The 288,358-nt window shown below is 44.2% G+C and overlaps 1 protein-coding gene and 2 pseudogenes across 2 annotated transcripts; 2 read left to right on the forward strand and 1 right to left on the reverse strand.

Moving 5' to 3' along the window:
• Positions 1-18,255: 18,255 nt before the first annotated feature.
• On the reverse strand, positions 18,256-18,374 carry LOC134930566 (5S ribosomal RNA; annotated as a pseudogene).
• Positions 18,375-19,604: 1,230 nt separating this feature from the next.
• LOC134930456 (5S ribosomal RNA) lies at positions 19,605-19,723 on the forward strand (annotated as a pseudogene).
• A 76,094-nt stretch (positions 19,724-95,817) lies between these two features.
• On the forward strand, positions 95,818-209,081 carry TMEM200C (transmembrane protein 200C). 2 transcript variants are annotated; one of them, XM_063923514.1, is made up of 2 exons: positions 95,818-96,285; positions 207,196-209,081. In XM_063923514.1, exon 2 carries the CDS (start codon positions 207,232-207,234, stop codon positions 208,864-208,866), a length of 1,635 nt encoding a protein of 544 aa, XP_063779584.1. In that variant the 5' UTR covers positions 95,818-96,285; positions 207,196-207,231; the 3' UTR covers positions 208,867-209,081. The 2 variants fall into 2 exon arrangements, with proteins under 2 accessions (XP_063779584.1, XP_063779585.1); XM_063923515.1 differs by lacking the exon at positions 95,818-96,285 and adding an exon at positions 96,988-97,182.
• Positions 209,082-288,358: the final 79,277 nt, after the last annotated feature.

Raw genomic sequence — 288,358 nt, forward strand, 5'->3', positions numbered from 1 at the left:
CACATGGGTAGGGGGGAGTACAGGGTGTCACACAAACACGGGTATGGGAGTAAAGTGTGTCACAAACACACACATACAGGGGTAAGGGAGTACAGGGTGTCTCACACACACACACATGGGTAGGGGGGAGTACAGGGTGTTACACATACACGGGTATGGGGGTAAAGGGTGTCGCAAACATGCACACACAGGGGTAAGGTAGTACAGGGTGTGTCTCACACACACACACATGGGTAGGAAGGGTGCACAGGGTGTCAACGCGGATAGGGGGGGTACAGGGTGTCACACACACATGGGTAGGGGGGTACAGGGCTCCTCGGGCACTCACCACTTGAGCTCCAATCCACCTCAGGTGAGCTGAAGGGGAAGAGGGGGACCCACGGAACCAGGTACGGGCCTCCACTGGCTAATGGCGAGACACCACGTGGAACTGTACTATGCTACAGGAGGCAGAGCCCTGCTTCCCCTAAACGTCCTCCAAAAGAAACAGCCCTGCCTGCCATAGGGACATACAGGGACAGGTCTGGTGAGCTGGAAAGCTGCGACCCTCGCCAAGGCCACAGGAGCCGCGGCGCCCACCATCCTCTAGCAGCCAGTGACCCTCGGTGCCCTCCCTCCTCCAGCACATCGCCAAGGCCACAGGAGCATCGACTGCCTAAGGATGGTGGGCGCCGCGGCTCCTGTGGCCTTGGTGACGTGCTAGAGGAGGGAGGGCGCCGGGGGTCATCGGCTGCTGGAGGAGGGTGGACACCGGGGGGACATCGGCTGTTGGAGGAGGGAGGGCGCCGGGGGTCATCGGCTGCTGGAGGAGGGAGGGCGCAGCGGAGACATCGGCTGTTGGAGGAGGGAGGGCGCCGGGGGTCAGAGGCTGCTGGAGGAGGGAGGGCGCCGCGGAGACATCGGCTGTTGGAGGAGGGAGGGCGCCGGGGGTCAGAGGCTGCTGGAGGAGGGAGGGCGCCGCAGAGACTTTGGCTGTTGGAGGAGGGAGGACGCCGGGGGTCAGAGGCTGCTGGAGGAGGGAGGGCGCCGCGGAGACATCGGCCGCTGGAGGAGGGAGAGCGCCGGGGGGTTATCGGCTGCCGGAGGAGGGAGAGCGCTGGGACTCCTGTGGCCTTGACGACATGCTGGATGTGCTGGAGGAGGGACCTGCACGCACCCTACTAGCCCCACCCACCCTCGTTACGCCACTGCTGTCAGCATGCGAAGCGGCACTTCTAGAGGTGCCGCTTATAGTAGTTTTTTTAATGGGCTATTACTGCCCGATGCCTGGCCCCAACCCCCTCTTCCGGCCTTTCTTCATTGATAGCGGGAGGCACAGAGAGCGGTGCCTCCAAAACACATTTAAAATAGTTTCTAGTAGGTAAAAATTAAATAAAATAATACTAAGGCTAAAGTATGTTCTTTGTATTATTTTATTCATTATTGACAGGGGAGGCACTGCCTCCCCTGCCTCCCCTGACTGCACGTCCCTGCTTCAGACCTCTCCGCGAAGAGAATAGGAGAATCATCGTGAAGCTGATTTCTGGTAAGCACATTGCCATAAGGGGCTAACCTGAGGGTACCACATATAGAGGCTTAGAAAAGTATATATATTATTTTATATATCAGTACAGAGCGGTGTAACTGTGACCATGTGTACTGACAAGCAGTATAGAAGCTATAGAAAAGTATATATATTATATACTGGTGGTCCCCAGTCCCCACAATGCAACACACTGATCAGATATTTGCAGCACACTGAGCACAGATATGGAGCGTTTTCAGGCAGAGAACGTAGATATTTTCAGCACACTGAGCACAGATTATTTGCAGCACACTGAGCACAGATTATGGAGCTTTTCAGGGAGAGAACGCAGCCATGTCCTCTCCATTCAATCTCCAAAGCACGAGTGAAAATGGCGGCGCCGCGCGGCTCCTTATATAGAATACGAATCTTGCGAGAATCCGACAGCAGGATGATGACGTTCAGGCGCGTTCTGGTTAACCGAGCAAGGCGGGAAGATCCGAGGCTGCCTCGGAACCGTGTAAAATTGTTGAAGTTCGGGGGGGGGGGGGGGGGGGTGTTCGGATCCCGAGGAACCGAGCCCGCCCATCTCTACTAAAAATAAAAATATACCTACAATAATAACCATTAGTATACTGTATCTATAATGGATTCAGTATGTGGAGTCCCCCTCTCTGAAGTCCCACATCAAATGGTGCTGCAAATACATATCACAGGATCCTGGATCCTGAATATTTATGCATGCGCAGTAGAGATGTCTCCTGGTGCCAGTTCTATGTTCCTGGAGACCCGTGCAGTAGACTTTGGCACAAAGCCCTCTCCTCTCTTAAACCACCCCTGCTAGTAACAGTATAATATGAAAAATCATTAGTAAAATACAATACAAATTGACATATCTAGGAATGATTACAGCAATAAACTGGTGGAACTTTGTAGAATGGGGACACAGGATGAGGGTACTGCATCTCACCATCTCAGGGGGAGCGGCAGCAGTGGCGGATCCAGGGGGGGGGGCACCCAGGCACGTGCCCCCCCTGTCATTTAGAAGATTTTTTCTTATCTTTAATTTTAGCCTGCAGCCTGAACCACGGCACGCTCTATCACAGCGCGCCCCTCCTGCCTGCAGTACTGCCGCTCTGCCACTCAGTTTGGTCTCCGGCAGTGACGGCGGAGTCATGTATAACTCAAATCAGGTGCCGGTTCGTTAGCCAATCAGATCTCGCGAACCGGCACCTGATTTGAGATATACACGCTACCGTCGCCGCCGGAGACCAGACTGAGGGGCAGAGCGGCAGGCAGGAGAAGTGCGCGCTGCGCTGCGCTCTCCACACACAAAACGGTAAGCAGCACTGTGGGGGCATATGTCTATGTGGCACTGTGGGGTCATATGTGGCGCTGTGGGGGCATATCTGTCAGACTGGCACTGTGTGGGCATATCTGGCACTGTGGGCACATGGCACTGTGGGGGCATATCTGTATCTGGCACTGTGGGGGCATATCTGGCACTGTGGGCACATGCACTGTGGGGGCATATCTGTATCTTGCACTGTGAGGTCATATGTGGCACTGTGGGGGCATATCTAGCACTGTGGGCACATGGCACCCACTATCTCCCTGTGACCGCAGCCTCCTCAGTCACCCTCTACAAACAACCACATATGCAGCAGGGTACATAGAAGAGTCCGTACCTATGTGGCCCAAAATACAATGGGAAGGGGGCATAGTGTATTAATGTTTTAACATTCTGTGGCTGTGTTTGTGTGTATATGTGTGTGGGTGCATATGTGGTTGTTTGTATATATGTGCTGTGTGTGTATATGTGGCTGGTTGTGCTTATGTGACTGTATACTGTATATGGCTGTCTGTGTGTGTGTGTGTGTGTGTGTGTGTGTGTGTGTGTGTGTGTGTGTGTGTGTGTGTGTGTGTGTACTGTATGTGGCTGTCTGTGTGTGTATATGTGACTTTGTGTATACTGTATCTGGCTGTCTGTATACAGTATGTGACTGTGCATATGCAGCTGTCTGTGTACACGTAAACTGTATGTGACTGTGTGTGTATACTGTATGTGGCTGTCTGTGTATAAGTGACTGTGCATATGTGGCTGTGTGTATATGCGACTATATGTGACTGTGTGTTTACTGTATCTGGTTGTCTGTGCATATGTGACTGTGTGTGTATACTGTATGTGACAGTCCGTGCATACGTGACTGTGTTTTGTATGTGTGTCTGTATCTGCGCATATGTGGCTGCGTATATGAGTACTCCATGCTCCCAGCGTGATGAAAACGAGGGCGTGACTCATGGGTATGGCATTCTCTGTGAGGCCAACCCCTTGCTACAAAGCCACACCCCTTTCACAGGAGCACATGTGCCGAACCCCCCCTTCCTTCCCCTATTGTGGTGCCCCCCCTGTCACTTTGTTCTGGATCCGCCCCTGAGCGGCAGTAAGTGGCAAGGGGAGGTAGTTTGGTCACTCGATGAGCCTGTATACAATGCATGGGCGAGTCTACAGTATCAGTCACTGAAAAGACTTGGAGACAAAAGAAAAGGAACCATAGTGACAAGGAAAGTGCTTAAGAGCAGAATAAGAGGAATGATCGTTCTGCCTACATACTAAGGGGGATATTCAATTACCCGCAGCGACTGTGGGTGTAAAAGTATTGCTGAGGGGGCTATCTAATTAGTGCCGATAAGCCAACACGTGCTGCGGCTTTACAGGGATTTGTTTCACCTGCCTCCGGCAGGCGAAGCAAAATCCCCAATAACAGCCCCGTTTTCACCCAAAAACGGGGCTGTTTCTACCGAAAACACACAGGTTTCGCTGAACTTGTGTGTTTTCGGGTGAAAAGATGTTTTTTCCGAGTGAAAAAACATTGATGAAGCATTGGGAAATATCACCCGAAGCTTCATCGGCGGGAATTGAATATTCCCCTAAGATACAGAGTTTGACTGTTTCATCAAAGGGTCTCAGCAGTTTACATGTGACAAATTTCCACTGTGCTGGGTAGAAGGTTAATTTGCAAAAAAGTTTGGAACTTGCTTTACATATACAGTACATAGCTTCAGTTGCAATTTTGAAAAATTGTGCGTGAAGGCCCAAATGTGTTTGCAATGCAATCACAGGCCCAGCAAAATGCGAATACATAGTGATTGCCAGGAAGTGACCATTAGTGGGAGGTAACATGGCGTTTGTGGGGAGTGGTCGGAAAAATGCAGGCGCGTAATGGCCATTTTCGTGGTGCGTATCTGACAGCTGCGATTGAAAACATTGCGGTCCTGCAACTGTATGCGTATATCCTACATAAGCATGGGTCAACTGGTATAGTAGATGGTAGACAATGGTTCCTCATTTCTGCATATGCATCACACTTATGCGAATGCATACACAAATTTGCAAATGCAGTGGTGGGCGTCTTTTTTCTTTCTGGGTGGCTCTTGCTAAGTTGCTATACATTTTTAGCAGAAGCAGGATTGAGAATATCGGAATTTCTGTCTCAATAGCTATCCTTACTGAATTAGGTCCTTAGGCAGCTCTGGCTTGCTCATGCAGTTCATCCATACATAGCTTGGGAATTCTACCTAGGTAGATTATCCCACACATATGATTTTGTGGAAATGTATTATAACATTTAACCTTGTAAGAATGTTTCTTGCACTATATGATCTATTGTAATGTGCCCTAATCTTCCTTGACATTAAGAATTGTTTTCTTTGTAAATGTGCAAGAATATGTCTAATAAATTTAGTACATGACCAAGGGATATATGATATTTGTGCTGACTACCAACCATGTATAACACTTGATTTAAGTTCTTGACCGTTATAAATTATTTTCTTACATTACCACAAGAAAAAATTTAAACAATTATTGCCATGGTAACAGCAGTTTTTATGTTCTAAAAAAGGGGGATTAATAAGACTCAGTTATTGAAACCACAGAAGCTGTGTATTCATTTGCCTAAATAGAGAGGCATTTGAAATCGTGGTTCATGTGATATACATTTCACCAGCATCACAAGTCTAGATGTGTCCAACAATACTCTTACTTAATGGTGCTGGCTAATCCTGGGGATCAGTGTTTAAATTGGAACTCTGACCTTCAACAGGTGACTCTTCAATATAGTAATAGTTCTTGCTACAGATGGTGGCGGCCAGTCTAGTCTGATGCCTGCTTACAGAAAAGTGTAAGGTGAATACAGGCCAAGGTCAGTACTGGCCATTCAACCCAAGGTCATGGTCAAGCATTACAAGTACAGAATAACATGGCAAAGAGTCAAGGTCAAAAGCAAAAAAATGTAGTTCAACTAGCCAGGTCACGCAGTAATTCAGTATGGAAGTAGAGACATTCTAAGGTACAGGAATGTGTACTTACTAGACAAAAGGCATATACAGTACCCGAATGTATCATGGGCATGTATTCAAATATGCACATCCGTAACCCACAGTGCTCATAATCAGATGTACCAAAATACAGCATGCCATGATGCAACATTATAAAGGAGTGCGCCAATACTGTGAATTTGAAGCATATGAGGCACTAGGATAGGTAACAGTTTTATTCATTCTTGCCATCAATAGTTATCATTGATGCTGTCTATTGACCATGAGCTTTTGAAAATGTCTGCAGTTATTAATTTGGTATAATAGAGGGTCGTGGATTATTGTTGTAAGATTTTTTTATCTCAGTAGTGCTGGATGTGGTGGTACAGGAAACAAAAACAAAACAAAAAGAAAACCCAAGTGTCTTTGGGTGCAAGTTTCAGCACTGTGCTTTTACTTTCAGATCCTTGGTCCAGTTACAGTACCTTGTATGCATCTGGATGCTGCTGTTTGTGGAAAATGATTCAATAAGTAATAGTAATAAAAGTAATAATTACTATACCTTTTGCTGCTAAATTCCAATTTCCTCAATAATGCAGATGTGTACGGACACGGGGTCTGATTCAGATGTGGTTGGAAGTGCTATTGTGCTGCTTACACAGATGCAGCAATGATAGCACTAATATATTAGTGCAGCAGAAGGCATCTGATCATTGGTGTTTCTATAACGGTGGAGGGTGTGTGGTGCACCCAGGCCTCTGGATCTAGGGAGCCCACACTGCACACCCTGCATTCATATTATTATACATACCCCTTCAGAGTACTGTGGCTGCCAGCGCTGGTGGCATAAATCATAGGGAAAATGCCACCATTTTCCTGGAGCCCTGCACATGAATTGTAGACTCTGGCACAAAGTCAGAGTCTACAGCACTGCAGCCACTGACACTGCACACAGGCCCTTTCCTCTCTTAATCTTCCCCTGCACCTGATATAAGTAGACGCCTCCTGTGTGCATTAGTAATCTGAGCTGCATCCTAGACCAGTCAGTGTAGGCACGCTAGCGCTTTTATTTTAATATGTTGGTATTCTAGCGCAGCCTGCAAGCAATGGATGTTCTGGCAGGGTAAATGGCATGCTGCCCATAAATCCCTGACAGTTTCCATGGACACACTGCACATGTGTGAGAACTAGATGCGCCTACATCACATTCACAACACACCAGCCACTATGGATTATTGGTAGTGGCAGCACAAACCAAAAGGTGGATGAGGAACAGCACTAAGATCCAGCATGAGGCAGGGATTGTTTAAATGAGGAGCAGTTGCAGAATCCAAAGAATGTAAGTTACACATCGGGGGGATGGCTGGAGTGACACATTAGGGGTGGGGGGGCTGAAGTGGAACATGAGAGGAGGATGAGAGGAGGATGGAGTCACACATCAGAGAGCTGGCCTGGAGTGACATATGAGGGGCCCGGAGTGACACATGAAGGGCCTGGAGATGAGTAACACAAGGGGGTGGCTGGAGTGACACATGAGTGGGCTGGAGTGACACATGAGGGGGATGGAGGGGCACATAAGAGGGCAGGAGGAGCACATGAGGGCGGCTGTAGTAACACATGTGGATCACTGGAGTGACACAGGACAGGGCTGGCTGGAGTGACACACGAAGAGGATGGCCTAGAATGACATATGAGAGTCCTGAAGTGACACATGAGGTGCCTGGAGATGAGTAACACATAGGGGTGGCTAGAATGGCACATGAGGGCACTGGAGTGGAACATGAGCGGGCTGGAGGGGCACATAAGGTGACTGTAGTAACATATAGGGTAGCTGGAGTGACACATGAGGGGGAATGAAATGACACAGGAGGGGGCTGGCCTGTAATGACACATGATGAATGACAAATGAGGAGCGACACAGGAGAGTGCTGGTTGGAGTGACACATGAGGGTGCTGGAGGGGCACATGAGGGGGCTGTACTGACATATGAGGGAAGCAGGAGTGTATTATCTGGATCTGGCGTTTCCATTGTATTTTATGTGGATCTGGCTTTTTAAATGTATTTATGTGGCTGTACTAGGGTGCATGTATAGGGGTGTGTGGGAGGCCCCTGCCTAATTTGTCAGTTCTGGGCCCCATAATTTCTGATGGCAGCCCTGATTGTTAGTATCGCCACTTCTATCATTAAAAATTAGGGATAAGAGAACAAGTTAAATTATTGTGTAATATATTTCTCAAGGTAGAAATTGTACTGTAGAAGTTGTACTCTAGCTTATAGATAGGGATTTAGGTTGCAATACTTAATAAAAATTCTAAAGCATAAATAGATTGAAGATGTATTATTGTTGACTACAGTATATGTATCATCCAGAATTGTTGAGGAGTTCCAGGTTAAAAAAGTGGATGTTGCTTTACTGATTGTGTCAATTACTGGTTGGGTTGGGTAGTCCACTTGTCTCTCTGCTGTGTAAAAAAAGGGATGAAACAACACCTATAATGGCTTCAGAAGTTGGGCTACAGCGCAGTCCAAAAGATTCAAATAGAGGAGTCACACCAACGGCCAACAACTGCCATTTTAAACTGACTCACTGGCAGTTGGTGTGTCTCCCCTATCTGAGGTCCACCTCTGGAGCCGCCACTGGACAACACTACAAAACAGCTAATTCTGCAGATGGGAAGTAAAAAGAGAAGAGTTTATCCACTACTCATTGGGGGTCATTCCGAGTTGATCACTAGTGAAAAATGTTCGCAGCGCGGCGATTAAGTGAAAAAGCAGCACTTTTGCGCATGCGGCACAGTGCGCACGCGCGATGTACTTTCACAACGGCCGATGTATTTTTACACAAGGTCTAGCGACGCTTTTCAGTCGCAATGGCAGCCGCAGAGTGATTGACAGGAAAGGGGCGTTTCTGGGTGTCAACTGACCGTTTTTAGGGAGTGTTCGAAAAAAACTCAGGCGTGCCAGGAAAAATGCAGGCGTGGCAGGAAAAACACAGACGTGGCTGGGAGAAAGCAGGGCATGTTTGTGACGTCAAATCCGGAACTGAACAGTCTGAAGTGATCGCAAGCTCTGAGTAGGTCTGGAGCTACTCTGAAACTGCACAAATTTCTTTTGTAGGCGCTCTGCGATCCTTTCGTTCACACTTCTGCTAAGCTAAAATACACTCCCAGAGAGGGGCGGCTTAGCATTTGCACGACTGCTAAAAACTGCTAGCGAGCGATCAACTCGGAATGACCACCATTACTCACAGTGAAATAACTCTGTGATTAGCCATAGCTGTTGCTCTATGGCTGTTACACGGGTGTCAACAGTGCTGTTCCTTTGACATTGCTTAATGGAGGAGTGTCAAGAAAAATGTTTCCCATGCATTCCCGTTTCTAAACTGTTTCAATTGTAATTTATTCTACTGCTTTGTGAATGTCAGATCTTTAAAACGTAGTTTCTCTAACGTCCTAAGTGGATGCTGGGACTCCGTAAGGACCATGGGGAATAGCGGCTCCGCAGGAGACAGGGCACAAAATAAAAGCTTGAGATATCAGGTGGTGTGCACTGGCTCCTCCCCCTATGACCCTCCTCCAAGCCAGTTAGATTTTTGTGCCCGGCCGAGAAGGGTGCAAACTAGGTAGCTCTCCAGAGCTGCTTAGAATAAAAGTTTAGTTAGGTTTTTTTATTTTCAGTGAGTCCTGCTGGCAACAGGCTCACTGCATCGTGGGACTAAGGGGAGAAGAAGCGAACTCACCTGAGTGCAGAGTGGATTGGGCTTCTTAGGCTACTGGACGTTAGCTCCAGAGGGACGATCACAGGTTCAGCCTGGATGGGTCACCGGAGCCGCGCCGCCGTCCCCCTTACAGAGCCAGAAGAGACGAAGGTCCGGTGAAAGCGGCGGCAGAAGACATCCTGTCTTCAAGACTAAGGTAGCGCACAGCACCGCAGCTGTGCGCCATTGCTCTCAGCACACTTCACACTCCGGTCACTGAGGGTGCAGGGCGCTGGGGGGGAGCGCCCTGAGACGCAATATAACACACATATACCTTAGCTGGCAAAAGGAATACATCACATATAGCTCCAGGGCTATATGGATGTATTTTTTCCCCTGCCATTTTACACAAAAAAGCGGGAGTTAAGGACGTCGTGAAGGGGCGGGGCCTATCTCCTCAGCACACTGGCGCCATTATTCCCTCACAGCTCCGCTGGAAGGACGGCTCCCTGATTCTCCCCTGCAGTACTGCATCTGATTCAGGGTAAAAAAGAGAAGGGGGGGCATTTTGGCAGCAAATAACTAGATTAACAGCAGCTATAAGGGATTAACACTTATATAAGGTTATCCCTGTATATATATAGCGCTGGGTGTGTGCTGGCAGACTCTCCCTCTGTCTCTCCAAAGGGCTAAGTAGGGTCCTGTCCTCTATCAGAGCATTCCCGGTGTGTGTGCTGTGTGTCGGTACGCGTGTGTCGACATGTATGAGGAGGAAAATGAGGTGGAGGCGGAGCAGTTGCCTGTGTTAGTGATGTCACCCCCTAGGGAGTCGACACCTGACTGGATGATTGTGTTTAAGCAATTAAGTGATAATGTCAGCAATTTACAAAAAACTGTTGACGACATGAGAAAGCCGGCAAATCAATTAGTGCCTGTTCAGGCGTCTCAGACACCCTCAGGGGCCCTAAAACGGCCGCTACCTCAGTGGGTCGACACGGATCCAGATACAGATACTGAATCTAGTGTCGACGGTGACGAGACAAACGTAATGTCCAGTAGGGCCACACGTTACATGATCACGGCAATGAAAGAGGCATTGAACCTTTCTGACACTACAAATACCTCAAAGGCGGGTATTATGTGGGGTGTGAAAAAACTGCCAATAGTTTTTCCTGAGTCTGAGGAAATAAATGAGGTGTGTGATAAAGCGTGGGTTTCCCCCGATAAAAAACAGCTAATTTCTAATAAGTTATTAGCACTATACCCTTTCCCGCCAGAGGTTAGGGCACGGTGGGAAACACCCCCTAGGGTAGATAAGGCGCTCACACGTTTATCTAAACAAGTAGCGTTACCGTCCCCTGATACGGCCACCCTCAAAGAACCAGCTGATAGGAGGCTGGAAAATATCCTGAAAAGTATATACACACATACTGGTGTTATACTGCGACCAGCAATCGCATCAGCCTGGATGTGCAGTGCTGGAGTCGCATGGGCGGATTCCCTGACTGAGAATATTGATACCCTGGATAGGGACAATATTCTGTTAACTATAGAACATTTAAAGGATGCATTGCTATATATGCGTGATGCGCAGAGGGATATTTGTACCCTGGCATCAAGAGTAAGCGCAATGTCCATCTCTGCCAGAAGAGCATTATGGACCAGACAGTGGTCAGGGGACGCAGATTCCAAACGGCACATGGAAGTATTGCCGTATAAGGGGGAGGAGTTATTTGGGGCTGGTCTAACAGACCTGGTGGCCACGGCAACGGCTGGAAAATCCACCTTTTTACCCCAGGTTACTTCACATCAACAGAAAAAGACACAGTCTTTTCAAACTCAGTCCTTTCGTTCCCATAAGTACAAGCGAGCAAAAGGTCACTCTTTTCTGCCCAAGGGCAGAGGAAGAGGAAAAAGGCAGCACCATGCAGCCGCTTCCCAGGAGCAGAAGCCCTCCCCTGCTTCTGCCAAGTCTTCAGCATGACGCTGGGGCTTTACAAGCAGACTCAGACAAAACCAAAGTCTCCCTCCGACAGGGAGGCAGTTCTGGAAGCCATTCACAAGCTGTACTCCCAGCAGGTGATAATCAAGGTACCCCTCTTACAACAGGGGAAGGGGTATTATTCCACACTATTTGTGGTACCGAAGCCGGACGGCTCGGTGAGACCAATATTAAATCTAAAATCTTTGAACACTTACATAAAAAGGTTCAAATTCAAGATGGAGTCACTCAGAGCGGTGATAGCGAACCTGGAAGAGGGGGACTATATGGTGTCGCTGGACATCAAGGATGCGTATCTCCACGTCCCAATATATCCTTCTCACCAAGGGTACCTCAGGTTTGTAGTACAAAACTGTCATTATCAGTTTCAGACGCTGCCGTTTGGATTGTCCACGGCGCCTCGGGTCTTTACCAAGGTAATGGCCAAAATGATGATTCTTCTACGAAGAAAAGGCATCTTAATTATCCCTTACTTGGACGATCTCCTGATAAGGGAAAGAACCAAGGAACAGTTAGAAGTCGGAGTGGCACTATCTCAGGTAGTGCTAAGTCAGCACGGATGGATTCTAAATATTCCAAAATCGCAGCTGATTCCAACGACACGTCTACTGTTCTTAGGAATGATTCTGGACACTGTCCAGAAGAAGGTGTTTCTCCCGGAGGAGAAGGCCAGGGAGTTATCCGAGCTAGTCAGGAACCTCCTAAAACCAGGACAGGTCTCAGTGCATCAGTGCACAAGGGTCCTGGGAAAAATGGTGGCTTCTTACGAAGCGATTCCATTCGGAAGATTCCATGCAAGAACTTTTCAGTGGGATCTACTGGGAAAATGGTCCGGATCGCATCTTCAGATGCATCAACGGATAACCCTGTCGCCAAGGACAAGGGTGTCTCTCCTGTGGTGGCTTCAGAGGGCTCATCTACTAGAGGGCCGCAGATTTGGCATTCAGGATTGGATCCTGGTAACCACGGATGCCAGCCTGAGAGGCTGGGGAGCAGTCACACAGGGAAGGAATTTCCAGGGCTTGTGGTCAAGCATGGAAACATCTCTTCATATAAACATTCTAGAACTAAGGGCCATTTACGATGCCTTAATTCAAGCAAAACCTCTGCTTCAGGGTCAGGCGGTGTTGATCCAGTCGGACAACATCACGTCAGTCGCCCACATAAACAGACAGGGCGGCACGAGAAGCAGGAGGGCAATGGCAGAAACTGCAAGGATTCTTCGCTGGGCGGAAAATCATGTGATAGCACTGTCAGCAGTGTTCATTCCGGGAGTGGACAACTGGGAAGCAGACTTCCTCAGCAGACACGACCTTCACCCGGGAGAGTGGGGACTTCACCCAGAAGTCTTCCACCAAATTGTAAACCGTTGGGAAAGACCAAAGGTGGACATGATGGCGTCACGTCTAAACAAAAAACTGGACAGATATTGCGCCAGGTCAAGGGACCCTCAGGCAATAGCAGTGGACGCTCTGGTAACGCCGTGGGTGTACCAGTCAGTGTATGTATTCCCTCCTCTGCCCCTCATACCGAAAGTATTGAGAATCATAAGAAGGAGAGGAGTAAGAACTATACTCGTGGTTCCGGATTGGCCAAGAAGGTCTTGGTACCCGGAACTTCAAGAGATGCTCACGGACGAACCGTGGCCTCTACCTCTAAGACAGGACCTGCTACTGCAGGGGCCTTGTCTGTTCCAAGACTTACCGCGGCTGCGTTTGACGGCATGGCGGTTGAACGCCGGATCCTGAAGGACAAGGGCATTCCAGAAGAAGTCATCCCTACTCTGGTAAAAGCCAGAAAGGAAGTAACCGCAAGACATTATCACCGCATTTGGCGTAAATATGTTGCGTGGTGTGAGGCCAAGAAGGCCCCTACACAGGAATTTCAACTGGGTCGTTTCTTGCATTTCCTGCAAACAGGACTGTCTATGGGCCTAAAATTAGGGTCCATTAAGGTTCAAATTTCGGCCCTGTCGATATTCTTCCAGAAAGAACTGGCTTCAGTACCTGAAGTTCAGACATTTGTGAAAGGGGCGCTGCACATACAGCCTCCTTTTGTGCCTCCAGTGGCACCTTGGGATCTCAATGTTGTGTTGAGATTTCTAAAATCACACTGGTTTGAACCATTGTCTACGGTAGATTTAAAATATCTCACGTGGAAGGTGTCGATGCTGTTGGCCTTGGCTTCAGCTAGGCGTGTGTCAGAATTGGCGGCTTTATCATGTAAAAGCCCTTACCTAAATTTTCATTCTGACAGGGCGGAATTGAGGACTCATCCTCAATTTCTACCTAAGGTGGTTTCTGCATTTCACATGAACCAACCTATTGTGGTACCTGCGGCTACTAGGGACTTAGAGGACTCTAAGTTGCTGGACGTTGTCAGGGCCTTGAAAATATATGTTTCCAGGACGGCTGGAGTCAGGAAAACTGACTCGCTGTTTATCCTGTATGCACCCAACAAGCTGGGTGCTCCTGCTGCAAAGCAGACGATTGCTCGTTGGATTTGTAGTACAATTCAGCTTGCACATTCCGTGGCAGGATTGCCACAGCCAAAATCAGTAAAAGCCCATTCCACAAGGAAAGTGGGCTCATCTTGGGCGGCTGCCCGAGGGGTCTCGGCTTTACAACTTTGCCGAGCAGCTACTTGGTCAGGGGCAAACACGTTTGCTAAATTCTACAAATTTGATACCCTGGCTGAGGAGGACCTGGAGTTCTCTCATTCGGTGCTGCAGAGTCATCCGCACTCTCCCGCCCGTTTGGGAGCTTTGGTATAATCCCCATGGTCCTTACGGAGTCCCAGCATCCACTTAGGACGTTAGAGAAAATAAGATTTTACTTACCGATAAATCTATTTCTCGTAGTCCGTAGTGGATGCTGGGCGCCCATCCCTAGTGCGGATTGTCTGCAATACTTGTATATAGTTATTGTTACAAAAAATTCGGGTTATTATTGTTGAGCCATCTTTTCAGAGGCTCCTTTAAAATTATCATACTGTTAACTGGGTTCAGATCACGAGTTGTACGGTGTGATTGGTGTGGCTGGTATGAGTCTTACCCGGGATTCAATATCCTTCCTTATTATGTACGCTCGTCCGGGCACAGTATCCTAACTGGCTTGGAGGAGGGTCATAGGGGGAGGAGCCAGTGCACACCACCTGATATCTCAAGCTTTTATTTTGTGCCCTGTCTCCTGCGGAGCCGCTATTCCCCATGGTCCTTACGGAGTCCCAGCATCCACTACGGACTACGAGAAATAGATTTATCGGTAAGTAAAATCTTATTATTAATTCCTAAGCTGATTACCTGGAAAAATGTTCTAAATTATTTTCAAATTGATTTACTGGTTTCTTTGATCAGAGAACATACAATGAACTGCTATACATTTATAGCGATCTCACTAGTCTACCCTGATTTCGAACTTCTGAGAGGGGTGTCAGCTGGAAAGTTCAAAAAGAGCAGTGACTGACATTAGATAACACAGTGATTTCTCCTAGAAATAGGACTGTAAAATACAGGGGGGAAAATCCAACATCAATATTTTAAGGATTCATGAGGAATCCTCCCTTACATAAAAATCAAAGTCATATATACAAAAACACTGTTTTACTAAACTAACCCATAGTGCAGTGTCCACATAATGTGTGTGCCCCCCCACACCCTCTTTGTCATTTCTCTGTATGCTTTGCCTAGATCAGTTGTGCAGAACTAAATTCACAGTCTACTTTGCCTGCAAGCACAGCACAAGCAGAAAACTGATCGTTACCATGGTTACATTTCATCCCAATGGTTTAACCATTTATATAGCTATAAAATGACTATACTTTTTTTTAAAACAATTTGTACAGGAAACAGCAGTCTTTTTTTATTCAGCCAGGAAATTAGCCACCGCTACTTTATATTCTCCTAATATAATTACTTTTTTTTTTATCATACTAATAAAAAAATAATTTTGTCACTATCAGTAATTAGGGATGATGTAGCTGTCAAGATGATAAAAGAATCATTCAAGTACAATACACAAAAGAATAGCCCTATGACATAAAACAAGTTATGGAACAATGTGGATATAAAATAAATTGATATTAAATGCATGTGATTCAGTGAATAACCAATTAAAATTTGGATGCATATGATAAAGTACTATGCATTATATTATTATATAGTCTAAATGTGAAGAAATGTTTAGGTGTTTTTTGTATGTACTGTACATATACACTATATATATATATATATATATATATATATATATAAGCAATGAATACAGAGTGCGCTATAACAATACAACTGGTTGAAATTTGATCCTTTCCAGATTCAAGGGAGGGACTTCTATTGAGTTCTTTTATCCCTTAGGACATTCCTGATAGGGGCCTATAGAGAAACCCTCTCACCAGGAAAATCACCTGACAAAAATGCACAATTTAGTAGGAGTGGTAATTAAAAATAGTAATATTTAATCCAAGTCAAAGATTTGACATTATAAAACATCATAAAATAACAATACAATTATTTGATACACACATCACAAAGTGCTAGAGATGTTATAATGACAATCCTCCTCACCTAACGGTGTGAGCTCTTGGAGGAATAGTCACAGCAAGGGGATAGTGTACAATAATTGGTAAACCCAACGAGTTTCGTCCAATCGGACTTCTTCAGGGGTAAAATTTGTCCAAAAAATTGTGTTGTATTCAATTCCATTACAAATATTTAAAGATGGTTTATTTGGTATCCAATATATCACAAGCAGAATTAGATCCAATGTAGCGATATAGAAGTTTACATATTAGGAGAGTAATAAAAGCCGTAAAGGCAACTGGGAAACGGTTTACCACCTTTTATAGAAATGGATCCCTAATGATTGATGACGACCAGGACCAGGGGTTAAAACCGAAAAAATGAATGAAACCTCCTCCTGACACAGTTTAGTAAACAGATTTACATACAAGATCAGTGGTATACAGCAATCCAGTGCGTACAGGACCAATAACATATATTAAGATTAGATTCAAGTGTTAATCACTGGATCATCACTATATGTTATTGGTCCTGTATGCACTGGATTGCTGTATACCACTGATCTTGTATGCAAATCTGTTTATTTGTAGCAGAATTGAATTACTAACAGGAGATCTTTCAGTGGTGCTGTTCAGTCTCAGCGCAGGAAAGGTATTTTTTTGCTTTTTGTTTTATATATATATATATATATATATATATATTTAGAGAGGGGGAGAGGTACAGCGCCACTTGTGGAGTATGATCTCAGTAAAAAGTATTATATTAAATAATCTAAAATGAGATTAAGATTACATAAAAATTACCATAAAAAAACACACATGACCTCATTAAAGGTGTCTGCCGGGCCCTAAGAATGCAGTGCCGGTATCGCACTGCTGGACGTATGGAAAAGTGGAGAGATAGGGTTCGGCGCTCAGTGTTGCTAGGAAATGGTCAAAAGATATATATATATATGTGTGAAACTTGTTTTATATAAAAAAATGTAATATATATGAGAGTAAAAAAAAATGTTTTGAGAGTAAAAAAAAAAATAATTTATACAAAGTACATAAAAACATAAAAGTATGGACCAAGTGAATATTACAAGGATAAGGAGATCAACTTAGCTTAAAAAACAGCAGGGGATTAGTGCAGGAAATCCAACGCGTTTTGTCTCATCAGACTTCTTCAAAGGGTAGGGACACAATGAGCCTTCCTGTCTATTTATAGCCAGAATACCTGGTAAAGGGGTTGTGACATCACTAGTGGTCACATGATGCGATTAAGTATTGCAGGCTTTTAAAATACTTTTTAGTGCAATAAAATTATGTGAGCTAGACATTCAGAGCAGAGTTAGTGGTTATGGAGATCAAAAAACAAGTTTCAAATACTCTATAAGTCCATAAATACGATGTATTAGTGGCATTTCCGCCACACTTCCGGTGACGGGTGCCAAGTCTTCGTCACTTCCGCCCCACATCTGGTCCGCGATTGCGCCCGCGGCGGCTCCCGGCTTTCAGGATGTTTTCTGCGCTTGCGTCCACGGCTGTCCCCGACAGGCATCAGAGTATACAGGAGGGTTCTGTCTCAAAAGACCTGTACGGCGGTGGCCAACTTTGCTGGGATTTAGTCCATTTGATTTCCATAATGTGGCGGCCATCTTTCGGTAGTTCTTTTGGATCCAGATAAATTCTAGATGCATCCGTGTCCATGACAATGATACCATAAATAAAAAGAAAGTAAATGGTAATCTCCTAGCAAAATATATTATTTGCAAAACATTCAGGACGATTTTTTATATATATATGGTCATCAGCACGAACCCTGAGAACTATAGTAAAATGTATGACATATATATCTCCCGTTTTACTAAACAATAAATAAATAAAGCGCTGGTGCAATATTAAATATAAGACACTGTGCAAAAGGACCTCAGGGTAGAAGGGTTGGAAATAGCAGTAGGTTAAAAATATATATTAAATAGCAGTGCAAAGTGCAACATGGTAAGATATAAATAAATATAAATAGCAGTGGGTTTAAAAATTATATATTACATTATTATTTAATATTTAATATATTAGATAGTAGTATAGGTGACATATGATAGCAGTGCATAGTGCGGATTGAATTGATTAAGATGGTGTAAAGTGCAGAGCTTTTCGTGGCCTATGACGTTATATTAGAAGTGTTAATAATTACAAACATTATAAGTTGGTATTAAACTGACGTCATTTATTAGACATTACAGTACCCAATCTTCCCAGGTAGTCCCCTTCCCTGGTACTGATCAGGCCCAAACACTGCTTAGCTTCCAAGATCAGACGAGATTGGGCGTACCAGTGTGGTTTGACTATACGCGAAAAGGATTAGACATCATAATACCACGTGATTTATTTCTTTATTTTTAAGTATTTGGTGAGCAGTGGTTAACTAAATCGTGAAGTGAGGGAAGGAAAAAGAAGACTAAAAGAACAAAAGAACGATGGAGTATTTCTGGGATACTGCACCTCATAGAAAGGGTGCAATTTCGTATCCCTCATTCAGGCCAACTGGATGTGAAGTCTGCAACTGGAAAATCCAGTACATTTCTCGTCTTGAAAGTTTGTTTCCAAGGTCTCCTCCTCTCTCGCCCAAGCAAACGTGTTCAGTTGCCTTAAATGTAAGGTCCTCTGGATTGGAGTTATGTTTACATTAGATGAAGCACTGGAAAAAACGAGAGTTCTGGATAGAGAAAAGCTACTAACATATAAAACCAAGGATGAAACGAAGGAAAGAATCGCCTTCATCACTACGTATAGTCAACATGAAAAAGTGATTAGAAACTCCCTTAGATCTCATTGGGGAATTCTTTTAATGGACCCAGTGCTCAAAGAAATCTTACCGCCCAAACAAGAACTAATCTTTAAAAAATCTAAAAACCTCAAAGACCTCCTTGCACCTAGTATGCTGAAGGAGAAACCCACCCGGAACACCCCTATGCTGAAATGTACGAGGTCTTATAAATGTGGAAAGTGCAATATATGTAAATACTTACACCGGAACAGGAAAACTTTTAGTGATACAGAGGATAAGAAGGAATACACTATAAAGGACTTCATGAACTGTAACACATCATCCGTGATTTACCTCTTGGAGTGTACCTGCAAAATGAAGTATGTAGGAAAGACAAAGAGACCCCTCAAAATACGGATCCAAGAACATATAAGGAATATCAAGAACAAGGTTGTTAGCCATGCAGTCTCTCGACATTTTGCATGTAAACATAACTCCAATCCAGAGGACCTTACATTTAAGGCAATTGAACACGTTTGCTTGGGCGAGAGAGGAGGAGACCTTGGAAACAAACTTTCAAGACGAGAAATGTACTGGATTTTCCAGTTGCAGACTTCACATCCAGTTGGCCTGAATGAGGGATACGAAATTGCACCCTTTCTATGAGGTGCAGTATCTCAGAAATACTCCATCGTTCTTTTGTTCTTTTAGTCTTCTTTTTCCTTCCCTCACTTCACGATTTAGTTAACCACTGCTCACCAAATACTTAAAAATAAAGAAATAAATCACGTGGTATTATGATGTCTAATCCTTTTCGCGTACAGTCAAACCACACTGGTACGCCCAATCTCGTCTGATCTTGGAAGCTAAGCAGTGTTTGGGCCTGATCAGTACCAGGGAAGGGGACTACCTGGGAAGATTGGGTACTGTAATGTCTAATAAATGACGTCAGTTTAATACCAACTTATAATGTTTGTAATTATTAACACTTCTAATATAACGTCATAGGCCACGAAAAGCTCTGCACTTTACACCATCTTAATCAATTCAATCCGCACTATGCACTGCTATCATATGTCACCTATACTACTATCTAATATATTAAATATTAAATAATAATGTAATATATAATTTTTAAACCCACTGCTATTTATATTTATTTATATCTTACCATGTTGCACTTTGCACTGCTATTTAATATATATTTTTAACCTACTGCTATTTCCAACCCTTCTACCCTGAGGTCCTTTTGCACAGTGTCTTATATTTAATATTGCACCAGCGCTTTATTTATTTATTGTTTAGTAAAACGGGAGATATATATGTCATACATTTTACTATAGTTCTCAGGGTTCGTGCTGATGACCATATATATATAAAAAATCGTCCTGAATGTTTTGCAAACAACATCTTTTGCTAGGAGATTACCATTTATTTTCTTTTTATTTATGGTATCGTTGTCATGGACACGGATGCATCTAGAATTTATCTGGATCCAAAAGAACTACCAAAAGATGGCTGCCACATTATGGAAATCAAATGGACTAAATCCCAGCAAAGATGGCCGCCACCGTACAGGTCTTTTGAGACAGAACCCTTCTGTATACTCTGATGCCTGCCGGGGACAGCCGTGGACGCAAGCGCAGAAAACATCCTGAAAGCCGGGAGCCGCCGCGGGAGCGGGCGCAATCGCGGACCAGAAGTGGGGCGGAAGTGACGAAGACTCGGCACCCATCACCGGAAGTGTGGCGGAAATGCCACTAATACATTGTATTTATCGTATTTATGTACTTTAGAGTATTTGAAACTTGTTTTTTTGATCTCCATAACCACTAACTCTGCTCTGAATGTCTAGCTCACATAATTTTATTGCACTAAAAAGAATTTAAAAGCATGCAATACTTAATCGCATCATGTGGCCACTAGTGATGTCACACCCCCTTTACCAGGTATTCTGGCTATAAATAGACAGGAAGGCTCATTGTGTCCCTACCCTTTGAAGAAGTTTGATGAGATGAAACGCGTTGGTTTCCTGCACTAATCCCCTGCTGTTTTTTAAGCTAAGTTGATCTCCTTATCCTTGTAATATTCACTTGGTCCATACTTTTATGTTTTTATGTACTTTGTATAATTTTTTTTTTTTTACTCTCAAATTTTTTTTTTTACTCTCATATATATTACATTTTTTTTATATAAAACAAGTTTCACACATATATATATATCTTTTGACCATTTCCTAGCAACACTGAGCGCCGAACCCTATCTCTCCAGTTTTCCATATATATATATATATATATATATATATATATTTATATAGTTAATCCAATATATGGCACTCAGCGGTCTTGTTGATAAATGAAACAAAACATCAGCAAAGCTTTTAGCAACGTTTCGGCTTTATTAGCCATTTTCAAGCAGCATAATCATTCCAACATGACTTTTAAATGTGTAAGACTTAAATACCCTTACCTGTCTCACTGACACCGTGGACTCCCTCCCGTCTCTGGCAGTGCCAATCCGACTTCTGGGTGCAACGTCTTTCTCTAAGGTATTAGCCCTGGGAATCTCTTTGACTTTATTCCTAGCCATTCTCAAAACATGATTTCTATAACCCCTGGATCTAAACTTCCTCATCATGTCATCTAAGTTATGATCCAACAGATTCTCATCACTGATTATTCTTCTGGCTTTCAAAAATAGAGAATCTGTTGGATCATAACTTAGATGACATGATGAGGAAGTTTAGATTCAGTGGTTATAGGGATGATGTTTTGAGAATGGCTAGGATAAAGTCAAAGAGATTCCCAGGGCTAATACCTTAGAGAAAGCTACTAAAAATGATTCTGAAAATGCCCTTTATTGGGTACTCAGATATACAGTAGTTCTCAATAAAATCAGAGAAAGCAGTACGGATTTGTGGCTTGTGATACAGAATGATATTAAAAGTCTTAAGCACACTAGGATCAGACATTGTTATCAGAGAGGGAAAAACATACATGATTGGTCTGTACATACTGATATCACTAGACAGCTGAAACCTAAAGATGGCAATACTAGGAGAAGTAATGGTTCTCACAAATGTACAGGATGCACTACGTGCGATCACATGATTAACATTAGAGATGAGCGGGTTCGGTTTCTCTGAATCCGAACCCGCCAGAACTTCATGGTTTTTTTCACGGGTCCGAGCAGACTCGGATCTTCCCGCCTTGCTCGGTTAACCCGAGCGCGCCCGAACGTCATCATGACGCTGTCGGATTCTCGCGAGACTCGGATTCTATCGCGAGACTCGGATTCTATATAAGGAGCCGCGCGTCGCCGCCATTTTCACACGTGCATTGAGATTGATAGGGAGAGGACGTGGCTGGCGTCCTCTCCATTTAGATTATAAGAGACTGAGAGAGATTTACTGGAGCTGACTAGGAGGAGTACTGTTACTGTAGAAGTGTAGAGACTGAGTGGAGAGAGTTTACTAGTGAGGACAGTGCAGTTTACTTTATAATCCGTTCTCTGCCTGAAAAAAGCGATACACAGCACACAGTGACTCAGTCACATACCATATCTGTGTGCACTGCTCAGGCTCAGGCCAGTGTGCTGCATCATCTATTATCTATATATAATATTATATATATCTGTCTGACTGCTCAGCTCACACAGCTTATAATTGTGGGGGAGACTGGGGAGCACTACTGCAGTGCCAGTTATAGGTTATAGCAGGAGCCAGGAGTACATAATATATTATATAGTGAGTGACCACCAGACACACAGTGCAGTTTATTTAATATATCCGTTCTCTGCCTGAAAAAAGCGATACACACAGTGACTCAGTCAGTCACATACCATATCTGTGTGCACTGCTCAGGCTCAGGCCAGTGTGCTGCATCATCTATTATCTATATATAATATTATATATATCTGTCTGACTGCTCAGCTCACACAGCTTATAATTGTGGGGGAGACTGGGGAGCACTACTGCAGTGCCAGTTATAGGTTATAGCAGGAGCCAGGAGTACATAATATATTATATAGTGAGTGACCACCAGACACACAGTGCAGTTTATTTAATATATCCGTTCTCTGCCTGAAAAAAGCGATACACACAGTGACTCAGTCAGTCACATACCATATCTGTGTGCACTGCTCAGGCTCAGGCCAGTGTGCTGCATCATCTATTATCTATATATAATATTATATATATCTGTCTGACTGCTCAGCTCACACAGCTTATAATTGTGGGGGAGACTGGGGAGCACTACTGCAGTGCCAGTTATAGGTTATAGCAGGAGCCAGGAGTACATAATATATTATATAGTGAGTGACCACCAGACACACAGTGCAGTTTATTTAATATATCCGTTCTCTGCCTGAAAAAAGCGATACACACAGTGACTCAGTCAGTCACATACCATATCTGTGTGCACTGTGCAGTGCACTGCTCAGGCTCAGGCCAGTGTGCTGCATCATCTATATATATTATATATCTGTCTGACTGCTCAGCTCACACAGCTTATAATTGTGGGGGAGACTGGGGAGCACTACTGCAGTGCCAGTTATAGGTTATAGCAGGAGCCAGGAGTACATATTATATTAAAATTAAACAGTGCACACTTTTGCTGCAGGAGTGCCACTGCCAGTGTGACTGACCAGTGACCTGACCACACTGACCACCAGTATAGTTAGTAGTATACTTATATTGTGATTGCCTGAAAAAGTTAAACACTCGTCGTGTGACTTCACTTGTGTGTTTTTTTTTTTTTTATTCTATAAAAATAAAACTCATTCTGCTGACAGACAGTGTCCAGCAGGTCCGTCATTATATAATATATAATATATACCTGTCCGGCTGCAGTAGTGATATATATATATTTTTTATATCATTTATCATCCAGTCGCAGCAGACACAGTACGGTAGTTCACGGCTGTGGCTACCTCTGTGTCTCTGCACTCGGCAGGCAGTCCGTCCATAATTGTAATACCACCTAACCGTGGATTTTTTTCATTCTTCTTTATACATACATAGTTACATAGACATCTTCTCTTTATCAACCAGTCTATATTAGCTGCAGACACAGTACAGTACGGTAGTTCACGGCTGTGGCTACCTCTGTGTCTGCACTCGGCAGGCAGTCCGTCCATAATTGTATACCACCTAACCATGGTTTTTTTTCATTCTTCTTTATACATACATAGTTACATAGACATCTTCTCTTTATCAACCAGTCTATATTAGCTGCAGACACAGTACAGTACGGTAGTTCACGGCTGTGGCTACCTCTGTGTCTGCACTCGGCAGGCAGTCCGTCCATAATTGTATACCACCTAACCGTGGATTTTTTTCATTCTTCTTTATACATACATAGTTACATAGACATCTTCTCTTTATCAACCAGTCTATATTAGCTGCAGACACAGTACAGTACGGTAGTTCACGGCTGTGGCTACCTCTGTGTCTGCACTCGGCAGGCAGTCCATAATTGTATACTAGTATCCATCTCCATTGTTTACCTGAGGTGCCTTTTAGTTGTGCCTATTAAAATATGGAGAACAAAAATGTTGAGGTTCCAAAATTAGGGAAAGATCAAGATCCACTTCCACCTCGTGCTGAAGCTGCTGCCACTAGTCATGGCCGAGACGATGAAATGCCAGCAACGTCGTCTGCCAAGGCCGATGCCCAATGTCATAGTACAGAGCATGTCAAATCCAAAACACCAAATATCAGAAAAAAAAGGACTCCAAAACCTAAAATAAAATTGTCGGAGGAGAAGCGTAAACTTGCCAATATGCCATTTACCACACGGAGTGGCAAGGAACGGCTGAGGCCCTGGCCTATGTTCATGGCTAGTGGTTCAGCTTCACATGAGGATGGAAGCACTCAGCCTCTCGCTAGAAAAATGAAAAGACTCAAGCTGGCAAAAGCAGCACAGCAAAGAACTGTGCATTCTTCGAAATCCCAAATCCACAAGGAGAGTCCAATTGTGTCGGTTGCGATGCCTGACCTTCCCAACACTGGACGTGAAGAGCATGCGCCTTCCACCATTTGCACGCCCCCTGCAAGTGCTGGAAGGAGCACCCGCAGTCCAGTTCCTGATAGTCAGATTGAAGATGTCAGTGTTGAAGTACACCAGGATGAGGAGGATATGGGTGTTGCTGGCGCTGGGGAGGAAATTGACCAGGAGGATTCTGATGGTGAGGTGGTTTGTTTAAGTCAGGCACCCGGGGAGACACCTGTTGTCCGTGGGAGGAATATGGCCGTTGACATGCCAGGTGAAAATACCAAAAAAATCAGCTCTTCGGTGTGGAGGTATTTCACCAGAAATGCGGACAACAGGTGTCAAGCCGTGTGTTCCCTTTGTCAAGCTGTAATAAGTAGGGGTAAGGACGTTAACCACCTCGGAACATCCTCCCTTATACGTCACCTGCAGCGCATTCATAATAAGTCAGTGACAAGTTCAAAAACTTTGGGTGACAGCGGAAGCAGTCCACTGACCAGTAAATCCCTTCCTCTTGTAACCAAGCTCACGCAAACCACCCCACCAACTCCCTCAGTGTCAATTTCCTCCTTCCCCAGGAATGCCAATAGTCCTGCAGGCCATGTCACTGGCAATTCTGACGAGTCCTCTCCTGCCTGGGATTCCTCCGATGCATCCTTGCGTGTAACGCCTACTGCTGCTGGCGCTGCTGTTGTTGCCGCTGGGAGTCGATGGTCATCCCAGAGGGGAAGTCGTAAGCCCACTTGTACTACTTCCAGTAAGCAATTGACTGTTCAACAGTCCTTTGCGAGGAAGATGAAATATCACAGCAGTCATCCTACTGCAAAGCGGATAACTGAGGCCTTGACAACTATGTTGGTGTTAGACGTGCGTCCGGTATCCGCCGTTAGTTCACAGGGAACTAGACAATTTATTGAGGCAGTGTGCCCCCGTTACCAAATACCATCTAGGTTCCACTTCTCTAGGCAGGCGATACCGAGAATGTACACGGACGTCAGAAAAAGACTCACCAGTGTCCTAAAAAATGCAGTTGTACCCAATGTCCACTTAACCACGGACATGTGGACAAGTGGAGCAGGGCAGGGTCAGGACTATATGACTGTGACAGTCCACTGGGTAGATGTATGGACTCCCGCCGCAAGAACAGCAGCGGCGGCACCAGTAGCAGCATCTCGCAAACGCCAACTCTTTCCTAGGCAGGCTACGCTTTGTATCACCGCTTTCCAGAATACGCACACAGCTGAAAACCTCTTACGGCAACTGAGGAAGATCATCGCGGAATGGCTTACCCCAATTGGACTCTCCTGTGGATTTGTGGCATCGGACAACGCCAGCAATATTGTGTGTGCATTAAATATGGGCAAATTCCAGCACGTCCCATGTTTTGCACATACCTTGAATTTGGTGGTGCAGAATTTTTTAAAAAACGACAGGGGCGTGCAAGAGATGCTGTCGGTGGCCAGAAGAATTGCGGGACACTTTCGGCGTACAGGCACCACGTACAGAAGACTGGAGCACCACCAAAAACTACTGAACCTGCCCTGCCATCATCTGAAGCAAGAAGTGGTAACGAGGTGGAATTCAACCCTCTATATGCTTCAGAGGTTGGAGGAGCAGCAAAAGGCCATTCAAGCCTATACAATTGAGCACGATATAGTAGGTGGAATGCACCTGTCTCAAGCGCAGTGGAGAATGATTTCAACGTTGTGCAAGGTTCTGATGCCCTTTGAACTTGCCACACGTGAAGTCAGTTCAGACACTGCCAGCCTGAGTCAGGTCATTCCCCTCATCAGGCTTTTGCAGAAGAAGCTGGAGACATTGAAGGAGGAGCTAACACGGAGCGATTCCGCTAGGCATGTGGGACTTGTGGATGGAGCCCTTAATTCGCTTAACAAGGATTCACGGGTGGTCAATCTGTTGAAATCAGAGCACTACATTTTGGCCACCGTGCTCGATCCTAGATTTAAAGCCTACCTTGGATCTCTCTTTCCGGCAGACACAAGTCTGCTGGGGTTGAAAGACCTGCTGGTGACAAAATTGTCAAGTCAAGCGGAACGCGACCTGTCAACATCTCCTCCTTCACATTCTCCCGCAACTGGGGGTGCGAGGAAAAGGCTCAGAATTCCGAGCCCACCCGCTGGCGGTGATGCAGGGCAGTCTGGAGCGACTGCTGATGCTGACATCTGGTCCGGACTGAAGGACCTGACAACGATTACGGACATGTCGTCTACTGTCACTGCATATGATTCTCTCAACATTGATAGAATGGTGGAGGATTATATGAGTGACCGCATCCAAGTAGGCACGTCACACAGTCCGTACTTATACTGGCAGGAAAAAGAGGCAATTTGGAGGCCCTTGCACAAACTGGCTTTATTCTACCTAAGTTGCCCTCCCACAAGTGTGTACTCCGAAAGAGTGTTTAGTGCCGCCGCTCACCTTGTCAGCAATCGGCGTACGAGGTTACATCCAGAAAATGTGGAGAAGATGATGTTCATTAAAATGAATTATAATCAATTCCTCCGCGGAGACATTGACCAGCAGCAATTGCCTCCACAAAGTACACAGGGAGCTGAGATGGTGGATTCCAGTGGGGACGAATTGATAATCTGTGAGGAGGGGGATGTACACGGTGATATATCGGAGGGTGATGATGAGGTGGACATCTTGCCTCTGTAGAGCCAGTTTGTGCAAGGAGAGATTAATTGCTTCTTTTTTGGGGGGGTCCAAACCAACCCGTCATATCAGTCACAGTCGTGTGGCAGACCCTGTCACTGAAATGATGGGTTGGTTAAAGTGTGCATGTCCTGTTTTGTTTATACAACATAAGGGTGGGTGGGAGGGCCCAAGGACAATTCCATCTTGCACCTCTTTTTTCTTTTCTTTTTCTTTGCATCATGTGCTGATTGGGGAGGGTTTTTTGGAAGGGACATCCTGCGTGACACTGCAGTGCCACTCCTAAATGGGCCCGGTGTTTGTGTCGGCTACTAGGGTCGCTAATCTTACTCACACAGTCAGCTACCTCATTGCGCCTCTTTTTTTCTTTGCGTCATGTGCTGTTTGGGGAGGGTTTTTTGGAAGGGACATCCTGCGTGACACTGCAGTGCCACTCCTAGATGGGCCCGGTGTTTGTGTCGGCCACTAGGGTCGCTAATCTTACTCACACAGCTACCTCATTGCGCCTCTTTTTTTCTTTGCGTCATGTGCTGTTTGGGGAGGGTTTTTTGGAAGGGACATCCTGTGTGACACTGCAGTGCCACTCCTAGATGGGCCCGGTGTTTGTGTCGGCCACTAGGGTCGCTAATCTTACTCACACAGCTACCTCATTGCGCCTCTTTTTTTCTTTGCGTCATGTGCTGTTTGGGGAGGGTTTTTTGGAAGGGCCATCCTGCGTGACACTGCAGTGCCACTCCTAGATGGGCCCGGTGTTTGTGTCGGCCACTAGGGTCGCTAATCTTACTCACACAGCTACCTCATTGCGCCTCTTTTTTTCTTTGCGTCATGTGCTGTTTGGGGAGGGTTTTTTGGAAGGGACATCCTGCGTGACACTGCAGTGCCACTCCTAGATGGGCCCGGTGTTTGTGTCGGCCACTAGGGTCGCTTATCTTACTCACACAGCAACCTCGGTGCAAATTTTAGGACTAAAAATAATATTGTGAGGTGTGAGGTATTCAGAATAGACTGAAAATGAGTGTAAATTATGGTTTTTGAGGTTAATAATACTTTGGGATCAAAATGACCCCCAAATTCTATGATTTAAGCTGTTTTTTAGTGTTTTTTGAAAAAAACACCCGAATCCAAAACACACCCGAATCCGACAAAAAAAATTCGGTGAGGTTTTGCCAAAACGCGTTCGAACCCAAAACACGGCCGCGGAACCGAACCCAAAACCAAAACACAAAACCCGAAAAATTTCAGTCGCTCATCTGTACCAGTTCATATGCGGATTGTGCTATGTAGGAAAGACCATACGCTCTTGTAGAGAGCGTATGGCCCTACATAGATCAGCCATAAGAGCAGCCATTAGTGGTAAGGGCTCAGATCAACCCACTGCGAGACATTTTAAAGAAGCAAGACACAATATGGCCAATTTACGGCATATATGTCACGATCCAGGTAATTCCTTATCAGTATTTACCTTCCAAATGCCTCCTGAGACTGTCCCAGTGTTCCAAGCCTGGATTCCATCTGCACTGTCTGTGTGCAGCACGCTGCATCTCTTTGTCTCTAATCTCTTTACTGTGATTCTGGCAGCATCAGGGTTAAGTTTCACATGCAAGTTACAAACAATCTTTCCCTCCAAAAGCTAACATGGGCGCAGCCATGTTTTCCTAATCACATGATACCTTTCAGCCTATAAGCTGCACTCTGCTCTCAGCCTGATTACCCAGCAGCTGCACTCTGGTCTCTGGTTAATCAGCCAGCCAATCCCTGCTTCCCAGCAGGTATAAATATCTTGTTCCTGGGGTGGAAAGAGGTCAGTGCTTCAATTGTCTTCAGTGATTCCAGTGTGAAGTCCTTCCATGGACTTTCTCTGCAGTACAGCCTGACTCTGCAGTGTCTCATCATTGCATCCTGTGACTGGCAGTTACCGACACCAGCTTCCAGCAGTGCTCTGCCCTGCCAGTCACCATCGGTGTTCCACCATCGATCTCCAGTCACCGTCGGTGTTCAGCCATCGATCCCAAGTTACCATCGGTGTTCCGCCATCGATCCCAAGTCACCATCGGTGTTCCGCCATCGATCCCAAGTCACCATCGGTGTTCCGCCATCGATCCCAAGTCACCATCGGTGTTCCGCCATCGATCCCAAGTCATCATCGGTGTTCCGCCATCGATCCCAAAGTAACCATCGGTGTTCCGCCATCGATCCCAAGTCTCCATTGGTGTTCCGCCATCGATCCCAAGTCTCCATCGGTGTTCCGCCATCGATCCCAAAGTCACCATCGGTGTTCCGTCATCAATCCCAAGTATTTCTGTGAACTGTGTTTCCTATTACCGGTACCAAGTCATCAGTATTCCTCTGAACTGTGTTTAATAAAACCTTTGAACTTTCCTTCGTTGTCTTGGTCACGCCTTCGGGCATTTGTTCTAAAGGTACCCTGTATGTCCAAGAACCCTGTACTGCCTCCCACGTACACATATACCTCAGCCCCTACAACTGAGGCTTCCCCCTGGTCAGCACCAGCCCTCGGTTGTGACAGTAAGCACTGACCTAATGGATCCGTCCGGAGACCAGGTCCAAGCGACCAGGCCGATGCAAGAACTTGCAGCCTGCCTTGAACGTCAGTGCTTACTGTTACAACTGAGGCTTCCCCCGGTCAGCACCAGCCCTCAGTTGTGACAAGGGCCCTCATTCCGAGTCGTTCGCTCGGTAATTTTCTTCGCATCGCAGCGTTTTTCAGCTTAGTGCGCATGCGCAATGTTCGCACTGCGACTGCGCCAAGTAATTTTGCTATGAAGATAGTTTTTTTACTCACGGCTTTTTCTTCGCTCCGGCGATCGTAGTGTGATTGACAGGAAATGGGTGTTACTGGGCGGAAACACTGCGTTTTATGGGCGTGTGGATAAAAACGCTACCGTTTCCGGAAAAAACGCAGGAGTGGCTGGAGAAACGGGGGAGTGTCTGGTCGAACGCTGGGTGTGTTTATGACGTCAAACCAGGAACGCCAAGCACTGAACTGATCGCAGATGCCGAGTAAGTCAGAAGCTACTCTGAAACTGCTAAGTAGTTTGTAATCGCAATATTGCGAATACGTCGTTCGCAATTTTAAGAAGCTAAGATTCACTCCCAGTAGGCGGCGGCTTAGCGTGTGTAACTCTGCTAAAATCGCCTTGCGAGCGAACAACTCGGAATGAGGGCCAATATAATAATTATTGACCATATTCCAGATGATGGCAGACAGGGTGATAGACATAAAAAATTGCTTCAGTGTGAAGCCAAATGGATCCACCTTTTTGGATACGGTTAAACCAAAAGGACTGAATGATCAGCTAAACCTGAGTGTGTTCCTATAATTATATAATCACAGTTCATATAGGAGATTATTTTGCATTTTAGGTATTACATAATGTATTCCAAGGTCCTTTCAAAATGAACTGTAAAAGTACACTGCTATCCGATCAATTATATTTTTTAATGTTTGATATTGTTTTTAAATTGTATTGTCTTTATTGTCACTTTTATTATGGTGCATTGTTTGTGCTTGCAGACGCCGGAGGACTCTTAATCCTGATCAGGAATGGAGCGTCAAATATAGACACAGGTGTGATGTCCTGATGTGGATGCGCTTACACTGAGGGCTGAACATGACAACTGGTGCTTGTGTTAGCAACCATGGTTTGCTATGGTAACGCCCAGTGGATGGACGCAGCCGGAGAAGGACGTTGCACCCGGAAGTCGGATTGGCGCTGCCAGAGGCGGGAGGGAGTCTGCGGCATCTGTGATACAGGTAAGGGTATTTAAGTCTTACACATTTAAAAGTCATTTTGGAATGATTATGCTGCTTGAAAACGGCTAATAAAGCCGAAACGTTGCTAAAAGCTTTGCTGATGTTTTGATTCATTTATCAACAAGACCGCTGAGTGCCATATATTGGATTAACTGCATGATTTCTAATGAGCACCGCGGCATGAGTCTACAGGAGTGGGAGTACCGGCTATATGAATGTATGTATTTATTTAATATATATATATAAACAATTTGATACCATGAATGCATTGAATAAAACTACTATTAATTAGTGATGAGCGGGTTCGGTTTCCGAGAAACCGAACCCCCCCCCGAACTTCACCCTTTTTAGACGGGTCCGAGCCATACTCGGATTCTCCCGTATGGCTCGGTTAACCCGAGCGCGCCCGAACGTCATCATCCCGCTGTCGGATTATCGCGAGATTCGGATTCTATATAAGCAGCCGCGCGTCGCAGCCATTTTCACACGTGCATTGAGATTGATAGGGAGAGGACGTGGCTGGCGTCCTCTCCGTTTATATAGTTACACAGTTGATCTGATTGCTTAGCTTATTGTGGGGAGGATTGGGGAGCAGCTGTTAGGAGGAGTACAGTGCAGAGTTTTGCTAATAGTGACCACCAGTTTTTTATCCGTTCTCTGCCTGAAAAAAACGCTCCATACCATATCTGTGCTCAGTGTGCTGCATGATATATCTGTGCTGAGTGCTCACACTGCTTAATTGTGGGGACTGGGGAGCAGCTATAGCAGGAGTACAGTGCACAGTTTTGCTGACAGTGACCACCAGTATACGTTTGTCTGCCTGAAAAACACTCCTGTGGTGTCTTTTTTTTATACTATAAACGCAGTCTGCTGACAGTGTCCACCAGGTCCATTATACTGTATATAGCAGTACGGTAGGCCACTGCTCTACCTACCTCTGTGTCGTCACTCGTCGTCCATAAGTATACTATCCATCCATCTACATTGTATACCTGTGTTGTCTTTTTTTTTTATACTATAAACGCAGTCTGCTGACAGTGTCCACCAGGTCCATTATACTGTATATAGCAGTACGGTAGGCCACTGCTGTACCTACCTCTGTGTCGTCACTCGTCGTCCATAAGTATACTAAGTATCCATCCATCTACATTGTATACCTGTGGTGTCTTTTTTTCTTTATACTATAAACGCAGTCTGCTGACAGTGTCCACCAGGTCCATTATACTGTATATAGCAGTACGGTAGGCCACTGCTGTACCTACCTCTGTGTCGTCACTCGTCGTCCATAAGTATACTAAGTATCAATCCATCTATATTGTATACCTGTGGTGTCTTTTTTTTTTATACTATAAACGCAGTCTGCTGACAGTGTCCACCAGGTCCATTATACTGTATATAGCAGTATGATAGGCCACTTCTGTACCTACCTCTGTGTCGTCACTCGTCGTCCATAAGTATAGTAAGTATCCATCCATCTACATTGTATACCTGTGGTGTCTTTTTTTCTTTATACTATAAACGCAGTCTGCTGACAGTGTCCACCAGGTCCATTATACTGTATATAGCAGTACGGTAAGCCACTGCTGTACCTACCTCTGTGTCGTCACTCGTCATCCATAAGTATACTATCCATCCATCTACATTGTATACCTGTGGTGCCTTTTAGTTGTGCGCATTAAAATATGGAGAACAAAAATGTGGAGGTTAAAAAAATAGGGAAAGATCAAGATCCACTTCCACCTCGTGCTGAAGCTGCTGCCACTAGTCATGGCCGAGACGATGAAATGCCATCAACGTCGTCTGCCAAGGCCGATGCCCAATGTCATAGTACAGAGCATGTAAAATCCAAAACACAAAAGATCAGTAAAATGACCCAAAAATCAAAATTAAAAGCGTCTGAGGAGAAGCGTAAACTTGCCAATATGCCATTTACGACACGGAGTGGCAAGGAACGGCTGAGGCCCTGGCCTATGTTCATGGCTAGTGGTTCAGCTTCACATGAGGATAGAAGCACTCATCCTCTCGCTAGAAAAAAGAAAAGACTTAAGCTGGCAAAAGCACAGCAAAGAACTGTGCGTTCTTCGAAATCACAAATCCCCAAGGAGAGTCCAATTGTGTCGGTTGCGATGCCTGACCTTCCCAACACTGGACGGGAAGAGCTTGCGCCTTCCACCATTTGCACGCCCCCTGCAAGTGCTGGAAGGAGCACCCGCAGTCTAGTTCCTGATAGTCAAATTGAAGATGTCAGTGTTGAAGTACACCAGGATGAGGATATGGGTGTTGCTGGCGCTGGGGAGGAAATTGACAAGGAGGATTCTGATGGTGAGGTGGTTTGTTTAAGTCAGGCACCCGGGGAGACGCCTGTTGTCCGTGGGAGGAATATGGCCATTGACATGCCTGGTCAAAATACAAAAAAAATCAGCTCTTCGGTGTGGAATTATTTCAACACAAATGCGGACAACAGGTGTCAAGCCGTGTGTTGCCTTTGTCAAGCTGTAATAAGTAGGGGTAAGGACGTTAACCACCTCGGAACATCCTCCCTTATATGTCACCTGCAGCGCATTCATCATAAGTCAGTGACAAGTTCAAAAACTTTGGGCGACAGCAGAAGCAGTCCACTGACCAGTAAATCCCTTCCTCTTGTAACCAAGCTCCTGCAAACCACACCACCAACTCCCTCAGTGTCAATTTCCTCCTTACCCAGGAAAGCCAATAGTCCTGCAGGCCATGTCACTGGCAAGTCTGACGAGTCCTCTCCTGCCTGGGATTCCTCCGATGCATCCTTGAGTGTAACGCCTACTGCTGCTGGCTCTGCTGTTGTTGCTGCTGGGAGTCGATCGTCATCAGAGGGGAAGTCGGAAGACCACTTGTACTACTTCCAGTAAGCAATTGACTGTACAACAGTCCTTTGCGAGGAAGATGAAATATCACAGCAGTCATCCTTCTGCAAAGCTAATAACTGAGGCCTTGGCAGCCTAGGCGGTGAGAAACGTGGTTCCGGTATCCATCGTTAATTCAGAGCCAACTATAGACTTGATTGAGGTACTGTGTCCCTGGTACCAAATACCATCTAGGTTCCATTTCTCTAGGCAGGCGATACCGAAAATGTACACAGACCTCAGAAAAAGAGTCACCAGTGTCCTAAAAAATGCAGTTGTACCCAATGTCCACTTAACCACGGACATGTGGACAAGTGGAGCAGGGCAGACTCAGGACTATATGACTGTGACAGCCCACTGGGTAGATGTATTGCCTCCCGCTGCAAGAACAGCAGCGGCGGCACCAGTATCAGCATCTCGCAAACGCCAACTCGTTCCTAGGCAGGCTACGCTTTGTATCACCGCTTTCCAGAATACGGACACAGCTGAAAACCTCTTACGGCAACTGAGGAAGATCATCGCAGAATGGCTTACCCCAATTGAACTCTCCTGGGGATTTGTGACATCGGACAATGCCAGCAATATTGTGTGTGCATTACATCTGGGCAAATTCCAGCACGTCCCATGTTTTGCACATACCTTGAATTTGGTTGTGCAGAATTATTTGAAAAACGACAGGGGCGTGCAAGAGATGCTGTCGGTGGCCCGAAGAATTGCGGGCCACTTTCGGCGTTCAGGCACCGCGTACAGAAGACTGGAGCACCACCAAAAATACCTGAACTTGCCCTGCATCATCTGAAGCAAGAGGTGGTAACGAGGTGGAATTCAACCCTCTATATGCTTCAGAGGATGGAGGAGCAGCAAAAGGCCGTTCAAGCCTATACATCTGGCCACGATATAGGCAAAGGAGGTGGAATGCACCTGTCTCAAGCGCAGTGGAGAATGATTTCAACGTTGTGCAAGGTTCTGCAACCCTTTGAACTTGCCACACGTGAAGTCAGTTCAGACACTGCCAGCCTGAGTCAGGTCATTCCCCTCATCAGGCTTTTGCAGAAGAAGCTGGAGACATTGAAAGAGGAGCTAAAACAGAGCGATTCCGCTAGGCATGTGGGACTTGTGGATGGAGCCCTTCATTCGCTTAACCAGGATTCACGGGTGGTCAATCTGTTGAAATCAGAGCACTACATTTTGGCCACCGTACTCGATCCTAGATTTAAAACCTACATTGTATCTCTCTTTCCGGCAGACACAAGTCTGCAGGGGTTCAAAGACCTGCTGGTGAGAAAATTGTCAAGTCAAGCGGAACGTGACCCATCAACAACTCCTCCTTCACATTCTCCTGCAACTGGGGGTGCGAGGAAAAGGCTAAGAATTCCGAGCCCACCCGCTGGCGGTGATGCAGGGCAGTCTGGAGCTAGTGCTGACATCTGGTCCGGACTGAAGGACCTGCCAACGATTACTGACATGTCGTCTACTGTCACTGCATATGATTCTCTCACCATTGAAAGAATGGTGGAGGATTATATGAGTGACCGCATCCAAGTAGGCACGTCAGACAGTCCGTACGTATACTGGCAGGAAAAAGAGGCAATTTGGAGGCCCTTGCACAAACTGGCTTTATTCTACCTAAGTTGCCCTCCCTCCAGTGTGTATTCCGAAAGAGTGTTTAGTGCAGCCGCTCACCTTGTCAGCAATCGGCGTACGAGGTTACTTCCAGAAAATGTGGAGAAGATGATGTTCATTAAAATTAATTATAATCAATTCCTCCGTGGAGACATTCACCAGCAGCAATTGCCTCCAGAAAGTACACGGGGACCTGAGATGGTGGATTCCAGTGGGGACGAATTAATAATCTGTGAGGAGGGGGATGTACACAGTGAAAGGGGTGATGAATCGGATGATGAGGAGGAGGTGGACATCTTGCCTCTGTAGAGCCAGTTTGTGCAAGGAGAGATTGATTGCTTCTTTTTTGGTGGGGGCCCAAACCAACCAGTCATTTCAGTCACAGTCGTGTGGCAGACCCTGTCACTGAAATGATGGGTTGGTTAAAGTGTGCATGTCCTGTTTATACAACATAAGGGTGGGTGGGAGGGCCCAAGGACAATTCCATCTTGCACCTCTTTTTTCTTTCATTTTTCTTTGCATCATGTGCTGTTTGGGGAGTATTTTTTTGAAGGGCCATCCTGCGTGACACTGCAGTGCCACTCCTAGATGGGCCAGGTGTTTGTGTCGGCCACTAGGGTCGCTTAGCTTAGTCACACAGCTACCTCATTGCGCCTCTTTTTTTCTTTGCGTCATGTGCATTTTGGGGAGTATTTTTTTGAAGGGCCATCCTGCGTGACACTGCAGTGCCACTCCTAGATGGGCCAGATGTTTGTGTCGGCCACTTGGGTCGCTTATCTTAGTCACACAGCTACCTCATTGCGCCTCTTTTTTTCTTTGCGTCATGTGCTGTTTGGGGACTATTTTTTTGAAGGGCCATCCTGCGTGACACTGCAGTGCCACTCCTAGATGGGCCAGGTGTTTGTGTCGGCCACTAGGGTCGCTTAGCTTAGTCACACAGCTACCTCATTGCGCCTCTTTTTTTCTTTGCATCATGTGCTGTTTGGGGAGTATTTTTTTGAAGGGCCATCCTGCGTGACACTGCAGTGCCACTCCTAATGGGCCAGGTGTTTGTGTCGGCCACTTGGGTCGCTTAGCTTAGCCATCCAGCGACCTCGGTGCAAATTTTAGGACTAAAAATAATATTGTGAGGTGTTCAGAATAGACTGAAAATGAGTGGAAATTATGGTTATTGAGGTTAATAATACTATGGGATCAAAATGACCCCCAAATTCTATGATTTAAGATGTTTTTTAGGGTTTTCTGAAAAAAACACCCGAATCCAAAACACACCAGAATCCGACAAAAAAATTTCGGTGAGGTTTTGCCAAAACGCGTCCGAACCCAAAACAAGGCCGCGGATCCGAACCCAAAACCAAAACACAAAACCCGAAAAATTTCCGGTGCATCACTACTATTAATATAGAAAAGTCATATTAGGTATCGGGGTTGCAGACACATTTGCAAAAACTCAATAACATTATTAAATAATTTTTATCCTATTGCATCATTAAAATAAATCAAATAAGTACTATAGTTTTCAGTTTACATTTTCAGTGAATGTTTATGTACTGTAAGTAGACAAATTTAGAGGAGGTAGACTTACAGCATTAACTATAAAGAGACCATTTTTATCATGGCAATGAGCTGTCTCTGTATTCATGTAGAAATCTAAACAGCTACAGAATATGTTGTTATGCACCCTTTACTGTGTTCAGTCTTTTGCACTTTATCTTGCCTCATTAACATATGTTTTTTTAAAACATTGGGTTATGCTCATGTTCAACAGAATGACTCAGTGCATTCTTATTATCTCGCATTAGTGGGTCCAGTAACATTTGCTGAATAAGTACTGATAAAATGGTCAGCATTTCAGAATGATAGCATGGACATTTTCCAAGCTTTTACAGTATGAATGCAATTGATTAGGCAATTGCATTGCTAGACTGTATGAACAGCACAGCCAGCAGGTGAAAGATCACAAATGAATAGTAAACAGTCGAATGTACAAAATGTAACTAGCATATGCATAGAATAATAAATAAAAGATGAATACAAATAGCATAGTGGCAAAGTATTGTACAAGTAAAACTGAAGCTAAAAAGTAAAAAAAGTTCTTGTTAATTTTTATTGCGAGAATTCACACCCCGAAGCAGTGCCATAACTAGACATTTTAGCGCAGTGTGCAAGAAACTGCATCAGCGCCCCCTCCCCCATATACAAAACAGGGCCAGTGCGTGCCAAAAATATAGGGGTGTGGCTTCACGGGGAAGGGGCATGGCCACAAAAAATTACAATGCATATTATGCTGTACAGAAGTCTCCATTATTCAAATTACATGGCACAGTAGCACTTACATACATTACACCAAGGTAAAGCTCCTTTTATACATTACGCCAGGTAGAGCCCCTCTCACACATTATGCCAGGTAGCGCCCCATTTTACACATTACTCCAGGTAAAGCCCCTATCACAAATTGGGACAGATGTATTAAGCCTGGAGAAGGCATAAAGAAGTGATAAAGCAGTGATAATTGCAAGGTGATAATGCACCAGCCAATCAGCTCCAATATGTACATTGACAGTTATGAGCTGATTGGCTTTATAACTTTTTTATGCCTTCTCCAGGCTTAATACATCTGCCCTATTATGCCAGGTATAGTCCCGTTTTACACAGTACGGCAGGCAGAGGCCCCTTTTACACAGTAAAGCAAGCAGAGTCCCCTTTTACACACTATGGCAGCCAGAGTCCCCTTTTACACATTACGGCAGGCATAGTCCCCTTTTGCACATTACGGCAGGCATAGTCCCCTTTTACACATTACGGCAGGCAGAGCTCCCTTTTACACATTATAGCAGGTAGAACCCCTGTCACACATTACAGTAGGTAGAGCCCCTATTACACAGTATGGCAAGTAGAGTCCCCTTTTATGCAGTATGGCACACAGAGTCCCCTTTTACACAGTACGGCAGGCAGAGTCCCCCTTTTTACACATTACGGCAGTAGAGTCCCCATTTTACACATTACGGCAGGCAGAGTCCTCCCTTTACACATTATGGGGGCAGAGTCCCCCTGTTACACATTATGGCAGGCAGAGTCCCCCGTTTTACACATAAAGGCAGGCAGAGTCCCCCTTTTTTACACATTATGGCAGGCAGAGTCCCCTTTTTACACATAACGGCAGGCAGAGACCCCCTTTTTTTACACGAGTCAGGCAGAGTCCTCTTTTTTACACATTATAGCAGGAGTCCCCCTTTTTACACATTAGGGGAAGGAAGGGAGGGAGGGGGAGGAGAGATTAAAATACAGAGAGACAATGAATTATCCTTACCCATGACCAGCCGACACACCTCTCCTTCCCGCCCTACTCTGCGCTCTTTGCAGGGCTGGGGGTGGGCTGGGAGAGATGTCATCTCTCCCAGCATATGGGGGGAGCAGGGCAATGCAGCTGAAGCTGAGCATGTGCCAGACCCCATAGTGTGGCAGCAGCAACAAAGCAGCCAGGTAGGTGTTGTCAGTGGTCCTGCGCCCACAGCGCATTTGCGCTGTGTGCCAGGCACCACTGGCACATACCTAGTCACTGCCCTGCCCAGAAGCATGCAATTAAAGACAAACCGGAATGCAAGTTTCAGAATAAGAGTTGCACAGTTTGAAAAAAAGTCACCTATTGGCACCAAAAAGTCTCCTGATTTATACTCACACACCCTATATAAGCCCCAGAGCCACCATTATGTCCTTTGGTTTGAGTAGGCATTTGGGAAAGAGAGGAAAGTTATTGAGAGAGGGAGAGAGAGAGAGAGAGAGAGAGAGAGAGAGAGAGAGAGAGAGAGAGATTGTGGCTTGTGCTTTGTTCTGACATGTCTTTCAGACTCAGACCCAGGGGCAAGGAGAACCAGGAGGAGGAAGAGGAGGTGATCCTCGACCAGGATGACACTTAGGAGCAGGAGAGACGTAAGGAGAGCTAGGAGGAAGTGAGCGAGGAGGAGAGGAGCCAGCTAGACATGAATCTGGGAAGACATGGACTCAGCATAATGTTTGATATATTTATGATGAGAACTGCACCCTGGTCCATGCCATGGTGGTAGGATATCCACATCTCCACGGTGCCCAGGCACACAAGACACTAGCGTCCTACAAGAAGGCGATCTGGAATTCTGTGTTGGATGCTGCCAATGAGGTGAGCTCTTGCTGGCTGGATCGCAAGAATGCAAAGAAACATTTTTGGGACTTTAAGAGAGTCCTTAAAGCAAAGATGGCAGAAGAGCACCAAAAGGGACACTGGACTGGGGTGGTTGTGCAGCTCCCATCCACTATACAATCTTCAAGGAAGAACTGAAGAAAATCATCCCCCTTAAGTTCTTCCAGGCACTCATGTAGTGTACACCAACTATCCAGAATTCCCAAGGTGTCCTGGTGAGGAAACAAGCAAATGTCCCCCTTTTAACTATCAGCCTAAAACAGTGTCAAGTGTTCCTTTTTTTTTACTTTTTTCAGGGACAAATTAATATGTTACACATACTGTATACAGTATAAGTTTTTGTAAATCCTGCAAATGTTCTCTTTTCACTAATATGACTGTGTGACACCTTAGCAGAGTAAGGAACATTTGCTAATGTGAGCAATGTGTACCCTACAACCAACAAACATTATTTGTGTAGGCAAGTCCATTAGCATATAATGAATATATAGATGATAGATGAATCAAGCAAAGCAAGATATTGTACATTTCAGGTAACATAATACAAGTATAGATTGAATCATCAATAGTAAAAAAAAGTACAGAGTCAAGGATATTTCCATATTGACACAGAACATTACATCATACAACACAATCCTTGAGAACAATAAACATCTGAGAAAAATACAAAGTCATTGACATAACAAGACAGGACAGGGGTGGGAGAGGCACAAGAGGAAAGAGGTATAGGGAAGCTACAGAGAGAGCCGCACTCATCTAGTGCGGCTCCGTGTGGCTCCATCGCATACGAGCGCTCCCAGCGTGACTAGGCAATCCATCCGCCTAGTCACATTGGGAGCACACAGAGACGCTCTCATTCTAGTGAAAGGGGCATGTGCACACCACAATGCATGCACACCCCAGACCCGGAGGTAGGCGCGCCCACCCAGGCACAGACGGAGCCACGATTAGCGTGGCTCCATCTGTACACATTGGTCAGTCCAAACACCTTAGGCCATTAAGAATCTATCAGTACCTACCTGAGTGAATACCATTCCATCCTAACAAAACTTAAAATATTTGGGTTTGGGTTTCTCGAGGAAGGGAGACAATGTATATCCCCCAATGCTTAAAGAAACTAAAATATAGAATTTGCATCAATTTTCTAAGAACTTCCATCAACGATGGCTTGGATTTGGATATCCAGTGTGTAAGTATTATCTTCTTGGATACCGTAATAAGAATTGTCAGGAATGGTGAGATATCTCGTCTGTGTGTACCCAGGTCCCAGTCTGAGAAGTTCGCACATAGAAACATAGGGGGTCAGGCTAGATAACATGGACTTGAAGAAGTGTGTTTAGAAAGGAAAACACCTTGTTCCAAAAACATTGTTTGTGTCCACACTCCCAGAAATTATGATAGAATGATGCAGAATGATAATGGCATTCAGGGCAGTCCCCTGTTGTTGAGGTATTATAGCGGGCATGTTGCACTTGAGAGATATAAGCTCTCTGCAATGTGCGTAAATTTGCTTCTTGCTCCTCCTGGGTCAAAAACTTTGGACGAATTGGATAAACCTTTATCACACCAGGATTGAAAATTAGAGTTAGAAAGGGAAGGAGGAAATTTAGTATTACCCCAGAGTAGAAAACATGAGGATTTCATATGGTTTCTGTGAAGCTTCCTGTTGAGGGCAAGCCATGTATAGTAAATATCAGGAAATAATGAATTGTGTAAAATACGCATAGGGATGTGCTTCGAGGAGCAGGAATGCAAAAGGACGCTAAGGGAAAAGGGTTGAAACAAGGCAGTATCTAACTTGGGATCAGTGAACATGTTTCCTTCCGACAGGCACTCAACAGCATATCTAAACAAAACCACCAGAAAGTAAGAGGAAAAGTCTGGCAAACCTATACCGCCAGCACTGCGTGGGGCTGCGAGTTTGTCAAAAGCAATTAGAGTTTTTTCCCCTTCCAGAGGAATTTAGATAAGATCTTGCCCATATAATGTAAGGTTCTTTTAGTTAGGCCTATGGGCAGCATCTGGATTAGATAATACAGTTGGGAAAAAAGTAGACTTTTCAGGACCGCTATTCTACCTAGAATAGAGTGAGGTAATAGTTTCCAGGACTCTAAAAATGAGGCTAGTTTGCCCAACATGGGGGTACAATTTTTTGAAATTCAATGTCACCAATCAGAATGCCTTTGAATAAGGAGGAGTCCCGTAAAGATATTGCTAGGGGCTCAAATGCTATTGCGAATAGCAGCGGGACAATGGGGACCTTGTCTGGTACCTTTACGTATAGTAAAATGATCAGAAACAGAAAGGAAACCATTACTCAACATTCGACTCTGTGGATTAGAGTACAGCAGTTTGATACAATTTATAACAGTGTTAGGAAATCCAAAACATTCAAGGGACGAAAATAAATGGTTCCACTCAACAAGGTCAAATGACTTTTCAGCATCTAGTGAGAGTATAAAGGTGGCTTGCTCTGAGCAAGAGTAATAGACAGCTGAGAGTACTCACCGGACATTGGTGGTCATTCCGAGTTGATCGCAGCCAGCAACTTTTTGCTGCTGCTGCGATCAACTAGTCCACGCATATGGGGGAGTGTGTTTTAGCTTAGCAGGGCTGCGATCGCTTGTGCAGCCCTGCTAAGCTAAAAAAAATTCAAGCAGAACAAGACTAGCCCCGGACATACTTACCCTGTGCGATGATCTCAGCGATGCTGGGGCCGGCTTTGATGTAAGACATCCGCCCTCCGTTCTCCTGGACACACCTGTGTTTTCTTCTCCACTCCCCGAAAACGGCAGCAAACGGTCCGGAGCCGCTCAGGAACGCCTTCTTTCTGTCAATCTTCTTGCGGTCAGCTCTGCGACCGCTTTCTTCGTTAAGCGCGACGTAACCCGGCAACCCCTGTCGTGCATGAACATTCCAGACCCGTTCGCACCGCAGCGACAAACTGCTGCTTGCGAAGGGGTCAGAATGACCCCCATTAACTTCAGAGTGACGTCCCAAATAAATCCTGTCTGGTCAGGATGAATTATACGAGGTAAAAGTTAATGGAGTGCAATCTATGGAGGGAAATGTTACCAGTGGAGTACCCCAGGGATCTGTACTTGGTCCAGTTCTCTTTAATATCTTTGTTGGTGACATTGCAGATGGTATTGAAGGGAAGATATGCCTTTTTGCAGATGATTCAAAGATATGCAACAGGGTAGACACACCGGGAGGGGTCAAACAAATGATTAATGACCTAGGTAGGCTTGAGAAATGGTCAAGAACGTGGCAACTACAGTTTAATGCTAAAAATGCAAAATCATGCACTTGGGTCTCAAAAACCCAAAGGCTAAGTATAGTATCAAGGGTACTATAATGGAAACTACTGAGGAGGAAAGAGATTTAGGAGTCACTATTTCAAGTGACTTGAAGGCAGGAAAGCAATGCAACAAAGCAATGAGAAAGGCAAGTCAGATGCTTGGTTGCATAGGGAGAGGAATCAGTAGCAGGAAAAAAGAAGTGATAATGCCACTGTATAGGTCATTGGTACGGCCCCATCTGGAATACTGTGTCCAGTTCTGGAGACCCTATCTCCAGAAGGATATAAATACATTAGAGAGTGTACAAAGAAGGGCAACTAAAATGGTGCATGACCTACATCACAAAACTTACCCGGAAAGGCTAAAAGATCTTAACATGCATAGTTTGGAGGAGAGAAGGGAAAGGGGGGACATGATAGAAACTTTCAAATATATCAAGGGTCTTAACAAAGTTCAGGAGGGAAACATTCTTCAAAGGAAAAGAAGTATTAGAACTCGAGGGCATACATTGAGACTGGAGGGGGGGAGGTTCAGGGGAAATTTAAGGAAAAATTACTTCACAGAAAGGGTAGTGGATAAGTGGAATAGCCTCCCATCAGAGGTGGTAGAGGCTAAGACTGTAGGGCAATTTAAACATGCTTGGGACAGGCATATGAATATCCTTACAAAGAATTAAGGTTAAAAAAGGGTTGAGATTGCCTAAAGGATAAAATAAAAAAGGGGCAGACTAGATGGGCCAAGTGGTTCTTATCTGCCGTCAAATTCTATGTTTCTATGTTTCTATGTAAAAGATTCTTTACATGATCAGCGGGTAAAAATTAGGCCCCAAACAGCACCTCATGCAAAGATGTAGAAGAGGTGCAATGAGGTATCTGTATGACTAAGCCAAGCGGCACAAACAATTGGCCCATCTAGGAGTGGCACTGCAGTGGCAGACAGGAGGGCAGATATAAAAAAAGGCCCCAAACAGCACCTCATGCAAGATGTAGAAGAGGTGCAATGAGGTAGCTGTATGACTAAGCCAAGCGACACAAACAATTCCCACTGGAATGATACAGCAATATCACTAGACTTATACGGCAATATCACTGGAATTATATGGCAGTACCACTGGACATATACGGCAGTATCACTGGAATTATATGTCAGTACCACTGGACATATATGGAAGTGTCAGACAGGATGGCACTTTTAAAAAAGTAGTCCTCAAACAGCACATGATGCAAAAAGGAAAAAGAGGTGTAAGATGGAATTGTCCTTGGGCCCTTCCACCCACCCTTATGTTGTATAAACAGGACATGCACACTTTAACAAACCAATCATTTCTGCAACAGGGTCTGCCACACGATTGTGGCTGAAATGACTGGTTTGTTTGGGCCCCCACCAAAAAAGAAGCAATCAATCTCTCCTTGCACAAACTGGCTCTACAGAGGCAAGATGTCCACCTCATCCTCTGATTCCTCACCCCTTTCACTGTGTACCTCCCCCGCCTCGCAGAGTATTAATTCGTCCCCACTGGAATCCACCATCACAGGTCTCTGTGTACTTTCCGGAGTCAATTGCTGGTCAAGGTCTTCCTGGAGGAATTTATAATACATTTTGATTTGGGGGTAATTTTGATCCTATAGTATTATTAACCTCAATAACCATAATTTCCACTCATTTCCAGTCTATTCTGAACACCTCACACCTCACAATATTATTTTTAGTCCTAAAATTTGCACCGAGGTCGCTGGATGACTAAGCTAAGCAACACAAGTGGGCGGCACAAACACCTGGCCCATCTAGGAGTGGCACTGCAGTGTCGGACAGGATGGCACTTAAAAAAATAGTCCCCAAACAGCACATGATGCAAAGATTTAAAAAAAAAGAGGTGCAAGATGGAATTGTCCCTGGGCCCTCCCACCCACCCTTATGTTATATAAACAGGACATGCACACTTTAACAAACCCATCATTTCAGCGACAGGGTCTGCCACACGACTGTGGCTGAAATGACTGGTTGGTTTGGGCCCCCACCAAAAAAGAAGCAATCAATCTCTCCTTGCACAAACTGGCTCTACAGAGGCAAGATGTCCACCTCCTCCTCATCGTCCGATTCCTCACCCCTTTCACTGTGTACATCCCTCTCCTCACAGAGTATTAATTCGTCCCCACTGGAATCCACCATCACAGGTCCCTGTATACTTTCTGGAGGCAATTGCTGGTAAATGTCTCCATGGAGGAATTGATTATAATTCATTTTGATGAACATCATCTTCTCCACATTTTCTGGAAGTAACCTCCTACGCCGATCGCTGACAAGGTTACCGGCTGCACTAAACACTCTTTCGAAGTACACACTGGAGGGGGGGGGGCAACTTAGGTAAAATAAAGCCAGTTTGTGCAAGGGCCTCCAAATTGCCTCTTTTTCCTGCCAGTATATGTACGGACTGTCTGACATGCCTACTTGGATGCTGTCACTCATATAATCCTCCACCATTCTTTCAATGGTGACAGAATCATATGCAGTGACAGTAGACATGTCAGTAATCGTTGGCAGGTCCTTCAGTCCAGACCAGATGTCAGCTTTCACTCTTTACTGCTCTGCATCACTGCCAGTGGGTGGGCTAGGAAATCTTATCCTTTTCCTTGCAGCCCCACTGGTGGGAGACATTGAAGGAGGAGCTGTTGATGGGTCACATCTGCTTGAGTTGACAATTTACTAACCAGCAGGTCTTTGCACCTCTGCAGACTTGTGTCTGCTGGAAAGAGAGATGCAACATAGGCTTTAAACCTAGGATCGAGCACGGTGGCCAAAATGTAGTGCTCTGATTTCAACAGATTGACCACCTGTGAATCCTGGCAAAGCGAATGAAGGGCTCCATCCACAAGTCCCACATACTTTGCGGAATCGCTCCGTCTTAGCTCCTCCTTCAATTTATCCAGCTGCTTCTGCAAAAGCCTGATGAGGGGAATGACCTGAATCAAGCTGTCAGTGTCTGAACTGACTTCACTTGTGGCAAGTTCGAAGGGTTAGAGAACCTTGCACAAGATGGAAATCATTCTCCACTGCGCTTGAGTCAAGTGCATTACCCCTCCTTTGCCTATATCGTAGGTGGATGTATAGGCTTGAATGGCCTTTTGCTGCTCCTCCATTCTCTGCAGCATATAGAGTGTTGAATTCCACCTCGTTACCACCTCTTACTTCAGTTGATAGCTGGGCAGGTTCAGGAGTGTTTTCTGGCGCTCCAGTCTTCGGCATGCAGTGGAAGAATGCCGAAAGTGGCCCGCAATTTTTCGGGCCACCGACAGGATCTTTTGCACACCCCTCTCATTTTTAAAAAAAATTCTGCATTACCAAATTAATTGTATGTGCAAAACATGGGACGTGCTAGCATTTGCCCAGTTGTAATGCACGCACAATATTGGTGGCGTTGTCCGATATCACAAATCCCCAGGAGAGTCCAATTGGGGTAAGCCTTTCTGCGATGTTGTTCCTTAGTTTCCGTAAGAGGTTGTCAGCTGTATGCCTCTTAATGAAAATCGATGGTACATAGCGTAGCCTGCCTAGGAACGAGTTGGCGTTTGCAAGATGCTGCTACTGGTGTCACTGCGGGAGGCCATACATCTACCCAGTGGGCTGTTACAGTCATATAGTCCTTAGTCTGCCCTGTTCCACTTGTCCACATGTCCATGGTCAAGTGGACACTGGATACAACTGCATTTTTTAGGACCATGGTGACTCTTTTTCTGATGTCTGTGTACATTCTCGGTATCGCCTGCCTAGAGAAGTGGAACCTAGATGGGAATTGATACCGGGGACACAGTAACTCTAACAAATCTTTAAGTGACTCTGAACTAATGGTGGATACCGGACGCACCTCTAACACCAACATAGCTGTCAAGGCCTCAGTTATCTTTTTTGCAAAAGGATGACTGCTGATATATTTCATCTTCCTCACAAAGGACTGTTGGACAGTCAATTGCTTACTGGAAGTAGTACAAGTGGTCTTCCGACTTCCCCTCTGGGATGACGATCGACTCCCAGCAACAACAACAGCAGTGGCAGCAACAGCAGGCGTACCACTCAAGGATCCTCCGGAGGAATCCTGGTTAGGAGAGGACTCCTCAGTCTTGACAGTGATATGGCCTGCAGGACTACTGACATTCCTGACTGAGAGGAAGTTGACATTGAGGGAGTAGGTGGTGTGTCTTGCAGGAGCTTTGGTACAGGAGGAAGAAGGGATTTAGGTGTCAGTGGACTGCTTACCCTCTTAGCCAAAGTTTCTGAACTTGACACTGACTTCTGATTAATGCACAGCAGGTAACGTACAAGGTAGGATGTTCCTAGGTGGTTAACAGCCTTACCCCTACTTATTACAGCTTGACAAAGGTAACAGATGGCTTGACACCTGTTGTCCGGATTTGAGGAGAAATAATTCCACACGAAGAGGTGGCTTTTTTGGTACTTTGCCCAGGCATCACAATGGGCTTCTTCATCCCAAGGACAACAGGTGTCTCCCCTGGTGCCTGACTTAAACAAACAACATCACCATCAGAATCCTCATCATCAACTTCCTCCTCAGCGCCAGCAACACCCATATCCTCATCCTAATGTACTTCAACAGTGACATCTTCAATTTGAATATCAGGAACTGGACTGTGGGTGCTCCTTCCAGCACTTGCAGGGGGCGTGCAAATAGTGGAAGGAGCCACCTCTTCCCATCCAGTGTTGGGAAGGTCAGGCATCGCAAACGCCGACACAATTGGACTCTCCTTGGGGATTTGTGATACTATCTCAGAGCACACAGTTCTTTTCTGTGCTCTTTCCAACTTAACTCTTTTAATTTTTCTAGCGGGAGGATGAGGGCTTCCATCATCATGTGAAGCTAACCCACTAGCCATGAACATAGGCCAGGGCCTCAGCCGTTCCTTGCCACTCCGTGTTGTAAATGGCATATTGGTAAGTTTACGTTTCTCCTCAGACGATTTAAATTTCTTTTTTTGGTTCCTTTTACTGAACTTTGGCTTTTTGGATTTTACACGCCCTCTACTATCAGATTGGGCATCGGCCTTGGCAGACGACATTGATGGTATTATATCGTCTATGTCATGGCTAGTGGCAGCAGCTTCAGCACTAGGAGGAAGTGGTTCTTCTTGATCATTCCCTATTTTCTCCTCAAAATTTTTGTTCTCCATTATTTTTTGGGAGTTAAAAGAGACAATATGCGTCACAGAAATGACTGGAATTACTGATGACACAGGACACTACCAATGGTCTGATGCAGCCTAACAGGTTGTTAAAATTGTTATACTGCAGCAGTGGATATTTATAGCAGCAGCGTACATCGCCACTGGAATTACTGATGACACAGGACACACACTACCACTGGTCTGATGCAGACCAACAGCTTTTTAATAATAATATAATTGTAATTTGTTATACTGCAGCAGTAGATATATATAGCAGCAGCGTATATCGTCACTGGAATTACTGATGCATAGGACACTGGATATATGGCAGCAGAGAACACCAACACTGTGACTGCCTGGACTGATGCAGCACAATACACTGAGTGACTACATTGGACTGGTCTGCACAACACAGCCCCACTTTACAGCTACTGTACACTGGATATATGACAGCAGAGAACACCAACACTGTGACTGCCTGGACTGATGCAGCACAATACACTGAGTGACTACACTGGACTGGTCTGCACAACACAGCCCTACTTTACAGCTACACTGGATATATGGCAGCAGAGTACACCAACACTGTGACTGCCTGGACTGATGCAGCACAATACACTGAGTGACTACACTGGACTGGTCTGCACAACACAGCCCCACTTTACAGCTACACTGGATATATGGCAGCAGAGTACACCAACACTGTGACTGCCTGGACTGATGCAGCACAATACACTGAGTGACTACACTGGACTGGTCTGTACAACACAGCACCACTTTACCGCTACACTGGCTATATGGACTGGACCAGGGTCGGACTGGCCCACAGGGGTACCGGGGAAACCACCGGTAAGCCCCACTGCCTGAGGGCCCACTCCTTCCTCTAGGGATCAGGTTCCAGACTGTGCACTTCTATTATACACGGTAGATATGTTGCATTACACTGCACTATGGGGGGTCATTCCGAGTTGTTCACTCGCTAGCTGCTTTTAGCAGCATTGCACATGCTAGGCCGCCGCCCTCTGGGAGTGCATCTTAGCATAGCAGAATAGCGAACGAAAGATTAACAGAACTGCTACTAAATATTTTCTTGCAGTTTCTGAGTAGCTCCAGACCTGCTCCTAGATTGTGATCAGCTCAGTCCGTTTAGTTCCTGGTTTGACGTCATAAACATGCCCTGCGTCCGTCCAGCCACTCCCCCGTTTCTCCAGACACTCCTGCGTTTTTCCCTGACACGCCTGCGTTTTTTAGCACACTCCCGGAAAACGCTCAGTTACCACCTAGAAACGCCCCTTTCCTGTCAATCATTTACCGATCAGCAGTGCGACTGAAAAGCGTCGCACGAACACCAGTTTTGTGTTAAATTACTTAGCGCATGCGCTCTGCGTACCATGCGCATGCGCAGTTAGTAACAAATCGCAGCAAAGCGAACAACTCGGAATGACCCCCTATATTATTGTGTATTTCAAGCCTCTGTGAAGACTGACCACAACCCCTTTGTAGGCTGGCCGCACCCCTAATTATGGGCCCCTATCACTGCATTCCCCCGGTGGGCCCTTCACGCCCCAGTTCGACACTGGACTGGACTGAGCAGCACAACACTTGTCACCTCACTTTCCCGCCTGAATAAACAGAGACTGAGCACACTGAATAGTACACATCCTCTCACTCTCCAAGACTGGAGTGAAAATGGCCGCAACGCGCAGCTCCTTATATGGAATCCAAATCCCTCGAGAATCCGACAGTGGGTTGATGACATTTTGCCAAGTTTGGGTTTCCGAGTCAAGAGGGAAGATCCGGACTCGGAAGCCAAAGTTCGGGGGGGGTCGGTTCTCTGAGAACCGAACCTGCTCATCTCTAATCATTATGTACATGTAACAGTTTCAAAGCACTTTTATATTATGTTATTTTATTTCTATAGTTTATTTTACTGTATGTAATAAAATGCTCTGCTGTAAGAACAGAAGATATTGTTGTTAAAAACACTTTGTTAAAGTATAAACTTTTAAGTGCCAATCATGGTGGTAAAGAGGAGCCCTGGACCAGGTTCCGTGGACAGTGGCTGAAGGAGTGGAGTTAGTAGGCCAATACTGTAAGCAGTTGCAGACTTAGGCAGAGATGTACAGTATCAAGTCTAAGAGAGAGGTAAAGTGAAGATGTTGAGATCGTAAGGGATCGTAAGGCAGCTACAAATACTGAATGAGTGACAATGCTACTCATTCAATGTTGTTATTTTCCCCACCGCGCCCACACATTGAGCACCAGTCATTCACAGATTAATATAATGTATTTACATAAAAGCTGTTTGTCAATCGTTCTTCTGCTCTAGCATATCTTACCTTGTAGAGCAAGCATGCAGAGAAGGGGGATGACACATCATGCTGCTTCTCACAGTTACTGATAAGCAGTCTGAATCAGGGGAGTACAAGCTGGGAGCTATGTAGAGAGAATGAGGTGTACTGCACGTCACAGCTTATGAGAAAGTTGCACCTAATGCATGATGGTACTGGCACCAGTGTTGGGTATATTTGTTTGTTTTTAAAATTAGTTTGCTATTTAATTTTTTCATTGAATAGAAATGGAAGTTGACCCATTACTTTGTTGAAATGATTATGTGTATTACAGGATAGTGCAGGTGTTAGGAGCTGAGTTACAGTCAGATGGAGATTGGTTGCTGGGTGGTGATCAGTGTAATGTCTGACTGATGTCAATTTGAAAGAGAAAGACAAGAATGAATTAGGCAAGCTGCAAGTATTGTTCCAAGATAGTGGCCCTCATTCAACTTGTTGCAGTTTTGCTATTTTATCAAAATTGCAACTGGCTGTGATCGCATGTTGGGGGCCACACAGCACAGGTCAATGCCGCCCAGCATGCAAATACCCAGCAGCGATGTGATCACAATTCAATTGCGTTTGCATCGCAGATTTGTAGATGTCCCCTGCCTCCGCAGCCAGGCTGCGAAGGCAGGCGCAGGCGGTCATTTTCCTTGTCACACATGGCCGCCACACCCATTCGACGCCACATCATCACCCCTGCAATGGCGAGTTGCCACCCGCTCCGCCTTGCAAATGCCTCTGCTTATCAATCAGGCAGAGGCGTCCGCATAACTGAGATGTGGTCCTGCGCATGCGCACTGCGGTGGTAAGCAGGGAAATGCGATCGCGTCTCAGTAGCGACTGCTACTGAATCCCCCCCCCCCCCCCGTGTGTGGACAAATAAAAGTATAGATTAGTGTGGAATGGATGACAAATGTCTTAGGATTCACAATACTATGGAGGAGATTTATCAACACTTGGAGCAAAATAAAGTGGAGAGAGATAAAGTACCAACCAATCAGCTTCCTTAAAGTGGTGGAACATAACAGGAGCTGACTGTTTGGTACTTTATCTCTCTCCAATATTTAATCAATCTCCCCAAGTATTATATTGTAATAACAACAACAATCCGAGGAAAAGTGAGATTTTTTTTATTACTGTTATTAATTAGTGTTGCTCAGTTTAGTATTTAGGAATGACATCAGAATATACTACTTCTTAAAACAACTTCTATCAAAAATTATAATTTATAGACATGTTTTAAAACATTAAATAAAACGATATACTCAAGGAGACAGCTCGTGAGTACAGTCTAATCATATGCACTGCACACTCAGCTAGGGTGTGGAGTGCATGAGAATGCAGACATGGTCTCACTGTAGACATTATGAATGACAACATGTTCTTCGAGTCAACACTTATATAATGCCGACATTGTCAGCATGTTGGCATTATGCATGTCAGTGGTTAGAATGTCAACAATACTATATAAACCCAACTCTAATCACAGCCTAATCCTAAACACTAACACTGATATGTTCAGAATGTAGTCATGCATGATGTCAACATTTTGAACATGTTGCATGTCGACATTATGAATGCTTGACATTATAAACAAAGTTGTCAACATTGTTAGTGTCAACAATATGAATGCATACCATTAACAATACTATATTTATTATAACAATAGTAAGAAGCTGCATAGGTAGTTAGGTAAATAAGTTAGTAGCCTTCTCGGAAAATCCCATTAATATGTGTCTACTTTCTGGCGCAAACCATAGTCTTGTGCTTTCCTTAATATACGTGGCATATCCTTAATTGAAAAAAGACATAAACTATATGTATGTAACAAGATACAGTAGGTCAACTTTCATTCATCTGCCTTACTACTGTACACTCCAAAACCACACAACTATGTCCTTATTCAATGAAATTACTCATCCTTATTTAACAAAGCTATGTCTAAATTATTAGGTCTAGCTTTGTGGGGTTAAAAAAAATAAGGACTGCCCTCCAAAAATGAATATTATAAATACATCCAGTTTATTGCAAATGTTATTTGCTTAGATATTATGATTCTGTCTGGATAATTTTCCAGATGTATAAAAAAGATGGTATCTGGAATATGGATAGACTGTCTAAATAGACAGTCAATAGGTTGACACCATATGTGATCAACAGGCATTAGATCAACAGGACCAAAAGGTCAACAGGAAAAAGGTAGACAGGTCAAAAGTGCCACAGGTATAAAAGGTTGACATAGCAATGGTCAACACACATATAGTCAACACAAATTTTTGGGTGGTTTTCAATTCTTTTTTAACTTTTGCTTGGTTTACCATCCATGTGGACAACAATTGGGAATAGTAACCTGTGCTGAGCACAGTGGTAGAAGAAAAAGGCACCTTTACTCATGGCAAGTGAAGTGTGCAGGCTAGGGTCTACTGTATGTTACCATTATTGTGGTCACAGGTGATGAAACATACAAAATGACCCCAAAAAAACTTGTGTAGGCCTTTTTTGCGTCGAACATTTCCATGTCAACCTTTTGTATTGTCTACCTTTTACCTGTCAAGCTTTTGAACCTCTAGACCATATGTGGTCAACCTAATGACTGTTTGTTTAATAACTGTAGATCTTAGTGGCTAAGATCTCCTAGCCTCTACTGTAGAGGCTAAGACAGTAGAGCAATTTAAACATGCTTGGGATAGACATATGAATATTCTTACAAAGAACTAAGGTTCAAAAAGGTTTAAGATTACCTAAAGGGGCAGACTAGATGGGCCAAGAGGTTCTTATCTGCTGTCAGATTCAATTGGGTCTATTTACTAAGCCTTTGAGCCAATCAGCTCCTAACTGTTATGTCACAGGCTGGGTTTGAAAAATGGCAGTTAGAAGCTGGTTGGCTAGTGCTGTATCTCCGTCCACTTTACCTCCATCCAAGGCTTAGTAAATAGACCCCCTACGTTCCTATCTTCTATACCATACCCCCAAAAAAGCTCCAGAATCCATGTATACTTTATGTTTTTTTCTTTCCATGAACGCTTAAACAGGTTGTTAGGAATTCCTTTTGCATCAGGGCTCAAAAGGTTGTTGTTATACTATCATATAGTAGTAGTATTACATATAAAATACTGTGTCATATGCTATTTGTATTACATTGTATTACATGTGTCTTACTCTGAATATACAAGAGTAGATGTTTTTATAGGTTTGCAGAATGTTGCCACATTTCAGTATTTGTTTCAAGTTCATCTGTACACAAGTCTACATTCCTGCTGTTACAAATTATTTGAAATTACATTTCTAGGACAGCAGGCTTCTGGGGCTTGTCGAAAACAATATTTTCTGTCATTCTTGCAGTTTGTATGCGCTAATGATACACAGCAACTAGTCAGCAAGGTGCAAAGTAGTCATGGCACCAAGTTGTACTGATAACCTACTGTTACAAAACAGAACACTGTGATACAGTATGGGGAGGGCGGGGGAAGGAGCATTACATATCATTACACTGCAGGAAATGTCTATGCAAAATCTAATCTGCAAAACCATTGTAATGTTACATGTGATGTAATTCCTATTACCATCATATTTCACAAGAAAAGTCATATGTTAGTAAAGTCTTAGAGCTAGTGGTCTCCATATTACTTTAATATCAGCACATGCTGCAAGAAATGCTTACAACTTAGCATTCTTACAATGTTTTTGCACTTCACATAAACTGCACCAAGGAAGGATAGGTGCATTATCTGATGGGCAGAGCAGAGAGATTTGATATCTACATTTCTATCAAAGTAAGTAAGAAGAAAGGAAAATTCACACTCACTGTAGAGATGTGCACATCAGAGCAGCGGCGGTGGGTGTCTGGTGCCAGGACCGTCCATTGGTTCCCTGCACCGGACCAGGAGTGGTGATGGACAGCGCCGCAGCAGCGGCTTTTCAAATTTGCCACCGATTCGGCATCCAATAGGAAGCGCCGCCCGCGGCCTTTCAAAACTGGCACCCTCCGTGAGCAAATCACAGCTTGTGGAGCGGTGGCCAATGGGAAGTGGCCACGGTGAGCCAATCGGAGCTCACCGTGCCATACCTGGCCCCACCCCCGATGTCAGACGCCGGGTGGGAGCCGAAGAAGCAGGCAGCGCGAAAGAGCGGCAAAGAGCCCAATGAAGAGGAGAAGCTTCCCGGCAGGAGAAGAAGACGGCGGGCTTGGGAGAAAAGCTCTGATGGCTGCTGAAGAGGCCAGAAGACTCTGGCAACCAGGAGAAGGATTTTCAGCGGCGGCTAGACGCGGCACGGCAGTGGTGGCGCCAATGACCAGGACGGGTCAGCGGCAGAAGGGGTCTCCGGAGGACTTCAGGACCAGGTGAGGCCTCAGTGAGGCTCATCCCTGCCCCTCTCCTCCCTAGACCACAAGGGCGCAGGTATTAGACCTGAGGGGTAAGTTCAGGCACTAGGCCTGTGAGCAGCTAAGAGCATCGGCAGTAAACAGTGTTTGGTGGTCTGGGCAGTATGCCTGCACCACTGTGTTGGGCATGAGAGGTGGGCATTAGGCCCGTGGGCATGAGGTGGGCACTAGACCCTGAGTTTAATAAGAGTGATCTGGGCATTAGGCCCAGATTACTCCATCCGGCTGCATGTTAGGTGGGCACTAGGCCCGTGGCTCTTTGTCAGGCCTCAGGCCTGGGGATAATTAGGGGGCAGCAGGCACAGTATAAAAAGAGTGCTCCCCAGGTGAATAAGGGTGGTACTGGGCACTAGGCCCAGGCCACTCCAACGTGTACATGCAGGCCTGAGCCCCTGGTAAGTTAGTGTATGGGAGGTGGGCAGGCTGTACGGCACCCACTCCCCAGTAATCTAAAGCAGATAGGAACTTAAAGGGACAGCACCGTTGTAGATACTTGTACTGTACTGTGTTATTGGATTGTTGTTTCCGTGCAGGGCCAAGTTTGCTTATAAATTGTGTTTAGTTTTGTTGCACCACACACAGAGTTAGTTTGAGGGCTCTGCTGTTGTAGTTAGTGTAGTGGTGCTACACTAAAATAGAGTTAGGCCCTGCACGGTAGTGTGGTTCTTATCTCCTTACAGGGACCTGTAAGTGAAGAAGAGGAAGATCACAGTAAAAGATTGGCAATGGTTAGCATCACCTGTGTCTGTCTGTCCCTCTGTCCCATGAGCGCCGATTCGGTGAACCTTGCACGGCCGTGCGAGGTCCAGGGTACACCTCAGCGTGAGAGCGCTGTTAGGTGAAAATTGGGTGGCTGAGGCTTTGTGCCTGTGATGACCTTTCACCCAACCGGTGAAGGTCACCGCCACCCCTGTAGTATCCTCTTTTCCAGTGGAAGAAGAGTTGATACTCCTTAATTGGTTTATGTTCCTTTCTAGTTCGGCCGTCATCTACATCTGGAAGGGGATCGCTGTGTCCGGGTCCAAGTGCAGTTTCCAGGTCCGTGGAAGGTTCCATGACCTGAAGGAGAGGGGGCATCGCCTGGTAAGTAGTGAGTCTACACCTGCACTGCAGCAGGCACTACACCGCACCGCCACCCTCAGATTAGCATGGATTAAAGCCATACTTGCTGACTTTTAAAAACATTCCCTCTCTGAGAGTCCCAGAGGGAACAACAATGCCGGAGGTATTATTGGCATGGTAATATGATCATGTCAATATGGCTCTGCCATCCGCTGATCAGAAGTGAAAGTCAGTCCAAACTGCATCATCAAACCCCTGGGCTGCCAACTTTCCGTTGGACTAGCCCACTTTTTCAGGAATCTGGGAGAGACTCGCAAAATTCGTAACTCTCCTGGTCATTTTCTGTAAGCAGCAGTGATGCGTAATACAACCACATCTGGATCAGGCCCTAAATACTCTGCACAAGTTATAGTCTTCATAGACAATGATTCCTCTAGATCAGTGGTAGCCAACTATGGTCCTCGAGAGCTACCAACAGTTCAAGTTTTCCAGCTAACCTAGCAGGTGCACAGGTGCAGTCATTACTCACTGACACATTTTAAAAGATCCACAGATGGAGCTAATTACTTAACTTGTGATTCTGTGAGGAGACCTGGAAAACGTTAACTGTTTGTAGCTCTCAAGGACCAGGGTTGGCTACCCCTGCTCTAGATATTGGTACTTATTAATATAAATTAGAGCTGCCATGGGTCCTCATTCTGAGTTGTTCGCTCGCTAGCAGCCGTGCAAACGCTATGCCGCCTCCCACTGGGAGTTTATTTTAGCTTAGCAGAAGTGTGAACGAAAGGATCGCAGAGCGGCTACAAAATAATTTTGTGCATTTTCCGAGTAGCTTCACACCCACTCAGCGCTTGCGATGCCTTCAGACTGTTCAGTTCCTGTTTTGACGTCACAAACACACCCTGCGTTCTCCCAGCCTCTCCTGAGTTTGTCCTGGCACGCCTGCGTTTTTTCAAACACTCCCTGAAAACAGTTAGTACACACCCAGAAACGCCCACTTCCTGTCAATCATTCTGCGGCCAGCAGTGTGACTGAAATGCTTCGCTAGACCTTGTGTAAAACTGCATCAGCCGTTGTGAAAGTACGTCTCGCGTGCGCATTGCACTGCATACGCATGCGCAGAAGTGACACTTTTTTGCCTGATCGCTGTGCAGCGACTGAAAACAGCTAGCGAACAACTCGGAGTGACCACCATGGTGCTTTGCCTGTCATGGCTAAGTTCAATATCCCCTTAAGGGGGTGGTAATCATGTGACCGCCGGTTGGCTGATCGACAGTCACATGACCTCCTCCGTGAGCCCGACGGCTCACTATCCCGATGGTCGGCATGCCGACCAACAGGGACTATTTCCACTCGTGGGTGTCCACGACACCCATAGAGTGGGAATAGAACCCGTGGCGACCGCAGGTCGCCACCGAGCCCGCAGCGTGGCGAGCGCAGCGAGCCCGCAAGGGGCTTGCTGCACTCGCCCCTCCCCGCCGGGATCCCGGCGTCGGTATGCTGCCGGGATCCCGGCGTCGGTAAGGTGACCGGCGGTCAGGAGACCGCCGGTCACCCGTACTACACCCCCTTAAGGGGCCCATATATTAGCCCTAATTGACCACACATGGTAGCATACATGGACCCAAAAAACTGCTGATCTTGAACAATATCAGTACGGAGGGTGCATAAGATGTCACCCAGGAATTATGGTTATCATCCAAGAGCAATATCTGTGCCCTCTATGAAATGTTTTATAAAAATATGCCATTGTCAAATAAAGTACAGTAATAGTTAAAGGAAATGTTTTAATAGCATAATAACTATATAGAAGTAGTAAAGTTAAAAATAAATCAGTGCATAGCTTAGTCAACAGGTATATTTGCTAGTATATATTTACATACCACAGTCATTTATACATACTGTTATAATGCAACATTTATTTTTACTTTTTTAATTAATCTCTTTAAAATGAAATTGAGAGTTTATGAGTCCATCTGTTCTCATCCTCAGTTAATCCTTCACTGGTCATGATTTTTTAAATATAATGTCTCCTTTGCCTTGTACTCAATAGCTATGTGCTTGTGTATCTGAATTATTGATGAGCTGTTGAATAAAACAGCTGCCATACTCTCACATCCCTTTGATATTGCTAAAATAATGGATGGCTCCTAATTTAGAAATGTACCAAACACATTGTAATTCTATAACCCAACATAATCAACATGTAAGTACATACTAACTGTATTTTCAGCATTAATCATCTACAGATGAAAATGAACAAATAGAGAGGTCAAATACTTTTGGTATAAACATGATATCAATATAATTTTACCTAATACAAATAACCTAGGTACTGTCTGAAGTACAGTATCAATCTCATCGTGTTCTTCTAAACTGGATGTGTTTTCATGTGCTTATAGGCTATTGCCTCATTAGTATTACTTTATATTATGTTTATTTAGTTAGCATTACTTAGTTAGCATCTAAATGTATGCTATCACATTTTGATTATGGATGTTTATTTGACAAATAGAATTATTTGTTTTTGCCTGTATTGTACCGTGCTTACCATGCAAATATGTGTTTTATGCCCATTGTACAATTCTTAAATGTTGCTGAGAGGAGCTGCACACAGTGTTACTATTGCCTTTTTATTGTCTTTTGTGTGTGTGCTGTAATATACCTCTTGGATGTTGTGGTAAGGTGCAGTGGTGAGACAAGGTTATGGATCCAGTTGGACTGACCACAGAGTGTAAAAGTTCCGTCCGCAAGTCGAACGTGAATCTTCCATTCCTTTACTATATGTGGTACTTCCTTCCCCCTATTGCACCTCTATGTTGCAGTATCAGAGTTATTTGCTTCTTTTTTGCCCTAATCCTGTTTTCCTCTTACCCCTCTTTCCTTGTAGTTACCTAGGTACAGGCAGAGGCGTAGCGTGGAGACATGACACCCAGAGCAGGGTCATGTCACGGCACCCCCACACACCACCACACACACATACATACATACATACATACATACATACATACATAGATTCACACACATTTAGGCACAGACATACATAAACACACAAATACAGTATACACAGATATATACACACACACAGATATACACAGACACACACATATACTCACATATTGTTATGAGCCACGGTAGTGGCTCATTCCTGTTTTGTATTTTGGTTATGTATTTTATGTTATTGTTCTGTTTCTGTTCCCCTTGGCTTTTATGGGGTGTCCGGAGTTTCACCCTTAAGGTGAGGGTACTGTTGTGAACCACAAGCAGTGGTTAATTCCTGTTACTTTCTGTTCATGTATTTCGTATTATAGTTCTGTTTACATGCCAGGATTTCCCCTGTACCTGTTTAGAAGACTCTTGTTGGCTGCCGGTGGTGAGTCTGTGAAATTGCAGCCTGTTTTCTATGGGTTAATTCTCACCTGCAGGTGTTTATGCAATTACCGTGTGCCTGGCTTCCAGCCATCCTGATTGGGGCGTGTTCACTTATTACCTAGCTAGCTTTGCAGTTCTGAGCTGGTGATAGATGTTTGTAGCTATACCTGGATGTTCCTGATTAGTGTCTGGTCCAGTATTGCATCTGTGTCCTGGCCCTGTCTGATACTGGAATCCTGTGTAATCGGTTCTGTCAGAGTCTGGAGCTTCTTGGGAGCTGCTTCCTGCCCTGGAGCGTTCCTGTCCTGTAACCCAGTGATTCTGTCAACCTATGATCCTGTGGTCCTGAGTCCTGGTGTCCGGAAGCCTGTTGTGGGAATCCTTCCGTATCTGTCCGTTATTTTCCTTTGGTATTTTCTGCAGAGGGTTCTGTGTATGCTGTCATCGCTGGTACACAACAGTATTGTGTCGGCATGCGGTCAGCATTTCCTTTGTTGTAGTTCGTCTTGGCGGCTGAGCCGCACATACTTTTGTTTGAATTCTGTAGTTGACCCTAACTTGGGTTTCTGTTTAGTTAGGGGTTCCTCTTGTTCTCGCCCCATCTCAGTTTATGCCTTGTCTCCAACTAAGACCAGGGGGCATCGGAGTTGGGCAGACATAATCCGCCCTTCAAACGCAGCTGCCGTGGGCCCAAGCAAACATAGTCTTGCAGGCGTAGACTGACCACGCGGGTGGGACAACGGAGTCAGGGTTTCCGTAGGGGTTGTTGCTGAACTCCGTTCCCACTCCAGCATTACGTTCCTGTACTTGGGGCTCATCCGCCCAGTTTCAGGAGTACCAAGTATAGTGAACGTAACACATATACTGCATACAAAGATATATATACACAAACACACACATACATGTATACACATTAGCACACAGATACACACACACTTACACACAAACACATTTACACACAAATACAGACATATACACATAAACACACAGTATACACAGACATATACACACAGTATACACACAGTAATTCTTACCAAGAGGGCAGCAGCAGAGCAGCTCTTCGTTCCAACCTGGAGGGGCGGAGCTTCTATGTGATTGACAGGCTGGACCTCCGTGGGTAGAAGGAAAGGACTGAGGAAAGTGAAGGGGTGGCCACCACACTACCTGCATGTTCCAGATCACTGAATGCAGATCTCTGACAGCTAGGAAAGTTCTTCTGACAAGCCTTCAAACCTCCCCTCTGCCCTAACACACACCAAACTGCACTGCACTGGACTCTCTGCTAGAGATGTGCACTTGAAATTTTTCGGGTTTTGTGTTTTGGTTTTGGGTTCGGTTCCGCGGCCGTGTTTTCGGTTCGACCGCGTTTTGGCAAAACCTCACCGAATTTTTTTTGTCGGATTCGGGTGTGTTTTGGATTCGGGTGTTTTTTTCAAAAAACCCTAAAAAACAGCTTAAATCATAGAATTTGGGGGTCATTTTGATCCCAAAGTATTATTAACCTCAAAAACCATAATTTACACTCATTTTCAGTCTATTCTGAATACCTCACACCTCACAATATTATTTTTAGTCCTAAAATTTGCACCGAGGTCGCTGGATGACTAAGCTAAGCGACCCTAGTGGCCGACACAAACACCGGGCCCATCTAGGAGTGGCACTGCAGTGTCACGCAGGATGGCCCTTCCAAAAAACACTCCCCACACAGCACATGACGCAAAGAAAAAAAGAGGCGCAATGAGGTAGCTGTGTGAGTAAGATAAGCGACCCTAGTGGCCGACACAAACACCGGGCCCATCTAGGAGTGGCACTGCAGTGTCACGCAGGATGGCCCTTCCAAAAAACACTCCCCAAACAGCACATGACGCAAAGAAAAAAAGAGGCGCAATGAGGTAGCTGTGTGAGTAAGATAAGCGACCCTAGTGGCCGACACAAACACCGGGCCCATCTAGGAGTGGCACTGCAGTGTCACGCAGGATGGCCCTTCCAAAAAACACTCCCCAAACAGCACATGACGCAAAGAAAAAAAGAGGCGCAATGAGGTAGCTGTGCGAGTAAGATAAGCGACCCTAGTGGCCGACACAAACACCTGGCCCATCTAGGAGTGGCACTGCAGTGTCACGCAGGATGGCCCTTCCAAAAAACACTCCCCAAACAGCACATGACGCAAAGAAAAATTAAAGAAAAAAGAGGTGCAAGATGGAATTGTCCTTGGGCCCTCCCACCCACCCTTATGTTGTATAAACAGGACATGCACACTTTAACCAACCCATCATTTCAGTGACAGGGTCTGCCAAACGACTGTGACTGAAATGACGGGTTGGTTTGGACCCCCACCAAAAAAGAAGCAATTAATCTCTCCTTGCACAAACTGGCTCTACAGAGGCAAGATGTCCACCTCATCATCATCCTCCGATATATCACCGTGTACATCCCTCTCCTCACAGATTATCAATTCGTCCCCACTGGAATCCACCATCTCAGCTCCCTGTGTACTTTGTGGAGGCAATTGCTGCTGGTCAATGTCTCCACGGAGGAATTGATTATAATTCATTTTAATGAACATCATCTTCTCCACATTTTCTGGAAGTACCCTCGTACGCCGATTGCTGACAAGGTGAGCGGCGGCACTAAACACTCTTTCGGAGTACACACTTGTGGGAGGGCAACTTAGGTAGAATAAAGCCAGTTTGTGCAAGGGCCTCCAAATTGCCTCTTTTTCCTGCCAGTATAAGTACGGACTGTGTGACGTGCCTACTTGGATGCGGTCACTCATATAATCCTCCACCATTCTTTCAATGGGGAGAGAATCATATGCAGTGACAGTAGACGACATGTCCGTAATCGTTGACAGGTCCTTCAGTCCGGACCAGATGTCAGCATCAGCAGTCGCTCCAGTCTGCCCTGCATCACCGCCAGCGGGTGGGCTCGGAATTCGTAGCCTTTTCCTCGCACCCCCAGTTGCGGGAGAATGTGAAGGAGGAGATGTTGACAGGTCGCGTTCCACTTGACTTGACAATTTTCTCACCAGCGGGTCTTTGAACCCCAGCAGACTTGTGTCTGCCGGAAAGAGAGATCCAAGGTAGGTTTTAAATCTAGGATCGAGCACGGTGGCCAAAATGTAGTGCTCTGATTTCAACAGATTGACCACCCGTGAATCCTTGTTAAGCGAATTAAGGGCTCCATCCACAAGTCCCACATGCCTAGCGGAATCGCTCCGTGTTAGCTCCTCCTTCAATGTCTCCAGCTTCTTCTGCAAAAGCCTGATGAGGGGAATGACCTGACTCAGGCTGGCAGTGTCTGAACTGACTTCACGTGTGGCAAGTTCAAAGGGCAGCAGAACCTTGCACAACGTTGAAATCATTCTCCACTGCGCTTGAGACAGGTGCATTCCACCTCCTATATCGTGCTGAATTGTATAGGCTTGAATGGCCTTTTGCTGCTCCTCCAACCTCTGAAGCATATATAGGGTTGAATTCCACCTCGTTACCACTTCTTGCTTCAGATGATGGCAGGGCAGGTTCAGGCGTTTTTGGTGTTGCTCCAGTCTTCTGTACGTGGTGCCTGTACGCCAAAAGTGTCCCGCAATTCTTCTGGCCACCGACAGCATCTCTTGCACGCCCCTGTCGTTTTTTAAAAAATTCTGCACCACCAAATTCAAGGTATGTGCAAAACATGGGACGTGCTGGAATTTGCCCAGATTTAATGCACACACAATATTGCTGGCGTTGTCCGATGCCACAAATCCACAGGAGAGTCCAATTGGGGTAAGCCATTCCGCGATGATCTTCCTCAGTTGCCGTAAGAGGTTTTCAGCTGTGTGCGTATTCTGGAAACCGGTGATACAAAGCGTAGCCTGCCTAGGAAAGAGTTGGCGTTTGCGAGATGCTGCTACTGGTGCCGCCGCTGCTGTTCTTGCGGCGGGAGTCCATACATCTACCCAGTGGGCTGTCACAGTCATATAGTCCTGACCCTGTCCTGCTCCACTTGTCCACATGTCCGTGGTTAAGTGGACATTGGGTACAGCTGCATTTTTTAGGACACTGGTGACTCTTTTTCTGAGGTCTGTGTACATTTTCGGTATCGCCTGCCTAGAGAAATGGAACCTAGATGGTATTTGGTACCGGGGACACAGTACCTCCAACAAGTCTCTAGTTGGCTCTGCAGTAATGATGGATACCGGAACCACGTTTCTCACCACCCAGGATGCCAAGGCCTCAGTTATCCGCTTTGCAGCAGGATGACTGCTGTGATATTTCATCTTCCTCGCAAAGGACTGTTGGACAGTCAATTGCTTGGTGGAAGTAGTAAAAGTGGTCTTACGATTTCCCCTCTGGGATGACCATCGACTCCCAGCAGCAACAACAGCAGCGCCAGCAGCAGTAGGCGTTAAACGCAAGGATGCATCGGAGGAATCCCTGGCAGGAGAGGAATCGTCAGAATTGCCAGTGACATGGTCTGCAGGACTATTGGCATTCCTGGGGAAGGAGGAAATTGACACTGAGGGAGTTGGTGGGGTGGTTTGCGTGAGCTTGGTTACAAGAGGAAGGGATTTACTGGTCAGTGGACTGCTTCCGCTGTCGCCCAAAGTTTTTGAACTTGTCACTGACTTATTATGAATGCGCTGCAGGTGACGTATAAGGGAGGATGTTCTGAGGTGGTTAACGTCCTTACCCCTACTTATTACAGCTTGACAAAGGCAACACACGGCTTGACAAATGTTGTCCGCATTTCTGTTGAAATACTTCCACACCGAAGAGCTGATTTTTTTGGTATTTTCACCAGGCATGTCAACGGCCATATTCCTCCCACGGACAACAGGTGTCTCCCCGGGTGCCTGACTTAAACAAACCACCTCACCATCAGAATCCTCCTTGTCAATTTCCTCCCCAGCGCCAGCAACACCCATATCCTCCTCATCCTGGTGTACTTCAACACTGACATCTTCAATCTGACTATCAGGAACTGGACTGCGGGTGCTCCTTCCAGCACTTGCAGGTGGCGTGCAAATGGTGGAAGGCGCATGCTCTTCACGTCCAGTGTTGGGAAGGTCAGGCATCGCAACCGACACAATTGGACTCTCCTTGTGGATTTGGGATTTCGAAGAACGCACAGTTCTTTGCGGTGCTTTTGCCAGCTTGAGTCTTTTCATTTTTCTAGCGAGAGGCTGAGTGCTTCCATCCTCATGTGAAGCTGAACCACTAGCCATGAACATAGGCCAGGGCCTCAGCCGTTCCTTGCCACTCCGTGTGGTAAATGGCATATTGGCAAGTTTACGCTTCTCCTCCGACAATTTTATTTTAGATTTTGGAGTCCTTTTTTTACTGATATTTGGTGTTTTGGATTTTACATGCTCTGTACTATGACATTGGGCATCGGCCTTGGCAGACGACGTTGCTGGCATTTCATCGTCTCGGCCATGACTAGTGGCAGCAGCTTCAGCACGAGGTGGAAGTGTATCTTGATCTTTCCCTAATTTTGGAACCTCAACATTTTTGTTCTCCATATTTTAATAGGAACAACTAAAAGGCACCTCAGGTAAACAATGGAGATGGATGGATACTAGTATACTTATGGATGGACGAGCGACTGCCGACACAGAGGTAGCTACAGCCGTGGACTACCGTGCTGTGTCTGCTGCTAATATAGACTGGATGATAATGAGATGAAATCAATATATATATATATATATATAATATCACTAGTACTGCAGCCGGACAGGTATATATATTTATTATGTAATGACTGATGACTGACCTGCTGGACACTGTCAGCTCAGCAGCACCGCAGACTGCTACAGTAAGCTACTATAGTAGTATGTATAAAGAAGAAAGAAAAAAAAAACCACGGGTAGGTGGTATACAATTATGGATGGACGAGCGACTGCCGACACAGAGGTAGCTACAGCCGTGGACTACCGTACTGTGTCTGCTGCTAATATAGACTGGATGATAATGAGATGAAATCAATATATATATATATATAATATCACACTAGTACTGCAGCCGGACAGGTAGATATATTTATTATGTAATGACTGATGACGGACCTGCTGGACACTGTCAGCTCAGCAGCACCGCAGACTGCTACAGTAAGCTACTATAGTAGTATGTATAAAGAAGAAAGAAAAAAAAAAAACCACGGGTAGGTGGTATACAATTATGGATGGACGAGCGACTGCCGACACAGAGGTAGCTACAGCCGTGGACTACCGTACTGTGTCTGCTGCTAATATAGACTGGATGATAATGAGATGAAATCAATATATATATATATAATATCACACTAGTACTGCAGCCGGACAGGTAGATATATTTATTATGTAATGACTGATGACGGACCTGCTGGACACTGTCAGCTCAGCAGCACCGCAGACTGCTACAGTAAGCTACTATAGTAGTATGTATAAAGAAGAAAGAAAAGAAAAAAAACCACGGGTAGGTGGTATACAATTATGGATGGACGAGCGACTGCCGACACAGAGGTAGCTACAGCCGTGGACTACCGTACTGTGTCTGCTGCTAATATAGACTGGATGATAATGAGATGAAATCAATATATATATATATATATATATAATATCACACTAGTACTGCAGCCGGACAGGTAGATATATTTATTATGTAATGAATGATGACGGACCTGCTGGACACTGTCAGCTCAGCAGCACCGCAGACTGCTACAGTAAGCTACTATAGTAGTATGTATAAAGAAGAAAGAAAAAAAAACCACGGGTAGGTGGTATACAATATTATATATATATTATATACAATTTTATATATATATATTATATATATTAAACTGGTGGTGATTATTAAACTGGTGGTCAGGTCACGGGTCACACTATCAGCAACTTGCAAGTAGTACTCCTAAGCAGACAATCACAATATATATTATACTGGTGGTCAGTGTGGTCACAATGGCAGTGTGGCACTCTGGCAGCAAAAGTGTGCACTGTACGTTATATGTACTCCTGAGTCCTGCTCTCAGACTCTAACTGCTCCCCACTGTCAGTGTCTCCCCCACAAGTCAGATATACATTATACAGTCACACTATCTATCACTTCAGCAAGTAGTAGTACTCCTCCTAATGCTCCCCAAAATTACTACTGTGTCTCTCTCTACTCTAGTCTCACTCTCTTCTCTATAAACGGAGAGGACGCCAGCCACGTCCTCTCCCTATGAATCTCAATGCACGTGTGAAAATGGCGGCGACGCGCGGCACCTTATATAGAATCCGAGTCTCGCGATAGAATCCGAGCCTCGCGAGAATCCGACAGCGGGATGATGACGTTCGGGCGCGCTCGGGTTAACCGAGTAAGGCGGGAAGATCCGAGTCGCTCGGCCCCGTGTAAAAAAAAATGAAGTTCGGGCGGGTTCGGATTCCGAGGAACGGAACCCGCTCATCTCTACTCTCTGCACTGTGCAATCAGTGATATGCAACATGCAGGCAGTGTGGTGGCCACCCCTTCCCTCTCTTCTAGTCATCTCCTCCTACCCCTAGATCCCGGCTCTCAGCTGTGCAGTGAGCAGGCGCCTTCTGTCACCAGCGGCACCTTGAGCTCGAGCTCCACTTGTTCTACCCTACCTACTCCCCTGGGTAAAGGGCCATCTTAATGTTTAGGCACACTGGGCATTTGAGCAGGCATGGGCTGGGCCTTTCTACCTGTCAGCATGCTGACTGGTGGATGGATGAAGCTATCCACCAATCTGAGTACTGATAGCCATTCACTGTTTGGAAGCATGTTGAGAGATGTGGAGCATGTTGAGAGAAGGTGCTGGACCTCAGGAGGGGCAAGTTATGATTTTTAAAAATGTATTCCCGTGAATTAATGAGGCTGCAATGCATTACTTGACCAGGATCTACAATGCTGTTAAGACAGCCGCACTTATGTATACCTGTGTACATGTTTGAGTCAGTTCCTGTATTCATGCCTGCTATATTCGTTCCTGGTTCATTTTATTTCATTCTTATGAGCATTCAAAATAAAGAATTAAAAAAAAAGAAGTGAAGAACCATAAAAATCTCAGCATCTATCTAGCCAATAAGAAGGTGAGGAATAACAGTACACTTATGGACATATTCAATTACCCATGCTGTCAGCACATCATGTTGCACATTTTTCTGATTATTACAGTAGGCAGATTGCACCTCCATAGGCTGTAAACAGTATCTGCCTTCTGTAGCGAATACACAGAAGTCCGGCGTGTTCCAGGAATAATTGAATGTTAGGGGGGGGGGCAATTACCTTACACTGTTTCAATTTTTTTCACTTAAACATTGGGTATCCATTTACTATAGGTTTATTGATGTGCTTAATTTTGAATTAAGTTATTTAAAGGAAATATAGGGCCAAATGTAATAGAGTGAGAGTTTCAAAAAGTGAGAGATTTGGTAAGGTTTTGCAGTTTTTTTTAAAGTGGCAATCATTTACACAGCAAGATCAACCTGGTTTTCAGTGTAAATGATTGCCACTTAAAAAAACCCTGAAAAACCTTACCAAATCTCTCACTTTTTGAAACTCTCACTCTATTACATTTGGTCCATAGTGTGGATCAATGGGTCTTTTTAACATTTCTCATGCTTTAGTACTGTACTATATATGTTATGTGCATTTGTGTATACTTCCCAATCACGGTCCTTAAGGCACATTAACAATCCAGGTTTTAAGCACAGGTGACTTATAACACAACGCAGTTATTTTGCTTAGACCATCTGTTCTCAAGCATGGATTTCACTAAAACCTGGACTGCTAGTGTGCCTTGAGGACTGTGTTTGGGAAACACTAATGTAGTGTGTAGGCATGAACGTTTTGGCCAAATGCTGATAAAATGATCCACAATGTCAGAAATGCTCGGTTTGAATTATCCAATGATTTAAAATTTCTGATATACAACTATGTTGGCCACTATGTAACAATACCATGCAGTGCAGAGGCGTGGCTATACCTATGGGGCATAGCACAATTTCCACACTCCCCCCAGCGGACTACTTGTACCTCTAAAATTGTATAGTGTATACCATCGATATCAGGAACTTCCACTGGCAGAAAAATGATGCCATATATACGAGTACATGATCGATAAGAAAATCATTTGTTAGTATACACTTCTGTGTCCTATTTTGCCATTGTGCACTGTGTTACTGTGTTGCTGTTGTATAAAGTTACTTCTCACTAATAACTTATTACAGGTGCTGCATATAAGCCAGTAATGCAGCCAAGTCCCTCCTCCCTCAACACAAGCTCTGTTTTATTGGCTTAGACTCACACATCTTATTGTAGGTACAGACAATATTGGTAGAAGATTGCTCATTATTATAAATAAACTGGTTGTGACACTCAGTGACCATCTAGACCATCTTATGTGTAGTCTATTCCAGCTCAAAATGGCAGAGCAAAAACTCTCCAGTGCAATATGCAGTGTTCAGGGGTATGTGTGTACTGATGGGATCAGTGTTGTTTCCATTACCTCATTATTTTTTTTCTCCACTTTAACTGAGGACACAGAATACCCTAATTATCCTATTTGGTTTCCCCTAGTTAAGATGGGAGAAATTTTATTTGAACTAATTGTAATTGTTCTATTAAACCACTACCAGAGTTAAATGAATGCAATATTATCAATTAAGCATGTTATGTGTTTACTAGTCCAGCATATAAACTAAATCGTGGCTTTATGGTACAGTATCTGGATTACTTCAATATATATATATATATATATATATATATATATATATATATATAGTTTATACTGGTTTATTGACTACAGAGACTGTAGCAGACATGACTGCTCACTCACCTGTGCTTGAGTATTATTTCCTGTGTAACATTGCCTCTATTTTTCTTTTCATGGCAGTTGATCCTTTTGATTCTGATTTGGCTCTAATTTCAGCTCTCTTGACTATCCACTCAGCATCTACTTTTCTCATCGCAGTTCCCTGCATTTCTGAAATACCTGCTTCTTTCAGGTTATTTCAGATGTCAGCTGTCATTCTTCAAAGTACTCTTCTTATCCTAAGGAAAACTCTGCAGTAGCATTGTGTGTGTATCAGTCTTTAGGAATCTCCTTCACTGTAATCAACCATGCATGTATAGACTATGTTTAACCAGTCTACTTCTCCTGCAGTATACTGTACTTCCCATTTATTGAATGTCTTTACACATCTCGAAGGGATCCACTATTAACTCATGTATTTCTAGGAGAAAGTGTATATCTGCAGTTTCAGCCTATAGAATGTTTACTTTAAAATATTGTTTGACTTGTAATTCTATTCCCTGCTTCAGCTAATAGTCCATGCCCTTGAAGTACATTAAAGCTTGTAAACAGTACCTGAAGAATTTTCTGTTTCCAGTTACACAAAAAACTTTAACAAAAATGATGCCCTCTCTTATAGTCCTATTATCTCCACTTGTTAATATTTCTAGAATGCATTATTTTCTTGCCCTGGGATATTGCAATCTATAACAATTCTCACACCTATCTATCCCAATCTATCCTCTATTTAATATATCTTAAAGGCCAGGGTAAAACTGATCTTCCTCTCTTTCCATTCCAAACCATCTGCACCACTGTGCAAATCTTTACACTGGCTCCCAATGCCCTCCAGAATTAGTATTATTTAACTTCACACAGAGAGCAGGGACGTGCGGTGAGCTAAATGGCTCAGGAAACACTGGTTAGCACCAGAGCCAGATTTACACGCAATATATGAGCCAAAGGGTACATCTGGGCATTATACACAGGTGCAGTAGTATAAACTCTGGAAATTTGGTGAGTTTTGATCAGAGATGTGCGGAAAAATTAACCTGGTGAGGCACTGCCTCACCTGCCATAGACTTTTTACTACACAGTTTTGGCTATAAAAATTATTAGAATAATGCAAAGAAGATATTTCAAACATATTCTTTGTATTTTTCATATACTTTATACAGTAAAAACTCTGGCACAAACGTTAGTATGACAGGAAAGGCTCTGCCTCACCTGCCTCACCCCACTGCACGTCACTGATAGAGAGCCCTAAACAACACTACCCTGTCTTCAGGCCTGACTTGACCTGCACCCTGCCTCCTATCTGATGTGCAAATATAGCAAGCCTCATCTACAATCAGTTTCTCGCGGGTAGCGTGCCCGTATACGGTGGCAGGTTGCTCCTGTGATGTATGTGCATATGCATCACAGGATAGATGAAGGTGGCTACATATGTACAGTACATCTCTCATTCCAACAACCTATGAATTTCCTACCACACCCAATCAGACTCTCACCCAACTTTCAGATATTTAAATGAGCTCTGATAACTCTCCTACCCTCACCATGGTCTGCATCTCCATTATAAGCCACTCGCTTCTCTTGTGGCACCTGTTAAACATTTATTTTGTCTACCGTTTATGTCCCTGATTTATGTTTGCTGTTTTCAGAATAGTTTAATCTACGAATACAGGATTTTAAGCACTTACAATGCTCTTATATCCATTCCGCCGAGTTAATCTGGGACACACTGCCAGCATGTTTTCTGTGATAGGCATGCAGTAGCTGGCACAAAATTGGCTAAATGTAAAGTAAAAAAAACTCCTTCCATCTCAACCATTCCTCAGTTTTTAATTTCGATAGAGTATAACAAGAGAGAATAAACACTCCAATATCAAAAAGCTATAAGGGAGGGACGCAGTGTCTACCAGATGGGTCTAGAGTGATGTATTTAACAGTAACTACTTAAAATGCAGTTTCTCCTTCCTCCATATTGTAGATACTGCTACCATGGGGACATTCCAAAGATGTCTCTAGGAAAAGGTGTTTTCAGACTTTAGTGAGCAGTGCACCCAACAGTACATATAAAAGCAGAATCCTTAGATGCAATGATCCACAGCAGATACTGTAGATTTCGCTAAATGTATAGACATAGGTCCAAGTAGCTGCCTGTCATAACTGCTCTGAAGATGCTCAGTGCCTAGATATCCGAGAAGTACCCAACTGATCTGATGGTTTGATCCAAAATGTGTGCTGGAATGGGCTGCCCAACCCCAGAGTATGCTTGCAAAACTGAGGATATAATCCATCTGGATAAAGGACCTAATTCAGATCTGATCGCAGCAGCAAATTTGTTAGCTAATGAGTAAAACCATGTGCACTGCAGGGGGAGGGGGGGGGGGGGCAGATATAACATGTGCAGAGAGAGTTAGATTTGGGTGGGTTTATTTTTAAGCAAATTGTTTATATCCTTCCTTTTTACAAGTTGGACCTGTGTCACATAGTTTACAAGTAGTGTGGTTTAAAGTTGAAAGCTAAGGTGGGGTTGGCCGGAGGGAGAGATTTGGGGATCTATTTACTAAACCTTGGATGAAGGTAAAGTGGACAGAGATAAAGTACCGTCCAATCAGCTACTAACTGTCATTTTTCAAACCCAGCCAGTGACATGGCAGTTAGGAGCTGATTGGCTGGTACTTTATCTCCGACCACTTACCCTCCGTCCAAGGATTAGTAAGTAGACCCCTAGGTCACTGGTTATAATTTTCTATGCAGATAATACACAGCTACTGAGAAAGCCCTTTCAAGTAACTTTGATCCAGCAATATAAATTCATTAATTTCCACAGCAAGGAATCATTTCTGCCTTAAATATTCAGAGATGTGCTGATGATCCTAAGAAGATGAAGTTGTATATCAATACAACTGTTCCACACCCACTGCAGAGGGCTGGCAGCTCTGGTAACCTGCAGTTGTCTGTGAGATGGACTCTACGCTGCTGTCTGGGCTTACTATGGAATAGACTTTCTATAATTACATTTTGAAGTTAGTACTGATGTTTGATTGACTTCATTTGCCTTCACTGTGAGTTCAGTACATGGCTCCTGTGAATCAAGTCAGTGGCTGTAAGCACTTTATTTCAGGCAAGGCTCCTTTTTCTGAGTGAGGTGTTGCTCATCTACTGACAGATGACCGTTCTTTGGCAACTCTCACCTCTATGGGCCGGCTGGACTTTGGAGGCACCTCCTCTTACGCTACCAGAGCTCATTCTGCTCCATATCATACCAAAGGAATTGCCCAGCCAAGACATGGCTCCCTCCTCTCAAGCCCACAGCCTGAGCTGGGTTACCATGTTGACCCAGCACTTGTTCAGCCGCAACTCTCCTGTGGCTGCTGAACTAAAGGGATTGGACGACTTATGGTGTTACCCTCTATTTGTAACAGTGTACCCCAGTATGAAATGTTGACAGTGATCAGAGCTCCAATCAGAAAGTGTGGGACCAAGTACAGATGAAACAGACAAGACCTCCCTCAACTTCTGGCCTCCATCCCAGTGGAGGGAGGCAGAGGCACAATTTGGGAGGGATGGGTGCAAAGACACAACTGGGAATGGAGGGGGCATGTCCAGCTCCCCATCTGAATCACGTTCTCTAGCTGCAGCACATCTGATCATTTACTGTGATTAGATCCAGCGGACACACAGAGTGCTGAAGATCCCGACAGCAAAGTACTTATTAGTCACAGGCAAACATTAGTACTGGCTGTACCCCCCTGATGGTGGCCCTAACAATGATGCTCAGTGACAGGGCTTATGCTTAAGTTGTATTATCAGAGGTAGTATTGCTAGTCAACACAGAGGCTTGGACGATATATATATACACACACACACACACACACACACACACACACACACACACACACACATGCAAAGTGACACAGTCTGTCATAAGAGTGTTTCTGTTGGCAGGGAACCACTACTTCAGTCTGTAGGGTAAGAGGGAGTAAAGAGGACAATACACTGTCAGATGGAATTGAAGTGCATCATCTGAGAGGAGGTGACTGTGGTGAGAGATGCCCCACAGAGGTATTTCACCAGGAGGCAGGTGCCACTGTGATCTGGGTGGTGGAATCACCAAACAATGAGCAACCCACAATCACTCCGGAAGAGGGGTGTGGCGCTGGAAAGGTGTTAAGGGAATATATTTTTTGCACCCTAACACGGCAGTGACACTGTGAACTGCCCATATCAGTGAAGGAGGTAAAGATGCAAGGCTAGAGCTGTCCAGCTGCAACCAGTGCTGATGTGCTCACAATGAACACAGACAGTATAGTACATTCTACACTACACAAACTTTGGAAAGACACAATGAAGTGGACTTCTGAAAATACAGCCTCCAAATCATCACCTCACACTAAGTATTGACTCACGGCTACCTTACTTGATTAAGAGTGAATGATTGGAACATTACACAGCCCTGCCGGAATCATCTAGCATTAGTTACTGTCCTTCAGGAATAAGCTAGTGTTAAGGTGGGTACACACTAGTAGATATATCTGCAGATCAATTGATCTGCAGATATATCTATGGACGGATCGGGCAGTGTGTTCAGCATACACACTGCCCGATCCGTCAGGGACTGACGTCATGAACTGGGCGGGCGTGTACACACGCCCGCCCAGTTCAGCTGTCAGTCACCGCCGCCTGCCGCAGCATGTGTACGGGCGGTTGGCCGACCGCCCCGTACACACACAGCGACGCGCTAATATATCGGTAGATATATTGGCCGTCGGCTGTGCTGCGCGGCCGATGCAATACGTCTGTGAACGACGGAGTTCACAGACGTATCGGCCGTACACACTGGCCGACGCTCCCGCGATATATCGGCCGTTCAAGAGAACGGCCGATATATCGACCAGTGTGTACGGGCCTTTAGAGTTACAGCGCTGTAGAAATCTTCTAATGTTACCTTTACAGTCCTTCAGGAATTATATAGTGGTACAGTTATAGACCTGCAGGAATTTATTTATTTATTTACAGTTTCTTATATAGCGCAGCATTTTCCTTTGCATTTTACAATTATCGGAGTACAGGACACAATTAACTGTTATGATAACGTTCTATGTAAAGGATCAGATATAATTAGGATTAAGCTTTAAGTCCTATGAAAGAACCTTTATGTTACAAATCTTTGAAGGAGCATTTCCCGAATTCCATGTCTACAGACTCCAATCATGATTATAAATTTCATCCCAATGTAAACCTATTTCCACTTATTAGTAGTGATGTGCACCTGAAATTTTTCGGGTTTTGTGTTTTGGTTTTGGGTTCGGTTCCGTGGCCGTGTTTTGGGTTCTGACGCGTTTTGGCAAAACCTCACCGAATTTTTTTTGTCGGATTCGGGTGTGTTTTGGATTCAGGTGTTTTTTTTCAAAAGACCCTAAAAAATAGCTTAAATCATAGAATTTGGGGGTCATTTTGATCCCATAGTATTATTAACCTCAATAACCATAATTTCCACTCATTTTCAGTCTATTCTGAACACCTCACAATATTATTTTTAGTCCTAAAATTTGCACCGAGGTCGCTGGATGGCTAAGCTAAGCGACCCTAGTGGCCGACACAAACACCTGGCCCATCTAGGAGTGGCACTGCAGTGTCACGCAGGATGGCCCTTCAAAAAAATACTCCCCAAACAGCACATGACGCAAAGAAAAAAAGAGGCGCAATGAGGTAGCTGTGTGACTAAGCTAAGCGACCCTAGTGGCCGACACAAACACCTGGCCCATCTAGGAGTGGCACTGCAGTGTCACGCAGGATGGCACTTCAAAAAAATACTCCACAAACAGCACATGACGCAAAGAAAAATGAAAGAAAAAAGAGGTGCAAGATGGAATTGTCCTTGGGCCCTCCCACCCACCCTTATGTTGTAAAAACAGGACATGCACACTTTAACAAACCCATCATTTCAGCGACAGGGTCTGCCACACGACTGTGACTGAAATGACTGGTTGGTTTGGGCCCCCACCAAAAAAGAAGCAATCAATCTCTCCTTGCACAAACTGGCTCTACGGAGGCAAGATGTCCACCTCATCATCATCGTCCGATTCATCACCCCTTTCACTGTGTACATCCCCCTCCTCACAGATTAATAATTCGTCCCCACTGGAATCCACCATCTCAGGTCCTCGTGTACTTTCTGGAGGCAATTGCTGCTGGTGAATGTCTCCATGGAGGAATTGATTATAATTCATTTTAATGAACATCATCTTCTCCACATTTTCTGGAAGTAACCTCGTACGCCGATTGCTGACAAGGTGAGCGGCGGCACTAAACACTCTTTCGGAGTACACACTGGAGGGAGGGCAACTTAGGTAGAATAAAGCCAGTTTGTGCAAGGGCCTCCAAATTGCCTCTTTTTCCTGCCAGTATATGTACGGACTGTCTGACGTGCCTACTTGGATGCGGTCACTCATATAATCCTCCACCATTCTTTCAATGGTGAGAGAATCATATGCAGTGACAGTAGACGACTTGTCAGTAATCGTTGGCAGGTCCTTCAGTCCGGACCAGATGTCAGCATCAGCAGTCGCTCCAGACTGCCCTGCATCACCGCCAGCGGGTGGGCTCGGAATTCGTAGCCTTTTCCTCACACCCCCAGTTGCGGGAGAATGTGAAGGAGGAGATGTTGACGGGTCGCGTTCCGCTTGACTTGACAATTTTGTCACCAGCAGGTCTTTGAACCTCTGCAGACTTGTGTCTGCCGTAAAGAGAGATCCAAGGTAGGTTTTAAATCTAGGATCGAGCACGGTGGCCAAAATGTAGTGCTCTGATTTCAACAGATTGACCACACGTGAATCCTGGTTAAGCGAATGAAGGGCTCCATCCACAAGTCCCACATGCCTAGCGGAATCGCTCTGTTTTAGCTCCTCCTTCAATGCCTCCAGCTTCTACTGCAAAAGCCTGATGAGGGGAATGACCTGACTCAGGCTGGCAGTGTCTGAACTGACTTCACGTGTGGCAAGTTCAAAAGGTTGCAGTACCTTGCACAACGTTGAAATCATTCTCCACTGCGCTTGAGACAGGTGCATTCCACCTCCTTTGCCTATATCATGGCCAGATGTATAGGCTTGAATGGCCTTTTGCTGCTCCTCCATCCTCTGGAGCATATAGAGGGTTGAATTCCACCTCGTTACCACCTCTTGCTTCAGATGATGGCAGGGCAGGTTCAGGTGTTTTTGGTGGTGCTCCAGTCTTCTGTACGCGGTGCCTGTACGCCGAAAGTGGCCCGCAATTCTTCTGGCCACCGACAGCATCTCTTGCACGCCCCTGTCATTTTTTAAATAATTCTGCACCACCAAATTCAAGGTATGTGCAAAACATGGGACGTGCTGGAATTTGCCCAGATGTAATGCACTCACAATATTGCTGGCATTGTCCGATGTCACAAATCCCCAGGAGAGTCCAATTGGGGTAAGCCATTCTGCGATGATCTTCCTCAGTTGCCGTAAGAGGTTTTCAGCTGTGTGCCTATTCTGGAAAGCGGTGATACAAAGCGTAGCCTGCCTAGGAACGAGTTGGCGTTTGCGAGATGCTGCTACTGGTGCCGCCGCTGCTGTTCTTGCAGCGGGAGGCAATACATCTACCCAGTGGGCTGTCACAGTCATGTAGTCCTGAGTCTGCCCTGCTCCACTTGTCCACATGTCCGTGGTTAAGTGGACATTGGGTACAACTGCATTTTTTAGGACACTGGTGAGTCTTTTTCTGACGTCCGTGTACATTCTCGGTATCGCCTGCCTAGAGAAGAGGAACCTAGATGGTATTTGGTAACGGGGGCACACTACCTCAAGAAATTGTCTAGTTCCCTGTGAACTAACGGCGGATACCGGACGCACGTCTAACACCAACATAGTTGTCAAGGCCTCAGTTATCCGCTTTGCAACAGGATGACTGCTGTGATATTTCATCTTCCTCGCAAAGGACTGTTGGACAGTCAATTGCTTACTGGAAGTAGTACAGGTGGTCTTCCGACTTCCCCTCTGGGATGACGATCGACTCCCAGCAGCAACAACAGCAGCGCCAGCAGCAGTAGGCGTTCCACTCAAGGATGCATCGGAGGAATCCCAGGCAGGAGAGGACTCGTCAGACTTGCCAGTGACATGGCCTGCAGGACTATTGGCATTCCTGGGTAAGGAGGAAATTGACACTGAGGGAGTTGGTGGTGTGGTTTGCGCGAGCTTGGTTACAAGAGGAAGGGATTTACTGGTCAGTGGACTGCTTCCGCTGTCGCCCAAAGTTTTTGAACTTGTCACTGACTTATTATGAATGCGCTGCAGGTGACGTATAAGGGAGGATGTTCCGAGGTGGTTAACGTCCTTACCCCTACTTATTACAGCTTGACAAAGGCAACACACGGCTTGACACCTGTTGTCCGCATTTCTGTTGAAATACTTCCACACTGAAGAGCTGATTTTTTTGGTATTTTCACCAGGCATGTCAATGGCCATATTCCTCCCACGGACAACAGGTGTCTCCCCGGGTGCCTGACTTAAACAAACCACCTCACCATCAGAATCCTCCTTGTCAATTTCCTCCCCAGCGCCAGCAACACCCATATCCTCATCCTGGTGTACTTCAACACTGACATCTTCAATTTCACTATCAGGAACTGGACTGCGGGTGCTCCTTTCAACACTTGCAGGGGGTGTGCAAATGGTGGAAGGCGCAAGCTCTTCCCGTCCAGTGTTGGGAAGGTCAGGCATCGCAACCGACACAATTGGACTCTCCTTTGGGATTTGTGATTTCGAAGAACGCACAGTTCTTTGCTGTGCTTTTGCCGCAAGTCTTTTCTTTTTTCTAGCGAGAGGATGAGTGCTTCCATCCTCATGTGAAGCTGAACCACTAGCCATGAACATAGGCCAGGGCCTCAGCCGTTCCTTGCCACTCCGTGTCGTAAATGGCATATTGGCAAGTTTACGCTTCTCCTCAGACGCTTTTAATTTTGATTTTTGGGTCATTTTTTTACTGATCTTTTGTGTTTTGGATTTTACATGCTCTGTACTATGACATTGGGCATCGGCCTTGGCAGACGACGTTGATGGCATTTCACCGTCTCGGCCATGATTAGTGGCAGCAGCTTCAGCACGAGGTGGAAGTGGATCTTGATCTTTCCCTATTTTTTTAACCTCCACATTTTTGTTCTCCATATTTTGCGCACAACTAAAAGCCACCACAGGTATACAATGTAGATGGATGGATAGTATAGTATTACTTATACTTATGGACGACGAGTGACGACACAGAGGTAGGTACAGCCGTGGCCTATCGTACTGCTGCTTAGTGCTTATATATAAATATAATATACTGTATAACGGACCTGGTGGACAGTGTCAGCAGCAGACTGCTAAACTAGTATGAAGAAAGAAAAAAAAAACACCACAGGTATACAATGTAGATGGATGGATAGTATAGTATTACTTATACTTATGGACGACGAGTGACGACACAGAGGTAGGTACAGCCGTGGCCTACCGTACTGCTGCTTAGTGCTTATATATAAATATAATATACTGTATAACGGACCTGGTGGACAGTGTCAGCAGCAGCCTGCGAAACTAGTATGAAGAAAAAAAAAAAAAACACCACAGGTATACAATGTAGATGGATGGATAGTATAGTATTACTTATACTTATGGACGACGAGTGACGACACAGAGGTAGGTACAGCCGTGGCCTACCGTACTGCTGCTTAGTGCTTATATATAAATATAATATACTGTATAACGGACCTGGTGGACAGTGTCAGCAGCAGACTGCTAAACTAGTATGAAGAAAGAAAAAAAAAAACACCACAGGTATACAATGTAGATGGATGGATAGTATAGTATTACTTATACTTATGGACGACAAGTGACGACACAGAGGTAGGTACAGCCGTGGCCTACTGTACTGCTGCTTAGTGCTTATATATAAATATAATATACTGTATAACGGACCTGGTGGATAGTGTCAGCAGCAGACTGCTAAACTAGTATGAAGAAAGAAAAAAAAAACACCACAGGTATACAATGTAGATGGATGGATAGTATTACTTATACTTATGGACGACGAGTGACGAGTCGACACAGAGGTAGGTACAGCCGTGGCCTACCGTACTGCTGCTTAGTGCTTAATTATATATATAATATACTGTATAACGGACCTGGTGGACACTGCAGTGTCAGCAGACTGCTAAACAAACTAGCATGAAGAAAGAAAAAAAAAACACCACAGTGTTTTTCAGGCAGACAAACGTATACTGTACTGGTGGTCACTGTCAGCAAAACTGTGCACTGTACTCCTGCTATAACTGCTCCACAGTCCCCACAATTAGGCAGTGTGAGCAGTGCACTCAGCACAGATATATCATGCAGCAGTGCAGCACACTGAGTGAGCACAGATATGGTGGAGCGTTTTTTTTCAGGCAGAGAAACAACGGATTAAACTCAAAACCCTGCACTGTACTCCCTAACAGCTGCTCCCCGTCCCCAATCCTCCCCACAATTATAACTAACTAAGTTCTAATATAATACAACGGACTCGGAGAGGACGCCAGCCACGTCCTCTCCCTATCAATCTCAATGCACGTGTGAAAATGGCGGCGACGCGCGGCTCCTTATATAGAATCCGAGTCTCGCGAGAATCCGACAGCGGGATGATGACGTTTGGGCGCGCTTGGGTTAACCGAGCAAGGCGGGAGGATCCGAGTCGCTCGGACCCGTGTAAAAAAAAGGTGAAGTTCGGGCGGGTCGGATTCCGAGGATCCGAACCCGCTCATTACTACTTATTAGAGGAGTTCTAGAATTAAGTCAGCAGTAAAAGCTCTGTGTTGTTCAGATATCAAGCTTAGGTTTGCAACACTCTATGGGGTAAATTTACTAAGATGGGAGTTTTATTTGAGATGGGATGTTGCCCATAGCAACCAATCAGATTCTAGTTCTCATTTATCTAGCACCTTCTAGAAAATAATACTTGGAATCTGATTGGTTGCTATGGGCAACATCCCATCTTAAATAGAACTCCCATCTTAGTAAATATACCCCTATGTTCACCAACTAATACCCGTTAGAAGAACTTTTCTCTCATGAACTGGAGGTAATATAGAGTAAACTAAAGGTCAATTACATACAAATTTGGAATAGGGATTAGTTATAGTTTACGTCAATTGTTATATTTAACTAGTGACAAATGTTGCCATTGTAGAAATTATAAATAAAAACTATGCAAGTCATTGTAATTTGTATGATAGTTAAGAAAAAAGCATGTGTTTTGTTAATTGAAAAGTTTCATTATTAAGGAATTCTAGTAATTTCAGGTACAGTAAAAGTTTATCCCAGTAACCGTTCCTGTTGTCAGAAAGTTGTTAGTGCACATTGGGTAAACTGTTAAACTTAACAGTCTTAGGTAATTGCTAGTATACATGTTGATGGTGTATTCTTATAAACTCTGCATATTGCTTTATTTGTGTGTCAATCCTTGTTCTGGGTTGCGTGAGAACTTGACATCTTTGCTATAGTGTTAATTAAATAAAATGTAAATAAGTTGTGTGTAAGAGAACCAGCCACACCCAAGTAACCTCTGAACCATAGGGCTTAATTCAGAGTTGATCGCAGCAGCAAATTTGTTAGCAGTTGGGCAAAACCATGTGCACTGCAGGGGGGGGGGGCAGATATAACATGTGCAGAGAGTCTTAGATTTGGGTGGGGTGTGTTCGAACTGAAATCTAAGTTGCAGTGCAAAAATAAAGCAGCCATTATTTACCCTGCACAGAAACAATATAACCCACCCAAATCTAACTCTCTCTGCAAATGTTATATCTGCCCCCCCCCCCCCCCTGCAGTGCTCATGATTTTGCCCAATTGCTAACAAATTTATTGCTGCGATCAACTCTGAATTACCCCCTTTCTTTGGTATATCACAAATGTACCAAACTGATAATAGCAATTCACTGTAGTTTATACACCATAGTCCTGGAAATGCAGATACTATAACCAGAGGCGTCACCGAGTGTGGTGACACCCGGTGCACACCCCTGATCTCCTGCCGCAAAGGGGGCATGGTCTTACACTTAGGGGGCGTGGCTTCACGGGGATCCCTGAATCATCACTCCGGGGGCGTGCCCAGCATCTCCGGAGATGCTGGGCTTCCCCCAGAGACAGTCTCCGTGCGCTGTCGGCTCCTCTTCTATGACAGGAGCCAGGTGCTGTAGGAGATTTTCTCACTGCAGCACCTGGCTCCTGTCACTGCGGAGGAGCTGACATTTGGTGTCACCCCCCTCCAGGTGTCACACCCGGGTGCGGGCCGCACCCCCCGCGCCCGCCTTGTGACGCCGCTGACTATAACATATGTTTTATAATTAAGCACATGATGGTGATACTGTCTATATATAAACCATTAATACATTGTACATGTGATGGGAGACTGCCAGTGCCTAAAACTCAGTGAGAACTGCATTAGGTTTGGAAAATAAAAAAATAAATGCTATTATAAAAAAACAAACAAGAAAACTTTTAAATCCAGGCGTCCTCAACTCCAGTTCTTAAGTGCAACCAGCATGTCATGTTGCTGGGTAAGTAATTATCCCAGCTGCTTTCACAAACAGAAATCCTCAAAACAGATGGCGGTCATTAGGTCGACATGAGTTAGGTCGACATACATTGGGTCAACCACGCTTGGTCGACATGCATTAGGTCGGCATGATCACTAGGTCAACATAGTCATTAGGTCGACTTGTACTAGGTCGACATGGGAAAAGGTTTTTCACAATTTATTTCATTTTTTGACCTTGTTCATACTTAACGATCCACGTGGACTACAATTGGGAATGGTAACCTGTACCGAGTGCAGCGGTAGCGGAGCGAGGCACCGCACCTGAAATATGGCGACGTGACCGTCCCCGTCACTTTTCGAGGAAAACGACACCAAAAAAAGTAAACAAACTCATGTCGACCTAGCACATGTCGACCTAATGACCATGTCAACCTAGTGATCATGTCAACCTAATGCATATCGACCAAACATTGTCATGTCGACCTAATGAACCACACACCCTCAAAACATGACCTGTTGGAAAATCTTAAGGGTTAAGGTGGAGAACCACTGATCCGTGCTTTTGAAACTGGGATGACTTAATTGTAGGTTAGTGAATGAATGCAAAGCTACAATGCCATTCCAATCACAGGCAGGAACTCTGTTTATTATACTAAAGCCCACAGCCAACTAGAAGAGATCATTATCCATTTTGATTGGTAGGAGGATGAATCAAACAACCATGTTTCTCTGGTATCCGGATGATAGATAGATAGATAGATAGATAGATAGATAGATAGATAGATAGATAGATAGATAGATAGATAGATAGATAGACAGTGTAGACCAGTGTTTTTCAACCACTGTGCCGTGGCACACTAGTGTGCCCTGAGCAGTCTCCAGGTGTGCCTCCATAGAAGAACAGCCAGGCCCGTCAGTGTTTTGCCGCTACTGAGGCCCTGGAACGATCAATACTGGTGGGTTTAGTGGTTGCAGAGCCAGTTCTAATTTTGGGCCCGGGCAGTGTAGGGCTTTTCTGGCTTTCCCAGATGTGGCTCAGGCGTTACCTATGGAGAAGCTGTGACATGACATCCTAGGACACGCAACTGCACCATGCATCACCATTATATTTGAATGTGCCTTGGCAATATTTAAATCTTGTTCAGTGTGCCGCGAGTTGTAAAAGGTTGAAAATCTCTGGTGTAGACAGTCAATAGACAGACACCATATGTTAGACAGACATTAGGTCGACAGGGTCAAAAGATTGACATAAAAAAGGTAGATAGTACAAAAGGTAGACAGGGTCATAAAGTCGACATGAAAATGGTGAACGTAAAAAAGGTAGACACTTTTTTTTATATCTTACGTGTTTTTGGACTTTTTCATACCTTCTCTATCCATGTCGGCATAAAGGTGGTTATAAACCTTGTGGCGAGCGCGGCGAGCCACTGAGCCCAAAGTGGGGCAAGCCTTTCTACAATTGGGGGGTCACAGATGATAAAATTATCCGCACAAACCCCAAAAATAAATGGTGTCTACCTTTTTTATGTCGACCATTTTCATGTCTACCTTTTGACCCTGTCAACCTTTTGACCGTCTAACTAGACACTGTCTATCAATTATACCACACCCCATTCCTCTGTGGTATTGCTCCACCAGGTAACTTTTTTCTAATAGAGTAACAATGGGCATGTACACTAGAGATGAGCGGGTTCGGTTCCTCTGAATCAGGTTTTTTACACGGGTCCGAGCAGGCTCGGATCTTCCCGCCTTGCTCGGCTAACCCGAGCGCGCCCGAACGTCATCATCACGCTGTCGGATTCTCGCGAGGCTCGGATTCTATCGCGAGACTCGGATTCTATATAAGGAGCCGCGCGTCGCCGCTTTTTTCACACGTGCATTGAGAGTCATAGGGAGAGGACGTGGCTGGCGTCCTCTCCGTTTAGAGAAGAGAGAGACACAGTATTTTGGGGAGCATTATTAGGAGGAGTACTACTATACTGTATACTACTATACTACTTGCTGCTGAAGTGATATTTTATACTAGATTAGATAATAGATAGTGTGACTGTAAGTGTATTATCTGACTTGTGGGGGAGACACTGACAGTGGGGAGCAGTTAGAGTCTGAGAGCAGGACTCAGGAGTACATATAACGTACAGTGCACACTTTTGCTGCCAGAGTCAGTGCCACACTGCCATTGTTGTGACCACACTGACCACCAGTATAATAATATATTTTGTGATTGTCTGCTTAGGCCTCGGAGTACTAGTTGCAAGTTGCAACGTGACCTGAAGTGACCACCAGTTTAATAATCAATCACCACCAGTTTAATAAATATATATATATATATATATATATAATTGTATATAATATATATATATATATATATATAATATTGTATACCACCTACCCGTGGTTTTTTTTTTTTTCATTCTTCTTTATACATACTACTATAGTAGCTTACTGTAGCAGTCTGCGGTGCTGTGCTGACCTGACAGTGTCCAGCAGGTCCGTCATCAGTCATTACATAATAAATATATATAGTACCTGTCCGGCTGCAGTACTAGTGATATTATATTGATTTCATCTCATTATCAATAATTTATCATCCAGTCTAGACTCTATATTAGCAGCAGACACAGTACGTTAGTCCACGGCTGTAGCTACCTCTGTGTCGGCACTCGGCAGTCCATCCATAATTGTATACCACCTACCCGTGGTTTTTTTTTTTCTTTCTTCTTTGTACATACTATTATAGAGTATAGTAGCTTACTGTAGCAGTCTGCGGTGCTGCTGAGCTGACAGTGTCCAGCAGGTCCGTCATCAGTCATCATTACCTAATAAATATATTATCTACCTGTCCGGCTGCAGTACTAGTGATATTATATATACATACATATATATATATTGATTTCATCTCATTATCAATCATCCAGTCTATATTAGCAGCAGACACAGTACGTTAGTCCACGGCTGTAGCTACCTCTGTGTCGGCACTCGGCAGTCCATCCATAATTGTATACCACCTACCCGTGGTTTTTTTTTTTCTTTCTTCTTTGTACATACTACTATAGTATAGTAGCTTACTGTAGCAGTCTGCGGTGCTGCTGAGCTGACAGTGTCCAGCAGGTCCGTCATCAGTCATCATTACCTAATAAATATATTATCTACCTGTCCGGCTGCAGTACTAGTGATATTATATATACATACATATATATATATTGATTTCATCTCATTATCAATCATCCAGTCTATATTAGCAGCAGACACAGTACGTTAGTCCACGGCTGTAGCTACCTCTGTGTCGGCACTCGGCAGTCCATCCATAATTGTATACCACCTACCCGTGGTTTTTTTTTTTCTTTCTTCTTTGTACATACTACTATAGTATAGTAGCTTACTGTAGCAGTCTGCGGTGCTGCTGAGCTGACAGTGTCCAGCAGGTCCGTCATCAGTCATCATTACCTAATAAATATATTATCTACCTGTCCGGCTGCAGTACTAGTGATATTATATATACATACATATATATATATTGATTTCATCTCATTATCAATCATCCAGTCTATATTAGCAGCAGACACAGTACGTTAGTCCACGGCTGTAGCTACCTCTGTGTCGGCACTCGGCAGTCCATCCATAATTGTATACCACCTACCCGTGGTTTTTTTTTTTCTTTCTTCTTTGTACATACTACTATAGTATAGTAGCTTACTGTAGCAGTCTGCGGTGCTGCTGAGCTGACAGTGTCCAGCAGGTCCGTCATCAGTCATCATTACCTAATAAATATATTATCTACCTGTCCGGCTGCAGTACTAGTGATATTATATATACATACATATATATATATTGATTTCATCTCATTATCAATCATCCAGTCTATATTAGCAGCAGACACAGTACGTTAGTCCACGGCTGTAGCTACCTCTGTGTCGGCACTCGGCAGTCCATCCATAATTGTATACCACCTACCCGTGGTTTTTTTTTTCTTTCTTCTTTGTACATACTACTAGTATAGTATAGTAGCTTACTGTAGCAGTCTGCGGTGCTGCTGAGCTGACAGTGTCCAGCAGGTCCGTCATCAGTCATCATTACCTAATAAATATATTATCTACCTGTCCGGCTGCAGTACTAGTGATATTATATATACATACATATATATATATTGATTTCATCTCATTATCAATCATCCAGTCTATATTAGCAGCAGACACAGTACGTTAGTCCACGGCTGTAGCTACCTCTGTGTCGGCACTCGGCAGTCCATCCATAATTGTATACCACCTACCCGTGGTTTTTTTTTTTCTTTCTTCTTTGTACATACTACTAGTATAGTATAGTAGCTTACTGTAGCAGTCTGCGGTGCTGCTGAGCTGACAGTGTCCAGCAGGTCCGTCATCAGTCATCATTACCTAATAAATATATTATCTACCTGTCCGGCTGCAGTACTAGTGATATTATATATACATACATATATATATATATTGATTTCATCTCATTATCAATCATCCAGTCTATATTAGCAGCAGACACAGTACGTTAGTCCACGGCTGTAGCTACCTCTGTGTCGGCACTCGGCAGTCCATCCATAATTGTATACCACCTACCCGTGGTTTTTTTTTTCTTTCTTCTTTGTACATACTACTAGTATAGTATAGTAGCTTACTGTAGCAGTCTGCGGTGCTGCTGAGCTGACAGTGTCCAGCAGGTCCGTCATCAGTCATCATTACCTAATAAATATATTATCTACCTGTCCGGCTGCAGTACTAGTGATATTATATATACATACATATATATATATTGATTTCATCTCATTATCAATCATCCAGTCTATATTAGCAGCAGACACAGTACGTTAGTCCACGGCTGTAGCTACCTCTGTGTCGGCACTCGGCAGTCCATCCATAATTGTATACCACCTACCCGTGGTTTTTTTTTTTCTTTCTTCTTTGTACATACTACTAGTATAGTATAGTAGCTTACTGTAGCAGTCTGCGGTGCTGCTGAGCTGACAGTGTCCAGCAGGTCCGTCATCAGTCATCATTACCTAATAAATATATTATCTACCTGTCCGGCTGCAGTACTAGTGATATTATATATACATACATATATATATATATTGATTTCATCTCATTATCAATCATCCAGTCTATATTAGCAGCAGACACAGTACGTTAGTCCACGGCTGTAGCTACCTCTGTGTCGGCACTCGGCAGTCCATCCATAATTGTATACCACCTACCCGTGGTTTTTTTTTTTTCTTTCTTCTTTGTACATACTACTAGTATAGTATAGTAGCTTACTGTAGCAGTCTGCGGTGCTGCTGAGCTGACAGTGTCCAGCAGGTCCGTCATCAGTCATCATTACCTAATAAATATATTATCTACCTGTCCGGCTGCAGTACTAGTGATATTATATATACATACAGATATATATATATTGATTTCATCTCATTATCAATCATCCAGTCTATATTAGCAGCAGACACAGTACGTTAGTCCACGGCTGTAGCTACCTCTGTGTCGGCACTCGGCAGTCCATCCATAATTGTATACCACCTACCCGTGGTTTTTTTTTTTCTTTCTTCTTTGTACATACTACTAGTATAGTATAGTAGCTTACTGTAGCAGTCTGCGGTGCTGCTGAGCTGACAGTGTCCAGCAGGTCCGTCATCAGTCATCATTACCTGATAAATATATTATCTACCTGTCCGGCTGCAGTACTAGTGATATTATATATACATACATATATATATATATTGATTTCATCTCATTATCAATCATCCAGTCTATATTAGCAGCAGACACAGTACGTTAGTCCACGGCTGTAGCTACCTCTGTGTCGGCACTCGGCAGTCCATCCATAATTGTATACCACCTACCCGTGGTTTTTTTTTTTCTTTCTTCTTTGTACATACTACTAGTATAGTATAGTAGCTTACTGTAGCAGTCTGCGGTGCTGCTGAGCTGACAGTGTCCAGCAGGTCCGTCATCAGTCATCATTACCTAATAAATATATTATCTACCTGTCCGGCTGCAGTACTAGTGATATTATATATACATACATATATATATATTGATTTCATCTCATTATCATCCAGTCTATATTAGCAGCAGACACAGTACGGTAGTCCACGGCTGTAGCTACCTCTGTGTCGGCACTCGGCAGTCCATCCATAAGTATACTAGTATCCATCCATCTCCATTGTTTACCTGAGGTGCCTTTTAGTTGTGCCTATTAAAATATGGAGAACAAAAATGTTGAGGTTCCAAAATTAGGGAAAGATCAAGATCCACTTCCACCTCATGCTGAAGCTGCTGCCACTAGTCATGGCCGAGACGATGAAATGCCAGCAACGTCGTCTGCCAAGGCCGATGCCCAATGTCATAGTACAGAGCATGTCAAATCCAAAACACCAAATATTAGTAAAAAAAGGACTCCAAAACCTAAAATAAAATTGTCGGAGGAGAAGCGTAAACTTGCCAATATGCCATTTACCACACGGAGTGGCAAGGAACGGCTGAGGCCCTGGCCTATGTTCATGGCTAGTGGTTCAGCTTCACATGAGGATGGAAGCACTCAGCCTCTCGCTAGAAAACTGAAAAGACTCAAGCTGGCAAAAGCACCGCAAAGAACTGTGCGTTCTTCGAAATCCCAAATCCACAAGGAGAGTCCAATTGTGTCGGTTGCGATGCCTGACCTTCCCAACACTGGACGTGAAGAGCATGCGCCTTCCACCATTTGCACGCCCCCTGCAAGTGCTGGAAGGAGCACCCGCAGTCCAGTTCCTGATAGTCAGATTGAAGATGTCAGTGTTGAAGTACACCAGGATGAGGAGGATATGGGTGTTGCTGGCGCTGGGGAGGAAATTGACCAGGAGGATTCTGATGGTGAGGTGGTTTGTTTAAGTCAGGCAACCGGGGAGACACCTGTTGTCCGTGGGAGGAATATGGCCGTTGACATGCCTGGTGAAAATACCAAAAAAATCAGCTCTTCAGTGTGGAGGTATTTCAACAGAAAAGCGGACAACAGGTGTCAAGCCGTGTGTTGCCTTTGTCAAGCTGTAATAAGTAGGGGTAAGGACGTTAACCACCTCGGAACATCCTCCCTTATACGTCACCTGCAGCGCATTCATAATAAGTCAGTGACAAGTTCAAAAACTTTGGGCGACAGCGGAAGCAGTCCACTGACCAGTAAATCCCTTCCTCTTGTAACCAAGCTCACGCAAACCACCCCACCAACTCCCTCAGTGTCAATTTCCTCCTTCCCCAGGAATGCCAATAGTCCTGCAGGCCATGTCACTGGCAATTCTGACGAGTCCTCTCCTGCCTGGGATTCCTCCGATGCATCCTTGCGTGTAACGCCTACTGCTGCTGGAGCTGCTGTTGTTGCTGCTGGGAGTCGATGGTCATCCCAGAGGGGAAGTCGTAAGCCCACTTGTACTACTTCCAGTAAGCAATTGACTGTCCAACAGTCCTTTGCGAGGAAGATGAAATATCACAGCAGTCATCCTGCTGCAAAGCGGATAACTGAGGCCTTGACAACTATGTTGGTGTTAGACGTGCGTCCGGTATCCGCCGTTAGTTCACAGGGAACTAGACAATTTATTGAGGCAGTGTGCCCCCGTTACCAAATACCATCTAGGTTCCACTTCTCTAGGCAGGCGATACCGAGAATGTACACGGACGTCAGAAAAAGACTCACCAGTGTCCTAAAAAATGCAGTTGTACCCAATGTCCACTTAACCACGGACATGTGGACAAGTGGAGCAGGGCAGGGTCAGGACTATATGACTGTGACAGCCCACTGGGTAGATGTATGGACTCCCGCCGCAAGAACAGCAGCGGCGGCACCAGTAGCAGCATCTCGCAAACGCCAACTCTTTCCTAGGCAGGCTACGCTTTGTATCACCGCTTTCCAGAATACGCACACAGCTGAAAACCTCTTACGGCAACTGAGGAAGATCATCGCGGAATGGCTTACCCCAATTGGACTCTCCTGTGGATTTGTGGCATCGGACAACGCCAGCAATATTGTGTGTGCATTAAATATGGGCAAATTCCAGCACGTCCCATGTTTTGCACATACCTTGAATTTGGTGGTGCAGAATTTTTTTAAAAACGACAGGGGCATGCAAGAGATGCTGTCGGTGGCCAGAAGAATTGCGGGATACTTTCGGCGTACAGGCACCACGTACAGAAGACTGGAGCACCACCAAAAACTACTGAACCTGCCCTGCCATCATCTGAAGCAAGAAGTGGTAACGAGGTGGAATTCAACCCTCTATATGCTTCAGAGGTTGGAGGAGCAGCAAAAGGCCATTCAAGCCTATACAATTGAGCACGATATAGGAGGTGGAATGCACCTGTCTCAAGCGCAGTGGAGAATGATTTCAACGTTGTGCAAGGTTCTGATGCCCTTTGAACTTGCCACACGTGAAGTCAGTTCAGACACTGCCAGCCTGAGTCAGGTCATTCCCCTCATCAGGCTTTTGCAGAAGAAGCTGGAGACATTGAAGGAGGAGCTAACACGGAGCGATTCCGCTAGGCATGTGGGACTTGTGGATGGAGCCCTTAATTCGCTTAACAAGGATTCACGGGTGGTCAATCTGTTGAAATCAGAGCACTACATTTTGGCCACCGTGCTCGATCCTAGATTTAAAGCCTACCTTGGATCTCTCTTTCCGGCAGACACAAGTCTGCTGGGGTTGAAAGACCTGCTGGTGACAAAATTGTCAAGTCAAGCGGAACGCGACCTGTCAACATCTCCTCCTTCACATTCTCCCGCAACTGGGGGTGCGAGGAAAAGGCTCAGAATTCCGAGCCCACCCGCTGGCGGTGATGCAGGGCAGTCTGGAGCGACTGCTGATGCTGACATCTGGTCCGGACTGAAGGACCTGACAACGATTACGGACATGTCGTCTACTGTCACTGCATATGATTCTCTCACCATTGAAAGAATGGTGGAGGATTATATGAGTGACCGCATCCAAGTAGGCACGTCACACAGTCCGTACTTATACTGGCAGGAAAAAGAGGCAATTTGGAGGCCCTTGCACAAACTGGCTTTATTCTACCTAAGTTGCCCTCCCACAAGTGTGTACTACGAAAGAGTGTTTAGTGCCGCCGCTCACCTTGTCAGCAATCGGCGTACGAGGTTACATCCAGAAAATGTGGAGAAGATGATGTTCATTAAAATGAATTATAATCAATTCCTCCGTGGAGACATTGACCAGCAGCAATTGCCTCCACAAAGTACACAAGGAGCTGAGATGGTGGATTCCAGTGGGGACGAATTGATAATCTGTGAGGAGGGGGATGTACACGGTGATATATCGGAGGATGATGATGAGGTGGACATCTTGCCTCTGTAGAGCCAGTTTGTGCAAGGAGAGATTAATTGCCTCTTTTTTGGTGGGGGTCCAAACCAACCCGTCATTTCAGTCACAGTCGTGTGGCAGACCCTGTCACTGAAATGATGGGTTGGTTAAAGTGTGCATGTCCTGTTTATACAACATAAGGGTGGGTGGGAGGGCCCAAGGACAATTCCATCTTGCACCTCTTTTTTCTTTAATTTTTCTTTGCGTCATGTGCTGTTTGTGGAATGTTTTTTGGAAGGGCCATCCTGCGTGACACTGCAGTGCCACTCCTAGATGGGCCCGGTGTTTGTGTCGGCCACTAGGGTCGCTTATCTTACTCACACAGCTACCTCATTGTGCCTCTTTTTTTCTTTGCGTCATGTGCTGTTTGGGGAGGGTTTTTTGGAAGGGCCATCCTGCGTGACACTGCAGTGCCACTCCTAGATGGGCACGGTGTTTGTGTCGGCCACTAGGGTCGCTTATCTTACTCACACAGCTACCTCATTGCGCCTCTTTTTTTCTTTGCGTCATGTGCTGTTTGGGGAGGGTTTTTTGGAAGGGCCATCCTGCGTGACACTGCAGTGCCACTCCTAGATGGGCACGGTGTTTGTGTCGGCCACTAGGGTCGCTTATCTTACTCACACAGCTACCTCATTGCGCCTCTTTTTTTCTTTGCGTCATGTGCTGTTTGGGGAGGGTTTTTTGGAAGGGCCATCCTGCGTGACACTGCAGTGCCACTCCTAGATGGGCACGGTGTTTGTGTCGGCCACTAGGGTCGCTTATCTTACTCACACAGCTACCTCATTGCGCCTCTTTTTTTCTTTGCGTCATGTGCTGTTTGGGGAGTGTTTTTTGGAAGGGCCATCCTGCGTGACACTGCAGTGCCACTCCTAGATGGGCCCGGTGTTTGTGTCGGCCACTAGGGTCGCTTATCTTACTCACACAGCTACCTCATTGCGCCTCTTTTTTTCTTTGCGTCATGTGCTGTTTGAGGAGGGTTTTTTGGAAGGGACATCCTGCGTGACACTGCAGTGCCACTCCTAGATGGGCCCGGTGTTTGTGTCGGCCACTAGGGTCGCTTATCTTACTCACACAGCTACCTCATTGTGCCTCTTTTTTTCTTTGCGTCATGTGCTGTTTGGGGAGGGTTTTTTGGAAGGGCCATCCTGCGTGACACTGCAGTGCCACTCCTAGATGGGCACGGTGTTTGTGTCGGCCACTAGGGTCGCTTATCTTACTCACACAGCTACCTCATTGCGCCTCTTTTTTTCTTTGCGTCATGTGCTGTTTGGGGAGGGTTTTTTGGAAGGGCCATCCTGCGTAACACTGCAGTGCCACTCCTAGATGGGCCCGGTGTTTGTGTCGGCCACTAGGGTCGCTTATCTTACTCACACAGCTACCTCATTGCGCCTCTTTTTTTCTTTGCGTCATGTGCTGTTTGGGGAGTGTTTTTTGGAAGGGCCATCCTGCGTGACACTGCAGTGCCACTCCTAGATGGGCACGGTGTTTGTGTCGGCCACTAGGGTCGCTTAGCTTAGTCATCCAGCGACCTAGGTGCAAATTTTAGGACTAAAAATAATATTGTGAGGTGTGAGGTATTCAGAATAGACTGAAAATGAGTGGAAATTATGGTTTTTGAGGTTAATAATACTTTGGGATCAAAATGACCCCCAAATTCTATGATTTAAGCTGTTTTTTAGTGTTTTTTAAAAAAAACACCCGAATCCAAAACACACCCGAATCCGACAAAAAAAATTCGGTGAGGTTTTGCCAAAACGCGGTCGAACCCAAAACACGGCCGCGGAACCGAACCCAAAACCAAAACACAAAACCCGAAAAATTTCAAGTGCACATCTCTAACACAACAGAGTGATTATTGGCAGATTGCGCATGTACTGCGATTACAATGTGCAACGCAAAGGTGCTGGTGCATCCCCACTCGTAATGAGGATTTAATGGAAAAGTGATTGACAGGAAGTGACTGTTTGGAGGTGTTAACGGGGAGTTTATGGGAAGTGGTTGTGAAAATGCAGGCATAACATGGCCATTTTCAGTGTGTATGGCTGCAAGCTTGTACGTGCCAAAACATGGTGTCTGAGTTGCTACTGTGTCCAGTCTATGTAGCCATACACCAACTCTTAGCCCCGATGTTGCTCATTTTTGCATATAGGCTGTGAATGTGTACGCAGTTGCAAATTAGTTTGCAATAGTTCCGGTAGGTGTCTCTTTCATTCCTGGTTGGCAGCTTCACTTGCTTACTTTAGCAAGTCCATAGTCCAGACAATCAAACTTGCGAATGCTTTAGCAAACAAACATGAATTAGACCCAGTGTTCATGAGTGCAGTTAGTGCCGTTTCTAGCGGTGGGCGAGCCATACGATTGCCGGCTCCTATCCTGCTCCCCCTCCTCCTGCCCATTGTACTTCGCTCTGGGAAGTTTCCCAGAATAACGCTGTTGCATCATGATGTCATGAAGCAAACGTGTCATTTCACAAAACTCCACCCCCCGAGCGGAGTACTAGGCAGGTGGAGGGGGAGCCTGATAGCAGTGCTGGTGGGCTGGCGCCAGCAAGTACACACCCCTGGCAATGAGCATTACCCCTGGCAATGAGCATTACACACCCCTGGGAAAGAGCATGACATCCAGAGCCAGAGCATGAAACCCCTGGCAACGAGCATGGAACCCCTTACAAAGACCATTAGATACCCCTGGCAACAAGCAAGGTACCCATGGCATGAAACCCCTGGCAACGAGCATGACACCCAGTGCATGAAACTCCTGGCAATGAGCATGACACCCAGTAAATAAAACCCCTGGTAACGAGCATGACACCCAGTGCATGAAACCCCTGGCAACAAGCATAACACCCAGCACATGAAACCCTTGGCAATGAGCATGACACTCAACGCATGAAAGCCCTGGCAACAAGCATAACACCCAGCGCATGAATCCCCTGGCAACAAGCATAACACCCAGCGCATGAAATCCCTGGCAATGAGCAGGTAATTTAAAAGTAATTAGAAGCTTTACTGTAGGGCATAATGTATCACGGGCATTGCGGTCTGTGGCATAATATGGTACGTGGGGCATAATATGATGCAAGGGACATTACTGTGTGGGGCTTAATATGGTGAAATGTTTTTTTTTTCCTGTGGTGGTTGAGGTCTGTGTTGCAGGGTCAAAAACTGGGGTGTAAGGTAGTCTTTTCCAGCGAGGCCATGCCCACTTAGCGGAAAATAGTTTTATTTATGTCTATTGGGGGGGAGCATGTTTCAATGTCTATGGGGGGGGGGGCACATTTTCTTACTGTTCGTACTGGGAGCCAGACTGACTAGAAACAGCCCCTTAGTGCAGTCTGGAATCTGACACCTAAAGGACGGGGTGGGCTCCTGACAATGGGGCCATTAGGAATTTCCCCTGTACACTTGCAGGTTAACGCAACCTGGGTGATGCTGTTAGCAGTCAAACAACGTAATCTCGACCAAAGAATGCAGAGCAGATGCGTTAATAAAATTTTAAGCATTTTAACCATGTCAGCATTATAAATTTACACGATTCTTTACCAGTTAAAATGGTTTCAATAATATTTACACTGTGTTGCCATTCTCTGTTCGACATTATTCTGTCTACGTTTTGACTATCAACATAATCACTGTCGACCAATTTACTACCTTGGCCTCCGGATGCTCTGGTTTTCCACCACATTCCAAACCTACATGTATAATAATTAGTTTCAGACAAAATTGTCTCCAAACTGCTATCTTGTCTTTAGGTCGACAACACTTAGGGCGACACTCATTGCGTCGACCACTATTGGTCGACATGCATTAGGTCAACATGGTCACTAGGTTGACATATCAAAGGTCGACACATGAAAAGGTCGACATGTTTTTCACATTTTTTTTATATTTTTCATACTTTAGGATCCACGTGAACTACGATTGGGAATAGTAACATGTGCCGAGTGCAGCGGTAGCAGAACAAGGCATCTTGCCCGAAGCATGGCGAGCGAACACGGTGCACTAATTGGGGTTCCTGGTCACTTTACGAAAAAACAAAACAAAACCCATGTCGACCTTTTTCCATGTCGACCTTATCCATGTCATCCTTATGGCCGAGTCGACTTATTTCATGTGTCGACCTAGTCACTGCCGACCAATAGTGGTCGACTTAATGACTGTCGACCTAGTTACTGTCGACCCAACCCCCCCCCCCCCCCCCCCAAAAAAAAAAAAAAAAAAAAAAAATTCATCTAAAGTAGGGACTGGTGTGACTACATTTTCACTGAACACACCTACATAATATACTGGTAGAAAAAGGCTAATAATTAATAATAATAATAATAATGATGATGATGATAATAATAATTATAATAATAACAATAATAATAATAATAATAATAATAATAATAATAATACTGCAGCAAAGTAGCAAATACATACTGTAGTTTATAAACAAAATAGGAATTCAGCACTAAATATCGACATACTGTTACCATATCCTGCAAACTAATACTGCTCTTAATTGTAAATGTTCTAATGTATAATAGTCTTTACTCCATTGACAGAATCTCATTCCACATGATCCTGTCACGAGAGAAGCAGTCACCCCCTGTGAAATCATCCCACCCGTCTGAGCTGCACTAATTAATCACCCACATTGCCGGTGCCAGGGATTTGCTCCAGATCTGCCCGGTGTCCGCCCCTGCTGTGTCTATGGAGGAGAGGGACAACACCAATAGGAACAATGACCAGAGGCGGAGCGAACTGCTGGCTCTGCTGATGCAGAAAGCACAGAGGCGGACCCAGATAGTAAGAGAGAAGGAGGATGCCAAGCAATAGATGTTCTCCAGCCTCAGCAGCAGCAGCAGCAGCAGCCGGCAGAAGCAGGGCTACAACCAGTACATCAGCGTAAGCAGCAGTGCCAGAAGCATGTGAGCCGGAGCGACAGTGCCAGGAGGCACTCAATGGAGGAACATGATGGTCGTCCGATTCCAGGAAGGGCTCAGGCTTTAGTGAGAGGAGTCTCATTGCCTGTGCTGTCATCAGGCATTAGTTCAGCTGCACAGCAAACTGGTGAGTTGGAGAATGGATTTTTTTTTTTTTGCATCTCTGTCATGCTGTTTTCTTCTTATCTCAGCTGGTGAGGAAATTATCTGATTTGCGAAGTCAAACTGTTAATCCCTGAGCAGTCAGACATTTACATGACATGTAAATTTGCTGGTTCCATAAATCACTTGTACGACTGGATGATGAGCTTTGTTATATTAAAACCGAGTGAGATTGTAAACGTAATGTAATGCATTCAGCCTCTGGGAAACAGTGAGGAGTTTTCAACCTTTGCAAGATGTACAGTACATAGTGTAATGCACAAAGGTGTCTGGCAGACATTTGGCTCCTTTACGTTGGGGCTGTGAGCTTAAATGTTGTTATCAAAATACTGTGAGCCAAATCGTCATGATTGTATGTGCTAGATACACACAGGTGTGCCGTGCTAGTGATACAGTAGCACAATGGTCACTTTCCCTTCAGGGATTCCAGTTACATCAGTTTGTATGCGGGCAGTCACACAGCTACTGCTACAATGTTCTATTTTCTCCATCGGAAGATTTGTGTTATGTTTAATGTGAACAGGAGTGAGGAGCACAGGAGAGCAGCCTTCTCGCATTAGTTTTTCAGAGGGGCCAACGCTGGACAGCTCCCCTTGTTTCCTTGGAAACAGGCCCCAGACTAAAGGGCCCCGGAGATGCAAAGTGAGTGCACCGAGCGCCTCTAGGTCGTCTCCTCGTATTTGTCTCAGTGACATCCGACCAAGCAGAATGCTTGCGTTCAGCCAGGTCTCTGCTGCATGAATACATTTGTATCTATGTTGGATCGTCACTATGGCAACTTGCAGAGCAGCACACGTGAGACCCACAGACCTCGGCAGCTGCCAGCGGTTCTGCAGGTTCCCGAAGACCTATGTGGTTGGGGGTGAGTGAGCTCAGCTGGCTCAGTGGGAATGGGGCAGCGTGGGGAAGGTGGCTGTATGTGTGATCTTATCCTCATCCTGCTTTCAGTCTCCAGTTTACCCTTGCCTTGTTCCCTAGTAGACATGCATGTACTGTGTAGCATTTCTCTAACAATTTTGGACATAAACTCTCCATAAATTTTTGTCATTTGATTTTAACGCCAGATGAATATTGTTAATGAGCTAAATTTTTGCTTTTATGTAATATGGCATATGGATATTTATATCCTGAAGATCTTTCCTAACTGACATTTATAGCCTTTTACTGACACGTGGATGAGTAGGTGCTGGGGAAATTGCTTCTATACGACCGTCTGTTTTCTTGCAGTGGACAGGCAGGAGAGTTTTAATGTGTTTCCATACATATACAACATTCCTCAGATAGTAGGCTCATGCTAAAATACAGTTACTATATACAGTATGCCACAGGACGACAGCACAATTCATGTTTTTATAGGTGAGCCTAAGTTTTGTCGCAGACATTTGTTAGATTGTGGTCAGACACAATCACACAACAGTCTAGTTGTGTCCTAAAATCACACTGGTGTATTGAAGTCCAAGTACTAGTCCCTAGAGTCCATCAGTGGCTGGTTCCATTGATTAGCAATGCCATTTACCAATGCTTATTACATTCCAGGCACTAATGACAGTAATAGCTTCCAAAACCTCTGATGTAATAAACAAGGAATATTATTTTACTATAAACCATAGGTCAGTTAGCCTTGGACACTATACTGAGGTTCAGGAGTATATTTACTAAGCTGTTAATAACCTGAGGTTGATGTGTAATATTATATGTATTGGGCATGCATTATTATGCATCAGTGAAGTAGTATTGCTTTACTCCATACAAAGAATTAGCAAGAAGTGAAATGTATACAGGGCGTATTATATTTGCAAGGTTCTGCAGTCTGAAGACAGATATAGATATACAGTATACACGTGGAAATATTAATAAGAATGTCACTTTGCGAGTAGACAAAGAGGCCTAGTGTGTTTTTCCAGAAGCGATCAGTTAGTGCCTCCTGAGTTAATGGATTAGAAGGGAATGAAATTCACCATGTGCTAATGCACAAGGTCAGTAAGGTTAAAAAAGGAATATTTTCATTTTGTTTTCTTCATTACTTTTTCATGTAGCTGAGACCTCTGAGGTCAGTTTGCTTTGTTCCCTAATAAAGGTAGATACAAATAAACATTTTATATAAAGATATAATTATGGGCTGATACGCAGATGAACATGTATGAATTGTGAGTATATCGTGTGCATTTTTGCTCAGCACATGCTCTGAAACAAAGCAATGCAGAATCATATGCTTATCAGTCGAATCTCCGTTTGTGACTGTTGGGATGTAACTGGGCTGTAATGGGGCATTCTTAAGTTAGCAAAGGTCAGAGAGGTTGTATGGTGAGTGGTGACTGAAATATACGCTATGCAGAGTTGCACCATTACACAGTAGGCTGGTGTATGTGTCCCCTGATGATGCAGATGAGCATCAAACTCAGCAGATGTTTATGGACAAGTCGAAGATGGGTCTCGGGTTTATGCTCTGAAAACCCCGCAGTGCATCAAAAAAAAAAAAAAGATACTCAACTGTCCAGTGGTCTCCACGGCTCCTGGTAGTCTTCCCTACATCTTCCCACTATGGAGTGGGATGCTGTGAGGCCTGGGGTCTGCTGGGAGATGTAGTTCACTCAGCTGCTGCCTCCATGGAGGATGACACTACACATGGAAGGGGGGGATACACACACACACACACACACACACACACACACACACACACACACACTCACTCACATCCATTATACTTAATGTTGCTGCAGGGGCCCAGAACCTAACGCTGGAGGAGAAGACACCGCTTAATGATTTTAGTAAGAATCAGACTTGCTCTGGAGGTTGCGAGAAATCACCTGATCTCATTGATCTCACCTGATCTCTAATTGAATAGCAAAACCCTGTGGCTGCAGAAAAAACCCTGCGCCACAGTTTTTAAAAAAAATTCCCACTGGCAAATTAATTCCCCCCTTAATGTTATGTATTTATTTGCTATATAGCCAGATGAATTAATGAATATAAAGATATAACAACACTCATCGTTGCATCGCGGCAGCAAAGGCGTGGCTAGTGTGCCCGCTACTGTGTGCACGCGCAGACCATTTAAGCGTATGGAGCAAATTTCTCAGTATGTAACATCCAAGTACAGGTTGAGTATCCATACCCAAAATGCTTGGAACCAGAAGTATTTTGGATATCGTATTTTTCCGTATTTTGGAATAATTGCATACCATAATGAGATATCATGGTGATGGGACCCAAGTCTAAGCACAAAATGCATTTATGTTTCATATACACCTTATACACACAGCCTGAAGGTAATTCTAGCCAATAGTTTTAATAACTTTGTACATTAAACAAAGTTTTTGTACATACACGCAATTCATTTATGTTTCATTTACATCTTATACACACAGCCTGAAGGTCATGTAATACAATATTTTAATATTTTTTTGTATTAAACAATTTTTGTGTACATTGAGCCATCATAAAACAAAGGTTTCACTATCTCAGTCTCACTCAAAAAATTCCGTATTTTGGAATATTTGGATATTGGATACTCAACCTGTATAAGGGAATGAATTTATTGTGTTTTACAATGCACTTCAGTAGTGTGTAGTGGTTGTGACAAAAAGATGTAGCCACGCTAATTGTTGATACAATGAGTTTGTATATGTGCACGCATCGCAGCAAAGATTACTGTTCTTCAGCTGATTTTATACATTTTTATATATTTTCAAAGAAACCCATATCCAAAACCACAATTCAAACACTATAGGGTGGTTTTGCAAAACCAAAACACGACAATGATGCCTGTGCAAATCTGAGAAGCATTGCCATGCCCCCTGCAGAAAAAAACCACAGAAAAATACTATGCTCAGCACCGGGAAGCAGCACTGTGCGCTGCAAAGGGGGACCACCCCCAGTTAATCCATTACCCCCATCTTGGCGCCCCTGGTTCCTGTATCTAAAATCCTTTCTCCATGTTGTTATTGGCAAGTATAGATGATTGGCAAAGACCAAGATGAAAAAAAATGCAGCAACAAAGATAAGCCTAGTGCCATTATAGACCCCTTGGCCTATACGTTAACGACATGTAGTGGTCAGTAACACACCACTACATGCCTATATTTGTTGTGCTGCTCTGCAAAGAACATCTACTGTAGAAGCACAATAAAGGTATTTACATTTCTTAGTCCGGCTTTATTACATATATGTGTGCCAAATTATTATTATTTATTACCAGTTATTTATATAGCGCACACATATTCCGTAGCACTTTACAGAGAATATCTTGGCCATTCAAATCAGTCCCTGCTCCAGTGGAGCTTACACTCTATATTCCCTACCATATATACTTGCAAACACTGTCACGCTAGGGTTAATTTTGTTCAGAGTCAATTAACGTACCAGTATATTTTGGATTGTATGAGGAAACCGGAGTGCCCAGAGGAAACCCACGCAAGCACAGGGAGAATATACAAACTCCACACAGGGCAACGGTGGGAATCGAACCCATGACCTCAGTGCTGTGAGGCAGTAATGCTATCCATTACATCGTCCGTGCTGCCAAATGCAGTGAAACAGTTGTATACACCTTTGCTCAAATCACGCCAAATAGCTCCGTTTGTTGTGCAGTGGAATTTACCACTTAGCCACGCCAAGCATCCTTTTATTTAAATAGATAACACAAATGCGACAAAAGTACAGTACAAGGGTATACTGTCTACTGGAGCTGGGAATAGACAGGGAAAAACAGACACCTAACCGACTTTTCAGACATTTGAATTCCCCCCAAGTGTCTCGCACCATATGACACAAAAAACCCTAGGTGAATCAGGACACAACATGGCAACAGACCAGGAGGTCAACATTTTGTCACCATGAGGTCACCATGGACCAGGAGGTCACCATGTGTGTATGAGCATGTGAAAAGAGTGGCAGCCCGAGCCCAGGATTATAAGTGGATCAAGAAAAGGCACATACACTGCAAACATTTATCCAGGTGAAATCGAGACAAAATAAGCCCACACGATTAAAGTTTCTATGACTCCAATTGACACCCAATCATATGCACGTTATTGTGAGGCTTCACCCAGTTGATCATTGCTCCACCCACACCCATTTCAAAGACCAAAGAGAAAAAATAAAATGAGTTTGGAGGAAGGCCTTTTTGTATATTCCAGTGAACTTGTTGAGATGGTATTCATGTCTATCATGAAATAATATGAGTATCAGGCTTATAGCATTTATCAACATACTGAGTTTTCGTAATGTACGATGGGACTCATGTACAGGCTGCCTATTTTCCTTGCAAATTGCACTATTTTAATTTGTGTCCCAAAAATTCTTTTGCACCAGTTCCCATACTACCCGGAATGCATTTTGCGTGTACCACCTCTTGTGTTTATGGAGATTGGAGAGGCATATAAGTGCAGGTAAAGTACAGTGATGGCAGTAATCACTCAGCATGTGTCTCCTGTTGATTACAAGAAAGATCTGCCTGCTAGAATGCGGATCACTTGCGGGTGCGTGACCCCGGGTTACAAATGGGAAACATGATGATGATGATAGAAAACTGCTTCTGATTGCCTGGGTGCATCAGTGTTACTATTACTATTGTAATATGGCCGCAGCCATCTATTTGCATTATTATAGTGATCTATGCTATTGGGTCACTGCAATAACGCATAGTTCTATTTGGTCTTTTATACTTGAAGGCAACAGATATGTGTATTGTTGTGAATGTAATTAGTACTTTATTTTGTTTTTGCTACCTGTACTGATTTCTTTTTGTATGGCAAATGCATTTTAGCAGGTATACTGTCATACTGTATCATGTATGAATTGTGTCATTTTTAGCACCTATCTCTGTGAAGCAACATCTCCTGGCATAAACCAGGTCCATATTCTTGTTTAGCTGGATGCAGCTTGCGATACGGGCAGCTCTACAAGACAAGCAAAATGCATATTTTTTCGGGACAAATCCAACTCTGCATAATGCCTATGTGCTCACATGTAAATTCAATATTATTCTAAAGGTATTTTAAAGAAGAAGAAGACTGGTTCAGTGGATTATCAGGTTCATGTACACAGCCAAGGACGGGTAGTGGAACTATTGCTACTGCACAGTGTGGCCACTATGAGGCCCTGGGCTGAAGGGGCCTGCCATTATCTGTTTCTGGATCCCAAAACAAATGTATGTGGCCTTCATTAATTCTTTAGGGAGTACATTTCTTTTTCTGCCTTGAGCAGGCATGATCTGTGTATCCTGCAAAATTTCTGCTTTGTTGAGAGAGACTACTGTACACTTCAGAAAATGTTTACTTCAAGACATGGCTGTAAGAGTTTCTAAGTACTGTACAGTATGATCAGATCTTGGAATCTATTATCCTGAATGCTCAGGACTTGGGGCATTCCAAATCAGGGCTTTTCTCTGTAATTTAGAGCATCGTACCAAAAACAATACATTTAAAAATAACCACATTTTCTTCAATCCAATTTTAATAGTGTTCGTCACAGTAACAATTGGAAGAAATACTTGTCTACATGCAGGGCCGGCCTGCCCATTAGGGAATGTACACATTAGAGTATGCCGCCATGCCTGCAAGGGCGCCATCTCTTGCCGCCGGCCAGATCACAAACGGCGCTGCTGCCTCCCGGTTCCCAGTAACCTGCATGAAAGTACCGCTCCAGGGACACCCGTGGCAAGATGTACTCTTTGTCCGGGGATGGGGGGTGGTGGATGTGTGCGCCCCTGGTCTCCGCCTCGCCCCTGAATATGAAGATGAGGCTGGGGAGGGACCCTGCGCCGGGATCTCTGCGCTCCTCACTCTAGTCTCTTTATGGCTGCGCTGCTGGGTAACAACTGCTGAGCTGCGGGGTAACAACTGCTGAGCTGCGGGGCCAATGCAGTAGTATGAGAGCCATCTCCTGCCAGCGGCCGGATCACATGTGGTTTGCTGGCCCGTTTAAAGGTGGGCAGAGGTATGGGGGTGGGGATGGTGGAGCGCCCCTGTACATTGTGCGTGTGTATGTCAGTGCCCGTGGTCCCTATGTGTACACTTGTACACTGTGTGCGTGTGTGTGTGTCAGTGTGCCCCTTATCCCTGTACACTGTGTGTGTGTGTGTGTGTGTCTGTCAGTGTGCCCCTTGTCCATGTACACTGTGTGTGTGGGTCAGTGTGCCCCTTGTCCATGTACACTATGTATGTGAGTGTGTGCCCCTGGACCCTGTTACGAACACTACTGTGTAGTGTAATGTGAGTAACGGACACTACTGTGCGGTGTAATGTGAGTAACGGACACTACTGAGCGGTGTAATGTGAATAACTGACACTACTGAGCGGTGTAATGTGAGTAACGGACACTACTGAGCGGTGTAATGTGAGTAACGGACACTACTGTGCGGTGTAATGTGAGTAACGGACACTACTGTGCGGTGTAATGTTAGTAACGGACACTACTGAGCGGTGTAATTTAAATAACGGACACTACTGTGCGGTGTAATGTAACGGACACTACTGTGCGGTGTAATGTAACGGACACTACTGTGCGGTGTAATGTGAATTGCCACTATTCTGTGGCCACACCCCTATATATTCCACTAAGGGGCGCCAAAATATATATTCGCTTACCAGAAAAATTTGGCTTGGGCCGGCCCTGTCTACATGGCATTATTAGCAAAAAGGAATAATATTTTTATTTTTTTATTTTGATGGTTTTCAGAACAATCTTAAGAACTACTTTCTGGATAATAGATCCCATACTTGTATTTCTGAAGTGTTGTACAGTACAGATATAAGGGTTTATTTATCAATTAATATTTTAGGATATCAGGGGTACCTATGAATATTTAGCATCCCCTGAATGTATCTATGGGGACCTCAGTTTTCACTTGCAAAAGCAGCACCTAAAGGTTTATATGGGCGATGCATTGCAGAACGTGGCCCCAATAGCTATTGCCATCTTCAGATGGCATTTAGCTGCTGTAGGCTATAGGCTACGTTTCAGTAAAATTAAAGTAGAGGAATCTATGGGATCCTTCCCTGGCACTCACCATTAGTACATGCGTGGTCAGCAGGCCATGTATGTGCAGAATGGCTCCAGAATGAAGTGAAGGGGTTGCACAAGCAAACACTTTCTTTAACAGACCACAGGAATGTGCTCCTTTCGGAGCTGCAGTCTCTGCAGGCATATCTTAATACAGTATATCCCAGCGATGATTTATTTCTTATTGCCACAAATAGAGGTGATAAGAAACTATAATTATAGTGTTTAGAACCCAACAATTAATAATAAATCTCCATAACGAGAAGAGTACTGTTATAACAAAACAGGATGGGATGTAGGGTACCATGATCTTGCAGTCAGCCTTTACTACTACAAAGAAATTTTGCCCAATCTAGAAAAAAAGGTGTGTCAAATAAGGGGTAAGGGGCCTATTTAGAAAGAATCGGGATATTAGCTAGAATATTTTTGGCCAACTGCAATGTGATTTTTATCTATTTTTGTATTATGCCATACACTAACGTGTGTGCAGCTTCATGTAGGTGACGATTGGTGTCCTTGAAGCTGTTCTGTGAATCAGCTGTCAGTGCTGAGCATTTCTGTTGAATTATTTACATAATTAATATTTTACCTTGGGACTGATATTTTAATAAAAATGATACACATTTTCGAAACATGATGCATTAGTGACCATTTTCAGCGCACACGGTATACAAACAGAAAAATGACACAGTTTTGCCCAGAACACGTAGATGGTCTGCTGAGCCCCAGGGCCGTCTTAACAGTAGTGTGGGGCCCTGGGCACAGCAACGCACTGGGGCCCCTATCCATCCTCCAACAGTAGGGGTGGGGGGTGCTATCAGTGGCAACTTTGATGTCCCGCGGGCGGTACGGGGTGATCTATCTTCCGCTAAGCATGTAGAACCTGGAGCAGTAATTTCTGCTAATTACTCCTTTACTGCACAGATGGGGCGGGAGGGAGAACACTAAACTGTAGAATGGGGCATTGTGCTGGATGAAGTGGCCCTGGTACATGACTTTCAGGGTGGTAGGGGGTGTTTAATACGTAGCGGAGGAGTGGATGGTTGTGCGGCTTAATATTTATCATTTTCTGGTGGGAGGGCAGCTTGCTTGACTGCAGATATCTCAAGTTCCTGGTAATAGATTTCTTAGCTTTTAATAGGATAAAAAACTATAGAGACCCACCTTTCAGGAGGTGCTAGGGACTTGTAGATCAGAGTTCAGGAACTAGAGCAGTCCTCCAATGAAAATATAAAACTGCATACCAGGCGTGTGAAACTGGAGCAGGGACCATCTGCTTGAAGGCGGATATCTCTGGTTCTGGGCATAGTAGGGCCAAGTTGCCATTGTCCGCTGAAAGGGGAGAGTCCCAGCATTTGGAGAATACCCTCGGAAAAACTCTATGTCAGACAGAACCTAAGATATCTGGCTTGGAAGAGCAACTAACAGGCTTGGATGGGGACCACTGCTTTGAAGTCGGATATCTCTGGTTTCCTAGGGCCGATTTTCAAAAATCTGGTACCCCTGGAAAGAGGGGACCCTCAGCTATTAGCCTAGAGCCCTTATACTCATGGGGCCCTTGGGCAAGAGCCCATTGAGCCCATACGAAAAAACGGCCCTGCTGAGCCCACTTCAAGGTTTATGGATCAGCAACAAACTGCACTGCAATGTCCAAATCCTAATACTTTCCAGTTATTAAAGTAAATGTATCAGTTATTCTACAAAATACAGCTTGGTTTATCCCAGCATGCACTGCCTCAGTTGTAGGCTTACTAGGGCAGTACAGATGGTGTAATGATTAGCATTACTGCCTCACAGCACTGAGGCAATGGGTTTGATTCTCACCATGGCCCTAACTGTTTGGAATTTGTATATTCTCCCTGTGCTTGCGTTGGTTTCCCCCGGATACCTCATGCACTCCAAAAATATACTGGCACGTTAATTGGCTCCTGACAAAAATGAATCCTAGTTTGTGTGTGTGTGTATGTGCATGTGTTTAGGGCAGACTAGATGGGCCGAGAGGTTCTTATCTGCCATCAAATTATAATCTAACAATTTAGCAAGACATGCTGGTATGTGTACTTCCACAGCAGCAGAAGTGCTACGGAGTTGCCTAACCTGCTTTAATTAATGACTTGAATGAGGAAGCATGTGACCTGTTTTTATCATGTGTCACAAATATCCACCCTCTTTACTTCTTCACCTAGAGTATGTTGTCGCAATATTATTAATCCACAAAATAAAATATCATACTGGCACTGTTATACAGAGCACACCAGATGACCCACTCCATAATACATTTATGCCAATACTCTACTCAGCACTGTGTCTATATGCCTGACCAGAAGCCTCTATATGGGCAACTATCTTGCTTCATAAACCTTTCGCATTGGTGGAAATCCAGGTTCACATGCACATGTTCGGTGTTCACATTCGGAATAAAGCAGAACTTTGGTTTCTAAAGACAGGGATCTCCATAGTTTGAGAGAACTTGCCCTTGCTGTAAGCTGCATCAGTTTCTTTTCCATCTTTGACAATACTGGAGGTATAAAAAACAAAAAGGTGTTTGTTAATACAGGTACTCATTGTTTATTGCCATGGCTCCATACAATCAGTACATGTTTTAGTAAATAACAATGCTACTTACATTGCCGTTTAGCCCTGTTGTTGACATGATTAGGGGATAGGGTGCAGTCCCAAGGGTGGCAAGTCTTCCTGACCTGCTGCGGTCCCTGACATAGGACCCACACAGTACAACTAGTTGAAGGACTGGATAGTGGGGGTAATTCCAAGTTGATCGCAGCAGGACATTTTTTAGCAATTGGGCAAAACCATGTGCACTGCAGGGGGGGGCAGATATAACATGTGCAGAGAGAGTTAGATTTGGGTGGGTTATTTTGTTTCTGTGCAGGGTAAATACTGGCTGCTTTATTTTTACACTGTAATTTAGATTGCAGATTGAACTCACCACACCCAAATCTAACTCTCTCTGCAAATGTTATATCTGCCTCCCCTGCAGTGCACATGGTTTTGCCCAATTGTTAACAAAGTTCCTGCTGCGATCAACTCAGAATTACCCCCAGTGATTGATGTCTGACTGGAAATATCTGATAAGGGTACATTTGGATCTGTGAGGCTTTGTATTATTTGATTAAAAAAACTAAATGTAGCATTTTTCTCAATAATTTTCCCCCTGGGTAGCAGTGCTGTATTTCTGTGTATGAATTGGATGAATTTTCTGTAAATCAGTATGTTAGCTCTCGCTCATGCATGGAAATTTGTTGAGGAACAAGGCTTTCTACACTCTATTCTGCAATCCTTGTTACCTCATTGTTGTCTGTAGTATTGTGGTTGAGTGTACCTTATTTTGCTGACCTCCACTTTACTATGTTATATCATAAAATAGTCCAGGCATATGCATACAGTACATAAGTTCGGGAGTGTTGTTGCCAGCAGTAATTTTTATTTTTATGGACCTATTCTGTGATGTCTGAAGGCCAGTTTGCTGTTTACTGGATATATGGTTTGCAGAATAAAATAGTAAATTATCAGTCCCATTTTTAGCTGGTTATGTTGGTTTTGCAGCCAGCTTTTGCTGCTACAAAGAAATTTAGCTCAGTTTAAAAGGCAATTCAATGTTGCTTCAAATACAGAGTAAATGTTTTAGCTTAATGCAAATCACACATGCAAATTTTTAACTGCACTCGTCAGTGCTCTATTTGCTAGAAGTCATGCTTTAATGGAAGAATATATGATGCTGTGCACTCACAAATGTGTGTGGTGACTCATATACACTACATGTCTGAACTATTCTAATAGTAAATCAATTGCTCAGTGTTTTCTTGAATTTAATTGAATTGAAAAATAACAAGATTAAGGGACTGATTGTTGAAAAAAACATATTATATATATATATAAATATATATATATATATATATATATATACTGCTCAAAAAAATAAAGGGAACACTTAAACAACACAATGTAACTCCAAGTCAATCACACTTCTGTGAAATCATACTGTCCACTTAGGAAGCAACACTGATTGACAATCAATTTCACATGCTGTTGTGCAAATGGAATAGACAACAGGTGGGAATTATAGGCAATTAGCAAGACACCCCCAATAAAGGAGTTGTTCTGCAGGTGGTGACCACAGACCACTTCTCAGCTCCTATGCTTTCTGGCTGATGTTTTGGTCACTTTTGAAAGCTGGCGGTGCTTTCACTCTAGTGGTAGCATGAGATGGAGTCTACAACCCACACAAGTGGCTTAGGTAGTGCAGCTCATCCAGGATGGCACATCAATGCGAGCTGTGGCAAGAAGGTTTGCTGTGTCTGTCAGCGTAGTGTCCAGAGCATGGAGGCGCTGCCAGGAGACAGGCTAGTACATCAGGAGACGTGGAGGAGGCCGTAGGAGGGCAACAACCCAGTAGCAGGACCGCTACCTCCGCCTTTGTGCAAGGAGGAACAGGAGGAGCACTGCCAGAGCCCTGCAAAATGACCTCCAGCAAGCCATAAATGTGCATGTGTCTACTCAAACGATCAGAAACAGACTCCATGAGGGTGGTATGAGGGCCCAACACCGTGCATAACGTTTGGCATTTGCCAGAGAACACCAAGATTGGCAAATTCGCCACTGGTGCCCTGTGCTCTTCACAGATGAAAGCAGGTTCTCACTGAGCACATGTGACAGACGTGACAGAGTCTGGAGATGTCAAGGAGAACGTTCTGCTGCTTGCAACACCCTCCAGCATGACTGGTTTGGCAGTGGGTCAGTAATGGTGTGGGGTGGCATTTCTTTGGGGGGCCGCACAGCCCTCCATGTGCTCGCCAGAGATAGTCTGACTGCCATTAGGTACCGAGATGAGATCCTCAGACCCCTTGTGAGACCATATGCTGGTGCGGTTGGCCCTGGGTTCCTCCTAATGCAAGACAATGCTAGACCTCATGTGGCTGGAGTGGATCAGCAATTCCTGCAAGACGAAGGCATTGATGCTATGGACTGGCCCGCCGTTCCCCAGACCTGAATCCAATTGAGCACATCTGGGACATCATGTCTTGCTCCATCCATCAACGCCACGTTGCACCACAGACTGTCCAGGAGTTGGCGGATGCTTTTGTCCAGGTCTGGGGGGAGATCCCTCAGGAGACCATCCGCCACCTCATCAGGAGCATAACCAGGCGTTGTAGGGAGGTCATACAGGCACGTGGAGGCCACACACACTACTGAGCCTCATTTTTGACTTGTTTTAAGGACATTACATCAAAGTTGGATCAGCCTGTAGTGTGTTTTCCACTTTACTTTTGAGGGTGACTCCAAATCCAGACCTCCATGGGTTAATAAATTTGATTTCCATTGATAATTTTTGTGTGATTTTGTTGTCAGCACATTCAACTATGTAAAGAACAAAGTATTTAATAAGAATATTTCATTCATTCAGATCTAGGATGTGTTATTTTAGTGTTCCCTTTATTTTTTTGAGCAGTGTATATAATACAGCAGAGTCAGGCACTCTGTAGATGTACTTACTATACTTGGCCCAGTGTATACAGCCATTCAAATATGGACAATAAGGTCTATCTTTTGATGGAAAATTAAGATGATTGTAATGAATTACATAGTTTATAAAAACAACAGCTTTGCCTTGTGTTCAATGACACCACATCAGGGGCAAATGCAGGATTTCTGGAGAGAGATTTTTATTTTATTTTAGAGCGATTGTCACCAGCCCATGAAGGATGCATAATTAGCATGTAAAAGCTATAGGCTGGAATGTAATGTGATTCGAGTATTGCAGCAGGTAAAAAGTCGTAGAAACTTGGACATTATAATGTCCGACTTTTTCACGGAACTCGGCAAGTATAATGGCGTGCATCTTTTAAGTTCACAATGCAAATCCGATCCGACTTCTAACAGGATATTTAGAGCAATTTTTTCAGACCAATGGAAAGCATCTATTAGTATAACAGTTGCACAGTGATAGAACGTCACCCATTGGCATCCAAAAGACCCATGATTTAAGTGACACACACCCGAAATAAACACCAGTCCTCCAGGATGCACAAGCAGTTTATGCTGATTTATATGATATGTGGCATGCCTATATTCTGTGTGTAATTTCCAAATAGTCCACGTACTGTACATGTCATTTTTGCATTATTTTCCGCGGAAAATGTGTGTTGGATGCAAATGGATGTACTAGGCTGTACAATCAGTTCCTGCTGATTAAAATTATATGTGGAATGCCTATATTTTGTGTGTAATTGCAACTTCATATGTATACAAAATGTTATGCTACAGTATTTTTCTGGCAAACTCTTTCACATAATTTCAGATGCTGATACAGTCACAATCACACACAGAATGCCACATATCATTTTAATCAGCAGGAACTGCCTGTGCGTTCTAGTACATCTGTTTGCATAATGCAAAAATTACATATTTAAAAACATATCATTCCTAAAATTATTTATCAAATCAACATCCAGATATATCATTTTGGAATAAAGCGTGCAGTATTCAGTATAAAACCCATATAGTAACATTTTATAATAATAAGAGTCAATAGATTAAATAGATAAAAAATCATGCTTTAAAAAACACTTTTCAATAAAATTTATAAAAACCATTTAACTTCGAAATCGGCATTGAGGCCCTCTGGTTTGAGGGTCCCCAGCTCATATATGGTTTTCATTTCTGCTGTGGCCAATTGTCTGTCAAGATCTTTGCGTCTCCAAGAGCCTTTAATGTGTCTTAGACCACAAAAGCGCTTGATTCCAGACACGCAGCTATTGTGTTGGACTCTGAAGTGTTCCGACAGGACATGGGTGCTCAATTCCTTTTTTATATTTCTAAGGTGTTCACCTATTCTTATCTTCAGTGCCCTGGATGTGCGGCCCACATACCACATTCCACATGTACATTCTATCGCATAAATAACACTTGAAGTGTTACATGTAATAAAATCATGAATTTTAAAGTGTTTCTTGTTAATATCTAGCTCTGTGATTTTGCTGTTTTCCGCCTTTACACCCCTACAGCCTAAACATAAACCGCACCTAAAAAAACCTTTAGATTTTATAGTACACATTGGTTTCTTTGGCGGTAATGTACTTTTCACTAAACGAGTTTTGATTGTGGGCGCTCTTTTAAAAATACACTTGGGATTTTTTGGTAACAATGTACCTATTATTGGATCTTTTTTAAAAATTCCCCAGTGTTTTCTTATAGTTTTCTCCACAGTTTTGTATTGGCTGTTGAATGTAGTCACAAAAGCCCAATCGTATTTAGATCTAGTTTGTGTTTCCATCTTGTTTTTGGGCTCCAACAATGACTTTCTATCTATATTGGCTATTTGGTTCTTTGTGTGTTCTAATTTTTCTGATGTATATCCCGAAGCTTCAAATTTCCATTTAAGTTCCTCTGCTTGTGTTTGATATACTTCCGTGCTTGTACAGTTCCGTTTAAGGCGTCTAAACTGTCCATCCGGAATAGAACCCAGCCAATTAGGGTGATGGCAACTTGAGGACTGTATGTATGCCCCTGAATCTGTTGGTTTATTCAAATTTTTTGTTTGTAAACATCCATCTTTTAAAAATACTGGTACATCTAAAAAATTCATAGTTTCCATACTTTTCTCATAAGTAAAAACAATATTAAGATCATTGTTGTTTAAATAGTTGCAAAATTCATTAAGACCTTCCTCATTCCCCTTCCAAATAAAAAATACGTCATCTATATATCTTTTCCATGACACCAGGTTTGCCCCAAAGGGACAGTGGTTCCAGATGGTGGCCTCTTCCCACTGTCCCATGAAGATATTCGCATAGCTTGGGGCGAACCTGGTGCCCATGGCGGTGCCGACCTCTTGTTGGTAAAATGTTCCATTAAAAGAGAAGTAGTTATTCTCTAGAATAAATCTGACCCCTTTGATTATAAATTCCTGTAAGAGTTCTTCCAGTCCACTTAGTCTTAATGCCTCTGAGACAGCCTGTAGACCTTCTTGATGTGCTATAATTGTATAAAGGGAGTGGACATCTGCCGCCACCATAATGTATCCAGACTCCCAACTTATATTCTCTATAACATTGAGAAAGTCTTTGGTGTCTTTCAAATTCGATGGATATTTGACCACTAATGGCTGTAAATAGTGGTCAATAAATTCCGATAGGTTAGAGGTTATCGATCCTATGCCAGATATAATTGGCCTACCCGGTGGATTTACTGGGTTTTTATGAACCTTAGGCAGGATATAAAGAACTGGAATTATTGGTTCATTGTTCAATAAAAATGTCGCCTCCCTTTCTTCCAAAGTACCATTTTGTTCATATTCCTTTAGTAAGGTTCCTAGTTTATCTAGTATCTTGTTTGTTGGATCTGCCCTGAGTTTCTTATATGTTTTTCGTCATTTAATTGGCGGAGGACTTCTGTGTCGTAGGCCTCTTTTGACATAATCACTATGCCTCCCCCTTTATCTGTGGGCTTTATGACTATCTCTTCGTTTTGTTGTAAATTTTTAAGAGCTTTCCTTTCCTTAGAGGTCAGGTTGTTTCTTTGTATTTTGGTATCTACTTCCCGTAGATCGTCGGACACTAATTTGAGGAATGTATCTAGAAAATTTCCCCTCATGTAGGTAGGATTAAAGACCGATTTTGGTCTAAAAGGGGTTGCCTCCATTTCTTTCAGTTCTATTTGATCTTTATTCAGAAAGAATTTTTTTATGCTCAATTTTCTTATACATTTTTGGAGATCTACAAATGTACTAAATTGGTTTAATGGGATTGAAGGGGCAAATTTTAGCCCTTTTTCCAATAGAGAGATTTCCTCTTTTACTAATAAATGTGACGTAAGATTGAAGATCTTAATTTTTCCAATATTGGTAGTATCAATTTGATTGGAGGTCTCCAGTATAGGTGGGGGAGGACCTATTCTTCTTTTCTTTTTATTCCTAAGTTTTTTCCTTCTTTTCTTATTGGGTTTGCCCCCTCTACATCCTCTGTTTCTTATCTTACATATCTCTGTCTTCTCCCACTGGATAAAAAAGAAGATGATTCTATATCATCATATAATGGTTCGTATCTGTTTTTTGTTCTTAAATCTCTATACTTTTCTTGTCTTTCTTGATATCTTTCCCTATTTGGTTGATAATTCCTTCCATCCCTTTGATCATATCTTTCATCATTATAATTTCGCCCCCTCCAATCTCTATTGGTGTTTCTTGGTTTATAAATGATGTCTTTTTGATTACGTGATAAAGGTCTAAGGTGAGGATCTGTGTGTCTGTCACCACTTAGACTTCTTCTTAATCTTTGGTGGATATGATCTCTGCTTTGTCTTCTTTTATGTTGATTCTGAAATTTGTATTGAACTCTGGATCTAACTGGACTTAATTTGATAGGTGATATGAATTTTTCATCTGTGTCTACATTTTCCTCCTCAGTATCTTCCTCATCTGGTTCTACCTCATCACTATCTTCCTTCTTTTTATCTCGATTAAATTTCCTGACTTTTCTCTCGGTTAGTAATTTTTCATTTTTCTTTAAACTGGCCTCTATCCGTTTTTCTAGATCCTTAAATTCCTGTAGATCTTTGAACGGGTGAATTAATGTTTTAAAGTTGGTTATTTCCAACTCTAATTTGTTCAATTCCTGTTTCCTATCATGGACTATTAGGTCCATTAGGGATGTTGAACAAATATTTAAAATCCTATCCCATTCTGATTTGAACTCCACATTTGCGGTAGAGAAAGATGGAGATTTTTGGATGAGTAAACCTTTAGGGATCATCTGGTGGGAGAGGTATTTTTCCAAGGTCACCATCTCCCACCAGATCCGATTTTCCTTTAATAATACAGTTTCTAATTTTTTCATCAAACTTTCTAAATTTTCATCAACAAGAACCGTGGAGTCCCCTTCTTCTCTAAATACATAATCAAATTTTGATTTTCTGTTTTCTCTCAATTTGAACATATTGCAGCACAGTGTTAACACTCAAAGGAAAAAGGGTAACAATGTAACAGGTAGTTATAGTGAAGACACCGTGCGCATAAAATGCTGCTTATTAGTAACACCTCCTTGAAGGTTCCTTCACCCTTCACCAAACACCGTGTATACAAAATATATGGAGAGGTTACTTAACTAGCGCTTTCTGCCAATGTATTTCTTTCTGATGAATTCTGTCCAATATCACCTCGTAGCCGAGGAAGATATACAAATAATAGAAAAGGATATATAGTGAAGTAAAGTTTTAATACATAAATTTTTCACAACCAATTTTCTTAATATGTTAAAACATAAGCAGTAGCCCTTTTAGATGGCAGTTTGACTGATCCCCCAATGTATGGTGCAATTACCAGAGATGTTGGAACTGTAAACAGTTCAATTCAGCATTCAAGTCAGTGGGAAAAGATTCCCGGGATATCCCCACAGGCAAGCAGCTGTCCTGGTAAATCCCCCTATTCGGAGAAGAGTCCAAACGCCAGTAGTCCACCAACGCGTTTCTACCCTCTTAGCTAGGGTCTTTTTCAAGGTGTATAACAATGGCTCTGCTTCCTGAAATATTTAAACCCTGTTTAGCCAATCCCTACGTTTCCCCCTCAGCTGAACCTTATACATGCATTTGCTAATTGTCCCCTTGTCCGTTAAGCTGAGTGTGAGCGTGTTGAATTATTACGTCGCTGGTAGTCATGACTACCATGACTCCCGCTACGACTGCGTCCCGTCATCGTCCTGGTAACGCAAGCTCCTGCTCGCGTCACTTCCGCTCGTCTGATGTTCGGCATCCGCTTTCTCTGCGTCCCGCCGTTGTCCTGGTAACGTGAACTCCCGCTCGCGTCACTTCCTCTTATCCTGTGTTCACGTCATCCTCGTCATCAGCATTTTTCCGTAGCTATAGCAACATACAACTTCTCTGTCCTACTGATGTTACTTTTGACGGTCCTTTTTAAAATGATTTAAAGTAATTCATACAGTGCAGTAAAATCCAGTTATTGTCCATAGGGAGGCATTGCTCTTATGCTGTCAAAAAACATATTTAAAAACATATCATTCCTAAAATTATTTATTTAATTATTTACACACAGATCCTCACCTTAGACCTTTATCACGTAATCAAAAAGACATCATTTATAAACCAAGAAACACCAATAGAGATTGGTGGGGGCGAAATTATAATGATGAAAGATATGATCAAAGGGATGGAAGGAATTATCAACCAAATAGGGAAAGATATCAAGAAAGACAAGAAAAGTATAGAGATTTAAGAACAAAAAACAGATACGAACCAGGTCCTCCCCCACCTATACTGGAGACCTCCAATCAAATTGATACTACCAATATTGGAAAAATTAAGATCTTCAATCTTACTTCACATTTATTAGAAAAAGAGGAAATCTCTCTATTGGAAAAAGGGCTAAAATTTGCCCCTTCAATCCCATTAAACCAATTTAGTACATTTGTAGATCTCCAAAAATTTATAAGAAAATTGAGCATAAAAAAATTCTTTCTGAATAAAGATCAAATAGAACTGAAAGAAATGGAGGCAACCCCTTTTAGACCAAAATCGGTCTTTAATCCTACCTACATGAGGGGAAATTTTCTAGATACATTCCTCAAATTAGTGTCCGACGATCTACGGGAAGTAGATACCAAAATACAAAGAAACAACCTGACCTCTAAGGAAAGGAAAGCTCTTAAAAATTTACAACAAAACGAAGAGATAGTCATAAAGCCCACAGATAAAGGGGGAGGCATAGTGATTATGTCAAAAGAGGCCTACGACACAGAAGTCCTCCGCCAATTAAATGACGGAAAAACATATAAGAAACTCAGGGCAGATCCAACAAACAAGATACTGGATAAACTAGGAACCTTACTAAAGGAATATGAACAAAATGGTACTTTGGAAGAAAGGGAGGCGAAATTTTTATTGAACAATGAACCAATAATTCCAGTTCTTTATATCCTGCCTAAGGTTCATAAAAACCCAGTAAATCCACCGGGTAGGCCAATTATATCTGGCATAGGATCGATAACCTCTAACCTATCGGAATTTATTGACCACTATTTACAGCCATTAGTGGTCAAATATCCATCGAATTTGAAAGACACCAAAGACTTTCTCAATGTTATAGAGAATATAAGTTGGGAGTCTGGATACATTATGGTGGCGGCAGATGTCCGCTCCCTTTATACAATTATAGCACATCAAGAAGGTCTACAGGCTGTCTCAGAGGCATTAAGACTAAGTGGACTGGAAGAACTCTTACAGGAATTTATAATCAAAGGGGTCAGATTTATTCTAGAGAATAACTACTTCTCTTTTAATGGAACATTTTACCAACAAGAGGTCGGCACCGCCATGGGCACCAGGTTCGCCCCAAGCTATGCGAATATCTTCATGGGACAGTGGGAAGAGGCCACCATCTGGAACCACTGTCCCTTTGGGGCGAACCTGGTGTCATGGAAAAGATATATAGATGACGTATTTTTTATTTGGAAGGGGAATGAGGAAGGTCTTAATAAATTTTGCAACTATTTAAACAACAATGATCTTAATATTGTTTTTACTTATGAGAAAAGTATGGAAACTATGAATTTTTTAGATGTACCAGTATTTTTAGAAGATGGATGTTTACAAACAAAAAATTTGAATAAACCAACAGATTCAGGGGCATACATACAGTCCTCAAGTTGCCATCACCCTAATTGGCTGGGTTCTATTCCGGATGGACAGTTTAGACGCCTTAAACGGAACTGTACAAGCACGGAAGTATATCAAACACAAGCAGAGGAACTTAAACGGAAATTTGAAGCTTCGGGATATACATCAGAAAAATTAGAACACACAAAGAACCAAATAGCCAATATAGATAGAAAGTCATTGTTGGAGCCCAAAAACAAGATGGAAACACAAACTAGATCTAAATACGATTGGGCTTTTGTGACTACATTCAACAGCCAATACAAAACTGTGGAGAAAACTATAAGAAAACACTGGGGAATTTTTAAAAAAGATCCAATAATAGGTACATTGTTACCAAAAAATCCCAAGTGTATTTTTAAAAGAGCGCCCACAATCAAAACTCGTTTAGTGAAAAGTACATTACCGCCAAAGAAACCAATGTGTACTATAAAATCTAAAGGTTTTTTTAGGTGCGGTTTATGTTTAGGCTGTAGGGGTGTAAAGGCGGAAAACAGCAAAATCACAGAGCTAGATATTAACAAGAAACACTTTAAAATTCATGATTTTATTACATGTAACACTTCAAGTGTTATTTATGCGATAGAATGTACATGTGGAATGTGGTATGTGGGCCGCACATCCAGGGCACTGTAGATAAGAATAGGTGAACACCTTAGAAATATAAAAAAGGGATTGAGCACCCATGCCCTGTCGGAACACTTCAGAGTCCAACACAATAGCTGCGTGTCTGGAATCAAGCGCTTTTGTGGTCTAAGACACATTAAAGGCTCTTGGAGACGCAAAGATCTTGACAGACATTTGGCCACAGCAGAAATGAAAACCATATATGAGCTGGGGACCCTCAAACCAGAGGGCCTCAATGCCGATTTCGAAGTTAAATGGTTTTTATAAATTTTATTGAAAAGTGTTTTTTAAAGCATGATTTTTTAATCTATTTAATCTATTGACTCTTATTATTATAAAATGTTACTATATGGGTTTTATACTGAATACTGCACCCTTTATTCCAAAATGATATATCTGGATGTTGATTTGATAAATAATTTTAGGAATGATATGTTTTTAAATATGTTTTTTGACAGCATAAGAGCAATGCCTCCCTATGGACAATAACTGGATTTTACTGCAGTGTATGAAATACTTTAAATCATTTTAAAAAGGACCGTCAAAAGTAACATCAGTAGGACAGAGAAGTTGTACGTTGCTATAGCTACGGAAAAATGCTGATGACGAGGATGACGTGAACACAGGATAAGAGGAAGTGACGCGAGCGGGAGTTCACGTTACCAGGACAACGGCGGGACGCAGAGAAAGCGGATGCCAAACATCAGACGAGCGGAAGTGACGCGAGCAGGAGCTCGCGTTACCAGGACGATGACGGGACGCAGTCGTAGCGGGAGTCATGGTAGTCATGACTACCAGCGACGTAATACTTCAACACACCCACACTCAGCTTAACGGACAAGGGGACAATTAGCAAATGCATGTATAAGGTTCAGCTGAGGGGGAAACGTAGGGATTGGCTAAACAGGGTTTAAATATTTCAGGAAGCAGAGCCATTGTTATACACCTTGAAAAAGACCCTAGCTAAGAGGGTAGAAACGCGTTGGTGGACTACTGGCGTTTGGACTCTTCTCCGAATAGGGTGATTTACCAGGACAGCTGCTTGCCTGTGGGGATATCCCGGGAATCTTTTCCCACTGACTTGAATGCTGAATTGAACTGTTTACAGTTCCAACATCTCTGGTAATTGCACCATACATTGGGGGATCAGTCAAACTGCCATCTAAAAGGGCTACTGCTTATGTTTTAACATATTAAGAAAATTGGTTGTGAAAAAATTAACTTTACTTCACTATATAATATATCCTTTTCTATTATTTGTATATCTTCCTCGGCTACGAGGTGATATTGGACAGAATTCATCAGAAAGAAATACATTGGCAGAAAGCGCTAGTTAAGTAACCTCTCCATATATTTTGTATACACGGTTTTTGGTGAAGGGTGAAGGAACCTTCAAGGAGGTGTTACTAATAAGCAGCTTTTTATGCGCACGGTGTCTTCACTATAACTACCTGTTACAAAAATTACATGTATAGTACCTGGACTATTTTTAATTATCAAATTTTATTTTATTTAAGTGTCAAAATGTATTGAAAAGTGTTTATTTATTGCAAATGTGCCATAAGAGTGTACTTCTAGTTGATTTCCAACATTTTCATATCCAACTCATCCAAAAAAAAAACAGGTCAATTTATGCCCGACTTTGTAGAGCCGTTTTTTGTGTCTGACTTCCAAACTTGAACTCCATTACATCGGCTGTCTTGTATCCTTAACATGGGCAAAACATCTGGATCCGATTTTTCCCCAGCCGCTCTACTTTGGAGCAGAAAGCGTCCGAGTTTTCATGTTCTCGGCTACTAATACATTGGCCTCAGGGCATAGCCAGAACTTTTTGAAGGGGTCAGTGTCCCAATGCTTCTGAAAAACACACAAACTGCCCACAAGGGTGTAACCCCCTGTGGAAAATCAGGAGCGCTGACCTCACTAGTTATAGGAGACAAGTAAATAATGATTACAATAATGCTGTTTGGAATATAAAATATACAAATTATAATTTATTGACATATAATGCTGCAGCATAAATGACATACATTAAGACCATAATAAATATGTGTGTGAGCTTCTAATGCAAATGCTCCACATATAGTGATGAGAAATTAAAAATTAGAAACTAACTAAAAAGCCGAGGCTTGGATTTCCACTATGGATTTCATAAAGTCCACTTGATTCATTAATGGACCAGCTGATTCAGCATTTTTAGACACTAATTGCATTCACGTGTCTATAATTCATCAGTGTCCCGAAAAAATGTGTGCACACATATATTGATTCCAATAGGCAATTACCGTATATAGTTGGGCCTTTATATCACCTCAAAGATCAGCCTGTTAGGATGATTCCAATTAGAAAAGCTCCCTCTGCTGGTGCTTGTCCATTAATTGCAGATTATCTGGAGACTGTATTCACAGGATTTCATCCACAGCTCTCCGGCTCCCTCTGCTGACGATTGGCCGAAATTGCAGGTAAAAGGCTGCTATCGTAGCCACGAGCCGGTGATCACTTCAAACAAATAAGCGGTGATTGCCACTGATGATGATGGTCCCTTCAAAAACGCGTTTCTCCGCCTTCCACACTCAGCGGCTTCCTCAGTTTGAATGACCATCCTCTGCAGGATCACTATTTATAGTCACCTTCATTTGTATTTCCCGCGGCCATTTGCGCATGCGCACTCAAACGTGCGTTCCAAGCCTCGTTTCTGCTCCATACTTTAAATAGACTCCGGCGGCCATTTTAAATCACGGGATCCAAGCCTCATTTTCACTCCCGGACGTCATGACGGCCTCTATTATTAATACCTTCCATAATAATACTTCCAAGCCTCGTTTTAGAGCACTAATTATCTATATTTAGCACAATTAGTTTTACTAAGCTCCAGTGAATTATTCATACATGATCATATTAAGTGCAATATTAATTCTCACACAATCCATATTTCATTTAAAATATTTTTCTCATATAGGATTTCCACATTCTAGCATCATTGCAACTATAAGCTCCATAAAATTCAATTAATATATTTTATTGTACATACATATAACAAGTACTGAATATTAAAAATAAACATAATTAAAAACAAAAACAAAAAAGGGGATAAATTTCAACTATGATCCTATTGCCCCCTCTTGTGGTTCAACTTCATAATTACAACCCCTTCATATCCACATATAAAATACCTAGTCTCCATCTCCAACTTCCAGCATCATAAGGAACCATACAATATCCCATACCCAATTATGTATATATATATCAGAAGTATCATTCATATATAATAGATTATATTAAATTAAATGTCAGGTCTCAATTTTATTTGTCAGGTCCTAAATTTTATTTAACTCAACTGTATCATTAAGACCATGCGGAATCAATGTTTTAAGATTAAATATCCAGAAGGCCTCTTTTTTACACAGCCTTTTGAACCTATCACCTCCTCGGCTGGTTATCGCCACCTGTTCAATGGCCATAATGAATATATTTTCTAGCTTCCCTTTATCACATTCCAGAATATGATGATAAAGGTAGGTATTCCCTACTTTCCTATCTATCTGTCTTCTATGTTCCATAAATCTGACGTGGAGTGCCCGAGTGGTGCGCCCCACGTATTGTGCTCCACATCCACACTGTAAGACATAAATAACGTATATGGATCTACAATTCAGAAAACTTTTTACATTAAACTTTTCTCCTGAGACAAATGAAGTAAATTGTGTCGTTTTCTTTTTTGTATGTCTGCATGTTATACAATTTATTTTCCCACATTTATGGAACCCTACTGGTGGTTTGGGTATCCAAGTACTTATTTGTCCACCTTGTACCACCGGATCCATAGATTTCCCACATGATCTACTAAAGAAACTCGGAGCTAATGCCGATTTCAAACTATCTGACTTCCGAAATATTACCTGTTCACTAAGTGTTACATTGGAATTCAACATTTCATCTAACTTTAGAATAGAGAAATTTTTCTTAATGATTTTTTTTTTTCCAATGCTTCTAATTAAATGCACCATAATTACGCCCTACTTCATTTTATAAACCACAGTAGCACTCTAGTATATGTTATGTCACATTATAGGGCTGCCAGTACACATTATGTAACACAGTATCCCCAATTCACATTATGACATATAGAGGTATATGCAATTGCGGTTGAATTGCCGCAAATGTCGAAAAATGGGGCATTTTTGACACAAAAAAATATTCGACAATGCAATACAGTACTTTTCGACAAAAAAACAGACTTTTCAGATTCGACTTTTTGAAATTCGACAGTTGACAAATTCGACATGTCTGCAATGGTAAAAATGCGGCTTTTCGACAAAAGTATATTCAATTGAAGAATGTCGATTCGACAACAGTGCTTTTCGACAGTAATTTCGTCAATTTCATTCCGCCTCACTTTGCTGGCGGAATCTAATAAAAAAATTTAAAAACATGTTTTTGTGTGTGTTTTTTTATTGCTAATAGCATATCTATTTATATTAGAAGGGATTAGGTACTTGGTTTGTCTATTAGGAGACACAACTATTTATATATTTTTTAAAATAATATTTTTTTTTTAACTGACTAAAATAGAGAGAGCATGGTTTTCAGTGGGAAGGGGTGGGAATGAGTTAAAATCCAGGAAAAAAAATGCGTGGGGTCCCCCCTCCTAAGCATAGCCAGCCTTGGGCTCTTTGAGCCGGTCCTGGTTGTAAAAATACAGGGAAAAATTGACATGGGATCCCCCGTATTTTTAGAACCAGCACCGGGCTCTGCGTCCGGTCCTGGTGCAAAAAATACGGGGGGGAAAAAGCGTAGGGGTCCCCCGTATTTTTAACACCAGCACCAGGCTCTACTAGCTGGAGAGAAAATGCCACAGCCGGGGGACACTTTTATACCGGTTCCTGCGGCCGTGGCATTAAATCCCCAACTAGTCACCCATTGCCAGGGTACCCTGGAGGAGTGGGGACCCCTTAAATCAAGGGGACCCCCCTCCAGCCATCCAAGGGCCAGGGGTGAAGCCCGAGGCTGTCCCCCCATCCATGGGCTGCGGATGGGGGGCTGATAGCCTTGTGTAAAATAAAGAATATTGTTTTTTGCAGAAGAACTACAAGTCCCAGCAAGCCTCCCCACAAGCTGGTACTTGGAGAACCACAAGTACCAGCATGCGGGGGTAAAACGGGCCCACTGGTACCTGTAGTTCTTCTTGGAAAAAAACCCAAATAAAAACAGGACACGCACACCGTGAAAGTACAACTTTATTACATACATGCCGACACACACATACTTACACGCCGACTCTGTCCACGTCTCCAAGTAGAATCCGGGGTACCTGAAAATAAAATTATACTCACCTAAATCCAGTGTGTCCTGTTCTTTTTTTGTAATCCACGTACTTGTCAAAAAAACAAACCGCATACCCGATCCACGCACTGAAAGGGGTCCCATGTTTACACATGGGACCCCTTTCTCCGAATGCTGAGACCCCCCGTGACTCCTGTCACAGAGGGTCCCTTCAGCCAATCAGGGAGCGCCACGTCGTGGCACTCTCCTTATTGGCTTTGCGCGTCTGAGCTGACAGACAGCGCATCGCACAGCCACACCATTATCTTCAATGGTGGGAACTTTGCGGTCAGCGGTGAGGTTACTCGCGGTCAGCCGCTGATCACGGAAAGCCAACCAGATTCTCTCTCTGATGAGATAATTAAACACTCAGATCCACAGACACACAGACAGCAGACTTTGTAGGAAAATCTACTGCCACTGGGCATGTGCAGCAGTACCATTCCACCCTTTATACTTCATGTAGTGGCCACTGGCTAGGCTGTGGGGAAGGGGGGTTTCCGGGCAGCTGGCAACACTCCCTGCATTTGCCTATGCCACATATAGATACTGTAGCTGCCTGGAATATTTGTTGCAGTTTACACTAAAATGGTTTTGATCCATTTAGTATATTTTATTTTATACTCACCTTGTAAAAAGAACAATGCTCCGCACAGCACATTAATATCTTTGGGGTGCGAACGGAGATGCATTCAAGGGGTTTCCTATGGTCTGGAGACATATAAAGGGTCATTCTGAGTTGATCGCATGCTGCCGCAAAACTCTGCATGCGTATACACCGCAATGTGCACGCGCGTCGTACGGGTACAAACAGAATCATTGCTGTGCAATGCTTCTAGCAACAAACCCATTCGCACAGCCGATCGCAATTAGATTGACAGGAAGAGGGCGTTTATGGGTGTCAACTGACCGTTTTCTGGGAGTGGTAGGGAAAACGCAGGAGTGACCAGGTGTTTGCAGGTCGGGTATCTGACGTCAATTCTGGGACCTCTGACGCTAGAATCATCGCACAGGATAAGTAACTACAGGGCTGCTCTTGTTTTGCATAAAATGTTTTTGTACCGCTCGGCTGCACATGCGATCGCACACTTTGCAAAGCGAAAATACACTCCCCCGTGGGTGGCGACTATGTGTTTGCATGGCTGCTAAAAGTAGCTAGCGAGCGAACAACTCGGAATGAGGGCCATTGCCTCTTGGAGTGATTTCCATTTACATTAGCAAATCTAAATAAAAAGCATTCTTTACATAAATATATATACATATACCAAAATGTATAGATATACACAGTAAATAAAATCCTACATACATCAAATTTTATTGTACTGTATAGAATAACAGTCAATACTGTAGCCATTGATTTGTCTGCAACTAAACATTAATGACATGTTCTGCATTTCAGCTGTAGGGAAAAACATTATAGCCTTATTTGACATCAGAGCAGCACGAACATGATAATGACTACATAGTATAACTGCTATTAGCTAGATGGCACTCTCTTAAGAAATATTATTAAAGCATAGATTTCCTATGTGCGGTGTCTAAAACATACATTAATTGCACATTATAGATCTTTTTTAATTAATTTGTATCATGCTGAGAAAACAGTGAGTCTTTTATCTAAACTAAAGATGACAAGAGAGAGCAGTTGCTGAATTTTTAATGTCACACAGACTAGTGACTAAGCCAGAGCTTCCAAATGGAGCTGACAATGTACCATAATTGTTCTAACTGCTAGTTTGAGAAATAAAAACCTTTGGACAAAGGAAGATCTTTGCAAAGCAAAAATATACTGCTAGGATATACAAAAGATAAAAAGGAATCCCTTAGGCCACATACCCACTGGTGCTTTTATTAGCAATATAAAGCATGCTGCAGTCTTCCCAATGCACTTACAGGCAGTAAATGAAAAACTAGAACACTACAGTAACATTAATACAATGCAAAAAAAAGGTCAGTATCCTAACAACACTAGAAAACTAGTACCTACTGGGCTATTCTGGTTGCAGTGCTTACTGCAAAAACCTTGGCGACGGCACTGCGCGTGTGCAGCTACCATCCTGCGCATTCGCTAGCAACCAGTGCAATCTGATTGCATTGCTTGCGAAAGCCTGTGCCTCTGTTCGTGGGGGTGGGGATGGAGCATTGTGGGAGTGGCGCGGGGAAAATGGGGCAGGATTGCATTGTTTTTTGGGTGGCTGCTTGACATCACACGGTCGCAGCCACTGGGCAGGCCATTCTGTATGCTGGACAACCTTGCCCTGCGGGGTATGGGTCGTTGGATAGACACAACTTAGGTTGACAGTCATTAGGTCGACCATGGAAGATCGACATGCATTAGGTCGACAGGGACAATAGGTCGACATGGTCATTAGGTTGACATGTACTAGGTCGACAGGTCAAAAGGTCGACATGAGGTTTTCGACTGTTTTTGGTGTTGTTTTCTCCGTAAAGTGACGGGGAACTCAAATTAGTGCACCGTGTCCCCTCGCATGGATTGTGAGCTTCGGGCAAGATTACCGTTCCAATCGTAGTCCACTTGGATCGTTAAGTATGAAAAAATCCCAAAAATTGGAAAAAAAAAGTGAAAAACTCATATGTCGACCTAGTACATGTCAACCTAATGCATGTCGACCTAATGGCATTGTCGACCTTCAGTGGTCGACCTAATGAGTGTTGACCTAAGTTGTGTCGACCTAACGACCGTAACCCAGCATGCGAAAGAACGGATTCCAGAATCTGCTTTTTAGCAGTATCTGCAATCCGTACTGCCCTAGTACATTAGTTTTGCATTTGAAAATCCTGTGTGTATAATCGCTTAAGTCTATAATGGCTTCGTTGTTTTTATATTTTAAGGAACGGTAAGGGCAAAAGTCAGTAACTTCCTCTGCATAACTTCTACTGCAATACATGGCATGAAATCAGTACTGTGTAAAATATATGGCAAGATTGCAATGTGTAATTGTAATGGATTAGAAGACAAGTACATTTGTACAATATTTCCTTTTCTCAAAGCTGTTCTGAGAACTTACCAACCACTCCTGTTTTTTATATTGACTGGAAAATGCTTGGGAGAATGAGTACCATCTGCTTCTCTTTTTCTGCTGTGAATGGACCATTGGTATTGGTACGGTGCCCAGAACTAGATCTGTAATGCTGTTCATTAAGCATCGATTTGGAGAGAAGAACAATGTAAACTCTTCCTATTCATGGTAATTATGCAGTACTCCGTCGTGTTCCAAAAGCAAGCAGGCTTCCTTTTCCTTTTTCTTTTCCCTTACTTAGGGTATAAATACCATATCTAGCCTTAATCGATATTATCCCTTCCTCATTTATTAAGCAGTATCAGTTGCAGCATATCAGATATAATGACAAATGACATTTTCTTTATAAACAAAAAAAACCCTCATTTTTTATTTGATTTAGCACAGTAGAACAGTAGCTGCTGAGACACAAATAAGCTGCTGGAGGCAGGGAACAATCAGAGCTTCCTCTTGTCATGTTGCTGTGATAGCGTACAGAGCGTTAAGAAGCCACAATACACTGTTTACATTTATGTACTGATTGCAGGGTTGATAATGTATCTTAGGCTGATCTAAAATATCAAAGGAAACAATCACTGGTAAAGTGGTTTTCTAGACTTATTGTCCAGAGGGCTTGTGTTTCTTGTAGATTGAATATCAGATAATTGAAATGTATTGTGAGATACAGTGATGTGTTTTATTGATTTATTTTTTGCTTTCCCATTTCCTAAAGGTTTTTTAGACAGTATAGAAAAAAAATACAACTCTCCATAGTTTATCCCAAATATGATGTAATTCCCCTATCTAAATTAAATTTCTGGAAACCACATTATTACTAATAGAAAAAAAACATTGTTGCAACGTCTGATACTGTATGCTCACATGTATTCTTTGTAACCAGGTGACACTGAACAATGTACTATACTTACCAGCTGGCTGATAAGTCTGGGTTGCTGGCTTACTGTAGATTGTCTCCACGTAAGTTAATGAACATAATTTAATTGAAAAATACAGTGATTAATGAAAGGTGTATAGCACAGCAATAATACCAGTATACTAGGAACTGTAATTAAATGTGCAGTGCTGCAGGATTTTTGCATAACATATACTGTAGCAAATTCAGTGGTTTGACAGCTGTTATAACATTCTTTGAAGTGCCATGTGTATTGGTTTGCACAAATATTCCTAAATATCCACCAAATCACTTGGGTTTTATGATGCAATATATCAACATTTGCAGAAGGAATTGGTCAGAAAGCTGGAGATCCTTGCAAAGTAGAGTAGGCACACCACTGTACTTTGGGGGTCTTTCTGAGTTGATCGCTCGCTGACGATTTTCGCATCGCAGCGATCAGGTTAAAAAATGCCAAAACTGCGCATGCGTATGCACCGCAATGCACATGCACGTCGTATGAGCACAAAGAGGATCGGTGCTGGGCGATGGATTTAGCGAAGATTCCATTCGCACAGCCAAACGCAAGGTGATTGACAGAAAGAGGGCGTTTATGGGTGGCAACTGACCATTTTCTGGGAGTGTTTGGTAAAACGCAGGCGTGTCCAGGTGTTTGCAGGGTGGGTGTCTGGCACCAATTCTGGGACTAAAAAGACTGAAGTATTGGCAAGGGCTGAGTAAGTCCAGAGCTACTCTGAAACTGCACAAAATGTTTTTGCTGCGCTCGGCTGCAAAGGCGTTCGCACACTTGCAAAGCGAAAATACACTCCCCCGTGGGCAGCGACAATGCGTTTGCACGGCTGCTAAAAGTAGCTAGCGAGCGATCAACTCGGAATGACCCCCTTTGTGCAATGCAAAAACGAAAATATGAAAATAAAGTAAAGGGGTTTAGTCTCTCATCCACACGTATTACTTGTTCCCACTCAAAATTACAGGAATTTATCCGGCCTCCACCCACTTTTTGGAATGCCCTCCCACGTACAATAAGACTCAACCTCTAGTCTCCAAACCTTTAAACATTCCCTGAAAACTCACCTCTTCAGACAAGCCTATCAAATTCCAGACCCACCCGCATAAACCTTCAATGCTTCACTATCTAATTACATCCTCTCTGTACAGTACACATAACCTCACATACTTTGTGTTTCTTTATTCTCACACCCTCCTGACCCTTTGCCAAAATTGCTGGATGATCATATCATACAACCCATTAAGAACCTAGCAATCTGGTGGACCATTATGCAATAGGTAGCATCTATCCTTGTGATCAATGCCTATTTCGCTATAGATTGTAAGCTTGCGAGCAGGGCCTTCCTACCTCTGTCTGTCTGTTTTTTACCCAGTTTTGTTCTATTACTGTTCTAATTGTAAAGTGCAATGGAATATGTTGCACTATATAAGAAACTGTTAATAAATAAATAGTTTATCCATTTTTAGCCAAATTTCATCTCTGCAAAAGATACAACTTTTCAGTCTCTTTTTGGCAGACAAGCACATTTTTAGGCAATCTTTGCCAGGGTAAAAAAAGCTTCAAACACACAAAAGTGCCATACTGTATTTATCAGTGACCTGATAAAATTGTGAGTCCCCCCATTTTTAATAATTGATTTAATTCAGTACTCCTGAATAACCATGATAGTGCTGATTGATTGCATTCTATCATGGTCATGGAAAATACAGTATTCTATCTATCAATAAGACAAAGGGGATAGCCCTCTAAAATATTAATGTTTAACTGTGTGTGCACCTATGTTTTTGTTTTTTTTTAAACCCTGAAAAGTTGTATTAACCCTTAGTATACCAAGGGGGGTCTTCTAAGGACCCCAGAATGTTATTTTTTGTGAGCCTGCCGTATCTATAACAACTATTTTACTCCTGATTTTTCTGTGTGTCCCGCACCGGATTAAGATAAATACTGTGTAATAGGCTTATAAAATGTTCTTTAAAAAAAAACGTAAATAATAAAAAAAACTCTATACTATGTTACAAATGCAGAACGTTTTATATGTGAGAAACACAGGAAAACATCCACCACTGTGACATGTGCTAAGGACTGTAGCGATGGCAACACATGAATAGTGATGTATTGTTACCGTAGTAAAATGAAATAACCTTTTTACAAGAATATACAGTTTCCAATCGGATGTAAAAATGTACACACTGTAATGAAGAAGAATATATGGCTTTTATTGGCTAACTACTCTTGAAATAAATAAACAAAATATTTTATGCTAACTGTCATACCCTTACTAGAACGTATCCCTTCTGAAACCCAAAAAAACATAATATTAGTAATTTACTGCATCAAACAGTTGACAAAAAACCGTGAGGTCCTCTGAAGACCCCAGCTTGGTAAAGTATGTTGATGAGGTAGTCTTGGTATATTAAGGGTTAATTGAAGGATGCAAAAGGTACACTAATGATACAGCTTGCAATCTAAGAACTTTGGCACATTTCACCATGAGCCTCAGTGCTATAACTAGACATTTTGGTACCCAGTAACAGAAGCAGAAGTGGCCCTCCCCCCCCATATATGATACAGGTATAGCGCGTCGCATGCCACTGGCACAAGCTAAAAATAAAGGGGTGTGACTTTGTGGAAAAGGGCCGTGGCCGCAGAATAGTACCAATTCACATTACACCACACCACACAGTAGTGTCCGTTAGACAAACTACACTACACAGAAGTGTCCATTTTTCACATTACTGCACATCACTGACTTGTGAGTGACTAGCACAATATCTGCCTTTTTTTCATTTATGCAGGAAAAATAGTTCTGGATAAACTCTATTAACCTGGGAAAACTCACACTTCTAGTTGCCTCCTACTGCTCAGTTTTTTAGGCTCCTGTTCCTGACCTGTCACCTCAGTCCTGCTGCAGTGATGGCGCTGCCCGGTGCGCCGAAATGCTGCAGCGCCTTGTGGGACAGGGCATTGTGGGAATGGGCTGGTTGAGACTGGGAGAGACGTCATGACAGGAGACAGGATAGCCAGGAGATGGCAGAGCCGGGCACTTTGGGAATGGGCTGGTCAGGAATGGGTGAGACATCATGATGGGAGACAGGGGAGCCGGGAGGGGGCAGAGCCGAAGAGCTTGCAGCTGTAATGTATGTAGCCGTGCTCCTGGTAGAGAAAGATCCGGTCTCAGTGCTACATACATTACAGTGGGCAACAGGTGGATGCAGGTGCAGTAGCCGAGTGGTTCTCCAGCCACAGGGGAAAAGGCGCTGTATATGCCCTGTATGTGCACCACTGGCACCACCCTAGTTACGGCCCTGACGTATGTCCTTATTGCTGCAAAATGTAGTGACATGACGTTATAATTATCAGGCTAAAATGTGATTAGAGATATAAATGCCCCTAAATTCTTCCAAAAATATAGATATTTGTTTGAAAAAAAGTCTTTCATATGGTTCATAGAAACTACAATTATTTACATATTTAGGCAGCAGGCCTGTAGTATAAACAAAAGAGAAATACACTTACGTTAATGCTATATACAAAGAACTGTATTACACAATGAGTACAGTACTCTGCACCAACACAGAAAATAATCTTCTATATCAAAAGATATGATGTCCTGACTGTTCTTATATGTGATCCAGTCCACAGTTATTTAAGTAAACTAGAGCAGTTAGTGATCTTAGACTTTGCTTTGAGGAACTTGTGGAACTACAAGTCCCAAAAAGCTTTGCCAGTCTCTACGTGACATAATGGATCATATAGCGAATATTATCAGAACCTGCCTGCCTCCCCCAGATACAGCCACACAGGATATATAACCAACTCCAGCACACAGAGCCCTGAGCTTCCTGATGCAGTGATTGTTCTGCCCAGCCTGCCCAAACATGAAGCAGGGTAATGTGGGAATGGGCTTGCGGGGATTGGGAGAGTCGTCTCCCGGGAGATACTGCGGAAGACAGGGGAGCTAGGAGGAAGCTACAGTGGCGCACCCAGGGGGGGTTTCCGAGTACCCAGAAACCCCCCTCCACTAAAAAAAAGCTGCATGAGTATTATTAATGACTGTCTAGCATCCTCTGCAGCCTGCTGTCTTCCTGGTGGCACTTGCAAGTGCAATAAAAGTTTACTTTATTTTAATTATAGTACATATATATCCATGTGCCTACATATATACACATGTATATACATACATACATACATACATACATATAAACACACACACACACACACACATATGATATATATATATATATATACATGTGTATATATATATATATATATATATATGTGTACTGTATGTGTGTGTGTATATATATATATATATATATATATATGTATGCATGTTTAATATGCTATGTATATGTGTATATGGGTTCACTACGATCTCCCGGCGGCCGGCCTCCCGGCGACCAGCATACCGGCGCCGGGAGGCCGGCCGCCGGCTTACCAACAGTGTGGCGAGCGCAAATGAGCCCCTTGCGGGCTCGCTGCGCTCGCCACACTATTCTATTCTCCCTCCAGGGGGTTCGTGGACCCCCACGAGGGAGAATAAGTGTCGGTATGCCGGCGGTCAGGCTCCCGGCGCCGGTATGCTGGTCGCCGGGAGCCCGACCGCCGGCATACTGAAGACCACCCGTGTATATGTATGTGTGTGTGTATGTATATATATATATATATATATGTGTGTGTGTAGATATATGTATATATATATATATATATGTAGATATATATATATATATATATATATATACACACACACACACACACACACACACACAGACACACTAGTTTTACGGACCCAGCATATACTGGGTCACCTCAGTCCCCACCCCCGTGATTGGCTCCGCCCAGTTCTGGAAACCCCCCCATGCAAATCCTGTGTTTGCTACTGAGCTATAATGTGTGGCGGTGCGTCCGGCAGAGAAGGAGCCAAGCGAAACACCAAATCCATTACAATGGCCTGCGATGCAGTAGGTGGTTGCTGGTGCCATGTGAATGTGGGTGCGCCCACGGACGGTTCTTCACCCACAGAGCATATGCACTTCAACTGCCAACACCACCCTAGTTACAGCCCTAATGGGCCATATTTATGTTTGTACGTAAAGCAAAAAAAGCAAATAACTTTGTGTCTGGAACAAATCATGTTGCCATGCAAGGGGAGCAAATACATATATATTATTTCGGTGTAGGGTAAATACTGGCTGTTTTTGCATGTAGCATGCAAATGTTAGACAGCTTTATTGCTACACTACAATTTAGATTTCAGTTTGAACACACCGTTTCCAAATCTAAATCTCTGCACATGTTACATTTGTCCCACCTGGGGGAAAATGTCAATTTTAGTCGATTTTAATAAATTAAAAATCGATCAAAATGTATCTCAGTCGATGATGGGTTTCAGGGGCTGAAATACACATTTTCTAACAGGTGATTTTTTAATATTCATTTTTACATATTAATAAATGTGTTTTTTTGCCACTGGAAGTACAACATAGATTTTAATCAATTTTCATTGATTTTAAATCAATCATAATTGACCTTTAGTAAACTCATACATAAATCAGGCCCCAGCAAGATTACATTATTTGTTTGATGCTGATTCATTAATTGTGGTCAAAGGTCCTGATTGCGAGTCGAACACAGCTCCTTATATGGCTGCAGATAGCAGACTGTAAAAAACTGCGCATGCGCAGAAGTAAATTTAGGCGTTATTGCATATATCAAACGTTGACCTTCGTTAGTTAGCAACCATCTGTGGTCTGATGGGGATGGTGAGTGTTTTCGCTATCGATGGGAGGCTGCCAATGACAAACATTGGTGGCTGGATGGTGAGTGCCAGCCCCGCTTTGCACTGGTACCATCTGTGCATGTGCACAGACAAGCTATTGATGGCTCAACTGTCGATGGTCTCTTACTAATAGTTAAAAACCATCTACTACTAATGGTAGAACCGCTGATGGTCATACCTTATCTTGAAGCAATTCTGAGTCTGATAGAAATGGACTGACTCTCTTGCATGAATGGTTGGCAACTGGGCAGAAACATTGTGGTGGCACTATTCTGAGGCATGCATACAGTGAAAGGAAGTCTATTTCTGACAGATCTCTTACATCCAGCATAGGTCAGGTGCAAGTGAACTAATAACGACATTTGCGATTGTGGATGGAAAATCCGTGAGCAGTGCGGCATCCTGCCTGAAGCCGTATGGATTCTTCAGCCATATGGATACTCACATTTTACTGTTAATGAAATATACCATGTTACAATGTCTTTCCATAAAACTACTAATTAGAACTAAATGTGTATATTCGCCTGTATGTAGACTAGTAAGCACCACCTGTATGGACTAGCGCTGCCCCTAAGTATATACTTGGTTTCATAATCCATATAAAGCCCTATACTTGTTGGAAGAAAACCATCTTTGCATATACACAACTCAGCATAGCCCGCAATTCTGTCTACACCCCCCTCAATAAACTTTGTTTACGTGCGAACACTTCAGTATCACCCACATACATCCCTTTAGCCATGAGTGGAGATGCAACATACATTTGCACAGCTCTAAATCGCCTGTAGATGCCTACCACCAGCCAGGGCTGTCGAGAGCTGAGACGGGGCACGGTACTGGGGGCATGGCCAAATTCAGGAGGCATGGCCCCCTCCCCCAAAAATATTCACAAACTGTGATGCACACATTCAGCACAATAGCAGCTTGAGGGGGGTGGCAGAAGAGGTTGGAGCAATCATTCCCAACTGTAAAGGCCCATACACACTTGGCGATTTTGAGATGAAAGTACCTCACTTTTGGTGTTTTGAGCTGCTTTCAGCTCAAAACCGCCCAGTATGTATGCCCCGGCGATGAGCGCTGATGCGCGCCCCCGCCTCATCGCCGGCAGCCCCCGTTCGTCTACTGGTATCACCAGCAGATGAACGGTGGGGTGAACGGCTTTCCATAGTGTCCTGCTATGGAAAGCTGTTCACCCCCGCTGACATCGCTGGGCAGTGGGGAAAAGCCTCAGTGTGTATGCACTGAGCGATTTTCAGCCCAGCGATGTCAGCGATCATCGCTGTGCATACACGCTGGGCAAAAATGCCCAGTGTCTATGCACCTTAACACTTCACAACAGGCAGTGAGAGAGAGAGGAGACTATGCAGGATGTTATACAGCAGCCAGTGGAAGTGGGCAAGGGAGAAATATTACAGGTTGGATCAAGTGCACTTATCATCAGCCCCTGCCTCAGCAGTGTTGTAAGGGGGACAATGCTACCCTCATGTGTGGGTAAGTAGTACTCCCCCCCCCTTCCCCCGGAGCCCCTGCACTCGGCTACATAGAATGCACAGTGTGAAAATAATATGAATGAGCCATCCGCAAAACAGATTGGCATACAACTGTACATTAGCCACAGAGTGAAAAGCTGTGTAGAAGGCTCGAAATGTTTTAAATATGTTCAAGTGGTATTCAGGAAATAAGTCAGCTGTTATATATACAAATATAATTATATCTTAATTTCTCTAGCATCCATAAGGGATATTGGGGACACATTAGTATGATGGGTATAGATGGGGTCCAAAGGAGCCAGTGCACTTTAAATTTCTTCAACTGGGTGTGCTGGCACCTCCCCTCTATGCCCCCTCCTACAGGCAGTTTAGAAAAAAGTGCCCTCAGTAGAGTATGCACACTCTGCTAGCTCCAGAGTTTTTCTTCATTTTATTTTAAACTTTTGTTTATTTCGGTATGCTGTGAGGTGCAGAGCCGCTTCCCTGCTGCATGACCACCGTCCTGAGAGGTTGTTTGTTCAGCGGGGAACTGCGCCTTGGATGTCGCAACCGCAGCATGCCGCACACCCCTAACAGATGCCTGAAGGTGAACGTCGGTGGTGAGTACAAACCAGGGGCACCACTAGGGTTGTCCCTCGGTTCATGGTGTAGCTGTCACAGGAGTGAGGCATATGGGTCCCTCCTGCGGGGGACCCGCTATAGCCCCTGTGTAAAACTGGCTAGCGGTGGGCTGAACTAAGCATTCATGTGAGGTTACAGCATGTTTTGGAGACATGGCCAGTATAAATCTTCAGTAGCACCGGCGCCATTACGGGGGGCGGAGCTACATCTGAGCGGGCTGAGCAGCATTTTGGCACCTTCCTCTGCATAAGCAGCAGCCTCATACACCTCCTCCGGACTCTGACACACGCTGGATCACTGGTACCGGGTGTAGTTTAGGGGGAGAGCCGCTATTTGTGCACATGACTTATTCCTATAGGGGAAATCGTTGTAAACAAACAATTTTCACTGATATAAAACGCTGACAGCCTCACTGGGGTTCTCTAGCGTTGGGTGTGCTGGTGCCTTCTCTTACTCTGTGTCTCCTCTCAAATGCAATAGGGCAGGCTTGCTTTGAAAAATGGTCTGTGTTGTATGTGTATTGTTGTGTGTTACTTTTCATCATGGTAAAACACAAGTTATGCAGTGTGTGTAACACCAGTTTCTCCCCACTCTCATCTGGTACCATTTCATGTGAGTAGTGTAGTCAGTCCTCACAAAACGTTAAGAAGGATGTGGGGGAGGGTCACAAGCCTTCCTGGCTGGGTGCAATCAAAACTATGATGTCTGATATGTCATCTCAGCTCACTGCAAATGCCCACAAAACACAAGAAATACAACAAGCAGTAGCAGATCTAGCTGCCAGGGCTGATGTTCCCCATCCCCCCCTCTCTACTGCAGGTCCACATAAACGTGCTTTACCTGCACTTCTATCAGATACTGATGATGATATACAGGATGATGGGGATGATGTGGATCCCATAGGGTGGGATTCTACTCCTACACAGAGTATTGAACCCCTCATTTTAGCTATAAGGGATGTGCTAAAGCTCCCCCTAGAGGACGCTGCAAATAAGCAGTAGTTTTTCTTCCCTCAAGACAAACTGACTGTCACATTTCCTGATTCTAAAGAATTAGATGATTTATTTAAGCTAGCCTGTAAAAATCCAGATAAGAAATATCTGATGTCAAAACGGTTTTTACATACATTCACCTTTCCCCTGAGGGCAGAAAGTTCTGGGAAGAATCTCCAGCTGAAGATTAATTCTTGGGCAATTTATTCCTGGGCTACTCAAATTCAGGAGTGTCTCTTGGGTGACATGACCCTGGTTACTACGGTAACTTTCCTAAAACACTTTTCAGGACACGGCAAGAGTCCTCTGTGACTCCCTAAAAGACATCGGCAATATTAATGCTAGGACCACTACTATGGCTGTGTCAGCAAGCAGAGCCAATATGGTTGCGTCAGTGGATTGCAGATGCTGACTCCAAACGCAATGTGGAATCTCTTCTCTTTACAGGTGAATGGCTCTTCGGAGGCAAATTGGATGCATGGATCTCCCAAGTTACTGCTGGGAAATCCATGTTTCTTCCCTCGGGGGCTCCGTCTGCTAGACGTACCTACCCGGGACCATCTACTCAGTCCTTTTGGTCCACCAGATTTCGATCTAGGGCCAGAGGTGCATTCGATGCAGTTAGAGGCACCAGAGGTAAACCTAAAAAAACAGCCATTGTCGGCTCTCAGGAACAGAGCACCAATTCAGCTTCCTCAAAAACCTCAGCATGATGGTGCCCGCACACCCCAGGAGGAACTCATGGTGGGAGCTCGGTTATGTCACTTCAGCCACATCTTGGAAAGTTCCTGCCAGTACGCCTGGGTAAGGAACCTTATTTCTCAGGGTTACAAGTTGGAGTTCGACGGTGCTCCTCCCCAACGATTTTCCAAATCAAGCTTAGCAGCTTTGGAACATATGCGTAGTACGCTACTACTGGCCATCACAAAGTTGGTCCAGTCCCAAGTCATTGTTCCAGTACCCCTGCAACAGCACGGACATGGTTACTACTCCAGTCTGTTTGTAGTGCCAAAACCAGACGGGTCTGTGAGGCCCATTTTGAATCTGAAGTCCTTGAATCCTTACCTAAAAGCTTTCAAATTCAAGATGGAATCTTTGAGAGCAGTGATCACAGGCCTGGAACAACAGGAATTCCTAGTGTCCCTGGATATCAAGGACGCCTACCTCCATATTCCAATTTGGCCTGCTCATCAGTCCTATCTGAGGTTCGTCCTGTTGAACTATCGCTACCAGTTCCAGGCTTTACCCTTCGGCCTATCTACAGCCCCGAGGGTGTCACGAAGGTCATGGCGGAAATGATGTTCCATCTCAGAGTCCATTGGGTCAACGTGGTACCTTACGTGGACAATCTCCTGATAAAAGCGAATTCCAGGGAGCTTCTACTGATCCATATAGATCGCACTATGTACCTTCTGTCACGCCACGGGTGGATCCTCAATCTACAGAAGTCTCACCTGGAGGCATCTCAGCGGCTCCTGTTTCTGGGAATGCTATTGAATACTGTAGCGCAGAAAGCGTTCCTCCCAGAGGACAAAAGGGGTCATTCCGAGTTGATAGCTTGCTAGCAACTTTTAGCAGCGCTGCAATCAGGTTAAATCTGGGCAAAACTGCGCATGCGTATGCACCGCAATGCGCAGGCACGTCGTATGAGTACAAAAAGTATCGGTGCTGGGCGATGGATTTAACGAAGAATCCATTCGCACATCCAATCGCAAGGTGATTGACAGAAAGAGGGCGTTTGTGGGTGTCAACTGACCGTTTTCTGTTAGTGTTTGGAAAAATGCAGGTGTGTCCAAGCGTTTGCAGGGCGGGTGTCTGACGTCAATTCCGGGACCAAAAAGACTGAAGTGATCGCAGCAGCTGAGTAAGTCCAGAGCTACTCAGAAACTGCAAAAAACTTTTTTGTGCCGTCGGCTGCAAAAGCTTTCGCACACTTGCAAAGCTAAAATACACTTCCCCACAGGCGGCGACTATCTGATTACAGCGCTGCAAAAAGTTGCTAGCGAGCAATCAACTCGGAATGACCCCCAAAGAGAGAACTCTCCAGGAAATGGTTCGCATGGTTCTCCGACCGGCTCAGGTATCCATTCATATTTGCATAAGATTGTTGGGAAAGATGGTAGCCTCGTACGAGGCCATTCAGTATGCCAGACACTTTCAATTTGACATCCTGAACAAGTGGTCCGGTTCCCATCTTCAGATGCACCGGATGATTCAACTGCCACCCCAGGCCAGGATTTCACTCCTGTGGTGGCTGCAGTCTTTCAATCTCTGGGAAGGTCGATGCTTCGGGTGTCAGGATTGGATCCTCCTCACGACGAATGCGAGTCTGAGAGGATAGGGAGCTGTCAGCCAAGGGGTGCAGTTCCAGGTCAGGTGGTCTGCCCAAGATGCCCTGCTTCTGATCAACATCCTGGAATTTCGGGCTATCTACAATGCTCTGATCAGGCCTCCCTTGCTCCGGGATCAGGCGATTCAGGTACAGTCGGACAACGCTACGGCTGTGGCATACGTCAGTCGACAAGGAGGGACAAAAAGCCGCGCCTGCATGCGAGAAGTATCAAGAATACTCTTCTGGGCGGAAAGAAATGCAAGCGCACTGTCCACAATCTTCATTCCGGGAGTGGACAACTGGGAAGCGGACTTCCTGAGTCGCCACGATCTCCACCCAGGGGAGTGGGGCCTACACCCTCAGGTGTTTCAACAGATCATCAACAGGTGGGGTTGGTCCCAGATCGACATGATGGCGTCTCGCCTCAACAAGAAACTTAGCTGCTATTGCTCGGGAACCAGAGACCCTCAGGTGTGCGCAGTGGATGCACTGACGTCGCCCTGGCCTTACTAGCTAGTCTACGTATTTCCTCCCGATTCCGTTGATCCCAAAGGTGCTCAAGAGGATCCAGCATCAAGGAGTACAAGCAATTCTGCTTGCCCTGGATTGGCCCCGGAGAGCGTGGTACGCAGATCTTCTGGGCATGTCCATAGAAGACCCTTTGCCTCTGCCAGTAAGAAGGGATCTTCTTCAGCAAGGTCCGTTCGTCTACCCGGACTAACGGCGGTTTTGTTTGACAGCATGGAAGGTGAGCGGAACATCCTAGCTCACAAAGGACTTTCCAAAAATGTAATTGCCACTATGGTGCAAGCCAGGAAACCTGTGATGTCAAAACACTATTATCATATCTGGCGGAGATTTGTCTCCTGGTGCGAGGAACGCACAAATCCATCTGCTGAATTCCACTTGGGAAGATTCCTACGTTTCCTGCAGGCTGGAGTGGATAATAGCTTATGTCTGGGATCCAGTAAGGTCCAGATTTCAGCTCTTTCACTCTTCTTCCAAAAGAAGTTGTCTATGCTGCCTGAAGTTCAGACCTTCTTGCTTTGCATACACCCTCCATTTGTACCGCCTACGGCACCTTGGGATTTGGTTGAAGTGTTACGATTTCTGCAGTCCTCCTGGTTTGAACCTCTGATGATGGTGGAGGACAAGTACCTTACGTGAAAGACAGTGATGTTACTGGCCCTGGCTTCTGCTAGGCGTGTCTCGGAATTGGGGGCCTTATCGTGTAAATGTCCTTACTTGGTCTTTTACGAGAACAGAGCAGAGATCAGGACTAGACAGCAGTTCCTGCCGAGGGTAGTCTCTGCATTCCACTTGAATCAACCTATTGTGATCCCATCCAGTTCTGGCACTTCTGCCCCTCCGGAGGCATTGGATGCGGTGCGAGCCTCGAAGATCTATGTGAAGAGGACGGCTCGGATCAGAAAGACGGATTCTTTGTTCGTGCTGTATGATGCACAGAAAAAGGGTTGCCCTGCTTCGAAGCAGTCCGAAGTTGGCTTCGGCTTACTATCCATCAGGCCTATGTGTCAGCAGCCTGGGCCCTCATTCCGAGTTGTTCGCTTGTTCTTTTTCATCGCATCGCAGTGATTTTCCGCAAACTGTGCATGCGCAATGTTCGCACTGTGACTGCGCCAAGTAAATTTGCTAAGAAGTTTGGTATTTTACTCACGGCATTACAAGGTTTTTTCTTCGTTCTGGTGATCGTTGTGTGATTGACAGGAAGTGGGTGTTTCTGGGCGGAAACTGGCCTTTTTATGGGAGTGTGTGAAAAAACGCTACCGTTTCTGGGAAAAACGCGGGAGTGGCTGGAGAAACGGGGGAGTGTCTGGGCGAACGCTGGGTGTGTTTGTGACGTCAAACCAGGAACGAAACTGACTGAACTGATCGCAGTGGCAGAGTAAGTGTCGAGCTACTCAGAAACTGCTTAGAAATTTCTATTTGCAATTTTGAGAATCTTTCGTTCGCAAATTTGCTAAGCTAAGATTCACTCCCAGTAGGCAGCGGCTTAGCATGTGCAATGCTGCTAAAAGCAGCTTGCGAGCGAACAACTCGGAATGAGGGCCCTTAGCTGTTCCACAGTCTCTGAAGGCCCACTCTGCAAGATCGGTGGGGTCGTCCTGGGCGGCTGCCCGTGGTGTCTCGTCATGCAACTGTGCCGAGCAGCTACCTGGGTGGGGGAAGAACACCTTTGTGAAGTTCTACAAGTTTGATACCCTGGCCAAAGAGGATACCCAGTTTGGGCAGGCGGTGCTGCAGATGTCTCCGCATGTTCCTGCCCGTTCTGGAAGCTTTGGGACATCCCCGTCGTACTAATGTGTCCCCAATATCCCTTAGGGATGCTAGAGAAAATAGGATTTTAAATACCTACCGGTAAATCCTTTTCTCGTAGTTCATAAGGGATATTGGGCTCCCGCCTCTGTGCGGTGACTTTCTGCAGGTTCTCTGTTATGTGTTACCTGTTCAGCTGTTGCTGTTTTTGTTGCCAGCTGTTACTGGCCCAGTTATGTTATGGTGTGCTGGTGTGTAAATCTCACCACACTTATTGTTGTTATGTTCCTTCTCTGAAGTATGTAATTTCTCCTTCGGGCACTGTTTTACCTATAACTGCCTGTGGGAGGGGGCATAGAGGGGAGGAGCCAGCACACCCAGTTGAAGAAATTTAAAATGCACTGGCTCCTTTGGCTTCTTCTATACCCATTGTACTAATGTGTCCTCAATGGTGGTCATTCCGAGTTGTTCGCTCGGTAATTTTCTTCGCATCGCAGCGATTGTCCGCTTATTGCGCATGCGCAATGATCGCACTGCGACTGTGCCAAGTAAATTTGCTATGAAGATTGGTATTTTACTCACGGCATTACGAGGTTTTTTCTTCGTTCTGGTGATCGTAATGTGATTGACAGGAAGTGGGTGTTTCTGGGCGGAAACTGGCCGTTTTATGGGAGTGTGTGAAAAAACGCTACCGTTTCTGGGAAAAACGCGGGAGTGGCTGGAGAAACGGAGGAGTGTCTGGGCGAACGCTGGGTGTGTTTGTGACGTCAAACCAGGAACGACAAGCACTGAACTGATCGCACTGGAAGAGTAAGTCTCGAGCTACTCAGAAACTGCACAGAGAAGTCTTTTCGCAATATTGCGAATCTTTCGTTCGCAATTTTGATAAGCTAAGATTCACTCCCAGTAGGCGGCGGCTTAGCGTGTGCAATGCTGCTAAAAGCAGCTTGCGAGCGAACAACTCGGAATGAGGGCCAATATCCCTTATGGACTACGAGAAAAGGATTTACCGATAGGTATTTAAAATCCTATTTTCTCTAACGTCCTAAGTGGATGCTGGGACTCCGTAAGGACCATGGGGAATAGCGGCTCCGCAGGAGACTGGGCACAAAAGTAAAAGCTTGAACTAGCTGGTGTGCACTGGCTCCTCCCCCTATGACCCTCCTCCAAGCCTCAGTTAGATTTTTGTGCCCGAACGAGAAGGGTGCATGCTAGGTGGCTCTCCTGAGCTGCTTAGAGTAAAAGTTTATTTTAGGTTTTTTATTTTCAGTGAGTCCTGCTGGCAACAGGCTCACTGCATCGTGGGACTAAGGGGAGAAGAAACGAACTCACCTGCGTGCAGAGTGGATTGGGTTTCTTAGGCTACTGGACATTAGCTCCAGAGGGACGATCACAGGTTCAGCCTGGATGGGTCCCGGAGCCGCGCCGCCGGCCCCCTTACAGAGCCAGAAGAACGAAGAGGTCCGGTGAAATCGGCGGCAGAAGACGTTCCTGTCTTCAACTAAGGTAGCGCACAGCACTGCAGCTGTGCGCCATTGCTCTCAGCACACTTCACACTCCGGTCACTGAGGGTGCAGGGCGCTGGGGGGGAGCGCCCTGAGACGCAATAAAAACAGAAATACCTTAGGATGGCAAAAGAAATACATCACATATAGCTCCTGGGCTATATGGATGTATTTAACCCCTGCCAGTTTTCCAGAAAAAAGCGGGAGATAAGGCCGTCGTGAAGGGGCGGAGCCTATCTCCTCAGCACACAAGCGCCATTTTCCCTCACAGTTCCGCTGGAAGGACGGCTCCCTGACTCTCCCCTGCAGTCCCTACAGAATCAGGGTAAAAACGAGAGAGGGGGGGCACTATTGGCAGCTAAATTATAAACAGCAGCTATAAAAGGGAGTAACACTTATATAAGGTTATCCCTATATATATATATAGCGCTCTGGTGTGTGCTGGCAAACTCTCCCTCTGTCTCCCCAAAGGGCTAGTGGGGTCCTGTCCTCTATCAGAGCATTCCCTGTGTGTGTGCTGGGTGTCGGTACGATTGTGTCGACATGTATGAGGAGGAAAATGATGTGGAAGCAGAGCAATTGCCTGTATTAGTGGTGTCACCCCCTAGGGAGTCGACACCTGACTGGATGGTTGTATTTAAAGAACTACGTGACAATGTCAGCACTTTACAAAAAACTGTTGACGACATGAGACAGCCGACAAATCAATTAGTGCCTGTCCAGGCGTCTCAGACACCGTCAGGGGCGATAAAACGCCCGTTACCTCAGTGGGTCGACACAGACCCAGACACGGATACTGAGTCCAGTGTCGACGGTGAGGAGACAAACATAATGTCCAGTAGGGCCACACGTTACATGATCACGGCAATGAAGGAGGCATTGAACATTTCTGACACTACAAGTACCACAAAGAAGGGTATTATGTGGGGAGTGAAAAAACTACCAGTAGCTTTTCCTGAGTCAGATGAATTAAATGAGGTGTGTGATAAAGCGTGGGTTTCCCCCGATAAAAAAGTGCTAATTTCTAATAAATTATTGGCACTATACCCTTTCCCGCCAGAGGTTAGGGCGCGTTGGGAAACACCCCCTAGAGTAGATAAAACGCTCACACGTTTATCTAAACAAGTAGCGTTACCGTCTCCTGATACGGCCGCCCTCAAAGAACCAGCGGATAGAAGGCTGGAGAATATCCTGAAGGGTATATACACACATACTGGTGTTATACTGCGACCAGCAATCGCATCAGCCTGGATGTGCAGTGCTGGAGTGGCGTGGTCGGATTCCCTGACTGAAAATATTGATACCCTGGATAGGGACAGTATATTACTAACTATAGAGCATTTGAAGGATGCATTACTATATATGCGTGATGCACAGAGGGATATTTGCACCCTGGCATCAAGAGTGAGTGCTATGTCCATTTCTGCCAGAAGAGCGTTATGGACGCGACAGTGGTCAGGGGATGCGGATTCCAAACGACATATGGAAGTATTGCCGTTTAAAGGGGAGGAGTTATTTGGGGCCGGTCTATCGGACCTGGTGGCCACGGCAACGGCCGGAAAGTCCACCTTTTTACCCCAGGTCACCTCTCAGCAGAAAAAGACACCGTCTTTTCAAACTCAGTCCTTTCGTTCCCATAAGTACAGGCGGGCAAAAGGCCACTCATTTCTGCCCCGGGGCAGAGGAAGAGGAAAAAGACTGCACCAGGCAGCCTCTTCCCAGGAGCAGAAGCCCTCCTCTGCTTCTGCCAAGTCTTCAGCATGACGCTGGGGCTTTACAAGCGGACTCGGACACGGTGGGGGCCCGTCTCAAAAATTTCAACGCGCAGTGGGCTCACTCGCAAGTGGACCCCTGGATTCTGCAGGTAGTATCACAGGGGTACAAACTGGAATTCGAGACGTCTCCCCCTCGCCGGTTCCTGAAGTCTGCTCTACCAAAGTCTCCCTCCGACAGGGAGGCAGTTTTGGAAGCCATTCACAAGCTGTATTCCCAGCAGGTGATAATCAAGGTACCTCTCCTACAACAGGGAAAGGGGTATTATTCCACGCTGTTTGTGGTACCGAAGCCGGACGGCTCGGTGAGACCAATTTTAAATCTAAAATCCTTGAACACTTACATAAAGAGGTTCAAATTCAAGATGGAGTCACTCAGAGCAGTGATAGCAAACCTGGAAGAAGGGGACTATATGGTGTCTCTGGACATCAAAGATGCTTATCTCCACGTCCCAATCTACCCTTCTCACCAAGGGTACCTCAGGTTTGTAGTACAAAACTGTCATTATCAGTTTCAGACGCTGCCGTTTGGATTGTCCACGGCACCTCGGGTCTTTACCAAGGTAATGGCCGAAATGATGATTCTTCTTCGAAGAAAAGGCGTTTTAATTATCCCTTACTTGGACGATCTCCTGATAAGGGCAAGGTCCAGGGAACAGTTAGAAGTCGGAGTAGCACTATCTCAGTTAGTGTTACGTCAGCACGGGTGGATTCTAAATATTCCAAAATCGCAGCTGATTCCAACGACACGTCTCCTGTTCCTAGGAATGATTCTGGACACAGTCCAGAAAAAGGTGTTTCTCCCAGAGGAGAAGGCCAGGGAGTTATCCGAGCTAGTCAGGAATCTCCTAAAACCAGGCCAGGTGTCAGTGCATCAGTGCACGAGGGTCCTGGGAAAAATGGTGGCTTCTTACGAAGCGATTCCATTCGGAAGATTCCATGCAAGAACGTTTCAGTGGGATCTTCTGGACAAATGGTCCGGATCGCATCTTCAGATGCATCAGCGGATAACCCTGTCGCCAAGGACAAGGGTGTCTCTTCTGTGGTGGCTGCAGAGTGCTCATCTACTAGAGGGCCGCAGATTCGGCATTCAGGATTGGATCCTGGTGACCACAGATGCCAGCCTGAGAGGCTGGGGAGCAGTCACACAGGGACAAAATTTCCAGGGCTTGTGGTCAAGCATGGAAACATCTCTTCATATAAACATTCTGGAACTAAGGGCCATTTACAATGCCCTAAGTCAAGCAAAACCCCTGCTTCAGGGTCAGGCGGTATTGATCCAATCAGACAACATCACGTCAGTCGCCCACGTAAACAGACAGGGCGGCACGAGAAGCAGGAGGGCGATGGCAGAAGCTGCAAGGATTCTTCGCTGGGCGGAGAATCATGTGATAGCACTGTCAGCAGTGTTCATTCCGGGAGTGGACAACTGGGAAGCGGACTTCCTCAGCAGACACGACCTTCACCCGGGGGAGTGGGGACTTCATCCAGAAGTCTTCCAAGAGATGGTAAACCGTTGGGGAAAACCAAAGGTGGACATGATGGCGTCCCGTCTCAACAAAAAACTAGACAGATATTGCGCCAGGTCAAGGGACCCTCAGGCAATAGCGGTGGACGCTCTGGTAACACCATGGGTGTACCAGTCAGTGTATGTGTTCCCTCCTCTGCCTCTCATACCAAAAGTACTGAGAATCATAAAAAGGAGAGGAGTAAGAACTATACTCGTGGTTCCGGATTGGCCAAGAAGGACTTGGTACCCGGAACTTCAAGAGATGCTCACGGAGGACCCGTGGCCTCTACCTCTAAGAAAGGACCTGCTCCAGCAGGGACCTTGTCTGTTCCAAGACTTACCGCGGCTGCGTTTGACGGCATGGCGGTTGAACGCCGGATCCTGAATGAAAAAGGCATTCCAGAAGAAGTCATCCCTACCCTGATAAAGGCCAGGAAGGATGTAACCGCGAAACATTATCACCGCATTTGGCGAAAATATGTTGCGTGGTGTGAGGCCAAAGAGGCCCCTACAGAGGAATTTCAACTGGGTCGCTTCCTACATTTCCTGCAAACAGGACTGTCTATGGGCCTAAAATTAGGGTCCATTAAGGTTCAAATTTCGGCCCTGTCGATTTTCTTCCAAAAAGAACTGGCTTCAGTGCCTGAAGTCCAGACGTTTGTCAAAGGGGTACTGCATATACAGCCTCCTTTTGTGCCCCCGGTGGCACCTTGGGATCTCAATGTGGTTTTGGGGTTCCTAAAATCACATTGGTTTGAACCACTCACCACTGTGGAATTAAAATATCTCACATGGAAGGTGGTAATGCTGTTAGCCCTGGCTTCAGCCAGGCGTGTCTCAGAATTGGCGGCTTTATCTTATAAAAGCCCTTACCTGATTTTTCACACGGATAGGGCAGAATTGAGGACTCGTCCTCAATTTCTCCCAAAGGTGGTTTCAGCGTTTCACGTGAACCAGCCTATTGTGGTGCCTGCGGCTACTAGGGACTTGGAGGACTCCAAGTTACTGGACAAAGTCAGGGCCCTGAAAATATATATTTCCAGGACGGCTGGAGTCAGGAAATCTGACTCGCTGTTTATCCTGTATGCACCCAACAAGCTGGGTGCTCCTGCTTCTAAGCAGACGATTGCTCGTTGGATTTGTAGTACAATTCAGCTTGCACATTCTGTGGCAGGCCTGCCACAGCCAAAATCTGTAAAAGCCCATTCCACAAGGAAGGTGGGCTCATCTTGGGCGGCTACCCGAGGGGTCTCGGCTTTACAACTTTGCCGAGCAGCTACTTGGTCAGGGGCAAACACGTTTGCTAAATTCTACAAATTTGATACCCTGGCTGAGGAGGACCTGGAGTTCTCTCATTCGGTGCTGCAGAGTCATCCGCACTCTCCCGCCCGTTTGGGAGCTTTGGTATAATCCCCATGGTCCTTACGGAGTCCCAGCATCCACTTAGGACGTTAGAGAAAATAAGAATTTACTTACCGATAATTCTATTTCTCATAGTCCGTAGTGGATGCTGGGCGCCCATCCCAAGTGCGGATTGTCTGCAATACTTGTATATAGTTATTGTTACAAAATTCGGGTTATTATTGTTGTGAGCCATCTTTTCAGAGGCTCCTTTGTATATCATACTGTTAACTGGGTTCAGATCACAGGTTGTACGGTGTGATTGGTGTGGCTGGTATGAGTCTTACCCGGGATTCAATATCCTTCCTTATTATGTACGCTCGTCCGGGCACAGTATCCTAACTGAGGCTTGGAGGAGGGTCATAGGGGGAGGAGCCAGTGCACACCAGCTAGTTCAAGCTTTTACTTTTGTGCCCAGTCTCCTGCGGAGCCGCTATTCCCCATGGTCCTTACGGAGTCCCAGCATCCACTACGGACTATGAGAAATAGAATTATCGGTAAGTAAATTCTTATTTTTAGTCCCAATGTAATTTCTAAATATTACTGAACCTCAGTAAAGTGTCAACAAAGATAGCAGTGGGTAAATTTACTAAGATGGGAGTTCTGTTTAAGATGTGATGTTGCCCATAGCAACCAATCAGATTCTACTTCTCATTTATCTAGCACCTTCTAAAATATAATGCCTGAAATCTGATTGGTTGCTATGGGCAACATCACATCTTAAATAGAACTCCCGTCTTAGTAAATTTACCCCCAGGACTGTATACAAGGCTTTTAGGAGAAATTCATCTGAAACATTATGTGTCCTGCTACAGTACGTTATTAGCCACTGGGAAGGGGTACAGATGTTCTGCAAAGGAGCTCAACATTTGTACCTTAAAATAAAGATTTTACCTACCTTTTCAGCTGTGCCGAAAAATGATCAGGGTTGCCCTATGCTTAGCTGTGAAGGCAGTCTGAGGGCATCCATCTTTTGGCTCACAGTGACTGCGTGTGACATCATACAGCCGCCGTGGCCCACCCTGCAAATGGTCCGGACACTCCTGTGTTGTCTGTTCCACGCCCCCCAAATGGTGCGTTGTCGTCCACAAAACACAACATCACCGCCCTGTCGCCGCCCCCCTCCCACCGGCTTTTAAACTGCGATAGCAGCTGTGGACACATACGCAGAAGTTCGGAAATTGGCAAATAGCGATTTCCTCACTTCTGTGGCTGATGCTGAATCACCCCCTAAATCTCCAAATTAATAAGAAACATATGTAGTGTAGTACAGTATTTTAATACAATTAGCATATAGTACTTGAAACTGTAACCCAAGATGTATATATACAGATGTGTCCTCATACATCATTGCTGAAGTTGCGCCAAAACAGCCCCTCCCAGAATGCCAGGTCCTATGAGACTCTTCACGCATAGAGCATCCTTTTTTGCCAAAAATGTGTTACAAGACTGTGATGATTAATTAGATATGTGACACTTCTATATATGTGTGTGACTGAGTCTCTGAATTTTCATTTGATATGCTACCAATACAAGTTCCATTGTGCTCCATATACAGACATAGGGGCAGATGTATTAAGCTTGGTGAAGTGATAAATTGGAAGGTGATAAAGGACCAGCCAGTCAGCTCCTAACTGTCATTTTTCAAACCCAGCCTGTAACATGATAGCTAGGATCTGATTGGCTGGTCCTTTATCACCTTCCACTTTATCACTTCACCAGGCTTAATAAATCTGCCCCTCAGTCACAAATTAATCAGCACAGGCTCCTGTTGCATCATAGTCGCATCGCGTTGCGACTAAGATGCAACCACAGCAAATAAAGACGCTCAACACTTGCAAAGTTGCACAGGATCTGGTGGCTCACCTGCGCCAGGCATCTCACTTTGCGTGGCTAGATGTATGAAGACACATCTGTATTTCACGACACAAACTGCTCATCAAGAAAGCAATTAATAACCCTCCAAAAGCCAATCCCAAAGGGAACATTTCCCCTAAAGAAGTCATATTGAGAAGAAATGCGTTGGATATTCCCTGGGATGCATCTCATTGTGATGCTACTATCTTCTGAACATTGATTCACCTAGGACTGTTAGGCGGCTCATCTCTGTGATGGGTCCCTGTCAGTGCTAGGCGACCAGGACATCGCATCACTGCTGGCTCCTGATAAGCTGTTCCCCCCTGGTTGCTAGGCAACCCAGATGCTGGGTGGCTTTGGGGAAAGCTGGGCTTGCTCTTTGACAACCGGCTTATGTGTAAACATGCAGCGCTGCAGCTGCACCTAGTTGTTCATTAAGGACCCTCCCCTGGCGCTGCTGATTGGTTGAAGGATCTCTTATAAGCCTGTCACTCCTATTAAACCCTGCCGGTTATAGCTTGTGCTTGACTGTATAAGATACTGGTCTCTGTCTGCAGACCTTGCCTGTTCTGTGGATACTCTGCTGGATTATTGTCTGCCCGAGTCTTAGTCCTTGCCCTACCTGTGTTTGTCTCCAGGCCCAGTGTGTTAACCCCCTACCTGCCATTTCTGTGTTCCTGCTCTCAGCCATCAGAGTGTCTCATCTGCACAGTGTCCGCACACCATCCTTGCTGTGTTTACAATTCCACCTCATACGGCCTCCTCTGTTCAGGCTGAGATCCTGATTTAGTCCTGACCTTAAACCTCTGTGTTCCCGTGGGTTATACTCCAGTTCATAACCAGTGGTCTCTAGCTTATTGTGTGAGCCCATACTGCTTGAGGTTTAAGTCCAGGTGGCACCCTAAGTACCGGTTTGCATACCAAGTACTAAGGGAACTGAAGGTGCTGTTATTGGTGGAAGACCCTAAAACACTTTAGGGGTCTCACACGAATAGCACTAAAGTTCCAAAACAAGGACATGCTTTACGGCCAGAGGTAACTGTTTATAGTGAATATATAAATACAAATAAGCTTTTTTATTATGATTTTAAATACAGACATTTTATTGTGTATAATTATTTAAAAGTGTCTTTTCAGGCTATGCTAACTTCAGCTGATGGCCTCTAGAAGTGTTCCCTTTGGGATTGGAAATTAATATTTCGTTGAGCGAAATGATTTATGTTAATTTCTAGAATATCAATACCAGACACACTGGGGCTTGCCATATGCAGACGCATACAGGGCGGAAGTTACCCACCCTGCAAACCTAAATAATTCAGAGTAGAAATAAGGCTTCACATTCTAAATTCATAAGTGTATGGCCACAGTAAACTTAATAGATTATGTCCAGCAATCCTTTCATATCCTCAGATCAATGGATATCATTTGATGAAGGACAGCCATAAAGTCAATTCAAACTGGTTGTGGGTGGAGCCATGCATCAAGAAGAAGAATTAGAAACAAAATAGTGTAATGCCAGCATAGTTGTGCATCTGAAACTATAACTGGTTCTACTCATATCTTCAATATTATCCTGACTGAAACAATTATTCTCAAGAAAGGCTGTTTTATAGATGAACTGCCTCTGCTACGGTCCTGTAACCTAAAGCCTTATATCCATGCTGTTAATTACATTTATTTTACTATCATTTTTATTAGCACTAGTAAGATGTACGTAAACAGTTATAACACAAAAACTAAAGTTTGAGATAGCATTACACTTTGTGTTTTGGATTTTCGAACACCCTGGGGCAGATGTATTAACCTGGAGAAGGCATAAGGAAGTGATAAACCAGTGATAAATGCAAGGTGATAAACGCACCAGCCAGTCAGCTCCTAACTGTCAATTTGCATATTGGAGCTGATTGGCTGGTGCGTTTATCACCTTGCACTTATCACTGGTTTATCACTTCATTTTGCCTTCTCCAGGTTAATACATCTGCCCCATAATGTCTTCTATTCACATGCTTCTATCATAAGTAAATGCAGTGGATGAAGCCTACTGGAGAGCTGCAAATCTGTTATGTAGTGAATAAATGGGAATGACATTCACACTAGCATTACAACTGAGATATCTTATTTACAGTAATAATTATTGCAGTGCTGTTGAATAATGTGTAGAGATTCACATGGCTGTAAGCACACTCATATACTATAACTTTAATAATAACTGTATGAGTCACATGCTGCAGGTTACAATGCTGTTCTAGTAGCACTGACAGAATGCTATCATAGATGTATTCCCTTCTGGATAAATACATAAAGCAAAATAAAAAGTACATAAAAAATGTAATTGCTATATTGGAATGTTGAATTATAGTATATTCTAGATAATGCTGATGCACACTCTATGCACTAAGAATACTGTTAGTTAAAACATTTTTTACAGATGTTAGGAACCCATCTAGTGAAGTTTACCTGGACGCGGTGGGTGGGCCCACATATTTGGCCAAATTTTTACTAATAACTTCACTTATACTCCATGTTAATTGTAAGAGTTTATCAAAATTATTGTGACTATCAGTATTCTTAGTGCATAGAGCGTGCATCAGCATTTTTATTTTTCTTGTGTGGTACTAAAAGCCTCAGCATGGTAGCACCTCTTTTTATGTTAAAAAATAGGGTGTGCAGTCCAGTCCCACCCCGTTTTCCTTTATAGTACGGTATATTCTGTCAACAATTTAAAAAATATGAAAACCAAATGCTTACATGTGAAGTATACATTGAATTCAGTGCATGTTTGTTAACCTGTCTCCACTATTTCTGCTGGCAAATGCACACTACAGACAGTGCAGGGCAGTTTAACATTTGTCCATTATTGGTGAAGCCCACACATGTACCAAACAGCTTTCAGACTGCAATTGCTGGGTCACACTCAGGATTTATACACCTGTACATACAGACCCCTTTCAGACTGGCGGCCCCAACTCGGCTTATTGCCAGGCCGATGACATCACCGCATCACGTGAGGAGGCGGTGCTTGGAGATGGCATCATCTCTAAGGACCAGCTCTTCCAATAGTGTAAACAGGTGCTGGGTTGCATCGACCTGGCTTACCCGTTCACACTTCACTGCGACCCGGGTTGATGCCGTGTACAACCCTGGGCGCTACCCAGGTTGAAATACTCAGCCAGGTTATTTCAACAGGCCCCTTCCAGACTGCACCACAACCCGGGTTGCTGCACGTTCACATGCAATAACCCGGGTTATCAGTTTGCTCTATATCTGGTAAACTAACAAGATTGCCACTGTATTTCCATATGAAGGTTAATTAGGACTGATTCAGTGTACTCAGTAAGTAATCTACTGTAGCTGCAAAATGAGGTACATTTATGTGAACACTATTGCAAAATGTAATTAAAGTGTCATAACAACCAAAATCCTTGAACTGTACAGTGACACTAAATTAAAAGGAATAGTAACAATTATTATCATACAGACAGGATGTTGACCTGCTTCAGTGGTGGTGATAAGGCCAAGGTACTGAGGGGCGAGACCAAATCTGGAATGGCATGGCCACTCCCCCTCTTAAAAAGATATACAGCACTTTGCAAAAGTTTTAGGCAGGTGTGGAAAAAATGCTGCAAAGTAAGAATGCTTTCAAAATAGAAGTAATAGCTTATTTTTATTTAATTAACAAAATGCAAAGTGAATGAACGGTAGATAAATCTAAATCAGATCAATATTTGGTGTGATCACCCTTTGCCTTCAAACAGCATCAATTCTTCTAGGTACACTTGCACACAGTTTTTTAAAGAAATCAGCAGGGAGTTTGTTCCAAACATCTTGTGGAACTAACCACAGATCTTCTGTAGGTTTTTTCAAATCCTTCTGTCTCTTCATGCAATTCCAGATAGAACTGATGATGTTGAGATCAGGGTTCTGCGGGGAACCATATCTTCACTTCCAGGACTCCTTGTTCTTCTTTACTCTGAAGATAGTACTTAATGACAGTGGCTGTATGTTTAGGGTCATTGTCCTGCTGCAGAATAAATTTGGAGTCAGTCAGACGCCTCTCTGATGGTATTGCATGATGGATAGGTATCTACTTTCCCTCTCTCCTCTTTCTACACCCTCTTTCTCTCTTTTTATTCCCCCCTCCCCCTCCACAACCTTTCTCTCTGTCTCTTTGTCAGGTTTTTATTTTACTAATCTGAATTAATAAATCTCTCTGTTAAAACTATCAGATGAGTAAGGATATATAGGAAAATAAAATCATTAATGAAGGCGCTGTGGTATGACCGTGATCATGTCAGATACGGTCATATCGACATGCATATCGGCATGCTCAGCAAATCGACAATGACCATGTCATCACTTCCAATACTGACCTATGTTGCTGCAGTGTTCCGGTGAGTGTTTCTCTCCCTAACTCTATCCCTTTCCCTATTGCCTAACCTCCCCCCTGGTGCATGTTGACAGTTTGAACCATGTCAACATTCTGATGTTGTCATTGTGGTGTTGACAATATGAATTGCGACATGCCTGAGCTCGGGTAACTAGTACCTTTACCCCCCCCCCCCTTTCTTCGCTCTTGGCAGTCACATTTTTCTACGGTCTCCTAAATATGGTGGGCATGAACTTGTCCATTTGCTAGTCACTTGCATAATTAAGAAATACTGGCTCCTTTTTTAAAGAGTTCAAGTTTCATAAAACTGAAGAGAAAGTAGGATGGTGAGTTATAAAGCATGTCAAATATATAGGTAAAGAATGCTGCTAGGGAATTGGGGATTAAAATGCAAACCAAAAATATACAGACATTGTAGTGCTAATAACACCATTTGCAAGTATGTATTTGTTAGACAGCTACTGACACCTTAAAGTTTAGACTAGTTTGGAGTAAGGTGAATACAGTTGTGTTCACTTACATCTAGCCTCCCTGCACATTAAACAGCCCTTCTAGTCACACAATGCCGTGGCGTGACTTGGTAGCGCCGAGCATCTTTATGTGCAACTTTTTCTATTAAAATGTGTCTTATTTGCAAAACAATGTGTATAGGATGCACAAGCAGTGATGATATGTGGCATGTCTATAATCTGTGTGCCACCGCGACTGTATCTGCATACGCGCGTTACAGTGTTCTCCTAGAAGCACTGTAATGTGTTGTACCATTTCGTAGGCAGATACAGCCACAGACACATAGAGAATATAGGCATGCCGCATATCATTTTAATCAGCATAAGCTGCTTGTGCGTCCTATTCGCGTAACGATGGATATAAGACACATTTAGAAAAATGACACCTAATGCTAGCGGAGTTGCTTGGGACCTGTTAGCTCACTCATGCAAGGCATCTCCCGCTACGTGGCATATTGAGGCAAGATGTATGATGACACTATGTATTATGTACTGCAAACTTGTTTTTAATATGTAAGGTATATTCTAGTGCGCACAAAAAGCAGCCTGTGCTCAACAATTGAAATGGGAGTCACACATATGCTCCCCAGACATATGGAACACAAAAGTATTTTCTCTGACGTCCTAAGTGGATGCTGGGGACTCCGTCAGGACCATGGGGAATAGCGGCTCCGCAGGAGACAGGGCACAAAAGTAAAAGCTTTAGGATCAGGTGGTGTGCACTGGCTCCTCCCCCTATGACCCTCCTCCAAGCCTCAGTTAGGTTTTTGTGCCCGGCCGAGAAGGGTGCAATCTAGGTGGCTCTCCTAAAGAGCTGCTTAGAGTAAAAGTTTTGTTAGGTTTTTTATTTTCAGTGAGTCCTGCTGGCAACAGGCTCACTGCAACGAGGGACTTAGGGGAGAAGAAGTGAACTCACCTGCGTGCAGGATGGATTGGCTTCTTAGGCTACTGGACACTAGCTCCAGAGGGACGATCACAGGTACAGCCTGGATGGGTCACCGGAGCCGCGCCGCCGACCCCCTTGCAGATGCTGAAGAGAGAAGAGGTCCAGAAATCGGCGGCTGAAGACTTCTCAGTCTTCATGAGGTAGCGCACAGCACTGCAGCTGTGCGCCATTGCTCTCAGCACACTTCACACCAACGGTCACTGAGGGTGCAGGGCGCTTGGGGGGGCGCCCTGGGCAGCAATGAAAGTACCTATGCTGGCTAAAAATACATCACATATAGCCCCTGGGGCTATATGGATGTATTTAACCCCTGCCAGGTTGTCAGAAAAACGGGAGAAGAAGCCCGCCGAAAAGGGGGCGGGGCCTATTCTCCTCAGCACACAGCGCCATTTTCCTACACAGCTCCGCTGCTAGGAAGGCTCCCAGGCTCTCCCCTGCACTGCACTACAGAAACAGGGTTAAAACAGAGAGGGGGGGCACTTATTTGGCGATATTATTATATTTTAAGATGCTATAAGGGAAAACACTTATATAAGGTTGTCCCTGTATAATATAGCGTTTTGGTGTGTGCTGGCAAACTCTCCCTCTGTCTCCCCAAAGGGCTAGTGGGGTCCTGTCCTCTATCAGAGCATTCCCTGTGTGTGTGCTGTGTGTCGGTACGTGTGTGTCGACATGTATGAGGACGATGTTGGTGAGGAGGCGGAGCAATTGCCTGTAATGGTGATGTCACTCTCTAGGGAGTCGACACCGGAATGGATGGCTTATTTAGGGAATTACGTGATAATGTCAACACGCTGCAAGGTCGGTTGACGACATGAGACGGCCGGCAAACCAATTAGTACCTGTCCAGGCGTCTCAAACACCGTCAGGGGCTTTTAAACGCCCATTTACCTCAGTCGGTCGACACAGACACGGACACTGACTCCAGTGTCGACGGTGAAGAAACAAACGTATTTTCCATTTGGGCCACACGTTACATGTTAAGGGCAATGAAGGAGGTGTTACATATTTCTGATACTACAAGTACCACAAAAGAGGGTATTATGTGGGGTGTGAAAAAACTACATGTAGTTTTTCCTGAATCAGAAAAATTAAATGAAGTGTGTGATGATGCGTGGGTTTCCCCCGATAGAAAATTATTGGCGTTATACCCTTTCCCGCCAGAAGTTAGGGCGCGTTGGGAAACACCCCTTAGGGTGGATAAGGCGCTCACACGCTTATCAAAACAAGTGGCGTTACCGTCTCCAGATACGGCCGCCCTCAAGGAGCCAGCTGATAGGAGGCTGGAAAATATCCTAAAAAGTATATACACACATACTGGTGTTATACTGCGACCAGCGATCGCCTCAGCCTGGATGTGCAGCGCTGGGGTGGCTTGGTCGGATTCCCTGACTGAAAATATTGATACCCTTGACAGGGACAGTATTTTATTGACTATAGAGCATTTAAAGGATGCATTTCTATATATGCGAGATGCACAGAGGGATATTTGCACTCTGGCATCAAGAGTAAGTGCGATGTCCATATCTGCCAGAAGATGTTTATGGACACGACAGTGGTCAGGTGATGCAGATTCCAAACGGCACATGGAAGTATTGCCGTATAAAGGGGAGGAGTTATTTGGGGTCGGTCCATCGGACCTGGTGGCCACGGCAACAGCTGGAAAATCCACCTTTTTTACCCCAAGTCACATCTCAGCAGAAAAAGACACCGTCTTTTCAGCCTCAGTCCTTTCGTCCCCATAAGGGCAAGCAGGCAAAAGGCCAGTCATATCTGCCCAGGGATAGAGGAAAGGGAAGAAGACTGCAGCAGGCAGCCCATTCCCAGGAACAGAAGCCCTCCACCGCTTTTGCCAAGTCCTCAGCATGACGCTGGGGCCGTATAAGCGGACTCAGGTGCGGTGGGGGGTCGTCTCAAGAGTTTCAGCGCGCAGTGGGCTCACTCGCAAGTGGACCCCTGGATCCTACAAGTAGTATCCCAGGGGTACAGATTGGAAATTCGAGACGTCTCCCCCTCGCAGGTTCCTGAAGTCTGCTTTACCAACGTCTCCCTCCGACAGGGAAGCAGTATTGGAAACAATTCACAAGCTGTATTCCCAGCAGGTGATAATCAAAGTACCCCTCCTACAACAAGGAAAGGGGTATTATTCCACACTATATTGTGGTACTGAAGCCAGACGGCTCGGTGAGACCTATTCTAAATCTGAAATATTTGAACACTTACATACAAAGGTTCAAATCAAGATGGAGTCACTCAGAGCAGTGATAGCGAACCAGGAAGAAGGGGACTATATGGTGTCCCTGGACATCAAGGATGCTTACCTCCATGTCCCAATTTGCCCTTCTCACCAAGGGTACCTCAGGTTCGTGGTACAAAACTGTCACTATCAGTTTCAGACGCTGCCGTTTGGATTGTCCACGGCACCCCGGGTCTTTACCAAGGTAATGGCCGAAATGATGATTCTTCTTCAAAGAAAAGGCGTCTTAATTATCCCTTACTTGGACGATCTCCTGATAAGGGCAAGGTCCAGAGAACAGTTGGAGGTCGGAGTAGCACTATCTCAAGTAGTTCTACGACAGCACGGGTGGATTCTAAATATTCCAAAATCGCAGCTGTCTCCGACGACACATCTGCTGTTCCTAGTGATGATTCTGGACACAGTCCAGAAAAAGGTGTTTCTCCCGGAGGAGAAAGCCAGGGAGTTATCCGAGCTAGTCAGGAACCTCCTAAAACCAGGAAAAGTGTCAGTGCATCATTGCACAAGGGTCCTGGGAAAAATGGTGGCTTCTTACGAAGCGATTCCATTCGGCAGATTTCACGCAAGAACTTTTCAGTGGGATCTGCTGGAAAAATGGTCCGGATCGCATCTTCAGATGCATCAGCGGATAACCCTGTCTCCAAGGACAAGGGTGTCTCTTCTGTGGTGGCTGCAGAGTGCTCATCTACTAAAGGGCCACAGATTCGGCATTCAGGACTGGGTCCTGGTGACCACGGATGCCAGCCTGAAAGGCTGGGGAGCAGTCACACAAGGAAAAAATTTCCAGGGAGTGTGATCAAGTCTGGAGACTTCTCTCCACATAAATATACTGGAGCTAAGAGCAATTTACAATGCTCTAAGCTTAGCAAGACCTCTGCTTCAAGGTCAGCCGGTATTGATCCAGTGGGACAACATCACGGCAGTCGCCCACGTAAACAGACAGGGCGGCACAAGAAGCAGGAGGGCAATGGCAGAAACTGCAAGGATTCTTCGCTGGGCGGAAAATCATGTGATAGCACTGTCAGCAGTGTTCATTCCGGGAGTGGACAACTGGGAAGCAGACTTCCTCAGCACGACCTCCACCCGGGAGAGTGGGGACTTCATCGGGAAGTCTTCCACATGATTGTGAACCGTTGGGAAAGACCAAAGGTGGACATGATGGCGTCCCGCCTGAACAAAAAACTGGACAGGTATTGCGCCAAGTCAAGAGACCCTCAGGCAATAGCTGTGGACGTTCTGGTAACACCGTGGGTGTACCAGTCGGTGTATGTGTTCCCTCCTCTGCTTCTCATACCTAAGGTACTGAGAATTATAAGACGTAGAGGAGTAAGAACTATACTCGTGGCTCCGGATTGGCCAAGAAGGACTTGGTACCCGGAACTTCAAGAGATGCTTACAGAGGACTCATGGCCTCTGCCGCTAAGAAGGGACTTGCTTCAGCAAGTACCATGTCTGTTCCAAGACTTACCGCGGCTGCGTTTGACGGCATGGCGGTTGAACGCCAGATCCTAAGGGAAAAAGGCATTCCGGAAGAGGTCATTCCTACCCTGGTCAAAGCCAGGAAGGAGGTGACCGCACAACATTATAACCACATGTGGCGAAAATATGTTGCGTGGTGTGAGGCCAGGAAGGCCCCACGAAGAAATTTCAACTCGGTCGATTCCTGCATTTCCTGCAAACAGGAGTGTCTATGGGCCTCAAATTGGGGTCCATTAAGGTTCAAATTTCGGCCCTGTCGATTTTCTTCCAGAAAGAATTGGCTTCAGTTCCTGAAGTCCAGAAGTTTGTCAAGGGAGTACTGCATATACAACCCCCTTTTGTGCCTCCAGTGGCACTGTGGGATCTCAACGTAGTTCTGGGATTCCTCAAATCACATTGGTTTAAACCGCTCAAATCTGTGGATTTGAAATATCTCACATGGAAAGTGACCATGATGTTGGCCCTGGCCTCGGCCAGGCGAGTGTCAGAATTGGCGGCTTTGTCTCACAAAAGCCCATATCTGATTGTCCATTCGGACAGGGCAGAGCTGCGGACTCGTCCCCAGTTTCTCCCTAAGGTGGTGTCAGCGTTTCACCTGAACCAGCTTATTGTGGTACCTGCGGCTACTAGGGACTTGGAGGACTCCAAGTTGCTAGATGTTGTCAGGGCCCTGAAAATATAGGTTTCCAGGACGGCTGGAGTCAGGAAAACTGACTTGCTGTTATCCTGTATGCACCCAAAAAACTGGGTGCTCTTGCTTCTAAGCAGACGATTGCTAGTTGGATGTGTAGTACAATTCAGCTTGCACATTCTGTGGCAGGCCTGCCACAGCCAAAATATGTAAATGCCCATTCCACAAGGAAGGTGGGCTCATCTTGGGCGGCTGCCCGAGGGGTCTCGGCTTTACAACTTTGCCGAGCTGCTACTTGGTCAGGGGCACACCCTGGCTGAGGAGGACCTGGAGTTCTCTCACTCGGTGCTGCAGAGTCATCCGCACTCTCCCACCCGTTTGGGAGCTTTGGTATAATCCCTATGGTCCTGACGGAGTCCCCAGCATCCACTTAGGACATCAGAGAAAATAAGAATTTACTTACCGATAATTCTATTTCTCGTAGTCCGTAGTGGATGCTGGGCGCCCATCCCAAGTGCGGATTGTCTGCAATACTTGTACATAGTTATTGTTACAAAAATCGGGTTATTATTGTTGTGAGCCATCTTTTCAGAGGCTCCGCTGTTATCATGCTGTTAACTGGGTTCAGATCACAGGTTGTACAGTGTGATTGGTGTGGCTGGTATGAGTCTTACCCGGGATTCAAAATCCTTCCTTATTGTGTACGCTCGTCCGGGCACAGTATCCTAACTGAGGCTTGGAGGAGGGTCATAGGGGGAGGAGCCAGTGCACACCACCTGATCCTAAAACTTTTACTTTTGTGCCCTGTCTCCTGCGGAGCCGCTATTCCCCATGGTCCTGACGGAGTCCCCAGCATCCACTACGGACTACGAGAAATAGAATTATCGGTAAGTAAATTCTTATTTTTTTCATTTGCAAGCACTGGCGCTCTCCAACAAAGGTGATGGGGACTACTTCCCTTATTGTCATTTTTTTTCCCTTTTCTCAGCAATGAAAAAATTCACATTCAATGCAATATTTAACAGGGTAGTTATAGATATTTCACACTGCATTTCTCATTCATTAGAAGTAAGTAACAGTCCCTGTCACCAAAAAATATATAATTCACCAGGAATGCCCCCCATTGGTGGCCCTCAAAGACTGGAAGAGTAGACCAGGCGTGTCAAGTGTATCTTTCAATATGGTTTTCTCCTCTCTCTCCCACGTCCAGCTTCTCATGACCGGGCTCTCACACCATGAAAAAGAATCAAAATTCCAGAGGGGAGATCCATAGTTTAAAATATTTTTTTTTTTTAACAAAACTAGCTTTTCTACCCATTCTTCACACGGGAGTTTCTGATTTTCACTGTTGTAAATATAAATGAGTGTTAAAAATTTGGTAGATCTATAGAGATGTAAGTTTGAGTCATCTTAATGTAAGTAAATATTAGTCCATGGTTCTTGGTGTTACCCAAGGAGAACCCGTAGCAGATACGGAAAAAACTGACAGGACCATTTTTGTAGTTTATGACATTCTACACACTGGAGGTGCAATCCAAATTTTAATCCAATTGTCCGTTTGGGCGTTAACATTCATGCAATGTAAGCCACACATCGCTGGTGACGTCATTATGTCAACCCCCTGTTCATCTCTTAGGGGAGGTTTATTAAAATTCTGATTACGTAGTTTTCCTATTTCTTTTTCATCCACTAGGGGTCACTGGAGTACTCTAGGGATATGGACGGTTTCACAGGAACTAGGCACTGAATAAATTAAAATTTGAGAGTACTTCCCCCCTCCATATCCCAGAGTACCTCAGTGTTTTTTCGGTGCTCACCGAGCAACTAGGCCTGTGGAGTTTCTCCACAATTATTGGATTTATTTTTGATTTTTCAATGTTCCACATCCCTTCCCCCCTTCCAGAAAGGCGAGGGTCCGGGCTAGTGGAAGCTGCTGAAGCAGCTGTGGGTGTCGGACCTCTCTGAAAGAGCTCCCTCACCACCACATGCAGGACTAAAACCTGCAGTAAAGGCTGGACGGAACTTACAGAGAAGCCCCGTCATAGCCCTCACCACAGGGTCCAGGTATGTTGAACGGGGCGGTCAGCTCACGCTGCCGCCCCGCTGTGTGGGATACTGTCTGTGTGTGTGTGGCCGCCGGCCGCTGCCTTCAGCCGCCTGCCGCCGCTTCCAGCGCCGCTGTTTATGCTGTGTCCCCCGCCGCTCTGAGCCGCGCCGGCCACGTTGATTTATGCATAGGCCGCTCCACGGCTCTATGCAGCGCGCTCCCCGGCCCTCGATGCCGCTTCCGGCTCCCTCTCCACCATAGCCCGCCTCCGTGTATAGAGAACGGTACACGGAGCACAGGGGGGGGGGGGGGGGGGGCACACAAATGAGAGTTTTTGTAAAAGGCAGGCTCCATAGCCTAGTGAGTAACTTTGCTGCCACAGTGATGTTCCCTGCACACAGAAATGTCAGGGTCACTGGATAAAATCTCATGTTCAACTCTTGTTGATAAAAGAAGTATGTTTCTAGAATACAGCAGCGCTGCATATGTGTTACTATGTGTATTAAGTCTTTGTTAAACAGGATACATGTTATATGTGCAGGTTTGAATGCAACATAGGATGTTTATTAAATCTGCTTACATAATTATAAGTCTGCACTTTGTGTTATACTGTAAGCATGAGGACATATTTAACCATGCTTCCTGTTGTTTTTCCTGTTGTATTTCCAGAATTTCCTGTATTACATCTCTCCTCCATTGAAGGCGCAGGGGTGTTAAGGGGAATTTGGGATCAGGCATATTGCTGGCGTGCACTGCACTTGGCCAGATATATTTTTATAGAGACACCTTAGTCGAGCAAGTTGTATTTTGTATTGTCTGTCTGCATAATGAGTAAGACACCAGCAAAGACTAAAAAGCAGTTTCCCTACCATGGGGTATATTTACTAAGCTCCCGATTTTGACCGAGATGCCGTTTTTTCTTCAAAGTGTCATCTCGGTTAATCTCGGTCATTTACTAAACACTAATCACGGCAGTGATGAGGGCATTCGTAATTTTTTGCAAGTTCAGGTAAAAAATTACGAATGAATACACCATCGGTCAAAACGCGGCTGTTTAAGTATGAATCTCGGTCATTTACTAAGAAGTGCAAAGCCAAAAAAGAACAAACACTGCCGTCAAAAATTACAACTCGTAAAAAAGTGCTTAAAAAAAACAGACCTTTTTTTTTTATTCGTGATTGGATAGGCATGCACGGATCCATGAGATCCGTGCATGTATATCAGTGGGAAGGGGTGGGAAAGTGCTTATTTTTTCAAAAAAAATTGCGTGGGGTCCCCCCTCCTAAGCATAACCAGCCTCGGGCTCTTTGAGCCGATCCTGGTTGAAGAAATATGGGGAAAAAAATGACAGGGGTTCCCCCATATTTAAGCAACCAGCATCGGGCTCTGCGCCTGGTCCTGGTCCCAAAAATACGGGGGACAAAAAGAGTAGGGGTCCCCCGTATTTTTAAAACCAGCACCGGGCTCCACTAGCTGGACAGATAATGCCACAGCCGGGGGTCACTTTTATACAGCGCCCTGCGGCCGTGGCATCAAAAATCCAACTAGTCACCCCTGGCCGGGGTACCCTGGGGGAGTGGGAACCCCTTCAATCAAGGGGTCCCCCCCCCCCAGCCACCCAAGGGCCAGGGGTGAAGCCCGAGGCTGTCCCCCCCCATCCAATGGGCTGCGGATGGGAGGGCTGATAGCCTTTGTTGTAAAATAAAAGATATTGTTTTTAGTAGCAGTACTACAAGTCCCAGCAAGCCTCCCCCGCATGCTGGTACTTGGAGAACCACAAGTACCAGCATGCGGCGGAAAAACGGGCCCGCTGGTACCTGTAGTACTACCACTAAAAAAATACCCAAAAAAAGACAAGACACACACAACGTGAAAGTATAATTTTATTACATACATACACACATACATACATACATACTTACCTATGGCCCCACGCAGGTCGGTCCTCTTGTCCAGTAGAATCCAAGGGGTACCTGTTGAATAAATTATACTCACGAGATCCAGGGGTCCAGGCTCCTCGGCAAATCCAGGGTTAATCCACGTACTTGTTAAAAATAAAAAAACGGTATTCCGACCACGAACTGAAAGGGGACCCATGTTTGCACATGGGTCACCTTCCCACGAATGCCAGAAACCCACTTTGACTTCTGTCTAAGTGGGTTTCTTCAGCCAATCAGGGAGTGCCACGTTGTAGCACTCTCCTGATCAGCTGTGTGGTCCTGTCCTCACTGACAGGCAGCACACGGCAGTGTTACAATGTAGCGCCTATGCGCTACATTGTAACCAATGCTGGGAACTTTCTGCTCAGCGGTGACGTCACTTTAGGTCAACCGCAGGGCAGAAAGTTCCCAGCATTGGTTACAATGTAGCGCATAGGCGCTACATTGTAACACTGCCGTGTGCTGCCTGTCAGTGAGGACAAGAGCACACAGCTGATCAGGAGAGTGCTACAACGTGGCACTCCCTGATTGGCTGAAGAAACCCACTTAGACAGAAGTCAAAGTGGGTTTCTGGCATTCGTGGGAAGGTGACCCATGTGCAAACATGGGTCCCCTTTCAGTTCGTGGTCGGAATACCGTTTTTTTATTTTTAACAAGTACGTGGATTAACCCTGGATTTGCCGAGGAGCCTGGACCCCTGGATCTCGTGAGTATAATTTATTCAACAGGTACCCTTGGATTCTACTGGACAAGAGGACCGACCTGCGTGGGGCCATAGGTAAGTATGTATGTATGTATGTGTGTATGTATGTAATAAAATTATACTTTCACGGTGTGTGTGTCTTGTCTTTTTTGGGGTATTTTTTTAGTGGTAGTACTACAGGTACCAGCGGGCCCGTTTTTCCGCCGCATGCTGGTACTTGTGGTTCTCCAAGTACCAGCATGCGGGGGAGGCTTGCTGGGACTTGTAGTACTGCTACTAAAAACAATATCTTTTATTTTACAACAAAGGCTATCAGCCCTCCCATCCGCAGCCCATTGGATGGGGGGGGACACCCTCGGGCTTCACCCCTGGCCCTTGGGTGGCTGGGGGGGGGGACCCCTTGATTGAAGGGGTCCCCACTCCCCCAGGGTACCCCGGCCAGGGGTGACTAGTTGGATTTTTGATGCCACGGCCGCAGGGCACTATATAAAAGTGACCCCCGGCTGTGGCATTATCTGTCCAGCTAGTGGAGCCCGGTGCTGGTTTTAAAAATACGGGGGACCCCTACTCTTTTTGTCCCCCGTATTTTTGGGACCAGGACCAGGCGCAGAGCCCGATGCTGGTTGCTTAAATATGGGGGAACCCCTGTCATTTTTTTCCCCATATTTCTGCAACCAGGATCGGCTCAAAGAGCCCGAGGCTGGTTATGCTTAGGAGGGGGGACCCCACGCATTTTTTTTGGGGATTTTACATTGTTTAATTAAAAATAAAAATAAAAAGAACCCCAGCACGGATCACACAGATCCGGCCGAGATTGATTGTAAAAAAAAACGGCAGTGTTTTGCTAATCACTGCCGTAAAATTAGGTAAAAAAAAACGAATGACATCGACATCGGAAGAAAAGAAAAACACGAATACGACAGCTTAGTAAATCCATCGTAATAAATTCAAAAAGTTGCAGTTTTACACTGTCGATGTCATTCGTGATTGAACTTTGACCTATTTTCGGGAATTACGAATGTTAGTAAATGTACCCCCTTGTCTGTAACAGTGTATTACATGGATCTACACTCACTTCTCTTACTATTATTTTTATCATAACTGTTTATAATGATATTATCCCAAAGACCGCAAATCTGAATCATGGCTGTGGTCAGCCAAATACTGGCTTTGTTCACTGTTGTAAAGTAAGATGTGTTATACAATTGGTCAGCACATGGTGATTATAAAACAGTATCTGTGGAGCACTGCAAGCATTGTGAGTTCAGGCTCACCTGCAGCAGCTTTTGCTTAATTCACTTAGCCACACCACAATTGGATACGCCCGATCTCATCTGATCTTAGAAGCTAAGCAGTGTTGGGCCTGGTTAGCCACCTGGGAATACAAGGTGCTGTATGTATTTTTAAATCTACAGCCACGCCACACTGGATACGAGACCCATTAACTAAGCTGCGGTTAAGCAGCAGACTTCTCAGGTTTTTAAGCCTGTGAGTGGTCACATTTAGTTTCAGATTTCTAAGAATTATTATACCTCTGAATCAGGATATATCTGGATATATGTATATGGGTATATAATATATATGTGTGTATGTGTATGTATGCATATATGAAACATATATATATTTATAAGGTCTGAGTATGTGTGAATATACATTGTTGTATATGTGTATATATATATATATATATATATATATATAGTGTTCGCTCTGTCTCACCACACTGCCTGCCGCGCTGCCACTCCCCCCTGCCGAGATGTCACTCCTCCCCGCCGCTCTGTCCCACCGATCTCTCATGCCACTCCGCATAGCTGTCACTCCCCCTGCCGCGCTGCCACTCCCCCCTGCCAAAATGTCACTCCTCCCCGCCGCTCTGTCCCACCGAGCTGTTATGCCTCTCCGCAGAGCTGTCAGTCCCCCTGCTGTGCTGTCACTCCCCCCTGCCGAGAGCAGCTGCCTTAGGCTTGTTGCGCTGATGCGCTGAAGGCAAGACTGTACAGGCTGCTCGGAATCTGGTAAGATGAGGAGGGCTGGGTTTGCTTCTCCCGCCGAGGCAAACCCAGCCCTCCCTCCTCTGTGTACATGACCCTATAAAAGAGGACGCCGGGGAGGATCAGTGTGGCGGCCATTTTCAATCAGCTCCGCGGTGTGTGAGGGGGAATCAGCGCGATCAACTCCCGCAGCATCAGCCCCCAGTAAGTAAAGTTAGCACACAAAAAGCGGAGATAAAAAATGTGACCTACCTGGTACAGTGTGTCTCAGTGCTCTCTACCTGGTGCAATGTTTCTCTGTGCTCTCTACCTGGTGCAATGTGTCTCAGTGCTCTCTACCTGGTGCAATGTTTCTCTGTGCTCTCTACCTGGTGCAATGTTTCTCAGTGCTCTCTACCTGGTGCAGTGTGTCTCAGTGCTCTCTACCTGGTGCAATGTGTATAACGTGCTCTGCCTGGCGCAAAGTGTAGAACGTGCTCTATCTGGCGCAATATGTATAATGTGCTCTACCTGTCGCAGTGTGTATAGGAGGTTATACTTGGTGCAGTGTGTATTAGCTGCACTACTGTGTGGTGTAATGTGAATTGCCACTTTTATGTGGCCACGCCCCTTCCCCACGAAACAACGCCCTAAATTTTTGATGCACGCCTTCGCCGCGCAATGTCCATGCTTTCACATGTAGTAATGGGAGGACCAAGCATTATAGTATGTACCTAATTTTGCCCTACTAACTTAAAAATGTGCCCTCCCGAATGAAAAATGTGCCCTCCCGAATGAAAAATGTGCCCTCCCCGTGATCAGCACCCTGCCCTAAAAAAATCCTAGAGTGAACACTATATATATAATATGCTGACATTAAAAATCTATTTTGCAATAAGCAAGATTACAGTGGCGCAGTTGGTCGGCACATAGTGCTTATTAAACAGTATCTATTGAGCACTGCAAACATTGTGAGTTCGCCTCACCTCCCCAGATCCCCAGTGGCCTAATGGATAGGACACTGCCCGCCTAAACCAGGGATTGTGGGTTCAGGTACCATCTGGATTGCAAGGCACTACAGCAACCAATTCATCACCAGAGTTGATGTTTAAACAGCAGCTTTGCTTATTATTTTTACAGGTGGCTCTGTAGCCAAGTGGTTAGGCTTCCCGCCCACAGTGAACATTGTGATTGCATAGACACTAGTTCAGATCCTGGTTTAACAGGTGTAATATATATATATATATATATATATATATATATATATATATATATTAAAAAAAAAAACATGGTAGGACACCATTTTTAACATTACTTCCTGGGTCTTTGCTGGAGGTTGCTGCCCTACAACACTCAGCCTCTGGGGGAGCGGAGGGTAGTTAGGAATTTGATTTATTAATTGTTTTTGACAGCATGTCTCTACAGGAAGATTCACTATTGCTGGAAACCACATGCACGATAATGCAGGTTTATACACAGATTACTTCCGTGGGGTACTTACTGGTCGGGGTACATGATCACTAAGTCTAATGCATAATCAAAAAAGCAGCTTCGCTGCAGAGTCGGTCACACAGTGTGTCGGACAAATTCAACTACACAGACAGACCCTTACCGGTCCTCTTTGGGGGGAATGCGGGCATGTACTGCCTGAGAGGGAAAAATTTACTGTTTCAGCTAGATTGTTGCGGTCGATTCGCCACCAGCCCTCATAGCACCAGGCCAGTACGTCAGGTTCTCAGCGAAGGCTGAACAATTTCCAAAGAGAGACAATTGCAATTATTGGGCGTTTAACTACCTATCGGAGTGTACCCTACACAGCAGTAGGGCTGTTGCTTCGCCCTGCTTTGATAAGGGTTTGAGGTAACAAGGCTGTAGTGGCAGGGAGCTCCAGTTCAGGTTTGCCCTAAATAAAGACCACCTTACACTTCTTGCTGCCTATAGCTTCTGTGAAGTTGGCAGTTGGTTCTTGCGTTTCAGCTTCGCTAGTGGCGCACAACGTCCACTTTGGCTATGTTCCAAACGAGAATAGATCGCAGACCAAGTGGGGGGGAAAATCTGATTTCCTACCATTGTCTACGCAAATTCCTGAATGATTCCGTCTCAACGATTTCAATTCCTAGGTATGATTCTCGATACGGTAAATCAAAGAATTTACCTATCCGAACAGAAGTACAGGTCATTCGTCATCTGGTACAATTAGTGCTCAAGCCTCGCACAGTCTCGGTTCATTTGTACATTCGCCTATTAGACACAATGGTGGCGGCTTTCGAAGCGCTTCAGTTCGGAAGACTTCACTCACGTCCTTTTTAACTGGATGTGCTCACAATGGTTGGCTGTGGCCTAAAGAGTACAGTGTCTGCCTGCAATGCATGCCAAAAACAATGGTCGGGCTCGCTTCTGCAGATTCACCGCAGGGTGAGGTGGTCTCCAAGGGCCAGGGTGTCTCAACTCTGGTGGCTCAAAGTACAGAATCTAACCGCAGGGAAACGGTTCGGCTCCTGGAATTGGATAATTCTCACGGCGGACGCGAGTCTCAGAGGTTGGGGAGCTGTAGTTCAAAAATTTCAGCTCCAGGGTCTCTGGGCAGATCACGAAAGAGTGCTGTCTATAAATGTCCTGGAACTCCGGGCAATTAACAATGCGCTACGACAAGCAGTGCACATGCTGCAGGCTCAGGCTGTTCAGGTGCAGTCAGACAATGCGACGGTGGTCGCATACATCAACACACAAGGAGGAACGAAAAGCCGCATGGCAATGCGGGAAGTAGCTCGAGTCCTCAATTGGGCCGAGGTGATTTTGTCGGCAGTATTCATTCCGGGAGTGGACAACTGGGAGGCGGATTATCTCAGCTGCCGGATTTTTATCCAGGATGTGCATTAAATCCAGAATTGTTTCACATGCTGGTCCGGAAGTAGGGTTACCCGCAAGTGGACCTGATGGCATCTCGCCACAATTATCAAACGCCCAGTACGTGTACAGTACGAGAGATCCAAAGGCAGTGGCGGTGGATGCTCTCACAATCACGTGGCCATACAGTCTCGTGTATCTGTTTCCACCGTTTTTCGCTGCTCCCTCTGTTGCTAAAACGGATCAAAAGAGAGTCCGTCATGGTCATACTAGTGGCACCTCATTGGCCTCGGAGAGCTTGGTTTTCAGATCTCCGCGGTCTACTTACGGACGTTCCTTGGCCGCTCCCACTGCATCCGGACTTGTTACAACAGGGTCCGTTCTTTTTCTCCGATTTAGCGCGGCTGCGTTTGACGGAGTGGCTGTTGAGACAGCCCTCTTAAAAAGAGAGGGCATTCCAGAATAGGTTATACCAACCATGTTACGAGCTAGGAAGCCGGTTACGGCAGCTCATTATTACAGAATTTGGCGTGCCTATATAGGTTGGTGTGAAGTTCGGAAGTTTCCGACATCTTCTTTCAAGTTATCCTGTCTTTTGTTATGTCTACAGATGGAGTTAGATGGAGGTCGGCGTTTATCCACACTAAAGGTGCAGATATCTGCGTTGTCAATTTATTTTCAAAGAAGATTGGCTCTATTGCCATCGGTACACACCTTTATGCAGGGTGTCCTCAAAGTACAGCCTCCATTTCACTCCACTTACTGCACCATGGGACTTGAATCCGGTTTTAGATTTCTTATAGTCTATTTGTTTCGAACCCTTACAACAAGTGGATATTAAGTTTCTCATTTGGGAAACAATTTCTCTCCTAGCCTTAGCTTCGGCAGGGCGGGTTTCAGTTTTGGGTGCCTTGTCATGCAAGCCACCGTATTTAGTGTTTCATAATGACAGAGCGGAACTTTAGACGAATCCCGCTTTCCTGCCAAAAGTAGGGTCCTCTTTTCACATCAATCATCCAATAGTAGTTCCTGTGTTAACAGGAGATTCTGGAATTTTGGTTGTGGTACGCGCATTACGCGTTTATGTATTCCGAACGTCTACAGTTCCTAAGACGGATACGTTGTTATTCTCTATGATGCGGCCAAGATGGGTTGGCCACCTTCTAAGCAGACCTTATCCAGATGGATAAAATTGACTATACGTCAGGCTTACCTTCATGTTAGGTTACAGCCGCCTACATCAGTAACAGTTCATTCCACACGTTCTTCGGGAATGTCATGGGCAGCTGGTCGTGGAGTTCTACGACACAGCTTTGCAGTGCGGCTACATGGTCTTCAGTGCACATGTTTGTGCGCTTTTACAGGTTTGATACTTTTGCGGCATCAGCATCTAGCTTTGGCCGTCTAGTGTTACAGGTGCCAAACAGCTCTCCCGCCCAGGGGGGAAACTTTGGTACGTCCCTAGAGTACTCCAGTGACCCCTAGTGGATGAAAAAGAAAATAGGATTTTGGTACTTACCAGGTAAATCCTTTTCTTTGAATCCATAGGGGGCACTGGACGCCCACCCAGAGCAGTTTTACCTGGCTTGTGGTAAGTTCAGGGGATCTTATGGTAACACACTCTCACCGACTGGTTCAAATTAGCAAGTTTATCGGGTTGGTGTCAACTGATAGTTGTCAGTAACGTTATGTGTCAACTTTATTGTTGTCCGTTTGTTATATGTAATTCTCCATTAACCTCTATAGCTCCTGTTCGGCTCAGTAAAAAAACACTGAGGTACTCTGGGATATGGAGGGGGGAAGTACTCTCAAATTTTAATTTATTCAGTGCCTAGTTCCTGTGGAACCGTCCATATCCCTAGAGTACTCCAGTGCCCCCTATGGATGAAAAAGAAAAGGATTTACCTGGTAAGAACCAAAATCCTATTTTCCCAACAACAGAATACGTATGTAGTTTTCCTATTTCCCACCAGAATATATATATATATATATATATATATATATATATATATATATATATATATATGCCACAATTGACATATAAAAAACAAACAAGCAGTTTCACAGTGTGTTGAGTTTAAAAGATGGCCTCCTACCAGGTAAATTGTAGTGCAGAAATGATGAAATAACCGGGACCCCGTTCCTCTGCAGTAAAATCATCCCTTGTGCCGATCAGCTCACCTCCTATTCACATCAGACTGCCCCACCAGCTGCAGCTGCAGCTGATGGTTTTTATACCCTTACTAAATCCGTTCATCTATTATAGGTGAACTAAGTGACTTCTACCATGATCCTTAATTCAAGAACAAAATCACATGAATCACTTGGTTATATTATACATCTATACACATTTCCGTTTCTCTCCAGCGTGTAGGTATTTCCGGACATGAGAAACAGTCATTTCCTCCTCAGTCCAGGCTTTCCTGGCTGAAGTGACGCAAATGGAAGTAATGTTATTGGTCACATGACTTCCTGTTCATGCGTTCCGCCTTTTGTGTTCTACAGGCGGAAATTACATCTCAGAAAGTGATGTTACATCATATGACCGGTAACGCCCCACAGGAGAAAATGGCAGCGGTGCACCTGCTTTCGTAGCCAGGCTACGCAGGCAGGGATTGACCCTAGTTGATTACGATCGCATCCCTGGCCAGCTTTTAGTATGCTGTGCAGCCTTGCCCTGTGCTGGGCGCCCCCGAGTATGTGATCGTATGCAGTTGCAGTTTTGCTAAAGTAGTGAAACTGCAACTGAAGCTGAATAAGGTTCAAATCTTACAAGGGTAGCCACAATTAGCGGTGTATTAACTAAAGGTCAATTTTTATTGAATACAAATCAATGTAAATCGTTCTAGATTTATCGATTTATATAGATTTTCTTCTATTTGAAATTGATGATGAAACTTCGTCCTTTAGTAAATTTACTCCCAAGTCCATAAATGCTCTTTCTATGTGTTCAACGGTCACTATTTTTATTTTATTTTATATATATATATATATATATATTTAAACACATTTTGTATCCTGGATTCTCTTTCAGTGTATATAGGCCCATATTGGTTGCCATGGCAACTAAAGGAACGGCAGCAGGCTCATTGTATGAGTATAATGTTCTTTGCTGCATTGAAAATGATCACTCTAAGCTGAGCAGATCATGGAAGTATAGATAAGAATTGCAGATTCCCAAAAAGAGACAGGAATTCGGTATTTAATCACTAAAGTATTTACTTGGTATTTGCTCCTATAAATCATCATATGCTGCACTATGGGCCTAATTCAGATCTGATCACAGCAGCAAATTTGTTAGCAAATTGGCAAAACAAGGGGCCTAATTCAGACTGATCGGTGCTGTGAGTTTTCGCACAGCAGCCAATCAGGTCTGAACTGCGCATGTGCCGGTGCCGCAATGTGCCGGCGCAAGCCAGACGTGCCATCTCAGCCCTGCGATTGCCTCTGCCTGATTGACAGGCAGGGGCGTTCGCTGGGCGGATGGGGGAGGGCCGGCGGCGTTTGGCACGTCCGGGCAATGCAGGCGTGCCCGTACAGTGCGGGGGGCAGGCCGCGGCGGCTGTGTGACGTTACACACAGCCGCTGCGACCCTCACAGCGACAGGTAGCTCCCTGCCAGCATGCAGGAGCTGCGCTGGTGGGGAGCAACTCTTCAAGTGCGATGTGTGATGCTTTTGTACTTGTGCGGGGGGGGGGGGAGCCTGACATGCGAGGCAGATTAGCCCAGTACTGGGCGTACCCCCGCATGTCAGGGAAGCTGATCGTAGATGTGCTAAATTTAGCACATCTACAATCAGGTATGAATTACCCCCATATGCATTGCAGGGGAGGCAGATATAAAGTGCAGGGAGAGAGTTAGATTTGGGTGTGGTGTGTTCAAACTAAAATCTAAATTGTAGCAGTGACGTGCGGTGAGGTCTTTGGCTGGGGAGGCACATATATATCTCCATCTGCCCCCTCTCTCACTTGAGATGTGTGTGCAGGCCAGAGTGTAGGCGCCGCTCAGGGCCGGTGCAAGGGTGTTCGGCGCCCTCCCTCCCTCCCTTAACTCATAAAGGGACAGCGTGTATCACAAAAGAGGGGTGTGGTCTCCCAAGGAAGGGGCGTGGACACAATAGCACCTGAGAACAGTACCTCCAATTCAAATTACGCCACACTGTAGCGCAATCTTATTCACATTACACTGTATGCAGGCACGGACGCTGAGTGGGAGATACAGGGAGGGTGAGGGCAGGAAAGCTGACGGGGAGGGTGAGGGCAGGGACGCTGAGGGGGAGATACAGGGAGGGTGAGGGCAGGGACGCTGAGGGGGAGATACAGGGAGGGTGAGGGCAGGAAAGCTGACGGGGAGGGTGAGGGCAGGGACGCTGAGGGGGAGATACAGGGAGGGTGAGGGCAGGGACGCTGAGGGGGAGATACAGGGAGGGTGAGGGCAGGGACGCTGAGGGGGAGATACAGGGAGGGTGAGGGCAGGGACGCTGGGGGAGATACAGGGAGGGTGAGGGCAGGGACGCTGAGGGGGAGATACAGGGAGGGTGAGGGCAGGAATGTTGACGGGGAGGGTGAGGGCAGGGACGCTGAGTGGGAGATACAGGGAGGGTGAGGGCAGGAATGCTGACGGGGAGGGTGAGGGTAGGGACGCTCATGGGGTATTATAGGGAGAGTGAGTGCATGGACGCTGACAGGGAGTTAGAGGAAGTGTGAGGGCAGGGACGCTGACAGGGAGTTAGAGGGATCATGAGGGGCGCGTTACAGGGAGGGTAAGGGCAGTAGAACTGAAGAGGGAGTTACAGGGAGGGTGAGGACAGGGGTCTAAAAAATAGATTAGAATAAACAAATGCTCTAAATCCCCCCAACCGTCACTTACCAGATATGTGCAGCGCCTCCTCACTTCTTCAGTCTGTCACACGTGGGTCTCTATCAGTGATTGTGCGGGACAGGACTCGGAGCTGATAGTGTGGTTTCCGCTCACCACCGGCAAAGCTCTTGACTGTGGGCTGGGTCTGGATCCCATCTTTATGTGCCTGGGGGGGGACATGGCACACACTTTAGTTAGAGGGGGGGACACGGCACACACTTTAGTTTGGAGGTGGAGGGGGGGACATGGCACACACTTTAGTTAGAGGGGGGAAACGGCACACACTTTAGTTAGGAGGGAGAGGGGGGACACGGCACACACTTTAGTTAGGAGGGGGGGACATGACACACACTTTAGTTAGAGGGGGGACACGACACACACTTTAGTTAGGAGGGGGAGGGGGGGCACGGCACACACTTTAGTTAGGAGGGGGGACATGGCACACACTTTAATTAGGAGGGGGGGACATGGCACACACTTTAGTTAGTAGGGGGAGGGGGGGACACGGCACACACTTTATTTAGAGGGGGGGACATGGCACACACTTTAGTTAGGAGGGGGAGGGGGGGACACGGCACACACTTTAGTTAGAGGGGGGGACACGGCACACACTTTAGTTAGGAGGGGGGGGGCATGGCACACACTTCAGTTAGGAGGGGGAGGGGGGGACATGGCACACACTTTAGTTAGGAGGGGGGGACATGGGACACACTTTAGTTAGGAGGGGGGGGTACATGGCACACTTTAGTTAGGAGGAGGGGGGGGACATGGAACACACTTTAGTTAGGAGGAGGGAGGGACATGGAACACACTTTAGTTAGTAGGGGGAGGGGGGGACACAGTAGACAGATCTGCCGTTCCGCTCTCACCCTATACCGCTGCTGGTGCACCCCATGTCTTCTGCTCTCCCCCCTCCTCCATGTACTGCTGCTGCTGCTCTGTGTCTTCCACCCTGCCTGTGTGTGACAGGCGCCGGTCCGGCAGCGGCAGCAAGGACAGTGCTGTGCCGTGAGTAAGGAGGCAGGGAGGGGGGAGCCGCTCTTAAGTCAGCACCGCATCCCGGTGTCCGGGCGCCGCCGCAGCAGTACCTGTCGGGTCCTGTCGCTTCTCCTGGCTGTGTTCTTGTGATTGGACCAGCGGATCCAGCACTAGATCCGCTGTCCAATCACTGGTGCCTCGCTAGCAGGGGCGTGCTTTCCCTGCCAGCGAGGCACTTGTATATGTGCCGCATTCCCCTTCTTTTGTAATGGGCTTTTACAGCCCAGCGCATGGCCCCGCCCCCCGCGTTGTCCCCGTTTCCACTGGCTACGGGAGGCACTAGCTATTAGTGCCTCCCAAACTACTTACATGGCCTACAATGATTATAATAATATAAAGTGGATACATATGACACAGAATATGTGTCATATGTATCTGCTTTATATTATTTTAATCATTAATGGCAGGGGAGGCCCTGCCTCCCCTAACTGCACGTCCCTGAATTGTAGTGTAAAAATAAAGCAGCCAGTGTTTACAATACAACCCACTCAAATCTAACTCTCTTTGCACATGTTATATCTGCACCCCCTCCAGTGCACATGGGGGCTAATTCAGACCTGTTCGCTTGCTAGGTTTTTTTTGCAGTCATGCGTTCGCATAGTTGCCACCCATAGGGGAGTGTATTTTCGCTTTGCAAGTGTGCGATTGTATGCCCAGGTCTTACTCAGCTGCTGCGAACACTTCAGCCTGTCCGGGACTGGAATTGACGTCAGGAACCCTCCCTGGAAATGCTTTGACACGCCTCCGTTTTTCCAAACACTCCCAGAAAACGATCAGTTGCCACCCACAAATGCCTTCTTCCTGTCAGTCTCCTTGCGAACGCCCATGCGAATGGATCCTTCGCATAAACTCATCGCTGAGCGTCGATCTGCTTTGTACACGTGCAACGCGCCTTCGCATTGCGGTGCATACGCATGCGCAGTTTACACCTGATCGGCCACTGTACGAAAATACAGCCTAGCAATCAGGTCTGAATTAGGCCCATGGTTTTGCCCATTTGTTAACAAATTTGCTGCTGCGATCAGATCTGAATTAGGCCCTATGTCATGTTTCCAGAGCGACACTGGACTAGTATAGAGAGGATGTGGTAACCCGGTTGTACTGGCCAGCTTAGGGTCGAGATCTTAACCCCATTGAGAACGTCTGGGATGAATCGGAGTAGTGGGTGGGTTCTAGGCTGACTCGACCTTCAGTGTCGCAGTTGGTCACTGCAATTATAGTAGAATGGAAAAACATAGCGCTTGTTGTTGTCTAGGAACTTGTGGACAGTTGGACAAGAAGGGTGTCTGCAGTAATCACTGCGTGTGGTGGACTTACTGTGTAAAGTACTGACGTCAATAAAATCTCATTGATCTATTTGCTGTTAGTGTCCAATCACTTTTGTGTACATAGTGTACAAATAATAGTACTATAGTGATAAAAGTAGAAGATTATTTAAAGCTGTCATTTACACTACTGTTCAGTATTATGCATGTAATTTGCCAGTTTTGTTTTTATTTTGTTATTTTGGCATATATCTTACAATAATGATTTGCAATTAAAAAAAGGTTATATTTAGAGATGTGCGGGCTCAGATTTACTCACTTCTTTACGCTAAAATTAACGCGAGTTTGGATTTATCCGGATTTTTCTTATTAACTATCAAAACGTGTGATATCCAAGAGCTGATAAAATGCCATTTTGTGATCTGGGTAAATTCGGGTAAACCCAGATAAACCCGAACCCGCTTATCTCTAGTTATATTGTATTCAGTATAGAAATTTTGAATAAAGAATATGGTGACCAGGTATATGTTCATAATGTAGACATTCAGAATGTGACTACCTCACCCCATGAACAGACAAATTCATAATTAGATGTGTGAATGGAAAAGTATTGGACTGAACATTTGTCCATAAAAAACTAAGAATGAAATGTATAATTTCTATAGTATAAATTGGAGGGTTCTGCGCACTGTGTCTTTATTCTATAGCTAGCCGGGGTGTGCTGCTCGTTCTGATGGGTGTTCCAACCCACCTATACGTAAATGGAGAAGCTTAGTGGATATACCACAATAGAACTGCGCTCAACCCCTAAGGTGTGTGTGTTTAGCTAACGAATGCACATCAGATGTAATAAAGGATAATGTAAGAACAGACCCAAATTTGAGTTTGCACTTGGATATAGAAATCACAAAAATAATATGATGCAAATTAATTGTTGTGAGCCACTGTATTTATTGTATACTGGCCAATCTAAAGGTGTGCGGTTAATGCCCAGGGTGGGCGATATTGTCTCTTATAAAGTTCATGCAGGTGGGCGATATTGTCTCTTATAAAGTTCATGCAGGTTATAATACAGACTGCGGCGTCCCGCACATCTGCTGTTGAAAAGTCTTTAGGAAAAAGAAATAATAATAAATGCTGGTGTTGGTAAAAAAATCTTTAAAACCTTCACGATGCCCTGAGCTTACGGTGGTGGCATAAGTGGGGTAAAAAGGGGTCTCCGGACTGGTTTCCCCTCTCTGCCCCTGCTGCCCGTGGTGCGTCCTTGTTCAGACGCCCCCCGGGTGCAGGTCGGTCAGAGAGGTGGACCTGTCTAGCGGCGGGGAAAGGATTCAGATGCCGCTCTGCAGAGCGGCTAGCTGCGCCTCTCCCACCGCTTATAGAGAACTCACCTGTCGCCCGCTCCAGCCACACGCCGCGCTCCGTCACCGGCTTCCTCCGCTGTCTGGTATCCTAGCAGCGCTGCTGGCTTCCGGGTTGGTCCGGTCATGTGACCGGGTCTTTTCGACGTGGCAAAGCGTCTTCCTGATGAAGTCTTTGAATCTGTAGTGGTTCTTTCTTTGTAGTTCCCCCAACGCGTTTCAACCTTTCGGTCTTCCTCTGGGAGTGCTTGAAGTGTCTAGATTGACATGATTTATATGTTTCTGAGGGGGCCATACCAGTTCTGATTGGATGAAGGATTGTATCACTGATTGGGCCTCTGACCTGTCTATCAAACTAGACCTGTTCTGATTTGTATGTTTCTGAGTGGGCCATACCAGTTCTGATTGGATGAAGGATTGTATCACTGATTGGGCCTCTGACATGGTCTATCAAACTAGAACTGTTCTGATTTGTATGTTTCTGAGTGGGCCATACCAGTTCTGATTGGATGAAGTATTGTATCACTGATTGAGCCTCTGACCTGTCTATCAAACCAGACCTGTTCTGATTGGATGAAGGATTGTATCACTGATTGGGCCTCTGACCTGTCTATCAACCAGGACCTGTTCTGATTTGTATGTTTCTGAGGGGGCCATACCAGTTCTGATTGGATGAAGGAATGTATCACTGATTGGGCCTCTGACCTGTCTATCAAACCAGACCTGTTCTGATTTGTACAGTATGTTTCTGAGGGGGCCAAACCAGTTCTGATTGGATGAAGGATTGTATCACTGATTGGGCCTCTGACCTATCTATCAAACCAGACCTGTTCTGATTGGATGAAGGATTGTATCACTGATTTGGCCTCTGACCTGTCTATCAAAGTCAGTGTGTTATTTCTCTAAAGTGGTAGGGTCCTATTTCCAAAATTAGAGTATGATGTGACATAGCTGATCTAGTATAATGTTTAGGAGAGATATACAAATAATACAGATATCTTATTTATGTATTTGTTAAATCCATGTTTGTAATGCCTCTGCATTATTATATATTAGAAATAAGTGCCCTATATTAATATTTCTTAATACCCAGTTCTTAATACCGTGTATTGCCCCCTTTAACATCAATGACAGCTTGAAGTCTTTTGTGGTAGTTGTGGATGAGGCTCTTTATTTTCTCAGATGGTAAAGCTGTCCATTCTTCTTGGCAAAAAGCATCCAGTTCCTGTAAATTCTTGGGCTGTCTTGCATGAACTGCACGTTTGAGATCTCTCCAGAGTGGCTCAATGATATTGAGGTCAGGAGACTGAGATAGCCACTCCAGAACCTTCACTTTATTCTGCTGTAGCCAATGACAGGTCAACTTGGCCTTGTGTTTTAGATCATTGTCATGTTGGAACGTTCAAGTACGTCCCATGCGCAGCTTCCGGGCTGATGAGTGCAAATTTTCCTCCAGTATTTTCTGATAACATGCTGCATTCATCTTGCCATTAATTTTGACCAAGTTTCCAGTGCCTTTGTAGCTCACACATCCCCAAAACTTCAGCGATCCACCTCCGTGTTTCACAGTAGGAATGGTGTACATTTCATCATAGGCCTTGTTGACTCCTCTCCAAATGTAACGTTTATGGTTGTGGCCATAAAGTTAAATTTTGGTCTCATCACTCCAAATGACTTTGTTCCAGAAGTTTTGAGGCTTGTCTCTGTGCTGTTTGGAGTATTGTAAGCGGGATGGTTTGTGGCATTTGCTTAGTAATGGCTTTCTTCTGGTGACTCGACCATGCAGCCCATTTTTCTTCAAATGCCTCCTTATTGTGCATCTTGAAACAACCACACCACTTTTTTTCAGAGAGTCCTGTGTTTCAGCTGAAGTTATTTGTGGATTTTTCTTTGCATCCCGAACAATTTTCCTGGCAGTTGTGGCTGAAATTTTTGTTGGTCTACCTGACCGTGATTTGGTTTCCACAGAATCCCTCATTTTCCACTTCTTAATTAGAGTTTGAACACTGCTGATTGGCATTCTCATTTGCTTGGATATCTTTTTATATCCCTTTCCTGTTTTATACAGTTCAATTACCTTTTCCCGCAGATCCTTTGACAATTCTTTTGCTTTCCCCATGACTCAGAATCCAGACACGTCAGTGCAGCACTGGATGAAAGATGCAAGGGTCTTTCAGGAGTCCAGAAACTCACTGACCTTTTATACACACACACTGATTACAAGCAAACAGATCACAGGTGAGGATGGTTACCTTTAGTAGCCATTCAAACCCGTTTGTGTCAACTTGTGTGCATGTTATCAGGCCAAAATCTCCAGGGTATGTAAACTTTTGATCAGGGTCATTTGGGTAGTTTCTGTTGTCATTATGATTTAAAAAGAGTAAACACAGTTGTTTGACAATAAATGGCTTCACCCAACCACTAACCATGAGTGAAAGGAAAGTTTGTGAGTAATCATTCATTTTCTCTGACAAATGGCCAGAAAATCACAAATTCTGCTAGGGTATGTAAACTTATGAGCACAACTGTATGTGATGGTGCTCCAGGTGATCATCAAAGATTTGGATATTTTTTTATAACCCAACCCTGACTTGTACTTCTCAACAACTTTGTCCTTGACTTGTTTGGAGAGCTCCTTGGTCTTCGTGGTGTGATGCCTCTTGCTTAGTGGTGTTGCAGCTTCTGGGGCCTTTCAGAAAAGTTGTGTTTATACTGACAGATCATGTGACACTTAGATTGCACATAGGTGGACTTATTTCACTAATTATGTGACTTCTGAAGGTAATTGGTTGCACCAGAACTTTTGAGGGGCTTCATAGCAAAGGGGATGAATACATATGCACATGCTAATTTTCAAATTTTTATTTATAAAAATTATTTCTCTGACGTCCTAGTGGATGCTGGGAACTCCGTAAGGACCATGGGGAATAGCGGCTCCGCAGGAGACTGGGCACAAAAGTAAAAGCTTTAGGACTACCTGGTGTGCACTGGCTCCTCCCCCTATGACCCTCCTCCAAGCCTCAGTTAGATTTTTGTGCCCGGCCGAGAAGGGTACACACTAGGGGCTCTCCTGAGCTTCTTAGTGAAAGTTTAGTTTTAGGTTTTTTATTTTCAGTGAGACCTGCTGGCAACAGGCTCACTGCATCGAGGGACTAAGGGGAGAAGAAGCGAACTCACCTGCGTGCAGAGTGGATTGGGCTTCTTAGGCTACTGGACACCATTAGCTCCAGAGGGACCGAACACAGGCCCAGCCTCGGAGCTCGGTCCCAGAGCCGCGCCGCCGGCCCCCTTACAGAGCCAGAAGCAAGAAGAGGTCCGGAAAAATCGGCGGCAGAAGACATCAGTCTTCAACAAGGTAGCGCACAGCACTGCAGCTGTGCGCCATTGTTACTCAGGCTCACTTCACACTCCGGTCACTGAGGGTGCAGGGCGCTAGGGGGGGGCGCCCTGAGCAGCAATGTAAAACACCTTGGCTGGCATAAGTACACCACATATAACCCCCAGGGCTATATGGATGTATTTTAACCCCTGCCAGAACTCACCAAAAAAGCGGGAGAAAAGGCCGCCGAGAAGGGGGCGGAGCCTATCTCCTCAGCACACGGGCGCCATTTTCCATCACAGCTCCGCTGGAAGGACGTCTCCCTGACTCTCCCCTGCAGTCCTGCACTACAGAAAAGGGTAAAAAAGAGAGGGGGGCACTAATTTGGCGCAGTTTTAATACTAACAGCAGCTATAAAGGGAAAAGCACATTTTATAGTGGTATTCCTGTCTATATATAGCGCTCTGGTGTGTGCTGGCATACTCTCCCTCTGTCTCCCCAAAGGGCTAGTGGGGTCCTGTCTTCTATCAGAGCATTCCCTGTGTGTGTGCGGTGTGTCGGTACGATTGTGTCGACTTGTTTGAGGAGGAAAATGAGATGGAGGCGGAGCAATTGCCTATTATACAGTTGTCACCCCCTAGGGATTCGACACCTGAGTGGATGAGCTTATGGAAGGAATTGCGTGACAGTGTCAGCTCTTTACGACAGACAGTTGACGACATGAGACAGCCAGCTACTCAGCTTGTGCCTGTCCAGGGGTCTCAAACGCCATCAGGGGCTTTAAAACGCCCGTTACCTCAAATGGCAGACACAGACACGGATACTGACTCCAGTGTCGATGATGAGGAGACAAACGTGACTTCCACTAGGGCCACACGTTACATGATTGAAGCAATGAAAAATGTATTGCATATCTCTGATAATACAAGTACCACTAAAAAGGGTATTATGTTTGGTGAGAAAAAACTGCCTGTAGTTTTCCTGTATCCGAGGAATTAAATGAAGTGTGTGATGAGGCGTGGGTTTCCCCCCGATAAAAAACTGATAATTCCTAAAAGGTTATTGGCATCGTACCCTTTCCCGCCAGAGGATAGGGCACGTTGGGAAACACCCCCTAGGGTGGATAAAGCGCTCACACGTTTGTCAAAACAGGTAGCACTACCCTCTCCTGATACGGCCACCCTAAAGGAACCTGCCGATAGAAAGCTGGAGAATATCCTAAAATGTATATACTCTCACACGGGTGTTATACTGCGACCAGCAATCGCCTCAGCCTGGATGTGCAGTGCGGGCCTGGCGTGGTCGGATTCCCTGACTGAAAATATTGATACCCTAGATAGGGACAGTATATTACTGACTATAGAGCATTTGAAGGATGCATTTCTATATATGCGTGATGCACAGAGGGATATTTGCCGACTGGCATCAAGAGTTAGCGCGCTGTCCATTTCTGCAAGAAGAGGTTTATGGACGCGGCAGTGGTCAGGTGATGCGGATTCTAAAAGGCACATGGAAGTATCGCCTTATAAGGGGGAGGAGTTATTTGGGGTAGGTCTATCAGACCTGGTAGCCACGGCAACTGCTGGAAAATCCACATTTTTACCCCAGGTAGCTTCTCAACCTAAGAAGACGCCGTATTATCAGGCGCAGTCCTTTCGGCCCCATAAGGGCAAGCGGGCAAAAGGCGCCTCATTTCTGCCCCGTGGCAGAGGGAGAGGAAAAAGGCTGCAACAAACAGCCAGTTCCCAGGAACAAAAGCCCTCTCCCGCCTCCGCAAAGTCCTCAGCATGACGCTGGGGCTTTACAAGCAGACTCAGGCACGGTGGGGGCCCGTCTCAAGAAGTTCAGTGCGCAGTGGGCCCACTCGCAAGTGGACCCCTGGATCCTTCAAGTGGTATCTCAGGGGTACAAATTGGAATTCGAGACGTCTCCCCCTCGCTGTTTTCTAAAGTCTGCTTTACCGACGTCTCCCTCAGACAGGGAGGCAGTATTGGAAGCCATTCACAAGCTGTATTCCCAGCAGGTGATAATCAAGGTACCCCTCCTACAACAGGGAAAGGGGTACTATTCCACACTATTTGTGGTACCGAAGCCGGACGGCTCGGTGAGACCAATTTTAAACCTAAAATCCTTGAACACTTACATACAAAGGTTCAAATTCAAGATGGAGTCACTCAGAGCAGTGATTGCAAACCTGGAAGACGGGGACTATATGGTGTCTCTGGACATCAAAGATGCTTACCTACATGTCCCAATTTACCCTTCTCACCAAGGGTACCTCAGGTTTGTGGTACAGAACTGTCACTATCAGTTTCAGACGCTGCCGTTTGGATTGTCCACGGCACCCCGGGTCTTTACCAAGGTAATGGCCGAAATGATGATACTCCTTCGAAGGAAGGGAGTTTTAGTTATCCCTTACTTGGACGATCTCCTGATAAGGGCAAGATCCAGGGAACAGTTGGAAGTCGGGGTAGCACTATCTCAGATAGTGCTGCGCCAGCACGGTTGGATTCTCAATATTCCAAAATCACAGCTGATCCCGACGACACGACTTCTATTCCTAGGGATGATCCTGGACACAGTCCAGAAAAAGGTGTTTCTCCCGGAGGAGAAAGCCAGGGAGTTATCCGAACTAGTCAGAAATCTCCTAAAACCAGGCCAAGTCTCAGTGCATCAATGCACAAGGGTCCTGGGAAAGATGGTGGCTTCTTACGAAGCAATCCCATTCGGCAGATTCCACGCAAGAACCTTCCAGTGGGATCTGCTAGACAAATGGTCTGGGTCGCATCTTCAGATGCATCAGCGGATAATCTTGTCTCCTGTGGTGGTTGCAGAGTGCTCATCTTCTAGAGGGCCGCAGATTCAGCATTCAGGACTGGGTCCTGGTGACCACGGATGCCAGCCTGAGAGGCTGGGGAGCAGTCACACAGGGAAGAAATTTCCAGGGCTGGTGGTCAAGCCTGGAGACATTACTTCACATAAATATCCTGGAGCTAAGGGCCATCTACAATGCTCTAAGCCTAGCAAGACCTCTGCTTCAAGGTCAGCCGGTGCTGATCCAGTCAGACAACATCACGGCAGTCCCCCACGTAAACAGACAGGGCGGCACAAGAAGCAGGAGGGCAATGACAGAAGTTGCAAGGATTCTTCGCTGGGCGGAAAATCATGTGATAGCACTGTCAGCAGTGTTCATTCCGGGAGTGGACAACTGGGAAGCAGACTTCCTCAGCAGACACGACCTCCACCCGGGGGAGTGGGGACTTCACCCAGAAGTCTTCCACATGATTGTGAACCATTGGGAAAAACCAAAGGTGGACATGATGGCGTCCCGCCTCAACAAAAAACTAGACAGGTATTGCGCCAGGTCAAGGGACCCTCAGGCAATAGCTGTGGACGCTCTGGTAACACCGTGGGTGTCCAAGAAGGGTTGGTGATTCCGCACCAGTCTTACACAATTACACGTGTTTATATGGACCAGTATTCATATATACAGAGAAAATCTCTATTTAAAGTCTGGTGGTGCACCCAGAGTCAGAAAACAGTTTAAGAGAAAATGGGATACAGAAGACTCTTGTTTGGGTGCACTCTTGTTGAAATGATAATACTAAAACATAACGTTTATTAGACCTTATTAAAATAAAGTCAGTATTCACTCATTCTCCCCATGGAGTTGGTACAAAAAAAGAGACAAAGACAAAATATAGACAACACAAACATGTTAATGGAGTAAAGAATGTTTATATGGTATGTTCTGGTTTTGGTCTATGCCAATATAGACTGGCAAAAAAGATGTAGGTACAGTTGTCTTACATCTATTATGCCTTACCAGTACAAGCAATGCTTGTTTTAATGGGACCTGAAATATATACCTATTTCAGGTCCCATTAAAACAAGCATTGCTTGTACTGGTAAGGCATAATAGATGTAAGACAACTGTACCTACATCTTTTTTGCCAGTCTATATTGGCATAGACCAAAACCAGAACATACCATATAAACATTCTTTACTCCATTAACATGTTTGTGTTGTCTATATTTTGTCTTTGTCTCTTTTTTTGTACCAACTCCATGGGGAGAATGAGTGAATACTGACTTTATTTTAATAAGGTCTAATAAACGTTATGTTTTAGTATTATCATTTCAACAAGAGTGCACCCAAACAAGAGTCTTCTGTATCCCATTTTCTCTTAACACCGTGGGTGTACCAGTCAGTGTATGTGTTCCCTCCTCTGCCTCTCATACCCAAGGTACTGAGAATCATAAGAAGGAGAGGAGTAAGGACTATACTCGTGGCTCCGGATTGGCCAAGAAGGACTTGGTACCCGGAACTTCAAGAGATGCTCACAGAGGACCCGTGGCCTCTACCTCTAAGAAAGGACCTGCTCCAGCAGGGACCCTGTCTGTTCCAAGACTTACCGCGGCTGCGTTTGACGGCATGGCGGTTGAACGCCGGATCCTGAAGGAAAAAGGCATTCCGGATGAAGTCATCCCTACCCTGATCAAAGCCAGGAAGGATGTAACCGTACAGCATTATCACCGTATTTGGCGTAAATATGTTGCGTGGTGCGAGGCCAGGAAGGCCCCTACAGAGGAATTTCAACTGAGTCGTTTCCTGCATTTCCTGCAAACAGGACTGTCTATGGGCCTAAAATTAGGGTCCATTAAGGTTCAAATTTCGGCCCTGTCGATTTTCTTCCAGAAAGAACTGGCTTCAGTTCCTGAAGTTCAGACGTTTGTCAAGGGGGTACTGCATATACAGCCTCCTTTTGTGCCTCCAGTGGCACCTTGGCATCTCAATGTAGTTTTGGGGTTCCTAAAATCACATTGGTTTGAACCACTCTCTACTGTGGACTTAAAATATCTCACTTGGAAAGTGGTAATGCTGTTAGCCCTGGCTTCAGCCAGGCGTGTCTCAGAATTGGCGGCTTTATCCTATAAAAGCCCTTACCTAATTTTTCATACGGACAGGGCAGAATTGAGGACTCGTCCTCAATTTCTCCCTAAGGTGGTTTCAGCGTTTCACTTGAACCAGCCTATTGTGGTACCTGCGGCTACTAGGGACTTGGAGGACTCCAAGTTGCTGGACGTAGTCAGGGCCCTGAAAATATATGTTTCCAGGACGGCTGGAGTCAGGAAATCTGACTCGCTGTTTATCCTGTATGCACCCAACAAGCTGGCTGCTCCTGCTTCTAAGCAGACTATTGCTCGTTGGATTTGTAGTACAATTCAGCTTGCACATTCTGTGGCAGGCCTGCCACAGCCAAAATCTGTAAAAGCCCATTCCACAAGGAAGGTGGGCTCTTCTTGGGCGGCTGCCCGAGGGGTCTCGGCTTTACAACTTTGCCGAGCAGCTACTTGGTCAGGGGCAAACACGTTTGCTAAATTCTACAAATTTGATACCCTGGCTGAGGAGGACCTTGAGTTCTCTCATTCGGTGCTGCAGAGTCATCCGCACTCTCCCGCCCGTTTGGGAGCTTTGGTATAATCCCCATGGTCCTTACGGAGTTCCCAGCATCCACTAGGACGTCAGAGAAAATAAGAATTTACTTACCGATAATTCTATTTCTCGTAGTCCGTAGTGGATGCTGGGCGCCCATCCCAAGTGCGGATTGTCTGCAATACTTGTACATAGTTATTGTTACAAAAATCGGGTTATTATTGTTGTGAGCCATCTTTTCAGAGGCTCCTCTGTTATCATGCTGTTAACTGGGTTCAGATCACAGGTTGTACGGTGTGATTGGTGTGGCTGGTATGAGTCTTACCCGGGATTCAAAATCCTTCCTTATTGTGTACGCTCGTCCGGGCACAGTATCCTAACTGAGGCTTGGAGGAGGGTCATAGGGGGAGGAGCCAGTGCACACCAGGTAGTCCTAAAGCTTTTACTTTTGTGCCCAGTCTCCTGCGGAGCCGCTATTCCCCATGGTCCTTACGGAGTTCCCAGCATCCACTACGGACTACGAGAAATAGAATTATCGGTAAGTAAATTCTTATTTTTTTATATACATTTTTCTCATTTCACTTCACCAACTTAGAATATTTTGTGCAGATCTTCACATAAAATTCAGATAAAAAAAAATTAAATTACAGGTTGTAATGTAACAAAAAAGGTAAAAAGCTAAGGGGGGTGAATACTTTAGCAAGTCACTGTACATGTTATTGGAGTCCCTGGTACAGTATTGTAAAATCTATTGTTGTATAGATATCTAATTTTATGTCAAATAGTCTTTTACGTTTGTGTATATTGGATGTCCACAGATGTCTAGGTCACTCAAAGTAAAAATCTATTTGTGGATAACAAATAGATCTATTGCATGGCCTATTATGTAACCCAAAAGGAAAACCATTTCTGATTAACATACTATAATAACAGCTTGTTCCTACAAAGATGCACAATGAAAGTCTTACAAAACAAATATATGGATATGTGTAAACATTTTGTACATAGAAGACAAATAGTTGGCTTTAGGTCTGAAATCAATACTGTTACAATCCACCCTTGGCTTTTATGTATTATTAAGAGTTATGGTTATATTGTCCAATATTATCATACTGACCCATCAACCTGAGTGGCAAAACCTCATTGCGTTCTATAGCCTTGCAGCATTTAAAAAATAATAGATACTACTTTAATCACAGCATACATAATTAATTAATTACATTAAATAAAAAAGTAGAAAATTACATAAACATAGAAATTTCCATCCTTCCTCCCATTGTCTCAACTATCTCCAGCTAACAGGAGTAGCTACATTTGCAAAAGTTTCTGATGAAATTGGGGAGTGCAGATCCAGTATTCTTTTCCTCCCAATTCTTCCGCTAAAGCATACTGCATTTGTTGAAAAAAAATATTTTCCCAAACTGAATCCAATTCATAGAAGGATGTACTGGATCTTTTCACATTCACTTTCAAAGTTGATGTCTGGTCTGCTGTGTGCTGTTCAAACATGATCCAAAGGAAACAAAAAGATGAATCTGACCACCGTCAAGGATGTGCCTGTTATATAGCACCATACACCTTGGTCAGGGCGAGATCCCCTCAGGCCAGCATATATATTCAACCTATTGGGAAAAATAAACACGTATTTATTTTCTCATCAGCTTTCCATGGGGTACAAACGATAGGCAGAAAATACACTGGGTAAGCATCACCTTCAAACACCTTCGCTCTGGAGATACTCAGGTGCTAGAAAAGCAGGGGGGTCACAGCAAACAGGGGGGGGGGTGCTTCCTTCCCCCCCCCAGTATCCTCCCAGCACACTTATACCCGCAACAATACCTGAACCTATTTGGTAATAGAATTTCAGAGATATTTGTGATATGAATTTGCAAAAACATGGGAAGCTGTTGAGCCACATCAAGGCTTCTCCGATATCAGCAGTCCTACACTACCTAATAGCAGTGCCCACATAGGGTCATGTGATTTGTCTACAGTAAGGCCTCATGGTAAAGGCTCATACATAATTACATCCAGATTGAGGACTACCTGGCATCCACCATAAGATCTCGCATTAGCACTACAAGGACCAGCATGCCTTCCAAATGCTGCTCCCATTCAATGCCTTCTCACTAGAAATGAGCGGGTTCGGTTCGTTGAGATCCGAACCCCCTCGAACTTCACCTATTTTACACGGGTCCGAGGCAGCCTCGGATCTTCCCGCCTTGCTCGGTTAACCCGAACGCGCCACGAACGTCATCATCCCGCTGTCGGATTCTCACGAGATTCGTATTCTATATAAAGAGCCGTGCGTCGCCACCATTTTCACTCATGCATTGGAGATTGAATGGAGAGGACGTGGCTGCGTTCTCTCCCTGAAAAGCTCCATAATCTGTGCTCAGTGTGCTGCAAATATCTGTGCTCAGTGTGCTGCAAATATCTGTGCTCAGTGTGCTGAAAATATCTACTTTCTCTGCCTGAAAACGCTCCATATCTGTGCTCAGTGTGCTGCAAATATCTGTGCTCAGTGTGCTGCATTGTGGGGACCACCAGTATATAATTATAGTAGTACAGTACAGTAGGCTATTGCTGTATCTTGCAGCTCTGTGTCAAGTATACTATCCATATCTGTGCTGCATTATTGTTAGCCGTATATAGTAGGGCAGTGCAGCATTTTGGTGACCAGCAGTATACATATAGTACAGTACAGTATCTTGCAGCTCTGTGTCACTTCTAGTATCCTGATCAGTGCTCAATATATGCTGCATTGTTGTGACCAGTATGTATACTGTACTGTGCAACGTGTGTTATATACCTGGTGATTTTATACATCCTGTAATCTGTACTGAGCGATGTGTGAGATACACCTGGGGATTATACACCCTGTATACTGTACTGTGCAACTTTGTGATACACCTGGCGATTATACACCCTGTATACTGTACTGAGCGATGTGTGAGATACACCTGGGGATTATACACCCTATATACTGTACTGAGTGATGTGTGAGATACACCTGGGGATTATACACCCTGTATACTGTACTGTGTGACGTGTGTTATACACCTGGTGATTATACATCCTGTAATCTGTACTGAGCGATGTGTGAGATACACCTGGGGATTATACACCCTATATACTGTACTGAGTGATGTGTGAGATACACCTGGGGATTATACACCCTGTATACTGTATTGTGCAACATGTGTTATACACCTGGTGATTATACATCCTGTAATCTGTATTTAGCGATGTGTGAGATACACCTGGAGATTATACACCCTATATACTGTACTGTGTGATGTGTGAGATACACCTGGGGATTATACACCCTATATACTGTACTGTGCGATGTGTGTGATACACCTGGTGATTAATTATACACCCTGTATACTGTACTGTGCGACGTGTGTTATACACCTGGTGATTATACATCCTGTAATCTGTACTGAGCGATGTGTGAAATACACCTGGTAATATCTGTGCTCAGTGTGCTGCATTGTGGGGACCACCAGTATATAATTATAGCACCAGTATATAATTATAGTAGTACAGTACAGTAGGCCATTGCTGTATCTTGCAGCTCTGTGTCACTGCAAGTATCCATTCCATATCTGTGCTGCATTGTTGTGAGCAGTATATAGTAGGACAGTGCAGCATTTTGGTGACCAGCAGTATACATATAGTACAGTACAGTAGGCCAATGCTGTATCTTGCAGCTCCATGTCAGACTCAGTTCTAGTATCCTGATCAGTACTCAATATCTGCTGCATTGTTGTGACCAGTATATAGTAGTACAGTGCAGCTTTGTAGTGACCATCAGTACATAGTAGTACAGTACAGTAGGCCATTTCTGTATCTTGCAGCTCTGTGTCACTTCTAGTATCCTGATCAGTGCTTAATATCTGTGCTGTGTCAGTGCTGCATTGTGGTGACCAGTATACTACAGTACAATAGTCCAGTGCTGTTCTTGCTGCTCAGTGTCAGTTCTCCGTAGTATCATCAGTGATCAGTATAATCAGTTCTCAGTATAATCAGTGCGCTGTTAGACGTGTGCCTGTTTTCCGCCATTAGTGCAGTGGGATTTAGACAATTGATGAAGTTATTGTGTCCCCGGTACAAAATCCCATCTAGATTCCACTTCACTAGGCAGGCGATAGCGGGATTTTACCAATTAATATCAGTGATTTATAATTATTAATTACAGTGATCTTGCCAAATAATTCCAGTGATTTTGTCATTTTCTTCCAGTGATTTGGACCAATAATACCATTGATTAGAACGAATAATTCCAGTGATTTTGTCATTTTCTTCCAGTGATTTGGACCAATAATACCACTTATTAGAATGAATAATTCCAGTGATTTTGTCATTTTCTTCCAGTGATTTGGACCAATAATACCATTGATTAGAATGAATAATTCCTGTGATATTGAGGTGTTTGTGTCGCTTAGCTTAGCCGTCCAGCGACCACAGTGCACCTCTTTTTCTCTTTTCTTTGTATCATGTGCTGTTTGGGGCCAATTTCTTTAAGTGCCATCCTGTCTGACACTCCAGTGCCACTCCTAGATGGGCCAGGTGTTTGTGCCGGCCACTTGGTCACTTATCTTAGTCATCCAGCGACCTTGGTGCAAATTTTAGGACTAAAAATAATATTGTGAGGTGTTCAGAATAGACTGGAAATGAGTGGAAATTGTGGTTATTGAGGTTAATAATACTATAGGATCAAAATTTCCCCCAAATTCTATGATTTAAGCTGTTTTTGAGGTTTTTTTTAAAAAAAAACGCCCGAATCCAAAACACACCCGAATCTGACAAAAAAATTTCAGGGAGATTTTGCCAAAACGCGTCCGAATCCAAAACACGGCCGCGGAACCGAATCCAAAACCAAAACACAAAACCCGAAAAATTTCCGGTGCACATCTCTACTTCTCACACATGCAAACAAAGAGTGGTAGCAGATCAATCACTCTGGAGATACTTATCAGGTGCTAGAAAAAGGGAGGGGTGACAGCAAACAGCGAGGTGCATCACCTTCAACCAGAACATAGTATGTTTTTCCTGGCCCTAATGCTACTATCTCCCCCTTTTTCCCAACCTGGGTGTTACTAATATGGCGTTCTTATCAATTAGGAGCTTATACTTCGTTCTGAGTATGATACAGTAAGATGGCCTGGGTGGCAGGGGCTCTAATAATTTCTGGAAGGTGGTAGTTGATCCTGTATGGGCCTTTTCATTCAAACAGCATACTGCCTCCTGTATGACACTGTCCCAACCCTTTAAAGTGTGCATGGGCATTCTCTTGCGTATTTGTTCCTTAAGTAGGACATTCATTCTTTCTATTAATCCTGCTGCATTTGGATAAAATGGAGTATGGTACACCAAATACACATGGTTCTCCTTTGCCCAATCATAGGTTCCTTCTCCACTATGTCCACTTTGTTCATGTGCCCACCGCCCCAGGTTGTATATGTTAATTTTTTTTTATCTTCCTCCACTGGGGATTGAGTGGCTGATTTGATTTGTACAAAGGCATCAGCTGTGTCATTAGGTGAGAAACCTGTGTGTGTATTTACATGACCAATTGAGATAGACCTGGATGAGTTGTGGTTCCAAATTTGATTCCAGATTTCAGATCCACCCCATAAAGGCTTGGAATGGATTCTTCAATCTTCTTTCCATGAGGGCATCCAAATAGTGAGACCTTTATATGGGGCCCAACAGTCAGTGTAGATTATCAAAGGACCATCTGTATCTTGTAGAAGCATCAGTACAGCGTGCAGTTCTGCATATTGGCTTGATGCCCCGTCACCATTCTCATATATAACTTCTTCCAGTACAGGTAGGAATGCTGCAGCAGTCCAAGTTCGGTCCCTTTGTGTCGCAATTTTCTTCTCTTCATCTCTTAAACCGGAGTAATGCTCAGCGATTAGAACTGGAGATTCTTCTTTTAACGGTGAGGGTAGCTGTTCAGTGCTATCGGATTGTAAAGTAATCATTCCTGTAAATTGGCAGGTGACTTGAGATGGCTCTTGAGAAGCTACTCTTCCCCTCTCTGATAAGTACCATTTTCAGTTCTGCACCATGGGCTTTTGTGCAACAGCAGAACGTGATTCAAATCCTTCTTGCCTCAGGCATCCTGCAATAGGGAGGTCTGTACGCATTGTGACTGGCTGTTTGGTTATGCTCTGTACATGTTGGAGAGCAGTATATGCAGCAAGCAAAGTCTTTTCTAAGGGAAAGTAGCATCTTTGTGATGAGGAAGACTGCTTTGCCCAGAATCCAATGAGCTTCTGATTTTGGGGATAATTCAGACATGATCTCTCACTAGCGTTTTATGTAGCGCTGCAATCAGGTCAGAACTGCGCATGCGTATGCATCGCAATGCGCAGGCGCGTCGCACAGGTACAAAGTGGATCCACGCTTAGCAATGGCTTTGTGCGAAGAATGCAATCGCATGGGCGATTGCAAGGAGATTGACAGGAAGAAGCCATTTGTGGGTGGCAACTGACCATTTTCTGGGAGTTTTTGGAAAAATGCAGGCGTGTCAAAGCGTTTGCAGGGAGGGTTCCTAATGTCAGTTCCGGTCCCGGACAGGCTGAAGTGATCGCAGCGGGTGAGTAAGTCCTGGGCTACTCAGAGACTGCACAAGATCTGTTTGTACAGCTCTGCTACACATGCGTTCGCACACTTGCAAAGCAAAAATACACTCCCCTATAGGCGGCGACTATCTGTTTGTAGCAGTGCAAAAAAATCCTAGCGAGCATCTGAATTAGGCCCTTTGTCCCTTGATTGCATTTTTCTGCCATAGGCCCCGAGACATTCCATGCTTTGTGGTAGTTACATCCAGAATGAATGGCTGATCTGACTGTAGTGGACCCATGACATTATGCGCCTGGATAGCTTGTTTCGCAGTTTGAAAATCCTCTTCATGTTTAGCAGACCACATAAATTCTTGACTGTCTGCTCCAATGGGTTCAGAAAAGAAAGCATTTCCTAAATCCAACCCTAGAATGTATTTGTCCACTAGTGTTTGAGATTTCTTCCAACAAAATTATCATGCCAGGTACTGCTGCAGCTAGGGTGGTGTGACTTTGTTTAGTCCCTGATAGTCAATTGTTAGTCTGTATGAGCCATCTGGCTTTTTCACGGGATACACTTGATCATTAAAGCTTTGTGCTTCATGGAACACTCCATCTTGTAGCTGAGCCTGAACAGTCTCCCCAATTTCCTTAAAACCACCTTGTATATGGTATTGCTTCAGTTTAACTGACTGTGCAGGAGAAGGTATGTGTAAGGGTGACCATTTTGCACTCCCGCTAACTACCGGCTTTAGTGCAGAAACCATGAAGGCTCTTACAGAGCACCTGAAAACATAAGTACCAGAGGTCATGTCTATGGACTGTCATCTCAAGATATGCATTCCAATTATGTTTTCGGGGAGCTCAGAAACCAACACTGAAGCATGAAGTAGGGACTGTCCAATATTTGGAGTCTGCACCGCACCCGGGCAGCCCATGTCTGCATACCTCCTAGTCCCTCTACAGCAACACATGTATGTTTGCCTGTTGTGGGGTCATATAGGGTGCCTGCACGATGAAATAGAAAACCTCAGCACCAATATCGAGCAGGGCTATGCACTGTGTTTATGTGTTTTATTCCACTTTATGCTAACATAAGCAAAAGGGTGTCGGCTGCAGTGTTTCAGTAAACAAATACTGTAGGTGATCTTTGCTTCCCGGGACCCGCCTCCCCTTCATAGGTGCTGTGACATTGGCCAGTGGGTAGTCCCAGTGTTCTCACCCCCCTTGGGTCACCTCCCTTAGCACTTCCTGTGCCTCTGCATAAGGGCTTTTGGCTGTGGTGGTAAAGGGTTGTGTAACCTGTACCAGATCTCCCTCCCCCATTTCATTATTTTGTCTACTAGCTGGTTCACTTTTGAGCTTAGACTGAATCTTTTTCCACATTTGAAACATAGCACAATTTCCAATACCATCAATCTTAACTTTTAGGACACCGACATTCAACAGATCAAAAAACATTTAATTAGGTGTATGCCTGTATCTAGTGGGGGGTCTAGCATGCAGCATCTTGCTTTTGTACTGGGTAGCGGGGGTGGCCAGCACCCTAGCTCGGACTACATTGTCTGGGGAAACTCCATTCGATTGCAACAAACTCATCTGTTTTAGCACAGTAATCATTTCAAACACAAAAATGGCAGGTGAAAGAGTGAACAAGGACATTCTTAAATACAGTGGGGCTGATTGTAGAAAGAAAGACATCATACGCTGTGTAACATGGGTCATATCAGAACCTTCCCAATCAACTTCAACCTGGCCCCCCCCCCCCTCATTTTTCTTAAAAGCGGTCATACATGCCAGCACTCTCAGTCGTTCAATCCCTGTACACAAATCTGGTCAAGAGTCAAGGGGAATGAGGTCAGAGGGATGGTCATACACAGTAACTATTGCCTCTCTCACTCTATACATTAAAGAATGGACATGTAATCCAACTTTGTGATTTTGTAACTGCTGTCTGACTGCTGGATCTGCACAGATGGAACCCAACCCCAATGCTTCAGTGGTGTTCGGCATAATGGAGTCTCCTCCATTATCCGATATCTATAGGACACATGGCAAAAGTCCCAGGGGGTAATTCAGACCTGATCTATCTACGATCAGTCACACTGACATGCGGGGGGACCCCCAACACAGGGCTAGTCTGAACAGCGGTGATGCTTTTGTACTTCAGGAGTAGCTCCCAGCCAGCGCATCTCCTGCACGTCGCTGCCCGGGTCGCAGCAGCTGCGTGTGACGTCATGCAGCCGCCGCCGCGGCCCGCCCACCCCAATGGTCCGGGCATGCCTGCGTTGCCCGGACCGCACCCCCCTAAACGGCGGCTAAACGCCGTTGGCCTGCCCCCTCCCACCCAGCGACCGCATCTGCCTGTCAGTCAGGCAGAGGCGATCACTGGGCTACGATAGCCGTCAGCTGTTTGGCATGCGCCTGCATGGCGCATGCGCAGTTTAGACCTGATCGCTGCTGTGCGAAAATGCACAGCGCAGCTTAGACCTGATCGCTGCTGTGCAGGTCTGAATCAGTCCCCCTGTCCCTTGTGCTGCCTGTATTTTGCAACCAACTCAGTTATTTCACTAGCGGTATAATTACAGGTCTCTGTGATGGTGTCATCAGACTCTTTTACTGACTCCTCATCCTCACTGCACTGTTTGATGCAGTGTTACCTGACACATTTCTTCTATTTTCTGCCTCTTATGTGATATTACTTTGGAGGTAGTTATTGGGTATATTATTCTCCGCCATTCACCTCAAACTCAATACCATTATCTGTGAATTCCTCTTGGTCTATTCTACACAGTCCATCCCAATTGTTTCCTTCTACAACAGTTCTAACAAGTAAAGGGTCAACTGTCTGGCTTCACCTGTTCAATTGTTTCTGGTTCAATACATTTACAACATATTGGGTGCCATTATTTTTTACAGTTTAAATCTCTTTCCCTGATCTCTAACACATGTACGTAAGTTGTTCTTTCAATGCAGTGTTTTCATCAGTTAACTTAACCACTTCTTCCTCTTTTGCAAACAAAGCCTGAGCACACATAGGCCCTCATTCCGAGTTGTTCGCTCGCAAGCTGCTTTTCGCAGCAGTGCACACGCTAAGCCGCTGCCCTCTGGGAATGAATCTTAGCTTAGCAGAATTGCGAACGAAAGAATCGCAATATTGGGAAAAGATTTTTCTGTGCAGTTTCTGAGTAGCTCGAGACTTACTCTTCCAGTGCGATCAGTTCAGTGCTTGTCGTTCCTGGTTTGATGTCACAAACACACCCAGCGTTCGCCCAGACACTCCCCCGTTTCTCCAGCACTCCCGCGTTTTTCCCAGAAACGGCAGCGTTTTTTCACACACACCCATAAAACGGTCAGTTTCCGCCCAGAAACACCCACTTCCTGTCAATCACACTCCGATCAGCAGAACGAAGAAAAAACCTTGTAATGCCATGAGTAAAATACCAAACTTCTTAGCAAATTTACTTGGCGCAGTCGCAGTGCGAACATTGCGCATGCGCAATTTGCGGAAAATCGCTGCGATGTGAAGAAAATTACAGAGCGAACAACTCGGAATGAGGGCCATAGATAATATATGAGCACATTGTACTCGTTTACCTTTTGTCAATATTTACTACAGCATTTCTGGGATCCACTAAACGGATCAAAGCAATACATTTACACGCTTCATGCATACATGTGATCCAATGTCCATATCTTGACACCTATGATGGTAAAGTTACACTCTTAACTTTATCAGTTTTAGCCTTAAACCATGCCATGATTTTGTTAATTTATACAGAACAGTTATTTTAACTATAGGCACTCTTAGACACCATGGTGGTCATTCCGAGTTGATCGCTCGCTGCCGTTTTTCGCAGCGCAGCGATCAAGTGAAAAAGCGGCAATTCTGCGCATGCGCATGGTACGCAGCGTGCATGCGCTAAGTACTTTCACACAAAACGTTGTAGTTTTACCCAACCTCGAGCAACGTTTTTCAGTCGCTTGAGTGTTCGTAGTATGATTGACCGGAAGTGGGTGTTTCTGGGCGGCAACTCGGCGTTTTCAGGGAGTGTGCTAAAAACCGCTGGCATGCCAGGAAAAAACGCAGGAGTGGCTGGGTAAATGGGGGAGTGACTGGCCGAACGCAGGGCGTGATTGGGACGTCAAACCAGGAACTAAACAGACTGCAGTCATCGCAGGATAGGAGTAGATCTGGAGCTACTCAGAAACGGCATGACATTTTTTAGTAGCAATTCTGCTAATCTTTCGTTCGCACTTCTGCTAAGCTAAGATACACTTCCAGAGGGCGGCGGCTTAGCGTGTGCACTGCTGCTAAAAGCAGCTAGCGAGCGATAATCTCGGAATGAAGGCCCATGATCCTGCAACTGATCATACATATACTGTGATTTGTTCAGCTAAATCACAAAACCTCTCTCATATGGATGAGTTAGAGGGAAACAGTGACAGACAAACATACACTGTGATTTCTTCAGCTAAATCACAAAACCTCTGTCATGTGGATGAGACAGAGGGAAACATAAAGGACAGACAAACATACACAGTGATTTCTTCTACTAAATCACAAAACCTCTCTCATATCGATAAGACAGAGGGAAACAGTTACAGACAAACATACACTGTGATTTCTTCAGCTAAATCATAAAACCTCTCTCGTATGACAGTGAGACAGAGGCACGTTTACAAAGAACTGTATTAGGTCCACTTGTCACTATTAATTCTTCCGATCCCGGTTCTGACACCAAATTTTGTTCCCAGTGGGACTATTATATTGGAAGTATAGTGAGAGTCAGGGACTCCAACACAGTTTAACAAACAATTTTACAATATCATTGGCAAAAATAAAAATATACTTAGACACGTTCCTTAAGGCAGTTATACAGGATAATCAGAATCCTAGCATAAGGTGTGATCCCAGGGAGCCTCATTTCACTGTGTAGCGCCTAGGACTTGTCAGTCACAGGAACCCTATTCCCAATCTCAGGTCTCAGCTGAGGCTGATGTCAGTCTGCCATGACCCTCTATTTAACCCAGAATTCTGGGCGGTGGTCAAGGGATCATATCTCCATATTATTGGAGTTCCTGGTCACTGGTACAGTCTTGTAAAATCTATTGTATAGAATTCTAATTTATGTCAAATAGCTTTTTACGTCTGTGTATTTTGGATGTCCACAGATGTCTAGGTCACTTGATCAAAGTAAGAATTTATTTGTTGACAACAAATAGATCTATTGTTTGGCCTATTATGTAACCCAAAAGAAAACCATTTATGAATAACATACTATAAAGAATAACAGCTTGTTCCTACAAAGATGCACAATATTAGTCTTACAAAACAAATATATGGCTATGTGTACACATTTTATACATAGAAGACAAAGCGTTTGCTTTAGGTCAGAAATCAATACTGTTACATGACTTCAGTAACTCATTAGCCACTCAGTGTCCCAGAATCCCCCACTACCACTTCAGATTTCCACATGCCCTAGGGTCAGACTAAGTGTCCCCACATGCCACTCAGTTTTGTTTTTGAGCATCATGGATGAAAAAATATAAAGATTATACGGAATGTAGTTAATATCTTGGCAGTCACCCCATCCTGTTGTCAGAATACTGACAGTGGAATCCTGAAAGAATCCCAGTGACCCCTACGGTAAGTACTGAGTTAACGGTTAGGGTTAGGCACTAGTGAAAGGGTTAGGCTGCGAAAGGGGTGGTTAAGGTTAGGCTGCATGAAGTTGCGGTAAGGGCTGGTTTGCAGAAAGGGACGGCTAGAGTTAGGTTGCAGGTGAGTTAGGGTAAGAGTTAAAATACTTACCAGGAGTGTCGCTGTCGACATTCTAACCACCGGACTGGTGACTGCCAGGATATCAATACCATCCCGATTATTCAATGCAACCAGAAGAGAACTAAGGGGTTTTAAATGACATTGCTAATGGAATGTAGAGTGGTAGGATCTGCTATTGAACCAAAAGCAAAGCAGAAGCATAAAACACTCTAAAAAAAACAGTTGACTCTGAGAGGTACTTTGTGTAAAGTACTGCACAAATCTGTAGATGCTTCTGATTAAAATAAAATAAAATCATTAGTTCCCCCAAATTCATAACCAGCACTAGGCCTTTATGCCTGAGCTAGTAGTGGAAAAATTGAGGAGACAATTAGCATGGGGTTCTCCTGAATTTATACTAACCAGCAGTAGGCTTTACTAGCCTGGCTGGTGTCACTATGATGAGTTGCTACGCTGCATGTCCTCCATGCTATAGTGCCATATAGAGGAAATTCAGGGGGCAACCACATGCTCCTTGGGGGTCATTCAGACTCGATCGCATGCTGCCTTTTTTCACAGCCGTGCGACCGGGTCTGATCAGCGCATGCGTATAGGCCGCAATGCGCAGACGCGTTGGCCGCCAGCGACGGCCATCACCGGGCAGCGACAAAAGGCATGAAGAAAGCGTTTGCAGCGGTGAATGCAAGAAGATTGACAATAAGAGGCCATCCGGGGGTGTCACCTCACTGTTTTCTGGGAGTGTCCTGGAAAACCCAGGCGAGCCCGGCCGTTTCCACGGAGGGATCCTGACGTCAGCTACAGCAAGGCTCTTCGCAGCGGCTGAGTAAGTCCTGGACTGTGCAGAAACTGCACAAACTTTTGTTTGTGCAGCTCTCTGCACAGCCCATCGCACCCCTGCAAAGCCCTTACTCCCTCCCCTGTAGGCGGCGATTACCTGGTCGCAGCAGTGCAAAAAATAGCCTGCGTGCGACCAGGTCTGAATTAGGCCCTTTGTTATAACCCTCCACCACCCTGATTTTTCCACTGGCAGCCTAGGCTTAAAGGTGCAGATTTATCACAATCCGCATCTTAGAAGCAGATGGAATGTGATAAATTTGCCCCAAACTGCACTGCTGTTATTTAATACATCACAGGGATATATCAATTATCGTATACAGGGACAGAGCTCTGTGGTATTGACCATTAACCCACCGTCGATCCACGACGATGTCCATCCTCGGCCCATCTGATTCTTTTTTTTAAATTTATTTTTATTGAAGGTCTACATACATACAGAATATAATCTTGTAACGTTATATTAAACAATAAACTTTATGTAAATAAAAATTTAATTGAGTCAACGTATGAATCATTTACCAAAAAGAATTGGCCCATCTGCTTCTTAACTTTTGCCCTAGGAGTGTCTTGAAACAGTAGCTTTTAACATTTCTAGGATGTTTTAATTGTCATTGATGCCTGTGAATACCTATGGATACCGTTCTGGAGGCCCTTTAGCCAAAAAAGGCATTAATTAAATTGATATGTATTTAAAGTAGGTCTACTTAAATCATGCATACATTAAAAAAAAAAAAAACTTTACAAAAAAGAATTGAAAGGCTTAGATGTACAACTCATTACAGACACAGATCTGATATTATAGAAACATTCAACTAGATTATATTCACTCTATTACTGTGGCAGAGCAGGTTAGGTTCATTTGATGTGACAGGTTTCTTTTTTGCCTGCACAGACCCTACAGAATGGTGAGGTAGACCAACACCGTGTAGATTTTGGGAACGCTTCCCTTGTTTTCATTGGTTAGTGAAACTTTAGTGCTTAGGGGGGCCATTCAGATCTGATTGCTGGGCTGCATTTTTAGTCGCTGCCTACAGGGGGAGTGGTTTTTCGCTGTGCAGGTGTGCGATCGCATGTGTGGCAGAGCTGATTTTGTACAGTCTCTGCGTAGCCCAGGACTTACTCTTCCAGCGCGATGAGAACAGGCTGATCGGGACCGGAGCTGACGTCACACACCCTCCCTTAAAACGCTTGAGCCCACCTGTTTTTCCGAACACTCCCTGAAAACGGTCAGTTGCCACCCACAAATGGCCTCTTCCTATCAATCTCCTTGCGAACGCCCGTGTGAATGGATCCTTCGCACCATCCTGTCGCAGGGCGCCGATGCTCACTGTAGCAGTGCGACACGCCGGTGCAGTGTGGCTCAGATGCATGCGCAGTTCAAATCTGATCGCCCGCTGTGCAAAAGTGCACAGCAGCGATCAGATCTGAATGACCCCCTAGGTGTCTTACTGTCTTTCTGGAATAGTATGTGAGCCCCACTTCAATGAACTATTAACTTATGAATGCTGGAGTTTTCAAAGAAAGACTAAAGCCCCATACACACTACACGAGAAAGTAAAAGCTAGTTCTCAGAAGGGCCAATCTGAGCGATATCTTTTACTATCTCATCTAGTGTGTACACTCAACATTAGCAGCATGGCACACACTCCAGTTGCTCCCCTTTACCAGCCGTCTCTCCCTCCTTGCCATCATGGGCAAGTGTGTTTGCACTTGCCGATGCCGGCACCCTGCCGGCAGAGCCGACGCTACCCGCTCAGCCAGGTTATGCAATGCAGGGAGGCACTGAGCTGAAGAGGCGCTCTCCCTGCTCTGCTACCCTGCTGCTGCCGGCTGCTGCTTCACCTGTCAGACTGGATGACAGGTAGCGGCGCTGGCAGTGGGTCGGCTCCCTCCTCCTCCCCAGAGAGACTGCAGGCAGTGTGCAGACTCACTCCACACACAGCTCCGCTGCCACTGCCGACATCCCGTGCTCCGATTTGTACTGGGGTCGTGGCCTAATCACGGGAAGCGTGGCCTTGCTCCCTTATGGAAAAAGTTTTATAAAAAATCTTTGTAGTGTCTGATCCCTGAGCCCCCAGCCAGGGTCAATTCGGTGGGGTCACGTGATCAGTGTGATCACCCTGCGCATGCACAGTTTGCTGCCACTGGCAAACTGATCTGAGGGCCGCTAATACAGTGGGGTCTCAATGACCTTTATAATGTGTATAATGGGCTGTACCTGGCATAATGTGTATAATGGGCTGTATCTGGCATAATGTGTATGATGGGCTCTACTCTGGCGTAACATGTATAAGCGGCTCACCTATGTGGCATAAGGTGTATAAGGGTAGTACTGTGCGGTGTAATGTGACTGACACTACTGTGCGGTGTAATGTGAGTAACGGACACTACCATCCAGTGTAATGTGACTAACGGACACTACTGTGCGGTGTAACGTGACTAACAGACACTGCTGTGCGGTGTAATGTGACTAATGGACACTGCTGTGTGGTGTAACGTGACTAACGGACACTGCTGGGCGGTGTAACGTGACTAACGGACATTGCTGTACGGTGTAACGTGGCTAACGGACACTGCTGTGCAGTGTAACGTGACTAATGGACGCTGCTGTACAGTGTAACGTGACTAATGGACACTGCTTTGTGGTATAATGGGACTAATTGACACTGCTGTGTGGTATAATGTGACTAATGGACACTACTGTGCGGGGTTATGTAAACTGGTACTATTCTGTGGCCCTATATTTTTTGCACGCGCCTTCTGCGTGCACTGTCCCTGTTCTGAGCATGGCCAAAGGAAACTGATGCCCTGAGCTCTTCAAGATCTAGAACTGGCCCTGTCATCGATTTTAAATGTGAATAAGGGGCACTATTATGTGGCATAATATGAATCAGGTGCACTACGTTTAGGTTAATGTGCATAAGATTGTAATACTGTGTGGCGTAATTTGAATTGTGGGTACCATTGTGATCACGCCCCTTTTGTGACCACACCCCTTTTTGTAGTGTGCACTATCTCTTTTTTACGGATGGGAGGGCGCAAATTTATTATTTGCAGGGGGGCGCCAAACACTCTAGCACCGGCCTTGCCTGCTGGGTCCACTCCGCAGCCAATATCGCTGGGTACACACATTGGCTAGTGTGTACCCAGATTTAGTCTGTATTTTCTTAATTTTACATATTGAAAAATGGGTTTTAATATCACTCACATTTACATGCATAGTGTTAGTATTATATTATATACAGCCTTAGATGAGCAGTGTTGTCGGTTTTTATGTATACAGAATATTTTCTAATGTTTTTTAGTGTGATTACAATGATTTTTGAAACTATATTCAGCTTTCAGTTCATGCATCATCATAAGTAATTTGACTTTTTTAGTTGCAGGACTAAAGGTGTGTACACACGGTAAGATATTTTCTTCCGATTCTGACTATATAGTCAGAATCGGAAGAAAAGATAGTGCAGATCGCAAGGTGACAGTCACCTTGCGATCCCGATCCGATGCCGATGCGCGGCCCCGCGCGGTCGGCATCGGCAGAAAAAATAGGCTGTGCAGGCAAGTCAATCCTGGCTATCTCTATAGAAGAGATAGTCAGGATTGACATCGCACATAGCCAGCATTGCAAGCACACTCATTATGTGCTTGCGATACTGGCTAAGTGCCGACCCGGCCCCCTGTCGCACGGTGAGAATCGGATAAGTCCGAATCTCACCGTATGTATGCACCCTAAGGAATAATCGTGTATATCTCCAGCAAACCATAATTATTTGGCTTTGCAAAGATACTGTAAGTGAACTTTTCAGAATACAGAAAATACAAATAGTGCTTTATCAGTTGTAGCTAGCAGCTTACCTCTAATCAGCACAATGTGGTTTGGTCTTCAATACATTCCTGGTTCTTTCATATAGAAAAACACAAGATGGGTACTCCAAAATACATAGAGAGGAAGGGTGTAGTAATAATGTAGTTCACATGAAGAAATCTGCACTCCCAAGAGTGTTGTTTACTTCTTGTGAAGTACATGGATAGAAAGATAGATAGATAGATAGATAGATAGATAGATAGATAGATAGATAGATAGATAGATAGATAGATAGATAGATAGAATATGCTTCAACCCATGGCACTCAACTACCTGCGTTGCTTGAGGTTTACGACCACACCATTTAAATAAAAATTAGCTGTTTGTTCCAAAATGTAGCAAAAAATGTGAAGCTACTGTAGTCACAGTTTCTCTTGCACCTCAATTCCCCATACTGTATGTAAGCCTATGAGTTAACAGACCTCATCCCATGACAAGAGCATAGTTTGTGTATAAAATCTGTGTGATACCTGATGGCGAAGGATGCAGAGAATTCTTATGTTTTTGTGAGTCAGTGTAGAGACCAGAAAGAAAGACTTTCATGGAGTTGGCTGGCTTGACAAATTATTGCAATATTTTGGAACAACAATTCCCTGAATGTAAATGAAATACAGTTTGGGGTTTAATTAGGTGAGTGCAGAGCATGTATGATATATATATATATATATATATATATATAAAAATGGTCGTCACTCCACTGCTGCCCTACCTGTAACTTGCCAGGTGCCCTCCATGAACCATTGATATTTAGGGGTACAGTAAATCCTGGATAAATTTATATAATGTGATAGTATGAGGGATGTTAGGGATCCCTGTGATGAAGTCATCTGGTCGCGGTACATGGGCCCGCATATTTGCGCAAATGTATGCGAAGAACTTCAATTATACTCCATGTTAATTGTGAGGGTTTATTTAAATTATTCTTACTATCTGTGTTCTTAGTGCTAGGAGTGTGCATCTGCATTTCTCTTCCTCCAGCATAGTATTAGAAGCCTCAGCATGATAGCACCTCTTGATATCTTTAGTAGTAGGGTGTGCAATCCAGCCAGGATTGCATGGTGAGTGCGCTCCTACAAATGTGCTGCAGATTACCTTGGCTAGTCGCAATCACAATGTAGATGCTCAAGGGACCTGTCCGTGTGTAAGCATTGCCACTTCTGTAGTTTTTCACCTGTGTTCAGAAATGTATGCATCTGTGCAGATGCACCCCCCCAAAACATCTACTTGTGAAATCAGCCGTCATCACTATCAGTGTGTATGTGCACAAGCCTTACACCTGGTGTAAAAGATCCATCTGATATCAGATGGATCTCTGCTTATGCTCAACACTGAATAGCCCATTATTCTGCCTACACAGGGGCAAAGCAGGATTTATTCAGGAGGGTTTCCTAGGTATGTGTATATATATATATATATATATATATATACACACACACACATATACCAGATGCAGTGAGCCGGCACTCCTTGTCTGTGTGTATATCTTGCATCGGTGCCCTCCCATCAGTAGCGGATCTTGCCACGGGCAAGCAGGACTTTTGCCCGGGGCGCCGCCCTCCGGAGGGCGCCGGCGCCATCCGGAGGGCGCAGCACCATCGCAAGATCTGCTACTGTGCCCCCCGCCACTCTGCCCCCCGCTGGTCCCCCGCTGTGACCCTCGCCGCTGTGCCCCCCGCTGGTCCCCTGCTGTGAAGGGAACCAGACGCTACGCGTCTAGTTTCCCTTCGTGGAGGGGACCTTTGCTGTGCGGTGCGCTATGACATCATCGCGCACCGCACAGCATTGTGGCACAGACGCTAGGGGTCATAATTGACCTCTAGTGTCTATGCTGATCCAAGGAGAGGAGCGGCGCCGGCGGCTGTCTGCAGCGGTCTGGAATCAGTATACTTTTTTTTTTTCTCTTCCAGCGGCGCTACAGGGGGCACAAATGGGGGCGTAACTGACCATGCCCCCGTGTGAAGCCACGCCCCTATCGTTTTGCCCGGGGCGCCACAAGGGCAAGAACTGGCCATGCCTCCCATTAGTCGGTCCCCATAGGTAGTCGAAATTTCATACAATGTCCAAAGGGCGGCACTCATACGTCTTATGAATCAAACACAGGATTCCGTTTTTAGGTCAACGTTTCAGAATTTTTACTGCAATTCTTTCATCAGGATCAGAATTGCAGTAAAAATTCTGATACGACCTAAAAACAGGATCCTGTGTTTGATTCATAAGACGTATGAGTACCGCCCTTTGGACACTGTATATATAAATATATATATATATATATATATATACACACACACATATATATGTATATACATACATAGCACACACACATACATACATAAGCACACATACATACCTACAAACATATGTTACATGCAGTATACATATATGGTGGTATGCATACCACCAGGGTGGCGTCTAGTTACCATTCCACCAGGGGCTGGGAGTCAGAAGCAGCAGACTGGTGGTCCTGTGAGGAGGGAGGGAGCTGCTGCGGCTGAGCACGTGCAGCCAGCAGCTTCCCCCGGACTTTCTCTGTGCAGAGAGCTACGTAGCTCTCTGCTGCTGCTGCTCCTGCAGCAGCTCTGCGGTCGCGATCGTGATTGTGACTTTTGCTGAGACGGAGACATACTGCTGTCTCTGTCTCACAAATTAAACATTTGGCTTATCAGGGGAGGTTTCCAGGTACTCGGAACCCCCCCCTGCGTGCGCTACTGCTACATGTCCATGAACGTCCAGCTGACACCCGGTAACTCAGCTGCAAGTGGAGATGTGGCTGAGATGTATACTACCTGTCCATAGTTGCTCCTACGGTATGCTCAGCCATGGAGCATTTGCAGTGCAAAAAATTAGATATGAGTTCAACTATTCATCAGCCCTATATATGTTCCTATAGAATAGAATAGAATATATAAAGTCCAAAGCTGCTGTGTTTGCACTTTAATAATTTTCTTTAAAAATAGAGCTAATGCAGTACTGTTTTCTGTAAACAGGGAAATACTGTTCATCTTAAACATGAAAAAAATCTGAGAATTTTTCCATTGAAAGTCTAGATGCTGCCAATACATACAGTACCATATAAGTGCAATTAATCTTCACTTTCCGCTGCAGAATACAGATCTCTGGTATTTTTACATGTACCCATAACGCTCTTTAAAAATTTATTTTAATGGAATAATTGTAACAAAAGAAGTATCCAGGTCACTTTTCCAGTAAGACTGCACTTTCAGACAGAATAATTGGGGCTGAGGCATTTCAGCACATACAGTAAAGTGTTGAATTACAATCTAATGGTGGCCCAAGCTTCTGCTAACTGAACAGAAACATAAAGACGGTGCAGAGAAACTGCAGACTGTAAACATGGCTGCATTGTGTCTCTGATGCTTATGACACTATACACAGGCCAGTGTTGGTTGCTATGGCAACTAGAGGAAGGATAGAAGACAAAGCATGACAATAAAACTTACGTTCACACACACTGTGATATCACATCCGATAATGAGTACTTGGATAAATAATACAGTGTCTAGAGGCCCCAAAACTATCACAAACATAAAGAATTATGTTGTCTAAATCTGTAAGGTAATATTTGGGCTTCAGGAAAATGGACCCGGAAGATGATCACTATTGGCAGTTACCTTCAAGTCTCTCTAACAGGCTGCAGTAAAACTGGAAGTGATTTGCAGATGTGTCCACTTACATCTTGCCTCCCTGTATTTTAAACAGCCGTTCTAGTTATGCTGTGCTATGGTGTGACTCGGCATGGCATGACTGGGTGGCGCTGAGTACCTTTACATGTAACTTTTTCCATTAAAATGCATCTTATTAGCAAAACGATGTGAATAGGATGCACAAAGCTTCTGCTGATTAAAATGAAATGCCTATATTATGTGTGCAACATTGGCTGTATCTGCATATGAAATGGTATGTTAGACTGTAACATACCAATCAATTTGTATGCAGTTACAGGCGCAGATGCACAGTATAGTCTTGTCACATATTATTTTAATCAGCAGAATCTGCTTGTTCACCCTATTTGCATAGACACATTTGCGGCAAAAAACACACTAGACACTAATGGAGTTGCATAGGACCTGTCAGCTCACTCAAGCCAGGCATCTCCCACTATGTATCAAGGCAAGATTAATGAGGACACATCTGGTAGCACGAGATTTGAGTGGTTGGATGGCCATGAGTGAGAGAAAGTGTTTATAGGTTGAACTTAGTACTGTATGCTTCTCGTGGTAATTGATATTTCTACTAGTATCTCATTGTTTTGATTATTTTACTGTTTATGTCTGAACTGTGGTTCCCTCCCCTCCCCATCTCTTTTTCTTTGCTTTGTATCCTCTTCCCCATATAAACGTGCAAACTTCAATTAAAATATTCGAGACATATAAGTTGAACTGTGTCAAGGGTTGGTTACATTATTGGACAGTTGTTGCCTTTAATGAACTAATGTTGTAGAACTGCAATGGTAATCAGCCAAATTTCCATGAAATGACTTGCTGTTTCGGTAATTTACCATGCTGATGTCTTTTTTTCTGCTAAGCTTTCCCACCCATAAAATGATGTCCACCACATCCCCTATTTTGTCTCCCAAAAACAATATAATGCTTTAATGGTGGCCATACAACCTTTTTAATGTTTTTTATTTCATTTGTTAATTACTTAACCCTCTTTGTTTGTCTTCTATTCTTCTTTCCATAGGAGCTGGAGTAACTTATCAGGCGCTCTGAGGTCGGCATGATTGCCACTGGGGGTCTACTGAGGATCTCTGCACGGAAACAAGATCCTCTCAGACCCAAAAGTCAAGCTCCAAAACGCAAGCGGAAAGCAAAAAGGAAGCGTAAGAATGATGTGGTAGTAGTAAAGGGCAAACTTAAATTTTGCTCTGTCTCTGGATTAATTGCTCTATTTGGAATATTGGTTCTTCTTGTTGGAATTGCCATGGCTGTTATAGGATATTGGCCAAAAAGTCACTCAGTTCATCATGGAGGTCTAGGGACCAATAAAGCCAAATTTTCATCAGGTGATACAAATGTAATCAGTGCAAATAAAAATCAATCCCGGAGCCATCACAGCAGTCAAGGGGCTAATCAAAATGCCTTCATAATAAGCAACACAAACTTAACAAGAAATCTTCAGCAAAAAACATCTGGTTTCCTTGCAGGTTTGTTTTCTGGATACTTGCACTCAGATAATCTTAAAGTTTTTGGTCCTCTAATAATGGGTATTGGAATATTTCTGTTTATTTGTTCAAATGCAGTTCTTCATGAAAACAGAGACAAGAAAACAAAGATCATCAATCTGAGGGATCTCTACTCTACAGTTATTGATGTTCATGGCATGAAATGTAAAGATGGAACTCCTCTAAATGGGTTTGTTAATTACGTGCAATCTCGGAGCGTGGATATGAAAGGTGGAGACACATTTGGGGCTGCAATGCTGGCCAAGAGCTCCTGGCATTCTGCTCTTGGTGGTACTATTAATTTCTCTCCTCCAAATCTAAAAGAAACAAGGACGTCCTCTCCTAAGGTGCACCGTCATGTGACAGACAAAGCAAACATGAATGATGCAATATATAGTATTTACAGGGAGAGGTCAAACTCTGCTCTACCATTTGACAGAATTTCAGGGAGAGATGGCGAAAATGATTCCCTCTCAGGATCACCTGACCTAGGATGGGGTAGGAGCAGTACATGTTCTATTGTTGGTCCTTCCCTTAGCGCATTTACGCTGCCCGTTGTTAAGTTAGATAGTTGTCTTTTGGAGAAGAATGAAGAACATGGAGATGGGGAAAAAAGTGCCAAAGAAGTAACCAAGGGAGAGATTGAACTAAGTTTGAGCAAATTTAGCCATGCAGACTTAAATTGGGAAATTCCCAAAACCCATAGAAAGGTACCATTAAGACGCCAGAGCACAAGCTGTCTGCCTGACTATAGGAGACCTATGTCTCCTGGGCATCTGTCAGACTTAGGTAGCCAGTCGCTAAGTAGCACAGACTTAGACTGTAGCCTTTTGGTGAGAGCTTCTCCATTTGGCAAAACAAAACCTGCTGCTCTTGTGGATTCTTTTACAACAGCAACATTGATAAAAAGAGATTCCCAGAGCTCAGGGTCTGACCAATCAAGCAATAAGGGCTACATTCATCTTGAGGAGGCAGGAACCTCTTTTGAGTCTATAGACACCTCAGCCAATAAAACCCAAGACTGTGAGGAAAACAAGACTATAGACCTTCAAATGTCCTTGGAAGATGCCAGCACAGAAAAACATGTAGTACATCTCCAGAGACAGTACACAAATAAAGAAAAATTGTTGATGCTCTCCAGGTCTCACGCTAAGTCCGATGACAATGAAATAGATAACACAAGTATTTAAGGCACTAATTAAATTATAGCAAAAATCAACCCTAAGGTTTGTCCACGCAATGTTGCAGAATATGTTGTATTACAGGGAACCTTGCCAATATCCAAAGACCTGCAGTGTCAACAGTTTCCATACGTATTGATAACCATCACAAACACCTGATTGTATGTATGATTTAAACCAAACTGTATTAATAAACTGTGAAATAGCCCATCTTTAACTTTCAATATGAAATCAGATAGATTATTTTGACAATAACTGTGCACTTCATTTTGAGCTAAACTAGATATTTTTCCTGCTGATGGCATGTCAGTAATTGCTTGGTTATGGCGATATAGTTTGACTCAAATGCATAGGCAGCAAGTCTGCCTGTATATCGGATAAATGGAATTATTTTATTTTTGGATAAACTATTTTAGAGGTTTTATCATTTCTTTGATGACAGCATATTCAAATACATTTTACACATGGACAAATGAAAAATAATTAATTTGCTCTTGTGGGACTGTTAGATTTTTATTTTAGAATAATTTTAATCTTCTGTAATACACTGTTCTATTGGGTGTTATGGATATTTAATGACTGATAGCATTAATAAAAAAATATACAAGAAATGTTTACATTCAACTATATCACTTGCACCAAAATGTATATTTTTTTTGTTTTATTTTTTTTAACCTCTTGCAGTCTTTTAATAATAATTATAATATTAATAATAATATTAATAATAGCATGCAAGCAATCTTGCTTAAAACAAGCAGACTTGAAATGCAGAGTATATAGTAATTTAGAAATCTTTTTGCTAGCTACCATAGAATTTAATTTCTATAAATGGAAATTAAATGAACTGCATGATAAAATGTATTTTTGCTACATTTCATATTTATTCACTGTAGATTTGCATCACTGGCCCATATGTCAGAATGTTAGCCTTTTGATGTTTTCTATTATCAAGATTCTTTATAATAACAATGAGAACAATACAAATAAAAAGAAATAATTTTAATGCAAAAATGTACAAAAGTTTTATTAGTTTGAAAGACACTTTTTCTGTTTTAACTTTTAATTTGTAACCACGTATCATGTGGAATATATTTTATAATGATATTAAATTGGTGGATAGATCTACCGCATTTTCTGAAAAATTAAATTGGCCTCACATCTCTGTTATGCTTCTCAATAACATTGTAGCAGAGTACCTATTTTACCGGTAAAATACGAAGATGACAGCAATTTTGTTTGTAGGTATTGTAATATTAAATCAGAGAAAAGCCATTTTAAGGTCTAATGAATTTTATTGGTATCTAAGAGGAGCAATGAGCCTGAAATTATGTAATGGAGGATTGTTAATATACCTATATAGTGTGTGTTTTTCTTCTGCATATCAAAAATGTATGTGTATACCAAGTATGTTATGTAGTATACCAACATTGGCTAAACAATGCACAAAAGAATATACTGTACTCCATGAGCTATTAGTAGTGATGTGGATATAACAGTGTTATAAAAATGTAGATTGAAGGACTTAAGCCGTTTTAAGCTGCAGGTTCGCTTACCACAAGTACTAGGATTTGTAAGTGTTGTACTATATAGTAAGTAAGAATATGCACAAACTTTTCTTATAGGTCTACAGCCTAAGAATACAAAGTTACTATTTTGTGTAAGTTCAGATTTATTATATGTCTTTCCTCTTTTAGTAAATATTTCATGCTTGAACACTAAAATGTGTGTTATATGTAAAAAGGTACAGGTTGAGTCTCCCATATCCAAAATGCTTGGAACCAGAAGTACTTTGGTTTTTTCCATATTTTGGAATATTTGCATATCATAATGAGATATCTTGGGGATGGGACTTAAGTCAACATGAAATGCATTTAAGTTTCATGTACACCTAATACACATGAAGGTCATTTGTTTTACAGTATTTTTAATAAATTTATGCATGAAACAAAGTTTGTGTAAATTGCACCATCATAAAGCAGAGGTGTCACTATCTCAGGTGTCACTGTGCTCAAAATAATTTGGATTTCGGGAATGTTTTGGATATTGGATTTTCGTATATGGGAGACTCCACCTGTATAAAAAGTAAAACATGCTCCTGGCCAACATGATTTTAAATGTAATTGAAAGAGAATCTGCTATTTTTGTTTTATTAATACAGTTTCTTAAATGGCAAAATCTAGCTCATACTGCAAGACCATCACATAATTCCCTTGATTTAGCCCCTAACTGCACGTATAGATGTAATTTCTTTAAGCCACATACACACATAATTAACAGTGTAGACTATGCACTCCCAATTGGGATAAATATAGTCTATTGTATATACACAGTTTTAGCGGAACAGTTCTTCCAAAAACACACTTTTGTCATTTCTTCTAGAAAGAGTATTTTGATCTTTTACCTCGACTTCAGTTTATTGATGACCTCAAAGACACAAATGAACCATTATACATAGTGCACATCAGTGGGTCAGATAATGTACCATAACATGTACAGGAGCTGCCACTTCATGTAAAAGCGGTATGGTAGGATTATGTCCAACATACGGTCCATAGTTAAAATTCTCATTGGTCACTTTTCATTCTCCATTGCAGACTGTTCCATTAACCATTTTTTAACTGGTCATAACATGATCTTCACCTGTCATACCATGATCTTCACCATTGTCTTCCAGTTATAGTCATTATTATTTTAATATCAAAATAGCAGACAAAAATATAGTGGTGCCAGGTAAGAGATGTTATTAAAGTGAGAAGATATGTGATATGACTACTAGGTCATACAAGTTTAAAGCTAAGATGTAAATACATATTTGCTTTATATTTTCTATTTAATATTTTAATATTATATATATGTATTTATTTTTATATGTTAACCTTGGTGTATAACATAAACATTAATTTATGTCACAATTTCAGATAAGGTTGTAAAACACTCATATAGGCTCTGGCACAATTGTCGGTGTATCATTTTATGAGGTTAGCCTCATGAGGGCTTTATGGTTTTCTGTTGCCTTTCTTACAAGGTTATGTTGATATATACATATGGACTATTATCACGGACGTGTTGAGCATTGTGCCTTAGAATAATTGATAATTTACACAGTCTTTTATTAAACTGTTTGACATTGTTGTCTGCAGGTACTATGCATTTAGTATCTGAAAATGTTAGAATAATCTCATCATATAATAAAATACATCTTGATTCAAATGCAAATATGTCGCTAATGTAAAAAAACAAAATCTACAGATTGTATATTATTTTAAACCAATGTATTAAATCACACTGAAAGGTATTTAATATCCTCATTACAGTCCAGAGTTTCCTAGCATATGCCAAAAAATGCACACTTGAATAAGTGTATTTATGTACATATTATTTACAGTCATTAGCATTTATTGAACTAGTACCTACTGTATATGTTCCATTATTATAGATACAGTAATAAAAAAAAAAAAAAAATCTAAACTGACATGCAGGGCCCTCTAACCTCTTTGTTAGATATGTCCTAAAGTATGTAACCTATGAAACTATGTTATGCAATCTTACAGCAATGATGATTTAGGAGCTCATAGTGCTATACAAGAGAATACATGTAAGTTCTGTGTTGACTTTGTAGAAAGGTGGTAAATGGGTAACATAGCTAAAGGAGGATCAAATTTTGATAAGCTGGTGAGTTTTCAGGAAACAAATTAAGGTTTAGAGACTTTTTATTTGGCGAGAGAGGACATATCACAGAGTGGGTGCAGCTCAAATAAAGTCCTGCAAACGAGAATGGGATCAGGTAATAAGTGTGGATAAGGGATGCTGAATTCTATAACATGCATCTTGGTGCAGGTATGTTTATGGCCTTGTATGTTAGTAGTATTTTATATTGGACTCCTTAAAATACATGCAACTAATGTGGTGAATGGCAGAGTAGAGAAACAATAGGAAGGAAAAATAGTCTAGCCACTGCCTTCAGGAAGATTTTAGGAATGAAAGTCTGGTTAGAGGAAGACCAGTAAGGAAAGTATTGCAAAAGTCACTGCAGGAGAAAATGAAATTAAGTTTTTGCGGTATTCTTTAACTGTTTCTTAGATGTATGTAAGAGGATTTGTAACAAGTTAGCTTGAGGGGTGGGGTTTATTGTCATAACGCCAGTGCAAATAAGATGTGGGATAGGCAGTTTCTGTTGGCTGGTAGCAGTATTATTAACTCGGTTTTTGAAAGGTTGAGTTTGAGGTTATTCAAAATAATATGGCAGAAAGTCACATTTTGGTATCTTCTATATAGAGAGGTTACTGAAATCCAAAGGATCTTATTTTCCAAGAGAAGTGGTATAGATGGAGAAGAGCAGCAGACTTAGGACTGAGCCTTGTGGTACTCCGAAGTGCCAATGATGTGGAGCCATACAAACATACACAAAAATAATAATCTGATAAATAGTTTTACATCACGTATAAATTATTTTTTCAGCATGTAAGACCCTCTCCAAACCGGAGAATGCAAGTGTGACTTGCATACCTAGCGAAACATGGGCTTCTATTGAGTGAACTTTGACAAAGTTAGTCCTGCTCACAGTTGATGTTCAGGACAAGGTAGCTACTAACATTCTCAATACCTGTATATTCCTTTCGTACATTTTTGTACATGTGGTATGGTAGTAGCACTCCCAGCATTTTGTTTACTTGTCACGGTGTACTTCAGGCATCCAAAATGAAAATGTTGCCTACCCCTGCCCTGTATAATCTCCTTCTCATAAAACAGTTACAATTTGACTTGTGTGCACAGATTAAGAGATTAAGACATTATTTCCCTTCGAAGTGGACAAAATCAAAGCACATGGGGCCAAATGTAATAGAGTGAGAGTTTCAGAAAGTGAGATATTTGGTATGGTTTTGCAGTTTTTTTAAAGTGGCAATCATTTACACAGCAAGATCAACCTGGTTTTTCAGTGTAAATGATTGCCACTTTTTAAAAAAAACTGAAAAACCTTACCAAATCTCTCACTTTCTGAAACTATCACTCTATTACATTTAGCCCATGGTGTGGTTTGGAAAGGGTTAATATACATGTAAACCTTCACAAACACACACCTACATTCATTTAAGTATTTATTTTGCATTTTAGATGGATAGTTAAAGGTCATAAGTAAATAATATCAAAGAAACTGTCCTGCACTAATTGATGTAGGCAATATTGTTACCTATATTTTACTGAATTGCTTAGTGTATTGCAGTACACAAAAAATTAGAAACACAATTAAATGTTGCACTTTCAGATGTGTATCTTTTTTTTTTTTAAAGTTTAAAAGGGTAAGATTTTATTTATATAAACCAGCTAAAATAAATAGAAATGAAATGTAAAGCATATAGTTTACAATGTACCCTTTGTTCTGTGTTAAAATCCAAAATACTGCATTAAATTGTAATGGAAAGCCTTAAAACCTGGACTGTAATAGCAGAGTTTATGAAACTCTCCTATAGGTGAAAACCTCATTCAGAACATTTTTCATGATTTATCACTGATTTTTATAACACCAGTTCTGTAAAGTCAGGACTGGTTCTGTTTATGGTGTTACTTCATAATCACCCTACCCTCAACAAGAAACCTTGAATATACAGGGCTGTAGCTCTTACACAGTAAATAAACTATACGATATTCCTGACTTGAGATTAAAATATCCCATTTATAGAATTTAAAATGTTTTCTAATGCGAATGGTGAACATTAATGTGTCTGAGTACAAAGCTTCCAATTCTTGACATTAGATGTGTTTGAAGATGGATTTCCTTGCACAAATTGTTAAGTCTAGGCTAAAGTTATGTATTTTTTTTTAAATTTTAAAACTTTTGCTGATGCAGAGTTGGTAGTAAAATCAGCCTAAATGTCTCTTTAAAAATGTGCATGCATACTGCGTGAGTTAAGAGGGAGTGGGGGAACATTGTCTTTGGACTATGCTGAAACAGTTTTGCAAGATTCACCCATCTCGCACAGATAGTTTGCTATAATTACAGCATTCAAATAAGTTGTGTTTTTCCTGTACATTGTAAAAATGCTTAGTTCAAAACTAGAGCAACGTTTTAACTTAACATTTTCAGTTAAATTCAACAAAACGTCCACTGAATCTTTCCATATGCTGACCAAGGCTATGGAGCAGATTATATGTCACGTGAATGTGTCTTTGAGTGACACAAAAGACTTAGTGACAGTTGTGAGGATGTTGAAGATGATGATGAAGGCCATGCACATCAAACCAAACAAAAGTCTGGATAAAAATAGAGAGCTTTTCAAATTGACAGTCATCAAGCCTTAACATGACAAAAGTTTGTGCTAAGATGTTTCCAAGGCTTCTCACTGTTGCGCAGAAAGAAAATCAAAAGGGAATTTGTACAGATATTTTAGATCAAAATCAAGTGGATTTGCACGCTTTAGGTAAATTACCTGTGATGACACAAAATGCCAGTCCATGCACTGGAAACCCTACCATCACCAAGAATGAAGAAAGCATGTCAAAGCAAATCCAAATTCATAGCCTTGTTAATTGTTTTCTTGGATATCAAGGGTTTTATTTTGGCAAACTGGGTACCAGAAGGCGCAACAGTGAATCAACTTTACTATAAAATGTTCTAGGAACTTTGCAGGAAAGAATCAGAAGAGGGCAGATTTGTGGACAAATATTTTCTACATCCATCAGGACAACGCACCAGCCCTCTTTCAGTGAAGCAGTTTTTGGCAGAGAAACAGATTGAAGTGCTAGAACAGCCTCAATACTTGCCAGACCTAGCACCTCATGACTTCTTCATATCCCAGCAGTGTGTGGATGCAGAAGGGGAGTACATATAAGGGGGATGGAATTAAAATTTACTTAATATAGGATCAGTCTCATTATTTACTAGCCATACCACTGTATTTTCAACCAGAGCTTGTTCTAGTAAGCAGTAGTAGCACATACATCTGATTTATGCCAGGCACACATTATAGACACTTATGTACCACTTGCACCATTTTTGTAATGCAGAAAATACATTTGCCATTAGGCATTTATTAAACTGCCACATGGTAGGTGCATACAGGTTTATAAGCACACTTTGTGTGCCACTTCACTCAAGATACATTAGACTATCTGGCGTCATACTCACTTTGCTTCAGCTCCACAGTGTAAGACAAAAATGCCACTTTGGGGGGAGGGGTGTGTATGACTTGGCCTGTACACCCTAATTCCAAACATAAGGAGAGGTGCTATCATACTGAGACCTGTAGTTCTTCACAGATGGAAAGAAAATGCTGATGCACACTCTATTGTACCAATAACTGCTAATCAGAATAATTATAATAAACTCTGCAATCTAAAAATAGAGCAAACTCTAGGTGCTTGGCATAATTTTGGGTCAAAAAATATGGGCACACTAATCAACATCCAGGTGACCTCATCTGGGGGGTTACTAACCTAAGGTTCAAGTCCAGGGCATGGGATCCCACCAAGTCAGCACTATGCAAATGCAACTTAATTAGATAAGAGAAAGAAACAATGCCGAAGTATGCCTAAACTTGCTAGAACAACGATCCTAAATATCCCCAACCATTTTTTTAGTAATTGCAAGCTCTGTGCATGAAATCTTTTGAAAATTGCATGGAGAAATATCTAAGAGAGCATTACTACATTGTTGAGTTTGGCTTTCATTTGTTTATAATTGTCCAATTCCTACGTTCCACTGTGAAGCTTCATTTTTATGAATAAGTGTATGGAATGTTTATAACATTATAAACTTAAGATGTCAGTGTCAGGTCTGTATTGTGAACATATCACAGCACGCATTCCATTCTTCTCTGACCAAACTGGCCATCTTTTGTGGTTACTATCATTGTCACATTTAAAGTTGGTTATTTGCAGCTGTTTTACTGAAGACTGACAGTATGTTTTTGTTACAAATGCCATTAATGTCACTTTAGGTAAAAATATCCAAATAAACCATGATAGACCGTTTATAAACTATCTGCAGCAATTGTTTGTTCTTATTGTAAGAGAGTGAATCGTACAAAATGTAATGTGAAACTTGTACATACTGTTTTAAAATATATTAAAATACAGTTTTCACAAATTTATAAAGTTATATAAAATAATGGATAACATATTTAACTGCTGTTTTTGTATGGTAACAGGAAAGAAGATATCTCTATTAACACTGTACTTTTTTAACACTTTTATCTGACAGCAGACAGCTGAAGAAGGAGATAGTCACTCTCCAAAAGGATGTATGGAGAACAGTGCTGAACAGTCAATGCAAATATCAGTAAATAAACTAATTTTAAAATAGTGTATTAAGTCCAGACCCATAATTTTATATTATTTTTTAGAATTTAATTTACTCCTCCTGGCTTTACTGAGGCAGCGTTTTCTAACTGATTGTACTGTAGGAGTAATGTTTATACAGTAGTGCCACATACAGCACAGATTGTTAACTTATTTCCCTTAATGACGATGGACTACAGTATATTCAACAAAACACATTAGGATTATAAGGGCTTCACACTATTTTTTGCCAATATGAGTTCTATTTTTAGGTATCTTTTATACCAGTTTATTGAACAGTGCATCAGTCATCTCAGGTGTTATATGCTGAGGGCACCTTCTACATTGCAGATTATTGCTCAGTCTAACCCCAGGTTAACCAGCGACTGTTAAATACACTGGTGAGAATAATTCTGCAAGACCTGGCTAATTAGGACTATAGACATAAAGGAGTCTGTACAGCTGGATCATGCTGCTATTTTATTTAAACCACTGAGGCTGGTTTTCATTTTCTATACATCAGTATCTATTATCTGCTTCATTCATTTAAACTGAATTTGTGATAGGAATGTACAATATAGTGGATTCGAAATATGAGACATATGGCTACGATGTAAATGTTCACTTGAATTAACTATATACAGTATGTGGCTGTGTGATATTAGTGAATATCTTTTTGCCTATTGATAAACTTGTATATTTTTGTCAGTTAACTCGTACCAAGGTGGGATTTATCAAAGCATGAAGATATAAAGATGTAGCAACGCTCATTGTGGCTACATCTATGTGCAAATGTGCCTCGTTTGACGCGACCGTGTGCCTGTCTTAGATGGCAAAAGACTTATCAAGATGTTGCTACGATGAGTGTGGCTACATCTGTAAAGTGTAGAGATATAAAGCACTAACCAATCCGCTTCTAACTCATTTTAAAGGCTGTGTTTGTAAAGTGACAGTTAGGAGCTGATTGGTAAGTGATTTTTCTCTCTCTACACTTTATCTCTCTCAAGCTTTGAAATATGCCCCTTATCAATGAACTAGATAAGAGAAAATTTGGCATTTAAGTCCCTAAAAACATTACTGTTTTGAAAAATAATGCAGTATTCAAAACCAATTCCAACACTGCAGCAGTATTTTAACAAGATCCAGGCAAAATAATAATATTTCTAAGCAGTGCTACATTTAGTTACTAGTGCATTAAAACTGACTAATACTTAAGTGAAAGGTCAAAGTATTGTTTCAAAAATCTGAAGTTGCAGAATTAAGAAAATAAAAAGATCTGTTATAAAAATAACTGTTGTTCACTAGAGCTTAAAATACTTTTAGCTTGGTCTCTTTACATGATATGAACCAAAGACACTAGTTAAATAAACAATGCTTCTTCCAGTGCTACTCTCCTTACACACTGCAAGAAGTTTCTGACCAAAACATCATTCACAATTAATACTTTCCATCACATCTCACTCCCGTTTGGTTGGGAAAGTTATCAGACGTACCACAACCACCAAGCTCATTGCCCCTGAGAAGATAGATCATGAGGGACAAAGGTGAACATGGTGAAGGTACAGTAGCATTTTGAAGGATGAAGTTTACATGTAGAAACATGATAGGCAAGCTGAAATTGTCAAACAGGAAAACATAACAAAACTGTTGAAGTACCAACAGATAAACTAAATTCCAACTTGTTCGACAAAAATTGGTAGGCATAAGGCTTCATATAGGTGAGGTCTCTTTATCCTATTTTATTTTAAATATCGCAAAGTTCTGATAGCAGTAATTATAAAAAGGGTACTTAGTGCCAATGGTACATTACCACCTGTCGGTGATCAGAGCAGGTGAACATCTAATGACTTCATTCAAAAGCAGTCCTTACCATGCACAAGATACTTCATATCTCTGAATTTATGGGAATCAATGATTGATTGGATAATGGATTCCAGAGGGGCCTCTACTGCATTATGAAGATCTTATGTTTTGGTAATGGGCCCTTCACAGCTTGTTTCAGAAGGGAGAGGTGAAACACTGGTTGTAACCGCAGCTTGCATGCTACTGGTTTATGTACCCACATAAAGTAGTGGGTACTGCCTAAAGCATTTAGGCCCTAGATATAATAAGGGCATCTTTAGGGTGGTTTGTGTGGAGAGCTATATTTTATTACTGCCAGACAATATGGCCCATTCTGTCTCCTCTGGTCTGCAAACCTTTGTCTTGTAAGGTATTGTATTCCTATTTCCAGCTACTCCTGCACAAGATTGTCTGAACTATCTACAGCTGCTTCTGCACAAGCATGTCTGCACCATCTCCAGTTGCTCCTGCTCATTTATATCTGCAGAATAAGCATAAACTTGGGGTTGGGATGCTACAGTGGAATGACCATCGGGTGAAAATCATTTTTAAGAAAGAATAGACTCTAATGGAGTCCATCACTTGTGGGTTCTATAAGTAATTTCCCATGCAAGCATCAATGACTTGTCATCCTGGGAATCCAATATAAAGCACCATAGAAACTTCTGAAGGTATTGGTTTACATGCTTTGTATGTTTGACTTGGGGTGGTACCCAGACAATAATTGGAGTGCAATTTCACCGAGCATTCTATAAACGCAGAAGACTGTCTAGGTGAGTTGAAGTGACGTTTTCAAGGCCATGAATTAGACTTGCTTGGAAAAAAGATGCACTTTCACCAATATGGTTGTGTTACCTTGGAAAGTGTAGAGATAGGTAATGAAATTCTTGGAAACATTGATCCATGGACACTTTGGAATGGGAAGGGAATGAAGTCCGCACAAGATACTTCTCTCAGGTTCCAGTCAGCCACGAGTGGCTTGAGTGGGGTTGGAGTATTAGAAATTGATTTAATTAGACTGAACCAACTAACAATATTGATAACCACTATTGGGAATAATTATAAACAGTTTGTGGTGTTTCCTGGAGTCATATAGAATATCATAGGTTTGGAAGAAAAAAAGACTCTTTGATAAAGACACAGTTTATATTGGCTTGATTTGATAATAATTCTTAAAATTTAACTTTTATTATGAATTTTTCTTTAAAATAATGTGAGAAACCAGATTACAATTAAAATGCCAAGTCTAATAAATCTCTTCAGAAAATAATTCTTGTTTATGTGGTCTCCTGTTATTTACTATTTGGTGAAACTAAATTCCAATTTTGGTTGCAAAAATTGATAGGGGTGAGTCCTATAACAAGGCTGTATACAGGTGAAGTGCTATTGACTTGACATTACCAAAGTGCTGAATGCATTAACTGAAAAGGAATTTACAGTGTTGATTTTACATTTCCATATGATGCCTGTAGCTGATATGTTGGTAGATCCTCACATCTTGCAATTGTCAGTGTCAGGACGCGCGGCCAGTGCCGGCATCCTAATTCCTTGCCACTGACACTGAGGGTCCAGCGGGGTTCCGTCTGGTCCTGTGAAAGCAGAGTCTCCAGCGCCCAGCAGCCTGGCAATCTCCCTGCATGGTCCATGCTGTCTGGAGTCTGGTGGCGTTATGCTGGTGTCCCCTCTGTCTCCTGCAGGAGCGTCGCCATCTTTCCTCTGGTCACAAGATGGCAAGGGCCAATGAGAGACTATCCTCACTGACACTCCCTTCTACTTCTCTACTTCCTTCTCAGGTATAAAAGGAGGTCCTTTGCAAGCATTCAGGGCCTGTGCAACTAGTTACATTGTTAGTGTAACAAGTGAACCTGCATATTGTCTCTTGCGCAGCTTTACCAGGTACAGCTTTAACCCTTCAGCCGGTAATCAGTCTGGTCCAGCTTTAACCCTTCAGCTGGTAACCAGACCAGTCTTGCTTTAACCCTTCAGCTGGTAACCAGTCCAGTCTAGCTTTAACCCTTCAGCTGTTAACCAGTCCGGTACAGCTTAACCCTTCAGTCAGTAACTAGTCTGGTCCAGCTTTAACCCTTCAACCAGTAACCAGTCTGGCCCACCTTTATTCTTCAGCCAGTAACCAGTCCAGTCCAGCTTTATTCTTCAGCCGGTAACACGTGCGGTCCAGCTCGATTCTTCAGCTGGTAACTAGTCCGGTCCAGCTTTATTCTTCAGCCGGTAACCAGTCCAGTCCAGATTTATTCTTCAGCCGGTAACTAGTGTGGTCCAGCTCCATTCTTCAGCTGGTAACCAGTCCGGTCCAGCTCTATTCTTCAGCTGGTAACCAGTCCGGTCCAGCTTTATTCTTCAGCAAGTAACTAGTGTGGTCCAGCTCTATTCTTCAGCTAGTAACCAGTCCGGTCCAGCTCTATTCCTTATCCGGTAAAGCAGTCTAGTACAGTACCACTTAGTGGTCCACTGCATTCCAAAAGGCAGTTCTTACTGCTGCCCAATTCCCTCCTCATTTCCAACCCTGAGCCACAGCCATTGGACACCAGTCATCACCTGAAGCAGGTAACACTTTGCTTAAAACTATGACAGTTTGCACTGGCCATACAATGGGTCCCAATCCAGCCCCAAAATCAGAGATAGCAGCACTTCAAAAATTAGCAACTTGAGTGGATGCACAAGAGGCTGCTCATCACCAAGCAATTCAGTATTTACAGGAACTATCAGTCCACCTAGACAGGATCCAGTCTGCGTTAACAACACCAGTTGCCACTACTGTCTCCTCAACCTCCTCGGCTCCACATCTGCTATGGGCGCTAAGCCTCGGTTACAACTACCTACTCCAATTTGTTATAATGGTAACCCAAATAATTGTTATGGTTTCATTAACCAGTACGCAATGCATTTCGAGTTACTTCCACAGAACTTTCCAACACAGAGATCCAAGGTTGCATATATAATGTTCCTCCTGGAAGGTTCAGCTCTTGATTGGGTGTCTCCGTTGTGGGAGCGTTCAGATCCCATTATCTTGCAGCCTGCATAAATCTCCCTGCATGGTCCACACTGTCTAGAGTCTGGTGGTTTTAGGCTGGCATCCCCTCTGTCTTCTGCATGGGCGCCACCATCTTTCTTCTGGTCACATCATGGCAGAGGCCAATGAAAGACTACTCTCACTGACACTCCCTGCTGCGTCCTGCTCAGGAATAAATGGAGGTCCTTTGCAAGCATTCAGGGCCTGTGCAACTAGTTACATTGTTAGTATGACAAGTGAACTGGCATGTCTCCTGTGTAGCTCTACCAGGTCCAGCTTTAACTCTTCAGCCAGTAACCAGTATCGTCCTGCTTTAACCCTTCAGCTGGTAAACAGTCTGTGGAGCTTTAACACTTCAGCTGGTAAACAGTCTGGTCCAGCTTCAACCCTTCAGCGGGTAACCAGTCCAGCTTTAACCCTTCAGCTTATAACCAGTCCGCTCCAGCTTTAACCCTTCAGACAGTAACCAGTCTGGTCTAGCTTTATTCTTCAGCCGGTAACCAGTCCTGTCCAGCTTTAACCCTTCAGCCAGTAACCAGTCCAGTCCAGCTTTATTCTTCAAATGTGCAAAGGAGTTGTATTGAGAAGTTTGATGGCGCTCCTGCTCAGATCTCTGCTGTCCCCCATTTACACCCAGGATCTATCCCAGATGATCCAAAGGACAAGAAATAAAGTGGCAAAAAGTGGTGAAGAGGGTTGGCGCTGAGAGAAATGGAAAATTAGTACTTATCATAAATGTCGGAGTGTGTAGGTCGTACAGGTATTTTTCTTATTCCCCTTTAAATTTTCTTATCCAACAGTTCTTCCAACAAGTTTGTCAATGTAAAAAATAAAAAAATAGCTATAGGTTAAACACAGGTGTCAGATAAGGTACCGGTCCCTTTGTGCTGGATAAAGTTGGTCTGACCAATCCCCACTACGGACGGCAGCCTCCTGCAGCCAATATATTACTTTCATTTGTTTTGTTTGTAATTTTAATAAAACATTGTTACACTTTTAATAATCTCCATCCAATTGAATGAAGACAAAGATACCTTGATGGGCGTATAACACATGATATCATCCGTGAGTACTGGTACGAATCTTTTCACAAAGATACCTTTATAAGAGAAGAACGCACTATATAAGTGTAAGTTAGGTACGCATAATAGGGATCAATTTTCGCTGTTCGACCCTGTACATTTTGAATTGGGATATGGTCTCGGCATAAAAGATACCTTGATAGGCCTGCCATCAATTGTGTTTTGTGTAAGTGGAGGTATGCACTTGTTTCAGAAGCATATCTGATTGTGATATTCACCTTAACCATCTTCAGAAAGAAACCTTGATGAGTTTAATGACACATTTAATTATGTAAGCCAGGTATATCTATCATAATATACATAACCTAGAAGAAAGCAGACCGTATCTCTGAATAGTTTTTTTAGAGATATAAGATACACCTGTGTTTAACCTATAGCTATTTTTTTATTTTTTACATTGACAAACTTGTTGGAAGAACTGTTGGATAAGAAAATTTAAAGGGGAATAAGAAAAATACCTGTACGACCGACACACTCCGACATTTATGATAAGTACTAATTTTCCAGCTTTATTCTTCAGCTGGTAACTAGTCCGGTCCAGCTTTATTCTACAGCTGGTAACCAGTCCGGTCCAGCTTTATTCTTCAGCTTGTAAACAGTCCAGTCCAGCTATTCTTCAGCCTGTAACCAGTCTGGTCCAGCTTTATTTATCAGCTGGAACCAGTCCAGTCCAGCTCTATTCTTCAGCCTGTAACCAGTCTGGTACAACTTTATTCATCAGCTGGTAACCAGTCCAGTCCAGCTCTATTCTTCAGCCCGTAACCAGTCCTGTACAGTACCACTTAGTGGTCCACTACATACCAAAGGCAGTTCTCACTGCTACCCAATTCCCATGAAAAAGAGTTTTATTCAGCCTTCTTGTTTCCAACCCCGAGCTGCAGCCGTTGGTCTCCAGTCACAACCTGAAACAGGTAACACTGTGATTAAAACCGTGACAGTCAGTGCTGACGGTGTGCTACCAAAAGTTTCCTATAGTTAGTAGATCCTCACCAGTTTGGACTTGAAGACAGAAAAGAACCCTAAAACATAAATAACAGGAGGCTGCAAAATTCAGTATTTCAGATGTTATTTGAAATACTGGCCTATGCAGCCTCTTTGATTTATGTTGTTCCAAATTCTTTTTTTTATTGCTTAGAGAATTAAAAGTTATGTTTTCATATAGTACTGAATGCACCATTTAGAATTATTGTCTGTCTTTCATGTCCATATTGGCAGGTTGTCTAACTTTGGGATAACCATCCACATGTAATTTTGGTCTTATATTGATTGGGGATGCACTCAATATACCAGCTGTTGGGATCTCAGCGTTCAGGAGACTGATGCTAGAATCCCAACAGCCGGTGAAATACTGACACCAAGAATCCCGGCAAATGCTTGGTATTCCTACTTGTTTGGTGGGTCAATGCCAACAACCGAGTGGGAATAGAACCTGTGGCGAGCAATGTGAGCCACCAGGCCCGATGTGTGGCAAGCGCAGCAGGCCCATGAGGGGACTTGTTGCCTCACTGCCAGGATTCCAGCAGATGCTGCTATCGGTATAGTGACAGCTGGCATCTCATCTGCTGGGATATCATGTATCCCATTGATTGTACACTATCCAATATGTGGTTTTGGTTAAACTGTATACGGATACCAATGAAGCAGATATTTAATAGTGTTATCAATGTGCGCAATAACAATGCAGCCTATGTACACTAAAATGGGGCTACACCCAAAAGGAACAGCACAATACACAAAATTATGAGAACAGTGGTGCTTCATTATATACAAATGGAATATACTTCCCTTTGAATCTGAATTCTCGAGCACAATGGATTTGTAATTCAAACAAGGTTGCATATATAATGTCCCTCCTGGAAGGTTCAGCTCTTGATTGGGTGTCTCCGTTGTGGGAGCGTTCAGATCCCATTATCTTGCAGCCTGCATAAATCTCCCTGCATGGTCCACACTGTCTAGAGTCTGGTGGTTTTAGGCTGGCATCCCCTCTGTCTTCTGCATGGGCGCCACCATCTTTCTTCTGGTCACATCATGGCAGAGGCCAATGAAAGACTACTCTCACTGACACTCCCTGCTGCGTCCTGCTCAGGAATAAATGGAGGTCCTTTGCAAGCATTCAGGGCCTGTGCAACTAGTTACATTGTTAGTATGACAAGTGAACTGGCATGTCTCCTGTGCAGCTCTACCAGGTCCAGCTTTAACTCTTCAGCCAGTAACCAGTATCGTCCTGCTTTAACCCTTCAGCTGGTAAACAGTCTGTGGAGCTTTAACACTTCAGCTGGTAAACAGTCTGGTCCAGCTTTAACCCTTCAGCGGGTAACCAGTCCAGCTTTAACCCTTCAGCTTATAACCAGTCCGCTCCAGCTTTAACCCTTCAGACAGTAACCAGTCTGGTCTAGCTTTATTCTTCAGCCGGTAACCAGTCCTGTCCAGCTTTAACCCTTCAGCCAGTAACCAGTCCAGTCCAGCTTTATTCTTCAAATGTGCAAAGGAGTTGTATTGAGAAGTTTGATGGCGCTCCTGCTCAGATCTCTGCTGTCCCCCATTTACACCCAGGATCTATCCCAGATGATCCAAAGGACTAGAAATAAAGTGGCAAAAAGTGGTGAAGAGGGTTGGCGCTGAGAGAAATGGAAAATTAGTACTTATCATAAATGTCGGAGTGTGTAGGTCGTACAGGTATTTTTCTTATTCCCCTTTAAATTTTCTTATCCAACAGTTCTTCCAACAAGTTTGTCAATGTAAAAAATAAAAAAATAGCTATAGGTTAAACACAGGTGTATCTTAAATCTCTAAAAAACTATTCAGAGATACGGTCTGCTTTCTTCTAGGTTATGTATATTATGATAGATATACCTGGCTTACATAATTAAATGTGTCATTAAACTCATCAAGGTTTCTTTCTGAAGATGGTTAAGGTGAATGTCACAATCAGATATGCTTCTGAAACAAGTGCATACCTCCACTTACACAAAACACAATTGATGGCAGGCCTATCAAGGTATCTTTTATGCCGAGACCATATCCCAATTCAAAATGTACAGGGTCGAACAGCGAAAATTGATCCCTATTATGCGTACCTAACTTACACTTATATAGTGCGTTCTTCTCTTATAAAGGTATCTTTGTGAAAAGATTCGTACCAGTACTCACGTATGATATCATGTGTTATACGCCCATCAAGGTATCTTTGTCTTCATTCAATTGGATGGAGATTATTAAAAGTGTAACAATGTTTTATTAAAATTACAAACAAAAGGCTGCCGTCCGTAGTGGGGATTGGTCAGACCAACTTCATCCAGCACAAGGCAGCCTTGGCAAAGCGTGACCTTCTTGAAACGCGTTAGTTGAGGACTGTTGCCTGCTGGACATCGCCCCACCCGTTCTGTGGGAAAGGTACGACCACTTGTGTATTTTTACTATTTAGTCAGATAAGGTACCGGTCCCTTTGTGCTGGATAAAGTTGGTCTGACCAATCCCCACTACGGACGGCAGCCTCCTGCAGCCAATATATTACTTTCATTTGTTTTGTTTGTAATTTTAATAAAACATTGTTACACTTTTAATAATCTCCATCCAATTGAATGAAGACAAAGATACCTTGATGGGCGTATAACACATGATATCATCCGTGAGTACTGGTACGAATCTTTTCACAAAGATACCTTTATAAGAGAAGAACGCACTATATAAGTGTAAGTTAGGTACGCATAATAGGGATCAATTTTCGCTGTTCGACCCTGTACATTTTGAATTGGGATATGGTCTCGGCATAAAAGATACCTTGATAGGCCTGCCATCAATTGTGTTTTGTGTAAGTGGAGGTATGCACTTGTTTCAGAAGCATATCTGATTGTGATATTCACCTTAACCATCTTCAGAAAGAAACCTTGATGAGTTTAATGACACATTTAATTATGTAAGCCAGGTATATCTATCATAATATACATAACCTAGAAGAAAGCAGACCGTATCTCTGAATAGTTTTTTTTAGAGATATAAGATACACCTGTGTTTAACCTATAGCTATTTTTTTATTTTTTACATTGACAAACTTGTTGGAAGAACTGTTGGATAAGAAAATTTAAAGGGGAATAAGAAAAATACCTGTACGACCGACACACTCCGACATTTATGATAAGTACTAATTTTCCAGCTTTATTCTTCAGCTGGTAACTAGTCCGGTCCAGCTTTATTCTACAGCTGGTAACCAGTCCGGTCCAGCTTTATTCTTCAGCTTGTAAACAGTCCAGTCCAGCTATTCTTCAGCCTGTAACCAGTCTGGTCCAGCTTTATTTATCAGCTGAAACCAGTCCAGTCCAGCTCTATTCTTCAGCCTGTAACCAGTCTGGTACAACTTTATTCATCAGCTGGTAACCAGTCCAGTCCAGCTCTATTCTTCAGCCCGTAACCAGTCCTGTACAGTACCACTTAGTGGTCCACTACATACCAAAGGCAGTTCTCACTGCTACCCAATTCCCATGAAAAAGAGTTTTATTCAGCCTTCTTGTTTCCAACCCCGAGCTGCAGCCGTTGGTCTCCAGTCACAACCTGAAACAGGTAACACTGTGATTAAAACCGTGACAGTCAGTGCTGACGGTGTGCTACCAAAAGTTTCCTATAGTTAGTAGATCCTCACCAGTTTGGACTTGAAGACAGAAAAGAACCCTAAAACATAAATAACAGGAGGCTGCAAAATTCAGTATTTCAGATGTTATCTGAAATACTGGCCTATGCAGCCTCTTTGATTTATGTTGTTCCAAATTCTTTTTTTTATTGCTTAGAGAATTAAAAGTTATGTTTTCATATAGTACTGAATGCACCATTTAGAATTACTGTCTGTCTTTCATGTCCATATTGGCAGGTTGTCTAACTTTGGGATAACCATCCACATGTAATTTTGGTCTTATATTGATTGGGGATGCACTCAATATACCAGCTGTTGGGATCTCAGCGTTCAGGAGACTGATGCTAGAATCCCAACAGCCGGTGAAATACTGACACCAAGAATCCCGGCAAATGCTTGGTATTCCTACTTGTTTGGTGGGTCAATGCCAACAACCGAGTGGGAATAGAACCTGTGGCGAGCAATGTGAGCCACCAGGCCCGATGTGTGGCAAGCGCAGCAGGCCCATGAGGGGACTTGTTGCCTCACTGCCAGGATTCCAGCAGATGCTGCTATCGGTATAGTGACAGCTGGCATCTCATCTGCTGGGATATCATGTATCCCATTGATTGTACACTATCCAATATGTGGTTTTGGTTAAACTGTATACGGATACCAATGAAGCAGATATTTAATAGTGTTATCAATGTGCGCAATAACAATGCAGCCTATGTACACTAAAATGGGGCTACACCCAAAAGGAACAGCACAATACACAAAATTATGAGAACAGTGGTGCTTCATTATATACAAATGGAATATACTTCCCTTTGAATCTGAATTTTCGAGCACAATGGATTTGTAATTCAAACACGTGAGTGAAAACACAAAAACCAATCGTGTATTCCTGTTACATACAATCTCTATAACATGTTTAATAGTCGAATAAATGCAATCCATTCTAAACCACCACCAGATATAAAGATATTGTCGGGGTTGCCCCCAAGCATTACAATCACAGCTAAATGCTGACTAGCAAGCACATCACAAAATTACGCTTATGGTTCTTGATGTGTTTCAATATGAAATCCAATGCAATCCTCTAGATTCTGCTGATTAAAATGATGTGTGGCATGCTTATATTCTGTGTATAATTGTGGCTGTATCTGCATACGAAATGTTATGCTACAGTGTTTTCCTGCCAAACACTGCAACATAATTTGGTATGCCAATACAGCTGCAAGAACACACAGAATATAGGGGATGCAGTTAATTTTACTGGCTGTCAGGATCCCGGCAGCCAGGAGACCAGCGGCAATCCCAAAAGCCAACAAAATGCCGCCTATCGCACTACCAACCACAGCCCCTTGTTCCAACCACGCCACCTGACGGGGAATATAATAGTGTGGTGAGTGAAGCTCGCCACTGGGCCCAGTGAGGATTCCAGCTGTTAGGATCCTGGCATCGGTCTTCTGACTGCTGCGATCCCGACCGCCGGTATTACATACCGAACCCAGAATATAGGCATACATCATATCATTTTAATCAGCAGGATCTGTTTGTGCGTCCTGTTGCATCTCATGGTAAATAAGATGCATTTTCCAGGGAAAATGTGATAAAGACACACCTTGCGTCTGTTTAGCAAGACTGTGGCAAAGATGTAGGAGGACACATTTGTACATGTATGTGTAAATGAACATTATAATACGCCATGTCAGATGTCCTGCGTGTATTCCTGGCCCACTTGCGACCGCTCCTCTGTTGCGTGGGTCAATTCCTGCAGGCGACTATTTATCTGATTGACCATCCGGGTGTTGGTTCCCTGTGCCAACACAACTGTCCTGTTCTGCCGCTGCATTAGCCACCCAATATAGTCCAGCTGGTTGGTCTGCCAATCCATGAAGGTCATCTGGTGCTCCTGAAATGGTGGAGGGACATGGAGAGTTCCTTCATACTAGGAAGACTGGCCTGTATGCTGGGCGGTGGTGGTTGTGGCTGCTGTGGAGGTGGCACAGGCAGTGATGACACCACCATCATCCTCCTCTTCCCTCAATGAATATGCCACCAGCCCTGGAAGTGGCAGGCCCAGAGGTGCTGGTGACGTGGGGAGCGGTGGTGCTGACAGCACATGAGAAATAAACAGATAAAGTAAAACACTTGTGATGGAGAATAAATACAACCTACACTAATTTGGAACACCTACCAATGCATGTGCTTAAAAAAAATGCTAGCTAACATAATAAAAATTACAAAAACAAAATGTAAGCATGGATTTTAAAATATCTTTTCAGGGGCCCTTTTATTTAAAAAAAACAACTACTCCACATCTCAGATGAAAGTACTGTAGGCCACAGGCAAAAATTCACTTATGTGGTTGTGTCCAAACTGATTAATGTTATGGTTGCAGTGTATGTGTGTAATGTGTGTGTGTATGTGTGTGTTTTTGAAATCACACCCACCAGCCTCCTCTGTGTCTGTCTCTCTTGCCTCTTCAGTCATGTGGCAAAGGTATTAGTATTAAAAAAACTTTTTCATGATGCATTATACATTAAAAATGAATCCTTACAAAATGTACACATGGCCTTCCCAACACAAAAAGACTGGTTGGTATGTTTGAATCAGCACATAGGGCCTTATTCAGGCCTAATTCAGAGTTGATCGCAGCAACAAATTTGTTAGCAGATGGGCAAAGCCATGGGGGTCTTTCTGACCTGTTGGCACGCAGCGGTTCTTCGCTGCAGTGCGAACGGGTCCGGAATGCACATGCGCGGTGTGCGCATTGCTCACGCGCGACAACGCTTACAGAGAAGAAAGCGGTCGCAGCGGCGACTGCAAAGAAGATGGACAGCAAGAGGGCGCTGCGGGGAGTCAACCTACCGTTTGCTGCTGTTTTCGGGGAGTGGTAAGGAAAACACAGGCGTGTCCAGGCAAACAGAGGGCGGAGGAGTGACGTCAAAGCCGGGCCCATCATTGCTGGATCCATTGCACAGGGTAACTAGGTCTAGGGCTACTCTAGTTTTGAGTGAAATTTTTTTAGCATAGCATGGCTGCACAAGCGATCGCAGCCCTGCTATGCTAAAATTAGTGATGTGCACCGGAAATTTTTCAGGTTTTGTGTTTTGGTTTTGGATTCGGTTCCGCGGCCGTGTTTTGGATTCGGACGCGTTTTGGCAAAACCTCCCTGAAAATTTTTGTCGGATTCGGGTGTGTTTTGGATTTGGGTGTTTTTTTACAAAAAAACCCCTCAAAAACAGCTTAAATCATAGAATTTGGGGGTCATTTTGATCCCATAGTATTATTAACCTCAATAACCATAATTTCCACTCATTTTCAGTCTATTCTGAACACCTCACACCTCACAATATTATTTTTAGTCCTAAAATTTGCACCGAGGTCGCTGGATGACTAAGCTAAGCGACCCAAGTGGCCGACACAAACACCTGGCCCATCTAGGAGTGACACTGCAGTGTCAGACAGGATGGCACTTCAAAAAAATAGTCCCCAAACAGCACATGATGCAAAGAAAAAAAGAGGCGCAATGAGGTAGCTGTGTGACTAAGCTAAGCGACCCAAGTGGCCGACACAAACACCTGGCTCATCTAGGAGTGGCACTGCAGTGTCAGACAGGATGGCAGATTTAAAAAATAGTCCCCAAACAGAACATGATGCAAAGAAAAAAAGAGGTGCACCAAGGTCGCTGGATGGCTAAGCTAAGCGACACAAGTGGCCGACAGAAACACCTGGCCCATCTAGGAGTGGCACTGCAGTGTCAGGCAGGATGGCACTTCAAAAAAATAGTCCCCAAACAGCACATGATGCAAACAAAAAAAGAGGCGCAATGAGGTAGCTGTGTGACTAAGCTAAGCGACCCAAGTGGCCGACACAAACACCTGGCCCATCTAGTAGTGGCACTGCAGTGTCAGACAGGATGGCACTTTAAAAAAATAGTCCCCAATCAGCACATGATGCAAAGAAAAAAAGAGGTGCACCAAGGTCGCTGGATGGCTAAGCTAAGCGACACAAGTGGCCGACACAAATACCTGGCCCATCTAGGAGTGGCACTACAGTGTCAGGCAGGATGGCACTTCAAAAAAATAGTCCCCAAACAGCACATGATGCAAAGAAAAAAAGAGGCGCAATGAGGTAGCTGTGTGACTAAGCTAAGCGACACAAGTGGCCGACACAAACACCTGGCCCATCTTGGAGTGGCACTTCAGTTTTCTAGCGAGAGGATGAGTGCTTCCATCCTCATGTGAAGCTGAACCACTAGCCATGAACATAGGCCAGGGCCTCAGCCGTTCCTTGCCACTCCGTGTCGTAAATGGCATATTGGCAAGTTTACGCTTCTCCTCAGACGCTTTTAATTTTGATTTTTGGGTCATTTTACTGAACTTTTGTTTTTTTTATTTTACATGCCGTACTGCTATATATTATATACTGGTGGTCAGCAAACTGTGCAAAACTGAAATGCACCACAGGTATGGATGGATAGTATACTTGACGACACAGAGGTAGGTAGAGCAGTGGCCTTCTGTACCGTACTGCTATATATTATATACTGGTGGTCAGCAAACTGTGCAAAACTGAAATGCACCACAGGTATGGATGGATAGTATACTTGACGACACAGAGGTAGTTAGAGCAGTGGCCTTCTGTACCGTACTGCTATATATTATATACTTGTGGTCAGCAAACTGTGCAAAACTGAAATGCACCACAGGTATGGATGGATAGTATACTTGACGACACAGAGGTAGGTAGAGCAGTGGCCTTCTGTACCGTACTGCTATATATTATAAACTGGTGGTCAGCAAACTGTGCAAAACTGAAATGCACCACAGGTATGGATGGATAGTATACTTGACAACACAGAGGTAGGTAGAGCAGTGGCCTACTGTACCGTACTGCTATATATTATATACTGGTGGTCAGCAAACTGTGCAAAACTAAAATGCACCACAGGTATGGATGGATAGTATACTTGACGACACAGAGGTAGGTAGAGCAGTGGCCTACTGTACCGTACTGCTATATATTATATACTGGTGGTCAGCAAACTGTGCAAAACTGAAATGCACTACACGTATGGATGGATAGTATACTTGACGACACAGAGGTAGGTAGAGCAGTGGCCTACTGTACCGTACTGCTATATATTATATACTGGTGGTCAGCAAACTGTGCAAAACTGAAATGCATCACAGGTATGGATGGATAGTATACTTGACGACACAGAGGTAGGTAGAGCAGTGGTCTGCTGTACCGTACTACTATATATTATATACTGGTGGTCAGCAAAATTATGCACTGTACTCCTACTATATACTACAATGCAGCACAGATATGGAGCGTTTTTCAGGCAGAGAACGTATAATACTGGTGGTCACTGGTCAGCAAAACTCTGCACTGTACTCCTCCAATATAATACTGTTGGCCCCCAGTCCCCACAATAAAGCAGTGTGAGCACAGATATATGCAGCACACTGAGCACAGATATGGAGCGTTTTTCAGGCAGAGAACGTATAATACTGGTGGTCACTGAAAGGGTTAAAGCTTGTCTCTGCTTCAATGTCATAGAATTGCTTGTTTTATAGAACTTAATGTTCCAGCACATTTCTTGCTACTGTCCTTGTCTCTTATCTTTTTTATACCGTGTGAACAACCTCCCTATTTGAAGTACAAACTTGCCCATATATGCATATCCTTCCACTGCGGCAGTTCCTAGCCAATCATGTTATGTTAGCCCCTTTTTGTGTTCTGTCCAATTAGTTATTGACTTGGGATATACACGCCCTAAATCCTTTCTTTTATATACTTTTGTTAAACGAACAATAAACAGTGTGAATCTTTACTGCTTGTGTTGTGCATGTAACTTGTGGCTAAAGGTTTACACTCACGGACGTCTGAGAGGCCATCACATCGAGGGTTAAAGAATATAGGGGCAATCCTTTCAAGTGGGGGCTCCGTCCGCGATTCAGTGGTCGTCCCCGGATGGTAAGATAGAGAATTTATTGTCTGTCTTTGCCATACGGGATTGCGGTCATACACTGAAGCTGAATCCGTGTCAGTGTTCTGGGAACACGTGACCAAACATCTTTAATGTCTGGGACTTAAAGATACGTCTGAGAAGGGACCAGGGGTCCAAGCGCAATTCTCCAAAGACGTTAGTATCTGGGATACTTAAAATAGACCTGGGAGTCTATACATAACGTGACGTTAGTATCTGGGATACTTAAAATAGACCTGGGAGTCTATACGTAACGTAGAGAATACCTCGATTTGATCGTCTATATATTCTTGTATGTTTGTAGTGAGATAAGTTCTTATATTTGGTCAAACGGCTGGTAAGTTTTCGTCTGCCAGATATCTTTACTCAAACACTTTTCCTGCTTCCTGTTTAAAACGCTGTATTTTTCTGACATCTTGTACGAATGGTAAGTATCGTACACGTCAAAAGATTTCATGTTCTCACTATACAGATAATATTGTGATATTGTCAATGACTAATTAACTGGTTAGCTGATGCATGTATAGTAGAGTGTTGTAAATTTTAGATATTTTCTTTTAAAGTTGTACTGTTGATTTATATTACTGTCTGACAATGGGCTCTAGTCAGAGTAAAAAAAAAAAAAACTACATATCCCCCGCCCCTCCCTGGTGAGACATGCAAGATGTATGTCGCCCGCAACTCTACCTCAGAGTATTACTTAGTTAACCCATGGGTGGATAATTTAGCGGGATGGACAGAGAAAGCAGGACAGGACCCATTCCTACGGGAAGGCAGTAATTACCCTTTCTATATGAAGGATTAAAAAAAAATCAGTTCCCAACAGCACAGAAGCGAAGAAGTGAGAAACTGTAAATCTTTGAAATCCCTCTCGCCTCCCCCTTACATTCCAATATATCCTGCGCTCGGAGACACAGATCTCTTGGCAGCAGTAACCCTTTCACACCAGATGGGATCGCCTCCAGCTCCACTGCTAGAAAATGCGTCCACTAGCTCTATCCCTAACGCACCAGTAACCCAGAGTTTAGATAATAGTAAAACACTGTCCCAAGCCCACCATTACCCCCGATGGCTGTATATCTTATTTGCGCGAAGCTTGCAAAGGACGCAGCTATACACATATGAAGGAAGTCTTTAAAACCCGTGCTCCTTTGCCTGTGCTTTTTTGCCTGTCGCTGTAGCTTGTAAACAGAAACCTTCGGAGTCTGTTACTGAGTTTTGGAAAAGGTTTAAGGACTGCTGGACAGATGACGCTGGCTTACCTTTGCTTAACTCAGAAAGCTTACTCATTTCCACCTTCATTAACAACCTTCTACCTTCTGTCATAGTTTCTGTTAAGCAAAATGTCTCTTCCTGGACTTCTGATAGTACGATAGATTTTGAAAAAAACATTTATATGAGAAAGAGGCTGCAGGGTGTTTTGATGTAAAGAAACCTGCACCCACTCATAACTATCAGAACTCCAGACGCTTTGACAGACAGAACCAACCCCGCAGTCAGGGAAGATTCCAAAGACCCCGCGCACTGACGGGGCCCGGAGGAGGGTATCCCAGCCTTTATTCAACTCACCCGTCATAGTAAAGATTCACCTCTGCTGCCACTTATTATAAATGGAAGTAAAATTCCCTTTTTAGTGGACAGCGGTGCAACAACCAGTGTTTTGTGTTCTGACCTATGCAGTATCCCCTCTCACCAGAAAAGATAGAAGGTCTCCGCCCCATGATACAGCAATTCTTACAACAGGGTATTCTCAGACATATTGTATCACCATACTGTACTCCTGTGAACCCTGTTGCCAAAGCTGATGGCAGTATAAGATTTGTACAGGATCTCAGAGCGATCAATCAGTTAATTGTCCCAATTGCACCAATTGTCCCAGATGTAAACTCACTCATTTCTGCAATCCCTGCAGATGCTGCGTTCTTCTCTGTAATTGATTTGAAGAATGCCTTTTTCAGCATACCTGTAGATTCACAGACACAATTACTTTTTGCCTTTTCTTTTGAGGGTAAACAACTTACCTGGTGCAGATTATTGACGCACCTGTTGTCTCCAGGCCACATTGGGGCCCTGGCAACCTCACCATGGTTCAGTCCTGCTACAGTATGCAGATGATCTGCTGCTCTGTAGTCAAACTGAGGAGGCCTGCCGAGAGGATGGTGTTTCATTACTAAACTGGCTTTGTGAATGTGGACACAAGGTGTCCAAAACAAAAATGCAATGGTGTAAAAAGCATGTTGATTACTTAGGTTTTGTGCTCACTCAGGGAGAGAGGAAAATCAGTCCACAACGCATACAGTCTGTATTGGGCCTGGTCACCCCAACTACCCAGAAGGAACTACTGTCCTTCCTGGGTATGGTAAATTACTGCAGACAGTGGATTTCTGATTGCTCTTATTATGATAACATTTTGAGACAAGCCACACTGAAGGACAAACCTAAAACTGTACAATGGTCACAAGAAATGTTAACTGCATATGAAAGTTTAAAATGTATGTTGATGAAAAGTCCGGCACTTGGCCTCCCCAATTATGTACTACCTTTCCATCTATATGCAAGGGACAATTGTAAAACCATGGCGGGGGTGCTCACACAGTTTCATGGAGGGAAGTTGCGCCCCGTGGCATTTTTTTTCCAAAGTCATGCCAGTGTCTGTGCAAGGTATGCCTGCCTGCCTCAGGGCTTTGGCAGCCTGTGCAATGGTTGCAGAAATGGCCACTACCCTCACTTTAGGCCACATCACAGTACTCCACACCACACATGATGTCCTGGCAATACTTAAAGGCTTGCACACACAGCACATGTCAGCACAACGCCTTAGTGGATATGAAGTACTCCTTTTGAGTAACCCTACCCTTACCATTAAGTACACTGCTAGTTCTTCTGGCCCTGCACCCATTCTCAATGCCCTTTTAGGCTTGAAAGGTCCCGAGGATGAACCACCCGACCTACATGACTGTGCTGCTTCCATTGAAGCTGAAACTTCTCCCAGACTTGACATGTCTCCCGTTCCCATACCAGGCGCAGACATAGTTTTTGTTGACGGCTCCTGTAGTAGGCCCAATGACAATACATACCAGGCTGGCTATGCCATTGTCACCCTCCCTGACACTGTGTTGGAAACCCTGCCAATACCTTATCAGTCCGCGCAAGCTGCAGAACTCATTGCACTCACTAGAGCATGTCCCTCCCTTGACAACGTCCATCTGCTCACTCAACTTCAAGCTGCTGCGACTAATACTGATCTCTCCGACTGGACTTACCCAATTCTGCAGAAAAAATCCTAAATCAGGATTAATCTGCAAAGAGGGGAAACCCTGTATACCCCAGTCCAGTGCCCCTTTGCTCATTGCCCATTACCATGGTGTTAGTCACCATAGTAAAGCCACAACACTCCTCCTACTAACCAATGATTTTTATGTTACTAATGCCAAATCACTTGTGGACCAGTATGTTAGCAGATGCATCACTTGCCTCAGGAACAACCCTAACAACCCTAATAAAGCTAAACACCAGCATCTTGAATACCCCACCACCCCTTTTACACACTTACAAATTGATTTTACCCATATCCCTGGTACAGGTAAACAAGAATATGCCCTGGTCATTGTAGATATGTTCTCCCGCTGGCCAGAAGTATTCCTAACTAAGTCAGAGGATGCCAAGACAGTAGCAAGAATCCTAACACAGAAAATCATCCCTAGATGGGGGTGCCCCCTGCAAATAAATAGTGATAAAGGCTCAGCCTTTACAGCCAAAATCACACAGGCCTTAGTAAAAGCTCTGCAGGTGGAGTGGAAGTTTCACATCCCGTACCACCTGCAGAGTTCAGGGGTCGTAGGAAGAATGAATAGGACCCTCAAAGACAAACTAAGGAAGGCCACAGGAGGTACCTTCCACAAATGGAAGCAGGTCCTTCCCATTGTCCTAGCAGAAATCAGAATGACCCCACAGAAAACTCTAGGATACTCACCCTTTGAAATACTAATGGGTAGACCCTTTTCCTACACCCTGGGCTAAGAAACCGTTGGTAATACAGGAAGGAGATCTAGAACTCATCAGAGAAGAGTATGTCAGGTCCCTGATAACAAAACTGAATGAAATTGAACATGAGGTTGTTTGTAAAAACCCTTTGAATCCACAGGAACCTACACACCCCTTTAAAGTCGGAGACAGAGTTGTGGTGAAGGTGCTCCCCAGGAACAAGAGCCCAGGAGACTTCACCTATGGTCCAGAGACAGAGGTCGTAGCAGTTACCCGAACAGCAGTCCTGACAGAGGAAAGTCCTACCTGGATCCATGCATCCCGAGTAAAAAAGGTTCCTAGACCAGACCTAGAGAGGGAAGCAAGTGATTCCAGTGAGGTACGAACCGGGGCAGACAGCCCTGACCTCCCACCTAGCGAAGACAGAAGAACAGAAAACGATGAAGAACCTGCCCCCTATCTTTACCCTGGGGACTATCTTGATAGCCCTACTGGCCCATTTTTCCCCTCTCAATGACTGAGGTTGATATAACTCAGAATAAGGGAAACTGACACTATGGTATAACTCTTCCACCACATACAGCGCAACCTACATACTAGATTATTTCCAATTCCCCCAACTAGCTGCTGTCCAAAAGTCTGTTGACTACCAGATCCGCGCTGACACCACAGACAACCTAAGCCCCGAGGTACCTTATATTTGCGTTACAGGCCATAACTGGGGAAATGATTGCAGCTCATGGTCCGCGGCTGCCTGGAACACAGGTACCCCATGGGGCTATAAGCCCGCTGAAGCCTTAGATGAAAAGGGTAAACACGGAACATCATTAACTCAACGATTAACCCTTCTTAAAATGCCCAACAATTACTGCAACTCCCGCTCAGGCTAAAAATTGCGCCATTGGTGTGCAGAAAGACGTAAGCTTTGCAAGAATCATATAGTATAACAATAATGATTCTAAGAGGGGATTGAAAGGGTTAAAGCTTGTCTCTGCTTCAATGTCATAGAATTGCTTGTTTTATAGAACTTAATGTTCCAGCACATTTCTTGCTACTGTCCTTGTCTCTTATCTTTTTTATACCGTGTGAACAACCTCCCTATTTGAAGTACAAACTTGCCCATATATGCATATCCTTCCACTGCGGCAGTTCCTAGCCAATCATGTTATGTTAGCCCCTTTTTGTGTTCTGTCCAATTAGTTATTGACTTGGGATATACACGCCCTAAATCCTTTCTTTTATATACTTTTGTTAAACGAACAATAAACAGTGTGAATCTTTACTGCTTGTGTTGTGCATGTAACTTGTGGCTAAAGGTTTACACTCACGGACGTCTGAGAGGCCATCACATCGAGGGTTAAAGAATATAGGGGCAATCCTTTCAGTCACTGGTCAGCAAAACTCTGCACTGTACTCCTCCTATATAATACTGGTGGTCCCCAGTCCCCACAATAAAGCAGTGTGAGCACAGATATATGCAGCACACTGAGCACAGATATGGAGCGTTTTTCAGGCAGAGAACGTATAATACTGGTGGTCACTGGTCAGCAAAACTCTGCACTGTACTCCTATATAATACTGCTGGTCCAAAGTCCCCACAATAAAGCAGTGTGAGCACAGATATATGCAGCACACTGAGCACAGATATGGAGCGTTTTTCAGGCAGAGAACGTATAATACTGGTGGTCACTGGTCAGCAAAACTCTGCACTGTACTCCTCCTATATAATACTGCTGGTCCCCAGTCCCCACAATAAAGCAGTGAGCACAGATATTTGCAGCCACCTGAATAAAACTGAGAGGACACCAGCCACGTCCTCTCACTATCATTTCCAATGCACGAGTGAAAAATGGCGGCGACGCGCGGCTCCTTATATAGAATCCGAATCTCGCGAGAATCCGACAGCGGGATGATGACGTTCGGGCACGCTCGGGTTAACCGAGCAAGGCGGAAAGATTCGAATCTGCCTCGGAACCGTGTAAAATGGGTGAAGTTCGGGGGGTTCGGATTCCGACGAACCGAACCCGCTTATCACTAGCTAAAATACACTCCCCCATAAGCGGAGATTAGTTGATCTCACCAGCAGCAAAAAGTTGCTTGGTGAGATCAACTCGAAATGAGGGTCCATGTGCACCGCAGGGGAGTGGGGGGGCAGATATAATATGTGCAGAGATAGTTAGATTTGGGTGTGGTGTGTTCAAACAAATCTAAATTGCAGTGTAAAAATAAAGCAGCCAGTATTTACCCTGCACAGAAACAAAATAACCCACCCAAATCTAATTCTCTCTGCAAATGTTATATCTGCTCGCCCCCCCCCCCCGCAATGCACATGCGCTGCAGTTTCTCGCAGCGCAGCGATCGGGTTGGAACGGCGCATGTCAGCCGTCGTTGAGGCAGAGGTGGTCGCTAGGCGGGAGGGGGCTGGACGGCGGCGTTAAGCCGCCATTTAGGGGGCGCGGTCTGGCCAATGCAGGCGTAGCCGGACCATTGCGGGGTTGTGCCGCGGCTGCGTGATGTCACATGCAGCCGCTGAGGGCTGGGGAGCGACATGTAGCTCCTGGCCAGCACTCTAAAGCTTTGTTGGTCGGGAGCTACTCTTGAAGTGCAAAGGCATCGCTGCTGTGCGATGCCTTTGCACTTCTGCGGGGGGGCCAGCACTGACATGCGGGGCGAACCAGCCCTGTGCTGGGCATCCCCCTGCATGTCAGTGTGAATGATCGTAGCTGTGCTAAATTTAGCACAGCTACGATCATCTCGGAATGACCCCCATGGTTTTGCCCATCTGCTAACAAATTTGCTGCTGCAATCAACTATGAATTACACCCCATGGTGGTCATTCCGAGTTGATTGCTCGTTTTTTTTTTTCCGCAATGGAGCGATTAGTCGCTAATGCGCATGCGCAATGTCCGCAGTGCGACTGCGCCAAGAGAATTTGCTATTAAGTTAGGTATTTTACTCACGGAATTACAAGGTTTTTTCTTCGTTCTGGTGATCGTAATGTGATTGACAGGAAGTGGGTGTTTCTGGGCGGAAACTGGCCGTTTTATGGGTGTGTGCGAAAAAACGCAACCGTTTATGGGAAAAACGCGGGAGTGGCTGAAGAAACAGAGGAGTGTCTGGGCGAACGCTGGGTGTGTTTGTGACGTCAAACCAGGAACGAAACTGACTGAACTGATCGCAGTGGCAGAGTAAGGGGTACATTTACTAACATTCGTAATTTCCAAATTCATGTCCAAGTTCAATCACGAATGACATCGACAGTGTAAAATTGCAACTTTTTGAATTGATTACGACTAATTTACTAAGCTGTCGTATTCGTATTTTTTGTTTCTTCCGATGTCGATGTCATTCGTGCTTTTATGATGTAGATTGCGGCCGCGTTTGCTATTTCGCGGCCGCGTTGGTGTGTTTTTTTACGACTGCGTCACAAGTCTGTAACGGCAGTGATTTGGAAATTACTGCCGCGTTTTTACTCCTAAGTTTCGTTTACGTCACGCGGCCGTGATTGGTTGTATTCGTGAAGGAGGAGTGTCTGTGCATATTACTATAAAAACGCACCAAACACTCCGCACCTCGTGGGTTTAGCTAGTGGAGAGGAGAGAGGAAGGTGTATTTGGAGTTGGTGAGTTTGGTGGATTTTTTGGTGGATTTGGAGAGGAGTTTGGTGATTGTTGAGTGCTGTACTGTGTGTGTAAGTAGTCTTGTCATATTTGTAGTATTGTTTTTTCACAGTTTGTCATTTTTTTTGTCCTTGTTTTTTTTTTACAGTCTTTTGTCATTGTTTGTGAGTGAGTGAGTGAGCGTGTGTGTTGGCTGTGTGGTGTGTAGTAGTAGGAGTAGTGGAGGAGTGTGTTTTGTGTTTTGATTTCTCAGTGTTTTTTGTTGTTTGTCATGTCCGACTCAGAGGTCAGTGTGGTGGCGGAGGTTAGTGAGGTGGAGGCTGGTAGTGAGGTGGAGGCTGGTAGTGAGGTGGAGGCTGGTAGTGAGGTGGAGGGGGGTAGTGAGAGAGAGGAGGTTAGTGAGGAGGAGGAGGAGGGGGTGCCTGTTGCTGTATTTTCCAGTGATAGCGATGGTGTTGTGGCTCCGCAGCCACGCACCACTACCAAGACTGGCAGGAATATAAAGTTCAGCTATGCAGAAAACATGGCTTTGGTGCGTGAGCTGATGAAGCACCATCGCCAATTGTTTGGTCAGGATGCTGGCAAGGTGTCCTCCCGCAGGAAGTCTGTCCTGTGGGGTCAAGTAATACTTGCTGTGAATAGTGAGGGTGTGGTGAGGCGGACTGAGGACACGTGCCGCAAGCGGTTTTATGATATTAAGCGGCGTGTCAAGGCCAAGATGGCCAAAGAGGCCAAATCTGCTCGTAAAACCGGAGGTGGCCCACCTTTCCGTGCAAGCTATCGGGACTGGGAGGAGCCTGTGCGGGCATTGATTCCTGCAGAAGTGGTGTCTGCTACTCATGTCCGGGATTCGGACCGACCCACGCAGGATGGTAAGTTTGATTTTTATATTGTTTTTAAAATGTATGCTAAATGTTCTAAATTTCATTTTTAAAGGGTAAATTTTTTTTTTTTTTTTTTTTTTTTACATATTGCAGGCCTATGCTCCCTTAAGGTGTGTTTGTGTTTAGAATCTGCTTTTTTCACCTTGCATAGGCTATGTTTACCCAAAAATATTGCGTAAAAACATGTGTAATGTATTTTTTGTGGTTAAAATTATAAATATTTTTTTTTGGCGATAATGCTTGGCCATGTGTTTTGTCTGCTTATTTATTTTTTATTTTTTTTATTTTATCTTCTGCAAAGCGGTGCAATTTTTGCAACATTACATTTTTTAAACATTTGCAAGTAGTGAATTTAGACAATATCTGAGGCATAATTCAAAAATGTAACATATTTATTGTGTGCCACATCATGTACATTTGGATATACAACTCAAAATAATGAAGCTAGAAGCTCTTAATCTGAAATTATTTGTTTAACCAATACCTAATAGATGGTTACAGTACAATAAGGCTTTGCAGTGGTTGTTTTGACACAAAGCATGGTAATAATGTTTGGAACACTTTTTCAACAGTCACACAGACCAGCCGGCCAGACAGGCCTCAGACAAGTCAGGATGAGTCTGGGATTGCAGGTAAGTCTTCACTGTAGTCACATATTCTGAAAACACATAGAAGTACAAAATATTAATTTTTATATTTTCACATAGGTTCTGCTTCTGGAAGACGACCTCCTGTAAGGCGCCCATCACAGGGCTTGGGCCACTTACCCAGGAGGCCAAGTTCGACACGGCGTCTTGCCTTGGAATCTGCTGCTCCATCATCCCCACCCAGGCGACGACTTTCGGCAGTGTCACCCCAGCCACCACTGGCACTATTGGCCAGTTCTCAGAGTGATGAGCCCCGATCCCCTCAGTTATCTGGTGAGTAAATTCAGAAATTAAACACCTAAGCAATAATATACACAGTACAGTTAATATGTTGTTAGTTGGTTTGGAAATTACATGTTTTCCAGAACAAGCAATGTGTTGTTCCGTCTTTAATTGGTAAAGGTGCCAAAAAAAAAAAAAAAAAGGGCTTAGTGTATTTTCTAGACAACATCATTTTGTTACTAATTCATTTTTAACAACAAATAGAGCCCACACACGTGCTCAATTTTTAAAAATATTAATAAAATTAGATAGAAAAAACAGTCTCCACAACATTATAGTGTTCACACATCTCCCCTGTCCAGTATGTAGATGGCTTACTTGCTCGGCTCCTCTGGACTATCCAGGTAAGTAGTCTATATCGTGGTCAGGGGAGGGATTCTAACAGTGTAATGCTGTGGAGGGGAAATAGTTAGGTGAGGATTATGCAAATCTGTCTATGTTTCCGCCTGTGTTGGTATATATTTTTTTAATCCTAGACAACATTATAAGTTGAAAAAAAACAACTGTAAAAAGTTACTAAATGGAGTATTATGAATGTAGTAATGTGTAGCATTAGCCTTGTAATATTATATCAAAATTACAATGCATGTTGCCCACCCCATACAGAGCACAGCTTGATGGCCGACGTGGACCAGCAGGGCCAAGACCAACAGGCAACAATAACACTGCAACTTACACCTGTTGACCCAAGCCAGCCAATACAGTTGCAGGATATCCCCCAAGCATCCATCAGTCCACAACTGGCACAAGCTCCGCCCCCAAGCCAAATCCCAGATGACTTTTGGGCCAGTTGGACAAGCCAACAGGCCCAAAGCAATGCCAGCCTCACTGCACATACACAACACCTTGCCAGTCTGCCCCATCATCTACCGCGTATTAGTCGCAACTCGGGCAGACTGATAGTACAAGTAGGGCGAATGGCTACCTCAATGGAGCAAATTAGGGCTGACAACAGCCAAATGCTTGCACATTTAGGTCGCATCATAGATGAGCAACAGCGCCATCAGCAGGCACTCGTTCAGCTCATTCAGCACAACCAAGTGGTGAATGAGTCATTATCCAGGATTGTAGCCAGCCACACTGCTACCAACACTCAGCTGATTGCAAGTTTAAATAATTTGAGCAGCAATATTTCCCTGATGGGAGCTCAGCAAGTAACCTCCAGCTCGGGGACCACGACCCCTATCCAAACGCCAGTAACCTCCCCTGTTCGGCGTTCCTCAAGAGCACGTGCCAGTGAGCCAGCACCCAGCACACACAAGCGCAAAAAATAACCACAATGTTATTAGAAAAATAAAAATTTGTATTTGACAAACACACAACTTCCTGTGTCCGTCTCCAACATTGTCGAAGCTGCTCTGTATGTATGTATGTTTTTCATGGGGAATGACTGAAAATGTATTTTTTTCATAAACTAAGCACAATGTACACACCACTATAAACAACAAACAGTAAGTAACAAAACACACAATAGAAAGTAGTGCAAAGTGTTTAGTCAAGGATAATTACAGCCTAAGTAAACTGACCTGAAAAATATCGCCGGATCACTTCTTGGCGTACCTGCCTCCCTACATTTGTACTCACACTGTCACCAGATGGGTCTAACTCCTCTGCTTGCTGACTGCTTTCTCCCTCATCATGTGCCAGATGTTGACTTAAACACAGATTATGGAGAAAACAGCAGCAGAACACAATTCTAGTCACCTTTGAGGGACTATACAACAAAAGGCCGGCAGATTTATCCAGACACCGAAACCGTGACTTCAGCACACCAAAACATCTTTCTATCACATTCCGCGTAGCCTTATGTGCATGATTGTAACTGTGTTCAGCAGGAGAATCAGGTTGGGACAATGGAGTAAGGAGCCAAGAGTAGCAGCCGTAACCCCCATCACCTGAAAAAAAGATATAGTCAACATTAGTACATATGTAAGATTATTCTCTCACCTCATCCAAACTCGAGTTTGTGGTTAAAAGACATACACATAAAACATTTTAAACATACCCAACAGCCAGCCATCAGGCATTTGTCCGTCCTCAAATTTATCGAAGAGCGATGACTGACTGAGGATGAAGGAGTCATGGCAGCCACCAGGGTAACCTGCAACAACACTCATAATTTTTATGTTTGCATCACAGACCACCTGGACATTAGTTGATTGTGCCAGATGCCTATTAGTATATATATATTGGCGGCCCTTAGGTGATCTCAGCTGAACGTGTGTGCAATCTATAGCCCCCAGCACATTGGGCATGCCAGCAAGCTCATAGAAAGCTACCCTGACAGCACTCCACTCCGACTCCTCGGTAGGGAAGCAGATTGAGGCTTTAATGTGTGGCTCCAACACATCCAAAACCTGAGTGGACATTAAAGAAGCTAAGGTGAGTGTCATGTTAGGTATTCTCAACAATACTGTGGTGTTTCAACTTCCAGAAGCAACACTTAGACATAACCGCATATGTATTTTTAGACTCACCTGAATCAAATATCTTGAAAAGGTGGGCTGTGAGATACCAATGACGTCGCCTGCCACAGCCTGGAAGCTCCCAGTAGCCATAAAGTGTAACACAGCCAGGAGTTTGTGTAGGCCTGAGACAGAGCGAGAGCGTGCTGTCTCAGGGTCTATGCCCAGTTTGACAAGGTCATACAGGTGGAAAATGTTGGCTCTATTTAGGCGGAACATCTGTATGACCCTATCATCGGACAGTGCATTTAAGTTTAAACGCCCTCTAAAAAAACGAGGCTGGCGCAGCCTCCGCGGTACCTGGACAACCTGTTGGCCATGTTCACTTACCTGGGCCTGATTCCTGGAAGCCTCATGGAGCAATCTAAGGTATCCCACAGCAAGCAAAAAATCATTGCCACACACCACAGCCGCCATTTCAGAGTGAGAGAAGTTCAGAATGTGCCTGAAACACTTTTATAGGGCCAAACATTCAGGTGTGAGTAATGGATAATTGAGTACACATGTAAACGCGGTTTTCAAAGGCTGGCGCGTTTTTTTTTAGGAAAAAAATACGATTTGTAATTTTTCACGGCCGCGAATGCATTTTCGCGGCAGCAATTACAATTACGAATGGTTAGTAAATGACCGAGATTCATATCTAAACAGGCGTAATTTGACCGATGGTGTATTCATTCGTAATTTTTAACTTGGACTTGAAAAAAATTATGAATGCCCTCATCACTGCCGTGATTAGTGCTTAGTAAATTACCGAGATGACACTTTGAAGAAAAAACGCCATCTCGGTCAAAATCGGGACCTTAGTAAATTTACCCCTAAGTCTCGAGCTACTCAGAAACTGCTAAGAACTGTCTATTCGCAAATCTGCTAATCTTTTGTTTGCAAATCTACTATGCTAAGATTCACTCCCAGTAGGCGGCGGCTTAGCGTGTGCAAAGCTGCTAAAAGCAGCTTGCGAGCGAACAACTCGGAATGAGGGCCCATGTGCAGTTCAAGTGGTGCAGATATAACATATGCAGAGAGTTAGATTTGGGTGGGTTATTTTGTGGGTTATTTTGTTTCTGTGCAGGGTAAATACTGGCTGCTTTATTTTTACACTGCAATTTAGATTTCAGTTTGAACACACCCCACCCAAATCTAACTCTCTCTGCACATGTTATATCTGATCCCCCCCCCCCTGTACTGCACATGGTTTTGCCCATTAGAGAATAAGTTTGCTGCTGTGATCAGGTCTGAATTAGGCCCATGGTACCTGATTCAGCTTCAGTTGCAGTTTTGCTAAATTAGCAAAACTGCAGCTGGCTAGAATCACATGCTGGGGGCAAGGCTACCGAGCATGCTAATGGTGGCCAGCGATATGATCGCAGTTCAGTTGTGAACGCATCACTGCGAAGACAGTCGTGCTGCCACCATTTTCCTTGTCACAGTGACCGCATGTGATGTCACGCGGCTGCCCATACCCATCCCCGATTCCAATGCCATGCTCCCACAATGCCGAGTTGCCATCCTGTAATGCTGTGTTGCTGCCCCCGACTGCCCTGTAATGGCTATGCCTGTCAATCAGGCTTATGCATCAGTGCCCACCCGGATCGGGATCTGCACATGCGCACTGGGCCTACAGACGGCATAATGCGATCGCATTGTATTAGCAGGCCTTGTTGAATAAGGCCCATAGCACACATTACCAATGACTCTTACTTACTCTGCACAGGATGACACAGTCATACTTTAATAAACATAACATTTACACTAATAACACACAATTTCTTAACCTCTGCAGGGATAGTGGCACTTATTTACAAAATTTAACCATTTATGCGTACTTTATATGTCAAAAAAAGTTTGTAATAATTAGTGATGTGCACCGGACATTTTTCGGGTTTTGTGTTTTGGTTTTGGATTCGGTTCCGCGGCCGTGTTTTGGATTCGGACGCGTTTTGGCAAAACCTCCCTGAAATTTTTTTGTCGGATTCGGGTGTGTTTTGGATTCGGGTGTTTTTTTACAAAACCCCCTCAAAAACAGCTTAAATCATAGAATTTGGGGTTCATTTTGATCCCATAGTATTATTAACCTCAATAACCATAATTTTCACTCATTTTCAGTCTATTCTGAACACCTCACACCTCACAATATTATTTTTAGTCCTAAAATTTGCACCGAGGTCGCTGGATGACTAAGCTAAGCGACCCAAGTGGCCGACACAAACACCTGGCCCATCTAGGAGTGGCACTGCAGTGTCAGACAGGATGGCACTTCAAAAAAATAGTCCCCAAACAGCACATGATGCAAACAAAAAAAGAGGCGCAATGAGGTAGCTGTGTGACTAAGCTAAGCGACCCAAGTGGCCGACACAAACACCTGGCACATCTAGGAGTGGCACTGCAGTGTCAGAAAGGATGGCACTTCAAAAAAATAGTCCCCAAACAGCACATGATGCAAAGAAAAAAAGAGGCGCAATGAGGTAGCTGGATGGCTAAGCTAAGCGACACAAGTGGCCGACACAAACACCTGGCCCATCTAGGAGTGGCACTGCAGTGTCAGGCAGGATGGCACTTCAAAAAAATTGTCCCCAAACAGCACATGATGCAAAGAAAAATGAAAGAAAAAAGAGGTGCAAGATGGAATTGTCCTTGGGCCCTCCCACCCACCTTTATGTTGTATAAACAGGACATGCACACTTTAACAAACCCATCATTTCAACGACAGGGTCTGCCACACAACTGTGACTGAAATGACTGGTTGGTTTGGGCCCCCACCAAAAAAGAAGCAATCAATCTCTCCTTGCACAAACTGGCTCTACAGAGGCAAGATGTCTACCTCCTCCTCATCGTCCGATTCCTCACACCTTTCACTGTGTACATCCCCCTCCTCACAGATTATTAATTCGTCCCCACTGGAATCCACCATCTCAGGTCCCTGTGTACTTTCTGGAGGCAATTGCTGGTGAATGTCTCCATGGAGGAATTGATTATAATTCATTTTGATGAACATCATCTTCTCCACATTTTCTGGAAGTAACCTCGTACGCCGATTGCTGACAAGGTGAGCGGCTGCACTAAACACTCTTTCAGAGTACACACTGGAGGGTGGGCAACTTAGGTAAAATAAAGCCAGTTTCTGCAAGGGCCTCCAAATTGCTTCTTTTTCCTGCCAGTATACGTACAGACTGTCTGTTGTGCCTACTTGGATGCGGTCACTCATATAATCCTCCACCATTCTTTCAATGGTGAGAGAATCATATGCAGTGACAGTAGACGACATGTCAGTAATCGTTGGCAGGTCCTTCAGTCCGGACCAGATGTCAGCACTCACTCCAGACTGCCCTGCATCACCGCCAGCGGATGGGCTCGGAATTCTTAGCCCTTTCCTCGCACCCCCAGTTGCGGGAGAATGTGAAGGAGGAGCTGTTGACGGGTCACGTTCCGCTTGACTTGACAATTTTCTCACCAGCAGGTCTTTGAACCCCAGCAGACTTGTGTGTGCCGGAAAGAGAGATCCAAGGTAGGTTTTAAATCTAGGATCGAGCACGGTGCCCAAAATGTAGTGCTCTGATTTCAACAGATTGACCACCCGTGAATCCTGGTTAAGTGAATTAAGGGCTCCATCCACAAGTCCCACATGCCTAGCGGAATCGCTCTGTTTTAGCTCCTCCTTCAATCTCTCCAGCTTCTTCTGCAAATGCCTGATGAGGGGAATGACCTGACTCAGGCTGGCAGTGTCTGAACTGACTTCACGTGTGGCAAGTTCAAAGGGTTGCAGAACCTTGCACAACGTTGAAATCATTCTCCACTGCGCTTGAGTCAGGTGCATTCCCCCTCCTTTGCCTATATCGTAGGCAGATGTATAGGCTTGAATGGCCTTTTGCTGCTCCTCCATCCTCTGAAGCATATAGAGGGTTGAATTCCACCTCGTTGCCACCTCTTGCTTCAGATGATGGCAGGGCAGGTTCAGGACTGTTTGCTGGTGCTCCAGTCTTTGCCACACGGTGGCTGAATGCTGAAAGTGGCCCGCAATTCTTCTGGCCACCGACAGCATCTCTTGTACGCCCCTGTCGTTTTTTAAATAATTCTGCACCACCAAATTTAATGTATGTGCAAAACATGGGACGTGCTGGAATTTGCCCAGATGTAATGCACGCACAATATTGCTGGCGTTGTCCGATGTCACAAATCCCCAGGAGAGTCCATTTGGGGTAAGCCATTCTGCGATGATGTTCCTCAGTTTCCGTAAGAGGTTGTCAGCTGTGTGCCTCTTCTGGAAAGCGGTGATACAAAGCGTAGCCTGCCTAGGAACGAGTTGGCGTTTGCGAGATGCTGCTACTGGTGCCGCCGCTGCTGTTCTTGCTGCGGGAGGCAATACATCTACCCAGTGGGCTGTCACAGTCATATAGTCCTGAGTCTGCCCTGCGTCACTTGTCCACATGTCCGTGGTCTGTGTACATTTTTGGTATCGCCTGCCTAGAGAAATGGAACCTAGATGGTATTTGGTACCGGGGACACAGTACCTCAATCAAGTCTGTAGTTGCCTATGAATTAATGGTGGATAACGGAAACACGTTTCTCACCGCCCAGGCTGCCAAGGCCTGAGTTATCCGCTTTGCAGCAGGATGACTGCTGTGATATTTCATCTTCCTCGCAAAGGACTGTTGGACAGTCAATTGCTTACTGGAAGTAGTACAAGTGGTCTTCCGACTTCCCCTCTGGGATGACGATCGACTCCCAGCAGCAACAACAGCAGTGCAAGCAGCAGTAGGCGTTACACTCAAGGATGCATCGGAGGAATCCCAGGCAGGAGAGGACTCGTCAGACTTGACAGTGACATGGCCTGCAGGACTATTGGCTTTCCTGTGTAAGGAGGAAATTGACACTGAGGGAGTTGGTGGTGTGGTTTGCAGGAGCTTGGTTACAAGAGGAAAGGATTTAGTGGTCAGTGGACTCCTTCCGCTGTCATCCAAAGTTTTTGAGCTTGTCACTGACTTATGATGAATGCGCTGCTGGTGACGTATAAGGGAGGATGTTTCCGAGGTGGTTAACGTCCTTACCACTACTTATTACAGCTTTACAAAGGCAACACACGGCTTGACACCTGTTGTCCGCATTTGTGTTAAAATAATTTCACACCGAAGAGGTGATTTTTTTTTGTAATTTGACCAGGCATGTCAATGGCCATATTCGTCCCACGGACAACAGGTGTCTCCCCGTGTGCCTGACTTAAACAAACCACCTCACCATCAGAATCCTCCTTGTCAACTTCCTCCTCAGCGCCAGCAACACCCATATCCTCATCCTGGTGTACTTCAACAGTAACATCTTCAATTTGACTATCAGGAACTGGACTGCGGGTGCTCCTTCCAGCACTTGCAGGGGGCGTGCAAATGGGGGAAGGCGCCACATCTTCCCATCCAGTGTTGGGAAGGTCAGGCATCGCAACCGACACAATTGGACTCTCCTTGGGGATTTGTGATTTAGAAGAACGCACAGTTCTTTGCTGTGCTTTTGCCAGCTTAAGTCTTTTCCTTTTTCTAGCGAGAGGATGAGTGCTTCCATCCTCATGTGAAGCTGAACCACTAGCCATGAACATAGGCCAGGGCCTCAGCCGTTCCTTGCCACTCCGTGTCGTAAATGGCATATTGGCAAGTTTACGCTTCTCCTCAGACGCTTTTAATTTTGATTTTTGGGTCATTTAACTGAACTTTTGTCTTTTGGATTTTACATGCTCTCTACTATGACATTGGGCATCGGCCTTGGCAGATGACGTTGATGGCATTTCATCGTCTCGGCCATGACTAGTGGCAGCAGCTTCAGCACGAGGTGGAAGTGGATCTTGATCTTTCACTATTTTACCCTCCACATTTTTGTTCTCCATTTTTTAATGTGTGGAATAATATGCCAGTATCAATAGCAATGGCCTACTACTATATATACTGCGCACAACTGAAATGCACCACAGGTATGGATGGATAGTATACTTGACGACACAGAGGTAGGTAGAGCAGTGGCCTACTGTACCGTACTGCCATATATTATATACTGGTGGTCAGCAAACTGTGCAAAACTGAAATGCATCACAGGTATGGATGGATAGTATACTTGACGACACAGAGGTAGGTAGAGCAGTGGCCTACTGTACCGTACTGCTATATATTATATACTGGTGGTCAGCAAACTGTGCAAAACTGAAATGCACCACAGGTATGGATGGATAGTATACTTGACGACACAGAGGTAGGTAGAGCAGTGGCCTTCTGTACCGTACTGCTATATATTATATACTGGTCGTCAGCAAACTGTGCAAAACTGAAATGCACCACAGGTATGGATGGATAGTATACTTGACGACACAGAAGTAGGTAGAGCAGTGGCCTTCTGTACCGTACTGCTATATATTATAAACTGGTGGTCAGCAAACTGTGCAAAACTGAAATGCACCACAGGTATGGATGGAAAGTATACTTGACGACACAGAGGTAGGTAGAGCAGTGGTCTACTGTACCGTACTGACATATATTATATACTGGTGGTCAGCAAACTGTGCAAAACTGAAATGCACCACAGGTATGGATGGATAGTATACTTGACGACACAGAGATAGGTAAAGCAGTGGCCTTCTGTACCGTACTGCTATATATTATATACTGGTGGTCAGCAAACTGTGCAAAATTGAAATGCACCACAGGTATGGATGGAAAGTATACTTGACGACACAGAGGTAGGTAGAGCAGTGGCCTTCTGTACCGTACTGCTATATATAATATACTGGTGGTCAGCAAACTGTGCAAAACTGAAAAGCACCACAGGTATGGATGGAAAGTATACTTGATGACACAGAGGTAGGTAGAGCAGTGGCCTACTGTACCGTACTGCTATATATTATGTACTGGTGGTCAGCAAAATTATGCACAGTACTCCTACTATATACTACAATGCAGCACATATATGGAGCGTTTTTCAGGCAGAGAACGTATAATACTGGTGGTCACTGGTCAGCAAAACTCTGCACTGTACTCCTCCTATATAATACTGCTGGTCCCCAGTCCCCACAATAAAGTAGTGTGAGCACAGATATATGCAGCACACTGAGCACAGATATGGAGAGTTTTTCAGGAAGAGAACGTATAATACTGGTGGTCACTGGTCAGCAAAACTCTGCACTGTACTCCTCCTATATAATACTGCTGGTCCCCAGTCCCCACAATAAAGCAGTGTGAGCACAGATATATGCAGCACACTGAGCACAGATATGGAGCGTTTTTCAGGCAGAGAACGTATAATACTGGTGGTCACTGGTCAGCAAAACTCTGCACTGTACTCCTCCTATAATACTGCTGGTCCCCATATTTGCAGCCCCCTGAAAGTTCTGAAACAAAGTGAGAGGACGCCAGCCACGTCCTCTCACTATCATTTCCAATGCACGAGTGAAAAATGGTGGCGACGCGCGGCTCCTTATATAGAATCCGAATCTCGCGAGAATCCGACAGCGGGATGATGACATTCGGGCGCGCTCGGGTTAACCGAGCAATCCTGGAGTATCCGAGTATGCCTCGGACCCGTGTAAAATGGGTGAAGTTCGGGGGGGGTTCGGATTCCGAGGAACCAAACCCGCTCATCACTAGTAATAATTTATTTAAACCAAAAAAATTATGTGAAATATATAAATGTATCTGTAAAGAGGCCTAAAAAATCACACTTGCCTCTGATTTACAGTAAGTTGTTACTGTTAAAAGGGAACATTTTTTCATTTACTCACCAGAATGAGGTGGCGACGCTGGTCGTTCCATGTCCACTACATGCACTCCTGGGAGCACCTCAGCCATCTTTACCTTCTGACCTCGTTTGATGTCATCATACTTTTTAATGTTCCTGAGGTCCCAATGGCAGGATCTGAGCACGTTTATGGCATCTAGGACTGACCTCCACATGACTGAATTCTAGAAGGCAGGGGTCCTTTACACCTGGGTACCTAGCATGTATGGGAACACCTGCACCATGGCATGGACCAGGTGCAGTTTTCTTCATAAGAAAACCTCACATTGTGCCCTGACTTGGTCTTGCCAGTTGCTGATGCAGCAGCCTCCTCATCACTATCCTCCACATCACTCTCCAGCACCTCCTCCTCACACTCTTACAGGCCTCTTGCATGGACATGGCTTTCTCCTTTTTCTGCCCACTCTGTAGGATGCCATGCCTAATCCACCTCTCTGGTACACCTCTCCAAATAATACAACAACCTAACTCTCTCACAAACAACCACCTCCTCCTCTAAAATATGCTTACTACCTTTGAAAGGACAAAATGGTGGATTGGGGTTTATATAGGGTGCATGCAGAGGCGTAGCGTGGAGACATGGCACCTGGAGCAGGGTCATGTCATGGCGCCCCCACCCACCACCACACATACATACATACATACATACATACATACATACATACATACATATTCACACACATTTAGGCACAGACATACATAAATACACAAATATACACAGATATATACACATACACACAAACACACAAATATACACACACAGATATACACAGACATACATATATACACACAGACATACATAAACACACACATAGACTCACACATACTGTAAACAAAGAGATATATATATATATATACACACACATAAACACATACATGTATACACATTAGCACACAGACATTTACACACACATTAACACACAAACACATTTACACACAAACACAGACATATACACATAAACACACAGTATAAACAGATAAACACACAGTATACACACATTAATTCTCACCAAGAGGACAGCAGCAGAGCAGCTCCTCATTCCAGCCTCGAGGGCCGGAGCTTCTATGTGATTGATAGGCTGGAGCTCGTGGGTAGAAGTAAAGGACTGAGGAAAGGGAAGGGGTGGCTATCACACTGCCTGAATGTTCCAGATCACTGAATGCAGATCCCAGACAGCCAGGAAGCTTATTCTGACAAGCCTCCAAACCTCCCCTGTACCCTAACAACACACCACACTGCACTGCACTGGACTCTCTGTACTGTGCAATCAGTGATATGTAACATGCAGGCAGTGTGGTGGTCATCCCTTCCCTCTCTTCTAGTCATCTCCTCCTACCCCGAGATCAGCTGTGTTACAGGGAGCCGGCGCCTTCCGTCCCCAGCGGTGACTGGAGCTCAAGCTCCACTTGTCCCACGCTCCCTACGCCCCTGGATGTATGTTGCTTTATTCATGGGTGTTTTGGGTGCCAGTGGGTGACTTTTGCTCACACTGTGCAACTGTTATTCTAAAAGACTCTTTCTGGTTGGTCTGAAAAAAGTTGGATGCTTCCAGGTCTGTGCTCATTACCTAAAGTACCTGCTTCAGTATGATTCTTTGTGTTCTGCTTTAGATAGTTTTATAGAGATATAAATAAAAGTTTTTTTTATGTTATGTACCTTTTCATCACCATTTGGGGATTCACCTGCATCCTGACTGAAAGTGTTATTGGGAGGGTGGAGGTTCCTCATGACTTACAGGGCTCTATTAACTAAGCTTTGGATGGAGGTAAAGTGGGTGGAGATAAAGTACCAGCCTATCAGCTTCTAACTACCATGTCACAGACTGGATTTGAAAACCTACAGTTAGGAGCTGATTGGTTAGTACTTTATCTCTGTCCACTTTATCTCCATCCAAGACCCCATAGTGCACTATTTACACACCTTCGATCAAATTTGTAAGTGTAACGTGTGGAGGGCAACCCTGGCACATATCCACTATCAATTTCTTGGTGGTTGTCAAGAGAATAACTGGATTTAATACTGAATGCATCACATCAAGAACCATGAGTGTGATTTTGAGATATTCTTGTTACTGCAATAAAACAACATATACAGTATCTTCCTTTGCTGGACATCTTTCTTGCCTCACTGGGTGCCTCTCTATTTACTAAAATTTTAAAAATACAAAACAACTGAACACTAGTGTTGCCAGCTGCTTAAGGATCATGACATGGAATCCTTGGCCCTGCCCTTTGTGTCAGCTAATAACAATTGGTTTCTCCTAGAGATGAGCGGGTTCGGTTCCCTGAGAACCGAACCCTACCGGACTTCACTACCCGAGCCCGGATCAGATTTTCCCGCCTGACTCAGAAACCAGAAAGAGACAAAACGTAATCATCCCGCTGTCAGATTGTTTCGATACCATATAAGGAGCCGCGCGTCACTACCATTTTCACTCCGGCATTGTAGAATGTAGAGAGAGGACGTGTCTCCGTCCTCAGTATCCTGCATCCATTCAGTGGTAGTGTCTTGTGCTGCATCAGTCCAGTCACAGTGGTTGTGTCCTGTGCTGCCATATGTCCAGTGCTGCTGTATAAGTCCAGTCCAGTGGTGCTGTGTTGACCTGCATCAGTACAGTGGTAGTGTCTTGTGCTGCATCAGTCCAGTCACAGTGGTGGTGTCCTCTGCTGCCATATGTCCAGTGCTGCTGTATAAGTCCAGTCCAGTAGTGCTGTGTTGTGCTGCATCAGATCAGTGGTGGTGTATTGTGCTGCATCAGTCCAGTCACAGTGGTGGTGTCCTCTGCTGCCATATGTCCAGTGCTGCTGTATAAGTCCAGTCCAGTGGTCCTGTGTTGTCCTGCATCAGTACAGTGGTGGTGTCTTGTGCTGCGTCAGTCCAGTCACAGTGGTGGTGTCCTCTGTTGCCATATGTCCGGTGCTGCTGTATAAGTCCAGTCCAGTGGTGCTGTGCTGCATCAGTTCAGTGGTGGTGTATTGTGCTGCATCAGTCCAGTCACAGTGGTGGTGTCCTTTGCTGCCATATGTCCAGTGCTGCTGTATAAGTCCAGTCCATTGCAGTGGTGCTGTGTTATCCTGCATCAGTCCAGTGGTGGTGTCCCTGTGCTGCTGTATATGTCCAGTGATACTGCCGTATATGTCCACTGATACTGCCGTATATGTCCAGCGGTACTGCCATATAAATCCAATAATACTGCCGTATAATTCCAGTGGTACTGGCGGATAATTCCAGTGGTACTTACATATAAATCCAGTCCAGTGATACTGCCGTATATGTCCAGTGGTACTCCCATATAATTCCAGTGATACTGTCGTATAATTCCAGTGGTACTGGCGTATAATTCCAGCGGTACTAGCATATAAATCCAGTCCAGTGATACTGCCATATATGTCCAGCGGTACTGCCGTATAATTCCAGTGGTACTGCCGTATAATTCCAGTGATACTGCAATATAATTCCAGTGGTACTGGCGTATAATTCCAGCGGTACTGGCATATAAATAAAGTCCAGTGATACTGCCGTATATGTCCAGTGGTACTGCTGTACAAGTCGAGTCAGGTGGTGCTCTCTTGTGCTGCATCAGTGCAGTGGTGGTGTCTTGTGCTGTATGTCATTTACCTCAAATAAAAGGCTTATATACATTACTTTTATTATTATCCAAATCATTTTTACAGGGTTTGCCCTGTGTGCTGTAGGGGTACGCTCGCCTGTGTTGCATATTATTATAATAGCTCCAAATAAAAGGGTTATTATTATGCAAATTAAGTTTACAGGCTTTACCATGTGTGTGTGTGGTTTAGGGGTACGCTCTCCTGTGCCACCAATATTGTGCGTGTATTACACTTGGGCAAATTCCAGCATGTCCCATGTTGTTTGTGCCTCACACTTGTGTCGCTTAGCTTAGTCATGCAGCTACCTCATTGCACCTCTTTTCTTCTTTGCATGATGTGCTATTTGGGGACTATTTTTTTTTTAAGTGCCATCCTCTCTGCCACTGCAGTGCCACTCTTAGATGGGCCAGGTGTTTGTGCCGCACACTTGTGTCACTTAGCTTAGTCATACAGCTACCTCACTGCACCTCTTTTTCTTTTTTGCATGATGTGCTATTTGGGGACTATTTTTTTTTTAAGTGCCATCCTCTCTGCCACTGCAGTGCCACTCTTAGATGGGCCAGGTGTTTGTGCCGCACACTTGTGTCACTTAGCTTAGTCATACAGCTACCTCACTGCACCTCTTTTTCTTTTTTGCATGATGTGCTGTTTGGGGACTATTTTTTTTAAAGTGCCATCCTCTCTGCCACTGCAGTGCCACTCTTAGATGGGCCAGGTGTTTGTGCTGCACACTTGTGTCACTAAGCTTAGTCATACAGCTACCTCATTGCACGTCTTTTCTTCATTGCATGATGTGCTGTTTGAAGCCTAGTTTTTTTAAATGCCATCCTGTCTGCAACTGCAGTGCCACTCCTAGATGGGCCAGGTGTTTGTACCACACACTTGTGTCGCTTATCTTAGTCATACAGCTACCTCATTGCAACTATTTTACTTCTTTGCATAATGTGCTGTTTGGGGACTATTTTTTTTAAGTGCCATCCTGTCTGACACTGCAGTGCCACTCCTAGATGGGCCAGGTGTTTGTGCCGCACACTTGTGTTGCTTAGCTTAGTCATACAACTACCTCATTGCGCCTCATTTTCTTCATTGCACAATGTGCTGTTTGGGGTCTATTTTTTAAACCTGCCATCTTGTCTGCCACTGCAGTGCCACTCCTAGATGGGCCAGGTGTTTGTGCCGCACACTTGTGTCACTTAGCTTAGTCATACAGCTACCTCATTGCACCTCTTTTTCTTCTTTGCATGATGTGCTGTTTGGAGACTATTTTTTAAATCTGCCATCCTGTCTGCCACTGCAGTGCCACTCCTAGATGGGCCAGGTGTTTGTGCTGCACACTTGTGTCACTTAGATTATTCATACAGCCACCTCGGTGCAACCTTTTGGCCTAAAAACAATATTGTGAGGTGTTCAGAAAAGACTGGAAATGAGTGGAAATGAATATTATTGAGGTTAATAATACCATAGGATCAAAATTACCTCCCAAATGCTGTGAAACAAATCCAGATCCAAAACACGAGGATGGAACCAGAACCAAAACCAAAACACGAAAGGCTAGTTTTGGCAAAACCAATCCAGATACAAAACACGAGGATGGAACTAGAACCAAAATACAAAACACGAAAAGTGCCAGCCGCACATCTCTACTTTCTCCTACTCAATTGACTGGTGGCCTTGGTGGATTCTGAGTATTCCTGCTTTGATTACACATCAATACAGGCTAAATTAATCTCTTTTGATGGGTGATGAGGATGAATGGGTCCACCAGGCCAGCCCCTTGGCTGCCACGGTGACCTTTCTTAAGTTCCTCCTGCCGGCGGAATTCAGAAGAGGGCTGATCTTAAAAGGACTCATTGCTGCAAGAAAACAGTCTTCCATTATCCCACACTGTGGATGATCAGAGAAGTTGCAGCTACTATTCTCTTCACTGGCTACAATCACTGCCGGAAATGGTTGCTGCGATGGGTGATCCCGATAGAGTTGCCCATCAGCCTGAACTGTTGACTGCACTACAGCAGCCCACCACCCATTGCCCTCTTTCCCTCCCAACCAGTATTCATGGGTTATCCTTGGGGTCACCTGCTGCTTGCTGTTCTTCATGCGGGACTGTGAATATTTTCTTACTGTATATATCAATTTTTTCCAAATATTTTCTCCAAATTGTAAGTTTGGTTAAATGACCAACTTATGTAAATTATAGCTATTTAACCCATATAATAGTTTAATTGTATTAACAGATTGCACATTTGTTAATAAAATTATACTGAATTGGGTTTAAATAGCTATCATTTACATAATATGGTAATATAAAAATTTACAATTTTGGGGATTTATTTTGTAAAAAACATTAGCTAGTTAAGTTGTAAAATGCATACCCCAACCCCCCCCCACCCCCCTCTTCTCTGATCTTCACACATGTCATCTGCCGCTGGAATCGGTACAGTTGGGAGGTATAGTTAAGGATTGTTTTCTATCTAAAAATACTTAACCCATATAAATCCTTAAGTTTGTGTTTAACAACATTGCTTTACTGTCTTCAAATAATAAATTTTGAAAAAAGATTCTAACAGAACTTCGCGCCAGTAAGTTATTAAATATTTATTTATGAATATTCTCTATTCTATTAAAGCTAAGAGCATAACATATAAGCTGCTGTAATGAAAATGCTGACAGTAATAAAGAAGCTGGGTGGGAGGAGAAGCACGGCAGATCATAAAACACAGAATGAATTAAATGAGCTTATTCTATGTTTTTCCCTATAACTGTACACATTAAACCAAAAAGCACAACAGGTTGATGGATGGAATCCTCTCTGCATAATTGCCTTGTGTCTGTTCTGCTCCTGAGAGCTGGTGGAAAATCTGTTCACCCATTAGTCACATTCAATATTCAGATTTGTAGTTTGTGTATCTTATTGAAGGACCTGCTGATAACTGAATAGTATACTGTATACTGAATTGAATAACTGTATTGTTTTATCTTATAACTGAAGATTTGAGTAATGTGCGAACTTTTTGAATGTACAGTAGTGCCACACTTTTATTGTAGAAGGTTGCTCTTCGCTGCCTTTAAGGATGCTCCCCCTAAACTTAGAACGCAGATAAAATGAGCACTTAGCAGAGCCAGTAATGCGCATGGTATTAGAAATGTCTTGGAAAAGTTCTTGGCGTTCTTGGGCAGTGACTGGGAGGTGAATATTACACACATGGAGATGGTCTATCTTATGGGCATATTACGGGAGAGCTACAAGTGTGTCACTGAAGTGTTTGCACTCTCAAATGTTCAACTGTATATTTTGGAGGCCATATTCAGCTGAAAAATCTGCACCTGCCATAGAGCTTGTGCAAGCTTAGATGGTTCAGCTGATGGTGGTGTTCTAGTTATTGGGATGCTTCCAGTAATCCTTTTAAAATTTCCTTAGTTAAGTAGTAAATGTGTCATCATCATCATCATCATCCTTCTCAGGTATTAGTTGTACAGAGAAATAAGAGAAAACATCCCTCAGACTCTGATGTAAAAATGGATTCTGATTATAGTTTAAAATTGTATGTGGTAGGCACATGTTTAAGACAGATGTTTCCCATTGCCAAAAGAAAGATTACCACAGAGTTGTTAATATTACTGTCCATATGTACTATATGGCGTGTGTACTCTGTATCATAAACCAGTAGCTTATATTACTGTTCACTGGTGAGTAAAAGAGGTGAATATGCTACCCCTTCTGAGCTGGGTGCTTCGTGCTTCATTTTAAGCTTGCAGTTTAGAATCCATTTCCATTCAACTCTGCACAAACTAAGTTGTTGTCACATTCGGCGAATAACAAATGCCTTCAACTAGTCTTCCTAAAAACAACTTAGGGAAATATCTGAAACGCCTTTGGGGACATTTCTAAAAAAGGGTTTGGTATGCTTGCCCGCTGCATGGGATGCCGAATGTCAGTATACCGACATCGGTATCCCAAGTGGTGGAATGGTGGCAGGGGGGCGAGCGCAATAAAGCTCCTTGGGGCTCGGTGGAGAGCTTTGCTCGCCACAGGTTCTATTCTCCCTCTACGGGCATCGTGGGCAACCATAGAGGGAGAATCACCGACCTCGTCGGTATACCAGCGGCGGTATGGTGCCCCCGGTGTCTGTATTGTGACCGATGATCAGTATGCTAACCGCATACCCTAAAAACAGAAGAGTACAAGTAATTGTGTAGGAAGGTGTAGTAACTGCACATTTATCACCAATTACAATAAATTTCACCCATTTTATTTCAGAAAATATATTATACTACCATTTGATTAGGACCGAAGAATTAATACATTATGTTTGCATGTATTTTAAGAGCACTATGAAGTGAGTTTTCTATCACTATATGCTCATATGTGTATTCTGAAGAATGCCACAGTAGCTGTGCAGTTTGTAAATGGGCAATTTGTCAGACTCCCAGTGTATAATGGAATATAAGCCTTTGAGACTCAAGAAATCTTTTAGCCAGATGTGTTTTCCAAATGGAAAATCAGATCTGATGAAAACAATATTACAGTGTTGAAAGTGTATACAGTTCTTAAAGGTACACTCTACTGAAATATTATTTATTTTAGGAATAATTAACATTGAAGAGCTTATGCACAAATGTTCATTAACCTTTGTATAACTGTTCACCATTCATACAAGAGGAGGCATATTTAATGTATTACAACAGCTTTGCCATTTCCATTCTAAATAATAAATAGCAATTATGTGTTTTATAGAATGACCCATGCCCAAATGTTATTCTGAACATGTATAGGATAGAAATTGAAAGTGCAGATATGTGGGGTGCATTTACCTTTCTATTGCTGTTAACTTTGCACAGACAACATACAGTATATGTTTATTAACATAGTTTATGGAAGGAGCAGGAACAGAATCCGGTCATGTAAAGCATTGGCCATGAAGGATATATAGGTGAATTATCTAGGCTCAGGTGCACATTGAGGAAGGGGTACTTAAAGCATTAATTGCAATTGACTGGTTGACCATGGGCTCTGGAACGGTAGATCACAGTGACATATAGCAGCAGCTAATAAGAATCAAGTTGACCCCACTATCTGTTCTTATTGGCTGAGGCCAGAGCCAAAGGGTACAGTGCACTAGGGGTGGCGCAACCACAGACCCAGCTCACCATGCTCAATGCAGTCCCTATTGCCGGATGCCCACTGTGATGCATGTCACGCTAGTGGTGCGCCCAGTTCTTCCGTTTCACCTTCAGCAGTGAGAGCTCCCTGCTCCTGGGCAGCAGTGGTGCCCAAATCCCAGAAGTGCCATGTTCAAGCTTCTCCCCAGAGCAGGTGGTTGGTGTGTGCGAGACACTGGTGGACACCAGCCCAGGGACATTGCGAGGCTGGGGCACTCCCTGTGCTTCAGAAGGCAAAGATGCAGAGCAGCAGCTGCTAAAAATAAATAGGTCAGAAACTTGTCCCACAGCTGCACCCCTGTCTCAGAGACACCTGACCCTTATATATAGCTGCACTCCTGTTTCAGAGACACCTGGTCCTTGGTATATAGCTACACCCCTAGTCCCAGGTATATAGGTGCACCCTTGTCTCAGAGGCACCTGGTCCCTAGTACTTAAGAGCAGTACAGATGGTGTAATGGTTAGCATTACTGCCTCACAACACTGAGGTCATGAGTTTGATTTCCACCATGGCCCTAACTGTGTGGAGTTTGTATATTCTTCCTGTGCTTTAATGAGTTTCTTCCTGGTACCCTGGTTTCTTTCCACACTGCAAAAATATGCTGGCAGGTTAATTGTCTCCCTTTTGATAAAAAAAATAACGTGTGTGTGTGTGTGTGTGTGTGTGTGTGTGTGTGTGTGTGTGTGAACATGTGTTTAGGACAGACTAGATGGGTCAAGAGGTTCTTATCTGCCATTAAATTCAAATTTACTTACCTGCACCTGAGATTTGATGGAAAAACAAAGGGAATATTGGGGACATCTGATGACATTCTTCCCGACTTTTTCATTAATATAAAACTGATATGTTTTCTAATACCACTTTCAGACAGACAAAATGGCCTAATAATTTTCCAACACATCTGTTTCAAAATAATTTTCTGTACTTTTGGTGTGAGACTTGACCAAAAATCTCCCTATAATAAACAAATATCTAGTACTACATGTTTGTAAAATGGTACACAACTTAACAGGCCGGCCCTGTACAAAAATTGCAATCTACTATTAGAGGCCTGGCCAACCTGTGACCCTCCAGCTGTTGTGCAACTACACATCCCAGCATGCCCTGCCAAAGTTTTAGCATTCCTAGTGTTGGGGACCTCCAGCACTATTGGCTTGAGACCCCTAGAGCCCTCAAGAGGATATTTTGCCAATAGCAACCCCCTGCTGTTCCCTTAGTACTACATATGCACACCAGTACTTAGGGGGCCTCCTGGACTTAAACTTCCAGCAGTAGGGCTCACACAAAAGGCTGGAGACCACAGGATAACATATTGGGGAGTAACTAGGGATTAGAAACACACAGGAGCATGCAGGGTGAGGTCAGAGCTGGGTCACAATCTCAGCCAGGACAGATGAGACTCTGTGAAGATGGCTATCAGGCACTGAGTAGATGGTATGCAGGCACTGAGCAGATGGAATGCAGGCACACAGTAAATTGTATATCTTGTAGACTGAGCACAGGTACACTAGGAAGGTAAATGAAAGGTTAACACACTAGCCAGGAGGTGGATGAAAACAGGGCAGTAACAGGACAGGCAGCAGAAAATCCAGCAGAGTATCCACAGAACCAGTAAGGCTTGCGGACAAGGACCAGCGGCTTTTACACAAAGGCACAAACTATAACCGCCACTGAGATTTGGGCTGGCTTTTAACAACAGTACCAGCCAATAGGGGAGAGCTAGCCTGGGAGTGCCTAGTAGTTGTTAACTTTATGCAGCTGCAGTGCTGCACGTATGACCAGCAGCATCCCTGTTACTTAGAAACTGTGGCCCCCTCTGTCCGGCATCCTGGTTGCTTAGGAACTGGTGGGGGGCTGCTGGGTGGAAATCCTCTCACACCTAGCAGGGAGATTAGCCACCGTGGCTCATAACACCCAGCAGCAAAACTGTGGCAGAGCATGCTGGGACTTGTAGTTTCACAACAGCTGAAGAGCCACAGTTTGACCAAGGTTGCTTTAAAAAACATAAGAAAACAGCAGAAATATATTTACCTCTCTAGGGAACAACCAGCCATCTTGCTTCTCTTCCACTGTCTGGAACAAGCCTGAATTGCCCAGTACCCATGAATCATGAGCATGACCAGGCCAGCCAATAAAGACATCTGTGAAACTGAACAGTGTACATATTAGCTGTGTTTAACAATATACATCATGGGCACAGTTTATCACTCAGATAATAATACAACATACTACTTACCAATACTAATGGTCCGCAATAGCCTGCAGGATGATGGTATGCCAGCCTTTGCGGTTGCAGTAATCTGCCAGGTTGTCTTTGGGGGCAATAATAGGTTTATGGGTCCCATCTATGGCTCCACCGCACTGGGGATATCCACATTGCAGAAACCCTTTTATCATGTTATCTAGCCGGTCACTTTGTGGTAAGGAGATGAAGCGGTGGTAAAGGGTTTCCAGCAATGCCTGGGTCACTTCCTGCACTAGCATACACACAGTGGATATGCCTACACTGAACAAGCAGGAGGTGGCGTAGTATTCCCTCGTGGTTGTGTACTACCACAACACAATCGCCAGTCTCCTGCATGGCTCGATGGTCTTGCAGTAGTTGGTACATCCCTTGGTGAGTGCTAGTAGGAGAAGTTCGAGCAGGTAATTGAATGTAGCATGCTACATCCCAAAGTGTACCATCCACTGCTCTCGCTAAAAAGCTTCCATGGTTGCCCAGAAAGCTTTTCCATGCCTGCGATCTCTGGTCTACGTTGATTAATTTGTTGCGCTGGTAAATCTCAGTGTGGACGTAATGTTACCTAAATTCATTGCTCTCCTCCTGCACAAATACCGGTGTTGAGTATTAGTCCTCTCTTCCAGAAATTGCTCCTTTCGGAATAAGACTGTGCCAGGTAGCACAGTGTAAGCAGCTGCATCAGTCTCTCATTTGCTGTGCAAAACATCAAAAAACAGCAAGAACTCAGGAGCTCCGGGCTACTCAGTAATAATTTTTCAGCCATGGTTAATGCAATGCAGTGAGTTGTCACCACCCGCTTTTCATGATCTCATCTCTGTGTGCAAAAAAAAGTCAATGTATTGTCACACAGTATATTACAGGGCTGACTCGGGTTCTGTGTGAAAGGGGTAGACCCGGGAATAACCCAGGTAAATGTGTTGTGTGAAAGGGGGTTAGGAGCTTTGACCGGGGTCCAACCCGGCTTGAAAAATCTGAGAACAATCCAGGTTTTGGGGATTTTTCGGTCTGAAAGTGGTATTAGTTTACATTTCATTGGTTTAGCGTCCTAAAAAGCATACCACCCAACCGTCCTGAATTTGGTGGTATATTCCCCATGGCCACAACCCATTTTTAGCCATGACTAAGATGCACGTGAATGTCCCTGCTTGGTAGATCGCAAAATATTTTCAGCCTTTATAGTAGATCACCAAGCCCAAACATCTGGCCACCCAAAGTCCAAATATCTATTGTTCTGCCCTAGCAAACGGAATATCATTATTATTCATAAATCACATAACTTTAAAAGTTGTGATCTTAATACAATCAAGCAGCTTTTTTTCTTCACATATGCCATAAACAGAAAGCAGCACAACCCCTTTCCTGCTCCCTTGCCATCACCGTGCATTTTTTAAACATTAGGGCATTTTCAACCAGAGAAATTTTAATCAACACTGGCAGTTCATATATCTCTTATGGTGTATCAGGTATTTGAAAATGGGGAGTTTAGACAGCAGGGATAAATGAGACAGCTGAACTCCTCCCATTGGGTATGATGAGGCAGAGAGGGGAACACTTAATTCTATGTTATATGCTGGTAACATACCTAAGAAGGACTCATAAGATAATTAAATAAATGGTATTCTGCCACCCCTAAAATCCTGAGGCCCGAGACGTGGGGCTTTCCGCAAAACCAGAACACAATGTTAAATAGTTATTTCCTTATTTTAGGCATTTGTGGGCATATTTGTCATTATTATTTTCACATCCTTTTCACATTATTTTAGTATCACCCATTTGTGCTAATGGGTAATTGGGAGGAGAATTCGCAAAGTTTTCCTCCAAGCCCTTAATATCACTTTTTTTTTTTAGTAAGCAGCATGCATTTCCCATAATTGTAAAAATTGTTGTGATCTTGAAATTGTAAAAAAATACCTGGGTGGTGGAGAAGGAGGGGGGAGGTGGCTTGTGATAATAACATCATCTTCAGATGGCGTTATGCAGGCTTTCCTCTGCTTCCCCTGCTCTTGCTCTATGATTCCTGCCTGCTGACAGGCAAAGCAGAATATGGAGTCTCCTTCTGTTAACAGCCATGTTGCCACCAGTGGAAGCGCAGAAACACTCATACTACTATTCTGAAAAATATCATAAGTAGTGCAGGGAGAGATTTGTAGGGACTGAGCTTTATTTCAATCTTTGTCTCTGCATGTGAGATTTGATACATTTCTGCGATGTATTCAAATATCGCTTGGCAAATGTAGGTGAATTTATCACATCCCATCTTCATTTGATATACAGATAGTGATTAATATCCCTTGGTATTTTACACCTGTTTATCTGTATTCTGCTTTTGCTGCTAGAGATTATGACAAGTTTTGTAAATACACTTTTGATAACCTGAAAATGTTTTACAGTGTAAAATAATAGTCACAGACACAGTGGCGTAAGTTCGTCACAATTGCCCGGAGGCAAGATAAATATTGGTGCCCCCCTATTTCCTATATTAAGAAAAATATATGTGTGTGTGTGTGCGTGTGTGTGTGTGTGTGTGTGTGTGTGTGTGTGTGTGTGTGTGTGTGTATGTATGTATGTGGAGTGTTCTGAAAAAATGTATATACTGTATTTATACATTTAATTATCTTTTATTTGAAATCACACATTTCTTAGCAGTCATGCCCAGGATTAGAAGCCATGACCTGTTACAATGACAGCAGACACTTTACTGATGGAGCTATTTGCTCCTGTAGAGGAAGCATGAGAATTCTAACTATATGAAGTTACATGTAATTGTCAGAGAAGTAACTTCATATAGTTAGAATTCTCATATTTCCTATACAGGAGAAAACAGCTTCATCAGTAAGGTGTCTGCTTCCAGTGTAATAGGTTGTGGTTTCTAATCCTGGCTATGACACTTGTAAAATGTGTATATTCAGTATAATAAAGAGGGTGTGATTTGTAAGGTGCAGGGACCAGTGAGGAAGTCGGCCACTGAAATGATAGCAGCAGCTATAAATTAACTTAATTCAATGGTGTCACAGAATGAGAGGAGAGGTGCCCCCCTTCAGAACAGGAGCCCGGCGGCAGATGACTCCGTTGCCTCCCAGAGTTCTGCCTCTGGTCACAGATTAACAATTTATCAAGGTGAATATTGTGATATGTACTGGGGCAGTTGTGTGATAAAAAAAATAATAATAATAAGGAGGTAATTTACTAAAGGTCGATTTTGATAGATTTTGACCAATTAAAAATCGATCAAAATCGTTTTTGTACTTCCAAGGCCAAAACACACAATTATTAATATTTAAAAAATAATATAAACCCCTGAAACCCAACATCGATTGAGATAGATTTTAAATCAGTGAAAATCGACCAAAATGGAGCTTTAGTAAATTTCTGTCTTAGTTTACTGCAAATCAGTTGAATTACTTATCATGTTGCTAAGACCTTATCTGTGTGTTTTGTGCATTTCCTCTTCAATTGCACATGCTAAAAACCAGACAAGTAGACTGATTGCAGTGCACTACAAATATGTTTCAATATAGTTTAAAAATGTATATACTACTAACATTGCTATGTTCATTTTGTAACAGATTCTCTTAAGTGATTTGCAGACATTTACATTTTAGTTGCAAGGTAGTAATAAAAGTGTTACTATTTAACACTGGAACATTCCTGAATACATAACATTACATTTATAGTTATATTCCTGAGAAAGAATTGTCTGGCTACTACATAGCCATAAAATCTATATACTTGATTACCACAAGTAATAATAGTTGCTGCTGATTACATAAATATTAGGAGTGTGCAATATGCTTCCGGATGTACAAAATGTATTATACTGTATTTACAAACAAAGTGAACATTACATTTTTTGAAAATATTTGCCAGAGGAGCCTATGCAAAGTTGTATGCGCTCAAACCACTTGGCGAAGCAGCATACCAGTCCAAAGTACAGGACTGTATGCAGGGCCGCCATCAAGGGGGTGCTCTGTGTACAGTTGTCCCGGGCCCAGCCACTCTGACAGAGTGGAGGGCACGGGCTGCACACACAGCCACCCGTGGATATACCCGGCGGCATCTGCCGTCGCCATACCCACAGGCCTCCGCTCCCCGTCCCTCCCCCCTCCCTCTGCTGCTCACCGCTGCTCTGTCCTGCTGATGAGGGAAGGAGAGCGCTACCCTGCGTGCCTCCTGCCCCTCTGTGTCTTCAATTCAGTGCCGCCCGTGAGCCAATCAGAGCTCGCAGACCGCGACCTTTGATTGGCTCACGGATCGGCGCTGAATTGAACGGAGACACCTGCACCCGCCGGAGGCTGAGGGGAAGGAGAGGCGCAGGCTGCGCTCTTCTCCCCTCCCACAGACACAGGACAGCAGCAGGGGAGGGGGGGCTTCCTGTATATCTGGCACTGGGGGCATATCTGGCACTTGGGGGCATGTATACCTGGCAATGGGGGCATATCTGGCACTGGGGGGGCATGTATACCTGGCAATGGGGGCATATCTGGCACTGGGGGCATAGCTGGCACTGGGGGGGCATGTATATCTGGCACTGGGGGCATATCTGGCACTGGGGGGGCATGTATACCTGGCAATGGCGGCATATCTGGCACTGGGGGTATATCTGGCACTGGGGGGGCATGTATACCTGGCAGTGGGAGCATATCTGGCACTGGGGGCATATCTGGCACTGTGGGGGGCATGTATACCTGGCACTGGGGGCATATCTGGCACTGGGGGCATATCTGGCACTGGGGGGACATGTGTACCTGGCACTGGGGGCATATCTGGCACTGTGGGGGCATTTGTGTATCTGGCACTGTGGGGCAATGTGTATCTGGCACTGTGAGGCAATGTATATCTGGCACTCTAGGAGCATTTGTGTATCTGGCACAGTGAGGCAATGTGTATCTGGCACTGTGGGGCAATGTATATCTGGCACTGTGGGGCAATGTATATCTGGCACTGTGGGACAACGTGTATCTGGCACTATTGGGGGTCATATGTGTATCTGCCCCTCCCCTCATATGTGTATCATGCCCCCATTTTCATTGGCCACACCCCATGTGGAATTTGGCCACACCCATTTTCTGGCTCTTGAGTCAGCTGATGGGGCACCCAGCTTGCAGAAACCTTTTTTAGGCCAAGCTTTTCGAGGAGTATCAAGTAAATGGATCCTGATGAGATGCCTGTCTTCTACTTTAACTTGGCTCCTTTTACCCTGGTGTCCACCTCAACTATGGCCCACACATCAGCAATATTGGCCTAGGTGATCACAGACACAGAACGCCACAGCACTGTTTGTCTTCCAGGGACCTGTCTCCTGCACCAAAATTCTGAAAACTGCTCAAACACAGTGGTGTGAGATGGTGCTTCCTCCCCAAAAGCAGCTCACAGTCAGAATTTTAGTCAGGATTACAGTTCACAGCCAGACAGATTCTGTCTACGCTACCTATGTACTGCATATCTGGAAATTTATTGCACACCCCTTATACATGAAAACACTGGTGATTCAGTCAGATGTAGTTCAGCTATAGTAGTTAATACTGTTAGTTAATACTGGTTGAAGTTGTGGTTATACACATGTATACCTCCCAAACTTTATATGTTGGGGAATTTGGACATCATTGGCCCCTCCAACATCACCCCTTCCATCAGTACAAAATGATCTGCTCCGGGACTTCCCCGTCAATTTATTATTTCACTCACCTGTTTTAAACTAATTAATTGATGAGAAAAGTGTTTCAACACAGGTGACTGCAATGATAAATTGATTAGGAAATCTAGGAGCAGTACATTATGGGGGTAATTCAGACCTGATCGCAGCAGCGCACTTGTTAGCAGTTGGGTAAAACCATGGGGGTAATTCCAAGTTGATCGCAGCAGTAAATTTTTTAGCAGTAGGGCATAACCATGTGCACTGCAGGGGAGGCAGATATAACATGTGCAGAGAGAGTTAGATTTGGGTGTGCTGTGTTCAATCTGCAATCTAATTTGCAGTGTAAAAATAAAGCAGCCAGTATTTACCCTGCACAGAAACAAAATAACCCACCCAAATCTAACTCTTTCTGCACATGTTATATCTGCCTCCCCTGCAGTGCACATGGGGGAAAATTCCAAGTTGATCGCAGCAGGAATTTTTTTTAGCAGTTGGGCAAAACCATGTGCACTGCAGGGGAGGATGTGGATGATCACAGTGTGGATGATCATAGCTGTGCTAAATTTAGCACAGCTACAATCAACTCGGAATGGCCCCCATGGTTTTGCCCAACTGCTATCAAATTTGCTGCTGCGATCGACTCTGAATTAGGCCCTTTGTACCTTAAAGAAGTGACAACGGGCCTAATTCAGACCTGATCGCTCCACTGCAAATTTGCAGAGGGCTGCGATCAGATAGTCACCGCCCACAGAGAGTGAAAACTCCCCCGACAAGTGTGCAAATGCATGCGTACACCATGCGAAAACTTTTACCAGACAGCCGACATCTGCAACTCCGTTCGCAACTCACTCACCATCTTATGATTTTTCCAGTCTGCGCGTAGCCCAGGACTTATTCCTACAGTACGATACAAACAGGCTAATCGGGCCGGAGCTAACGTCACACACCCTCACTGAAAACGCTTTAGAATGCCTGCGTTTTCCCTGACACTCACAGAAAACGGACAGTTACCACCCACAAATGTCCGCTTCCTGTCAATCACCTTGCGTACGCCTAGTGATCTAAATTTTTGCACCATTCTTTCACTGTTTGGGCTCGCGCCTGCACAGTCATTCGATAATCGACTGCTGTGCGATTTCACACAACAGCATTCAGGTCTGAATTAGGGCCCATGTTGGAAGGTCTGCAACATGTACATGCACTAGTAGTGGGCATTTCCACATACCTTTTGAGGCTTGTCCAGCACATCTGGTGCATTGGGTCATCCCCAGCCCTGCTCCCTGAAAACACTACTTCAATGCCACATGCACCGGTAGCAGTTGTGCGCAGCACCTGCAAATGAGGGCACATACCAAGAAATTTGATGACCCCCTAGACCATAAGTTATAAAACTTGGTCCTCTTGACCCCAAACTGTTAATGTTTTCCTGGTCTCCTCGTGGACTCACAAGTGAAATAATTAGATTCAATTGTAGATCTTTTAAAATGTATCAGTGAGCAATGAGTACACCTGTACACCTGTTGGATGGCCTGGAAAATGTGAACTGTTTGGGGTCCTGAAGACCAAGTTTGAGAAGTTATGCTCTGTCTAAACCCATTCAGATTAGAGATTTAAATCTTTGAGAGATACTGTATGTACATGGAAACATGCTCAGAGATGACATTCAGCTACAATATAAGCTAATATTGGGTTGAGTTGCAGTCAGGCTGGTTCATAATACAGTATAGTTTAAAAATATAGCTGGTGTTATCTCATAGGTACACACTGATAGTCCGTATTATGATAAATGTTATACCACATTACCAAGCCTGCACTGATTGAAATTTTGCAAGAAATGCATTTTATATATTTTATAGTAGTATTGTTTTAGAAAATGTATTAAACAGTAAAAGTATAAATTTATTTTAATATTTATTCTGAATATTAAATGTAATGACAATGGTGAATTGACCTATTTTATTTTCCCGATGTAATCCTATTGTTGATATTTCAAGGACCAGTCAAGATGGGTTAACTATCTTTACATGCTCTGTAAAATAATGTTATTTGAATGTACAGGAAGTGCCTTGCAGGCTCAAGTGACCTGATTTTGTTCATACAGTACATACTATCATTAACGGTCTTACAGAAAGAAGACAGTAGCACAGAAATGTATGTGGATAATTTCATTAAGTACATTCTCTTGTCCATGTCCTTATTTTTCACCCATAAAAAAGTAAAAATAATTACGTTATTTTAAACTTGTTAAAGTAATTCCTTATATGCATGAAACCATAGGCTGTGACGTAACAAACATCTATTGAAGACTGTGCTTCAGTTTTTATGGAACTACCCATACAGTATTCCCCACTTTAATTTAAGTGCACATACGTATACCTGTAATGGTGCAAAATAAGTGAAAATCTACCTGTAACAGATTCTGGTGAGTACAATATGTATCCCTAGAACCAATCAGATAGAGATGTTCTACTACTGTATAGCAAGCTGCCTTTTCTTAGAACTCAATACATACTGTACTTGTAGTTGGATGCCCACAGAATTCAATCTCAGAGTATTATGAAACAAAAGAAACAGGTGTGCTAATAAATAGGCACTTGAGGGTGTTATTAATCACAGCTGAACACAAAAGGGAACCATGCTGATCCATTAAAAAAAACAAAAAACAAAGACACTTAACACAAGTGTTTTACAAGCCAAGGGACCCCCTCAGTATATTCCATCTAGGACAGTGTACGTACTATTGCTCTCACCACTGATATCCAGTATTATCATCATCTTTATAACTGAAAAGGCTGTTATATAGACCATACTTGCCTACCTGAACCTCTCCATGAGGGAGAAAATGCTCTGTTCTTGGACTTTCCTGGTAATGTATGATTGCCATCACCTGTGGTGAGCTAGTTAATTAATAAGAAAGGTGTTTCACCACAGGTGATGGCAATTCAACATAACCAGGAAAGTCCAGGAACAGAGCATTTTCTCCCTCATGGAGAGGGTCATGTTGGCAAGTATGATATAGACCAGATTGTCTTTTCTCACTAGGATACATTTTTGAATACGTACTACTATATTATTGCTAGCACCTTGAATCCAGGCCCATAACTAGGGGGGCAACCATGCAGAGTCCAGGGCTCTGTGGGTGGCACTGTCGCTGTCCCATGGCTCTTGCTTGTGGCTAACATCCTGCAGTTTGTGAAGCTGCTCAAGGCATCCTCAGGACACTCTAAGCAGATCTGCACTTCCCTGTGCATAGCACCTCCTTCCTACATTTACAATGCGATCGCATCTGTGATAACCATTGCGAAGGCAGGCTTAGTAAGCCTGAGCTTTGTTCTTTGGGACGCTTGCCACCTAGCAACAGCAGGTGGGTTAGGCAGCAAGCATCCCAAAAATGCTGAGGGAGAGAAAGTGAAAGAATTTTCATCTCCTCTTCCTGCACATCTCCACATGAGCGTGCGTACCCACTGCTGATTAGATTTTTCTGTCAGCACTGACATTGAGGACAGTGTTTCTGTCTCTGCTACAGATTCACTCTCTTTGTCCTCCATGGCTGGCAGTTTTGTTGTGAAAAGAGCCATTAAAAGGGCACAAACACCTTCCCCCTTATGTTCACCTTCTTCTGAGGAATTTATTATAAAAAAATAAAAAAGTGAAATCAGTCAGAAGTTTAATAGTGATAATGTTGATTATCTTTACAGGAATGAAAGCTATACCTTAAAAACACCTTAAATACACTTTAAACCTTTAGCCGCTATGGCCGCTATACTTAATTCACACTACGCATCTGTTACGCTATTAGCGTACAAGGGTTCCGTAGTGTACGGACTTTGCGTACACACGCCGCACTGACGGTACAAAGTACTCGCAGCGCATACACACCCAGAGATACACTTTAAACCTTCTACAGCAATGCTATGCAATAATAATAATAATAATAATAATAATAATAATAATACACTTTAAACCTTAGCAGGGCAATGAGCACACAACACCAATTGTGATTAACCGCTGGGTTCCGACACCACAGTGGATTATTTCTGAAAGGGGGTTTACAATACAAATTATACACTACAATACAAGACAATATATATAACAGAATAATGGCTACAGTCAATGTACATACGTGAGAATATTCGCGTGCGCTTCCTGGTCCAGTCCTCCGTAATCAAATAGATAACGTTGTGAGTCTTGTGTCTGGCCGGCCTGCAGCAGGCTTTATTTATACAAGTCTTCCAAAAGCAATACAATGGATACCTTAATCCCTTTGTCCATTGGACACAGGGATGCACTTTTACAGTACAGTAGAGGTCATAGGTTGATTTGAAAACGTAGGCGATGTCTTTCTCAACTGCTCTTGTGGGTGGTCTCCTCTGGATTCCCGCCGCATACATAATATACAGTAAATACAGTTTATATCTATATTCTGCTTCTGCACATAACTATCTGCAGGAACATGCGATCTTCCGCAGACCAACACCGGAATATTTCCCTTAAAATACCCTACAGCTGGATACCAAATATCACCATATAACCTTAGTCTGTCCCCTCTTATCCTGTAAAGGTGAATCCCTTTGTTCTGCAACCATTTAAACAGCTATAACTTTCTGATGTGGTGCAGGATGAACATTGGGATAAATATTGGGGATATGAGGTAACGACAGCAGATTGGCACCAACAATCAAAGCTTTCGGCATCCCAGAATGCAACAGGCCAGTCCTCTATATCCCCGCCTCCTGGCTCAGGCAATTCAGTTGTTTTCCAAAGCTCAATGCAGGAGCATCATAGAGAGCCCTAATCAGGCGAGAAGAACACACATGCACACCCTTCCTTACAAGAAGGAAGAGGTTAGTAGATGAAAGGATCCTCAAATCAGGTGCATCAGGGTGGGATCCCTGTGGATGCTGTGGACTTAGGTGAAAGAGAGTTAACATTGGGATGTCCCAAAGCAAATTTAGTGGTGGGGATGCTCCTGATTGGACAGGAGAATCCTTCGCCCGAATTCAGTGTCCTAAGAGGCAAAGGTATCAAAGGCATAATGTCTAATAATGTGTTAATGGAAGACCATGTGGCTGCTTTACATATCTGTTCAGCTGAAGCACCACGTTGTGCTTCCCATGACGGACCTACCTTATGAGCAGAGTGAGCAGAGACATTATCCAGAATATGGAGATCAGCTTGAGAATATGCTTCTGAAATCGTCATTCGAAGCCACCTCCCCAGTGTCTGCTTATCAGCAGGCCATCCTCTCTTGTGAAATCCGTAGAGAATGAAGAGATTGTCTGTCTTTCGGATGGCACTGGTACGATCCACGTAGATAGACTATGTCCAATGATGCATCTCACAAAGAAAGGTCCGGCCCTTGGAACGCCGGGACTACAATTGCTTCGTTAAGGTGGAATTTCAACACCACCTTAGGAAGATAACTAGAATTGGTTCTGAGAACCGCTCTATCTGGATAAAGAATCAGAAAAGGAGGGCAACATATTAATGCCCGAAACTCTTCTAGCTGAAGCAATAGTCAGTAGAAAGAGAACTTTAGCTGTCGGCCATTTAAGATCCACTTGCTTTAGTGGTTCAAATGGAGCAAATTGAAGTGCCTTTAGGACTACACTTAAATCCCAAGCGCACTGCAGGAGGAACGAAAGGAGGTTGGATGTGAAGCATTCCCTGGAAGAAAGTGCCAACATCCTGTAAGTTAGCAATTTTCTTTTGGAACCATGTAGACAATGCTGACACCTGCACTCTCAACGAAGCCACCCGTAGACCTTTGTCCATTCCTGCCTGAAGGAATGCTAGGACTCTTGAAACTCTGAAAGACCTAGGGTCAAATTTCCTGTCCTTGCACCACTGAATATAGGCTTGCCATATTCAGTTATAAATGCAAGCTGAGGATGGTTTCCTTGGTCTGAGCATTGTTTGAATTACCTGTTGTTAGAATTCTCTTGATTTCAGGATAGAAGTCTCAAGAGCCACGCCGTAAAAGACAGTCGATCCAGGTGCTTGTAATAGCAAGGACCCTGAGACAGTAGATCTGGATGTTGAGGGAGTAGAAATGGAGTATCCATCGACAGCTTCTGCAGATGTGTGACAATGTCTTCTGGGCCAAGATGGAGCTATTAGTATTATGGTGCCCTTCCCTTGATTTACCTTTTGCATCATCCTGGGCAACAGGTCGATTGGCAGAAACACATAGGCCAGATGAAAGTCCCATCAAACTGACAGGGCATCCACAAAGGTCGCTTTGGGATCCTTTGTTCCTGACCTGTATGTGGGAACTCTGTTGTTATGATGGGACACCATGAGATCTATCTCCGGTAACCCCCACTTGTCTACCAGAGTCCGAAGACCTCAGGGTGTAAAGCCCATTTGTTTGCATGAATGTCGTGCTGACTGAGAAAATCCACTTCCCAGTTTAGGACTCCTGGAATGAACACTGAGGACAAGGCTGGATGATAAAGTTCTGCCCACCTTAACGTGCGGTTTACCTCCTTCATTGCTCTTTGGCTATGAGTTCCTCCTTGATGAATGAGGTAAGCTACTGCTCTTGCATTGTCCAAGAAAATTTGAACTGGATTCCCCTGAAGAATGTCCTTTGCCTGAATGAGTGCCATATATATGACCCAAAGTTCCAATATATTTATTGGCAGGCAACTTACTTCCTTTGTCCACTTTCCTTGGAAGCAACTTCTTCCTGACACTGATCCCCAGCCCTGAAGACTGGCACCTGTTGTCAGAACCTCCCAATCTGATATCCAAAAGGGTCTGCCTTTGTCCAGCTGGGATGTTTGTGGCCACAAGGCTAATGACCTCGTTACTCCCAGAGGAAGGACCATAGTCTAAGTTTTTATTGTCTGATGTAACCTATTCCATTTGGAAAGGACCAGACATTGCAGAGGCCTCGAGTGGAACTGCGCATACTCCACCATGTCGAATGTCGACACCATCAATCCCATTGCAGGCATTGCGGCATGAATGAATACCCTTTGACTGCATAGCAGCTCCTGGATCCTTGACTGAATTTTGGATATTTTGTTCAGAGGTAAAATTACTCTCTGAAGACCTGAATCCAACACAGCCCCCAGGTGAGTCATCCATTGTGACAGAACCAGGGACAACTTTGCCCAATGTATAAGCCAACCATGTCTCTGCAAACAAGCTATTGTCTGTTGCAGATGACGCTAAAGCAATTCCTAAGATTGTGCCAGGATTAATAAGTCATCGAGGTATGGAAAACTCTTAACCCCTGCCAATGGAGATAAGCCGCCATAACCATTATCATTTTGGTGAACACTCTGGGAGCTGTGGCCAGTCCAAATAGTAGGGCCTGAAATGGAAAGTGAGTTTGTAGGATAAAAATCTGAGATAGCACTGATAGGACAGTGCTATAGGGACATGTAGGTAAGCATCCTGGATATCCAGGGATACCATAAAACCCTACGGCTCCATAGCCAAAATAATGGAATGTAAAGCCTCCATATGAAACCGAGGCACCCACATGTACTTGTTCAGCACTTTGAGATTGAGTATGGGCTGGAACAACCCATTTGGCTTCTTAACCAGAAACAGATTGGAATAAAACCTTGTCCTTGTTGCACAGGAGGAACTGGAATTATCACTCCTGACTGAGGCAACTTCTGAACTGCCTCTTGCAAAGCCCTGACCTTCGTTTCCACTGAAGATGGGCTGGTACAAAAAACCTTTGAGGAGGGTGTTTCCTAAAGGCAAATGCATAACTGTGAGATGCCGTTCTTGCACCCAGGCATCTATGGTGGACTGCTGCCAGATCTGGGCAAAATGAAGAAGTCGGCCTTCCACAATGGGATCACCCAGATGGAGGACCGCTCCATCAGGCTGCTGGCTTATCTTCTGGTTTGGACGCCGGCCCTCTGGTAGCCCAATGCTTTTTAGTCTTACCAGACTTGACAGATTGAGACTGTTTGCCATAACCTTTTCCTTTTGCTTTTCATTGAGTACGAAAGGTCTGAAAAGCTGGAAATCTAGGCTTGGATTTGTGTGTGGAAGGAAACTTCACTTTCTTGGAGTCTGCTTCTGACGCCAAAATAATGTATATTTCTTTACCAAAAAGAATATCCCCAGTAAAAGGCAAAGACTCCAGAACCTTCTTGGATTCTGAGTCAGCTTTCCACGTATGTAGCCACACAGCTCTGCGAGCAGCTACTGCTGAGGCTGATGCTTGAAAGGCAATTTAACTCATATTCAAGGCTGCTTCTTCCATAAAATTAGCCGCCTGTTTAATATGTGCAATATGGGATTTTTGCTTTCTAGATTCCATTGAAAGATCATCCTCCAATGCATCAGCCCAGGCTGCCACTGCTTTTGCCATCCAGGCTGATGCCATGGCTGGTCTTACGATTGCCTTAGACAAGGAGAAAATGGATTTAAAAAAACCCATGTATTTTCCTATCTGTAACATCATTTAATGATGTTGAAGGCAGAGGTAATGTGGATTTTCGCATCAATTGAATGACATGCATATCTATGACATGCATATCTACTTTAGGAGCCATCCCCCTTTTTAAACAGTCCCCAGCTGGAAGAGGATAATGGGAATTCCATCTCTTTGGAATTCCAAACTTCTTACTGGGTGTTACCTAAGCCTCTTGCATAATTGCCGTCAGCTGTTCTGACCCAAGAAATTCAGTACTGACTGTTTTGGGACGTTTAAACACAGGTGCCTTAAATTTTAACAAAGGCTCTGCTGCTTCCTCTACAGATAGAATGGCTTTTATAGCACTAATTAGCTCAGGTATGTCCACTGAGCTGAGACCTTCATCCTCGTCTCTGTATGCCAATCCGGAGTGTGATAAGTACTCATCCTTCCACAAGTCCCCATCTGAAACATGTGTAGACTGTGAAGATGTTGTTTTATGTCTATGTGATTTACTTTCCACCGGCCTTTCAGCCTGTTTTTGTTGAAAGGCTGCAGATTCCTGGACTGGATGTGATAAACTCCAGGGCGAATGTTACATGTAAGGGTTAATAGGGTAACCTATCCCTGGTATAGGAGCTGACATTATCCACTCAGCTATACTGGATGTCTGTGCAAAAGTAGCCCTTAGGGGTTCAACTTGAACCTGTGCCTGCCTAGGGTTATTCAGGAGGCTTTGGTGATAGCTAAACCAGTTTGCACATAATCCAGTTTGAATCATATCCTGAGAGGTTAACCCAGCTTTGCAAGACAAACATGAAATGAGTGTTAGTGCTTCTGTGGAGAGTGTATCCTCTTAACCATTGCCTCTCTTAGACATTATAAACAAATCACACACCTGTACAGTGTTAACTACACAATTTGTGACTGAAGCCACTTTAAAACTTGTTAAAGTGACATATAATCTGATCCGTCCCTGCTTTGCACCATCATTGAGGATTGGAATACACAGAAACTGACAGAAATAGTAAAGTCAGCAATCAAACTAGCAATTAGTCACTGGTTATACATTAGCATAATAAGCAATATGAGCACATATTCAACTACAGATACATTTCAAATATGTAGGAGAAACATATTACTGCATTACCTTATTTAGGACTTTAAATGTATTCAGTCGCACAGTGAAAGAAACAGCAGCAATAGTTTACAGACTCATATCCATCAGGCACTAATCCAACTACTTGTACTTAATGGTAGGTAGAGACTTAGTACTGTATCACCCAACTCAGGAGAGTGGGATACAGGGAGACTTCACCCCGCTTCCAGGATCGATCAATAAGTTAATGAACACTGAGTGGATCCAGACGCTAATAGTGTACACCAATGCCCAGTGAACCTACAGTGAATACAGACGCCCAACTGAACACTGATGCACAAGTCACACAGCCGCCTATGCTGCGACTCGGTCCTTTTAGATACACAGCATCTCAGATGGAAGCGGGAAATCAGTACATGGCGGGAAGCTCAGAGGAAACTGGTCATGAACCGGGGGGAGGGTCAACCAGGGGAGCATCTTACTCCCTACTGCTGACATCAACCCCAGGGATCCAGGCCTGACACTAATCCCGGAGCCTGTGATCCCTGGGTTCTAGCGCTGGTGCACCTGAGGTGGCAGCCGCATCAGCTACTGTTCAGTAGTCTCCTCCCAAAAACAGTGCGACTGTGTCTTATGTCTCCCCCACAACCAATGCCTTACCTTTTCCCCGTGCTCCGGCCACAGGCTGGTAACGTCCGCTGGACTTGCTAGCACATCCAACACAGACGCCACCGAAACAGCACTGTATATGTGGGTAAGTGTTGTCGCAACCAGGCAGAGAGTTGTTGGAGCAACTCTTTCTAAGACGCTTTTTAGAAAACTCGTTCAAAAAATGTAAGACTATAAAAATAAATTAAATAAGCTTATGGTTGCAAAAATCAGCAGCCCAAAGATCGTGGTCCGGCTCCTGCCGCACCAACAAAAAACTGAATTGCCTGAGCCAGGAGGTGGGGATTAAGGGAACTGGCCCATTGCATTCTGGGAGGCCGAAAGCTATAATCATTGGTACCAATCCTGCTGTCGCTACCTCATGTCCCCAATGTTTATCCCAGTGTTTATCCTGTGGATAACCTGTGGACCCTACAGTAGAAAGCACTGATTAATGCTTCCTTAAGACCCCTCACTAGAACTAGATATTGTGCAATTATTAACGAATTTGATCTCTGGAGACCTCAACTCATAACTCCACTTAGCTTTAGACTTTCTAGCCTCTAAATACTAAACGGGTCTAGTGTCGGCTACCATAAGGTCATACGGCTCTGCTTTAGCCATTACGATCCCAAATCTAACAGACAACAAACTTTACCTACGTCTACTCAGAGGCATTCACCTCTCTAGGCCCATTCTACCATATTCCAATACCTGGGACATTGAACCATTCCTCTCTTTCATGGCCTCTTGTGAAGCAGACTCTAATATCAGTGTACTTTCCCGCAAATTGGCATCCATATTAGCTCTGGCAATAGCAGCGAGAGGAGCTGAACTTACCCTTATTCACATCTCGCACACCCCGACAGAATACCACATCATCCTTAAGTGGCATACAAAAACCTCTTCTTTTAATACGCCAATAGTGGAATTCGATATCATACAAGATCCCACAGAACCTAATCTATGCATGACTTCATGCTTTTCAACCTTCCTTACCCTAATGACACCAATTAGGGACAATATCACCCGCTCTTTATCACCTGTAGAAAACCTTATCGTCCCGCTAAATCCTCTACTATCAGGGGATGGATAGTAGCCTCTATGAGAGAAGCAGGAATCGATACCGACTGCTTCAAAAGCCATTCCCTATGTGGAGCAGCTGCAACAAGAGCAGCTGCTAAAGGCATTCATTTGCACTGAATTATGCTAGCTGCAAGATGATCCTCCACCCATACCTTTGTAAAACACTATTGGAGATCAACCGATCCGCAAAAGATTGAGTTTCTTAGAGCAACCACCAGGTATGTGGTAGTCTGCCCACCTGCTGTTGCTAGGTGGCAATCCTCCCCGAAGAACAAAACACTGGTTTGCAATAATCTATGACCTGCAAACCGGATTTGTTCTAGGGAACAGGGTTGCCAACTAGCAACAGCTTCCCACCCACCCCGCCCTTGGTTTGCAACAATGTTGCTAGGTTAGTTGTTTCCTCTAGAGATCTCTGCTGGATATTGATATCTCCCTCTTATTGTTCCCTAAGGCGCACTGAGGGACCCAAAGAAGCTGCAAGCAGCTACCAATAAAGAACAGAAGTAGACTTCATCCTAGCTTCAAGAATGAAGCCTGATGTTGCATAGGGCTCTACCTGTTTCAGTTTAGAGTAGAGATGAGCGGGTTCGGTTCCTCGGAATCCGAACCCGCCCGAACTTCAGGTTTTTTTACACGGGGCCGAGCGACTCGGATCTTCCCGCCTTGCTCGGTTAACCCGAGCGCGCCCGAACGTCATCATCCCGCTGTCGGATTCTCGCGAGGCTCGGATTCTATCGCGAGACTCGGATTCTATATAAGGAGCCGCGCGTCGCCGCCATTTTCACACGTGCATTGAGATTGATAGGGAGAGGACGTGGCTGGCGTCCTCTCCGTTTAGACTAGAGTACTAGAGAGAGACACAAATTTTGGGGAGCATATTATTAGGAGGAGTACTACTTGCTGCTGATAGTGTGACCAGTGACCACCAGTTTAATTAATCCGTTCTCTGCCTGATAAAAAACGATACACAGTGTGACACAGTCACATACCATATCTGTGCTCAGCCCAGTGTGCTGCATCATATGTAATACTGTATATCATTATCTGACTGTGCTGAGTGCTTACTGCTCACACAGCTTAATAGTGGGGGAGACTGGGGAGCAGTTATAGCAGGAGTACATATTTTAAGTACAGTGCACACTTTTGCTGCCAGAGTGCCACTGCCAGTGTGACTGACCAGTGACCACTGACCACCAGTATTGTGATTGTCTGCTGACCACCAGTATATTGTGATTGTCTGCCTGAAAAAGTTAAACACTCGTTGTGTGGTGTTTTTATAAACGCATTCTGCAGACAGTGTCCAGCAGGTCCGTCATTACATAATATATACCTGTCCGGCTGCAGTACTAGTGTGATATATATATATTTTAATTTTATCTCATTATCATCCAGTCTATATTAGCAGCAGACACAGTACGGTAGTCCACGGCTGTAGCTACCTCTGTGTCGGCAGTCACTCGTCCATCCATAATTGTATACCACCTACCCGTGGTTTTTTTTTTCTATCTTCTTGATACTAGTAGCTTACTTTAGGAGTCTGCAGTGCTGAGTCTGACAGACAGTGTCCAGCAGGTCCGTCATTACATAATATATACCTGTCCGGCAGCAGTACTAGTGTGATATATATATATATTTTAATTTTATCTCATTATCATCCAGTCTATATTAGCAGCAGACACAGTACGGTAGTCCACGGTTGTAGCTACCTCTGTGTCGGCAGTCGCTCGTCCATCCATAAGTATACTAGTATCCATCCATCTCCATTGTTTACCTGAGGTGCCTTTTAGTTGTGCCTATTAAAATATGGAGAACAAAAATGTTGAGGTTCCAAAAATAGGGAAAGATCAAGATCGACTTCCACCTCGTGCTGAAGCTGCTGCCACTAGTCATGGCCGAGACGATGAAATGCCAGCAACGTCGTCTGCCAAGGCCGATGCCCAATGTCATAGTACAGAGCATGTAAAATCCAAAACACCAAATATCAGTAAAAAAAGAACTCAAAAATCTAAAATAAAATTGTCGGAGGAGAAGCGTAAACTTGCCAATATGCCATTTACCACACGGAGTGGCAAGGAACGGCTGAGGCCCTGGCCTATGTTCATGGCTAGTGGTTCAGCTTCACATGAGGATGGAAGCACTCAGCCTCTCGCGAGAAAAATGAAAAGACTCAAGCTGGCAAAAGCACAGCAAAGAACTGTGCGTTCTTCGAAATCCCAAATCCACAAGGAGAGTCCAATTGTGTCGGTTGCGATGCCTGACCTTCCCAACACTGGACGTGAAGAGCATGCGCCTTCCACCATTTGCACGCCCCCTGCAAGTGCTGGAAGGAGCACCCGCAGTCCAGTTCCTGATAGTCAGATTGAAGATGTCAGTGTTGAAGTACACCAGGATGAGGAGGATATGGGTGTTGCTGGCGCTGGGGAGGAAATTGACAAGGAGGATTCTGATGGTGAGGTGGTTTGTTTAAGTCAGGCACCCGGGGAGACACCTGTTGTCCGTGGGAGGAATATGGCCATTGACATGCCTGGTGAAAATACCCAAAAAATCAGCTCTTCGGTGTGGAGGTATTTCAACAGAAATGCGGACAACATTTGTCAAGCCGTGTGTTGCCTTTGTCAAGCTGTAATAAGTAGGGGTAAGGACGTTAACCACCTCGGAACATCCTCCCTTATACGTCACCTGCAGCGCATTCATAATAAGTCAGTGACAAGTTCAAAAACTTTGGGCGACAGCGGAAGCAGTCCACTGACCAGTAAATCCCTTCCTCTTGTAACCAAGCTCACGCAAACCACCCCACCAACTCCCTCAGTGTCAATTTCCTCCTTCCCCAGGAATGCCAATAGTCCTGCAGGCCATGTCACTGGCAATTCTGACGAGTCCTCTCCTGCCTGGGATTCCTCCGATGCATCCTTGCGTGTAACGCCTACTGCTGCTGGCGCTGCTGTTGTTGCTGCTGGGAGTCGATGGTCATCCCAGAGGGGAAGTCGGAAGACCACTTGTACTACTTCCAGTAAGCAATTGACTGTCCAACAGTCCTTTGCGAGGAAGATGAAATATCACAGCAGTCATCCTGTTGCAAAGCGGATAACTGAGGCCTTGACAACTATGTTGGTGTTAGACGTGCGTCCGGTATCCGCCGTTAGTTCACAGGGAACTAGACAATTTCTTGAGGTAGTGTGCCCCCGTTACCAAATACCATCTAGGTTCCACTTCTCTAGGCAGGCGATACCGAGAATGTACACGGACGTCAGAAAAAGACTCACCAGTGTCCTAAAAAATGCAGTTGTACCCAATGTCCACTTAACCACGGACATGTGGACAAGTGGAGCAGGGCAGGGTCAGGACTATATGACTGTGACAGCCCACTGGGTAGATGTATGGACTCCCGCCGCAAGAACAGCAGCGGCGGCACCAGTAGCAGCATCTCGCAAACGCCAACTCTTTCCTAGGCAGGCTACGCTTTGTATCACCGGTTTCCAGAATACGCACACAGCTGAAAACCTCTTACGGCAACTGAGGAAGATCATCGCGGAATGTCTTACCCCAATTGGACTCTCCTGTGGATTTGTGGCATCGGACAACGCCAGCAATATTGTGTGTGCATTAAATATGGGCAAATTCCAGCACATCCCATGTTTTGCACATACCTTGAATTTGGTGGTGCAGAATTATTTAAAAAACGAGAGGGGCGTGCAAGAGATTCTGTCGGTGGCCAGAAGAATTGCGGGACACTTTCGGCGTACAGGCACCACGTACAGAAGACTGGAGCACCACCAAAAACGCCTGAACCTGCTCTGCCATCATCTGAAGCAAGAAGTGGTAACGAGGTGGAATTCAACCCTATATATGCTTCAGAGGTTGGAGGAGCAGCAAAAGGCCATTCAAGCCTATACAATTGAGCACGATATAGGAGGTGGAATGCACCTGTCTCAAGCGCAGTGGAGAATGATTTCAACGTTGTGCAAGGTTCTGCTGCCCTTTGAACTTGCCACACGTGAAGTCAGTTCAGACACTGCCAGCCTGAGTCAGGTCATTCCCCTCATCAGGCTTTTGCAGAAGAAGCTGGAGACATTGAAGGAGGAGCTAACACAGAGCGATTCCGCTAGGCATGTGGGACTTGTGGATGGAGCCCTTAATTCGCTTAACAAGGATTCACGGGTGGTCAATCTGTTGAAATCAGAGCACTACATTTTGGCCACCGTGCTCGATCCTAGATTTAAAACCTACCTTGGATCTCTCTTTCCGGCACACACAAGTCTGCTGGGGTTCAAAGACCTGCTGGTGAGAAAATTGTCAAGTCAAGCGGAACGCGACCTGTCAACATCTCCTCCTTCACATTCTCCCGCAACTGGGGGTGCGAGGAAAAGGCTCAGAATTCCGAGCCCACCGGCTGGCGGTGATGCAGGGCAGTCTGGAGCGATTGCTGATGCTGACATCTGGTCCGGACTGAAGGACCTGCCAACGATTACGGATACGGACATGTCGTCTACTGGCACTGCATATGATTCTCTCCCCATTGAAAGAATGGTGGAGGATTATATGAGTGACCGCATCCAAGTAGGCACGTCAGACAGTCCGTACTTATACTGGCAGGAAAAAGAGGCAATTTGGAGGCCCTTGCATAAACTGGCTTTATTCTACCTAAGTTGCCCTCCCACAAGTGTGTACTCCGAAAGAGTGTTTAGTGCCGCCGCTCACCTTGTCAGCAATCGGCGTACGAGGTTACTTCCAGAAAATGTGGAGAAGATGATGTTCATTAAAATGAATTATAATCAATTCCTCCGTGGAGACATTGACCAGCAGCAATTGCCTCCACAAAGTACACAGGGAGCTGAGATGGTGGATTCCAGTGGGGACGAATTGATAATCTGTGAGGAGGGGGATGTACACGGTGATATATCGGAGGATGATGATGAGGTGGACATCTTTCCTCTGTAGAGCCAGTTTGTGCAAGGAGAGATTAATTGCTTCTTTTTTGGTGGGGGTCCAAACCAACCCGTCATTTCAGTCACAGTCGTGTGGCAGACCCTGTCACTGAAATTATGGGTTGGTTAAAGTGTGCATGTCCTGTTTATACAACATAATGGTGGGTGGGAGGGCCCAAGGACAATTCCATCTTGCACCTCTTTTTTCTTTCATTTTTCTTTGCGTCATGTGGTGTTTGGGGAGTATTTTTTTGAAGGGCCATCCTGCGTGACACTGCAGTGCCACTCCTAGATGGGCCAGGTGTTTGTGTCGGCCACTAGGGTCGCTTATCTTACTCACACAGCTACCTCATTGCGCCTCTTTTTTTCTTTGCGTCATGGGCTGTTTGGGGAGTGTTTTTTGGAAGGGCCATCCTGCGTGACACTGCAGTGCCACTCCTAGATGGGCCAGGTGTTTGTGTCGGCCACTAGGGTCGCTTATCTTACTCACACAGCTACCTCATTGCGCCTCTTTTTTTCTTTGCGTCATGTGCTGTTTGGGCAGTGTTTTTTGGAAGGGCCATCCTGCGTGACACTGCAGTGCCACTCCTAGATGGGCCAGGTGTTTGTGTCGGCCACTAGGGTCGCTTATCTTACTCACACAGCTACCTCATTGCGCCTCTTTTTTTCTTTGCGTCATGTGCTGTTTGGGGAGTGTTTTTTGGAAGGGCCATCCTGCGTGACACTGCAGTGCCACTCCTAGATGGGCCAGGTGTTTGTGTCGGCCACTAGGGTCGCTTAGCTTACTCACACAGCTACCTCATTGCGCCTCTTTTTTTCTTTGCGTCATGTGCTGTTTGGGGAGTGTTTTTTGGAAGGGCCATCCTGCGTGACACTGCAGTGCCACTCCTAGATAGGCCAGGTGTTTGTGTCGGCCACTAGGGTCGCTTAGCTTAGTCATCCAGCGACCTCGGTGCAAATTTTAGGACTAAAAATAATATTGTGAGGTGTGAGGTGTTCAGAATAGACTGAAAATGAGTGGAAATTATGGTTTTTGAGGTTAATAATACTTTGGGATCAAAATGACCCCCAAATTCTATGATTTAAGCTGTTTTTTAGTGTTTTTTGAAAAAAACACCCGAATCCAAAACACACCCGAATCCGACAAAAAAAATTCGGTGAGGTTTTGCCAAAACGCGGTCGAACCCAAAACACGGCCGCGGAACCGAACCCAAAACCAAAACACAAAACCCGAAAAATTTCAAGTGCACATCTCTAGTTTAGAGTTTAATTCCTGGTTTCAATGCACTATCTGTTTGCGTTTCTCTTACAGTGACTGATTCAGGGATAATTAAGCCTGAAGGTTATACTGCCTTCCTATATGTTTTTGGGACAGGTTTGTCACCAGTGAGCTTCCGAAAAATCTAATCAGCTGTGGGGGCACGCACTCACGTGACTGTGCACATGATGCAGCGTGCCCGTGACTGTGGGCACGCGCCTTCGCACCACTGGATATGCAGATGTGCAGGGAGAGGAGGTGAAAATTCTTTCACTCTCCTCTCCCTCAACGTTTTCGGGAGGCTTGCTGCCTAACCCACCTGATGTTGCTAGGTAGCAACCCTGTTCCCTAGAAGAAATCCGGTTAGCATGTCATAGATTCCTGCAAACAAGTGTTTACTCAAGCTTGCAGCCACAATGTGCCTTGCAAGGCCAATGAAACTGCATATGGGACACAGTCCTTGGCCTCGCAACTGGGAAACGGGGGTGACATGACATAATGCCGGCCACCCCCATACCTCTCTCTGAATGTCTCTGTCTGTCAATCAGGCGATGCGATCACAGGACCCGTACTGCACATGTGCAGAATGGGTCCTGCATGAGCACAGTTTTCCAACCATCGGGAAATGATCCTTACTGAATTAGGACCTATATTGGTTAGTTATTGTTAAGTACTGCTTTTCAAACCACAATGAGACTTTAGACAAGATGAACAGATGGATCATGACCATGTTTAATGGACATATGGAGGATGTTTTGCTAGATAAACAGTTATCAAGCTCCAGTCTGACTGTGCATCAATCATGATGTTTGTGCCCAGCCCACTCCATGTAGAATGCAGTAGACTTTGTCACTGCAGAACAACTCAGCAAGCATACTGTGCTTTCAGAATTGGTACAGTAGATAGAGATATCTGAAACTATACTCCATCTGTTGGGAAGAATACACATATGCAAATA

This window comes from Pseudophryne corroboree, chromosome 5 (genome assembly GCF_028390025.1).
Source record: "Pseudophryne corroboree isolate aPseCor3 chromosome 5, aPseCor3.hap2, whole genome shotgun sequence".
Lineage (NCBI taxonomy): Eukaryota > Metazoa > Chordata > Amphibia > Anura > Myobatrachidae > Pseudophryne > Pseudophryne corroboree.

Excerpts from the sequence above, each read along its gene's own strand:
- TMEM200C (XM_063923514.1), top strand. The coding sequence starts at position 207,232 with ATGATTGCCACTGGGGGTCTACTGAGGATCTCTGCACGGAAACAAGAT.